At 44.5% G+C, this 246,046-nt stretch overlaps 6 protein-coding genes, 1 long non-coding RNA gene, 1 other non-coding gene and 3 pseudogenes across 40 annotated transcripts; 6 read left to right on the top strand and 5 right to left on the bottom strand.

Annotated features, from left to right (window-relative positions):
• The first annotated feature begins 21,547 nt into the window (after positions 1 to 21,547).
• On the top strand, positions 21,548 to 85,894 carry Scarb2 (scavenger receptor class B, member 2). Its single transcript, NM_007644.4, has 12 exons — positions 21,548 to 22,013; positions 41,851 to 42,008; positions 65,121 to 65,268; positions 66,263 to 66,451; positions 67,072 to 67,163; positions 72,354 to 72,473; positions 72,996 to 73,165; positions 75,740 to 75,858; positions 77,261 to 77,334; positions 78,609 to 78,660; positions 80,743 to 80,901; positions 82,921 to 85,894. Exons 1-12 carry the CDS (start codon positions 21,897 to 21,899, stop codon positions 82,957 to 82,959), a joined length of 1,437 nt encoding a protein of 478 aa, NP_031670.1. The 5' UTR covers positions 21,548 to 21,896; the 3' UTR covers positions 82,960 to 85,894.
• Mir6415 (microRNA 6415) lies at positions 68,549 to 68,648 on the bottom strand. The gene has a single exon (NR_105843.1). It is a non-coding gene; the product is annotated as a microRNA 6415 (primary transcript).
• Positions 85,895 to 91,135: 5,241 nt separating the features above from the next.
• Positions 91,136 to 92,594, bottom strand: Gm42114. The gene is made up of 2 exons (XR_880431.3): positions 92,223 to 92,594; positions 91,136 to 91,612 (listed from the first exon to the last, which is right to left on the bottom strand). It is a non-coding gene; the product is annotated as a predicted gene, 42114 (long non-coding RNA).
• On the top strand, positions 91,946 to 111,665 carry Nup54 (nucleoporin 54). 7 transcript variants are annotated; one of them, NM_001359995.1, is made up of 13 exons: positions 92,006 to 92,201; positions 92,822 to 92,983; positions 96,083 to 96,166; positions 96,252 to 96,404; positions 98,879 to 99,105; positions 101,395 to 101,582; positions 102,735 to 102,931; positions 104,174 to 104,228; positions 104,630 to 104,723; positions 107,581 to 107,688; positions 109,305 to 109,424; positions 109,642 to 109,752; positions 110,867 to 111,665. In NM_001359995.1, the coding sequence occupies exons 1-13, from the start codon at positions 92,135 to 92,137 to the stop codon at positions 110,993 to 110,995; spliced, it is 1,695 nt and encodes a 564-aa protein (NP_001346924.1). In that variant the 5' UTR covers positions 92,006 to 92,134; the 3' UTR covers positions 110,996 to 111,665. The 7 variants fall into 7 exon arrangements, 6 of the variants coding, with proteins under 6 accessions (XP_017176384.1, XP_006535022.1, NP_001346924.1 ...); XM_030254531.1 differs by lacking the exon at positions 92,006 to 92,201 and adding an exon at positions 92,540 to 92,693 and having other exon boundaries at positions 110,867 to 111,660; XM_017320895.2 differs by lacking the exon at positions 101,395 to 101,582 and having other exon boundaries at positions 91,950 to 92,201; positions 110,867 to 111,660.
• Positions 111,666 to 112,576: 911 nt separating this feature from the next.
• On the bottom strand, positions 112,577 to 195,406 carry Art3 (ADP-ribosyltransferase 3). Of its 26 annotated transcripts, XM_011249389.3 has the most exons (13): positions 195,293 to 195,406; positions 194,223 to 194,357; positions 170,201 to 170,295; positions 138,994 to 139,071; positions 134,028 to 134,736; positions 125,177 to 125,209; positions 123,578 to 123,610; positions 122,339 to 122,368; positions 121,226 to 121,261; positions 117,903 to 117,935; positions 116,010 to 116,063; positions 115,011 to 115,040; positions 112,577 to 112,963 (listed from the first exon to the last, which is right to left on the bottom strand). In XM_011249389.3, exons 4-13 carry the CDS (start codon positions 139,060 to 139,062, stop codon positions 112,839 to 112,841), a joined length of 1,152 nt encoding a protein of 383 aa, XP_011247691.1. In that variant the 5' UTR covers positions 139,063 to 139,071; positions 170,201 to 170,295; positions 194,223 to 194,357; positions 195,293 to 195,406; the 3' UTR covers positions 112,577 to 112,838. The 26 variants fall into 26 exon arrangements, with proteins under 26 accessions (XP_011247691.1, XP_006534770.1, XP_006534771.1 ...); XM_006534707.3 differs by lacking the exon at positions 170,201 to 170,295; XM_006534708.3 differs by lacking the exon at positions 170,201 to 170,295 and having other exon boundaries at positions 194,223 to 194,306.
• Gm2673 (predicted gene 2673) lies at positions 161,704 to 163,302 on the bottom strand (annotated as a pseudogene).
• On the top strand, positions 163,909 to 167,661 carry Cxcl11 (chemokine (C-X-C motif) ligand 11; annotated as a pseudogene). Its single transcript, NR_038116.1, has 4 exons — positions 163,909 to 164,050; positions 165,871 to 165,997; positions 166,090 to 166,162; positions 166,399 to 167,661. The product of NR_038116.1 is annotated as a chemokine (C-X-C motif) ligand 11, transcript variant 1, non-coding (transcript).
• On the top strand, positions 178,316 to 180,567 carry Cxcl10 (chemokine (C-X-C motif) ligand 10). The gene is made up of 4 exons (NM_021274.2): positions 178,316 to 178,451; positions 178,990 to 179,116; positions 179,311 to 179,400; positions 179,820 to 180,567. The coding sequence occupies exons 1-4, from the start codon at positions 178,391 to 178,393 to the stop codon at positions 179,836 to 179,838; spliced, it is 297 nt and encodes a 98-aa protein (NP_067249.1). The 5' UTR covers positions 178,316 to 178,390; the 3' UTR covers positions 179,839 to 180,567.
• Positions 195,407 to 199,125: 3,719 nt separating the features above from the next.
• Positions 199,126 to 205,874, top strand: Cxcl9 (chemokine (C-X-C motif) ligand 9). Its single transcript, NM_008599.4, has 4 exons — positions 199,126 to 199,242; positions 200,329 to 200,455; positions 202,057 to 202,141; positions 203,299 to 205,874. Exons 1-4 carry the CDS (start codon positions 199,182 to 199,184, stop codon positions 203,404 to 203,406), a joined length of 381 nt encoding a protein of 126 aa, NP_032625.2. The 5' UTR covers positions 199,126 to 199,181; the 3' UTR covers positions 203,407 to 205,874.
• An 11,306-nt stretch (positions 205,875 to 217,180) lies between these two features.
• Sdad1 (SDA1 domain containing 1) lies at positions 217,181 to 243,195 on the top strand. The gene is made up of 22 exons (NM_172713.2): positions 217,181 to 217,413; positions 221,368 to 221,472; positions 221,903 to 222,001; positions 222,122 to 222,232; positions 223,250 to 223,321; positions 223,439 to 223,539; positions 224,509 to 224,566; positions 225,319 to 225,393; positions 227,042 to 227,143; positions 228,944 to 229,013; positions 229,982 to 230,085; positions 231,137 to 231,194; positions 233,184 to 233,242; positions 234,476 to 234,552; positions 235,222 to 235,319; positions 235,422 to 235,498; positions 236,066 to 236,192; positions 236,853 to 236,947; positions 237,094 to 237,284; positions 237,381 to 237,465; positions 238,577 to 238,738; positions 240,335 to 243,195. Exons 1-22 carry the CDS (start codon positions 217,324 to 217,326, stop codon positions 240,380 to 240,382), a joined length of 2,064 nt encoding a protein of 687 aa, NP_766301.1. The 5' UTR covers positions 217,181 to 217,323; the 3' UTR covers positions 240,383 to 243,195.
• Gm23031 lies at positions 224,913 to 225,031 on the bottom strand (annotated as a pseudogene).
• Positions 243,196 to 246,046: the final 2,851 nt, after the last annotated feature.

Here is a 246,046-nt window from a genome sequence, read left to right as displayed (position 1 = left end):
TGGAGAACGAAGTTGTGTTTTCAAGTCTTTAGTTTTCTGTGTATCTACCTAACATGTTCTCCTGGGGCTCTGCCTTCTCTTCTGTGGGTAACATGTTCTGAAATGAATGTGAGCGTAGAAGTGGCCCTTTCTTGGGAGTTCTCCCTGGCTGAGTCACTTTTGCTTCCCTTCTTTGCCCAGCAGTCTAAATTCTAAGGAAAAACTCCATCTGAGTTGTTGTTAGGTGCTGTATTAGTCAGGGTTCTCTAGAGTCACAGAACTTATGGGTAGTTCAGTCCTACAAGGCAAGCAGGCGAAGAAGAGAGAGCTAATTTTCCTTCTACCAATGTCCTTAAGTAGGTCTCCAGCAGAAGGTGTGGCCCACATTAAAGGTGTGTACCACCACACCTGACTCTGGGACTTGCTTTGTCCCAGGCTGACCTTGTACTCAGAGATCTCCACGCCTTAGTCTCCTGGGATTAGAAGCCTGTATTACTACTTTGCTTGGGCCTAAACTTTTCATGGCCACTAGGCCAAGATCTCCATGCCAAGATCCAGGTCAGAAACTTGTGTCTTCCAGCCGCAAGATCTGAATCACAGGTGAGCCTTCTAATTCTGGATTGTAGTTCACTCCAGATATAATCAAGTTGACAATCAGGAATGGCCGCTCCAACTGCTAAGTAATCCTTCTTTAGATTTATAAAGGTTCACAACCGCTGATCGCCTTCAGATAAAATAGGAGTATGGGATGTGTTCTCTGTTCTTTAATTCTATGTCTTCACTAACACAAAGCCTGTAAATTGCTGGGATGCTTAACTCACAGGAAAGTAAGAAGTTTGTAGTTGTTTTCTCATGTAATTGATCACAGCAGTAAAATTGACCAATATACTGCTCTTAAGTTCTCTGAGCATGCAGTGTTGTGGTGTAGACGGTTGTGTGTCCTGCCCCATTAACATGCTGAAGTCTTAATCCCCTGCTCACCCCCAAAGTGATGGTTCTGGGAGATCAAACCTTTGGATGGTGATAGGTCACGATGACAGAGGTCATGAGGAATAGTGACCTTATAATAGATGTCTTAGAAAGTTAGCTAGCCCCTTCCACTATATGGAGGCACAGAAGCACGCACCAGCTATGAACCAGAAACTGGGCCATCACTGGGTTAAAAAACCTGCTGCCACCTTCATCTTAGAACTCCCAGCCTTGGGCGCTGTAAGAAATAGATTTTCTGCTGTTTGTAAGAGATGTAGTTGTTTTGTTTATTTGTTTGTTTGTTTGTTTTGGTTTTTCGAGATAGGGTTTCTCTGTATAGCCCTAGCTGTCCTGGAACTCACTTTGTAGACCAGGCTGGCCTCGAACTCAGAAATCTGCCTGCCTCTGCCTCCCAAGTGCTAGGATTAAAGGTGTGCACCACCACACCTGGCATGAGATGTAGTTTTAAGGGTTTTGTTACAGCAGCTCAGACAGATGCAGTCAGGCATTTTCATATTGACCTTTATAAGGATAAGAAGGTTTAATCAATTAATAAGATTGTTCCTCAACGTGATAAATTATGCTGCCTAGTGAACTCTTGCTCACCTTTACCTCCACTCTTCTACAGAAGAGCCACTCTCCTATTGTTTGTTGAGATGAGGTCTCTGTAGCCCAAACTGACTTCAAACTCCCAATGTAGGGGAATATGGCCTTAATTTGATCTTTCTGTCTCCATCTCCCAAATTTCTGCATTAAAAGTGTATGCCACCTGGCCCTCTGGGCTTCAGGATAAGTGGAGGTAGAGGTGAGCAAGAGTCTAGCCAGGTAGCATAATTTATCACGTTGAGAAACAATCTTATTTTGTACATTGTATTTTCCCTCCCATTTTTCAGGAGGCTTAAAAATCAATTCTCTCAAGCTTGTATGCCCTAGGTTTCTGCTTCATGCATCCCAGAAGGGAACCAGCGGACCAGTAGCCTTGGACCCAAAACTGAAACCACAGAGCCCAAACCGTCCTTTCCTTAGGCTGTTTGTCTTGGTCTCTATCTAATCACTACATACTATTGACTACCACAACTCTCTTAACCCCAGCTTGGCTATCTGCCAGTCCCCTGCCACATCCGTATTCTTGCTGAAACAGCCACTGGCCACGTCTGGGTCTCACAAGACTCACTTTGACCCATGACTCTCTTCATTTTCTTCCTTCTTGTCTCTCCTTCAGAGAGACTCTCATTTCAACAACTTCTCCTAGTGAAGTGACTCATTAAAGAATGAATACAAACCTTCACCTGCTGCTCGTTCAACCGATGTTGCAAGGTCCAGGAAACCAGACAGCTCTGAGATTTTGCAACATGCTGGCATTGCCTTGTTGAGTTCAAAAGCCACCTCCACCAAGAATCCAAACCTCATTTTGCTCCTACAAAAACGAAAATCTGGAGAGAACCGGCTTTATGTCAGAACCTGAGAAATGTTAACAGCCTTGAGAAGCATTCTAAACACACAGTATTTCCAGCAAACTCACCACTTTTCCTTTGTTTCCAATAGATTCGGAGAGCTGGAGGCCAAGCTGTGGTTAATAACTTCCCAGCCTGCACAGGTGCCAGGTTTATTTCAGTTTCAGCTTCACTCCCGACTGGCCATAAGATGCTGGGTTGCTTTAACCACTTATCTATATCTGTTTTCTCATTTTGAGAATAGGAATGGAACATCATCTTCATAGGGTCATGGAAGGGTTAAATGCAGCACAACATAGGGAGATCTTACTATATGGATATCTGCTGTTAGGCTTTTATTGCCCCTCCCCCTGCCCCGAGGCATTAAACACAGGCAGAGCATTAGTAGAGTGTTCTACCATTGAACTACATTCCCAACTCATATTTTTTTGTTTGTTTCTTTATGGGGACAAAGGGGCTAGAGAAATAGCTCAATGGTTAAGAGCACTGGCTGCTCTTCCAGAAGATCTGGGTTCAATTCCTAGCACCAATGTGACAGCTTATCTAGGACTCTAGTTCTAAAGGATCGGATGCCGTCCACAGGAATCAGGACACAATGCAGGCAAAACACCCATAAACACAAAGTTTTCAAAATGGGACCAGGTTGGAGAGATGGCTCAGAGGTTCAGAGCACTGACTGCCCTTCCAGAGGTCCTGAGTTCAATTCCTAGCAACCACATGGTGGTTCACAACCATCTGTAATTGGTTCTAATGCCCTCTTCTGGTGTGTCTGAAGACAGCTACAGTGTACTCATATACATGAAATAAACAAGTAAATCCTATAAACAAAAAACAAAAACAAAAAAGCAGAGGCCACAATATGTGGCTCAGGCTGGCCTTGAATTTGACGTTCTCCTACCTCAGGCTCTCAAGCGCTGGGGTTACAGGCATGTGTCACCACAGCTGGGTTCTTCTCATTTTTTTTCTCCCCTGCTTCTTCATTCACTATACTCTCCTGTATTCCACCCCAAACACATGTTCTGTTAGTCAGAGGCACTAGGCTAGCATACCTAAAGCCCTAGATTTGAGTCAACCTAGGACTCACACAAACCCAGAAACAATGGAACCATTGTGTGAAGAAAACACTGGGTTTGCTGCTTCAGGAGAGAACTGGAACAAGGCAAAACAAAAGAAAAACAAATGGTTTTTCTCTTTCTTGTTTTTTTATGTTTTGAAACAAACAAACAAACAAAACACCTACATGCTTATGTAGGGGAAGGGAACGGAAAGTGAGAATATCTAAAGAAGAATTCTCTCAGTATAAAAGTGTCCCAGGGGCTGGAGAGATGGCTCAGTGGTTAAGAGCACTGACTGCTCTTCCAGATGTCCTGATCCTGAGTTCAATTCCCAGCAACCACATGGTGGCTCACAACCATCTATAATGGGATGTGATGTCCTCTTCTGGTGTGTCTGAAGAAAGCAACAGTGTACTCATATACATAAAATAAGTATACTAATTAAATAAAAGAATTCTAAAGCAAAATAAAGATGAGGCTGTGTTAAGCCGCCTGCAGCCACACTAACTGGGTTCCTGAGTGGGAGGCTGGAGCTGTATGGGAGATAACGACAAGAGAAATAATGGAGGCCAAGACATGTTTCTGTTCAAGGCCCCCAAGTTTACTAAGAGTCTGTGCTTAAAAAGGGGGGAGGCCCATCCCCGCCAATCCATTCTTGGTGCCTGTTGCCATCCTGTAGGTGGATCTGCCCAATGCTGTCTCCGAAATATCTCAAGGGCCTCTCAGCAGATAGCAGTGTCCTGGAGAAGAGCAGCGGCAGGTGACAGAACAATAGAGCCATCTAAGTCGGAAGGTTCCACCCCAGGTATTCTCATACTCAGGGGCAGCAAGGTCAAAGCCAGCCTACTCAAGGCTGGGGGAGGCTACAAGGCTGGGTGTCAGGAGCCATAATGGGACAAGCTAATAACTGGCAGGTGATCATCCTGAAGTGGCCTGCTTGGGATTATTGTGTGATCTTCGACAGGTGAGCCCTCATTGAGCAAGCTTGTGAGGGACTCATTTTAGGAAGGATTCCTGCTATTAATATGCTTTTCCTGTTATTATAAAACATGTATAGCAATCACTAAGTAGTAGCGCACCCCTTTGGAGCAGATCTCTGAAGACCCATGAAGATGTACTATCTTGTAGTGATGCTATATAGACAAATAGATGACTTAAGTCTTAATGATGGCCGGGCGTGGTGGCGTGCGCCTTTAATCCCAGCACTTGGGAGGCAGAGGCAGGCAGATTTCTGAGTTTGAGGCCAGCCTGGTCTACAGAGTGAGTTCCAGGACAGCCAGGGCAATACAGAGAAACCCTGTCTCGAAAAAACAAAACAAAAACAAACAAACAAACAAACAAACAAAAAACCAAAAAAAAAAAAACCCAAAAAAGTCTTAATGATGATCCTTTAAGAATTCCTAAAATTATATCTGTGATTATTAAGCTCTTTTATAATGGGACTGTTATTAGGTCCTTTTCTGCTTCAATGAGAACTCTGTCAGTCTCCCAAGTGTCACCAGTTAATTGCGCTTAGGTGGTAACCAGACTTTCCAAGAGGTTGTAAAACAATTAACCAAAGGTCATAAAAAGGGAACTAACCATTTATTATAGGTGCCAGGACAGAAGAGAAAATATCGACTGGGTTTATCTATACAAAACTTTATTTATAACTTAGTTATGATTTTAACCCTTCAGTGAACCTGTGGAGCTGAGACAGGTGATGGATGTTTAGCCAGATAACTATTCCTAATGGATATGCCTGTGGACATCCTCTGTTGTAAACTTCTAATTCAATTTATGATTTGATTTTCTGTGTGAAACTTTAATGAACTTTTTAACATGTGATCATGTATTCTAAATGATGTTTAAGGGCTGAGGACAAAGAGAAGAGTTGCCACACCATCTTCAGTAGGATCTGTGTGACAAGTTCCACAGACTGAGGTGGTTGACCTCAAAAGGGGGAGGCCTCCTGAACCGGTTGTGGAACTCTTCGCCGGAGAAAAAATATTGAGCCGTAGTTCTCATGGCAATCTATCTGTTTTGTTTTCTCTTATTCCTTTTCTTATTTACATATTCCTGGTAGCCCAGGCCAAGATCTTAAGCGAGAATAATGGGTAAGAAACCATCCCTAGAGATGGGGTCACCATGACCTTATCTCCGGGGAAACCAATGCTTTACTTTCTAAATCATTTACAAAACTATTATGATAGATAAAACCTTTCCCAGCAATAAAATTTCATATGGCTACAAATGTATCATTGGAGGTGGGTTTTGGTATATGGTAAAGAAAGCCTTAATTAGAAAGAATTAAAATAGTTTAAATTTACATATTGAAAATTTATTTTAAAAAATCAGGCACTAGATGTTAAATAATAATTGACCATGGGGCTGGAGAGTTAGTTCAGCGGTTAAGAACACTGACTGTTAAAGATTTATTAACCTGCTCCTGGAAATACGCCACTAGCCTTGGACAACAGCCCCCACTGAACACATCCTTTTAGAATTGTTATATTTTGATGATTTATAATGATGTTACCTGTTCTGTTTGTGATTCACTGAAAACATAGTTTCAGAGTTGTAATGCTTGGATAATTTTTGTGCTTTACTGTGCCAAATGATTTTTGTTGGTATCTGTGATTGTTTCACTGGATATAGTTTCTACGAGATGTAATGTTTGGTTTTTTAATGTATAAAATCCCCTGCTTGAGAGCTGCAGAATACACTCAGATTCAAACTGCCTCTGTGTTTGTTTCTGTTTGTCATTGCTGAATCCTTACCCCCTAGCTTTGAGGACCCTCATTCCAGGGACCCCCATACCCGACTAGAGTGGTCCGTGGCAAAGAGTCAAAACTGGGGGACAGGAGTAAGAGGGATGGTAGTGAGAAGAACTGAGCTGAGGAGAAGTTTTTAGACAGAACACTTTTAGATTAGAAGAAGAATGCAGAGTGGAATAACTTAGAAATTATGGGTAACATAAAATACTAAGAGAGCAATGTGCAGAATGCAGAGGGAAAGAGTCAAAAAGAAGATGTCACAGAGAACAGAAGGAGCAGGCAGCTTCTCCTTACCATGGGACAGAACAGGTAATATGTAATAAAGATTTCTTTCTCTATGTAATAAAGAATGGAGCACATTTTTCATCCAGAATGAGTGAGTTCTTTCTGCACCAGTGCTTGGTCTTTTGTTCCATATACATATGTAAGTATAGATGTGTGTGTAAGTATGTAATTGGGAGAATGTATGCATGTGTGTGTGTATGTAATTGTGAGAATGCATGCAAGCTGGGCCCAACTGGGTTGAATGAAAATGAATAAATGAGCATGAATGAAGCTGAATATGAATTTATGTGAGATTATGCATATTCGCTTATGTAAAAGTTTTTCCTCTGTTAGTGTTATTCTCTTCACCTAGTTCAATAAAAGTTTATTTCTCCAAACTTCCCCCAGCCTGACAAGCAAGAGGCATCTGGACAGTAGGGAAAAGGCTCTAGCAATTAATCCTTTACTTAGTCTCTTGCTGTTTTAGGATGAGGCGCTGAGTGCCAGAGACTGCAGTTTCTGGCCTCAGAGGATGACAGAAGGCAGGTCAACTACAACAGCATAGTAACTTAGACTTAGATAAGTAAACTTTATTATACTGCAACCCTAAATTTCTCATAAGACAAAGTCCTACCTTCTGTCTATACTCTTCCCCCTCTGTTGCCTCAAGAAGAACTGACAAGAAGAAACATCCCACGCTGGGGCTGGCCCCCAGCAGATGGGGGGCGGGGGGGAGTCCCCTAGCCTAGGTCACAAAGATGATAATGGAGAAGTCTTGCGTGCGCTCGACTGGCCAGGAAGAACGACGCTGCAACAGGATCCTTCTGCACACGTTTATTGGGAGAGCTTGATTGTAGAGGCGAAAAGACTTCGAGCCCAGAACTGGTGCTGCTTTTATAGGCCTAGGAGGGGCGTGTCTCACACCCGGATTGGTTATGCACTAAGCCTCATTTGCATGTTCCTCATCTGATTGGCTACTCTCTCTCAGTACCTTACAGAACCTCATTATCATACCTCATTTGCATGTCTCACATCTGATTGGTTATACTCTCAGTACCTTACAGAACCTCATTATCATGCCTGGGCCAGGCAGTGTCTTTGCAAAAAACTTTACTGCATATGTACACATTGGTTGTTTGTCCAATCTTATGCGTGGTGGCCAGCAGTAGTCAGTGCCACTCTGCAACGGCACATGTGGCTTCCCACATCTCCCCCTGTTTGTTTTAATAAAATGAGGCTGGACTAGGCCTGTGCAATTATGCCCATCCGCCGTGGCTCCTGTTTTAGGTCGTTCCTCTAATGTCACAGCCTTACCCGTCATAAAGTAACCCTATCGCCACCGGGCCCCATGTCTTAGGTTGGACTGTGCACGAGGAAAGTTGCCCGTCTCTGGATACCGCAGTGCTGTGTGACAATAACTGCTAAATGACCTAGGGCGAACTCTGCAAAAGAGGCCAGCCAAAAAATGAATTAGTGGGGAAATCATGATCACCCTATTGATGAGCAAGGGCTGATCAATGATCATTGAGTCTCTCTCATCCCATCTCATGCTGACTAATTCTTGAGCATAGATAACCAAATTTCAGGGGAGGAGCCGTTTTCAATAGCTAAAAGTGCCTGAGTTATAATCACCTTATCACGTTTTTGTTGGGTTCTGAATTTGCATACCAACCAGAGCATGAACACCAGTCCACAGCATATGGCAGCACCAAACAAAATCACTCCCACCCATTCCTTAAAGTAAGAAAAAGCAGAGGTAAGCCAAGAGGTAAAGTCTCCAAGGGTCACTGGTTCCACTCTGGTCCCATTAAGGTTCAGGATCTGCATCTGCAGTCTCGTCTGCAACCTTTCCAGCTCCTGCGACCAGTTCCCCTTCAGGTCTGTACTTTTAATAAAAGAATTATTAATGTACCTATTGGGAGTAATGCACACATGCAAAGTGGATGCCACACAACTCATTTGTATGACATCCATCATCTGTTCCATGTCATGTTGTAAAATATCCACTCTCTGATTCACTAACATTAACCCTGAGGTGATGAGAATCCACCCTTTGCAGGGTAAGCAATGCCTCAGACGTTTTTTCTGCTATCTGACTTATAGTGTCAGCAGTATTAATTTGATCTGCCCAATTAGAGATAATCTTTTTCTTAAAAAATATACAGGGTGTAAAAGGTTTATCCACATTATGCACAAAGCATAATGTATAATTTAAATGAATACTAGTATTCTTATACACCCGTGGCTCTTGAGGAGTTTGTCGTGCATAAGGCACATCCAAAAAACATTCCTTTGCAAAAAACAAAGGCTAGGTAGAAGAATTGGAATGTACCGGTAAAGGTACTGGCCATGATCTTACTATGGCCCATAAAGGTATACTTATCCTGGTTTCAATCATCAGGAGCAGGAGAATCATCTTGGGGTTCATCTTGCTCTTTCAGGGTCCTTGTCAGTCGCGTCGGGACCCAAAGTGGATTTTCTTCACCCTGTGGAAAAACACAAATAGCTCCCCGGGACCTGATTAAGATAGGATCCAGGCCATACCATTTATTATCAAGGACATTTTTCCATTTGACCATTTCATTGGGCGATTGAGGCCATTGTCCATGCCTTTCAGCTGGTGATCTTCCAGCATCATCTAATTTTAGAAAATTAAGAGTAAATATTGCAAGGGATAGAGCCATCTTTGGCGTCAAAGCCTCTATTTCCCCTTTCTGTTTTTGCAAATATTGTTTCAGAGTGCGGTGGGCTCTCTCAATGATGCCTTGGCCCTGTGGATTATAAGGCAATCCAGTAATATGTTTTACTTGCATTTGTTTGCAAAATTGGCTAAATTTAGAAGAAGTATATGCAGGACCATTATCTGTCTTTAACACTAGGGGCTTGCCCCATGCAGCCCAAGCCTCTAAGCAGTGAGATATGACATGAACTGCTTTTTCCCCTGTCAAGGGAGAGGCATGTAGGACACCAGAACTGGTATCGATAGATACATGTACATATTGTAATTTCCCAAAAGATGGGATATGCGTGACGTCCATTTGCCAAACATCTAGGGGTCGCAATCCGCGAGGATTAACACCCACGGAAGGTGCATTAATAAATTCTACACATTTACCACACTGTAGGACAATATCTCGGGCTTCTGTTCGTGTGAGCTTAAATTTTTGTCGTAATGTAGAAGCAGGGACATGATAAAGCTGATGAAAATTCTTAGCACTTTCTATAGAACTTTGTGATAGGAAAACCATGTCTCTGGTGGCTGAGTCAACAATTGCATTTCCCTTAACCATAGGTCCAGGTAATGATGTATGTGCTCTAATATGTTGAATATAAAAGGGATGCTCACGCATCAAAATACAATTTTGTATTTTCCTCAAAATTTCAGATACTGGACTAGACTGCTTAAAATTTCCGGCAGTCTCTAATGCTAGAACCGCATTAACTACATAAACAGAATCAGAGATAATATTTATGGGCATAGGAAATCTTTTAAAAACTTCTAAAACCACCAAACATTCTACCAATTGAGGGGCTCCTGGGGTAAATTGCAACCTTACAGCCTTTTCATTGATTACATAACTTCCAATTCCTGTTTTTGATCCATCTGTATAAATATCAATGGCTCCCTTTATAGGGGTATTAGCCGTTACCTTTGGAAATATTACTGGATGTAATAACATAAAATGTAATAACGGATGTTTAGGATAATGATTATCAATTAAACCAGAAAAACTGCATCTAAGAATGGCCCATTCATCTATAGTAGCACACAGTATTTGCATTTGTGCGACAGTATAAGGGACAATTATGCTATCAGGCATTTTTCCAAAGTGAGTAATTGAAGTTTTTATCCCTTTGTGGGCCATATTTGCTACCATGGTGGGATAATGCTCTATAGTCTTATTAGGGGATATATGTGGATGTATCCATACTAAAGGACCATTTTGCCATAACACAGCAGTTGGCAAATTGATGGTGCGTAATATGCATAGGCACAAAGGTTCTTGCTCATTTATACGAGTTAACTGTGCTGTTTGGATCGCCTTTTCCACTTTCCTAAGAACATCAGAAGCCTCAGGTGTTAATTGTCTCAATGAGGTAATATGTGAGTCTCCTTCTAAAATTTGAAATAAAGGTTTTAATTCCGAAGTAGGGATCCTTAAATAAGGTCTAATCCAATTTATATCTCCTAATAATTTTTGAAAATCATTTAATGTCTTTAGATGATCTTTTCTTATACTAATCTTTTGTGGGGTGACACATCGTAAAGTAATAGTGGCTCCTAAAAAATGACTAACATTAGACTGCTGTACTTTTTCTGGTGCAATAATCAAGCCATTATTTTTTAAAGTTTCATTAAGCAAGCCATAAGCTTGCTGTATACTTTCTTCTTCAGGTCCACAAATCACTATATCGTCCATATAATGACAAATTTTTAAGGAGGGGAAACCATCCCTAACCGGTTGCAAAGCTTTTCCTACATATAACTGACATAATGTAGGGCTATTTGCCATTCCTTGGGGTAATACCCGCCATTGGTACCTTTTATCAGGCTCCATATGATTAATAGAAGGCAAGGTGAATGCAAATCTAGGTTTATCTTTCTTATTTAATGGAATGGAAAAGAAACAATCCTTAATATCTACTACTATAATTCTCCAATCCTTAGGTAGAGCTGAGAGTAGGGGGAGTCCTCTTTGTACAGGACCCATAACTTGCATTTGTGCATTAATGGCTCTTAGGTCATGTAACAATCTCCATTTACCTGACTTCTTCTTTACAACGAAAATAGGGGTGTTCCAGGATGATTGAGTGGGTTCCACATGTCCCAGGTCTAATTGTTTTTGTACTAATTCTTTAGCTGCTTTTAACTTCTCAGAGGGTAAAGGCCACTGAGGCACCCACACCATGTCCTCCGTACGCCATGGAATGGGCAAAGGCTCCTCAGTGGCCCCTAGAAAAAACTCAACCCTTTCTTATCTACTTTTTCTGTGGCTTTAACTGGTGAAATTCTACCTTGTAAGTTTTTTCCAAGACCTAGTCCAGGTATATATCCCATTCCTTTCATCATTTCCTTGCTTTTCTGAGAGTAGTCATTACTCAATATAAAGTTCATGGCTGACAACACATCTCTTCCCCATAAGTTTACAGGTAAAGGGAGTACATAAGGTTGAAAAAGCCCTGTCCTTCCTTCTTTATCTTTCCACTGTAAGGATTTTGCACTTATAGTTGGGGTAGCCTCATATCCTAATCCTTGTAAGCTATGTGACGATTGATTAACAGGCCAAGAAGCGGGCCACCAATTACTGGATATAATGCTTTTATCTGCTCCTGTATCCATTATACCTTGAAAGGTTTTTCCTTCTATTTGTAATTGTAAAGTGGGACGATTATCCAAATCTAAAGATATGTAGGCCACATTCGTTCCTGTAGAACCGAGTCCCTTATCCCCTCGGGAATCCTGGCTACTAGGGAACATGTTATGCAAACTAGGAAGAATCAGTAATTGAGCAATGCGATCTCCAGGAGAAATGGCTACAATACCTCGGGGTGCAGAACACATAATCTTAACTTGTCCCTCATAATCTGAGTCTATAACTCCGGGATGTATCATCAATCCTTTCAAAGCAGAAGAGGACCTACCCAACAGTAGGCCCACTGTATCCTTTGGTAAGGGACCTCTAAAGTCTGATGAAATAGGTTGGCACCCCATTTGAGGTGTAAGAATTACTCTGGAGGTGGCACAGATGTCCAATCCTGCTGAACCCGGAGTGGCTCTCCTCAGTCTCTGGGTGGCCTCATGGACACTGTGGTCTGAAATGCCCCATACATTTGGGGGCCCTGGGGACGGGGGCCCCTCACCCCGTTTTTTGGCTGTTGCACTTTAAACTGAGGTATTGGCCTTCCTTTTATATCTCTGACTGATCTACATTCATTTGCCCAATGTCTTCCTTTCCCACATTTTGGGCAAGTACCTGGTTCTGTCTTTTCAAACCTACTCTTTCTACCCTTTGTACACTGCTTTTGCATATGACCTGTTTGTCCACAATTATAGCAGGTTATTTCTTTTGCTTGCGCCATCAAAACTGCGGCAGCCAGCCCTGCATTTGAAAGAGGTCCTCCTATTTCTCTACAGGCTTTCATCCATGCTTGTAGCCCTTTCCCTTTCCATGGTGTGATAGCATTTCTACATTCTTTGGTACATTGCTCATAAACTAATTGTTCAATTAATGGCATTGCGGCCTCAGCATCACCAAATATACGTCCTGCCGCTTCCATCATGCGAGCCACAAATTCAGAGAACGGCTCATTAGTTCCCTGAATAATTTTTGTCAAGTTACCAGATACCTCTCCTCGATTAGGCAATGCTTTCCAAGCTTTCACTGCTGTCTGATTAATTTGATCATAGACCTGCACTGGGTATCCTAATTGATTGTTTGTCCATATACCCTGACCTGTAAGCATTTCAAAGCTCCATGCTTGTTGCCCTGCAGTAGCATTAGCACGGGCCTGACTCAAACACAGATCATGCCATATAGACTTCCAATCTAGATACTGTCCCATCGTAAGACATGCCTTTACCACACTCATCCAGTCAAAAGGAGTCATGGCATTGTGAGCCAATCTATCAATTTGGGACTGAGTAAATGAGGCATTAACTCCATAGGTCCTTACTGACTCTGCTAGCTCTTTTACTTGTTTATGTGATATTGGCTCATAATATCGCTGTTGAGCATGATCCTGAAAAACAGGAAAAGCCTGACATATTTTTTGCAACCCTTTAGGAGTGCAAAAAGAGTGACCATTGCCAATTGTTTTCTTATCTGCATAAGGCGGAGTAGGTGGGGGAGCACTGAAACTCCTCCCTATTGGACCAGATCTTTCTGCCTCATACTCCGCAGCAGCCTCCTTCAAATCTTCCTCCTCTCCTGTTGATAATTCGGAATCCTCTGAGCTAGACAATTCTAACGACTCAGAGTCCTCGAGAGGAGGGTAAATTGACTTAATTTTCTGCTTTTTACTATTTTTTATACTATTTTTTGTATCTTTACATTTTGGGAGTTGACAATTAAAGCCATGATATAAGATCAAGGCAAGAAAGATAGCAACCCCAGCAACAATTATCAGATCTATTTCGTAGGAGAGCATGCCTCTCACATTAATATCTTTTTTTTTTTTTTTTAATGTTTTTTTTTTTTTTTTTTTTTTGCTTGTTTGTTTGTTTGGTTGGTTTTTGGTTTTTCGAGACAGGGTTTCTCTGTATGGTCTTGGCTGTCCTGGAACTCACTTTGTAGACCAGGCTGGCCTCGAACTCAGAAATCCGCCTGTCTCTGCCTCCCAAGTGCTGGGATTAAAGGCGTGCGCCACCACGCCCGGTCATTAATATCTTTCTACTTACCGGTACCGCCGTTCCTCAGCTGAAGAGTTCTGAATCCACTCCGGATCCTTCTCAGCAGTCTGTTTTGCAGGAACACTTCATTACCACTGTTCCCCAGCTGAAGAGTTCTGAATCCACGCTGGATCCTTCTCAGCAGTCTGTTTTGCGGGAACCTTTATTAACTGCTCCTTCCCCGTGATGCAGTTCTAAATCCTCCCTGTAGCAGGGGGTCTTCGCTCGTGCCTGAAGATGTTTCTTGTCCCGGATTTCCGGCACCACTTCTTGCGGATTTCCGGCACCACTTCTTGCGCGCGCTCGACTGGCCAGGAAGAACGACGCTGCAACAGGATCCTTCTGCACACGTTTATTGGGAGAGCTTGATTGTAGAGGCGAAAAGACTTCGAGCCCAGAACTGGTGCTGCTTTTATAGGCCTAGGAGGGGCGTGTCTCACACCCGGATTGGTTATGCACTAAGCCTCATTTGCATGTTCCTCATCTGATTGGCTACTCTCTCTCAGTACCTTACAGAACCTCATTATCATACCTCATTTGCATGTCTCACATCTGATTGGTTATACTCTCAGTACCTTACAGAACCTCATTATCATGCCTGGGCCAGGCAGTGTCTTTGCAAAAAACTTTACTGCATATGTACACATTGGTTGTTTGTCCAATCTTATGCGTGGTGGCCAGCAGTAGTCAGTGCCACTCTGCAACGGCACATGTGGCTTCCCACAGAGAAGCCACAAAGAAGCAGTAGAAGCAAAAATATCTCCTCTGCCCTGGTGTTGGGGCCGGCCTGCAGCTCTCATGTCCGGGTTCGAGCCTGGAAGGCATCTTGGAATCTGGAAGGAAAGAGGGAGCCTAGGTGGGTTGAGAAATAATGGAACCAAGACAACTAGTCTGCTCGAGGTTCAAATTTTTAATGGCAGACACGCTTTATAAAAGAGGGGGGGAAAGTCCATTCACACCAATTCATCCTTGGAGCCTGGAACCAGCTGCAGGTGATGACGTGCAGAATAGGGTGTAATCTCCAGAATAGCTCCTGGGCCTCTCAGCAAGTAGCAGTATCTTGAAGAGGAAAAGGGACTTTGGCTCAACAATGGAGTGATCTAGGGAGGCAGGCTCCACCCTCGATAATCTCCTTAGTGGCAGTAAGGTCAAGGTCTGGCTCAGCCTGCTTCAGGCTAATGGGAGGCTACACCCTGGCATGGAGTATGTGTGAAAAAAATCAAAAACCAAAACACAGTGACAAATGAGCTCAGTTCCGGGGAATTGCACCTCGTATCCTCAAAGAAGTTTGTGGCTTTGGTTTTCAAATATATTTACATTTATTTATTTTATGTGTATGAATGTTTTTGCCTAAATGCATGTCTCTGCACCACTTGAATGCCTGGTGCTCTCAAAGGTAAGAAGAGGGCATCAGATCCCCTGGCACTGGATTTAGGGATGATGGTGAGCTGCCATGTGGGTGTAGGGAATCAAACTTGGGTCCTCTACAAATGCAGCAAGTACACTTAACCAATGAGCCATCACTCCAGGCCCCACAAAAGAAGTGTATGGTATCTCAGTTTGGGTCTATGGGCAAGGGAGCAGGGGAGGAGAAAATAGGTTTTCCTATGGATCTTGGGTTGCTCAGGGCAGTAGACACATCACAGGTATTTATAAACAATGTATTTAAATTACTAAGTGTTTCAGTTAGGGTTTTACTCTTATAAGAACAACATTTAATTGGGGTTGACTTACAGTTTCAGAGGTTCAGTCCATTATCTTTAGGGCAAGAGCATAGCAGTGCTCAGGCAGGCATGGTGCAGGAGGAGCTGAGAGTTCATCATGTTCAGAAGGCAAACAGGAAACAAATGGCTCCCATGTGGTTAGGAGGAAGGTCTCATTGGCCACCCCCACACCCCCACAGTGACACACTCCCTCCAACAAGGCCACACCCACTCCAACAAGGCCACACTTCCTAATAGTTCCACTGCTTGAGCCAAGCATATCCAAACCACCACACTAAGGTATGATAGCACATCTTTAAGTTAAACAATAGGAAAAGACAATAGAAAAATACCTTGGCCCTGAATTTATCACAAACTAAGCCAGTCCCAGTGCTGTTTGTGTTCTTTTTAGGCTCTTGAAATATTAAAATAATTAAAAATGACAAAATATGGTATTTCAATTTTTTTAAAAAAAGATTTATTTATTATTTGATACCGAATTCTGTCTGCATGTTTGTCTGCAGGCCAGAGAGGGCACCAGATCTCATTACAGATGGTTGTGAGCCACCATGTGGTTACTGGGAATTGAACTCAGGACCTCTGGAAGAACAGTCAGTGCTCTTAACCTCTGAGCCATCTCTCCAGCCTGGTATTTCAATTTTTAAGGTGTGTGTGTGTGTGTGTGTGTGTGTGTGTGTGTGTGTGCTTAGACTGCAAGGTAGTTTTCCTCTTCTATCATCAGTCTCAGGAATCAAACTCAGGTCAGTAGGTTTCCATAGCAACCATTTTTACCTTCTGGGCCAGTTCACTGAATGGTACAACAAGTCATCCCAAATTTAGTAACGTAATACAAAGTCTCTTATCTATTTACTATTGTTCATTGGGCAGAGCTCTACAGGGTGACTGGTCACCTCTCTCATGGGAAATTGTGCTGGGGCTGTGACATCCATGATGGCCTCTAATTCTCCAGAGTCACATGATGTCTCACCATCAGTAGTCTAAACAAGCTTCTGCCATGGCAGTTGTGAAAGAACCTAGTGGGGAAACCCCCACTCAATTCCCGATTCGGTGTGCACCGAAAGAATCACGAACAGACCGTCTTGATGTAAATACAAGAGGTAGTTTAATGGCGGAGCTCTAGGTCGAAATGTATCTCATGCAGGAGACAGTGGATTCGACCACGAGGCTTGAAACCTAGTGGTTTTTCTAGAAAAGGGTCTGGGGCTGGGGGAGGAATTGGCGCAGTTTCACATGATTGGTCCATTTAAACATCAGCAGACTGTACATGCAGATCGAGGTAACAGCAGAGCATCTGGTTAACATTTAACTTAGGTCAGAAGGGCGGGAGATAGGGAGGCGCCCGGCCAGTCCAGACATGCCATTCCCTTTATCTTTATGGCCAAGCAGCCTCAGGAATGTCTTAATGACGGCCCTGTCCTGGCATGTCCTGGCCTGTTCTGCTATGTTCTCAGCCCCAGGTTTCAAAGCTCACAAACAACTCTTTGGGCTATTTGACATAAATTACATGAATCACAGGTCTCAAGTTTTATTTTCTTTCAGCTGGACCCCAAAGAAGGTAGTGGAGCTCATTCCCACCAGGTCTAACAGCGACAGAACTATGTTAGCTGTCAGACTCCGCTGGTAAAGGCAGGCCAAGGTGCCAGACCATCTCACAGGGAAGAAAGTTAAACTCCTTTTGATGAGACAATGAGCAGGAATCTTCAATAAAGAGCAAGACTGACTGACAGTAACACCGTGCCAGTGTATTCACGGGGTTACTTAAGAGCATGTTGCTTTGTTGGGTGTAGCTCTGTGGTTCAGTGAGGCCTGGGGTATATAATAAATGCTTACAGTAAACACATGACTCCTTTCAACAGAGAGATAGACAGTGACTATGTGACTAACCCTGAGTGCTACCTCAATCTTTTCGATTTAACATGGAACCTGAAAGGTGCAAGGATCCTTAGTTCCAGGACAGTCTGGGCTATCCAGCAGGTTACAGACCTGTCTAGGCTACAAGTGATACCTGCCCTGCCGGCCCAACCCCCAAAGTTAAAATAGTAATTGAAAAAGTTCTCTTCCTACTCTCACCACCATTTCTGCCTAACCATCTCTTCTTGGAGTCTGGGGAGAAAATTCTTCACTTCTGAGTCCTGAATTGTGGGACATCAAGAAGCACTAGTGGTTATTCATTCTTAAGTGTCCTTGTTCTCCTTGGATACAGTTTTCTGATTTTATGTATGGAGAAGTCACGTCAGCCTGCTCATCAAAGGGTGCTAACCTTGACCCAAGCACCTGCCTTTCCTGGGGCCATTTGCTTGCATGCCTAGAGACGAGGGTGGTGCCCCATCTGCAGGTGACGTGATTCTATGGCAATTAAAATAATAGCTTCATTAGTGGTACAGGCAAATCCATTGACCAGAAATGAGGAAGTCCCAAGGAGTATTGAGAAACTGATTCGAACCTGGCCAAAAGTTCACTGCCACATGGAAAATAAGGAACCAAACAGAAGGGCATTCAGGCCAGGTTGTGCCGGCACTGGTGTAAGACGGAAATCACCGTTATTTCGGGAACACATGTTGCTTTTAAAAACCTGCTGCTATCTTCTGTAACTAGGATATTCTTCTTCTGTCATTGTGCTCAGTATATTTTAAAAAATGCTGGTCTGGTCAGCTGTGCTAAGAGGAAGTAAGTTTTTTGTTTTTTTGGTTTTTTTTTTTTTTTTTTGTCTAGCCAGAGATTTAAAGGGGAAGTAGACAGAAGAAATAGCAAAAGAGCCTCACTGGGGAGGGAAACAGAGGACAGGACACTAAGATGCTCTCAAAGCTGCCTCTATCTCCCTATCTACACAGTCTGTCGCTATTCCAGTGACTCAAATAGAGACAAGAAGGGACCTCAAGCGTATGACACCATTGTGTACAGCTGTGATCACAACACTGGGAAAACCGAGACAGGAAGATCAGGACTCTGAGCCCGGCTGGGGCTACACAGTAAGAGCATCTCAAACACCAAACACAAACAAAGCAAGGTGGACCTTAATGTTCTAGGTGTGGTGGCCCATAACTGTGATCCCAGTTCCCAGGAGACTAAGATGGAGTGGGGTTGGGGGTAGGATAGCTACAGTAAATTCAAGACCACCAGCTGACACGTCAGCATGGATGGGAGGAATCTTACAAGGTCCTAACCCTAGACAAAGAGCTAAAGGCAATTAATGACTGACGAGAGTCATTAGTTTCCCAGGGATGATGGCACTAAATGGTTATCTACTACCATGTGGTCAGTCCTATAAGCAATGTTAAATGGACTCTGGGTTGTGTTTATATGGTTATTCACATATATGTGATAGTAATTTTAAAAGGCCATGACTTTGGGGAGGGGTGCAGGAGGGGTTAAGAGAGGAGAGTGAGAGAAATGATATAATATTACACACATTTATGAACTTGAAGAAGGTGCTGTGCTGGAATTAGGGATCAGGGCTGGAATGGGTGGTAGCTGTCTATGGAGTTTGTACTCCAGGATGAACCAGCCAATGGTATTTGATTTAGAAGTCAGAGGTGGGGACAGGAGTCCAGTGAGCAACCTGTGAGTGACAAGCATCGAAGGTTACTTAGAAAAGCCTTTTCCTAGTTAACGAATGAAAAGATACTGGGATTGCAGCAAAAGCCCAACCCCTGCTTGAAAATGGGGGCCTAGCATGTCCCCTGAAACAGACTGGGACACCGGGCAGAGCAGCTGATAGGCAGAGGCAGGAGCTTCAGAAGTTCCAGGTCATCCTTCTACATTTGAGTTCCAGGCCAGCCCAGGATACAGGAGACTGTCTCTTTCAAAAAAGACAGAGAATCCGAAGCAGCTGTCATATTCTATTGGTCTAACAAATCACTATAGCCATTATAAATCAAAGGTTTAGCTGGGCAGTGGTGGCGCACGCCTTTAATCCTAGCACTTGGGAGGCAGAGGCAGGTGGATTTTTGAGTTTGAGGCCAGCCTGGTCTACAGAGTGAGTTCCAGGACAGCCAGGACTACACAGAGAAATCCTGTCTGGAAAAAAGAAAAGAAAAGAAAAGAAAAGAAAAGAAAAGAAAAGAAAAGGCCCTGGGTTTGATTCCCCAGCACATCAGAAACCCATGTTGTCAGCACTGGACAAGTAGAAGCAAGATCACAAGGTCATCATCTTCCTACATAGCAACATGGAGGCTAGGCTACACGAAGCTCTGTGTTAAAATTGAAAAAATCGATAAAGGGAAAAAAAAACCAGCAGAGTAAAATAAAATCTAAAAGAAAATGTGAGAGAGAGAGAGAGAGAGAGAGAGAGAGAGAGAGAGAGAGAGAGAGAAGAGGTATGTGCATGGAACCTACACGCATCTATCCTTATTCTTTAGTTTAGGTCACTTACAATCCTTAATACAAAGTAATAACATGGACACCACCACTGTTTGGAAATTATGACGAGGAGAAGAAGAAGAAGAAGAAGAAGAAGAAGAAGAAGAAGAAGAAGAAGAAGAAGAAGAAGAAGAAGAGGAGGAGGAGGAGGAGGAGGAGGAGGAGGAGGAGGAGGAGGAGGAGGAGGAGGAGGAGGAGGAAGGAGGAGGAGGAGAGGGAGAGGGAGAGGGAGAGGGAGAGGGAGAGGAGAGAGAGAAATCTGTGCAGGTGCAATTGTCCTGAGTCTAACTAACTATGTAGTACACCAGCAACAGTGTAACTTTCATCTAAATTCATTTTTTTCATTGCACATACCTCCCCCCCCCCATTTTCTTTTAGATTTTATTTTACTCTGCTGGGTTTTTTCCTTTATCTATTTTTTCAATTTTAAGACAGAGCTTCTTTTGTGTGCTTCTATTTTGCTTGTTTTCTTTCCTCTTTTGAGACAAGGTCTCCCTCTATGGTACAGGCTGCCTCCAGTGTCACGATTATTTGAGTGTTTTCCATCCTGGTGGGCTGACTCCTTAATGATAAGGACACTGGCCTGGCCAAGAAAATGTCAGTTCAGATCTTCCCCTGCAGATGGCATTAGTGACTGATGAGCCTCTCAGCTGTTGAACACGACTGAAATCTATCCCAAGCTGGTAAAGACTAACTTCTCAAGGTTGCTCCCAGTCCGCTGATTAAGCACAACAGGGATATTTAAGGCAGGTCTACATCTGAGATATGTCAGAATTTGGGGACATGCCAGTTTGCCTCAAGGACTACTCTCTCCCCACGGCTTTGCTGAACTTGTAGGTATTACTTTGCACCCAGCTTCCCTACTTGCCTTTTCCCATTAACGAAATCACACCCCACCCCCCACATCCCAACTCCAGTTCCTCTTACAACCTGTACAGCACTTCTTTCTGCTTCATAATAGGGCTGCCGCGTGTTTGTGTGTCTGTATGTGTGTGCCAGTCACGGAACTAACCCTTATTCAACTGATGATGACAAAATAGACAACAAACACCTGCTCTACTTGACTTGCTTCTCTGTTAACGCCCTTTATCAGGACACAGAGCCTTTCAAAATCTGATCTCCGAGGGCTTGGCACCACAAACCCTACAGCATAAGGCCTAGACTACTCAACAGTTAACTCCCTTGCCTTCAGTCTGCGGAGGCAAACGCCTCCTCCTCACTTTCTTGAGGACACACTCTGACTTATTCCTGAAGACCCAGTTCAACCCAACAAGGCTCTGCAGGTACAAATCAGGCACAAGTCAGCAGGCACCTTGTAAAAGCATTAGTTACATTGTACTTAAATCTTCCAAGGAACTCGGGAGATCCTCTGGAGTAAGGGAAACCGCGCGTCCAGCCGGGGTTCCCCATGCTTGGCCCACCGTGGGCCCTCAGCAGAGATCTGAAGGAGAAAGAAAGCGGCAGAGCGAATGGGGAAGGGCGATTTCAGTTCCCTGGATGACCGCGCCGCCTGCAGGGAGAGGATGCAGGCGCAACCCCGCCGAATCGCAGGGGCCGCTGCAGGGCACATGACTGAAGGCCTCCGCCCGGCCCCTCCCGCTTCCCGGCGCAGTCGCCAGCCGTCACCATCACCGCCGCCGCGGCTTGCTGGCGAGCCCCACCAGCCCGCGTCACCGCTCTGCGCGCTCCCTGCACCTCCCTGGCTGCAGCAGCCGGAGAAAACGAAAGCCAGGCGGCCCCGGCACTCGCGATCGCACCGGCTCTGCTGCTCATTCCGGTATCTACTCCAGGGCTGTGCGCACTGCGCGGGCAGCGGCTGAACACGCACGGAGAAGGTGCGGGAGCCGCAGGGGCCCCGGGCTTTGGGCGGCTGCTGCTCGGCCTTGGCGGAGGCTTGTTCCAGCTCGCCGTTCGGTCCCAGGCCTGGCCGGTGAGCTGCGCGCAGTATGGGCAGATGCTGCTTCTACACGGCGGGGACGCTGTCTCTGCTGCTGCTGGTGACCAGCGTCACGCTGCTAGTGGCTCGAGTCTTTCAGAAGGCGGTAGACCAGACGATCGAGAAGGTGAGGCAGGCTAGTGTGTGTGTGTGTGTGTGTGTGTGTGTGTGTGTGTGGTGTCTTTCTAGGCCACCCTCCCATTGCGGACCCTGTGTGGGGAGAGTTGCGTTGGCGCCGAGCCTGCAGAACACAGCTCTTGTTTGCCTCCCCGGGTTGGCAGGATGTGGAGACTTGAGGTGACTCTTCCTTTTAAATAACCTGTAAGTCTACAGATCTCGACTTTGTAGAAAAGCCTTGCGTTTCCGTTCTATCCTTAGCAATTCTCCACACCCCTCTACGCACCCGGTCTATGTTGAGCCCTGTTTCCCTCGCACTTGACAAAGAAATAGAAATGCGTAAAAGCACCGCAGAAGAGGCTGGCTTTGTAGGCTTGCCCGCGCAGCCTTTGAAACGGAGTGAGCCTGGGGATGAGAAGTGGGTGAGAGGTCTATTGTGTTCTCCTTCCTGGGCTGGACAGGGTAGGGTAGGGTAGGGCAGGGCAGGGCAGGGCAGGGCAGGGCAGAGCAGATGGCAAACAGTCTAGGCTTTAGGAATGGGTGACATTTTATCCATTGCAGTTAGTGCTTAGCGGCTCTGTGTCTCGCAGACAGCCCTGTCTCTGTTTCATACTTGTGCTCATCAGCCATTACTTGGGTAATTAACGAATTTGGACCTGTCTCCCAGGGTGTTTGATGGGGCCTGAAAACTGGTCATGTGGAAGACTTCTCCATCCTGGGGCCACCCTGGTCACTTTTTTCTTTTACCCTTTCACCCACATTCACCAGGCACGGTGGAAAGAGGAACTGGAGAGAGTTACTAGGGTCACCTTTTCCTTTAAAAATAAAGAGCTAAACAAATGAGTCACTGGGGTAGCCTTTCTCATTAGCATCATTCTTATGCATAATGTCTCGCTGATCTCTGTTGCTGTCTCCCAGGTACAAAAGCTTAGGCTTGAGAGTCTGCTTGGAGTCACTGTATTCCAGATTAATAAAATTAGTTGCCTTATTCCAAATGCCAATAGATGATGTCCCTAAATAGAGATTCGCAGTAGTAACCAGTTACTTGGAGTCTGGCAATTAAAGATTTTTTTTTTAAGTGTCAAGGCAAAGCCTTATTCAAGCCTTAATGAGATGGCATTGCCAAGAGAAGACCAAGCCTACTGTGTGAGCTTCTCAAAGACCATTGTTGCCCTGATTGTGTGTGTTCAAGGAGAAAAACAAGCCCTTTAAACTCTTGCTTTGGTAGCGTGAGTAAGGAATACAACAGTCAGAATATGATTTGTGGATCCACTTGTGTGTGTGAGTGTGTGTGTGTGTGTGTGTGTGTGTGTGTGCATGTGTCTGGGTGTTTTTGGGGCGGGGGGATCTGGTAAGATAAAGGTTTCTCCTAGCACCTCAGCCATAAACACCGATTCTTGTGAATTCGTTTTTATTCAGGGAGGGGTATCTATCTGGGAAGTAGCGTCCCAGGACCTGAGTTTCTGTTGGCCACAAGTGCTTTTCTTCCTGGGAAGAAACTGACTGATAAGTTATAGCACAACACCAGACTTACAGAACTGCCGGGCCTGAGCTGCAGAGCGGGTGCACCACGGGATGTCTGATAGGAAGGAAATAGATTCATTTCAGCAGATGGAATGGGGATGCTGTAAGTGAACCTGAGGCTACCAGTGTGCACTTTCCTCGGAAACCAGTAGGGTCATCCCAAACAGAGAGAAAGACCAAGAGGACTTTACAGATGAGAAGGGCAGGGAATGAATGTTGGCTCCATGCTCCTGATGAGAAGCCCGGGACTACTTGTGGGATCTTTTCGTTTTCCTTTTGAGATAGAGTGTCATTATGTAGCCCAGGCTGGTCCTTGAACACACAGCTCTTGTCTCAGACTCCCAGGTGCTAGGATTGATCACAAGCATGTACCATGACACCTGGTTCTATCATCTTTTTCCAAGGAAAAGAGTATGCTTTCCCTCCTGGGCTATTGTCAGTGTTTAATGATATGATCGCCACTTTGTTTTTATTAGAAGCCAGTGAGTCTGAGAGCAGGAATCAGACATCTTGTGTTCAGATCCTAAATATACCACTCTGCAGCTTCAACTTTGAGCAAGTTACTTAACTTCTCTAAGCCCCGATTTCTTTTCTTGTGAAAGTGGGAATGGGAAGTGTGATCCGCCATCTTAGCCACTCAGTTGTGTTTCTATGAAGCTCCTGGGCTTTAAGCTTTGGGTCTCATGCTCACACAAGCCTTTCCAAAGCCCTGTGTTTAATTTTATGCCCAAGTTTTCCCTCCTACAAAGGCCCCTTCAAATCACAGAAGCTTCAGGATCCATAAAACCTGTATCTGTGGGCTAAGCATAAACTTCACACTTACGACGGCACACAGGACTGGGTGATCAGTTTGTGACATCCATCATTATTTCCAGTAGTAGCCAGTAGTAGTTCTATGGGGTAGTTCATTCATAGGTTGACTTTAATATGATCCACATTGTGATATAATCTACGCCAATACTGCCAGTTCTCACTGTTTTCCTCTGAAGATTGTCCGTGCCTCAACTTGTGTAACATCAAAAATGGGTGGGGGGGGGGAAGGTTAACGTTCTGAAGCTCAGGTTCGGCCAATTTCGGGGAAGTTTGGTAAGATAATTGCTATGCAAATTGATCCCAGAGATAATTTAGTAAAATAAAGTGCTTGCCACACAAGCCCAGGGACCTGAGATTAGATCCCCTGAACCTGCATAAGAAGCTGGATGAGGCAGCATGCACGCGTGACCCCAGCACTCTGGAGGCAGAGACAGGAGGATCTCTGGGACCTCTGGCCAGCAAGCCTGCCAATGGCGAGTTCTAGAGTCAGCGAAAGACCCTATCTCAAATAAATAAACAAGCAAATAAATGAGATGTGGTTGACACTCAGCATTGACCTCTGGAGTCCACATGCATGTGGACACGTGCACATGTAGTCACACATATAGCCACATCACCCATATGCACACGTCAAAAACAATAACAGAAAGGAAGAAAGAAAACACAGCTCTAGATTGACAAAGTGGGCTGAAGCGACACTTTTATTTTGGCAGGTAAGTATAGTGGCCGGAGTGGTTTTTGGAACCAAATGTCTCAGCTGCCTGCTACTTGCCATGACCAAAATTTAGACACAAGCATTGGTAGGAAGTAATCAAGTTTATTCAAAGTCAGCCTTGAAGATATTAGCAGGGCTAGCTTCCCAACTGTCTGCCTTGGGGTTATTTATGGGAGATGTGAGGTATAGAAGGGAAATCGAGGCTACAGCTGGGCAGGGTCTTAGAAGGCAGAACTTCATGATGATAGATCTTGGATTTTTCTCTTTTTTTTTTTCTTTTTCTTTTTCTTTTTCTTTTTCTTTTTCTTTTTTTTTTCTTTTTTCTTTTCTTTTTTTTTTTTTTTTTTTTTTTTTTGAGACAGGGTCTCACTCTGTAGCCCTGGATGGCCTGGAACTCATAGAGATCCGCCTTGGCCTCCCACGTGTTGGCATTAAATGCAGGCCACCACCCAGGCTGGATCTTGGATCTTGATTCCTGCTGCTTGCTAATCTAAAGAAATATCTAGCAGTTCATCATCTTAACCATGCAGATGGATGCCAAATTAGAGTCTCCTGGGAAGAGAGGACCCTCAGCATAGACAGGGTCTCCATCAGATTGGCCTTTGATGTATAGGAAAGGCAGCTCGCTGAGGGGGCCAGGGAGTGCATCAACAGCATGTTCCCCATGATCTCCGCTTCAGTTTCTGCTCCAGGCTCCTGCCTTTTCTTCCTCCAGCTTCCCTCAGTGAGGCACTGTGATGTGGAAACATAAGCCAAAAAAACTATTCTTTGCCCGTCTTGCTTTTGGTCAGAGATTTATGACAGTGACAAAAAAATAACTAGAACAACGAGTTCCTTCAACCAAATGATTACAGAGGCTGGGAGGGCAAAAGACGGGACAATTTCAAAGGAGCTGCTGTTACTGGACCCAGGCATACTGGTTCCCACTAATGACAAGCCTCATCCTAGGAAAGCCATGTTGTCCTTGGTTTGGTTCTCATTTGCAGAGGTGTTGGATGCACCTTGCTCCTCTTCAGCTCGATTGCTCTCTCTCTCTCTCTCTCTCTCTCTCACACACACACACACACACACACACACACACACCATTCCTGGCGGTACTAAGGCATCAACACCACCTTCGGCATGCCTTGGAGGCTTTCTGAAGATAGATTTGCACAGATAGGCCTAGCAGACTGCTTCCCACTGTGAGGTGGTGTGATGCTTGTACAATGTAACCAGAATCTGAGAGATGGAAGCAGGAAGACCAGAGTTTGGGATTATCCTCATCCACATAGAGAGTTCCAACCTGGCCCAGTGACACTGTGTCTCAAAAAATAAACCCACAAAGCACCCACGGAGCGCCTGGAAGGAGGAGCCTTAGGGTTGTCTTTATAACCCATAGCCCAGCCCATCACTTTGATACCTAACACAGTGCCTGCTATATTGTAGGAACATACTGATTTAATCTTTTCTGGGAAGCAAACCCTGGAGTCCCTGTACATGCTGAACAAGCTATGTTTGAGCTGCACCTCCAGCAACTATGTAATCTCCAAGACTTTTTCTTGCAACTTGACCTTATTCCCCTAGTTATTCCCATTCAACGTTACAAATTAGTGCTTGCTGTGTCTCCAAAACACCAAGCTGGGGCTATGCTGCTATGACTCAGTAGTAGAATGCTTCATCGCCCGTGGTAAATGTCCTATGTTTAATCCTTCGGATCAGGAAGGAGGAGAGAGATCATGACTGTTTAGAGCTACAACTACAACAGTAAACAAGACAGAGTGTCTGCCAAAAGCCAAGAAGACTTAGACTCTTCATCTAAGGTTTTTGATTAAAACAAAACAAAACAACACCCCCCTCCCCCAAACGTTAGAAATCACCTTATTTGTTATTCTACTTTCAGGAAACAGACTCAGGATGCTAAGTGGCTTATGGAAAGGCCAGGGGAGCAGTAGGCTTGCGAGCTTGGTCACCTGATACTGAACCTGTTTTCCCACCTTATGGCTGATGCCATCTCAGTTCCCAGGATTGCCTTGCCCTGCCCGATTGTATGTGTGTGTGCTTGCTAGTATAAGGGTGAGCAGCCTCTCCATCCAGAAGACTGTTGGTGTGGATAATGAATACTGTGGCCACCTCTCACCTGACCCCGTGCCACATGGTCTCCCCATAATTCTATTGTCTTTAATGTCTTAGCATGGGAGGGGGCCCAGTCTTTAAGGAGCACAGACCCCCTTCATGCAAGAGGACTTCTTTTCTTTTCTTTTCTTTTCTTTTCTTTTCTTTTCTTTTCTTTCTTTTCTCCTTCCTTCCTTCCTTCCTTCCTTCCTTCCTTCCTTCCTTCCTTCCTTCCTTCCTTCCTTTAAAGCTGGAAGGGGAAGCTCTTGAGTTAGAAATGGCCCTCTCAGGCCTCTTGAGAGTATAATACAAACTGGATAGTCAGCAGGAACCCAGCTTCCTTCGCTTACACATCTAACCCTGGCTGTTTACTGCCCTGGGGCTTCCCCACCACTGTGTGGCTCCAGCTGTTGTCCTCAGGAAATGCTGGCTTCTTAGTTTCTCCTTTGCAAGTTGATAAACCGTGGTGTGGTTGGCTCTCCACCCAGGTAGGACTCGAGAGTTATAAACAGGCCTGTGAGTAAGTTCCTTAAAGGATTCTTGACTCCTCAGCAGCCTTTTCTTCAGTCTATTCAAAACATGATCTTGTCACATGACACTCCTATATGCTTCCTTCAACCTTGTCAGTCTGAGCTGACAGAAAGTGTCCTCACAGCTACCAGTTATGACAGTGGAATAGACCAGGAGTTGTCAGTATTGTCCCCAGACTCTGGGGCAGTGGTTCTCAACCTTCCTAATGCTCCACCTTCCTCAGATTGTGGTGATCCCAGACCATACAGTTATTTTTGTTGCTACTTATGTAATTTTGCTACTGTTCTGAATCATAATGTAAATATCTGATATGTAGGCTATCTGATACGTGACCCCCAAAGGGGTTGAGACCCACAGGTTGAGAACTACTGCTCTAGGGGAATACAGCATCTATTGTGGAGGCGTAGCGATGCCAGACTCATTAGGAACAGTAGTACCAGGCTAAGGAGCTGGGGGTGGTGATGGTTTCAGCCCATCTTCATTCCTTGGGATGGGAGTTCTGGCTGAGGACATTATTACTAATACTGCCATTATCCGGCACATTTACAGGAAAAGACAGAGATAGAGGCGTAGGAAGGTTCTTGGCAGCCACTTGATTTACTGTTCAGTAAAATGCAACATTTCCTTCTGTCAGGCCACAGCCAAAGGGCCATCTGGTCTGCCAGACATCTGCTTGCTTCGCAGAGAAGAGTCAGCCTGAGGGAGTAAGCTCATTATTGAAAAAATGCACTGCCGGCCAAGAGAGTAGACACGCATGACCCTTATTATCAGATCCATCACACATCTGCAGGACTAAGAGAGGGGCTGCTTTTAATCAAAGCTAGTAACCAGTCAGAAGCAACCAAAGGAAAATAAACTCTGCCCTGGGTTCTAACTCTTCACATACTCTTTTATTTTATTTTATTTTATTTTATTTTATTTTATTTTTGAGACAGAGTCTCCTGTAAACCAGCTGACCTTAAACTCTCAGAGTAGGGGAGGAGGCTGACCTCACACCTTACCTGATCTTCCTGCCACCTAGTCTCAAGCGCTGGCCACACCCAGCAGTTTGCTTTCTTTTTCCAAAAGTGCTTTCAGGATACACTTTGTCCTCCATTGTTTAGTGAGTGTTACAGGAATGTGTACTGCTTGTGAGGCAGAGTGCATGCTAGGCAGAGAGCTACACATATGTAAACAAGACGGGTGGGGGCCAGGGCGGAGAATTCCCTGTCCTTGGAAAACTGTAATCAAATTCAAACTTCTGCTGGCCTCTTTCTACTCTTGAAGCTGTTAAGGACTTGTGTGCTTTTGTTTCTCTGAACTGTACATCCTGATGCTTACAGCAGGAGAATTAAAACCAAAGCTGGAGATGAGTATGTCGACCCCAGTTCAAATCCCCAGAACTGAGGTAAAAGCTAGACATGGTAGTGCAATGCCTGATGGGATCTGTAATCCCAGTGTTCCTCCAGCAAGGTGAGGGGTGGGCACAGGGGAATCCATGGAGACTCAACAGCCAGATAGCTGGGCCCGGGCAGTTTGGAAACAAACAACAAAGAGACCCTGTCTCAAACTAGATAGAAGGCAAGGACTGTCACCTGAGGCATGTATTAGCCCATACTCATGTATACACACACACACATACACATTTTATATATATATATAAACATATTAATTATATCTTATACTATTTACATATATACACTATATATGTATATGATATAATTAATATGTTAATCTATTAAATAATATATGTATTGTGTGTATATATATTCACATGCAAGAAATAAATAACATTTTAACAATTTGAGAGAATACACCAACACATCCGTACTTAAGCAGAGCAAGGACATCTTCATAGGTCAGGTAAACTTTACTTTGTAGTCACAAAGCCAGAGAAAAAGGCAGAAATGATGTATGACTATTGTTACTAAAATTACTTTTGATTTTGTGGCGTGCCTGAGAGGGCCTCAGGGACTTCTAGGGGTCCAGAGACCATGTTCATCCAGTTTTAATTAAATTAATAATGCTGACTTTCTAAGATTATTTACATAGACTATTAACATTAATTACATTATACATGTTATAATAATATATTATATACAACACGTGTATCTTTTTTTTAAAGATTTATTTATTATATGTAAGTACACTGTAGCTGTCTTCAGACACACCAGAAGAGGGCATCAGATCTCATTACAGATGGTTGTGAGCCACCATGTGGTTGCTGGGATTTGAGCTCAGGACCTTTGGAAGAGCAGTCAGTGCTCTTAACCGCTGAGCCAATTCTCCAGCCCTCTTTTCTTATTGTGACATGTACAATGTATAGTTATAACAATTATAATCTATATCTATGTTTTTTTTTCTGTAAGACCTATTTGGAAACCATATTAGTAATATTTTCAAAGCAGCCAGAGTTTGTTTAGTGTGCTGTGTCTTTCTTGTGTGCCCTGAGTTCAGTGTCGAGACAGAGTTTTGTGATGGATGGATGGATGGCTGATGAATGCCTTGTAATCCCAGGACTTGGAAAGCTTAGGCAGGAGAATTGAGGCCAGCATGTGCTGCAGAGTAAGTTGCAGGCTAGCCTGGACAAAATGGTGCTCTGTCTCAATAGCAAATAAATAAATAAATAAAAATAAAAAAGAGCCAAACCAACCAAAAGCCCCAAGTTTGGAGCTATTGAAGATTCAGGCTCTGGGAATCTCTTGTTTTTTAATGTGTTCTTCCATAACTTGAGGAGAACATTGGTCTCTTCATAACTCGGGGATGCCCTTCTCTGGCCTCGGCCCCACAGAGCTTTCAATCTGTAGCACACAATTTAGTATTCTAAGCTAGCTTGCAAGTCTCTTTTAAAAGGTAAGAATCCTGTCATACTTAGTTTTGTTTCATCTCCTATTGCCAAACTCAATGACTTATACAAAACAAAACGGTGAGGAGCCAGGGTATAGCTCAGTGGAAAGGCACTCACTTACCTAGCACTCGTGAGACCCTAGATTTAGTCTCTAGCACCATAAAAAAAGAGGGAAGAGGAGGGAGGGAAAGAAAAGAGGAAGGAAGGGATGAACAAGATGTTCAGTAAACGCCTTTGCATGGATGGAAGGTTCGATGGGTTCAAATTCTGTCTTTGGAAGAGTTTGTTTGCTTCCTGTGTGGCTTTCCATTGGCTCTCACCCTGTAGGACAAGTCGTCACATACTTACCCCTGGAAGGGTTTATCCCTTTAAAATCTAGAAACTTGGGCCAAAGAGATTGCTGAGAGGGTCAAGGTGTTTGTTGTGCAAGCTGGTTGATCCAGTTTCAACACCCCGAACCATGGGATGGTAGGAGACGAGAATCAACTCTGTAAAGTTGTCCTTTGACCTCCACAGGCATGTCCTAGCACATGCCCCCTGCCTCATCATGTGCATGCACAACAAACAAACATTTCTGTTACATGTCTGTGCTGGGCACTGTGAGCCCCACTGAGTCCTGGGTAGCAGCAGCCAACAGCGCAGGCCCGGGGCCAGCCCGGGGCCAGCCCTGCTCTGTTAGCCCACTTGAGCTGCTTTCTTACACCACCAGGCTTCTGAACAACAGATTACATTTCTCACAGTTCTGAGGGTTGGGAGAGTCAAGGCCCTGCCAGATTCAGCACCTGAAGAAACAGTGGGACAAGTTAGGGCTTATGTAGGGGTGGTCGGGTGCAGACTATCAGCACAGGGAGGGCCTGGGAGGGAGAAGAGCTGTGCATCACAGCCTGAGGGTAGTGACCCATCACACTGTAGCCACAGCCAGGGTATAGAGAGAGATTACCTTAGGTCTCAGAGTCTCCCTCCTCCTTTCTATCCTTGAACATCAGCCCCTGGGATCCTGTCAGTCATATTCAGGATGGGCTGTTCCCTTTCATTTAAGCTGCTCAAAACCAATCTTACAGACACACCCAGTGGTGCATTTCCTAGGTGATTTAAATCCATAATGATAATGAAGATTAATTATCACAGGCATTCATCCCATTCATAAGGACTTTGTTCTTGTGACTGTCACTTCCTGACACTGCCACCTTGGGGTGGAGGATTTCGACATAGACGTTTTGAAGAGCCAGAAGCATTCAGATCCCAACACCCACTGTTCTCACACCTCCTAATGTCTAGCAAATGTCCCTCGCCCTCAGACTTGTTCTGTTGTCTTTCTTAGAGAAACCTCTCTCTGTGCCTCACCTTCTCTACCAAAAGCAGAAGATGAGAGGTAGCTTGGGGGCTTACATGTTTGACAAATGACGGTAAAGGCTTGTTTCTGTGTAGAAGTGAATACTGTTTCTGATTTGACCACAGCCTCCTTCTCTCTCTCTAGCCCCCCAACCCCCACGCACTTTGTACTGGCTTCTACATCTCTTCCAGAGATGTAGTGTCATCAGCCATCACAAGTCCCGGTTTTTAAGATGCATTTTTCTAATTGACAATTCAGATTATATTTATTTATGTTTACAATATGATGTTGGTTGTTTGTTTTTGTTTGTTTGTTTGTTTGTTTTTAGAACAGCCTGGAATGGGAAAATCAAGCTATTTAACACATCCCATCTGACATATTTATCTGCAGGGGCTGGGTCGGGGTGCGGGTCGTGCATAAATGAGAACAGTTTAAAAATGTGCTCAGCTGTTTTCCAGTGTGTTGTTGTTGTTAACTATAGTTACTCTCATGGACAGTAGGTCTCTTCAACTTATTCTTCTTATCTGGTTGAAATTCTCATTTTGACAGCATCTCTCCTTACCCTCCATACTGAAGGTCCCATTCAAAGGGACACTGTACTCATTACCAGGAATGGAAGCAGAGACAGATAAACAAGCAGGTGGGAATCACATCACAAGGCTCATACATAAGATATAATCATAACCAAACAGGTTTGAAACAATGAGTCAGCCTGCACAGGTTACAGACAAAGTATGCTCATCCATGGCTGCACTTTACTTAATCCCGTCTTAAAATAATTTTTGTCACCCACTCCCTGGCTCCCCGCCCACCCTCCCTGCACACATATATGATCCCTGCTTTCACCGTGAGAAACAAAGGTTGCCCTGGTCTGGATGTTCACGGCTTCTCCAAAGCTCTGTGTTGAAACCTCCCCCGCCCCCCTTACTAGGTTTAGATGTCCTTCTGGTAGTTACCCTACCCCCTTTAGACCTGCTGGTCTCTGCCTGCAGTTTCTGATCACCCAACCCTTTAGAAATACTTCAGTGGGTGTTTCAACAGGTGCTTGTTCCAGTGTAGCTATTCCACCATTAAAAACAAAAACAAACCCACCACACTTACCCAATTTATAGACAGAGTAGCAGCTTACCAGTGAGCTAGCATTTGAAACAGCTGTCAGCTTTCATTAGCTAAACTTGTGACAGTTACAATCACAGCAGCCAGAGTTAAAAGACAGCACAAAAAATGCCCAGGCCCAGAATATCTGTTTCCAGTGTAAAGTTTGGAATCAAGGGGAAAACATTGATGGCAGAATTTTTTTAGCACAACAGAAACTAGCTGGAAGTATTGAAATTATTTCAATTACAGCAGCAGCCTGTCTTTGATTTGCTTAATATATGGGAGCAACTTTTCAAAACAAGAGCAAGTGGTGTTCTGGTATCTGGTGAGTTTTCCTAGTCTGGAATCCAACGAAGGCCACGTATATTCTTTGGCCAGGTTCTCAAAGTTGGTTGCCTTACATGTGTGTGGATGGCAATATGGATGCTTGAGTTGTGTTCAGTTATTAAGGAGCATTCTGTTGACCGTGCAGAGTAGTTGTTAGTGCTCTTGAGCTCTGATGGTTTCTTTAAAAGCATTTCTGATTCCTTTCAAACCTGACGCAATTCCCCAAGTGTTTATTTTTAGCATTTGAAAATGGCTTGCCCTGGAACAGCTGGTTCAGTGACTTTACAGCTGTTGTCTTCCCCCAAGGCTGCCTCGCAGTGCTCCGTAGAGAAGTCAACCCAGCTCTGTCTGACCGACATCAGGCCTGGCCTAGTCAATGGCTCTTTGTCCCCAGCTCAGGGCTGCTGTTCTCACTTCTGACCAGCTTTTCACTGACTCAAGGTCATGCCGTTTGTGAATTCTGCCAACTTCATGTCGTGGAGAGAGAGAGAGAGAGAGAGAGAGAGAGAGAGAGAGAGAGAGAGAGAGAGAGAGAAGATACTTGTGATCTAAGATGTTGTTTTTTTCTACTGCTAAACAAAATGTCAAAAAATCTTAAAGCTAGAGAATCGGAGGACTTACTGAGGGATATGCTCACTGGTGATGTTTCTGGAAGCATCAGACAGCATGAGTTCAGGATAACCTTTATCAAATAATTCCAATGCTAGCAGTCGATTTGAAGAAATTAGGAGCGTTGGTGAGATGGCTCTGTGGGAAAGGCCCTTGCCTCGCAAGTCTGCTACCTAAGTTGGCTTCTAGAAGCTATGTAAAGGTGGATGCACAGAGATGCGTTGACAAAGTCATCTTCTGACCTCCATGTCCTCACTGTGACACAGACCACCTCCTTCTCAACCATGCGCAAGCACACACAGTAATGCTTAATCAATTAAAAAGCAATTAGCAGGGCTGGAGAGATGGCTCAGAGGTTAAGAGCACTGACTGCTCTTCCAAAGGTCCTGAGTTCAAATCCCAGCAACCACATGGTGGTTCACAACCACCTGTAATGAGATCTGATGCCCTCTTCTGGTGCATCTGAAAACAGCTACAGTGTACTTACATATAATAAATAAATAAATCTTTAAAAAAAAAAAAGCAATTAGCCCATCACTTAGGTGAAGACATTTCCGAACTTTCTCTGAAAGACAGAAAAAAGGACATGCCCCAAAGAGAAGGATTGGGTGAAGCCAACTGGTCACTACACAACAGATAAGTACACAGAGACATATTGCTTCTAAAACTAAATGACATTTTTTTTTCCAAAATGTTCATGTATATGTATAGATTTTAAAATATCAGAAGGAAGAGTTAAAGAGATGCCTCAGCATTTAGGAGTAATTGATGCCCTCACAGGAACTGGGTTCTGTTCTTAGTACCCACATGTTACCTCACAGCCACCTGTAACTCAAGTTCCAGGGAATCCAATATATTCTTCTGGGTCTGTGGTCACCAGCCACTCTTGTGGGGCATATATACAGGCAAAACATGCATACATATTAAGATAAAAATAATTGTTTTAAAAGCCCAGAAGAAATATTAATAGTGGGGGTGTGGATTATAAGGGTATTATATTTTCCTTCCTGACACTCTTTTTGTTTTTCTTGTTTATTTATCTGTATGTGTGTGTGTACACATGTGTGCATGAGTGTGCATGTGCCATAAGGCACACCTGTGACACGTTACTCTTATGTAGCTTGGAGGAGAATTTTTTAGGGGCTAGTCTTCTCCTTCCACACTGTTTTGAGGCAGTGTCTCTCTTCTTCCTATTGCTCTTCTGACAGCATCCACCTTTGTTCATGGGTTCCAGGAATCGAGCTGAGCTCAGCAGACCTGGCCACCCAGCACCTTTATGCACTCTGCTAGCTCCTTGGTCCTTACTATGTAGCCCAAGCTGACCTTGAACTCCTGATTCTTCTGCCTCTGCCTCCCAAGTGCTTATATCTTAGGTAGGCCACCATGACTAGTGGCTTCCTGTTAGGCTTTTTTTTTTTTAAATCAAAACTTTATTATAAAGATTTTGCAGCCAAGTGTGGTGGCATACGCCTTTGGTCCCAGCACTCAGGAGCCAGAGGCAGGTAGATCTCTGAGACTTCCGAGACCGATCTGGTCTACAAAGTGAGTTCCAGGACACCAGGGCTGGTACACAGAGAAACCTTGTTTTGAAAAACAAGCAAACAAACAACTTTGTAAATAAAAGCTTTTCTAAGGCCAGCAGGAAGTCCTGGGCAGGCAGAGGACAGAGTACCATTTCCCTGATTTCAGATGACAGCAAATGGTAGTGCCATTTAGAAGGTGAGATTGGAAGCTCACATGATTTTTCCCTGCACACTTACAGTTTATTTTTAATTTACTATGTCAATATCTCTTTTAAATGTGATATTATTAGACACACACTTCTGTAAACTGGTCATTTTGCCCTACGCAAGAGAGAGACTTGCTTACAATTCTGTGTGACATTTGTTTTATAAACTTTTGTCTTAAGAATGGGGCTTCTTCCTGTCACAGGAAAGACTTTACTTTGTACCTTTGGGCCGATGAACAGAAAAGTAAGTTTTTTCTGCCTTTTAGTTTAGCTTTTCTTTTAAATTTATAACAAGGGATCTGCCCCAGTCTTTATTTTAATGATGGTTCGAAGTATTGTGCGTAGGAAAACCTATCCCATTCTATCTGGCTAAAATTGATAAGCATAACCCAAAGCCATTTGTAAAACTGATGTAGGACCTCATGCTGATTTTTAGTCTGGTCTGACTAAGACAGCTCAGCAGTTGGGTGTTTTTCTGGGGCTGTCACTACCACAGCAGAGCCCTGGGGGGGTGGGCAGCAGTTCCTCCCCATCTGTGGCTTCATGTTAAGAATGTCACAGGGCAGCTGTGGCAGTGACACTGGCTCCTTGTATGTGGCAGAATGAAAGACTTCCTGTGTGAGGCATCCCCAGGGCTTGAACTTAAGGTCGGTCGTGACTTAGCTGGTGGGTTAACGCCACTTTTGCAGAGCAAGCTCTTTGCAGTGCACACCCCGTGCCTTATGTATCTGGCACAAAGCTAGGAGGTTCCATCCACAGGGACCCAGTCTCTGTCCTGTCTTGTGGTATAAGGTTCCAGTGCTTTCTCTGGATACATTAGCATAGCAGGGCTGAGCAGCTATGGGGGCTCTGGGCTTCAGTTTTTCTCGGTCCTTGGATGCCAGTTGATGGAGCTCACCATGACCTCCCACAGTCTCCCTGCTTGCCTTAAGAACTCAAGGTGACTGACCGGGAAGCTCATGGTCCAGGGCATTATGCTTTCTATGTTATGGTTCCTTGAGGGTAGGGATGCTAGCTATAAAACCCAGTTTAATTTACATCCCAAGTGAACAGCAAAGTAATTATCTTAGTATTTGTGCATATGATGTTACCGTTCACTTCCTGCTATCAGTTGTTACCGTCTGGTCATAGCTCTCTGACACCCCCCCCCCTCTTTTTTTTTTTTTTTTTTTTTGGTAATTATTTCCATATAAGTTGCAGATATCACAACACTTTGTCACCAAATCCTTCAGATGCCTCTGTAAAGACTAAATCATTTTCTGGGCTGGAGAAATAGCTCAGAGGATCTGGGTTTGATTCCCAGCATCCACACAGGAGCTCCCAATCATCTGTAACCAGTGCCAGGGAATCCTGAACCCTCTTCTGACCTTGGGTATCAGGCATACATGTAGTGTAACAGATATACACGTAGGCAAAACTCCAATACAAATACTTTTTTTAGAAATTAATATATATGTGTGTATATATATTTAAAAGATTAAATTCTAAAATTTAAAATTTAAAAGATTCATTTTCTATGTAGTTCATGTAATATCTGGGACATAATTATACTTAAGAAACTGTTGTTTCCATGAAAGATGATTGTATTTGCTAAATCTGGTCACTGCAGCAGGCTGTATGGTAAGCAAACCTGGGCTTTGCTACACTGTAGACCAGGGCTTGTCCAGACATGATTTAACATACTGGCTTGCAACTTGCAGAAGTCTGTGCTTTTGTTTCTTTGTCTACAAAATTGGAGTTTTCTTTCCATTGCTCTTTTGGTGTTTGACTTCGATACAAATTGCAAAACTGGAAATTCTTATCTTGTAGGACCTATACTTAAAGCTCAGATACAATGAGGCCTCTAGCACAGCCCCAGAGTCTGGCAGGTACCCAGTAGGCAGCTGGCTGTGCTGGCAGCGTGACTGTTTGTGAGCCGATGCAGGAAAAGATAAAGATAAAGACACACTGCTTTTAGAAATGTCGGCAGTTGCATATACAGCTTCTCTTTGCTCTCTTGTTCCCCCTTAGTCACATGCACAAAACACACATGGATGTACACACACACACACACACACACACACATGCACACATGCACACATACACATACACAGAAACATACAGATACAAACACACAGACGTACATGTACACATACATACACACATGCACAGACACATAGACACACATATTTAGACACACACACACACACACACACACACACACACACACACAAGGCCCAGGGCCTCTTCTGGGATTTACAGAGGGCTCCTTGACTAGCCTAACCTGCAGCTATATGACACAGAACAAACATACAAGAACTTTATAGAAACTGGGGGAGGTTTTGAGACTATGAAAGAGAACAGAACAGTGTATTCAGATGGCGTCGGTTCTAAGTAGTCAGGGCAGAGAGGTGCCATGGGTCAGGCTGACCACAGGGAGAACACCAGGGTGTGCCAGAGTCCGCTACCAACGGTGACGCAGGCAAGCTGTCAAGGACTGTTTCAGTGCTAGCCAGGAGTGTTTTCATTTGCTCTGTTTAAGGAGACGGGGTTTCTAAAGGCTTATTTTTATCCTAAACCTCAGAAAGACAAGTTTAGAGATGCCCGAGAAATCTGGCTTCCACCCTTTCTGGAAGGAGTTCTGCCTTCTTTCTTTCTGGAAAGTCCCCCCACTTTGTATTTTTTATACCTTGGGTTGCCAGAGCTGGCTGAAACCAAGTGGTATAAACCCAGCTGCTTACCCAGCTGTTCAGCTCTCCCTTGCAGGAGGTTCTGGGGGGGGGGGGTTGTAATTTTGTAGATGATCTTTTTAACATATAAGTGAGATCCCAAGTCCTTTCTTCTCTGTACAGAACTTCCCTCCCCCATGCTGGACCATAGCTGGCCTCCAGGTGAGGCCCTCTGCTCACTGGCTGATACGGCCACTCCTAGGCACCCCCACTTCTCCTGACACTGTTCTCTAGCCTTGACCACTCCTCCCAGGGAATGAAACTTAAGCCTAACCCTTGAGACTCCTGCAAACAAAACATCCCTATTAGCTTTTGCCCTTGGCAACAGTCCCTTCTCCATTTACAGTAATGCTTTCAAGTAGCCTCTCCAGACCCAAGCCAGATTTGTGTTGCCCACTCCCAACTCCTCCAACCCTCCAACTTCCAGGAATTGAGTTTAGAGCCTTCCACGTGCTAGGCAAGGTAAATGCTACACTGTTTCGAGAAGTCAACAGCCAACTCAGCTGGTTACATGCTGAAGAGCTGAATTTTCCGGTTTAGTTTGCTGATTTCATCCCTAATGACTTCCGTTATTAGGTGTTTCCTGTGCTGACCACTCCATTCTTTGTTTTGTTTTGTTTTTTTCGAGACAGGGTTTCTGTGTGTAGCCCTGGCTGTCCTGGAACTCACTTTGTAATGACCACTCCATTCTTAAGTGATACCTCTGTGCTGTCCAATGGAAAGTACAGGTTTCTTCCAGTACAGGTTTCCTCGGGGCGTTTGTGGAGAAGAAACAGTTATTGCCCTGCCTTTTTCTAGAAAGTTTTGGACCAGAAAAAGCGATCTCTGGAAGATGAAGTAATTATTATTTCCAGGTTCTCCACTCTCATAATTCCAACACTGGTTTAAAGTAGCTTAAGTTCCTGGTACAGTTTCTAGGCATTGGATGAATAGTTTCTGATAGACTGTCAAAAACCGTATACGAGAGATGTATAGGAAGAGACGTTCTTGTAATTCAAGTGTATACCTAGTCTGCTTTCTTCAGCTTACTGCCCCTCTGCCCTCAGCTAGTTTAGGCTTGAGGTCAGGAAATAAGATAAAGCCAGATCTTAGCCAGGCCTGTAATCCCAGGATTTGTGAAACTAAAGCCAGTCTGGGCTGACTCAAGGCTAACCTGTGTAACTCAGTGTTTCAAAATAACAATAATAATAATTAAAACTTTTATTCAGAGCTGGAGATGTAGCTCAGTGGTTGAGTGCTTACCTAGTTTCCCACAGGGCCCTAAATTCAATTCCCAATACCTAATGGGTGAGAAAAAGAGTCACAAAGCTTTTAAATACCTACTTCTAACATGGACAGAGAGTTCCTGCCTGGAGAGGATGAGCCTTGCCAAGCAGACGCTAGAGCAGGACCTCAGAAGCTGGAGGAGCCAAGGAGTCATGTGATTTGTTTCTGCATTTCTATTCCATCAGTCACATCTCAACCCACTGACTTAGCAAGTTATTAGATAGAAACGACGGCTGGACCTCCGTGCCTTAGAGGAGGTGACACAGATACGCCATTTATGCCTGAGCTAGCCAAGTCACTTGTTCACCTTACTTTGACAAGTAGTAAGTCTCTGCAGGTAGCTCTGTCCACTCTAAGCAGCCGCTTCTCTGACTAAAGCTGACCGCAACATCATTTCCTGGGCATAGACATAATTATTTAGAAGGCAGCTGGACACATGTCTGCTAGCTTAAAAGACACCGGGAGTTTTGGCACCAGGGCCTATGCCTTCCAGGCTAGGAGTTTTGGCAGGTTTACAATGCCAAATATGAATTCTGTCTTGTGGAGCAGGCTTCAAATCTAATCAGAAAGTGGTTGGTTATTCCCCTAACAAGCTTGCCACTATTGCGCCAGTAGGTGAAATTTTGCTTGGCCAGTCAGTGACACTCAGGGGTCACATCTGAGTAAGACTGTTGGGTAATTCTTCTTCACTCTGGGCTATTGGCTCTAGCTAGCAGTGAGGGAGCCTCTGGCCCTATTCCACGGTGATTTCTCCATCCTGTGACTGAAGCATATGTTCTCACTTAGTTCTGTTAGGCAACCAAGAGCAGTAGCAGTTGTCTGTATTGTTCTGGAAGCCTCAGAGGTCTCCCCGAACAACAACTCATAGGGAGGTAGCCCAATTCTGACACTGGATTTTCATTTAATAACCTATGGTTTCTGGGAGCATTTTATTCCTATGTTTTTGTTCTTATAAGGAAACTAGTCATATTGGTTCCCGAGTTCATTACCTCATCTAACCTCAGTCACCTCTCTAAAAAAAAAAAAAATCCAGTCTTCAAATATGCTCACATACTGAAGATTTGGAATTAGGACTTAAAAAATATGAATTTGAGATATGGGGATATTAGCCCATGACATAAGTAGGAAGTAGAGGAAGGATTGTGGGAAATAGAAATTGTCTACAGTAGTCATGAAACTCAGTTTGTGTTTGAGCCAGAGGCAGCCATCTCTATAGACATGTCAGGGGTTGACTATGGATGCATGTACAGCTCCTGATGGTGGAGTTACTGGGTGTCAAATGGAAGACCAAACCAAACAAAGCTGGTGTTAACTTGTCTGTCTGATTCTTAGGCTTAATGACAGTGAGACCTGTTAATGTCAGATACAACCATGTTCTCAAGAGATTGCAAGTGATTGCCCAAGAAAGAATTAAAATAAGCAAGCAAGGAGGGCAGACTTTGACAGGCACCTGGCATGTGCTTTTGCTGTGGAGGGTGGACTCCTGATGTGGGCCCCTGAGATGGGTAAAAGCAGGGCGAGAGCCTGGCCACCCTGCCCTCCCTTTGCGCCTGCATGTCTTCAGGTCAGATTCTTGCTGACTCTGCACAGGACAGACATGATCATCCCCGAGGAGTGTCTCTCTGCCCTTCCTAGCTCAACCCCTGCAAGGCTCACCTACTCGAAGATGAGAACCAGGTTGTGTGACAGAGTGGCTACGGCTCAGAGTTTGGTAGGAACCAGGTTGATTCTGCAATTAACTTACCAACAGATTGAAGTACTTGGCAGGGTCAGATCTGCAACAAAGATGGGCAGAGCCACTCCCGTTCTTCCTCTATTTAAACTTAAAGTTTACCGGGAATAACGGTGGATGCCTGTAATCACTCAGTGGTTGAGATAGAGGACTGCCTCAAAGGACCAGCCAGAACTACATAGGGAGCTTCAAACCAGCCTGGACTTCATTCAGAGTGCGTTAAAACCAACCTAAACCCCACATTTCTAAAGATCTGTCAAGACCCCAGTGATGAGCTCAGAGTCCTAAGACTCCTTTAGATGTTCCGCTTCCCAACACATTGACTATATCTTTCTCTGCTTTTCACAGTTGCCCTTCTCTTTAGTTCATGGATCGGGACATGTTGCCACCACAAGCTTCTTGTGGTTTCTGGAATCTGGGCTTCTGCTTCCAAACTCCAGTTACAGGATAGGAAATGTCTATCCCATGTTCTTTCTAGCCCATGTTCAGAAGCAGTGGCCTTACCATTTTGTAAACCTGTTTGTTTGTTTTCCTTCCTCAGAATATGGTATTACAAAATGGCACCAAGGTCTTTAATTCCTGGGAGAAGCCCCCTCTACCTGTGTACATCCAGTTTTATTTCTTCAATGTCACCAATCCTGAGGAGATCCTCCAAGGAGAAATCCCCCTACTAGAAGAAGTGGGGCCATACACCTACAGGTGAGTCCCTCTTCACTGTTGAACTGTCCTGGGATCCCTGGGTTGTGCCAGCGCAGCTGTGCCAGGACAGACCTGGGGGCTTACTGCTTTGGTTCTGTTCTGCCTGCGGCTTTGCTCTTGTCTGGGGAGTTTCCGCAACAGAGCTCTGTGGGCGGGGCTTCGTCCCTGCCTGCGTGCTCAAGAAGGCTGCCCCTTCCTGTCCTCCACAGCTGCTCTCCACCTCTGGCCTTTTAAGGTCCCCCTCAGACTTTGGCGACTTTTAGGGCTCCCTCCAATTCCCTTCCACACATACAGTTTTAAACCAGTTTCTAGAATTCACTGTTGATCTGAGATGTTTTCTGATTCCCATTCATTCTTTTTTTTTTTCTAATGAGATTGGCTTTCTTATAGCTCAGGATGGCTTTGAATTCTCTTTGTATTGAAGGGTGACTTGAACTTCTTGACTCTCCTTCTAAACTTGGATTGCAGCCTTGATTTAATGTTAGGTGTGAACCCAGGGCTCCTTACGTGCTTATTACTAACTGAACTGAGACAGGGTTTTACCGGCTTGAAATTTATTCTGTAGCCTAAATTGGCCTTGAACTTGAACTTGTGGCTATCCTCCTGCCTCAGCCTTCCAAGTGCTAGGATTTCAAACATAGTCTACCACACTCAGTTTGTCCATTTCTAAGCCCCACTCACTGTGTATAAGAAATAGCAGGTTGGTGACTGGGTTTGTGACAGTGACTGCCGGTTTCAAAGGCTGAGAAGATTGAAGAGTGGTATTGATCATTTTTTTTTATTACATTTATTTGTGTGTGTCTGTGTGCGCGCTCACCCTCCCACCCCCACCACGCACATGCACCATGGCATATGTGTCAGAGGTCAGAGATCTACTTGCAGGAGTCAGTTCTCTTCTTTCACTGTGTGGATCCCAAGGATCAAACTCAGGTCCTCAGGCTTGGCAGCAAACATCTTTACCTCATGTGCCGTTTTCCTAGGACCGTGAACATACATTTTCAAAGGTGAGCAGACTGAGAGAGACGACTTCGGTCTTATGGTCAAGATACTTTCTGTGTTGCAATGGTCCCAGTAGCTCCTCCTTCTCCTACAGGAACCATGCCAGGAAAGTCTTTGCCAATATTAAAACAAACAAACAAACAAACAAACAAACAACATCAGTGAAGAAGCAGACAGTCCATTCTCCTGGACTGCCAACTGGTCTCAAAGTCCGTTGTAATCAGTTGCCCAGTGTGGGCTATATCATGAGTTCTAGGCCAGCCTGGGCTACACTGAGTCCCTGTCTTATAAAAGCAAAAGCAAAACAATACCCAAACTAAAAAGAATGCCCAGGGACTGGAGAGATGGCTTAGTGGTTAAGAGCACTGACTGCTCTTCCAGAGGTCCTAAGTTTAATTCCCAGCAACCACATGGTGGCTCACAGCCATCTGTAATAAGATCTGATGCCCTCTTCTGGTGTGTCTGAAGACAGCTATAATGTACTCATCATATATATATATATAATAGAGAAATAAAATCTTTAAAAACAAATAAAAAGAGTGCCCAGGAAGGAGTTTGGGAGTATCAATACCTCTCCAATGAGTGTTATCTAGTGTGTTTCTCCCGATCGCCCTATGCCATGCCCCTCCCCCTCCCCCACTGTCTCTCTGTTCCCCCTCCCTTCCTCCCTCCTTCTCTGCCTTCTTTTATGTTTTTAAATAATAGGCCCGGTCTGTATGTCAGGGCTCTGGAATCTTCTGTCATAGGTGTGGAGATTAGAGGACAGTCTTGGGTGTCAGCCTTTATATTTTACCTCATGTGTGTAACATGAGGGTCTCTTACTTGCCACTTACGCACAAGCTAGCTGGCCTGCAAACTTCTGGGGTCTCCTATCTTTACCTCCCATCTCATTGTAGGAGCACTGGACTCACAGGCCTGTGTTACTGTGTCTGTTTTTACCTGAGTTCTAAGGATCGGAACTTAGAATTTCATTCTTTCCTGGCAAAAGCATTACAACTAAGCCATTTCGCAGCCCCGGATTTTTGTTTGATTGTGTTTTGTTGTTTTGAGACAAGTGCTTACCAGATAGCCTCAGCTAGCCTCAAACTTCCAAACTTTTGCTTCAGCCTTCCTAAGGCTAGAATTAGAGGTATATACTACTGGCCTGACTCTAAAGCAGATTAAAAAAAAAAAGAAAAAAAGACTATTCTCTTGTTTATCTTTTTGCAAATTTTATATATGATAAGTATTATATTTACTTCTCCTTATCAAATTCATATCCTTTTATTCTTTATTAATGTTATATAATATACACATACATATGTACATTATACATATGTTACATACATATATACTTACAAATATAGCCTGCTCTGTTTATTTAGTGTTGTTCCTCTGTCTGTGTGTGTGTAGGGCTGACCTCTTGGGACTGGCTCACCCATCAGGGGGCTCTTCCCTGGAAGAGACTGATCCCTCCCCCCTCAGCCGTCACTCACTATCTGTAGATCCTTACCTAATGTTGAGACCCCGTGGATTTTCCCCGTCTATAACTGCATGTGTACAGGCCTTGTTACTTTTTCAGGTCTTAGGTTTTGTTGAGATGTCATGGGTTCAGCTTCCCTGTCATATATAAACAGCACTAACTCGCAGTCGATGCCCTGGTCCTCTGGCTTCTACAGTCTTTCCCCCAACTTTTCTGCTGTTTTCTGAGCCTTGGGTTTGTAGGGTGTGTATTATAGCTGTATCAGCTGGGGTTGGTCAGTTGTTCTATACATTTTGACCCGTTGTGACTTTCTGTATTGGTCTCTGCTGCAACAAGAAGCGTCTTTGATGAAAGCTACACTTCTCTGTGGGCGAAAGGAAACGTATTTGGGCACAGGTAGGAATTGTGTGGCTTTATGAACGTGGCAGTAGGAGTTTCTCCTACTAGGGTCATTGGCTTTACCAGCCTCAGGTAGTGGTTTACCATGGAAGACGTGAGTTCCTTCCTGCTCAGAGGGCCTTGGGTCCAAATGGCTGTTGGCTACCCCAGGAGATAAGTGGCCACTATTTCACCTTTTAGAGCATCTTGCCGTGCTTGTCCTTGTTGTGGTCTGTAGACATCATAGCTACTAAGTAGGTGTTATTAGACGCGTTCTCACGACCGGCCAGGAAAGAACACCACAGACCAGAATCTTCTGCGGCAAAGCTTTATTTCTTACATCTTCAGGAGCAAGAGTGCAAGAAGCAAGAGCGAGCGAGAAGCAAGAGAGAGAGAAAACGAAACCCCGTCCCTATTTTAAGGAGAATTCTCCTTCGCCTCGGACGTGTCACTCCCTGATTGGCTGCAGCCCATCGGCCGAGTTGACGTCACGGGGAAGGCAGAGCACAAGTAGTCATAAGATACCCTTGGCACATGCGCAGATTATTTGTTTACCACTTAGAACACAGCTGTCAGCGCCATCTTGTAACGGCGAATGTGGGCGCGGCTCCCAACATCTCCCCCTATCCTTTTAATAAGAGCAAATAGGCCACCCATATTAATGAGAGTGGAGATAGAGGTCAAATCCCCAGTGTGTAGGTAAAGGAGCCATGTACAGGATTAGCTCTTAGGCTCACAGGCTTTTACCCAGAGCAACCCTGACCTGCTCCCGTGTCGTTTTGCCTGGGGGAAGGGAACTAGGACACTGAACCTTCATGAAAGATGACATGTCTCCCTAGAATAGGCTCATATATGCCGCAGAGCCTTTCCATTGCAGTGCTTAGCCGTGCAACTCTCTCGGGCTGCTGAAGCACACTCACTCTATCCCGTGCAATGAGTCTAGCCTCGTGAGATGTAAGAGCTGAGTGGCCAGCGACCTATTGCCTAAGCATAGATAACCATATATCAGGGGGAGCTCCATGTTCTAGTCCTGCAAGCGCCTGGGCAATAACCACCTTGTCTCTCCTAGTTTGGGCCTTAAGCTTACAGACCAATCAAAGAAGCAACACTAATCCACAGCAAAGTGTATCTCCAAATAATATTAATCCCACCCATTTTTTAAAGAAGGAAAATGCTGAGGAGATCCAATTGGGTAATCCTTTGGTCAGGGACAGGTCCAAGCGCGTGGAGTTGACCTGAAGTCTCAATTCCCGAAGGATCTGTTCAAATTCAGCCATCCAATTCTGTAACATATACTGAAAAAGACTTTTTGACAAATTAGCTGTCCTAGTAAATTTAACATACTGAATGGAAATAACACACAATCCCGGAAACTTTTGTTCACATCCCTGCTGAGTTATTTGTCATAATACATCTAGTTGTATCTGGACAAGATCTATGAGTTGATTAACCAGCATGAGACCTCTCTGTATCTTGACATTAGCTGAGGCCTGTTCATCTATGACTGTAGTCACTGAGGCTGACAAAGTGTTAATGGTGTCAGTCATCTGGACCTGTCCAGACAGAGCCAAGGCTGTCTGAATCAAGGCTAAACCCAGTTCCTAGTTAGTGGTAAAAAAGCAGGAGAATACTTGAGCATTATACATCACCGTCATTGGGAGTGGAAATGTCGACATTATCCCCCAACGCTGCTCTCTCTTTATTATTGACGCCCTGGACATCACCAAGACGAGGGACATTAGTATTCCCTTGGTCAGTCTGGATTTTTCGGGTGAGTCTTTCTGGTACCCAAAATGGGTTGTCTTCATTCTGTGGGAAAACACAGATAGCTCCCCTGGATCTTATCAAAATAGGATCCGGGCCATACCATTTATTATCAAGGACATTTTTCCATTTAACCATCTCATTTGGCCTATCTGGCTCTGAACAATGACGTTCAGCCGCAGTATGGCCATGAACATCAATATTTAAAAAATTGAGTGTAAAGAGTGCCAAAGACACAGACACTCTTGGTGCTCGGGGTACAGTCTCCTCAAAATTTCCCCTCTTCTGTTTTATAAGATAGGTTTTGAGGGTGCGATGCGCACGCTCAACAATACCCTGTCCTTGAGGGTTGTATGGAAGTCCAGTCAGGTGGGTCACGTCCATCTGACGGCAGAACTGTTGGAATTTTTGAGACGTATAAGCTGGTCCATTATCAGTCTTAAGGAGTCTGGGTTTCCCCCAAGCACTCCATGCCTCAAGACAATGTTGAATCACATGTGAGGCTTTTTCTCCCTTTTGTAAGGCCTGGTTAGCAGCTAGAGTAAGAGCCCTTGGGGAGGAGATATGAGGATCTCCTTCTAAAATACCAAACAAAGGCCTTAACTCAGCGGAAGGAATCTTTAAAAAAGGTCTGAGCCAATTAATATCTCCCAACAGCTTTTGAAAATCATTTAAGGTATGGAGGTGATCTCTTCTTATCTCTACCTTTTGGGGCACAATCTTATCTGGGGACACCACAGAGCCCAAGAATTGTCCTGTATCAGAAATTTGGACCTTTTCTGTGGCTATCTGTAAACCCCACTGACTTAAAGTTTTAAGTAGAAGAGGATATGCCTTTTGTAGCATGGTAAGGTCTTTATGGCACAGGAGGATGTCATCCATGTAAAGGAGCAAAATTAAAGAGGGGAATTGTTCCCTCACTGGCAAAAGAGCTTCTTGCACATAAAGTTGGCACATTGTAGGACTATTGGACATTCCCTGTGGTAAGACCTTCCATTGATACCTCTTATCAGGTTCCATGTGATTAATAGAGGGGATGGTAAAGGCAAATCTGGGCCTATCTCTTGGACACAAAGGTATAGAAAAGAAACAATCTTTAATATCTATAATAATTAAATTCCAGCCACGTGGTAAGGCGGAAAGTACAGGGAGACCCCTCTGTACTGGGCCAAATAAGTTCATTTGCTCATTAATGGCTCTGAGGTCATGGAGCAGTCTCCACTTTCCTGACTTTTTCTTAATTACAAAAATTGGAGTATTCCAAGGTGAGGTAGATGGCTCAATATGGCCTAGTTTTAATTGTTCCTCTACCAGTTGAATCACAGCTTTTAGTTTTTCAGAGGATAGGTGCCATTGAGGAACCCACACTGGGTCCCCTGTTTTCCATGGTATGGGTCGTGCTGCCCCAATGGCCGCTAAGGAAAACCCAGACCCTGTCTGTCTTGGTTTCCATTAGGTGAGATGGGCTCTATCCTTCCCTGTTCTTGATGTCCTAACCCTTTTCCTTCTTTATAACCCATCTTTGCCATGATATTTTTTGCTTTAGCTGAATACCCTCCTGATGGGGCGTTTTCATTGGACAAAATAAGGCCCAAATGCTGCATAATATCCCTTCCCCAGAGGTTAACCGGGAGTGGGAGCACATAAGGTATGAATTTCCTTTGCTGTCCTTCAGAGGATTCCCACGTCAAGGCAACGGAGCTTATAGTGGGACATGATTGATATCCTAGGCCCTGTAATGAATGAGATGACTCTGTGGTGGGCCATGCTTTGGGCCACCAATGTGTAGAAATTATACTTTTATCTGCTCCGGTATCAAGGATGCCTTCAAACTCTTTTCCATTAATCTTAAGGCGGAGCTTAGGTCTATCATTTAAAGATACAACCAAATAGGCAGAATCATTTCCTGAGGAGCCCATTTTCTTTATCTCAGGTCCTGCAAATTTCTCCCTGGTATTATCAGGGAGGAGCAGCAGCTGAGCTATCCTATCTCCTTTACTAATAGAAAAAACGCCCTTAGGGCTTGAGCACAGGACCTGTATTTCAGGGGAATGTTGACAATCCATAACTCCAGGGTGGACTACTAAGCCCTGCAAGGTGAGTGAACCCCGGCCGAGAATAAGGCCCATGGTTCCCGGGGGCAAGGATGGTATAGGCTCCACTGGCACCGGCTGAATACTCATTTGAGGCATTAATAGGAAGTCGGAGGCGGCACGCAGGTCCACCCTTGTGGGTCTTCCTGGGTCGCCTCTCTGACTGCTTCCTGGGTCCTGACAAACCGGTTCCCATATCTTTGAGGGCCCTGGGACCGAGGGCCCGATGACCCGTTTTTTGGCACATCAGTTGATTGACTATCAGGTGGGGGAAGGACTCTGCCCTTTATATCCCTCACAGAGCGACACTGGTCAGCTCTATGATAACCCTTGCCACACTTAGAGCAAAGAGTGAGAGTCCCTCCCTGTTTATCTGGAGCTCTGCAATCTTTCTTAAAATGCCCAGGCTTTCCGCAGTTAAAACATGTCCTCTGATCATTTCTGCTCATGGAGCGGTTCTGAGATTGAAGGATGGCGGCCGCTAAGCCTGCATTGCTGAGAGGTCCCCCAAGCTCTCGACAGACCCTGAGCCAGTCTTGTAAGCCTTTGTTCTTTCTTGGGGCTATGGCCGCTCGGCACTCCTTTGTGGCTTGCTCATAGATTAGCTGTTCTATCAGAGGCGCAGCTTGCTCTGAATCTCCAAAAATACGCTCTGCTGCCTCTGTCATTCTGGCCACAAAATCTGAGAAGGATTCCTGAGGTCCCTGGATTATCTTTGTTAACTGACCAGTGGTTTCACCTGCTCGAGAGAGCGCCTTCCAGGCCCTAATAGCCGTGGAAGAAATCTGGGCATAAGCTCCCCAATGGTAGTTTGTCTGATCAGCAGAATAAGCTCCCTGACCCGTTAACAAGTCAAAAGTCCAATCTCTCTGCTCTGGAGTCAAAGCAGCTGCGTTTGCTCGGGCCTGCGCTTGTGCAGCTTCGTGCCAAAGCGCTCTCCATTCCATATATTTGCCCATACTAGGGAGAGCGGCTTTTACAACCGTTTGCCAGTCAGCAGGAGTTAGTGCCATGCCGGCGAGCCTGTCTAACTGCACCAAGGTAAAATTAGCATTGGTTCCATATTTACGGACCGACTCGGCAATTTCTTTAATTTGTAAGTATTCTACCGGAGCGTGGACACGCCCACCCTCGGCTCCTTCAAAGACCGGAAATGCCTGTTGTATTTTCCTTTGTTCCTCTTTGGGAATGAATGAGTCTGCGCACTGCCTCTCTGCGCACTGCCTCTCTGCGCATTGCTGACGCACTACGCAGGGCGGGGACTCCGCATAGGGCGGACCTTGAAGCCGACTGCCCTGAGGCCAATCAGCAAACTGGCCTTCGCCAGCCGCTTTTGGCTTCCTTAACTGATTAGCTAGCACTTTAGCTGCTTCTTCCTCCCAGTCTGTTTCCTCAGAGGAGGATTCTCCATCTGCTTCAGAACTACTAAGAGCTGGCTTCCTGAGCTCATCTAGTGACGAGTATCTCCTAGAGACCTCCGCTAATTGATCTTTCTTCTTTTCCCTTTTTCCTCTTTTTCTTCTAATCTCTCTCCAGGTATTCCTACCTAACCTTAACTTTTCCTCGGGTTCAAGACCCTTGGAAAGGCCTGTATACTTATTTTGTGTACCATATTTTCTCTTTGCTCCTACTCTCTCTCCCCGCTTTACTTCTGATAGCTTGTCCTGAATTTTATCTAGAATCCGCCCTATCTTAACCACTTGATAACATGTGAAAAGGAACAAAAGGGCTTCTAACACTAGAAAAAATTCAAGGCCAAACATTTTCCACTTTACTTCTGATAGACTGTCTTGAATTTCCTTAGAAAGTTCAAGGCCAGGCTTACCTCGTAAAGCTGTACTCACTGGTACTCTCGTTCCCCAGCTGAAAAGTTCTGAATTCATACAGTTGAATCCTTCTTAACAGTCTGCTTTACGGGAACCTTTATTACCGCGACCCGCAGTTCTGGTTCTGGAATGAGGGATCTTCCTTGCGCCAGTCCCGAGTTTTTTTTTTTTTTCTCGTCCCGGAATTTCTCGTCCCGGAATTCGGCACCAATTGTTATTAGACGCGTTCTCACGACCGGCCAGGAAAGAACACCACAGACCAGAATCTTCTGCGGCAAAGCTTTATTTCTTACATCTTCAGGAGCAAGAGTGCAAGAAGCAAGAGCGAGCGAGAAGCAAGAGAGAGAGAAAACGAAACCCCGTCCCTATTTTAAGGAGAATTCTCCTTCGCCTCGGACGTGTCACTCCCTGATTGGCTGCAGCCCATCGGCCGAGTTGACGTCACGGGGAAGGCAGAGCACAAGTAGTCATAAGATACCCTTGGCACATGCGCAGATTATTTGTTTACCACTTAGAACACAGCTGTCAGCGCCATCTTGTAACGGCGAATGTGGGCGCGGCTCCCAACAAGTAGGAGTGCTGGTTGTTTTCCCTCTGTGGCTGCTTATATACTGCCTCTCAATACATTGAGAGCCTGTCCTCAGGGAGAAGGCTTCCCACTTGGTTCCACCTTGATTTCTCCAATTGTTCAAAGTTTGCTGTGTCTTTTGCAATAGGGAGGCAGAAAACAAGGGCCATTTTGTGTTCTCTTGGACTCCCCTGATGAACAACTTGAAAGGAAGTTTCCTGTGCCTGGCAATGGGGTTTTTATTAGCTAGTCTATAGCTTTTAGAGGCATTGTCTTCCATGTGATATAACTTCATCATGTGTGTGTTGTGCATTTGTATACATACATGTATATATGCACACACATGCACATGCTTGCACATGTAATTGTCAGCAGATGTAAAGGTGATTTCCTTTTCAAACACCTTATACATCCCCTCTCTTTCTCTTTCCCTCTGGGCTGTCCTCCTCCTCCCCTCTGTAGGTAACTGTCTTAGTCAGGGTTTCTATTACTGCATAAACATCATGACCAAGAAACAAGTTGGGGAGGAAAGGGTTTATTCAGCTTACATTTCCACATTGCTGTTGATCACCAAAGGAAGTCAGGACTGGAACTCAAGCAGGAGCTGATGCAGAGGCCATGGAGGGATGTTTCTTACCAGCTTGATTCCCCTGGCTTGCTCAGCGTGCTTTCTTATAGAACCCAGGGACTGCCAGCCCAGGGATGGCACCACCCACAAGGGGCCCTCCCACCCTTGATCATTAACTGAGAAAATGTCTTACAACTGGATCTCATGGAAGCATTTCCTCAAGGGAGGCTCCTTTCTTTGTGATAACTCCAGCTTGTGTCAAGTTGATACAGAAAACCAGCCAGTACAATATCTCTCCTATGGTTCCCATTTCTCCCTTTATAGTCCACAGTTTGTTCTCTGTATCCATGGGTTCTGCCTCCATCCACATAGTTAACTAACTGCAGTTGGACATACTTGAGAGAAATCTATATTCTTGCTGACGTGGGCATACAATAGTTGCTTTTGTGCTAAATACATATGGACTTGTCTAGCTTGCTTCCTAAATAGTTCAGCCCATAACTGCTGTCCACACAGTACTTCCATTGTATTAGGTACAATATGAATCTAGAGATCATTAGTAGTACATGGGAGGAAGTCAAGAGGAGAGTTCAGTGGTAGAGTTAAAAAGCATTGAGTTCGATTCCCACTGTGGCAGACAGCAAGCAAAAAAGCATGCAGGGAAATGTATGTATCTTATACGTCAACACTATACCCTTTTATTTTATTTTAAAAAGATTTATTTATTTATTATATGTAAGTACACTGTAGCTGTCTTCACTCCAGAGGAGGGTGTCAGATCTCATTACGGATGGTTGTGAGCCACCATGTAGTTGCTGGGATTTGAACTCAGGACCTTTGGAAGAGCAGTCAGTGCTCTTACCCGCTGAGCCATCTCTCCAGCCCCTGTACCCTTTTATTTAAGGGATTCAAGTGTTGAGATGTTGGGGTACGGCAGCTAGAAGCTAGAAGCGATCCCCTGTGGGTTCTGAATAGGTTTCCCAAATGATCCGGAGTAAATAAATAAATGAAAAAATAAACCTTCTGAATTAAAACATTTGGTATGAGCTGAGCCTAATGGCACAGGTCTATAATCTCAACTGCTCCACAGATTGAGGCAGGGGGATTGCAAATTCAAGGCCTACCTGGACTACAGACTGAGACCAAGGTTAGCCTAGAAAACTTAATGAGATCCTGTCTCAAAATAAAAAGCCCAAAGTACCGAGGAAACGGCTCAGTACTGCTTCGCCCACCATGCACAGGTCTGATGCGGCCAACAAAGAGTTAATGTGTGGGACGCTTGAGAAGGTTTACTGTAGACCTAGTAGGGATTATGGTGCACAGTAGGTTAAGAGTTTCAAACAACAGAAAATACAACAAATCAAAGCAAGCAAACAAGAACAACAACAAACTTACAGGAGACAGTGCCCCAAAGCAGGTACTGCCTCCAGGTGCTGCCAGTGAGCTCTCCTGCCTGCCTGTGCTTCCTCTTCCTCTCATGTCCTCTCTGGTGCCAGAACGGCTTTCCCATAGGGCTCACAAGACACTTCCTTCACCTCCCTGCTTGGGGCCCTGGTGACTCTCTCTGTGATGTGCGTGGTTGTATAGGTTTGGTATCTTCTGTGACTAAGCCTTTTTATATTTTTGTTTTGGACACTTGTATCCTTCCATCTTTGTAACAAACACTGTAAGGAAACAAAGTTTCTTTGGACTCACACTTTGGGAGGTTTTTGAAAGGACTGCTTAGTCCCTGTGGCTGCTGGGCGTTAATGACATAGCCCAAGAGGAAGAGGCTTGGGCCTCATGTTCTCTTCAAAGGCAGGTAAAGCCTTACGCGTGCCTTCCAGCCTAAAGTCTTTACTGTCTCCCAGTAGTGCCACTATGGAGAAGGAGCCTTAATGGGCCTCAGGGGGACATTTAACCAAAGCATAGACTGGCTCTTAGCTTGGGATTTTATACTCTAAGCCAGGTGTTTCAGTACATACCTGCAGTCCCAGCATTAGGGAGGCTGAAGCAGGAGACTTGCCATTACCAGCCTAGAGTACAGAATGAGACCCTGTCTCAAAGGGGTAAAAAAAAAAAGCTTATTCTCCAACTAGAGCTTTCAAAAGAAATTTAATATGAGCCACACAAATGACTTAAGCTTTTGCTAGTATCCACGGGATAAAAAACTCATATATTTCAGCATGTCAGCATTCAGAATTATTATTTCATGTCTTCCTTATTCATACTAAATCTTTCAAATCCCATGTAATCCCCCCCCTTTATATCATAAATTTCTTTTTAGGGGTGTGGGGGGGGGTAGGGTTTGAACCTAGGACCTCGTGCATGGTATGTAAGCATCCTACCACTGAGCTATAACTCCAGCCCCTACATGTTTATTTTATTCTAAGCAGTGTGTCCTGGATTGACGCCTAGTCATGATCCCACCCTGCTGGCAACTGGATTTCTGCAGGCTGGGCAAATGCTTTACCTTGGGACCCACCCATCCCCCCTCTGGCTACTTTTTTGGAGTGTTTGCTGTTCAGACTGACAAATCAGGGGAACATTTCAAAAGAGGCTGCCTAAAACTTTCGAGCACTAACAGTGTAATCCTCAGCCTGCTTGACACCGCTCAGCTAAAACGAACCAGAAGAGCAGCCTTAGACCAGGCCACAGAGCTAAGGGGTGAACACCACCAAATATGATTCACTATTCTCCCTGTGCCTAAGCTAACAAAAGATGAAAGATAAACGTCCTATTGCCCTGGCCCAAAGCTAGCAAAAACTAAATGGTAAATTCCCTTTTCTTCTTTGCCCAGAGCTATCAAAGGCTAAAAGCTAAAGTCAGGATGGTAAGTTCAGTTAACTGTCTTCAGTGATAAACACCTGTGTGAGTCTTGGCGCTCACGGTACGGACTACAGAATTATAGGTAACAGCAATGAAAGTTGTTTGTTTCTTTTGCTGGCGGGCCTGGTAGGTATAGTGCAATTCTCACACCAAGTCTCGTCTTATCCTGTGCAGAATACAGTTATCATGCCTGTGCCTAGGAAAGTTTCAGTGACAGACTCAAGATAATAACACAAGATGGCTGTTCTTTCTGGAGTCCCTCTCTCCACCCCCACCACCCCCAGTCATCCCCTTTGAAAGGCCCGCCACCCTTCCCTCACACGCAGGTTTCATGAGTCTCTCCCTCAGTCTGCATGTGGTTGTTCACACTTGTGATCTCTCAGCACTTGGGAAGCTGAGACAGGAGGACTGCTTTGAGTTCAAGTCAGTCAGTGAGATATATCAATGCCCTGTCTCAGAATAGATGCTGGAGAGATGGCTCGGTGGTGAAGAGCACGTCCTGCTCTTGCAGAGGACCCAAGTTGGGTTCCCAGTACCCAGAGGGTGGCTTGCAAGCATCTGTAACTAGTCCTAGTGGATCCAACATCCTCTTCGGACCCCTGCAGCCACTGCATGCACACAGTATACACACGCGTGCATGCAGGCAAAACACTCACGCACATGAAATAAAATTAAATCCGTCTTTGAAAATAACTTTCGAGGACTAAAATAAAAGCTGCCTTCACCTTTCCTCTGGTTTCTGTTTGGTTCTTTGTTTGGGCAGGGGCTCTCTAGGTGAGCACAGGCCACCTCACTCAAGGATGGAGGTGATTTTCTAGTTCTCCAAGTGTTACACCCCTGCTAGACCACAGCTCAGTTCTCACCACCATGCTTTAGTTGTCTGTGAGTCCCTCCAACACTGCCATGCTGGCATGCTGTAATGCCTCTCTTGAGAATGAGTACAAATCTGTCCCTTCCTCCTGAGACGTGTCCTGACCTGAAGTGCTCTCCCCATGGAAGTGTGCTCATTGCAGCAATCACGAAGGCGTGTTAGTAACTGTCTGTAGGGGCTGGTGATGTAGCTCAGGCAGTTGGGTGCTTGTCTTGCTTCAGATCCCAGTGCGTATAGAACCAGGATGTAGTGCATAGCTTTCTTCCTAGTACCAGGAAGCTGCAGGCAGGAGGGTCAAAGGATCAGGGTCATCCTGAAGTCCATAGAGAATTTGAGGTGCACCTTGGCCATCTGAGACCCACCTGAGAAGTGGGATAATGAGTACCCATGTCACGGGACATGCATGGTTCAGTGAGTAAATCGATTGCCATATAGGTATGAAGACCAGCGTTCAGATCCTCAGTGCCCACTCAAACACAGGGCAAGCATAGCGGCCTGTTTGTTATACTAGTGCTGGGAAGTGAGGGCAGGGATTCTCTGGAAAGAGCTGACTGACTAGTCTAGCAAGCTTTGAGTCCAAGTGAGAGACCCTGTGTCATCATGGTTTGAACATGCTTGGCTCAGGGAATGGCATTATTTAGAGGTGTGGCCTTGTTGGAGTAGGTGTGTCACTGTTGGTGTGGGCTTTAAGACCCTCATCCTAGCTGCCTAGAAGTCAGTCTTCTGCTAGCAGCCTTCAGATGAAAATGTACAACTCTCAGCTCCTCCTGCACCATGCCTGCCTAGAAACTGCCATGCTCCCATCTTGATGATAATGGATTGAACCTCTGAACCTGTAATCCAGCCCCAAATATATGTTGTCCTTGATAAGACTTGCCCTGGTCATGGTGTCTGTTCACAGCAGTAAAACCCTAACGAAGACACCCCGCCTTAATGTATAAGAGGAAGAGTAGTTGAGGAAGTTACCCAACATCAACCTCTGGGCTCTAGAAACACACACACACACACTCACACATATACTCCACACACGTACATACATACACACAAGCATAAACACATACACTTCACATATACGAACACATACACAGACCTATACTCCCCCCCTCAGACATACATTCCCAACACACAGACATAGACACATACATACACACACAGAGATATACACATAAAACACACACACATGTGAAAACACCCCCCCACACACACACAAAGTGGCTGTACATATCTGACTTCTTTTTTTATTAGATATTTTCTTTATATACATTTCAAATGCTATCTCGAAAATTCCCTATACCCTCCCTCCGCCCTGCTCCCCTACCCACTCACTCCCACTTCTTGGCCCTGGCATTCCCCAGGTACTGGGGTATACAAAGTTTGCAATTCCAAGGGCCTCTCTTCCCAGTGATGGCCGAGTAGGCCATCTTCTGCTACAAATGCAGCTAGAGATACGATCTCTGGGGGTACTGGTTAGTTCATATTGTTGTTCCACCTATAGGGTTGCAGACCCCTTCAGCTCCTTGGGTGCTTTCTCTAGCTTCTCCACTGGGGGCCCTGTGTTCCATCTTATAGATGGACTTCTTGATATACTGATATCTGACTTCTTGATATACTGGAAGGCCAGTGTGGACCCAGAGCGGTGGGGTGGGGTGCACAGGGAGGTCCTTTCATCTTGAGCATCCAGCACCTGTTAGCACGATTAGAAGAAGTGAGTGACATGGTCCCAACTGTGGTTTAGAACCGATAGGATATAAGTAGAGGAACTGATTAGTGAGTAGCTCAGCTGGAATGGCAGGACTCAGTCAGGGAAAGCCAAGAATAGATTGGAGAAGGACCAGGCTCTGTGAATGGATGGCTGTTATAGACGCCACAAATGCAGGTTGGCTGGGCGCCCTGAGATCTGGGTTTGTAGATAAACCTAACCTTACAGGGAGCCATCAAACTTCTTGGTGGAGCCTGTTTTGCCTGTGTCTGCTTTCTGACATCTTCAAGTGGGTCCGGTGCCACTTGCGACTTGATTGTGCTATTCTGGGGGCTGACGCCGAACATACCGTAGTACCCGTAGCAGTGTTTGGCAGTTCAGTGAGCTCCTACTGGTCTGTTCGTGGTGTAGACCAGGCTGGCCTCTAACACACAGAGATCTGTCTGCTTCTGTCTCCCAAGTGCTAGGATTAAAGGCGTGAACTGGTACTCCCAGCCAAGTCAGCTGACTCTTAGCCACGGTGTGCCAGGCCACCTGGGGTGCAGTGAAGGAGGACATGGTGACACTGCCACTGTTCATTGTGGAGGGAATAGATGGAGAATAGAGGAAGGAAGGCTTCTGGGAAGTCGAGGCCTGGCTCATCTGACAGTTTTCAGTGGGTTCGTTGCCCCAAGAGCTAGCAGTGTTGTATATAGAGTTTGGATGTTCCTGGGAGACAAGGCAGGTCCATGTATGAAGAACCAGTCTGACCGGTCCAGTGCGCATCTGAGTTTTTGGAAGCCCGAGGTTGAGTGGCCAGAACCAACTTGCCCCAGGAGCCTTCTGCTCAGTGAAGCCTTTGATTGAGACTTCTATAGATTTATGAGAGCCTTGGCAGACTTACTGTTTTTATTCTATTACTCACTATTTCAGGAATCAGAACTGATTTGTCTACGGCCTGTTCAGTTGATCTTCATGCTTTCGTTACGTATTTATTAAATTTACCATATCCTCCTAAGAAGCCCTGTCCCTTGTTTTGTGTTCCTCAGATTTTCCTTCACATTGCTTCTTTCCATGGATGACTGCTTTGACAGCAGTAAGAAAAATGTGCGTGCTAAACCTTACGCGGGGTTTGTTCTTTTTGAGGGCGGCTCTCTCACTTAGCCTAGATAGAACCCACTAATTAGGCAAGGCTTCCTAGTCAGTGAGCCCAGAGCGTCCCAGCCCTGGGGTTATAAATGTGCGCCACCGCGGCCTACCTGCCTGCTTATGTGGGCTCAGGAAATTGAACTAAGGTCTTCATGCTTGCAAGGCAAGCACTTTCCTGATGGAGCTGTCTCCACAGCCCTCCTAACTTTTCTTATTTTTAAAATTTATTTTGATGTGTGTGTGTGTGTCTATGTAAGTGCAGGCAGAGGCTAGAAGAGGGCATCAAATGCCCCAGTGTCAGAGACACAGATAGTTGTGAGTCACATGACATAGATGCAGGAACCAAACTAGATCTAACACTGAGCCATCTCTGTAGTCCCTCTTTTACCATATTTTAGCTTTTTTTTAAAAAAAAAAAAAAAAAAAAGAAGAAGAAGAAGAAGAAGAAAAGAAAAGAAAGAAAACCTCACTCTCATGTTCATACTGTTTTGGGGAATGTAAATTAATGGCATTATGGAAAATATATGAAAGTTTCTTTTAAAAAACTAAAAATAGAGCCACCATGTGATTCATGCATCTTACCATTGGGCATCCATCCAAAGACAATGAGACTGGCTGGTTGAAGAGGTCTGTGCACTTACACGTTTACCGCAGAACAGTTCATGGTATCTCTTCTGGTATCTAAATGGCAGTCTCCTGTGCCCCAGTGTGTCTGAAGACAGGAGACAGGACATAGCATCCCCCGTCTCCAGAACCTGGCACAGGTGGCGATGCCGCACAGTAGTGACTGAGTGTCGTGTGTGCTGGGGGCTTCAGCGGAGCTTTATACTGGATGGTTTATTTCTCACAGCATCTCTGTGAGATAGGCACATGGTGGTCGCCACTTTACAGATGGAGAAACAAAGACAGAAGCCTCGGGGAGCAGGCTCACACTGCAGTCCCCCTAGAGAGGCGGAGGCAGAGGGATGGCTGAATGTTTTGCAAAGTGAGTCTCAGGCTAGCCAAGGCAACATTGTAAGGCCTTATCTTAGAAAAGATGAAGCCAAAGAAACCACGAGTGACTTTTTAGTCCCACAGCAAAGTATTAGTGTAGATAGGACTGAGCAAAAAACCTGAGTCAGATCTCACTGTACACCCCTATCTAGTGATCTGAGGTCACTGATATCAGCCACCAAGGTGATAGGTGATTTTTTTTGGGGAGGGGTATTTTGTTTTGTTTTCCAGACAGGGTTTCTCTGTGTAACCTTGGCTGTCCTGGAACTCACTCTGTAGACCAGGCTGGCCTCGAACTCAGTAATCAGCCTGCCTCTGCCTCCCAAGTGCTGGGATTAAAGGCATGTGCCACCACCGCCTGGCGATAGGTGATTTTCCATAGAGAGCTATGGGTGAACCCAAATGACTAACTCCTTTTGAGATGAACGTAATGACTAAAGGTCGAGGTGTTGCTTGCTTGCTTTCCTTTTGGTGTTGAAGATTGAGCCCAGTGCACGCTGGGAAAGTGCTCTTACAGCACTGAGAGGTGTCCCCATCACCTAACACATTGTACGAACCAATTTATCCAGCATACCAAAAAAGCTGGAAGCACAGCTGTTGATGTGGCCAGTGAATTAAAATTGTTCTTTTTCATTCTGTGTGTCCCTCCTTCCTATGGGATTCAGTAGTTCACAGGGAATAACTCAAACATTTCCTTCTTTTGTTTACTTTAGAGACAGTCTCGCCCTGCAGCCCAGGCTGACCTGGAATTCACTGTGTTTTCCAGGCTGACCTCAAAGTTACAACAATCTTACTTCAACTTCCCAAAGCCAGAGCCTGCAGGGGAAGTCACCATGTCAGGCTTCTTTCTTTCATTTCCTTCTTACTTTGTTTTGGTTTTGATGTTGTCTTTTTAAACAGAGCTTTGGTATATGCAAGCTGTGTGGTCCAAGCTGGTCTAAAACTTCTGGATTCTTAGGTTCAAGTAATCCTCCTGCTTCAGCCCCCCTGGTGCTGAGATTACATGTAATACCACCACACCAAGATTTTCATCCAACTCTCTTTTTCCTCCCCTCTCCATCCCTTCTCTCCTCCTGCTCTCCCCTTCCTTTCTTTCTGAGATGAGTCTGACAAAATAGCCAAGGATATCTTCTGGCCTCAGCACCTCCAGAGCGGGGACTACAAGTGTGGCTCCCACTCCTGGCGCGCTCTCTCTCTCTCTCCTCTCTCTCTCTCTCTCTCTCTCTCTCTCTGTTTCTGTCTGTCTGTTTTTCTGTCTCCATCTCTCTGTTTCTGTCTCTCACTCTTTCTCTTTCTTTTTTCCTTCCTTCCTTCCTTTCTTCCTTTTTTCTTTCTTTCCTTCTTTCCTTTCCCCTTTTAAAAATGCTTAGATGTACTGTAGTGTTAAGCATTAAACTATGGGGCTGGTGAGATGGCTCAATGGTTAGGAGCACTGACTGAACTTCTGAAGGTCCTGAGTTCAAATCCCAGAAACCACATGGTGGCTCACAACCATCTGTAATGAGATCTGATGCCTTCTTCTGATGTGTCTGAAGACAGCTACAGTGTAGTAAGATATAATAATAAATAAATCTTTAGGCCAGAGCAAGTGGGGCAGACCAGAGTGAGCAACCTTCATTCTCAGCAACCATCAGTAAAGCTACAGAGTATACCCATATACATAAAATAAATAAATAAATATTTTTTAAAAATTAAACTATAGTCTCAGATTATTATTGTCTATTGAAGAACAGGGCAGTTGTACCAGGCAGTTGGAAATACAGTCCCTTGATTCCTTGTCTACGCCCAAGATGGCTTTTGTTTCTGTTTTAAGCGGTTGTCTGTGTTTCTAGATAGTTCTCAGGTCTTCTCTAATGTGGCTGACAGTAATCTGACCACTTCTTGTTGTCTGTCTCTTGTTTCCCAGCAACTTCACTGTGTCTAGTTGGCTGCTGTTGATCAGCTGGTAGCTGGCATTCGTTCATGTATATGTGCATGAGAATGTATGCTGCTAACCAGGTTTACTGGTATTGTCATAAAAATCCCTCTCCTTGTCTGTCTGTCTGTCTGAGCATTGCCAGAGGGGGAGGGAAATGGTTTTGTTTGTTTGGTTTGGGTTTTATTTTTGGCTGATCATGCTGTTTTGAGAGGAAAGCTTCCCTCTTCTTCTCTTTCTCTCCCTCTCTCCTTCTCTCCCTCAGCAGAGGAGGAAGCCATGTCTTACTGGTTTATTTCCCATGTACAGCTCTCTGTAAAGGCCAGGAGTCAATGATGATTTAGGATGGTGGAGGACTCCAAGTAGCTGAGGGAAGTCACGAGGTCAGCTGTGAGTAGTCTGACGGAGTCAGTGTCCCAATGGGGACACTATGGGAAAACCTTGGCTTTGACTGTTGAACTTCATTAAGAAACCACGTCAGGTTACAGGCCTAAATTGATTGCCATCTCTGTCCTCAATTCACCCTTAGGTTTCCACACCGTAAGGAAGTTCTTAAAAGTCATCTCCTCAGTCAGTATTCTCTACGTAAGCTTAAGTGGAGCAGGCCTTAGGCTTGGGAGTGATCGGGCCTTTAGGTTCATGAACTAAGACTTGGGGGAAGAAAACAAATGAGCAAAATAGGCTCTGTGAAGACCCTGATTTTGACATTAGGAGACTTGACCACATTGGCCAATGGACCCATCTGAGTGGCAGGCGCTGCTCCCTGAACCAGCTTCCTCTGCTTTCAAATTGGTGCCCACCTGGGCCACCTGTTCTGATTCCTCAGTGGGATATCAATTACTGTGGGTACGCCGTAATCATTATCACTGGTCCCTGCAGAAGGTCTGTCCTCGAACTCAGTGTGGGGACACTCAGGAGAGGACCTGAGGGATCCGAGCCTTCTGTGTTGGGGCCAGCTTTGGCTGAGCAAGTGTGTGTCTCAGAAACTTCCACTCCTTCATCGTCTAATAATCACTTTGAATTAACTTCTGTGACTATGAATGAGGTCAGGTGACCCAGGCTTTAAACCCGTCTGGTCCCCAAATTGTTTTCTTATTCACAACGACTAGGGTATAATTTCTAGAGGAGGGATGTTTGATCTCAAGCAAGGTACCTGTGCTCAGTGGGACTCGGGAGAGCCTGCTTGAAGACTGTAAAGTAGTTTAATAGAGATAAAAGGGGCAGTGTAAGAGGCGGGGCAGGTTTAAAGATCCATGCTACCAAGCCAGGCAGTGGGACAAATCTGGAATCCCAGTACTTAGAAGGCTGAGGCAAGATTGCTGGTTCAAGGACAGCCTGGCTTAGGTAGTGAGCCCCTGCCTCAAAGCAGAAAAACCAAACCTAAAAAATAAGCTAAAGATCTAAGTCAAAGGAGTGTGTACTTCATCAGATCCCATGAGCTGCACCAGGAGGATGCTGGACCTCAAGGGGGTCCAGATTAAGAAGTCATAGGAACTGCTACACTCAGGCCCCCAGAACCCCAGGTAGTGGCCCAGGACAGAGAGGAAAGGAAATCGGGCTGCCACCAGAAGAAAGGGGCCCGAAATCAAGTGACAACACAAGTCACTGAAAACCTCTGAGGGTCAAACTGTTTGAACACAGCCACCTGTACCTGATACATTGTATATTCCTAGAAGACCTGCAGGTTTTTTTCTCATAATTATTTAAATCTGGCCTGTATTACAGGCATTCATTGGTTATACCCCACTGACGTTGTTAGTCACCTTTTAGGAAGTCTGACCTACAGGAAGCTGTGCACAGGTCAGATATTCATGGGTACTGTTATACACAGTATAACAGCTCGGTGCCTAGACCTATAGAACATTCAAAGACTTCTCTGTTCTCTCATGTGCCTGTTTATCACATGTGCCTTTGTTGATTATTATTTATTTATTTATTTATTTATTTATATAATTTTGTTTTTTTGAGACAGGGTTTCTCTGTGTAGCCCTGGCAGTTCTGGAACTCACTCTGTAGACCAGGCTGGCCTCAAACTCAGAAATCCACCTGCCTCTGCCTCCCAAGTGCTGGGATTAAAGGCGTTCGCCACCACTGCCTGGCTTTATTTTCTATTCTTATTGTAAATCTACAAAGTATGAGACACAGGGGGCTCACAGCTGTAATCCCTGTAATCCGAGTTCTCAGAAGGCAGAGGCAGGAGAGTCACTGAAAGTTTGAGGACAGTCTGGTCTATATAGTGAGTTCTAGGCCAGCCAGAACCACCTAGGAGGACCCTGTTTAAAAACAAAGACAAGAAAGAAAAAAACAAAACAAAACAAAAATTAAAAAAAAAAAAAGAAATAAAAACAAAGACAAAACCAATCCCAAACTAGAGAGAATTTAAGAGGAGTTAAGACAAGGTATTCAGGCTTCTGCCCCTGGCTTGTTTGTCATCTTACCGGAGGCTGCATGGCAATTCCTTCACAGTCTAAAGGATGTCACTCAGAAGTTTATAACTGAGTGCCTAAAGCAAGTACAGTTAGCAAACTTCACAGATGGGCGGCTGGACAAAACAAAATAAAACAAAACAAAAACAATAAAACCCCAGAATCCCCAGATCAAAGGGCCTATGGGGGGAGTGGTCGTGGCCCAGCTGCCTGGGGCCTTCTAACCTGTTTGCGTCAACAGACTCTTAGACAACATTTTGTTAACTACATATCTAATGAAAGATTTTCTAGATAGCTGTAACGGTCCATGCCTGATATCTTAGCACTTGGGAGGCGAAGGCAGGAGCATTGTCCCCAGTTGGGGGCCAGAGTGGGCTACAGAGTCAAATCCTATCTCAAACAAAATAAAAAGCTCCATCAAATTAGAGTATTATTTTATCTCGATGACTGAGTGTTTTGATACATCTTGCATTTCACACCTTCATTGAGTCTTTGTAGGCCTGTCTACTAAGCCACACCCACCCCCTTCTTTAGACCCAGTCTCACACTGCAGCCTGAAACTCAGCATCAACTCAGTCTCCTACTTCCCTCAGCCTCCCAAGCGCCAGGATCATAGGCCTGAGCCGTCAAACCCACCCAGCCCAAGCACTCTGAGAGATTACAAATCACTGTGTCTCTAAATTGACACAGTAATTTATAGGTTGCAGATGTTTAATGATTTGTTCCTATCTATCACCCCAGATGCTTATCATTTCTTTGTGTCAGGAGCAATGAAAGCACCTTTTCAACTAGCTACTTAGAAAGAATTGTTAGTGTCAACAACTGTTACCTATTATACTCTCCATCCAGCTCTTTCTAAGAGGTTTCTCATTTTAGGGAACTTATTTGAACTAAGCTGAAATATGTATAGAAACAGGAGTGAACTCCAAACTTACTGTGTTGGCCCCAATTCATTTCCTCATCTCTGCACCCCTCTCCCTCTCCCCCTCTCCCCCTCTACTCCCCCTCCCCCTCCCTCTATCCCTCTCCCACCCCAACCCCCCAATTGAGGCTCAAATTTTTAAAAGAAACTTTTAGAGTCAGTCTTGCTACTATGTAGACCAGCCCGCCCTCAGACTTGTCAGTGATCCTCCTGCCTCAGCCACTGGAGTGCTAGGGTTACAAACATGTGCCATTATACCTAGCTGTGGCCTCAAATTTTAAGATAAATTTACAACTGAATTACAGTTGGAATCAGAGGCACCAGTATACAAATTGAAACCAAATCAAACCTGGGAGCTGAATTGAAAACATTTCAGGATCAAGCTATAATTGAGGAAACAGCTCATTTGTCTATTTGCCTGTTTGACTATTATGTCCTCCTGATTCTGGAAGGAAAAAAAAGTGGAAACTATAGATTTTGATGTTTTCCTGGGTCTCGTCCCCTTTCATCATCTTGGCTCTAAGTTGTAGTTTTTTTGTGGCTTAGCATCAGCAGCCTATGTAAATAAGTACTTTATTAGAAATGTTATATTGAAAAAATGTAACAAGTACTGAGTGGAGGGAATGACTTTGTTTGTTAAACTCTTATCTATTTTCAAATAATTTTGTTTGTTTGTTTGTTTGTTTGTTTAGGGAGCTCCGGAACAAGGCAAATATTCAGTTTGGAGAAAATGGAACAACTATATCTGCTGTCACCAATAAGGCATATGTTTTTGAACGAAACCAATCTGTTGGAGATCCTAACGTTGACTTGATTAGAACAATAAATATTCCTCTGTTGGTACGTGTCATTATCAAGGGTTTGTGGAAGGAAACAGCAAGCCTGATACACTTAATAGCTATTATTTTATGATAGTAAAGTAAGAGCTAAATAATTTAAGAGCTATTTTATAATAAAATATAGATATTATGGGGAGGGAGGGAATTCATCTTGCTTAGAATGAGTCTCTGAAATTTAATCCTAGCACCATCAGAAAACAAACACAAAATATAGATATGCACAGAGACTTTGATTTGTGTGTGTGCCCTCCAGGGAACTTTATCATCTACATAAACCTCCTCTGAGGCTTCCACTCTAAAGTGACAGCTGCTTAACACTGATGGAGGACCCAGGACCTTAAAGAGTTCACATCTGAATCTGAACTTTGCCTTGCCTTGCTGCTAAAGGTCCAGCCGCCACTTTGCTCCAGGGGCAATGGAGCCACCTTGTGGCCAAAGGTCCCTGTGTGTCTGTAAGATCTCTGCGACGCTGGCATCATTCAGAGCCTCCTAAAGGGAAGGTTAAATCCACATCTACAATAAGATGTAATACGAGCCTGCCCTGGTGGTTCAGGCCTGTGATACCAGCTACTTTCTATGGCAAAAACGGGAAGATCAAAAAGCCCAGATTGGGCTCCAGAGTGAGTTCAAGGTTAGCCTGGGCAACTTAGTGAGGCCCTGTCTCAAAATTTACAAAAAGGGGCCTGGAGCTTAGGATAGAGATCAGTAGTAGAGTATTTGTCTATTATGTGCAAGACCACAAAGTCTAAGCAGACAGACAGACAGACAGACAGACAGACACACACACACACACACACACACACACACACACAGAGTAATAGGAGAAAGTGCAGTAGCTGAACTCTTACTCCATATAAAGACAGGAAGGTCACTGGTTGGATTTTCTGTTTAGTCTCAAACATTTACATCTCAGTTTCTGGCCCTTCTGTTAAGGGACAGAAAGAGAGCCAATGGGTGTTCTTAGGGACACTGGTTAACCTGCCTCTGCTCTGCAGACTGTCGTGGATCTGGCCCAGCTGACCCTGCTCAGGGAGCTTATCGAAGCCATGCTGAAAGCCTATCAGCAGAAGTTGTTTGTGATTCACACCGTGCACGAACTGCTCTGGGGCTACAAAGATGAGATCTTGTCCCTCGTCCATATTTTCAAACCTGACGTCTCCCCGAATTTCGGCCTGTTCTATGAGGTAAGTTTCCTTCCTAGAACATGTCTCCAGCACACAGCGGGGAAGAAGAGGGCACACAAGCCAGAATGCATCTTAAGTCTGCCTCTCTTCCAGGCGAAGACCAAAATTGCCTGGAGTTCTAAATATTTTTACAAAGCCTGTAGAAAAATAAGACCGTGGCTTTGGAGGGGGAGGGAATGAAACTGTCGTAAATTGAATAGTGGGTGACAGATAAAACTAACCTCGGGAGTGGAGCGCTGAGGTGGGGTGAGGCAGTATGCTCACATCCTGCCTATACCTGACCAAGGTCTCGCTCTCAGGGTATGACATTATAGCAGTTCACTTCCTCTCTGGGAGAGGGCAAGCCTTAAGGGTTTACAAAACTTAGTGGTTGTCCAGACACAATTATAAACAAGTTTCAAATATTACTTCTGTGAGAGAATGGGTCCTGAAAGTTGAGTCTCTCGCCAACGTCGTTTGATTCTGGAAGAGCATCCTGAGTGCACAGTCCCTAGAATGTCCTGGCTCATGGGGCTCGGCTCTCGAAGGTTAAAGTATCACAGCATGTCAGACACATTTGGGTATTTTAATGCTTCTATTTGATCATTTTTTTTTGAATCGCGATGCTCACTTCTTTCCAGAGAAATGGAACGAATGACGGGGAGTACGTGTTTCTGACTGGAGAGGACAATTACCTTAACTTTTCAAAAATCGTGGAGTGGAATGGAAAAACGTAAGTCCAGTAAGGGTTCCTGGTGTAAGGGTTTTCAAGTTTATAGTTAAACAAAATAAGCCTTTTTTTTTTCTTCCTAATTTGATACTGGGGCTGTTGCTTACTGGCAGAGCGCCTGCCTACCATACAGACAGCTCTAGATTTGATTCCAGCAATGGAAAATAAGTTGACATTTGTCTTTTGAATAAAAAAGTCAGTATTCTTAAAATTATTACTTTACCAATTAAAGTGAGGGTAAAAAACCTTTGAGAATAAGTAGTAAAGATTTGTATGCCTACCATGGCCACGAGTGAATTAGAGCCACGGAGTAGCCTCGCTGGTTTTCCTTGGTCGAATGATGTGCAGCAGCCGAAGTTCAAACACTGTCAAACCAGTATTTGATTGGAGGGAGGGAGAGAGGGCCCACCTGGCTTTTCACTTCATGGGTGTGGCTTGTTCATGTTATTCTTTATAAAGATGAAATTCATTTGCGTTCAGTATTATAATATTTCAAATTGAAGACTTTTATCACCTAATTTTTGTCTTATACACAAAACACTTCTAGCCTTTTAATAATAATAAGATGGCTTAGTCTTTTATATTCATAGTGAATTATGGGTAAATGTGTGATATATTATTTAACATGTTTGAACTTATTTTTAGATGCTTTTCTAGGCTTAGGTTTTTATTGTACATGCTTTTCATTTTTCCTTCAGTAATTTTACCTGTTTCTTCATACTCACATCCTTGCACCTTGATTTACTTTTGAGACAATGTCTCACTATGTATCCCTCCCCTCCCCTCCCCTCCCCTCCTCTCTTCTCTTCTCTTCTCTTCTCTTCTCTTCTCTTCTCTTTTTTCTTCCCTCCCTCCCTCCCTCTCTCTCTCTCTCTCTCTCTCTCTCTCTTTCTTTCTTTCTTTCTTTCTTTCTTTCTTTCCTTCCTTTGGTAGCTCTGGTCTTTAAACTCAGTCCTTGTGTGTGCTAACGCCTCAACCTCTGAGGCATATCCACAGCCCCTTTGGTTTGTTTTGGGTTGAGTCAAGCTCTCGCTTTGGATCCCAGTCTGGCCAGGAGCTCTGGCTCTCTCTGCCTGGCCCCACAGACGCTGGAATTGCAGCTTTGAGCCAGCACAGTGGCCGTCCTTTGCCCTTTAGCCTTTGCCTTCCTTTGATCTGCTGCGTCCAGATTTGGATTCACATCACAATTCTGTTTGGCCCTGGGGTGCACTTCTAACCTAAGGCTTCCAGTCTGAGATCTGGGAAAACTGTCAGCAACTATCTATTCACTTTACTGGCATTTACCTGAGTCTGGCTACAGGTGGTTGGGGTTTAGGCCAAGTGATTCCAGGTTCTTGGTATCTTATTCAAAGCACTGAAATAAGCACCTGGAGATTTGCACGATAGCATGGAGACTCTTCAAAGTGTAATGGCAGTGCGGATCAGCAGAGTGAAAATGGTGTTCTCGAGACCCAGCAGGCCATATGCATGGGGCCCTCAAAAGCTCCGATTATTGTCTGGGACTTTCTCTTTTAATGTTCAAGGGAGACGTATGATTGCTAAGGGTCATAGTGTATGTGGTTTGTTTGTTTTTATCTTTTTTTTTAATATTTTATTTAATTTAAGTATGTGAGTACACTGTCATGTCTTCAGTCACACCAGAAGAGGCCATCAGATCCCATTTCAGATGGTTGTGAGCCACCATGTGGTTCCTGGGATTTGAACTTAGGACCTCTGGAAGAGCAGCCAGTGCTCTTAACCACTGAGCCATCTCTCCAGGCCCCTTGTTCTTGTTTTTGTTTTTGTTTTTATCTTGATTGACAGATTGATAAATGGCGTTTCTTCTCTCATGTCCCATCCAGAATGAATATGATTGTAATGATGTGCAAGGCCAACTCTTAGGTATAAGATAGTGCAGCCTGATGCAAGGGAGAGGTCCTAGGTTGCACACAGGTGGCCTGGTGCATTGAATGGAGAAGAGTTGGGTGTGGTCACGCCAAGTCCAGTTTGCTAAGCACGTGCACAAGCTTGCCTGCCTCAGTCTCATCTCCCTGCCTCCTAGCCCCCGAGTTCCTCTAAACATTTATTGGAGCCTCTTCGTCTAGTCTGTGTCTTAATTAATTTTTCATTTTTTGATCTTGTATTTATGTAAATTCCATACAACTATCTTCTAATTCATGAGTTTTCTCTTCAGCTATGATGTCTGCAGTTTTATTCCTGTTAATTTTTCCCCAAAAAACATTTTTTTACATCCAAGTTTTCTGTTTTTCTAATTGTCTTAATTTTCATCTTTTTCTTTCTTTTAATACCATACCACGTACCTTCAGTTTTGTTTTTGGTTTTGTAAAATGGTATGGGAGATAAAACTCAACCTCATGCATGCCAACCAAGGGTATACACTAAGCTTCCTTATCAGGCTCCATTACTATGTAAAAAAAGGGCTTATTTGTTTTATTTTGACTATCTTATCTTTGCATGTGTGCCTGTGTACTACACGTGGTTCTGATGGCCCATGAGAACAGAAGGAATTAGATTCTCTGGAATTGGAGGTACAGAGGGTTGTGAGCCAACATGTGGATGCTGGGACCCTAACCCAGACTCTGTGCAAGAGCATCAAGTGTTCCTAACCTCTGAGCCACCTCTCTAGACTGGCTTCCATCTCTCTTTGGCCTGGTCTCCACCTCTGGCCTGGCCTCCGTCTCCCTGACCTGCCGTCCGTCTCCCTGGCTTGGTCTCTGTCACTCTTGGCCTGGCCTCCATTATTTTTAAGAATGTTACTGTTTTACTTTGCAATACTAAACACACACATTTATGGCATTAGCCTGTTCTGTTCTTCTAGTTTCTTCTAAAGTGAATTAACTTCCTTGATGACTTTATTTTCTGTATTGTACTATAGGCTTCAATTAAAAAATGATTTTCACAAGCTAGGGGTGTGTGTGTGTGTGTGTGTGTGAGAGAGAGTGTATGTGGTCTGTCTGCTTGCCTGTCTGTCTCTCTCCCCATCCCTCTCAATGTCCCAGCCAGCCTCCACCTAGTTCAAAACCTGAGCCCAGAGTGGGCCTCCCACCATGCCATCAGGGGGCATCCACACACAGTATGGCTCAAGCTCCACTGTGAGGCTATTTCTGAGTCGCCAGCTTTGGACAACACTAAAATACACACCACGGGTAGAAGCTGCTTTCTTTGGCCTCTTTGGATGAGCAGGGAATCTCTGCTCCTTAGACCCTGACTCAAGCCCGAGTGGCACATTCTCCATCCTTGCTAACTTAGGAACTGAACTCGGGTTCCTCCCCTGGGCTCCGGCATGCAGAAGAGCATCATTTCAGCTCTGCTTAACACTGTGTACTCAGCAGCGTGTGGTCCAGGCAGATGCTCATTTGTGTTTTGAATGTGGTATGGACTGTTTGGATGTTTCCCTTTCGTGTTTTATCAGCCTTGATTTCCTGTTTTCACTTGGCAGACCCCCCTCAGTGCAGGAACCTAGAGTACCATCTGCGGCTGAGGCTGGGAGAATTTCTATTTATCTTTTTCCTTCTTCTTCCTTTGGCATTGGTACTGTTTTCATCTGTTCCAAGTGTTCTAACAAGTTATCATAAACTGCATGACTTATAAAAGGCAGAAACGTATTCTTCCCAGTTCTGCATGCTGAGCAGTCCAAGACGAACACTCCAGCAGCTCTAAACGCTGGCAGCAGCGTGGCTCCTTACAGGGGCTGCTTTCTTGCTCTAACTTCACACACGTGGTGGAAGGCCTGTGCCAGCCCCTGGGGTCTCCTCTAAGGTCACTAGTCTTATGTCAGAGCAACCCTTCCTGACCTGATCGCCTGACAGGCAGGATTTCAATATGAACACCTGGAGGGATCATACCTGGATAGTCCACTACATGTACCATTGTTAAAGCATGCTAACTTGTCTAGTTGTCTTAGTCAGGGTTTCTATTCCTGGACAAAACATCATGACCAAGAAGCAAGCTGGGGAGGAAAGGGTTTATTCAGCTTACACCTCCAAACCACTGTTTATCACTAAAGGAAGTCAGGACTGGAACTCAAGCAGGTCAGAAAGCAGGAGCTGATGCAGAGGCCATGGAAGGATGTTACTGGCTTGCTTCCCCTGGCTTGCTCAGCCTGCTCTCTTATAGAACCCAAGACTACCAGCCCAGAGATACTACCACCCACAAGAGACTCTCCCCCTTTAATCACTAATTAATAAAATGCCTTACAACTAGATCTCATGGAGGCATTTCCTCAACTGAAACTCTTTTCTCTGTGCTAACTCCAGCTTGGGTCAAGTTGACACTCAAAACCAGCCAGTACACTAGTCCACTACATGTTAAAGCATGCTGTCTCAACTGTGCTGCTTTCAGTGACAGCAACACAGTGTTGGTATCTCCTGTTGTCCTGGGCAAGTCTGCTATTTTTGGAAGGGAGAACTACTCAGAGAGCAGTTAATGGTCTTCCATGAATATTAAGGAATGGGATATATCTAACCCACATCCCCTCTGTCCCCAGCCTAGCTATAAGCACGGCTGCTATTAACGTCTACTTGGGTTACTGCTTAAAGTAAATCAGTATCTCTGTCTCTGTTGTTGTTGTTGATGCATTTGCATATGATGTAGGATGTAGAGGCAAGTGTGTCGCACTGTGCACAGAGGTCAGAGGACAACGCTGTGGCCGTGGTTTTTCTCCTGAGCCTTTGCATAGGTTCCAGAGACTGAACTCTGGCTGTGAGTTTTCCCTGGCCGTTGTCTTGCTGGCCCTTAAACCACTATTTCTAAACACCTGTGCAGGGTGGACTCTTCTGGAAGACGGAAACAGGAATTTGTGACTATTATCAAAAGTGATTTTGGGGCTGGAGAGATGGCTCAGCAGTTAGGAACACTGACTGTTCTTCCAGAGGTCCTGAGTTCAATTCCCAGCAACCACATGGTGGATCACAACCATATGTAAAGGGATCAGATGCCATCTTCTAGTGTGTCTGAATACAGCTATAATGTACTTATATGCATAAAATAAATAAATAATTTTAAAAGAGTTCTTTAAAAGAAAGAAAGCGATTTTGGTTTGGAGCCTACTTTTTCTTTCTCTGTTATAGTTCCTACCTCTTCTGTGCCTACGTGTGAGTGACATACTGCTGTAGCCAGCCCCACTTATACTGACCTGTTAGAGAGCCTACAGTCCAGCTGGATCATCTATCTGTATTCTTTCCTGTACTATAGGTCGCTGGACTGGTGGACCACAGACACATGCAATATGATTAACGGGACAGACGGAGACTCTTTTCATCCGCTGATAAGCAAGGATGAGGTCCTGTACCTCTTCCCGTCAGACTTGTGCAGGTACCAACTTGTAGCATAGCTCTTGGACTGAGAGACAGGGTAAGGAATATAAGCAGAGGCACTCACAATGCACGAGAATTTACAAGTCCTGGTACAGGTGCTGGAGGCCCACTGAGAGATGACACCGTGTAAGGGTTCACAGCACAGATGCCAGAAGGTAGCTCTGCTGGTTTCGATCTTAACTCTCCTTGCAGCTGTGTTGCCCTGGGCAAGTTATTGACCCCGTCTGCCTGGCTTGCTTTTATATATATATATATATATATATACATATATATATATATATGTATGAGACAGGGACTCCGGTGTCTCGGGCAGGCTTCAGACTTGCCAGAGTCTGGATGCAGTTGAGGATGACCTTGAACCCCTTCTCCTACCTATACCTCCCTACTGCTACAATCACAGATGTGAGCTGCTTATACAGGGCTGGGATCTGAACCCAGGCCTTCACAGGCACTGGGCAAGCATGTTTTCCACTAAGCCACATCCCTACTCTGACTTTCTATCCTTCCCTCCTCCTCTCAGGTCAGTACATATCACTTTCAGCAGCTTTGAGAACGTAGAAGGACTGCCTGCTTTTCGGTATAAGGTGCCTGCAGAAATACTAGCCAACACCTCCGAAAACGCTGGCTTCTGTATACCCGAGGGAAACTGCATGGACTCAGGGGTGTTGAACATCAGCATCTGCAAGAATGGTAAGAACTTCTAGGGAGGTTACGGTTCTGTAACGGTACCTAGAATGCAGACAGGTCTGAGGCGGGAAACCAGATTTGTCACCAACCTAGTATATAGCGCAATTCCAGCCTTTCAGGAATACTGTTTTGTCATCTGCCTGCCTGCAATCTCAGCACCCAGATGGCAGGAAGATAGAAGGGTCAAGGTCAGCTCGGGCTACACAGCTATCCCCTGTGTCAGACGATGATGATGCTATTTTGTCACAGATATAGCAAACAATTAAAACATTACTAGTTTTGGTAGCACATGCTTTGGCTAAAATTCTCAATGATTTTGAATCAGATTTAGTCTTATACTCTTATCATGAGTTTCCCGGTGGGTTTTTTTTTTTAATTATTTCTTTATTTAATGTATATGAGTATACACTAATGTGTATCAGGCACACTAGAAGAGGGCATCGGATCTCATTACAGATGGTTGTGAGCCACCATGTGGTTGCTGGGAATTGAACTCAGGACCTCTGGAAGAACAGTCAGTGCTCTTAACCACTGAGCCATCTCTCCAGCCCGGTTTTTTGTTTGTTTGTTTGTTTGTTTGTTTGTTTAATTTGAATTTGTTGTTCTTGGTGTATAACGGGTGAGCATGCATGCCATGGCCCATGTGTGGCAATGAGAGGGCCATGGCATGCATGCTCAGTGGATTCAAGTCTTTTCTCCCACCTTTATGTGGGGTCCTGAGAGCTACCCCGGGTCTTCAGGCTTGGGTGCTTACCCTCTGAGCATCCTGCTCTCCCTCTCAGTTCCCTGGTTCCTCTGCTCTCCTTTCCTTTCCATGAATGAGAGAGAATAATCAATGCTACAGGCTGACAAAAGGTGTCGTCTTCATCATGAAGGTGAGTTTCAACAGTCAGGTGTCACCGCAGAATTGCTCACAGTGGCCTTGCCTGACGGTGCGCAGTGCCCTCTTTCACTTCTGTTTTTTGCTCTTGGTTTCGTTTGCTTTGAGGAAGGGTCTTGTTGATTAGTAGCTCAGGCTGGCATCAAACTCTCATCCCTGGAGTCTTAGCCTCCTGGTCCTGGGATGATGTGCATAGCTTAGTAGCCCTGTCTTGTCACCATGGGAACAGAGCAAAGAGAAAGGGTGTGTTTTTATGAAACTTCTCTAAGATTTTCTTTGCTAGTACCACTTTTGTTTTGTTTCTTTTGAGACATTGTCTTACTATGTAGGTCTGGGTATCTTGTAACTCACCATGTAGGCCAGGCTTACCCTAGCATTTCTAATATTTGTGCTATACCCCTACTTAGTCAGAATAGGATTCCTCTTTAAAACGTGTAGGGTGGTGGTGGTTTTGAGATGTTTTCATTATGTACTTTGAGGCTGGCCTCAAACTCATTCACTATGTAGCCCAGGATATCCTTTTTTTTTTTTCAGGATTTATCTATTTTTTATGTATATGAGTACACTGCAGCTGTCTTCAGACACACACCAGAAGAGGGCATTGCATCCCATTGCAGATGATTGTGAGCCACCATGTGGTTGCTGGGAATTGAACTCAGGACCTCTGGAAGAGCAGTCAGTGCTCTTAACTGCTGAGCCATCTCTCCAGCCCCCGCCCAGGATAGCCTTAAACTCACCGTGATCCTCCTGCCTCAGCCTCCCTCAGTGCTGGGATTACCACCCCTGGCCTTCTTTAAGGTTCCTTTGAAGAGCTGCATGGCAGCCCTCTCTCCTGAATGACAGTGCTCCTTTCTCAAAAAAACAAAACCAAAAACAAACAAACAAACAAAAAAAACCCAAAGTGATGCAGTTTCGTGGTTCTCCTGTCTGGTTGGCATTAAAATCTTCTTTGGGATAAGCCTGAGATGGCAGTACATACCCCCTGTCCATTTCACAGCAGCCCACAAACCTTACATCAGTTTTTTAAGACACTAGATATATGTATGCAGCCCATAAGTTTAAGCCTTGAAAAGAGAAGCAGGAGGAAGTCTATGAGTTCTAGTCCAGCCTGGTCTATGGAGTGAGTATCTTCCAGGCCAGCCTGAGCTGCAGAATAAGACCCCCATGTCTCAAACAAACAGCAAAACCTCAAACAAAACAACAGCAGTGAAAATGTCATTCCATGAGAGAGAGCTACCATTTAAGTAGTACTCTGAGACAAGACCTTCTTGCTAAGGTGGAACGTTTCCTCTGAAGCCTGCGAGATATGAGCCCCTGGGAAATACTCGTGGTGTTTGGGAATCTCAGCTTCTTCAAATGCAAAATGAGGACTAGGTTTTTAGTCTTAGAGTATCCTGGGATATCATTTAACATAGATATATAGGTAACACGTCTACTTGTAGGTTCAGTAGCTATCTAAGTATAAATGTGGCCGTGACGTTGGTATAAGGGGTGGAGTAAAATAATGGGGGATACAGCAGGTGACAGGAAACACAGTGTAAACATTTAACTAGGAGATTTAGAGCAGTAGTGAGCCTGGCCATGCTTACTAGGATATAGCTTTTCTTTTTCTGTTGTGAACCAATTTTGCGGTCAGGACCTGTGTGTTCTTCTTAGACTTAAACCAGCACCATTCTCTTCTATGTCAACCACTGCAGGTGCACCCATTATCATGTCTTTCCCACACTTTTACCAAGCCGACGAGAAGTTCGTTTCTGCCATAAAAGGCATGCATCCCAACAAGGAAGAGCATGAGTCGTTTGTGGACATTAATCCCGTGAGTACACACTTCTCACTGTGTACGTGCAGGTTCACCTTAGCCCAAAGCATTCGTAAGGGACGTACCTCCCTCTGTGGCCATCCGAGTGGGTGGCAGGGGATCAGTGTGCACATTGTGGTCCGTAGCCTATAATGGGATGTCTGAACTCTGTGGGCCAGATCTGCAGGAACCAGCAAGCCTGCTATAAAGAAGAATGGGAAGAAAGCAAAGACAGGACACGGATTAGGGATGTGGCTCAGCCGTAGAGTGCTTACCTCGACTGCACGAGGCCCTAGGTTCAATCCAGCATAGCAAACCAAAGTGAACTCAACTGTACAAGTTCAGTCACGAGACCAGCTGAGGCTGTACCCACATAACTGTCTGGCCTGCTGTCGGACAGTGTCGGATTTCACCTTCAGAATTGCGGATCGATTGCGTCTTCTCTGCTTGGAATATGCAGATCTAAGCATAAATATTCACTTCATTAGCTTTTTGGCAAACCCTCGACAGGTACTTGGGCAGTTTCTTATATATTATTCATGTAGATGGTATCAGATATGTATATACTTGGCTCTTGAGTTCCCAAAAAAGGATGTTACGGTGATAGGGGATCCCTATCAATGCAAGAGTCTCTCTTGTAGAGACTGGCATGTAGAAATAAAACTGAAAGCTCAAAGATCTCACTGAGCCTGGCAGCACAGACCTGTGATTCCCAGCTACCCAGGAACGTTGAGGCCGGAGGATCACAAGTTCAAGGCCAGCCTGGGTTACAGTATGCTTCTTGTGTGCTAGGCAAGCACTGTGCCAGCTAGGCTGCAGCCCCTGCCCTCAGGTGTAACTATGTTCCTTCTCTCTTAGCCATCAGGCAGTTCCCTTTTGTCAGGGCTTGTTACCATGGGTGAAGTCCCGTACCCTCAGGGCACATATGCCCTTCCTGTGTCATGCCTCATGCATTCTGGTATGGGAGGCCCTAGACTTGGAAATCATTCTCTAGCAGGGCCTTCCCATCAGCCACTTAGCTCCGGAAAACTGCCCAGATGTCACATCTAACGTAGAATTTATGGCTTCTGGTGGAGTACTTCCAGGGTTTGTTCTACCAAGTGGCAGTGTCCTGGGGACTTAATAGAAGTGCCCTGCTTCTGTGTTCCACTGTGATCCGCCCATCAGAATCTGCATGCAGAATTAGCAGCAGATTCCCAGGGAGTTACATCTACAAAGCCCCAGCTCCGCCCCCCTGCCCCCAGCACAATGAATATGTGTGGTCCTGCTGTGGAGACCAGTTTCCCCCTTGTACACTCCACCTGTCAAACATGGCCATGGGTTCTTGTGGGTCAGAACCACACAGTTACACTCTGTTGAAAATGTGGCTGCATAGATCCTAATTTTCTCTCTCTCTCTCTCTCTCTCTCTCTCTCTGCAGTTGACTGGAATTATTTTGAGAGGGGCCAAGAGATTCCAGATCAACACTTACGTTAGGAAACTGGATGACTTTGTGTGAGTGTCACCTCTTCCTACAGCAGATGCTGGGTTTGCCGTGTAACTTTCGGGTAGGCCTGAATTGGAGGGGTAGAGCCTACTTTAAGTGACAAGTGGTTGCTTGACTTGCCTGTCCCCAATGGGATGTGGTCTCAGTGTTCATGGTGCCTCAGCCTTGGCCTGTATGAGGTGCTGCCCAGGCATCGGGTGTTGCTGTTGGCACTTTACGTCAGCTTACAGCTTTACATTGTTCTTTTAATACTTGGGAGAACCGAGACATGAAACTTAAGTGACTTGCTGGGATTCACACAGTCATTGAGGCTGTGTGGATCTGCACTGGCTTTTATCCAGTCACCTAGCAATGCCCTCCGCCCCTTGACACTGCCCTTCATCTCTTTTCTTCTTATTCCCCCTGCTTCCGCTCAGGCTCAGCCACCACAAGTTCTCATGTGGACACTAGCAGCAGGCTCCAGGATCCAGCCTTCCTCTTCCACATTTCAACCATAAGCAACCCCTTAGTAAGAATTTCCTTCCCCTCCCACCAAAAAAATGAACCCCCAAAGTATAGCTTCCTGCCCACATTTGTCGATGGGATTTTTCTTAGATCTGAGAAAATACCTATCAAATATTTAATGAAGGACAGGATATAAAACCATATGTGTCTACCTCTGTGTCCATCTGTCTGATCCATCTGTCTATCCATCCATTCATCCATTTATCCAACTATCTATCATAAACCTTGATGTATTTCCCCCACTGAACTCTCCAGATTTCATTACAATCCTGGTTTCAGTGCTCACTCATCGTGGGCATAGTGCCTGGATTCTATGAGTAGGTTTCCCATCTTTCTGCCCTGTACATAGTGGTAACTATAACATATGACTGTTCTGAGAGCTGAATAAAACAAAGCCCCTAAAACACTGAGCACAGAGAGGTCAAACAGGGGTCAAGTGGGCCCTTGTTGCAGAGATGATATGGTGGCCTAGAAACTTCCTGAGTGGCACTTGTGTAGTCTGCTCTGAACAGCTTCCCCTTTGATGGATCTGCGTATGTATGTAGCTTAGGCTTTGTTAAAACACCACAGAGATGTGCCGGTCTGCATTGCTGACTGACAGTGTTGCCATCTTGACTTCTGATTTCTATGTCTGCGAAGATAACTAAGAAGTCTGTGGCCAGTTCCCAGTAACTGAGTGAATGAAGTGTACTCTAATCTTGGTTTGAACGGATCTCTGGAGGTGAGAGATGTTTTCATGAGGAGGTCCATGAAATAACACCGTCCTTTGTCTTTGTAGTGAAACGGGAGACATCAGGACTATGGTTTTCCCAGTGATGTATCTCAATGAGGTAAGTCCTGAAAGAGGAGGAAGACACAGGATGTTTTAACTGTCCAAGCTTGGCATACTTCCATTATGATGTTTGCTGCTGTAGTGGCGTTCCATTCAAAGGTGGGTGTGAATGCCAGTGTCCAGAGTCCAGAAGAGGGCACTTTGTGGGCTTCCCTATGTGGCTTCTCTGAGCTCAGTGCTCTTCAAGGGCAGTCAGTGATGCTCTTGACTGCTGAGCCATCTCTCCAGCCTCAACGATCATGTTCTAAAATATAAGCATGCAAGAGAGGCTTGTGGAAGGGGCCTGTGCCTGGGAGTTGGTTTGGACATTTTCCTTCTCAGGAGCAGCAGCTGAATTAAAACTCCCTTCTGAGGGGCTGTTTCTGGGGAAACAGCTGAACTCTGAAGGAGAAGCACTGCCAAGCTGGCCCATGAAGCCTCTGTCTCCGATGAGGCCCAGACAGCTTAGCACACTGTCTGTGAAAGTCACACATCAGGGGCAAATGAGATGTCTCAGCAGATAAAGGTGCTTGCTGCCAATGCCGGAGAACTTGAGTTTGGTCTCCAGAACCACAGGGTGGATGAGGATCAACACCCCCCCCCTCAATTTTCTTACTTCCGTCACGCACGCACATGGGCACCCACCACCACCACCCCCTCCACCAAACAATAGCAACAAACAAACAGGTAAATAGAATGTTTTTAAAATGACCTATCAAGGTCAGGAATGGTGACACATGCCTTTAACCTTGTTACTAGAGAGGCAGCGGCAGGTGGGTCTCTGAGTTTAAGGCCAACCAGGGCTACCTAATGAGATCCTGTCTTAAGGAGAAAGAAATAAAGGAAGGGAAGAGTGAACAGAAAAGAAAGAGAAAGAAAGAAGGGAAACACAGGCCTGGAATTGACACTGGAAACTACTGACAAGAGGAAGCCCTGACTCTGACAAGCCTGGGACAGGTACTGGAAAATCTTCCACAGAGCCTGACACTCTGCCACCCCCAATCTAGTCAGTGCAAACCAAGCAGGAGTGTTCTTCACTCCTGTAGGTGTGTGTGTGTGCTCTTTTAATGCCTACCCATTACACCAAGTGAAGAAACCTGTTCTCACACTAAGATGCTATTCTAGAGTGTTTCCTTGATTAGGAATTCTCTCCGATCCTTGTTACCTCCACAACTCAGTTGAGCAATTTTTGTTGAGCCCAGTGACCATCACGTGGACTCAGGAGAGAATTGATACTGTTTAGATACCACTTTTGTAGTGTTTCAGCCATTCATTTACTCAGCCAGTATTAAGCACCTGCTGTGTACTGAGTACTCTCCCAGGTGCGAAGGTGGCTGAGCTGTCTTGCTTTCAGGGAACTGACAGTTACTGAACACAAACAAGTAAACTGTTATGCTGGTTTCAAGGACAAGGAACGAGGTTCTAGAGATAGCAACAAAAGCTCCTCTATCAGGCCTGAGGTAGCCAGAGACAATTCTAGAATGAAGAAATGCTAAGATGAATTTGGAGCGACCCATCTGACGCCAGGCAGAGGCTCCCATACCACTTATTTTTGTGTCGATGCAACAGAAGCAGCTTAAAGGAGAAAGGTTTATTATGGCTCGAGATTTCAGAAGGGCTTCAGTCTGTCGTGGCAAGGAGGCTATGTTGATGGGAGTGGTTGGCACAAGGCTGGAGTCACACCTCACTGGATCTAGAGGCAGTGCCACAAGTTGGAGGCCACCTTGGTCTACATTGTGAGTTCCAGGCTAGCCAGGGGTATAGAATGAGAGCCTATCTCAATATAAAATCCAAACAAACCAACAGACAAGAAAACAAAACCAGTCCTACAAGATGGTACCCAACATTTAAAACAGGAGCCTGTGGGGACATTTCAGACTCTAACGGTAACATATATTTTCTCTACATTTCTTAGCATCTTTCTCTATTTTCAGTCTATGATGAGTTATACTTGTCTTCAAGAGAAAATCGGTTGAGTAAACAAACGCCCTCTTTTGTTATTCTATGTGAATTCTCGGTATATATGGTTTGTTTGAAATGAGCACACACGCACACACGAGATAACTAGTCCTCAAGGTAATGCTATTTCTCCCCCTTCCAGAGTGTCCTCATTGACAAAGAGACCGCAAATCAACTGAAGTCTGTGATTAACACGACTTTGGTTGTCACCAACATACCCTACATCATTATGGCACTGGGTGTGTTCTTTGGCTTGGTTTTCACGTGGCTGGCGTGTCGAGGACAGGGGTCTATGGATGAGGTAAGTGCTGGGTGGAGGAATTGATCTTTTGTGGATATGTCTAGCTGAGGGATTCCTCAATAATCTATTGCATGGCTGCCAGCTGGCTCCTTTGGATAGACTTGGGGGGGTGGGGAGCACTGATTTTCACAGTTGCAGATGGACTGAGTGGTTTCCAGGGCTGGTATACATTGAGAAAGTCAGGGTGGGTGATAGAATGGAATGGTGCCATTTGGTGTTTGAGGGTCTCTTGATGGGTTTGGATACATCCCGTAGGAGGTAACTTCACATCTTTGAAAAAAATAGTGTGAAACAAGAATAGAAAACCTTAATCCCCTAAGCTTGGGTGCTGGACTGCCCGGGTTCAAATCCCAGTTCTACCAATAAACATCTATATGACCCTTAAAATGGCCTCAATTTCATCATCTGTAAAAGGAATGATAACAGAGTCTCCCTCATGAGTTTCTGGAGAGGATCAGATGATGTAGAAAGCATAGAGGATTTGACTCATTGTTTCTCAAGAAGCTTGGTTATTATATGTAATAAAAATAATTCCAATGTTGTAGAGAAAAGGGGCCAGAGACCACTTGTTAAGAATTCTTGGTATAAGCCGGGGCGGGGTGGCGCATACCTTTAATTCCAGCATTTGGGAGGCAGAGGCAGATTTCTGAGTTCGAGAGTTCGAGGCCAGCCTGGTCTACAGAGTGAGTTCCAGGACAGCCAGGGAGGGCTACACAGAGAAACCCTGTATCAAAAAACCAAAAAAAGAAAAGAAAAACCAAAAGAAAAAAAATCCTTGGTATATCTGGAGGTGTTATGGTTGAGATTCTGTAACAATGGTGAAAGGTGGTTGCATAAGAACCATTAATTTCCAGGAGGAATGGGATAAACCGGCTCAGATTGGCCTCTGAAGTGACCAGGAGTCTCATGGCTCCTGTAGAAGCCCTTCTGTTTCTATGGAATTAGAGGCTGAGGCAAGGGCCTGACACAAGCCAGGCACTCACTCTACCATGGAGACACATGCCTCGTCCTTAAAAACAAATGCATTTTGAGATGAGATCTCTCTGAGCTGCCTAGGTTGACCTTGAACTTGCTCTGTGGTCTAGCCAGGCCTTGAATTTGTGATCTTCACGCTTCAGCCTTCTCAGTGATGGATTACAGAGACCTGAACCACCAAGCCTGGCACAGACAGACACCCTTGAGTGCTTGGCAGTTTCTGCTTTTACTGCACACTTCTTCCCTTCAGTTATCCTTTAAACCATCTGAGCAGTGTGAAGCAGGAGATGAAGCTGGTTGAAACCAAATGGGTAACCATAGCTTGGAGGAAACCCATCTGTTATGTGGCTTTCACTCATGCTCGCCAGAGTTAGAAATAAGGCAAACTGCTTACCATTGCCACGTATGGATCTGCCAGTCTGTGTCATCAGCAGAATTTTCCTAGGTAAAAGCAGACCACCTAATAATGCTAATTAGCACCCCATAATCAATCTTCATGTCTTCCAAAAGTATTGGTGAGCATCTACAGCCTCTGAGACACTGCTCCCTGGTAGGTTACAAACCAGGAAGGAGGCAGTTTTGGTCCAGGATGCTAAGGGCTATAGTCCAGACCATACACAGAGAGGAGCTTGCAGATCTGGTACTGGGGGCTGGAGAGGAAAAGTTGTCCTCTAACAGGGTCGAGTTAGAGTCTTTTTTGTTGTTGTTGTTGTTTTTTGTTTTGTTTTGTTTTTTTTGTGACAGGGTTTCTCTGTGTAGCCCTGGCTGTCCTGGAACTCACTCTGTAGACCAGGCTGGCCTCAAACTCAGAAATCCACCTGCCTCTGCCTCCCAAGTGCTGGGATTAAAGGCATGCGCCACCACGCCCGGCCCGGGTTAGAGTCTTAAAGAGCAATGACAGCCAAGAGGAAGAGAAAAGTGGGGGAACTGCCTCCCCATCAGCTTCTCTTTTCACCTCTGCCACCTCGCCTCAACCCTTCACATCAGGACAGAAGTTCCTGACATGAACGTTTAACCTCTCTGTGTCTTCTCTGTCTGTCTCAGGGAACTGCAGATGAAAGAGCACCCCTCATACGAACCTAATGGGACTTACCTGTTGCCTGAGCTTGGTGAGAGAATGTGAGAGCTGCCCTGACCTGGACCAGGACAGGGGGAACCCTGCATCCTCATGGGCTCCTGGCCTGTCAAGAAGGAAACATAGCACTGGCAAGCGAGAAGCCCCTCCTGGTCAGAGGGAAATGAGCAGGGTGACATGGCTGGCAATTCTGCTTTATAAAATCGTGTCTCTAAAACTGTGTTCATGTGTCTAGGAAGTATTTAATAAACTTGTGTAGAAACTTTTTGTGGTTGGGCCCTGGGAGCTGAGGGGACTTCGTGACCCCCTGTTGTAGATACAATGTCTGAATCGCTTGTTAATGTTCCGTGGCCTGACCCGATTCAGTGTGCTTCATTCTCCAAACTTTGTGTTCAGAGTACGTATGTGTTTCTGTTGTTGTTCCCTGTTCACCTCCTTACACAGAAAGATGTGGTACCCAGGGTAGAATCACAGCTCCATACAGTGTACCAAGCAAATGGGGCTGCTTTCCTTCTGTAAAACATTACATTTTGTGTCTCGCTCTAATCTTCAGGAAAATAACTCAAGTCTTTTGATTGGTTTATAGTGTGTTAGGAATCAAGTAGGGGAAGGGATGGGGTGGGGTGGGGTGGTGTCTGTAAGTAGACAGCATTGAGCTCCTGAGGATTTTTAGTTGTGCTTTTGTGAAGCAAGAGGTTGCACTGGGAATGTTGGTGAGGGTAAGGCAGATATTTCATTTAGAATAGAGTTCAATGTTAGTTATGGCATCTAGAGGCTAACTGTCAATTTTAGTCAGAGATGTCTGGGTGTAGAATATGCTGCTGAGAGGACAGAATCAATGACTTCTAACCCCCTCCCTTCAGGCTTCTCTGCCACATAGGACAGTGACACGGAATGACAGTGTCTGCAAATATTGAGGGGTTATTTGTAAAATGACGAATGATGGAAGTCCATCTGCCCGTAGCTTACATTACAGATAGATCCAGGAAGTGTGCACAGGTTAGAGAGGCATTTCTTCTGGACCCAGCCGGTGCTTCGTGGCTCCCTGTCACTAAGTGCTCTCTGCTTCCTGTGACAATCACTTTTCTGACAGAGCGAGAAATGTTAGACTGCTAGTCAGAGGCACTTCAGATAAGGAGTCGAGCAGCCAGGCTGCTTCTCTTTGGAAGGCAATGGCTTCCGTGTAGGACTAAGGACATTAGTGTCACAGCCGTCAGACCTCAGCTATCCTGGAGGGCAGAGTCCATGATTCTCAGAGTCCACTATTTTGGGGTTGTTTGTTTGTTTTAGTTTTTATTTTTTTATTTTTTATCTTTTGGTGGCTTAGTTTTTAAGACAGGGTTTCTCTGTGTAGCCCTGGCTGTCATGGAACTCGCTCTATAGACCAGACTGGCCTCGAATTCACAGAGATCTGACAGCCTCTGCCTCCTAAGTGCTGGGATTAAAGGCTTACACCATTGATTTTTTTTTTTTCAATGAACCCTATACATTATCTGGCTAGCTGTTTATAGAATTCCCTGAAAACTGAATTTCAGTATATTTAAATTTTTTTAAAAACTGAGATGTCACATACATATTAGAAGTAAAACATTGCTTTAATATACAGGCCCAAATTTTCCTCTATTGACACAAAGCAATACACAATGTTTCCCTTTTTTAAAAAAATTTTGGTAGTTTTTGAGACCGGGTTGGTGTAGTCTTGGCTGTTCTGGAAGTCACTATGTAAACTAGGCTGGCCTTGAACTCAGAGATCGCCTGCCTTGTGTCATGAGTGCTGGGATCCATAAGCCACCATGCTTGGCTGATGTTTCCCTTCTAGAGAGACAGCTCTTTAAATTTTCACCTTTCCTACTAATCAAAGTAAAAAAATTAGACACCCCAAATCACCAATATGTGAAACTAAACTGAAAATATCTGACCTTTAGTAATGACAAATATTTTTAGACTTTGTCAATATTTAACTCGGTAGTTGGCACATCTTAGTCTTCATGCTTCATGACAGGGTCTCACTCTGTAGCTCAGGCTATCTTGAAACTCACTATGTAGCATAGGTTGACCTTGAATTTATAGTGAGCCGGTCTCAGCCTCCCAAGTGCTGCTATTACAGGCACGCACTACACCTGTCTGTGTTTATGCAACTACTTATCCACACTAATAAATTGATAAGCTAGTGCATACTAATTGGTTCATTCCTATTTTCAGGATATAATCATCTCTAAGGAGATTTTTAAACACAGAAACTATAGCATTTAGTGATGTACATAGTAGATAGACATGATCGCACATAGAAAAGGAGACCAAAAACAGATTGATCCTTTATTAGTGCCATGGTTGTGAATAGCAGTGGTTCATTTGGTGTTTTCTTTCTAAAAGGTCCATGGCAAACCCACAAGGCACAGTCAGAATTGTAGGTTGATTAACAACAAATCTACCCATTCAGTGCGGGGCTGAAAATAGCAAGCTGTTCCCTGTGTTCGTTCTTCTGAGGGCATTCTCCTGGACGGGCCCCAAAGGCTGTGGCCATCATCCTTCTCATGACACAGAGTGGCAGGGCACTGGGAGTGCACAGGGTGGGGGATGGGCAGGGGATAGGCATTTCCACATAGGCTCTAGGCTCTGCCCAGTAGATTTCACTTCCTTGTGCTTTACAAAGATCACTAACGGTCAAATGGGACAAGCACTACACAACTAACCCCTATTGGGGTTTTTGCTTAAGGGGGATAACTTTTAACTTGTTGTTTGCGGTGTGAATTCTTCAAAAGGCCCTCTGAGCATTGTTACTGGTGTAAATTGCTTGTGCCTGCCTGGCTTTAAAAAGACTGACCAGAATGCTCTTCATGTGGCTTACAGAGTTGGTTCGTTGTTGTGCTTCTTGACCTGGTTTTATTTCTACCCATAATACAATGAAATGTTTCACTAATTAAAGAAAGTTTCTATAAAGTTTCACTGTGAACTGTCTCTCATTGGATGGCATTTCAGTTGAGACATTTTCCTCCTCAGTGTTTTCTTTGGAGGCTTGGAAGCCTTTGATGGTGGAAGGAGCATTAGTAACAAACACCGAAGCAAGCCTAAACTAAGGGGACAGCTGTTGTCTGATTAGCTGCTCAGCCTCGGGGTTAGGAGGCTCCTTGGTCTAGAACTGCTCTCTAGCTGGACTTAGGAGGCCCTCTCCATCTCCTCCCTTTCTTCCCCTCCTCTCTCTCTCTCTCTGCCTCTTTCCCCAGCTGGGAACTGCTTTCCACAAGCCCTTTCCTCATCTCCTTATCTTTCCAGTCAGCCCCTCAGTGTTTTTTTTCCCAAGTCCTATCATATCCCTTCACTGCCATCCTTACCTTGGGCTGCCTCTAACCACATCAACCGAAATGCTCACAGCCCACCAAGAAGAAGACCCTCACAGCTAGGAGATCAGACACTACTGGGGGCCTAGGGCTTTTGATTCTGGGGACATTTAGTAAGAAACTATTAGTCCTAAAATTCTGATTACCTTTAAAACATCCCAGCCCAACCGCATCTGAAATCAGAGTGGAACAAAAGCTCTCATCGGGTTTCCTGTCAAGTGTTACAGATGTCCTTATGTGTGAAGGGACTTGGGCCCTAGTATATGTCCTTTCTAGGAACCCCAAACCCAATCTCAGCTGCTTGTGTCACAAGGGAAGCTCTTCATACTGACTTCTTCTGACCCAAAGCTATACAGAGACACATTAGACTACGTACCAAACCTATCCCAAATGTCTCAAAGCTAGGATTATAAGAATCCAGAAATATATATTCAAAAGACCAATAAGTATATTAAAACATATGCCTAGGAACAGTATTTAATATATAATATAGGATAAGAGCCACAAAATACAGAGTATAGAAACATCCCTATTGATTTAACAAAAGATAAAAGTCTTATTTCCAGTAATGACTTCATTCCTTCACTTACCGATGATAAAAAAGATTTTAAACACCTTTAAAATATACTATACACACTATAAACTTGACTTCTAACGAGGAAAATACCTAATTAAAAAAAAACTTGACTTCTTTGGCATGTACAGTGCAATGATTAGGAAACTGACTGAACTGTATACATTTTCACCATCTCAATGAACCCTTGCTAGCTTATAGACACACCCCTGGCAACTACTAATCTACATTCTGTGTGTAGAGACTTGCCTTTCTCAGACATTTCCTATAAATACAGTCAGTCATACTGTGTGTGATACCACACTGCAGTTTCTATGTTGTACCTCTATGCTCACAACAGTGTGTTTGAATAAAAAGTACCTACTTGATGCCACATGCTATACATGTCAAAGAGGAGCATGGAGATTATAGTTTAGTGGGGAAAGGAGTGACTGCATAGACATACAGGCAAGGGGATTCAGCCATCACTTACAATGATGGCATACAGATCTGAGACTGACTAGGGGCTGGCCTTGGGATGGAGGGAGTAGGAAGAGCCAGGAAGGAGCAGGAGGGAACAGGTTTACTACAATTGGGAGTTTGACTGAGAATGACCCTGTAGGCCCATATGTTTGGATGGCTGGTTCTCAGCGGACTGTTTAAGAAGGGTTCAGAAGTGTGGCCTTGTTGGAATAGGTATGTTAGAGGGGGGTAGGTTTTGAGGTTTAAAAAGTTCATTCCAGGCCCAGCCTGTCTCTGTTTCTCCCTGTGCTCTGTCTCTACACCACCACCCCCCAGCCACTCTTCCAACTCTCTCTGCTTGCTGCTGCCTGGGGCTCAGCTGCAAACTCTCAGCTACTACTCCTCTGTCATGCCTGCCTGCCAGAATGATAATAGATGAACCCTTAGAAATGGTGAGGGTCTCTTTATTAAACGCTTCCTAATGTAGGTTGCTTTGGTCAGGGTCTCTTCAAAGTAATACAAAAGTAACTAACCCACTACACAGGACCAGGGTATTTGGCTGGGATTCAGGAAAGAAAGACCAATGGGCAGTGAGACTAGGAAGGAAGCAGGGGCCGTGTTATGTCAGGGCTTCTCAGGCCATGTTCAGGATTTGGGTGTTTTGCCTTATATCAAGATCAATCGGAAATGATTGGAGGTTTTCAATAGACATGCCCGGGAAGGTGGGTAGACACCATGCTTGATTAGGAAGATCCTTGCTAGCTACAGGGTGAAGAATGAATTAAGAGAGCTGACATAAACTGTGGGCTCAATTAAGAGGCTGGCTCGGTCCATACTTCAGTTTTACTTTTTTGGGAGAGTTGGGTTTTTTTAAGGTTTTTACTTGGTGAGTTCTTAACATTTATATGCCAACTCTTCTATGGAGTTTTTCATTTCTGACAACATATTTAAACATATAGCACTTTTTTTTTAAAACAGAGAAACCATGGTGCAGTGTGCATCTTTAGCATACAGGGAGTAGACAGTGACCCACCATTTACCCGTATCTACTTGAGCAGCAACCAGGGAGTTTCCTTGTGTTCTTGAAGCAGTGAAGCTATGTAGTTTATTTATCACCTCTCTCTGAAGTTTGTTCTCCCAACATCACATGCCGGAGCTACAGTCGAGCCTTTGTTATCTCTTCATTATGGAACCCTTCAGTACCCCTAACAGCCCTGCTTCCCACAGATATGCAGGCCCCCTTCAATTTCCCCATGGTAACCAGAGGGATCTCGTGAAAATTAATTTGCGTAGGTGTTGTGTGGGTGGAACCGTCGGATGGGTCCGGAACAAGAGTGGGGTCCAAACCCCAGAGATCTTGTTCTGAGATTGGCTGGAGCAGGGTCACTCTCTCTACCCCTGCCCCCGGCCTGTGTGTCCCGGTGTGTATACGTCTGTGCTCTGCCCTTTGCCCCACTCCCTGGTAGCCAGGTTACACTTCCTCTCTCCTTATAAGGTCATGTCCACCAGCACCTGGAATTCCTCCTTACAAAAATGGGGTGTCCCCAGGACCCTCGACCCCAACAATGATGTACAGTCACCCCAATAGTCCCTACTCAACCATCAAAGGTTAAATAGCTTTCTCCCCCAGCCCCATTAAACTCCCTGTCTCACTGAAGCAGTCCCATCACAATCACATGCTGCCTGAGGTCTTCATCCCTGGTTGTTCCTGCCCACCCCATCCCCCTTGTGGCCAGCCCCACCCCCACCAGGATCTACCAGTTGTTATTGTGGGTCCTTCGCATGCTACAGGCAGAGGCAGGAAAGCAGAGCCTGACAGATAGGTAGGATTGGCTGGAGAGATGGCTCAGCAATTAAGAATAAGTACTTGCAGAGGACCCACGTTCAGTTCCCATCACATCACCCACACCATGGGGCTCACAGCTTCCTATAACTCCAGCTCCTGTGATCCAATACCCTCTTCTCTGGATTCTGAGACTATCCCACTCACACAGGCACATACCCGCACATGCGTGTAAATAGAGACAAAATAAATCTAAGCATTTTAAAATCATCTTGGGGGGTGGAGCTGAGGAGACAATTTTGTAACAACATTTGCTATATGTACTGGCTAGTTTTGTGTCAACTTGACACAGGCTGGAGTTAACACAGAGAAAGGAGCTTCAGTTGAGGAAATGCCTCCATGAGATCCTACTGTAAGGCATTTTCTCAATTAGTGATCAAGGGGGAAAGGCCCCTTTGTGGGTGGTGCCATCTCTGGGCTGGTAGTCTTGGGTTCTATAATAGAGCAGGCTGAGCAAGCCAGGGGAGGCAAGCTAGTAAAGAACATCCCTCCATGGCCTCTGTATCAGCTCCTGCTTCCTGACCTGCTTGAGTTCCAGTCCTGACTTCCTTGGTGATGAACAGCAGTATGGAAGTGTAAGCCGAATAAACCCTTTCCTCCCCAACTTGCTTCTTGGTCATGAAGTTTGTGCAGGAATAGAAACCCTCTAAGACACTATATAAGCATAAGGACTGAGTTTAGATCCCATATAAAAAGCTGGGTGCACCCATGCATGTCTAACAATTGTGCTGGCTGGTACCATCTGGAAGATCCCTGGGACCTAGTGATGGCAAAGCCACAAGCTCTGGGTTCAATGGGAGATGCTGTATCAAAGGACTAAGGTGAAGAGGAATAGAATACCAGATGTCCTCCTGTGGCCTCCACATACATGCACGAGCATGCACACCTGCACACAGGTACACACATGCATACACCACATTCACACACACAATCGTTTGAGATACTTCCACTGTGTATCCTAGGCTGGCCTCCAACTTAATCCTGCTCATGCCTCCTGGGTACCGAGATTACAGACATGCACAAACATGCATGCTTGTCTCTAACAACTAAATTCTGATCATAAGATGCTTTGGTCTAAAGCTTCTTCAAAGGTTTTCTTACTGCTATCAAGAATGTATGAAATCCTGACCATAATCTATAGGGAAACAGATTTTTGTTTTGTTTTGTTTTGAGACATTGTTTCTCTGTATAGCCCTGGCTGTCCTGGAACTCACTTTGTAGACCAGGCTGGCCTGGAACTCAGAAATCCGCCTGCCTCTGCCTCCCGAGTGCTGGGATTAAAAGCGTGTGCCACCACGCCCGGCAGGGAAACAGAATGTAATGGTAATTTTTTTAAAAGGTGGGGCCAGAGAGACTGCTCAGTCAGTACAGTGCTTGCTGTTAATGTTTGAGGATATGAGTTTAATCTTCATCACCCATATTTAAAATTAAACAAACGCTGAGCACAGTGGCATTCATGTATAACCATAACACTGGGCAGGCAGAATCAGGAGTCCCCTGGGGCTTGCTGGCTGGACAGTCTTGCCAAATAAGCGATGAGATCTAGATTTATTGAGAGACCTTGTATTAGAAATTAAGAGTAAATTAGGAAGACACCCATGTCAATCTCTGGCCTTCAGGCACGTGTGCACATATGTGTGTATACACTCTTCCCACACATGCATGTGCTCTCTCTCTCTCTCTCACACACACACAAAATGGGGCAAAGAGGTTCCTGAGAAAACTAAAATTAGATCTACCACATGACCCAGCTATGTCTATAAGGACTCCAAGTTAGTCTATCACATAGATGTATATCAATCTCTACTGAAGCATTAGTCACAATTGTTAACAAACCTAGTTGCCTAACAACAGAGGGATGGATCAGAAACAGAGGATGGTATATACTCAAAAGAGTTTTCAGCCCTAAGAAGGAAGTTATGTTGTCATTTGCACAAAACTGAATATCACTGGAGATAAACATTATTAAGTGAATTAAGCCAGTCACAGAAGGAAAAAAATTCATTTATGATTCCTAGGTTTAATTAAACACATAAATCATATGACATGGAAAATGAAGTAAAATTACTAGGGAACTAATGGGAGAGACAGGGAGAAGACAGAAAATTTAGGAGTAGGAATATATATTCAAAATACAACATAAACTTGTATCAAGATGTCCTAATGTAACACAGTGCCATGTACAATAAATATTTTTAAAAGGAGAAAAGAATCGGGGCTAAGTAGAGAAAAACCAGCGAAGTGACTTTGGGGATGCTGCTTTGCAACTCTAATCCTCAGTCCTCCTGTCTCGTCTGTGCCAATTAGTCAACGACAGAAATCTTCTCTGTGTAGTTGAGGATTAAATGTTCCCCAGAAGTGCGATGCAGGGCACAGATTTTACCAGTTAGTGGGCCCATTTGCTTCATCGAGGTCAGCCCTTCTTCTTGGTCAATGACAATAGTAGTAAACTGTCTGAAACGCAGCTGGGGGTTTAAAAAAATATGCAAAAACAATTACTAGCGTGCATTCCACATAGCTAACACACGTGTTACCACCATCGCCATCATCTTTCCATCACTCTCGAATGCCTCTTTCTCAACTGCTTTATCTACTCAAACCTCCTTTCCTCCGGGAAGGACCGCTCCTCAGAGGTAAGGGCAGTACTTTCACGCGGTCCCTGCACACTGTCACTTCTCTAAAGTGGCTTCAGAGAGCCACCATACAACACCCCATGTCCAACTTCTCATCACTTCCCCTTTGTGGTGACGCCCCACACCACGTGAAAGCCACAAACACACCCCCGGAAGTGATCGGTGGTAGGCGTTCCCGTTCGATCATCCCACCCACTCCATCCTTGCTTGGTTCCTGCCTGCTCCGCTTAGACCGGGAAGGAGGCGGAACTAATGGTACGGACCGCCTGACGGTTCCCAGCCGGACAGAAGAGCGGAGGGCACTGGGCGTCGCGCCGCGCGAGCCCGGGGCCATCTAAGTGCTGCTCCCGCGACATGGCTTTCAATTTTGGGGCTCCTTCGGGCACTTCGGGCACCTCTACAGCCACCGCGGCACCGGCGGGTGAGTCAGCCCTGGGCCTACCTTCTTCCTCCAAGGAACCAAAGCCTCGGGCCCGCCCCCTCGATCCGATCGGTCCGGCTGGGGGGTCCCGGGGTTGCCCTGGCACTCGGGACACCTTGGAGTCATTTGGAGAGGGCGGTGGCGGTGGTGGCGGCGGCGGTGGCGGTGGGAGGGCCGCGGGCTGCTCAGGCTCAGCCTGGGGCTCGCACAGCACGCTCAACCCGCGTGGCTCGGCCGCCGCGGTGCTTCCCGCCATTGGGGTGTCCGCCCAGGAGAGGCCGGAGGCTACGCCCCTCTCATTTCCCGGGACCCCGCGTCCCCTCGTCCGTCTCAGCCTCAAGGTCCAGACGGGTAAAGTTGGAGCCAGGCTGCCCGCAGCTCCCTCTGTCCCCTCCCCAGCCCGGGGGGGGGGGATGCTCGGCCCCCGCCCGTGCTGCCCTTCGCTCCTTCTGTCTGTCCGCACCTTGGCTTTCTTCCCCTGATCCGGTGCAGGTCAGGTTTGTTCACGCTGTGAAACCTCTTGCTGATTCTTGTAATTCTTACCTTTCTTTCTTCTCCTTTTCTCTTTCCCTCCTCTCACCTTTTCAAATTTTTGTTTCTCTTGCCTCCACGACTATCAGGATTTGGTGGGCTTGAGACTGCCAACTCCACCGCCGGTGGGTTTAATTTTGGGGGTTTCGGATTAACCGCTAACCCTGCAGTGAACTTTAATATTGGGAATTTCGGTGTTTCTACTACCTCGGCGACTCCGTTCAATTTTGGTAACAGTCTGGCGAGTGCAGGTAGATACTGGGGTCATGTGTGTAACGAGTATGGGGGCTGGAGTCCAAGAATGTTCCGATGTCCCTAGAGTTTGGGGGAAGAAATGGCACTTGTCTAATAAAGAAAGGGGTTTATTTCCTAAGATCAAATCAAATATATTTAAAGTTTTGGCTGCTTTAAAAGATGTGGGTTTTGGAAAGCCTTAAAGAATTAGAATGCACCTTGGTTGGATTTTCATTTAATGATACAGAGCACAGCTTCCAAATGATAAGTTGGGAACCGAATATTTTTTAAAACATTAGCTTTAGCAGAAGGTAAGCGTTTCCCTGGGATTCTTGGACTCCTGCAGTCATTTTTCATTTTTTAATACATATTTCATTGGGATTTCATCTTATTGTCCTTGTGTTTCCAAGAGAAACAAGTCTTATACGAACAGCAGCGACCTGTCTTGTTTTTCAAACTGTAACGATGTTTTTCTAGCATTAACTCAATATATTAGGATGTATTTCTATATATAATTGTAGAAAGAATCCCGGATTCTTTGCTGGGTTTTTGGGAAATTTTCCATGAGTAGTTTTAATTTACCAATTAACACTGAGTTCTAAAAAGTAGGCTCGGCATCTTTTACTTTCAAAAAGAGGATGATGAAGGTTTTTGGTTTTTTGGTTTTTTTAATCTGTGGCTTGTTTGAAGATCACTGAAATTTTTCAGAACACAAATTAATGGATGTGTACGACCCAATTTAAGTTAGGCTTATGTGAGCTCGACATCCGTATGACTCTTAGAAAACTCTCCATCCTCAGCTGCTCGTATATGAATGTACTGTCCATAGTTTATGTTCCGTCAAGCCACTGCTGCCCGTGCCAATTATATGCATTTGGTAAGCCTTACTTCTAAACTTACTGGGAAAGTTGGGGATTTTGTCCATTTACTGGGTTTTACATTGTTGATGTCACCTTATCCTCTCAGTTAAAAATAGTGAAAAATACTTGGAAATTCCAAAGATAAAGGGACTCATTAAGAAATATTAGAAGCCGCACCCACCACCCCTGGGGTGTTTACCTTTCCTAGTTTGCTTAAAATTGGCACTGGGCAAAACAAACCTTATTTTGAAATTTATGTTTCAGAATAAAGCAAACCATATAGTTTAACAGCAACGAATAAACCTGTTTGTATTTGCTTGATTTCATGTCCATTTGGCGTTGTCGCTGTTACTTTGAATTGTACAAATACAAGTGTGTTTTGACTATTTTCAAATATGTTAATTAACTCAGCCTTCAGGAGAGAGCTTTAAAAAATTACATTTTTTGTATCCATATAGGACTACTATTACTAATAAGAGTGTTTTTGATAATCTGAAACATGACAAGATACTGACTAGCATTTTTAGTGTGTAGCCAATTCGAATAACATAGTTATTATTTGAAAGTAGGAAGTTAAAAGGGCTCTATAGACAGTATTTATTTTAGAGGTTATGTCAAAATGTTTGGCTGGCAGTATTTTGATAGAATCTATAAATTAACATGTGTTCAGTTGCCTATTTAATAATTTTTAAAATCTGAATTGTATTGCTAAGAGTACAGGGTAGTGGTAGACTACTTGCCTGCCTTGTATGAGCAAGGTCCTGGATTTAATACCAGTGCCACAAAATTGATTGAAGCTAATTCATTTCTTTTTCTTTAGAATGGCATCTCACTGTGTAGTTCAGGGTCATTTAGAAACTGTAAGCCTGCCTTAGTGTCTCTCTCTATGAGATTGCAGGCGTATACCAAGACATCCATCTCATTGCAATCTTGAAGAGGCTCTCTTATTACAAGAAATATATGAGGTTCAAGTTAGAATCTCTGAAAACTTGGAGTGTAACTCAGCATTTAGAGTTCAAGTGTTTTTTTTTTTTTTGAGAGTTTTTGGCAGCATATTTATAACTAGATAACTGCTGCCAATACTTTAAATTAGGTTGTCATTTCATTCTGTTTTTACATTGTTAAGATATACCAAGATTGATTTTCTTTTTTTTTTTTTTTAAATAGATTTAGTTAAAAATAGAACCTGTCAGGTTGCCACAGTGTGACGCAGGCCCATGGTAGCTGAGGCTACCTTCTTTGCCATTTCTCCACTTATTTTTTTTTTTTTTCCTTCCTTCAAGAAAGACATTCTTTCGGGAGGCAAAGGCAGGTGGATTTCTGAGTTCGAGGCCAGCCTGGTCTACAGAGTGAGTTCCAGGACAGCAGGGGTACACAGAGAAACCCTGTCTCAAAAAAAAAAAAAAAAAAAAGACATTCTTATTTTATAGAGGTAGACATATTGGTATGTTTTGGTACGTTTCCTTTAGTAGTTGTTTCACACAGACTAAGGGCATCCCTAATGAAAGCTAATGGAGATGTAATTTAACTCACGAGAATTACGGTTGAGAGCTGGCAAAGCAAGCCATCTGCTGCCATCGTATGCTTGGCACTGTTTAAACAGTTGAGTTCGTTGTAAAACAGCAACGTTGAACTAGGAGATTTTGAAAAGACTGTGAGTAAGCTATAGACATAGTTCAGGGTAGAGGACTTACTCAGCCATTCGTTCACTCCCTACCTCTGCAAACCCCTACAGGTTTTATGCAAAGGATCTAGATTTCCTATTTTTGCTGGGGAAGGGGAGAGGGGAGTGGTGACGTTCTCACACCTACAGTAGCCTTCTGGACTCTCGAGAATGCTCTTTGTTAAGGGGTTCACTTTAAACAGCTCCACTGTCAGTAAACAGTCATTAATTTATTAGTCAAAATTGTATGGACGCTTGAATTTGTAATAGCTAGTCTAAAAGTGGATATATATCATTTTAGACTTAGGACAGTCTAATTTTTTTTCAATCACGTTACCCATTTAGTTAACGGGATTTGTATTGTGTTGTATTATTTCTGTCTAAAGCACTTGGTCATTTATTTCTTGCAATGCATTGACCTTCTGATTAGTAAGTAATTAGGATTTTTTTAACCTATGTTGAAAAAAGAAAAGAAAAATTTAGATCAATATGTCCTTTATATTTAGCAACTACTTACAAAACAATTTGAAATGAAAACGCAATCCCCGCTGTGTGCACAAAAGGACCCTTACGTTTTATCCGTTTTTAATTAGGTGGGTTTGGAGGATTTGGAACAACAACTACAACTGCAGGCTCTGCCTTCAGCTTTTCAGCCCCAACAAACACAGGCAGTACAGGTAAGAGGTTATCCTAAGTCCTAAGACATAAATGTGGCACAGGTTGATGTTTTTAGCTTACTCAATTCTGATTTCTCATTGAAAGGCCTTCTCGGTGGCACTCAGAACAAAGGTTTTGGCTTTGGTACTGGTTTTGGCACAACGACGGGAACTGGCACTGGTTTAGGCACTGGCTTGGGAACCGGACTTGGATTTGGAGGATTTAATACCCAGCAGCAGCAGCAGCAGCAGCAGACTTGTAAGTGGGATTTTACCTTCAGCTATAAAATTGTGGCAGTAACAGCAATGTTGCTTCGGATACAGATTGCCTTAGTTTTAAGGACTGTAACTGTATCCCAAAGAGTTCCGAAAGCATAATATTTATTCCAGAAAGTTATTCCAAGATGCATAATATTTATGCATTCTTGGAATTAGGAAAAAGACTGACTGGTATGATTGGGACTGTAAGGGCCCTACGTTTGAAGTCAGTCCATGAAAGCTGTAGTGATTTCTGTGTCGGGGTATAGTTTACTAGATTATACATACGGGCTCACCCTTGTCATGTTGAGGCAGAACCTGAGCACACTCCATATCTTCCCTTATAGCACTGATCCATGGGACGAGCTGTGTCCCGGCTTTCACAGCCTCTTCCCTTCCTTTGTAGTTCTGCTGTTTACAAGTGTGAACATCATGAGTGTGAACGTCACGAGTGTGAACTGAACAGATCATTTTGCCATTCTTAGATCTCTGCAGGCTCCTTTTATATCATTAATTCACAGATGAAGTCAGATCTTTGTCTTTCAGGTTTTCTATTTGTACTTTACTGAAGTCATTCTTGTATAGTTAACATAATCTTTGTCATCTGTATCTCCTAATTGTTGGGGATAGTTCAGTATTTTATTTTTAAGACTGTGTCATAGAATATCCTTTATCATGCAATGTATAATATCTAAATATGTGGTTTTGTAATGATGCTAGCAGCCATTGGTAATCATTACTTAGATGAGTTAATTTATTACAGATTAAGAAGTAGTGTTGTTCATGTAGATTTTTTCATTCGTTTGTTGAATTCATTTGTAAGGAACTTTACCTCACCTGTGTGTTTTGATTTTTTTTCTTTTTTTTTTTTTTTAATGTTGGAAATACAATCAGCCCTCTGGGTCCCGTTCTCCCCCCCCCCCCCCCCAAAATAAGGGCTTGTCTCTCCAACCCTTTGTTCCTAGGAGTGCATCGTTAAAATCTTGCTTCATCAGACTCAGCCTTTTGGGTCCTGTTTTTTAGAGTTAGGCTGTCAGGCATTTCAGTTTTGTTTGTGATGTGCTTGGCTCGCTGTGAGTCAGACCTGGGCCTTCTGGAAGAGCAGCAAGCACTCTCAGCTGCTGCGAACTGTCGGGTTTAGTTCAGTTTTGATTGGATTATTTGCTTGATTTTTATTTTAATGTTAGGAGTTTGTAATATCTTAAATGTGACTACTTTATTGGGTCAGTTGCTACCAAGGATTTTCTCCTTTTCTGTAGGTTGTCTTCACTCTTGTCATTATTTTTGCTTTACAGAAGCTTCTCATTGTCACAGAATGTCACTCGCCAAATTTTATGTGTGTGAGTGTGTGCCCATGTGGAGGTCTTCCTTAATCAGTCTTGACTGGTTTTTGAGAGCGAGTCACTGGAGCTGCAGCCTGGTGAATTGGTTAGACCACTGGCCAGCTGGTTCCTGGGGCTCCCCAGCCCCCCTCCCGGCACCATGGGCCCAGTGTGTGCTGCTGCCCGTGCTTGTGTCCTCGGGTCTGTAGCAGCACCTGATCACTGAGCCACCCTCCTCAGCCTGTTCACACCTTAACTGCAGACATGGAGACTGTTCCTTTACATTTATGATCCTTGTTGACAGGTCCGGACTGATTTCTAAATTCTAGTTGTAGGCTGATGTTTGCTAGCTGTTAGATTGTTTCCTGATTCTTCTAATCTATTTCAGTAAGTGCCTCTGCATCTTTGCTCTTCACCAAACACCCTTGACTTCTGTCGTAGCTGAGACCCTGGTTATTCCCTGGACACAGTGTTTTCCCTTTGCTCTTTTCTTTTCTTTTTCCTTTTTGAGACAGGGTCTTATTCTATAGCCTAGGTTGGCCTGGAATCACTATGTAGCCCAGGTTGGCCATAAACTCTGGCAATCATACTACCTGTTTTCAAGTGCTAGCTAGCATTACAAGTGTAAGATACCACACATGGTTGAACATGCCGTTTTCTGTTTAACCCTCTCAGATACAATTTGAAGAGGAAATTTGGATTGCAGCACTATTTTATTTTAAAGCCCTGCTTGTCTGAGATGCTGTCGACTGCACTGTCTCTGAAGCACTTGGTCTCTGTGTCTGCTGGCTCTGGCCATATTTCATCAGTCTGACCTTTTTTTTATAACTATGCTACCAGTTTGGGTTATTGTAGCATCTGTATTAGCCATGCACTCATCCCTGTACTCAGAGGGGTCCACTGCACTTGAGAACATTTCACCTGCCTTTCAGCCATTTCCAGGCTGGTCTCTGACTTCCTCAGAGGCTTTCTGGACTGCCAATGCTTGTTGCTTTCCTTCTGTTCTGACCTGGCTACAGTCTCGCCCATATGTAAGATAATATAGAAACCCATTCTGTAAGTTGCAATACCGACAGCTGGGAGGGGCGTATTTTGCTTACCATACCGTGGGTCTAAGTTTCCTGGGCTTGTTTGTTTGTTTTTCCTGCTGAAGCTTTAGGTGGTCTCTTCAGTCAGCCGACCCAGGCTCCTGCACAGTCTACCCAGCTCATCAACACTGCCAGCGCACTTTCTGCTCCAACGCTACTGGGGGATGAGAGAGACGCCATCTTGGCAAAGTGGAACCAGTTGCAGGCCTTCTGGGGAACAGGAAAAGGATATTTCAATAATAACATTCCTCCAGTGGAGTTTACCCAGGAGAATCCCTTTTGCCGGTTTAAGGTATCAGATGTGTCTTTGATCGTCATTTAAAGAGTGAATATAAGATACTAACTTTTAGATTAAATTGACATTAAATAGTCGTTTCTTGTTTTTTTAGTATTTCTTGAGAATGGTGTGATTTTTATTTTAAAATTATAAAAATGTATACAGTTAAAAGTGACTTTCGAAAACGAATTGTGTATGATTCTGAGGACTGAGGAAGAAGCTGTTGGCATGGTGATCTGGCTCTGTGTTGCACATCTGAATCTCAGCTCTCAGGGGTGGACAGAGGACAGAAGTCAGTCGTGTTCAGCTACAGAGCAAGTCAGAAACCAGCCCAGGATACATTAGACCCTGCCTCAAAAACTCAGGGCCCAAAAAGTGACTCAGTGAGTGAAGGTGCATGTGACCAACCCTGGTGGCCTCAGTTTGACACTCAAACCACCTGGTAGGAGGAGACTGAGTCCTGAAGTCCTCTGACTGCCACGTGTGTGCCATGATGTGCCCCCTTAATGTTCTGCTTGTGACATTCTGAAAAGGTCACTAGACTTAGGCTGTGTTCATTAACACTGGGGGGCGGGGGGGGGGGTGGTGGTGTAAGCCCTGTGACTGTCACTATAAGACAGTAATGGCTTTTTCCTTTGTTCTGCCTCCTCATTGTGTACAAACAACCATCTTACTGAAATGTCACGTCAGTAAAGTAGCCTGCTTTACTTGACTGTTTAATTTTTCTTTCTTGGCTTTTTTGAATATGAGGTTCTCCCCCTGCCCCAGGATCTTGCTGTATTAGGTCCAAGCTGACCTTGAATGCACTATGTAGCCAAGGCTGGCCTCAAACTCACGATCATCCTACGTCAACCTCTTCTGAGTGTGGGGCTTGGTTGTAGGGCTACGCCACCACAGTCAGCGGGGAATGCACTTACCATAGCAAGTCAGTATATTACAATCAGGTTTATAGTTCACCCTGCTTCTTTATTTTTTATTTTGGGCGTGGGGGTTGTGCTTGGGAGTCAAACCCAGAGCCTCATGTATGTTAGTCACATATTCTGCCACTGAACTTCACTCTCACACCTCAAGACCAGAGAAGTGCTGCAGATTTTAGATTTTTCAGATTTTGGAATATTTAGGTATACGAGATATCCTGAGAACAGGACTCATCTAAGCAGGAAATTAATTTACATGTATATGCAGCCTAACAGTAATTTTATTTTTCCTGTGCTTATGTGCTGTGACCCAAGGTCAAGTGTAGAATGTTTCTTACCTGGAGCATCATATTGATATCAGAAAGTTTCAGAATTTGGAGCACTTTGTAGTTTAGCTTTACACATTAGGGATATTTAATTTCTGTATCATCTGAGTGTTACTTGAAAATCTTAATGTCATTGTTTAGCAATAAGATATACAGTAAGTAGTAAATGTAGGTTGAAGTATCCGTTTAAATGTTTTATATTTTCTGAAAGGTTGCTATGTAATATGCATAGTAAAATGTATGAATGAATGAACTTAAATACTTCTTTAAAAGTTGTGTATACAGGGGCTGGAGAGATGGCTCAGAGGTTAAAAGCACTGGTTGTTCTTCCAGAGGTCCTCAGTTCGATTCCCAGCAACCATATGGTGGCTCACAACCATCTGTAATGAGGTCCGGTGCCCTCTCCTGGCTTGCAGACATAAATGCAGGCAGAACACTGTATACATTATAAATAAATAAATTAGAATGACACATTTTTTTTAAAGTTGCATATATGCAGTAACAAAGAATAAAAAGCTCCTTTATATAAGCTACTTTTAGCAGTGTGTAATTCTTCATATTTAATTTTATGTAGTCTTACTCATTTAATACCTGTTTCATCAAGTTTTACTACATGAAATCATAATATAATAGTCCTTCTTTATATCATTAGTAACTTGACAGTGTCATTGTACATTGAACATATATTATTTGTAAATTGTTTCTTTAAAATTTAGTTCAAGACTCATGAGTCAGATCTCTAGTGAAGTAAGTACCCTTGGGCCATCACTTCTGCAGTTGTATTCATGACAGAGTTGTTTCAGTATATCAGAAATACCCCCCAAAATACATGATTATCAAAATCAGAGAAAATTCTTTAGTTGGAGAGGGAATTTTAATTTCATTCTGTTTATGTTACTTTTGGGTTTTGTCTATAGCATGGGATATCCTCAGGCATAGAATGATGGGAGAATAATTCCCTTCGTTATCATTTAGATCATTTTAGCAGATGCTAAGCTATCTATTAAACGTTGTTATAATACCTGTATATACTGTTGATATTTGTGTTGTTTACTTCACAGGCTGTAGGCTATAGTTGTATGCCCAATAATAAAGATGAAGATGGACTAGTAGTTTTAATTTTCAACAAAAAAGAAACAGATATTAGAAGCCAGCAACAGCAATTGGTAGAATCATTGCATAAAGTTTTGGGAGGAAACCAGACCCTTACGGTCAATGTGGAGGGCATTAAGACGTTGCCGGATGATCAGTAAGTACAGAATATGGGTTGTTCCACTGGGGGCTTTGTGTTGTGAAACACAAATCTCAGCAGAGTGGTCCTGTTAGGTGGTGATTATTGTGTATTTAGAGAACTGGTTTTTTTGTTCTTTTGGTTTTTAAAAAAAGACTTATTTATTGTATGTATATGAATACACTGTCTTCAGACACACCAGAAGAGGGCATCAGATCCAATTACAGATGGTTGTGAGCCACCATGTGGCTGCTGGGAACTGAACTCAGGACCTCTGGTAGAGCAGTCAGTGTTCTTAACCGCTGAGCCATCTCCAACCCTATAGAACTGTTTAAAGAGGTTTTCCCCTTTATTTTGAATTTCTTAACTCAGGTGCTAGATGTTTGTGCAGGAGCAGCAGGGAGCGCTGTGGCTGCATGCAGGTGACCGCAGAAAGGAGTTGCTGGAACCTTTTAAAAACTGACTCTGGGTTTTGGTTTAGTTTTTGTTGCTGTTGGTTTTGGTGGGTTTAAGACAGTCTTCTTGTTTGGTGCTTGTTCTCTAGAAATGCACTCTGTAGCCCAGGCTAGCCTAACACTTGGAATGTACCTCCTGCCTTTTCTCCATGCAGGAGTTAGAACAGTGTAACCAGGTCTGGCTTGATTACTCTGCTCATTCATGGACCGACCCTGTGATTGCTCCAGTTCCCAGGCCTTTCTGCCATTTTATTCCTGGTTGCAATATACTTACTTACTTTTGTATTATTACGGTTAAATGACTGATATTGTTATTGTTTGTAATGCCCAGTGACTGACTCGGGTTTCTTCCTGGGTCTTGGTTGCAGCAGGCAGCCCATAAGCTATTGGCAAAGCCATGAGAGTAAATAGTTCTAGGGATGGAGGGGGGATGGAACGTAAGCTTTTGATAGAGAGCTATAGTGCTGAGCAAATCTTTTCAAAAAATATATTCTTACTTACCTACCTCATTTTGGCTTTTGTCATTTAAGTTGATTTACAAGTGTGCCTAACCTTTGTAAGGTTACTTTCAAGATTTTAAAAAAAAAACAACTTTCCTCTTATAAACATCCATTTCCACCTTCAGCCAGCAGTGCTTTGAAACCGTAAGCTGTGTTGGTGTTTATGGCTGTGTGTCATGTAGTCATTTTGTTATGAATCTGTTGTTTTCCTGCAGGACGGAAGTTGTCATTTATGTTGTTGAGCGTTCTCCAAATGGCACCTCGAGAAGAGTTCCAGCGACAACACTGTATGCCCACTTTGAGCAAGCCAACATTAAAGCCCAGCTGCAGCAGCTTGGGGTGACCCTTTCTATGACCAGGACAGAGCTGTCTCCCGCTCAGATCAAGCAGCTCTTACAAAACCCTCCCGCAGGTGGGCATGCGCTGCAGCCAGGGCTGCTCGGTGATCGTCCGCAAGCTTATCACGAGTCTGCTTATTTAGAATGTGTTCAGGAATGTTTATGTTTTAGTCAGGTGTAATTTTAAATTATATAGCTAATATATATGTTTATTAGAAATTTTAGGGAGTAATAAGAATAATAAACCATCTACCGATAGGTAAATCACTTGAAATGTTTTAGGGTTTTTTTTTAATCTTCGTTTTAACTGAGCATTTAAGTGAAACTTAAATGTGTTTGCACTTTAAAAAAAAAAAAGAAGTTTAGACATCGTAAGTAGACTGATCATTCTAGATCATCTCCCTTCCTCCAGCACTGGACTCTGCTGATCAGGGCCTGTGATTTTACATGTAAGCCTGTGTACATGTAATAGAAAAAGGATTCTGCACTATACATTGCTGCTGCCTGCCTTTTAGATGCAGAATTTCCTAGTATTTTTCATGTTAGTATATTAAGATAAATGTTATTGTAAACACTATAGTAGTCATATATACTTTACTTAAATTCAATATTATTTCTGTGCATTCATCATTCCAAACTAAGCAGTAGTTAGTATCCACGGAAGTTCCTCCTAGGACACGTGGGCAGGTAGTGTTTTAGAGTAAGCTCTATGGTAGCTGGGAATGGGGCTCTTAACTGTACTCTTTGGGAGAAGGAATGCAAAAGATCAGGAGTTTGAGGTCACAGGCTAGACTGCATAGTGAATTGAGGGCCAGCCTAGGCAACATGGTAATGCCGCCCCTCCTCCCACACCACAAAGTTCACTAGAATGAAATCCTGACAGTGAGATGTGAACTACTCTTATGTTTGTTACTTTCTACCAGTATATTTGTAAGTGTGAGGTATGGCTTCTTTCTCTCTTCCTCTTCGTCCCAGCAACATAGTAGTGAAAGAGTTAATATTTAGTCTGATTTTTCCTGGTGACCAGGTTGAATATCTTCTCACTCTTGTTTGTGAATAGCCTTTTTCTGTCATGTGCTCCTTTCCTGCGTAATTTGTTGTGGCTTTGTGTGTGCGGGTCCCAAAGGTATTAATTCCACTGTCTGTTGCAGATACTTCCTTTCTATCAGAACTTATAAAATTCTTGCAATGATTTTTTTTAAAAGTAATTCCTTATACAGCTTCTGAACTCAGTGTCAAATTTTAAGAAAGCATTTCTCATAGCAATATAAACACAGAAAATTATGTGTTCTAAAGAATATTTCTGTTCCTGGTAGGTGTTGATCCTATTATTTGGGAACAGGCCAAGGTGGATAACCCAGACTCTGAAAAGTAAGTGTAGCACCATTTTATTTTATGTACAAACTGATGCTTACCAGAAAGGAGGGACACGTGTGGGCTGTCGGTTGTATTCTTGCATTCGGAGAGAGTCATTTTCTCGGCTTTTTAAAAACAGTTCTACCATGGTAAGGCAGCATGCTGGGAGGTGAAACTAAGTAGGGATGGAGAGAGATCTGAATTCTAGTCACCTGCTACATTTGCATTTATAATGCAAGTTTTTGACAGAACTGTATTTCCTCCTTCATCAATAGGGGGCTGAATAAAATAATGTGGTAGCTATAGATCTCAGTGCTATGGGTTTAGGAATTCATGGCAAACCTGCATGAAGTCTCTTATGAAATACATCTTGTTGGCTTTAGTAATGCATTCTGAAAAGTGACCTTGTATTTCAGGTTAATTCCTGTACCAATGGTGGGTTTCAAAGAATTGCTTCGAAGACTGAAGGTTCAAGATCAGATGACTAAGCAGCATCAGACCAGACTAGATGTAAGAGTTCACTTTTTGTTCTCTGTCTTGAGGGTGGAAAAGAAAAGAGAATCAGAGAGAGATTTTTATGGTGTGTAGGGAGCTTGTCCGCTGCAGGTGGCAGCTCTGTGCGTCTGCCTTCTTTATGGTGGTGCCATCCTCCAGCCCACATACACACCTTTTGTTTTTAATTTATGTGTATGGTTTTACCTACATAGATGTCTATACACCGCCTATTGTGCAGTACCCTTGGTAGACATAAGAGTGTATCAGATACCGTGGAACTGGAATTAAATCTGGGTGTGAGTGTGGAATTGAACCTTAGTCCTTTGGAAGAACTGCCAGTGCTCTTAACATCTGAACTAACTCTCCAGCCCCAGAAATTTGATTTGACATATCTTAGGAGCTTAGATTTATAGCTTAGATTCATTCCAGGTCACCTTTGTTTTTTATCTAACTACTTAGTAGACCCAACCTTGATTAACTTCTAAAATCAAACAAGACCTAATGCACTGCAGTGTTCTGACTGTGGGCTTGCCGCCATATTCTTTTACATGTCATTCCGATTTCATAAGGCAGAGGAGCAAGCTTACTGTTTAGAAATCGATGGTTGAATTGTCAGGCAGTTGTGTGAAGGCAGTTGTGTGAATGCAGTGCCTCCTTTTACACTGATCTGCATTGGTTTGTGTAGCCACTGTGCTTCCAGGAACACCCAACCAATATTTACACATAATTATTATTCCTTCTCAGCATTTCTTTGTCCAGAACTTCCAGTATAGTTTCTCTTATGACACTTCCTAGACCCTTTAAGCTGTGGACACTGAATTCATGAGGATCATGTGTAGCTTCACAGTGAGTCCTTCAGCTTCTGATTCCCCTGCTTCCGTCTCCCAGGTGCTGGGGTTCTAACGTCATTACACCTGGTGAGACTTGAATCTTAAGTCATTTCATCCATGCATGACATTGAGGCTGTCTGTGCCCTTTAAACTAGTTTTATGATATTCCTTTAAAAAAAAAATCTCATACATTCTGGCTGATTCCCAGATGATGAACACAGCAACCTAATTTTGTCCTTTGTTTCTTCATAATGTCTTGGTGTTTCATTAAAGAGTAATGAAGCCATGCCTGGTGGTACAGGCCTGTAATCTCAGTTACTTGGGAGTCATAGGCAGGAGGATTGAAAGTTCAAGGCCACAATGGCCCGTGAGTTTAAGTTCAAGGTCAACTTGGCCTGTGTAGTGAGATCTTGTCTCAAAATAAAAAGTAAAAGGGGGCTGACGGACATAGCTCGTATTGCATGTGCCGGGCCTTAGGTTCAGTTCCCCAATGTATCCCAGTCTCCCACCCCAAAAGGTGATCTACCGTGGGGGCACACTAAAATACTTAGTGCAACTTCTTTGTTCTGTCTTTTTTTTAAAGATTTATTTATTATTATATGTAATTACACTGTAGCTGTTTTCAGACACACCAGAAGAGGGCATCAGATCTCATTATGGATGGTTGTGAGCCACCATGTGGTTGCTGAGATTTGAACTCAGGACCTTTGGAAGAGCAGTCAGTGTTCTTAACCGCTGAGCATCTCTTCAGCCCCTGTTCTGTCTTTTAACACTCCAGTGGCATAGAAATGAATTATGATAGGGACAACTATAGACTTAACCTTGATTGGAACGCCTTACAGACTGTAGCCTGCTGAGAAGTAGTGCTGTTGTTAAAGTGCTGAGCATTGTGGCCTGATTCCAGTCCCCAGAACCATGTGAAAACATCAGGTGTGATGATACTGTAGTCTCAGTGCTAGGGAGGCAGAGATAGGCCTCCGAGCTCACTGTCCAGTCAGGCCACACCCAAGGTGGTCTTCTGGCTTCTACACAAGGATGTGCATTGTACTCAAAGAAAACTCATGTGCACACTCAAGTTAAACCTACCCTGCTAAGATTAAGATAGCATAGGGCAGGGCTGGAGAGATGGCTCAGCAGTTAAGAGCACTGACTAATCTTCCAGAGGTCCAGAGTTCAATTTCAAACAGCCATATGGTGGCTCACAACCATCTGTAATGGAATCTGATGCCCTCTTTTGGTGTGTACTCATACACATAAAATAAATCTTTAAAAAATTACTCATACTTAGAAAGAAAGAAAGAAAGAAAGAAAGAAAGAAAGAAAGAAAGAAAGAAAGAAAGAAAGAAAGAAAGAAAGAAAGAGAAAGAAAGCAAGCAAGCAAGCAAGCAAGCACAGGGTGAAGTAAGGAGGATTTTAGGCCAGACAGAAAGCCGTCACCAGAGACAAGAAAATGTCTTCACTTTTAGGACTTTATCATTCCCTTTGCCCCTCAGACCTGAACTTTTTCCATTCAGACCTGGTTATTGGTTCTATCCCCAAATAGTACTCAAAGTCCCTTATTTCTAAAATGCTATTGTTTTTTACAGTATGTTGCCTCATCACTAATATCTTATAGCTCTAAAGAAATCTTTGAATAAAAAACTTTTATTTTTTATTTATTTATTTAGATATTTAGATATGTAAGAGAAGGAAACGTCCAGAATTACGGGGCTAAATAAGGCTCAGCAGTTAAGAGCACGCACTGCCACAGAGGAGGCAGCTGACTCCTGCCCATGACGCAACCTCTAGGGGAACTAGAATCCTCTCTGGACTCTAGTGCACCTACACACATGTACAAAGAGAAAGAATTTTAAAAATAATAAAATGCAGAATTAAAGATGGTTGTATTTTGAGAGATGGATCTCAAGGTTATCTTGGAATTAGGCTTGGACATGTGGGTGTGCCTATTAAATAGAGATGGATCGAAAGGCTATCTCGGGATTGGGCATGGACATGTGGGTGTGTCTGTTAAATAGTGTTGTATCCTATATTTCTTTCAACAGATCATATCTGAAGATATTAGTGAACTGCAAAAAAATCAAACTACGACTATGGCCAAAATAGCACAATACAAGAGGAAACTGATGGAGCTCTCCCACAGGACCTTACAGGTTATAACAGGATTCCCCCAATGTTTGTAAGATGTTTAGGGTAATATAGGCCAAATAAGGAGTTTTGTAAAGTAGGAAAAAGACCGAAAAATTGGGGAAAAGATCATTTGGTGGGAGGTGAGAGAAAAGTATTCTAAAGTTCCCGTCTTACTGACAGGGTACAAGAAAAAGTAGAAAATTACCCATTCCTGGTTTCAGAAAGTAGAGGACATTTTTGATTGCCAGGAAAGGGCATGGGACTGTGTATTAATGATTAAAACCAGTTACCAGTTTTAACAGGTAGAAGGAAATAACAACCTGAAATCATGAATTGTCAAGAAAACAAGTGCTACATCAGATTTGAAGAGACACACGCAAAGCCAAATAAAATTCAGAGAAGCTTGAAACCAGAGAGGGTGGGAGCCAGTGATAGGCTCAGAAGGCAGTGGGAAAGACTGAAAGCTGCTTCTGTGGAAGACTACCAAAATAGTAATCATCTCAGAGAGAGAGCCAAAGTCAGTGAGAAGCGTTGACCTAAATACACAGAGGCCTGAGTGATAAAAGATGGTATGCATTTTTCAGATTTGGAACCTAGGAAAGATAGGTGATTAAAATAGCAAATAAAAATTACCAAAAGTAATGTATGTCAAATTGAAGAAATTGCTAACTATTCCAAAAACAGGAAAAAGAGCTGCTAAAGACGGTAAGGAGAACCCAGGAGCGCCTCATTTCATTATTGAATTTTATCTAACTAATAAAAAGCCAATTTTTCTTACTTTAATCTTTCTGAGGAAATATATTGATGGCTTCCTTTTTTCCCTCTTTGAACAATTTCATTGAGATGTAATTCACATACCATATATTTAACCCACTTAAAGGTTATATCGTCCATGAGTCTGACAGTTTAGGATGTTTTTATCATCCTACAGAGAATCCCCATGCCTCTCAGGAGCCGCTCGCCTGTTTAGCCCACATCTGTTGGCAGCCTTCTACCAGTGCTTGGTGCATAGTAACATGGAGAGATGCTCATGTGACTGGAAAGCTAGAAATTTTACATTGAAAGTGACGAAGTCTAGATGTTGTAGCATTCCTATGACGCTATCACTGGAGATGGGCAGGAGGGTCAGGCCATCCACAAATCAGGCTGGAGGCCACCTTGGGTTACTTGAGACCTTGTCTCAAAACAAATATATATATTTTTTTAATCTTTTTCAGTATTTGGGTTCAAAAAGGTAAATTTATAAATAGCATTGATTTTTTTTTTTAGGTTGTTACTATGTGTTTTATACAAAAATATTTTCTATGACATGAAAATCTAATTGGAATGTAGGCATACATGTAAAGGCGCTTTATTCAAGAGGAAACATAAAGCACTTGGATTTTAAAAAAAAAAAATGATTTGGGTTTTTATTGTTTGTTGGAGGCAGGGTCTCAGTTCTGCAGCATAGACTAGCCTGGAACTCTCCTTGTCCCTCAGGCTAGCCTCAGATTGGTGGTCCTCCTACCTTAGCCGCCCAAGTGCTAGGATTTATTTCAAAGCACCCTGAATTAGTTTCAAGATGGTTTTTAACAGCAAGTCCATAATGGCTTTTGTTTTTAATGTTCTACTAGACAGTACTGGTATCTGTCTTCTATAGGTCCTAATCAAACAGGAAATCCAGAGGAAGAGTGGCTATGCGATCCAGGCTGATGAAGAGCAGTTGCGGGTTCAGCTAGATACTATTCAAGGGGAACTGAATGCGCCCACTCAGTTCAAAGTAAGCACTTCTAAGTCTGTCCAGCCAGAGGTGGTTCAAGGTGGTCAGTACAGTTGTCCCATCACACAGGAATAAATTCTGTCATGGTTTGCTTAGCTTGTACTAAAGCTTCAAATCAAAGAGCTGGGAGTTTGAACAGATGAGTCAGAAGAGTTGTCTTTAGCTGGGATTGCCCCTAGCTGGGATTGTTAACGGTTTGTCTCTGGCTCACTGCTAGGGTCGGCTGAATGAGCTGATGTCCCAGATCAGGATGCAGAATCATTTTGGAGCCGTGAAATCTGAAGAAAAGTACTACATAGATGCAGACCTGTTACGAGAAATCAAGCAGGTGAGTGTCAGTTTGCAACTCTGTAGCCGATGTAACTCTGTAACTCACTCAGGATGGCTGCTGGTCACCAGCAGAAATACTCTCCTGGTCATGAGAATGGAGAGGGATTGCAACCCACAGGCACCTCTAAGTAACAAAAGTATAAAAACCTTGCTTCCTCAAAAAATTAAAAGTAGAATTGCCATGTCTGGCAGATTTACTTCTTATTTTTGAGAGACAAGTTCTCACTGTGTAGCTCTGGTTGGCCTAGAACATGCTATGAAGACTAAGTTGGTCTTGAACTCACGAAGATCAGTCTGTCTCTGCAGTTGAGTGCTGAGATTCAAGGTACATGCCGCCACGTCCACCCGGCTCTCCTGGATATATACATCCCAAGTAGTTGCAAACAGGTCTCTGCACAGACATTTACACACCTATGTACATATACACACAGTGGAGTGGTCCTCCCTCCTAAAGAGGAGGGAATCCTCACATATGCACCAACTTGGGTTGAAATACGTACACGGTCACACAAGGACAGGTGTTGTATGATTCCCCTTCCTGTGACACAGGGACAGATGACCAATGACATGAAAGTACATAACATCTCTGTACACTAAAAGTGGCCCGTATATTGTTACTCCAGGAAGGAGCCGAGCATCCCCCGGAATGTCTAGATAGTGGGAGTGCCAGGATGGAGGCAGTGGCAGTAATGGTCAGTCTCAGGCTTCCTCCACATCCTCTCAGTGGCACTGATCCAGAAGAATCTGTGTGTGTATTAAATCGAGAAGCTGGGACTAGGGTTGTGGCTCACTTTGTAGAAAGCTTGCAGAATATTTATGGAGGCCTGGATTCAAGCCCCCACACCACATTATCAGTGATAGTGTACTCCCATAATTCAGCATTCGGGAGGCAGGAGGACCAGGAGTTCAAGGCTCTGTGTGAAAATACAGAGATTGCGTTTGGACAGTATTGTTGATCTATACTTGTTGGGTTTACCTGGCTTCAGGGTGTGTCTTGTAGGGGTGCACAGAGCTGGCTCGCTGTGCACGTTTCAGTTCCTAAGTCCTGTATTGGGAGTAGCTTGCAATTTAACAGAACAGTACACTGTTTTATTTTTCTTAATTCATTCTAGCATTTGAAACAACAACAGGAAGGCCTTAGCCACTTGATTAGCATCATAAAAGATGACCTAGAAGACATAAAACTGGTAGAACATGGATTGAATGAGACCATCCATAGCAGAGGCGGTGTCTTTAGCTGACCGTTTACAGACTTGTTGCAGAGATTGATAAAATGCGTCTCCTTGCTACATCGAGCCTTCTTCACGATGACCACATGGCCGGGGAAAAGGATGCTTCTCCTCACTGGGATGTCTGCGATCCTCAGAGGTTACTGTACGTTAAATCTGAAATGGTCACCACAAAGCCCTTCAAAGAGAATCTTTGAAAAGTTTATATCTAAAAGCTGTATTTACTTTTAAAGAAGTGTTACCCAAAGCATACACTGTTGTTCATTTTATAACAGCGTTAAGCGTAGTCACGGAGCCTGATGGTTATTCTCCGTTCTCCTCTCCATAGCACAGAGCGCCACAGAGCTACTTCCTACATGACACAACAAACTGGGATTCCATGCCTGTTGGAGGCTGTGCTTCAGGGTATAAATGCATTTCAGCTTTTATATCTGTGAAATCAGCTGTGGAGAGTAAAGAAAATCCCAAAGTATTTAATGATTTGTGTGGTTTTCCTTTTGTTCTAGAAAGACTTGAAAATATATTTTTATATTATTTTACTTATTTAGAACTTACAGAAAATACCTAACCGGTTAGGATATGACAAAATCACCACTTTTGCAAGCTGTTTTGTTTTGTTTTGTTTTTTTATTTCTAAAAATGAAATCCTTAAAATAAATTGTTAATTTGTAATTTTATGTAATTCTGTCTGGTGTTTTATTTAAAGACTTGTCAGTGCTGACATATTTTGACTAGGGGTTAAGAAATGGAAGTTGTCGTCTAGAGTGAAGACTTCCCCCATTTCTTAGCATCTGAAAACACTGGCCAAGTCCTACAGCATCATGAGATTCTCCCACAGTGCCAGTTTTACATACAACTTCTGACTGCAAAATGTACCTGGGCTTCGGCTTGTGGGCTCCTCTCCAAACGCTGTGGTTATGTTTGTGCTCTGTGTGACTTTGGCTTACACTGAGGGCTGTTAATGAGAGCGCTGTGCATCCTGCTGTATTAACGAGAGGATGGAGCCGGGAGTGCTGTATGTGTAGACCTTGAAGCAGAAGAGGTTACTTTGTAAAGAATAGAGACGATACAACTGCTAGGAATGGCATGGCTCTCCCTGGGTTTTGCTTTTGTTCTTGTTTTCAATCTTTCTTCCCTGCTTGCTGTATCCCAGTGGCTTTTTTTCTTTGCATGAGTTTGGCTCAGAAGATAGGCCTGTTGTCTTCTTTGGAGCCAAGTGCAAGTGCAGAAAGGCGTTTCTGATACTCTGCTCACCTTCTGTAGACAGCTGAGCGCTTACTCAGGGCCGGTGGCTGATGCGGGAGCTCATCTTCCCACTCGGGTATCACCTTTAGATATGGCTAGTATAATGGAGGGGTGGCTGGTCCTGCCCAGTTCATTTGATGAGGAGGGAAGACAGAAGACAGAAACGCACTGAAGGAAAGTAACAGCTTTCCTGAAGCAAGTGGGACCATCTCAGGAGCTCGCTGTTTCTTGCCCTGTCTACCCCTTTATTTGAAGTCTGATTCTTCACCTGTTGATTCTGGCAGTAAATTCATGTTAATCACTAACATTAGTAATAGACTTTTAATATTTGGAAACAACAGGAAAACATTTAGTAAACTTAAAGTTTTTATTGAATCCGATCAAAAAGTATATAGCTTTGGGATTTTTGCAGTCCTAAAATTAATACAGAAATGAAAAGTTAATTCTATGATACTATCTGGACCAGCTTTTTAAATTGTAAAATGAGGAACAAATATACAGTTCTTTTATACAGTCAAGTCTGTCCAAGGAAAACTACATTTTTTTCTCTTGACTTCCTGTGGGATCCCCATAGCAGTCTTTCAGATAAAGATTAAGATAGCGTTTCAAGCTATAGCTCGATGAAGTTTACAGCAGAAGCAACGAGTAAAATGGTGGATGCCATGACTGATGGAAGGAGCGTATTGCCAGAGGATGCAGAGGGATGGGATTTCGGACCTGGAACCAGACCTGGAGCTGTTGAAAAGAACACAGACATGGGCACATCACTCTGGTCTGTATTGGGTATCCTGCCCCTGGAGCAGGCAGTGCAGTGGTGTGAGCAGCAGCAGCAGCCTGGGGGAGGAGCCTCCTGAGATGCACCCAGCCAGGCACTCGGCACACACACATGCGGCTTCATGCTTCCAGGTGTCTCAGGGGCTCACTATCCTTGGTCTGTCTTTCTCAGAATAAACGTTGTGTGTGTGTGTGTTTTAAATTTATACAGGCAGGCAAGACAATTATTTTTCATTCAGGCACACCAGAATTTCTTCCCAATTCTCTTTCCATTTGCTAAATCATGAAATGTAAAGTTCAGCTCAGTGTCTGGTTTCAAAGCAAGGCAGTGCTTGTGCTCAGTCCCGGTGCTGCCAGTAACCTGCTGGATCTGACTGCGCCTTAAAGCACTGCGCCCAGCCATGGACGGGGTGGGGTGGGGGTGGGGTTTCTGCTGCCTCCCCATGTACAGGGCTTTCCTCTGGGCCAGCAGGGCTGTCGGGGTGGCTGGTTATATTGCTTTGGACTCTGGTAACTTACACCTTGTCTAAGCAGACTGCATGGGGAAGGGGGAGGTCTCTTGGGGGTTCCTCCGGCCAGGGTAACCAGTCAGGGTTCGTACAGGAAGCCAAGAGAAGCAGCAGTGAGTTTTCTAGATTTTCATGTCGGTTTGCTTGCCAGAGTAGCTGATATGCGCTCATGTGGCTAGAGGTGAAAGGGCAGGTCTATCCAGCCTCAGGATGCTGCGGCAGACATGGTACACAAGTGGGCAGTACTGCACTGAGAAGCAGTCCTGAGATTGTCCAGGGGGTTGAACTCAGGACCTACTAGCTAACTAACGTGAGCTAACTCCTACACTTAAGAAACCTACCTACCTTCCTTTCTTTCTCTCTCTCTCTCTCCCTCCCTCCCTCCCTCCCTCCCTCCCTCCCTCCCCCTCTCTCTTTTCTTTCTTTTCTTTCCTTCCTTCCTTTCTTTCTTTTCTTCTTTCTTTCTTTCTTTCTTTCTTTCTTTCTTTTCTTTTCTTTCTTTTCTTTCTTTCTTTCTTTCTTTCTTTCTTTCTTTCTTTCTTTCTTTCTTTCTTTCTTCCTTTCTTTCTTTCTTTCTTTCTTTCTTTCTTTCTTGTTTTGTTTTCGAGACCTCTGTGTAGCCCTGGCTGTCCTGGAACTCACTCTGTAGACCAGGCTGGCCTCGAACTCAGAAATTCTCCTGCCTCTGCCTCCCAAGTGCTGGGATTAAAGGCGTGCGCTACCACGCCCAGCTGAAACCTTCCTTTCTCTCTCTCTCTCTCTCTCTCTCTCTCTCTCTCTCTCTCCCTCCCTCCCTTCCTTCCTTTCTTTTTTTACTGTTGGGAGCTAGATCTGAAGTGCTGCTTGGGGTAGCCTTAGACAGTGCTTACCCTCTGCAGTTTTCAAGTGTGCTACCAGACACACAAAACACTCTGATCTTATATGGACCAGTTTCATGTATGCCATTAACCCAAATTTTCATATAGATTCTGTCTATTAGCCTTTATGCATCGAGACATATAACTGAAATAGGTGCATCTTACTGCCTTTTCAGGGTGTCATAAAGGCTTAATGAAACATTATTTTGAAAAAGGATAGCTTGGGAGAATTGAAAATGTTCTAAATGCAGTCTCTAGAGAGTAACGATCATTTAAAGGAAACGGGGCCGGGGCAGGGGGTGGTGGTGGGGGCTTCTGAAGAGATGGCTCAGTGGTTAAGAACTCTTGCTGCTCTTCCAGAGGTCCTGAGTTCAATTCCCAACAACCAGATGGCAGCTCACAACCATCTGTAATAGAATCTGATTCCCTCTTCTGGTGTGCCTGAAGACAGAGCACTCATATACGTACTATAAATAAATCTTTAAAGGACACATGCCCTGATCACATCCACACACGTGTCAGAATGTTATAACAGTTAGGATGCCTCAAATGCATGCAACATCACCTTTTAATGAAAAAAAGAATTAGCTTGACAGTTTTATATTTCAGAGCATTCTTCAAAGAAAAGGAGGTATTTCTTACTAGGATTGTTGGCCTTTCCTCGACTTCTGTCTTTTACAACATAAAGAGATTCTGAGTTACTGCATTATATAGTTTATCCAGACTGAAAAACCGCCCCCTTGAATGTGTGTGTTTTCATTAAATGTGAAGTTTGTTTACCAAAAAGCTTTTTTTCTGTGTACTAAACTCAGACTGCCAAGCACAAGCCGCCTGTCTTTCTCTTACTGAGCACTGGCATATCACAAAAGCTCGTGTTATCTCCCTACAGTCCTCTCAGGCAGAGCTGGCACCTCAAGGAGGCTGCTCCCGCCATCTGCCCTGCCTGGGGTGGCGTGTGGGAGTCAGGTAGTGAATCCATGTCATCATCAGAATCACTGCCTTTGAACCTCTGCTCCCAGCTGCTGTGCTGTACTGACACCAGGTGTCTGCCTAGCCTTGGGAAACTGACATTCCCATTTTTCATTTGCTGATTCAAGGAGTCCAGAATAGATGGGTGTCAATCTGGCTCTCTTTTTACCCTCATCAGGCTTTAATCGAGCTCTGCAAGGACAGTATCTATCTTACTGGGTTAGATGAGGCCAGTCTCTGAAAGCTTTCCAGGAGGGGTACAAGGCATTGTCCCCAGCCTAGTGAGGAAGCGAGGGCATGCTGACACAGGACTGATCTGATATGCTGGAAGGCTCTCATTCCTGCCCTCCATAGTGTGTTCTTGTGTCTACAGACTCCCTACAGTTCCTGATTGTTCTGGAAGTGCAGCTGGACGCTCCTGCCCAGTATCGAGCCACCTACCCTTTTCTAGCAGCCTGCTCATACAGAAGGAGTTCTCAGCAAGTATGTGCATGCGTGTGTGCGTGTGTGTGGTGTCATCTCATCTTCCCCCCATCCCCACCCCCACCCCCAACTCCTGCATCAAGATGAGATGTATAGGTCAGATTTCTTCCCCCAGTCCCTGAGCTATCTGAATGATGACCGTAAAGAACTTAGAATTCCATGGGCCTCCACCCCCCAATGGAAAATTACCAGGCTTTTCATCCGGCAGGAGAGGATTTTCCTCTGTTTGTAGCACTTTAATTTCTAAATGAAAAAAAAAAAAAAAAAAGATTTTCGATGAATGAAAGTGACAGTTTTTACTCTTTTACTACTGTGTGATACATCCGATAGTTTGTGTCATCAGATTCTCCTCAGTCCTAAAGTGTGGAAACATCTGTACTTTAGGATGGGAAAGGCTCAGGAAAGTGAAGTAATTGACACAAAGTTACCAGAGGCAGGCGGCAGAGGGGGACGGCTAACTCAGGCAGTCTACAGAGCTCAGCTTAGAGGCTGCTTTTCAGACAGACACAAACTATGAAGACCCCTGAGGAGAACACAGCGCAAAGGCAGGAAGTGATGTAGAGAGCGATGTGTGCCCACTCTATTAACAACACTGGTCTGCATCAGGACCAAAGAGTTGCTGGTCCTGCTTTCTGTGTCCGTGCAGCTCTTGCATGGCCTGCGGTTTAAATAGACAGCAGTGTCTGGCAAAGGTCAGAATGATGGGTGTGATAGCCCTAGGCTCAGTCCATCAAATAATTAAAAGAATAATTAAATATATTAACAGATGACCATGTCCATAATTAACAAAACTTACAAAACAAAACAAAACAAAAAAAACATCTTTTAGGTCACCATCTGATCCCAGGGGGAAGGCTATGAAGCACTGGGTTGTGGGCTGTGGCGGTTTTGTACTCCTGTGAGGATACTTGCAACAAGGGCGGTCACATTTGAAAGATGGCAGTTCTGAGGCACAGAGGCATCATGACTGTTCAGCACTGTCTGATAAGATGTACCCTCTTGTGTTCCACCGTCCCCAGCAGCATAAAGTGCTGAGAAACTTCTGAGGAGCCTTGCCAGAGTCGCAGCTCACATCTCTGACCACAATGCTTGCCCTCCGCTACCCATATATATATATGTATGTATATGTATATATTTTTTTTCTTTTTCTTTTTCAAGACAGGGTTTCTCTGTGTAGCCCTGGCTGTCCTGGCAGACCAGGCTAGCCTCAAACTCACAGTGATCCACTTGCCTCTGCCTCCCAAGCACTAGGACTAAAGGCATGAGCCACCACAGCCCAGCACCTTCTTATACTTTTTTTTTTTTTTTTTTAATAAATACACACTTCTATGGTCTGCTCTGAAAAGCAGGGCCATCAGTCATGGTAACTATTGTGCAAAAGACCGAGGGAATGCAAGCAGGGGGGAAGAAACAGGAAAAGACCAGGTCACCCGTCACGTGATTGTGTGCAAGGTTCTTAGACTTACTGGCATGTGACCCTGGCCTCACTTTGGCATTTTTTGCCTTCTAGTGTGCCAACCATTGCTTATCAGGAAGTAGGAAAAGTCCTGGAATTTTCTTTCCTAAGTAAGAAAAGAGCTTTCGTGAGCTCTTGACAGCACCCTACTGTACTGTGGCCTTGGGCTTTTGATGGCACAGCTCTGGCTCCATGATCCCTCACGATGCTCGTCCACAGCATACCAGAGTGAGCGTCACCTCACAGAGCTGTGCCTGCACTAGCACAGTAGTGTGTTTTGTCACTCACAGGTCCCAGCTAACAGCTGTGAGCCTGTGTGCTTAGCCAGTCTGAGAGGCAGAATTTCTACAGAGCAACATTAGTTTAGGAGGGCCTGTCTCTGCAACCAGGTTCCAGCAAGCCAGCCCTGAGCATGTGTCAGACAGCTAGCTGTCCTGCCCAAAGCCAGTGCTCCAGCGGCCTGGGAAGGCTGGCTGGGCACAGCTTCTATAATCTACGGTCTTCTGCAGTAAAAGCTGTAAATGTGACTGGCACACTGCTAAAGAGAAACCTTTGAATATCATCCCATGCTAACTCACTCTGCAAGGCTGAGACCAGCTCGCAGGGTAAAGAGGAAATGGCCTTACCTGGCATTCTGTCAGGGTCAAGGTTGTTCCTACCTAAAAGCAGAAATAAATGCTGGTTGGTGTTCACCATTTAGTGGCATTGCTAACATCCCTCCCCCCCCCCCCACCCTTTGTCACCCATCAATAGGTTGATCATAGATGAAGTTCAAATCTGTTAAGCCAGATTCCAGGAGCAGGCATGTATGATTTAGTTCTCATCGCTCCAGGTTTGGCTTTTGAATGCAGGGCATCCATTTTTAAATGAAGCAGCACTGGGCTGAAGCTTGCCTCGTTTCACTCCACTCTCACTGTAGGTCCTGGCTCTCACTAGGACCCTTTGTTTTATACAAAAGAAATAGCGTGTAAGCTATAAATGAGAACTATTGCAAACATTGCACCAAATGCCTGCTTCGCTGCATAGAACATTAAAAACAAAAAACAAAACAAACAAAACAACGACAACATACACCTCTCAAAAGTGACATCCCTCTGACCTACAGTGGCTTCATCCATCCCCAGAACTTTCTTAGTCCTAGAGTTCTTGTGTTTCCTTCCTAACTAGCTGACCTGACAAGAGTAAGGAAAACATAGTGTATTTACCAGGTTAGCCCCTGGCCTTTCATTTCTGAGGCTAAGAATAAGAACGTCCTTGTGTGCACAGGAGTGCGCAGCTCAGGGGGGGAGGTAGATCCAGTGTGGGGCCAATGGCTGGAATCTCATTCTTGAAAGGCAGAGGCAGGAAGATCGGAACTTTAGGATCAAACCTACCACATAGCGAGTTAGGGGCCAGCCTGAGCTACATGAGATCCATTTACAAAGTAAGTCAAAGTCTCAGCTTCCAAATTCACTTAGGTTTATGCGGGGCTGTAAGAAGCAGTGGGGGCAACGACGAGAGAAGGGGAGAGTTGTTAACCACTGGAGTGTAATTTTTGGTGAGAACTGCGGCTCGTCACTCAGCATAGCTCTGCAGTCAAGCAGGCGATTCTTCATTAAAGTTAAATCAATCCAGGGACAGCAAGACAGCTCAGGAGATAAAGACACTTGCCACCCAGCCTGAGTCTTTTCTCTGGAACTCATACAGTGAAGGAAAGAGACAACTTCTGCGAGTTATCCTCTGCCCTCCACGTGTGTACTACCACATGAGGGTGCCCTCCATCTTATACACAAAGGAAGAGAGAGAGAAAAGAGAAAGGGAAAGAAAAAAAAGAGTAAAAGAGTAATGGGAAAGAATCTATCCCAAGTCTCTGACACAAAGTTTTATGCATTTGTGTATATATGTACATATGTACATATAAAAATTTATTTTGTTTTATTTTTTAAAAAGATTTATTTATTGATTTTATATATACACTGTTGCTATTTTCAGACACACCAGAAGAGGGCATTGGATCCCATTACAGATAGTTGTGAGCCACCATGTGGTTGCTGGAAATTGAACTCTGGTTGAACAGTCAGTGCTCTAAAGCACTGAGCCATCTCTCCAGCCCCCTACACACACATTTATATGTTTTCTGCTCATATAAGCATTACATTACAATTGTAGAAACAAAAAATATGAAAAGTTATTGAGGATTAAAATTTATTAAAAAGCTCTGATCTCAGATAATCTAACATTTTTGGCATACTTGTTTTTAATTTTTTGCATATTTGTATATACATATATGCATTTTAATAGTTGTAGATCCTTGTGTTATATCTTTAAAAAAATTACAGTACTAGGGATCAAACCCAGGTTTGGGGGTTGTTTTTTGCTTTTTTTTTTTTTTTTTTTTTTTAATTTTGAGACAGGGCCTTTCTCTGTATTCCAGGCTCCCCTCAAACTTGTCATCCTCCTGCCTCAACTTCCCAAGTGCTAGCATTATAAGTGGTACCACCACACTTTTTTTTAATATATTGATGGCTCAGTTGGTAAAGGGGCTTGCCACCTGAGTTCAGTCCTAGGGAAGCCACTTAGTAGATAGAGGTGAGAACCAACTCCCACGGGTTGTCTTCTGACTTCCATACACGTGCTGTGATACACACACATACAGTAAATAATGTAATGAAAGAAATGCAAAATAGGCTTCAAGTATGTCTTTTTCATGCATGCATGTGATGTATTTTGATCATATTCATCTTCTGTTACCCGTCCTTATTTCCCTTTCATGTGTGTTTGTGTGTGCGCATGCGCGTGTATGTATGCATGCACACATGAGTGTGCATATTAGTGTGTGTGTGTGTGCCCACCCATGCACACATGCACTTGTGTGTACATGTGTGCGTGTGTGTACCTGGAGAACTGTATGCGTGCTAGTCCAGCACTGTTAATTTACATGTATTTTAAGCACTTTCTTGGACCTTTAAATGCTTTTTAAGGCCTAATTTTTAGGTTTGGTGTTTAATAATGTCAATATTATTTATTAATACTCAAGCCACATGGGTAGCGTGTGAATGTCACATTGTCCTCTGCGGGTCTTTGGCCCCTGAACAGCTCCAGTAGGACCTGGCCAGAGAGTACCTGAGCTGGGTCAGCTGCTGGGCAGAGCCACTGACTCATGGCTTGTCCACACCTGGGCATCTTTCTGACTCTGTGGGGCCTCTTTTACAAAACTGTAAGACTGGCTGGGGCCTGTGGGACAGGCCTGCAAATCCCTGCTCAGAAGGCAGAGGAAGGAGTACTGAAAGTTAAAGGCTTGAACTACAAAGTGAGTTCAAAGCTAGCCAGTCTAATCAGGCCCTGATTTTTTTTGGGGGGGGGGGAGGGAGGAGGAGGACAGAGGAGGGGGTTGGTTGGTTGGTTGGTTGTGTTTGTTTTTGAGACAGGATGTCCCTATGTAACCTTATCTGGCCTGGAACCCACTATATAGACCATGCTGTCTTTGAACTCCTAATAAATACTTGCCTGTCTCTGCCTTCCAAGTGATGGGGCTAAAGGTACACACCACCCTACCCAGCTCTGACTCTTTAAAGTTAAAATTAAAATTAATAAATAAAATTAAAAATTAAAATTAAAATATTAAATTAAAAAAAAAACCACACACACAAAAAGAGGGATGGCAATGCAGCTCAGTGGTACAGCAGTTGCCTGGCACGTGTGGAACCTGACTCCAGTCCTTGTCCTGAAAACCAAAACCCCTGCTGGTGATGCTTCCAGCAGGAGGCAACAGCTTGACGCTCTAGGTCTCTATGCTGTGCTAGTTTCCAAGTTATAACTGTGTTGAGGGTATGATCATTTCTAAGGTTAGTGATACATGTTCTTAAGTCTTAGAAAGTTGTTCCATTTTCAGAGGGGAAACCAGGGAAGGGGGTAACATTTGAGAAGTTGCCCCAGGGGCTGGGGGATATCTGGGCAATAGTGTGCTTACCTAGCTTGCAGGGGGCCCAGGGTTTGATTCCAGGCACCATGGAAAAAAAGAAAATACAAAAGTGTTCCAATAATCTCTCCATGACCTGAGAACTTTCCTACCCTAGCACTCTAAGACAATAACATCTTTAAAACAAAACAAAACAAAACAAAACAAAAACCCTTTGAAGCTGGGGGGTGGGGTGGCTGAATGGATAGTGTCTGCCCTGCAAACCTAAGCCCCAGGGCCCACAGGAAAGCCAGGCAGGTGTCATAGCTAGCTGTCATCCCTACTCATGGGAAGTGGAGACAGGGCATCCCCAAACCTGCTGGCTTGCTAGGCTAACAGAATCGGAAAGCTTTGGGTTCAGTGTGAGAGATCCTGCCTCAGTACACACAGTGATCTAGAAGACACTTGGTACCAGACTCTGGCCCACACAGATATGTGCATACGCATGCACGCACTCACATACACAATGTGCCTGCACACATGCAAACAAGCAAACATGCACATATATGTACACTCACACAGAAAAACACCAATTTTTACGTGTGTGTGTGTGTGTGTGTGTGTGTGTGTGTGTGTGTTCCCCTTGTGTGCAGGTGTCTGGTGAGGCCAGAAGGCATCAGATCAGCTGAACTGGAATTACACACAGTTGTGAGCCACCTGATGGCTGAGTCCTTTAAAAGAACAGCAAGCCATCTCTCCAGCTCCATTTTTTTTTTTTTTTTTTTTTAATTAAAAGCTCTGGAGTAAGTTACACTTTGGAATGTACTCATCAGATGGACGTGAGTACACCTGTTGCTCACATACACATATAAAGAATGATCTTAATTTAGGAAAAATAAAGGCCATTTGTTTTTGCTTGGTCATACAAGTTTGCAGAATCATTAGTCACAGTGTTCTCTGCTTTCTGGGACGACCTAAGGACTGACAGACAACAGGCACAGGGGATGTAGCTTTTTCTCTTTCTTTCTTTCTTTCTTTTTTTCTTTCTTTCTTTCTTTCTTTTTAGAATTCAATCAGATAGATCAAACTAGTAGGCTAAGATGGGCTCTGGCTTCTCCTCGCTTCTTACCACCCACTCATGACTTTTTAAAGCATAAAGTCCCAGGGTTTATGAGAATGTCTTACCAGAGTCTTCAAGCTTCTGATTGTCCATATCTAAGTCACAAACAAGCAAAATGCATTAGTTTTAACAAGAGATGGAAAGAACTGATCGTAAGGAACCAGGAGTCACATCCAGTGTCTGTAGCTAGTGAGTGTAAATGGCACCTAGACTCTCCGTGTGTGTTGGGTAGTGGACTCCACACTTCTCTGGTGCCTCCACCGACATAAACCACCACAGAACTAGTCTCCTGGGAGTGTTAAATATCTAATTTGAATAGCTGCCTAAGATCCCGTGCAATGGTCATAATTTGTGAATGCAGAGAGCCAGTAAGAGAGAGGGGCTCTAGGTGAGTCCTCAGGGTGTGGGGACTTAGAAAAATCTAATTACCCCATTGGTTTAGTCCAATGATTGGGGGCAAAATTAAGAGTAAACAGAGGAGCACTCTTTAGGGCACTGCATGATGTGGGGAGGCTATTGTTAATTGGACCCAGATGGGCTTCACACATGCCGTGGCGTCTTCTGACCCTTTGTCCAGCAGACCCCCTCCCCCACAGCACACAGAGAGGGAGGCTGGAGAGCTTAACTGTTGCAAACACTGGTCCTAATTCCTCACTAACCTATAGCTCATGCATGGCCGAGCTGCCATGTCATAAAATCTCTTAGCTCACTTTCGAGATGGCTTGGACCTGTCTGTATCTTTTCACAGAGTAATCCTAATTAGCTCAAAATAAGTATAATTACTGTGTTCTCGACTAGGTTGATTATGCTCTGTGGATACACCAGACATCTGGCTGCCTGGGAGTGGCACATATGCTGGGATTTTTTTTTTAAATTCAATTTTTTTCTTATTCACTTTACATCCTGCTCACTGCACCTTCCTGATCGCCGCCCCTGCGCCCCCCCCCCCAATTCTTCCCCTGCCTTCCCTCCCCTTCTCCTCTGAGTGGGTGGAAATTTTAATTTACCCTTGGATATTGGTGTCACCTGCACCAATACCAACAGACCTACACACACCCCACAGACAGCCTTGAGAGGGCAGCTCTGCAGGTACCCCCTTCTTTACTCCCCAGAACATTCACTGCTTAGAGGGCCACAGAGCAAATGCTCCTAAAACATGCTCATCTGGATCGGTCACGTGACATTTCCCTCCCTCCTTTGGATTGGCCTTGCCACTGCCTTCACTCAGGCAGGAGGTGTGTTTGCCATACAGGAAAGAGAGATGGAACATCCTTGCTGGGTTGTTTGTAGAAGTGTGTACTCACCTGGGTTGTAGAGATACCTAGGGTCAATATATTCTGAAACACAAATACATTTTGGTCCATATTACTGTGCCCAGATGCAATGCCAATTATATATATATGCTATATTATATAGCAACTATGTAAGCATTCGAGCCATCCTAGTTTCAAGAAATATACAAAGTGTGGTTATAAGAAACAAGAAATTTCAATTCAAGGACAAGGCAATATAGACTTTTTTTTTAACCTGAAGAATAATGCATAGAAAAGCTAGCCTGGAAGACAGCTAGCTTGTTTTCAAACATTTAAATGAACAAATAGACATTTAAATGAACAAATAGTATTCGACATACTCGATAACGCTGAGCCTCAAAACACTTAGAATTTCCTGCGTACCTTCCCATCTGTCCCACCATCTCGTGGTGGATCTCACTTTTGCTTTATCTTCCTACTTTTTCCCCCTAAGGAAGCTGAAGCAGACGCAGTGACAGCTCCGCCAAGCCTGAAGCCATCCAACCCACTCTTCCATGACTCTCTCTGATCTTACTTCCTGAGATGCCCAAATATAGGGAGTCTAGCTTTCTGCACAGGGGCCACATGGGAAATGGCTGACGCTGTGAGGGCCTTCACCAGTCCTGAAGCTCCTGTAAGGCGGGACTCAGTGAGACTGGCATGTCCCCCGCCTGCCTGGGACGAACAGTATTTGAGAATACAGCCACAGGCAAAGATCAGGAGGAGCAGTGTCAGCTCCCACAGGAAAATAGAAATGAGAGCGTGTCTTCCATCAGCCTGCTCCCGATTAACTCGCTTTGCAAAGTGCTCTGTGTAAGGCTGTTCTGCGTCTCCCTTTAAAGTCACTGTAAAGTCTTAAGAAAACCAGCTTTACATAATGGAGACACTAGCTTCCAGAGTTGGCTATTTACACTAAGGAAAGGAGACAGGGAGACACTTGCCTAGAACTTCCCAGGGGCTTTCCTGAGTTTTCCATTACCTAGACTGCCTGGTGGTCTTCAGATAACATCAAAATGTGTCAAGGTTTTGACAGTACAATTCTTTAATTAAAAGTGGGATGGTGGTAACTTTGCAGAGAAAGTGTGTGTTGGTCAAAGGGTTAGGGGCACTGGCCTAGGAGATGGAACGTTTATGTCCACGGTATCCCAGCAGAAAGGGGGAAAGCACACTGTGAGACGCAGTGACTGTCCAGCCAGGTGTGACTCATCATGACCTAGCTCCACACCTTCCGTTAAAGCCTTTGCATACCAGAGATGAGCCCCAAACAAACTGCTCTCCCCATCTTCTCGGGGTGTTGAGCAAACCTGGTTGTCTTCCTGCTAACTCTCAATCCCCAAATGTTGGCTTTAGAGTAGAGAGCTAATGGACTCAGAGCCACCAACAAAAGCACACTTTAGCCTTAAGAGATGGTAGCTGACGGTATGACAGTAAAATGGTACGGTGTGTGTTGTCTGTGTGTGTGTGTGTGTGTGTGTGTGTGTGTGTGTGTGTGTGTGTGTGTGTGTCAATGGTGGAGTTTGACCCATAATTGTGAGAGGGGAAAAAAACATACAAACAAATCAAAACTAATAAAATTCCCATGACAGAGATGATCTTCTAAATTCATCTTACCTGCGTTCGCGATACAATTTTCTGTTTTCAGACCTGAAACACAAAGATAAAATTTTAGACATGACCTAAGTTTCAAATGATCTGTGGCTATTGGTAATCTAATCTGTGGATGCCTAGTTTCTCAGACCAAAACTTTAATGGGATGTGAAATTTCAGGAACATAGTTTTTATCTTCACAGAATAGCCACGACCCTGTGATATGAACTGGCACAAGGCACACACCTTTTGAGGGATGTGGTTTTACTAAGAAGTTACGTATAGTGACCGTGGAGGACCCTCACGGGGCTAGCACTTTACGTTCCAGTCTATGCCTCTGGTGTGTTACAACAGTTAGAGAGAACAGCACTTGTCTAACTTGATGCTCTCTGAAGACAGCAAGCGTTACCCAGCCTTCGACACAACAATCCTCACTCCTTGGAGAAAGGGGTCTCAACCATGTTTTCAGGACCTTTTACATCTGAGCAAAGAGTCTCTTCCTATTCATATAGAAAAAGAGTTGGTATGTTCCAAACACACCTCTGGGTGGGAAATGCTCTACAGTCTTGGGAGACGAGGGACATGGCATGAAACAGTCAGTGCTTCAGGTGGCTCCAGACACTGGCACGGTCGATGCCATAGGAAGTTGTCACCAATGCTCCAGTGCTTGTCCCTAGGCAAGACAGAGCAGGACGCTGCCAGCCTGCCTAACATTAGTAGGTCAGTAAGAAAAATATGAAGATGTCAGCGTAAGCCATGGAGGGCAGCCCAGGTGCCCATGGAAGTCTGAATGGCTTGGTCTCCTCTCTGTATCTATCTGATTCATTGATTTAATGTTGAGGTCTGGTTATCCTAGGACATGTCCCATAGAGACCTGCTCCACAATGACTCTCACAATGACCCACATGCTCTTCTACAATCTACCTTCAAAACCCATATCACGTTTAGAATTTAAACCAGAAATGCAGGTAACTTGGTCTGATTTCCACATGTCCAGGATATAACAGGCCTGTTAGAATCTAGTTGATGGCCATGGTGGTGCTGTCAATTCGAGAGGACCTAGAGCAACCTGAGAGGTGGGCCTCTTGTCTGTAGTGGGTAATGTTAATTGCATCGCTTGAGATGGGAAGGCCTGCCCACTGTGGGCAGCACCATCCCCTGGCTAGCATCTTGGACTGTGTAAATGGGAAAAGGGAAAAGCATGCCTGCTGTCCTGACTTCCCCACCATGATTGGCTGTAGCCTGGAACTACGAGCTAAAATAAACCCTTCCTCACTCAAATTGCTTTTGTATTTTACCACAGCAATAAGAGGAGAAGCTAAGCAACACTATAATGCAAAGCACACTCATTTAGCCAAAACAGACTAAGAACAGAGAACAGTTCTGGCGACTACTGTACAATTCCGTCCCAAGCAAGAGGTGGTAGCCCCACCTCTCCTGGAGTTTAATGGAAAATTAGGGAAAATGTGGATGATTCTAGATTTTCTAGGCATGAGGAGGCAAACAGACTAGGAAAACAGGAAAAGGCTGAAGGGATATGGGAAGTGAGAGAGACCTTCATCCTCGCCTACATGGACTCACTTATTTGTGTCTGAGTTGAAGGTTTCCATACAGCTGACTAGATCATGCCCTCCATAGAGACACTAACTTGTCATAAACAAGTCTGTTAAGACTAGTTAGGGGGGCTGGAGAGAATGGCTCAGCAGTTAAGAGCACTGACTGCTCTTTCAAAGGTCCTGAGTTCAAATCCCAGCAACCACATGGTGGCTCACAACCATCTGTAATATCTGATGCCCTCTTCTGGACTGTCTGAAGACAGCTACAGTGTACTTACATATAATAATAAATAAATCTTAAAAAAAAAAGACAGCTAGTTAGCCAGACCTGTGCCTCATAGGGTAAAGTATTTGACAGGGAGGCCCAAGTTCAACCCCTGGAACCCATGTGAAAATCAAAGAAGAGAGGCAACTCTAGAAAATTGTCCTCTGACCTCTGTGACACAGATGTGGCATGTATGCCTCCCCCTCGTCATGCACACACATATAAGATGATTTTAAAAGATGTCTCATGAATCATGCTTATGATAAAACCGCACCTTTCATTATCTTGTCAAATGGTGCCCAACAGTTAGGCATGTCTGATTTGTCTGATATTGCTTAAAACACATAAAACGTCCATGTATTCCTTGTAGCCTAGGGGTCCCTGTGAATGGACTTAAGGCATGAAGAGGCACTCCAAACTGAGATCTCACACGCTGCAACATCCTTAGCTCCACTTCACCCAAACAACTAGCTCAATGGAGCCCTGCTACAATGCTCAAAAATAGCACAGTTTGATGGTAAGCCGGTCAGTCTCTGGAGTGAACACAAGCAATCCTGCTTCGATGTGCTGGAATGGTGTTATGTGTTCTTTGCCTTTGTGCTTGCTGGGCGGAACTACAAATGGTGGTCCTGTCTCACTACATGAACTGACGCCCGATCCCAGATAGTTTCAAACAGCACAGGAGCCTCCATACTCCTAGGAAATGCTCACGTGATGCAATTAGAAGCAATGAAAATTGTATTTAACACCCACTCTGGTCTGGGTGGAATTGTTTGTTTTCTGAAGACAGAAGGAATACTTATGCGTGCTAGGCAAGCCCTCTGCCTGCATATCCTTAGCCTCAGGGTGGATGTGTAAGAAATAAGTCTGGACAGCCCAATAAACTCATCTTCTTTTCCTCTTTCGATGGCTTAGCAGGGATCAGGCTCGGCATGCCACAGTGAGTCCAAAAATAGGCTTAAAATAGAGGAGCACAGAGGCTCCTTTTGCCTAACAAGGCCTGTTTTCAACTAGGGAACAGTTAGTACCTTCCCGCTTCCCTGACTCTGGAAGTATGTAGAGCATCATTCAGACCTCCCCACAGGACAGGACGGTGGCTGAAGCAGCAGGCCATGCATGCTCAGACTATTCTTAAGTTAAGGTGATTAGGGTTCAGGCATGTATTGTTTCTCTGCTTGTAAGTCTTCTGCAGATTTGCACTCTTCTACAGCCTGGGTTTTCTCTTAGGAATTCATGCCTGAGCCAAGCCCTCCAAACCCAGGTACAGTTTTCCAATGGGGTCACTTTTAATGGTAAGGAGTTTAGTCTGAACACACAGCTGACATTCCGTCTTTATCAAGTTTCCCAGAGAAGTAGCTAAGCTGGCTGACCTGCTCTAGCCTCTTCTGAGGAAGGAAACGGTGTCCATTCTTTCCCTCTGTGGTCTTGGGTTCATAGCAAGACCAACCAGGAAAGACCACCAGGAATTAGCCCCTCCATTTCCTAACAGATGGGACTACTTTGTTGTTTGTTTGTTTGTTTGTTTTTAGCTCGCCAGTTTTTGTAAGATCCACGCTGGATTTTTACATTGAAAATCATAGGTAAGTTTTCAACAGCGACACAGGACTATGTCTAGCACGCTAAGTCTAGTAACGTTGCCTTAGAAACACTGCCTTTTTTTCCATCCAGATCCATAGTTTCTGTTGTTGTTGCTTTGTTTGTTTTCCGGTGCTGGAGGATGGACTCCAAGGGCCTCTCACTCTCCAGCAAATGTTCTCCCACCCAGCCACGCCTATAGCTGGCCTAAGGAAGCCTCTGACTGTGCATTCCCGTTGGTTATCTCTAGGTGGCAGCAGAGGACTCTAGGTTAGGTCAAACCTTGGGCTCAGCAGCAGGCCTTGGACAATGCTCTACAAACACGTGGTAAGTGGTATGGGTGAGCTCCCCAGAGACCTCCTTTGTGGCTGAGCTGAATATTAGCCTGTGAGATGTCCCTCTCCCATGCCCCACCCTCTTCCTCATCCCCCTTGTACACAGGCTTATAATGTGCCATGAATGTCTCGGAGCCCCTGGCTCATTCTGAGTCAGTCTACCAGCTCACCTGTCGTTGCATCTTTTGTTTTATCATTATTCCAGTCACAGGCTTGAGCGCTGTGGGTTTCACTGCCCGCCGCAGCCCATCGGCCGGGCACTAGTTGCTAAACATGGTTGGCAGCCAGAGCTTTTGTATAACCAGGACCTCCATAAATGGTATTTGCCTGAATGCATCAGGGACACCAAAATAGGTATGATTTCTACAGTCCAGCTGTGACTGGGTTTCTGACGTGTTGTGCTAGAGAAATTAAACACACTCAGTGCGGGAGGAGGGAGACCGTGCTTAGAGTGTTTGGTCATCTCTAAGGTTCCCTCTTCTTACAAAATTTAACTGTTACCCAGTGGTCAACTGAAGGCTGCAAATAAATATTTCTGAGGGGGGGGGGCAGGCTTCACAGAATTTCTAGTATAGCATACTGTTATCATTATTCTATTATTTTTTATGGTTCTCTGCGCACAGATGCATGCAGAGCTTTTTTTTTTAAATTAGGTATTTTCCTCATTTACATTTCCAATGCTATCCCAAAAGTCCCCCCCCCCCACCTCCCCAATCCCCTACCCACCCACTCCCCCTTTTTGGCCCTGGCGTTCCCCTGTATTGGGGCATATAAAGTTTGCAAGTCCAATGGGCCTCTCTTTCCAGTGATGGCCGACCAGGCCATCTTTTGATACATATGCAGCTAGAGTCAAGAGCTCCGGGGTACTGGTTAGTTCATAATGTTGTTCCACCTGTAGGGTTGCAGTTCCCTTTAGCTCCTTGGGTACTTTCTCTAGCTCCTCCATTTGGGGCCCTGTGATCCATCCAATAGCTGACTGTGAGCATCCACTTCTGTGTTTGCTAGGCCCTGGCATAGTCTCACAAGAGACAGCTATATCTGGGTCCTTTCAGCAAAATCTTGCTAGTGTATGCAATGTATTCTATTATTATTAAACTCTTGGTATACCTAATTTATAAATCAAACTTTATCATATTATGGTTATAAAGAAAAATACCTAGTACATGTAGGATTTGGCATAAGCCATGGTCTCAGGCAAGCACTGATTGGAACACTCCATCATCATGGATAAGGGAGAAATAATAAATTACTCAGCCTTGGCCAATTTTAGGCCACTGTGATGGAGGAGGAACAAGAAAAGGCTCCAACTCTGGTATAAGCTGGCTCTAGCTGGCCTGGCTTGGGGTCATGGCCACTATCTAGAGGGTGAAGGGCTGAATGCTCTTTAACACAATCTGCTCACACATCACCTCAAGAAGAATGCTCAGAAATCGGTCGTTGCTTGAATGCAGATCAGGAATGTGGCAGGTGAGGTGTCCAGAGTGATTACGGAAGCATCTACTCCTAACATCACGGAGGTGCAGGAGGTCAAAGTGTAAGGCTCTGGGAACACTGCGCCCTCAGCACTGCAGGGGCCTCATAGCTTCTGCTGTCCAACTGCAAGCATGCCAGCATCCCAGCCCAGCACGCTGTCTCCTCCTCCGCACTGTCCCACACACCCTTTTATCTCTTTGTACACTGGGCACATTGAGCCAAGGTGTAAAGCCTTCCCTGTTTCTGAGACCCAGCAGCAATGGATTCTGGTTCAGTTAGATAAGCACATAGCCCCTCACTCTGTGTGTGTTCGTGTGTGTGTGTGTGTGTGTGTGTGTGTGTGTGTGTGTGTGGTGTTTTCAGAGAATGCAAGGTGATACACATACCAGGGAGCAGACAAGGGGTCTTTTCTCAAACCCCACCCTCCATAATTACAAGAACGCACAGTGCAGTTCGCAGGCCGTATAGGGGCTGCTCTATGATCTCACGACGTGTGAGACAGAAACTCTTGAACCGACCACTGCAGTGATCTGGTCAGTACCAGAGTCTGGTCCTGCCTCTGGACATGGGGCACCGCTCTCAGGAAGTTTGAAGCTTTGGCTTTCTGGCCCAGGACCTTAGGTCCCTCTTGTTTCTCCTGCTCACAGGTACCTCATCTTCAGGGGCTTTGTTTACCTCAGACAGTGCTGGATAGAGCTGCCATTCTGCCCTTTGCACCTTACAGAGGAGTGCTACAAAGGGATCTGGCCATTTTCATAGGAGGAGGGAAGATGAGTTTTATTAACCCTTTAATCTCATAGAGCAAGGTGCAAACCCAGAGCACTCAGAATGCTGCAGATAAGGAAAATGTCCTACCTACGGCTTCCAGAATAAAACACTCAATTCTCAGGCTGGGACAGATGTAGATCAGGGATAAAGGACTTGCCTAACGTGTTCCCCTTTCTAGGTTTCATCTCCAGCAGCAAAAAGAAAAACAAAACAAAACAAAAAGAACCGCAAAACCCAAACATCAATAAACCCACACCAGAACTTATCCAAAGTTTGAATAGTAAGAGTGTTTCCACACACCCATGTCAAGGACCCCACAGCTCAGCCTTCTCTGGAGGACTAGGTGTGAGAGTTAACAGTGAGTACAGGGGCTGGTGAGATGGCTCAGTGGGTAAGAGCACCCGACTGCTCTTCCGAAGGTCCGAAGTTCAAATCCCAGCAACCACATGGTGGCTCACAACCATCCATAACGAGATCTGACGCCCTCTTCTGGAGTGTCTGAAGACAGCTACAGTGTACTTACATATAATAAATAAATAAATCTTTAAAAAAAAAAAAACAGTGAGTACAGAAGATGTCCACCATAGCTCCCTCCCCTCGGATATTTACAGCCTGAAGGTTACTTCAGATTAATTAAACCCATGTCTAAGCCTGGCCCTTGTTTATCAGTAATGTAATAGCCCTGCCTTTCTGTTCAACTCTGTGTAATAAACTATGTAATAAACATGCTGAGCTTCTGAGGTTTCTTCATTGAACGTTCAGACAGCTCCACCCTAGCTCTTTCTGCATGTCTGTCTGTCTGTCTTGTCTTGTCTTGTCTTGTCTTGTCTTGTCTTGTTTTCATTCCCTTATCAATTCCCAGTAAGGCCCAAGTCCCTAGAGCCATGCAAGGATGTGGCAGGCTACAAAAACTATTATTTGAGCTTAAAGACGGGTACTTCACACATTCAGTCTTAGAAAGTTTGCCTCAAGATACTGTGTCTCAGAAAACTGTGCTCGACCCTTGGCCTCACCGCACCAAACAAAGGAGAGTAACCTGGGGAAGACGTGCAAACCCAGGTCAGGGTTGTGTGGGAGAAGCAGAGCCTTAGCTTGGTGGAGCGGAGAAGCTGGAAGACCTTTGGTGAGCACAGCCCATAGCAGAATGATGTGGGAATCTGGGTATATCCAGGGGCGGGAAAGAGGAACGTACAGAGAGATCTCTACTTCTGTCAAAAGGTCTGGGGTGGATTATTTTTCCTCTGGGGTGAACTATTAATAAGATATTTTTAAATGAAGTCATAAAATTATTCTGGCAAAGGAAGTATTACAGAGGTAAAAACAAAGCAAAACAACAAAAATCCCAGCAGTTTACTAGACCAAGAGCACACATGGGGAAGACCGTGGAGTCATCAGACTGTTAGGGAAGAGACAGCAGTCATCAGACATTGTCTGGTTACTGACCCACCTACAACCCTGTCTACTTCTGTCTCTCTCTTTCTTTCTCTTTCTCTCTCTCCCTCCTTCCCTCCCTCTCTCTCTTTCCTCCCTCCCTCCCTGCCTCTTTTCTCCTTCCTTCTTTCTTTCTTTCTTTCTTTCTTTCTTTCTTTCTTTCTTTCTTTCTTTCTTTCTTTTCTTCCTTTCTAACTTTCTTCCGAGACATGATTTCTTTACAATTCTGTCTACTTTTCTTCCTTCCCTTCTTCCTTCCTTTCTTCCTTCCTTCCTTCCCTCCTTCCTTCTGAGACACGATCTCTTTATGTATCTCAGGCTAGACCCAAACCCAAGATCACAGATGTGCACAGCATCCTAGCGGCCACTTCTAATTCCCATTCTTCCTGTGTCACGGAGGCTGCGAAACCGACTTCCTTCTTTCTAAGCCTTTCCTGTAGCTGTGTGAGACCAAGAACGAGTTCCAGCAAAGGGCCGGAGTCAGAAGTACAATGGAGATGAGTGGCGGGTCGTTTGCCCTCCCTGGAAGCAGGTGCATGGTTAGGTCTTCTGGGCCTGTCTTGGATGCTGACTCACGCCTCAAGGCAGATGGTAAAGCAAACAGTGGAACAGAGAGATAGCTAGGGTTACTAATGCTGCAGAGGAGCCGTGGAACCTAGCCTAGCCCCAGTCACCAATTACTGCTAGGCTTTCTAATAAAGCTGAGAGAAAAACAAAGAGTCTTTATAATCCTTAGGATGCAAAGAGAGCACTCGATCACTAACCTATTACCCTCTGAGACAGGGACTCACCTTAGTTGCCCAAGCCTTGGCATTTCTGCCTCAGCCTCCTGAACAGGTGGGAGCACAAGCCTACACCATTGGTCCAGGAACAGTAAAGACAGCTTAAATGATATGTGGTGTATGAGAGCTGAATACCCCATTGGGAATATTTAGACAACGTCTAAAAATAAAATTAAGTTCAGAAAGAATGAAAGCATGCTGTTCACTTACAAACATGATGGTGTGTACCTGGAAAACCCAGCTTAAAGTTAGAACCGATGCCAGATGCTTGGGAATGGGATGGGACAGCGGGAATTCTCAACGCCAACGCCGACACTACTGACATTTTGGACCAGATCATTCTTAGTTACAGGACAGGGTCCTGAGCATTGCTTAGCCTTACCTGCCCAATAGCAGCCATACCTCTTCCTAAGTTGTGACAACTAAAAACTGTTTCTGACCATTTCGAAACCCTGTGGGGCAAAATGGGCTTTGCTTTACAGCGCTGCTCAGCGTCGTTTAACTTTAGTAATGAAGTACAGGTATCTATCTGACAACTGAGTTGTAGCTGAAGAAAGAGCGTTCAGTGTGAGGCTGAAAACTGCCTCGCAAACACCAGTCGCTCTCCGGGACCTGAGTGCACCCCACCCCTTTCCTCCCAGACAGACCCGCAGGATCCCTCGATCGCGATCGCGAGGGACCACTACTTACCCCCGAGGAATGCGCACTCGTAGTAGCTGCAGGTACTGTTTATGCTCTGAAGGACAAGGTCGTTGCTAGTTCCTTTCCTCGACACTTGAAAAACCTCACTCAGAGGTATTAAAACAACGCTGTCGTCTTCTTTATTAAGAAACTTTCCCACGGCGACTCCAAAGCAGGTCTGGATGGTTAGCACCCGTTGGTTGTCGGCTGTCTCCGGTTTGGCTGAATACGCCAACGTGAAGTTACCCAGCCTGGCTTGGTTTTGCTCTCCGAATGTGAATGAAATGTCTGGGCTTGTGCTGTACACCACAGTTTTGTAACTTTTCTCGCAAGGTCGTCTCAGCAGCTGCAGGGCTCTCACCAAGTAAAAATGAAAAGCCTTGAACGGGAAGTTATAGATGTACCGTCTTCGGGACAGGCCGGCCATCTTCACAGCGCTGCTGAATGTGTGGTAGAAGGAAGTCTGCTCTTGAGCCTCATTCACGTAGGCCGTCAGAGCTATGCCATAGGTGTCCTTGAAGTTTCTAGGGAGGAAGAGCTGAGCCTTCCGCGCTTCCCACTGGATCTCCGCATTGTCCCACACCATCCGCAGGAGCGCATCGTTTGCCCACTCCTCCCTCTTCATCTGCGGAATATACTTCGATTCCATTCTGCTTTTGCACTTCAGGTATTCGTCGTCAAACGCGTTCTCTGCCATGTCTAACACTTCCGCCTTCACCTTCGGAGCAAAAGGAAAGGATCGCTCTTGAAATCACACATTTATCTGATATAAATTTCTCTCACAGTAGCGCGCCCACTCTCCCGTGCCCTTTTAATTATGGATCACATCCCATTGTGCGGACCGCGGAGGGAGTCTGTGTCAGTGGAGAGGTGCGGGTCAAATTCTCTGTGCAATTCACTCACCTGAGCTCGGGGATGGGGAGGAGACCGAAGACAGTCTAGCCCAGGCTGGAACAGTGTCCTTCGCTACATTTCCTCCAACTCTTAAGACCGTTTTGTATAGTGCAAAATAGCATGTATTATAAAATACTGTGTGTGGTAGAAAATACATCCCGACAAATGTCACCTTTCCCTCTGGATACACCCTCCCTTATTCATGTGACTTTGCACTTCTGGCCCAAAGTAAAAGCAGGTGACCCAGGTCCTGCAATCAGGACACCCTTTCCTTGAAACCCTTTCCTTTAAAACTGTCAGCCTTGGGCTAGTGTCCGCTTAGGAATTCCAGCAGCTGTTCTTGGAGTCCCACCAGGGGACGTGGTCAGGAAGGAGAGCAGTGAAGCAATGGACGACACTGACAGAAAGGGAGGGCTGTAAGGATGAGGGTGTCCCTGTGAGGGCCACACCTTTCTGTCATCCGCCCCCCCCCCGTGTCCCCTTTGTTTGGATGCCCCAAAGACCCGCCATCCATGTCTAAGGCCAAATGTATAAACTCACTGCTCACAATCATGAGTGACAACCACCTGTTCATTCAGCTATTTGTGGAGTCTTCCTTGGACACTTCCGGCTCTGGCTATCACCGCACCCTACCCCCCACCCCATTTCTAACCCTAACAGACTTTTACTTGCTATGCGCCTGCTCTTTCTCAGCACTCAATGCTTCACACCAATTACCTCACGTAATGAAGGAGGGGGAGGGGGGTTACTATCACCAACCTCCCTTTGTTTTATTGTACTTTACTTCATTTATTTTAAAGGTTCAATTATTTTATTTTATGTGTACGAGTGCTTGTGTGCGTGTATGTAAGTCACCACGTGAGTGTCTGGGGCTTGGAAGTTAGTAGACAGCATCACTGGAGTTCTGGGCGGTTGTGAGTCGTTTGTGTGCCGGGAACAGAACCCACGTCCTCTGTAAGAACAGCAAGTGCTCATAGCCTTCAAGCATCTCTCCTGCCCTTTTCCTTTAGAGATAAGGAGACTAAGATACCGAGACCCCTCTTGTACATTTTTCTTTAAAGATACCGAGACACTACTCGTATTTGATCCCAGACACTCTGGTTCCAGAGTTTTGCCTTCTTCATCAAAATGTTCTGTTGCTTCTGAAAACTGGCATGTATGTGGCACTAGGTGGGGCAGTGCCAGAAGCTGATGACTGACCTCGGGAGCTTCAGCTGGGGCTCACTGAGACCCCTCCACTCCCGAGTTTGCAGGTCAGTTTCCTGACACGGGGATTTGAGCTTCCCAGATCAAGTCACTGCAGTTGTGAAGATATGAAATGCTCTCTGCTCGCTAGCACAGAATGTACCAGAGATCAGCCTGAGCGCCAAAGCTTGTTTTATCTTGAAGACAGCAACATAAGACATCAGACCTGAAACCACCTCCCACATTCCTCCCGCCGGATCAGAATCAAGCCAATATGTTCCTGTCTTTTCCCTATGCCTCACAAAGCAGTCTTCACATGTCTAATTTTAGACAGCAAGCCTTTCTGGCCAGACACCATAGCTGATTGTGTGTTCTGTACAGGGCGTGCCTTGTAGTGGCACAGCTCCTAGAGCCGTTGCCATTGAGGACAAATGAATGAACAGGGAGGAGCAGGTACGGAAGGCTAGGGAGGAGCAGGTACGGAAGGTTAGGGAGGAGCAGGTACGGAAGGCTAGGGAGGAGCAGGTACGGAAGGCTAGGTGAGTGAGCTGATGATGTCTTCCCCTGACGAATCCACCTAAGCAAAAGCTCACAGCGATGAAATTCAGCTACCGAAAATTCATTTCAAATATGTGGAAATGACCTTGGTGTTTCAGAAGAGAAACCAATTAATGGAAAAACATTAGTAAAAGAAGTATGACAAAATGGTGTGTTGCAAACCAATACTTAAAAGGCAGATTCAAACTACACGAGGCACCTCTTCATACCCACCGGAATGAAAATAATGATCAGAAAAAAAACCAAGGGCAAAGCAGGAAAATCACAAGCAGATAGGAGCAGCTGAACAAATAAATAGGAGTAGCTGAACAAATAGGAGCAGCTGAACAAATAGGAGCAGCTGAATGAATAGGAGCAGCTGAATGAATAGGAGCAGCTGAACTGGAGCCCTGATTCATGCTGGGTGGAGTGCAGCTGATATGGAGGGCTGCAGCAATACCTTGAGGAGTTCAACTTGAAGTTACAGTATGACCCAGTGCCCCTCTAGAAATACAGTGAAATGTGCACTCACAATAATGTGCAGTTCTGTTAAGCAGAGTAGCACAGCCCTGGCTCAGTCATGTTCACCTATGCAGGTAGTACCAGGTGCACAACTACACATGTAAGTGTAGCCGGTCTTTTGCTACTTTGTGAGTTCTTCTTTCTTCCACCCTTATCCATCCCTTTTCTTTCACTCTTTCAACCCCCTAACACTAGATAGGAGAGAGAAAAGGAGAGAGGGGAAAGGAGGCAAAATTATCATTAGACTACTGCCTTATGATTAGGGCATTGAGTTCCTTGGGCAAGTTTGATCTTTGCTGTCAGGATATCTAATTTTTTCTTCTCCTTGTTTCTGCTTTGCTTGTGACTACTTAGCAAACGATGACCAACAGCAATCAACCAACAACCCACCCTGCCTCTCAGGGCCCTAGCATTTATATCCCCCTCAGCAAAGTCCCCAGAATTCCCAACAACACAAAATCACAGAAACTATCTGTTCTTGGCAAAAATCACGCCCCTGCTAGAGCAGGAGGTAAATCATAACCAGCCGCTGTGGACAGTCCGAAGCAGCCCCACATCCCCACACCTGACCACGTTCTTAGTTCTCATAGTATTTCTGTGTTTTTTTTTAAAGAAACCAAAGTTCCAAAACTGTCGCTACATATAAGCGCTAGCTATACAAGTAAGTCCTGCATTAGGCTTAGCAAGAGTGCTTCTTTCTATGTATCCCTAGAGAGCAATAAATATATGAGAATGGAAAACATTCACACAGAATCCCCTACACAGATGTTCATGGCAGTACTATTTATAGTCGCCATAAAGTGGAACAACCCAGATAGATGCCTGATTGATAAACAAGATGTGGCACAGCCCTGTGATGGTGTTGGTGTTCATTAATGAAAAGAATGAGATACTAATGCATGCCACAACCCGGGTGGGCTTTGAAAACAGTATACTAAACCAAAGACACCAAACACAAATGGCCACATGCCGCAAGATTCCACTCTGCTGAACTGTCCACACACTCCTCCTGTTGTCAGAGAATGGAGGGAGGGGGAACTGGGGCTGACCTCCAGTATGCGAAGCACCTCTCCAGCGCAGTTACTGCGGGACAGCATCGGAAGGACGCTATAAACCAATAAGGTATGTGCTGAGAAATGTTTTAAGGGTATCTCAATTATATGTCTTAAGTAAAAGAACCAACAACACAATGTGCAAGCCACAGGGTATAGGATGCTGTTGCATTAGAATTCTAGAGTCTAGAAGGTGGATCAAACCTCTAAAACTGGATGCAATGTTTTCTTAAGGCAGCTTAAAGAAGGCAAGTGAGATACCTGTTTCAGGCCACTCATAAAGTATGTTTACTGCTTTTAAATATTGAACTGCAAATAACACGATAAAATTTCTGCCAGTAAAAAGATAAACCAGGGAATAGCCGTTACTTAGTTTATATAACAAACATGGAATCAACACTGGCATTATCTGGAGAACACACGATATGGCCAGAATATTTATTTACATGGAAATGCCGTGTAGTATTAGCTGTAGGCAAGGTTAAAAGTACCATATTTTTAATTAAATTATACACAAAGAGAGAGAAACCACCTAGGCTATCTACACAATCCCCCAAGAGTTGATCCCTTTGAGTGAGGGAGTTTGTGGTTGAATTTTTCTGTCTTCTTTGCTTAATTTAAATTTTCTACACTTACCACATGTGTAACCTGCAAAATAAAGGAAAAGCTGCTTCCAACAAGTTCATTTGCCTATTCTGGCTCCTCTCAGTCTGCAGAGATGCCTCAGGCTGTGTTACAGGGTTCCCAGCCCAGGGAGCGAGCATGCTTCCCGTTCCCTTCATTACCTGGAAGATGTCCATTAGAACTGCGGCTGCCAGCAGCGTGGTGACCATTTCAAAATGTCCCATCTTCATTTTTCACGTCTGGATTAGAATGAAAAACGTTAATTCAGTAAACTTAACAAAGAGGGTTTAGGGAAACGGAACTGGATAAGGTGATGTTGCATATTTTTTCATTCTGGATAGATATTGTGATAGTCGCAGTGATTATCAAATACATTCCTATGACTATAAGAGGCATTCAATGTTATCCAGGTGTCTAACAGTTTGTTCTAGAGATGTCAATGCAAAACTGCAGAGAACTTTAGTGCTTCCAAGTCTACTTCCACATAACTCTAGACAGACCTCTCCCTCCAGAGAGACCTTTTCCTCCCAATCTCTAAATGTCCCCTGAGCACTCACAGGAAACAACACAAACTAAAACCACCATGCTCTCATTCTCACTCCCAGTTTCTAAGAATGGTCTAGAAACTTTCCCATGTGAAGCTTCCGCTCTTCCGTTCGCTTTGCAAGTTAGAGCATGCCCACTTGGGTGGGAGCGGAGACATGAGGTCAGCAGCAGTACAAAGCTGTTCGCCTGAGGTGACCTCCCTCCTCCAACTCTTCACAATCAACACAAGCCAGAGGTCGAGCCAGTGTGGAATGTCCTGACGATAGGAACAGACTCAGGAGCCCTTCGAAGGCAGTGATTCTAACAAGATTCTATCATTGTCCTGGCTGGGCGCCCAATACCCATTCCGGTATTTGTGGCAGCGTAAGGGATAGACAGGAGGGCAAGAATCCTCACTGGCTGAAGCTATCCGGAGCCATTAACCGACTCAACCAGTGACACAGGTTGTTAGCCTCCGGTCTCTCACATACATAATGCTCCAGCAAAGCTGCTGCCATTGCTGTAACTCAAATGAAGCCTCTATTTTCCTGTATTTTTTTTTAACCAAACATCATCATCTGGATTCTGAATGAGATAATAAACAGCATAGGGGAAGGAAGGGCAGTCTTTCTTGTTGTAATCCATCCAGGTCCCAGGTTCCTGTCTTCAAAAGCAGTCCTTTTATCTAAAGCTATTAAAATATCTGTAGTTATTTTAAGATGCTACTCTGTGTCAAACTTCCCTCTCAAAAAGTCTAAGGAATACCCATGGGCAGCACGTGCCAAGCCAGCCGTGGGCCAGGGTTTCCCTGGTCTTCCTTTCTGCAGTTTGGGTGCAAATAAATCAAAATGTTTACCTGGCGTTTGTGCCTCTGCAGGAAGTTTAAATGATGCCCTGTCTCACACCGGATTCCCACTCTGCTGTGGAGAACTTCCCTCCAGGATAGGATGTTGTTGACAGTGAGCTGCCTGGGAATGCTTTTCTTTTTATAACACCCCTAGTGGTAGCTTGGCAGTGGCTCATTAGTCAACTTCTGCCCTGCTATTTATATCCGGTCGGTCGCCACACTCTGCCCTGGAACCACTGCTGTTAACACTAAGTCTCCAAGAGGTCTGTGAATCCACAGCAATGTCCCCCGCCACAGAGCATGCTCAGTTCTGAACCCAGCCCTGGACTCCTTTGGAGCAGTGTGTGTGTGTGTGTGTGTGTGTGTGTGTGTGTGTGTGTGTGTAGTTGGGGGAATGGGACTGGGTGGGTAGGGTGGCGGGGTGGTCAGTTCCCAACAACTGAGCCTTTGACACTCATATGCTAGAGGGAAGGCTGGACTGTCCTCTATTAGATGACACCCACAGCAAGGGGGCTCACTTGTTAAACACTGTCAACAGTGATGGTTATCACCACTCAACCAGCTGACTGCGGTTCAGGTACTGCGCCAGGCACTGAGACACACAAACAAGCTGAGCACAGTACTGAAGCTGGTTTGGCAGTCACTACTATGTGTGTGTCCCCAGACCCAATCAGGTAACAACTGCTCAGGATAAACGAAGGCCAATGAAAGTCCAACCGAGAACACTGGCAGGAAGGAAGCTGGGGATGCCAGCATCTAGAACACTCTTTGAACAAGGACAGATGCTGGCTGGTTTTCTGTCGCCTTGATGCCAGCTAGAGTCATTTGGCAAGAGGGCACCTCAATTGAGAAAACACACCCCCCACCCCTGGCCCCCTGGGCTGGAGAGATGGCTCAGAGGTTAAGAGCACTGACTGCTCTTCCAGAGGTCCTGAGTTCAATTCCCAGCAAATCACATGGTGGCTCACAACCATTCATTCCTAATGGGATCTGATGCCCTCTTCTGGTGTGTCTGAAGACAGCTAAAGTGTAGTCATATAAACAAATCTATGAGAGAGAGAGAGAGAGAGAGAGAGAGAGAGAGAGAGAGAGAGAGAGAGAATGAGAGAGAGATCCCATTAGCCTAGTACAATTCATTGGTTGGGGAAGATCCAGCTCATTGTGGGTGTGGTCCCACAATGAAAGCCGACTGAGCAAGCCATGAGGAAACTGGTAAGCAGCCCTCTTTCATGGCCTCTGCATCAGTTCCTGCCTCTAGGTTCCTGCCCTGCTTGAGTTCTCGCTCTAACCTCCCTTAGAGATGAACAAGATGACCCCAGGTTGCTTTTGGTCACAGTGTTTTTTCCATTTCGTTTTCTGAGACAGGGTTCCTCACTGAACCTAAAATGACTTTGCTAGGCTGGGTGGCAAGTGAGCTCCAGGGACCCTCTTGGCTTCTGATTTCTATGTGGGCTGGGGATCTGAATTCAGAACTTCTCACTTACAAGGCAAGCATTTTCTATCTCCCATGCTCTCATTTTTTTTAAATAAGAAATTTGTCTTGGGGGCTTGAGCTAAGGCTCAGCAATGGAAAATACTGGCTTGAACCCACATGGCAGCTGTTTGAACGAGAATGGCCCCAACAGGCTCCTGTATTTGAATGCTTAATCCCAAGTTGTTGGAGCTATTTGGGAAAGACTAGGATGTGTGGCCTTATTGGAGGGGGTGTGTCACTGGGGACGGGCTTTGAGTTTTCAAAAGCCCACACTCCAGGCCCTGTCTCTGTCTCTTTCATGCTCGTAGCTCAGAGGTAAGCTCTCAGCTACTGCTTCAGCACCATGACTGGCTGCTGGCTGCCAGGACTGCCGCCATGGACTTCAACCCTCTGGAACCACGAGCCCCAAATCAATGTTTTCTCTCATTCATTGCTGTGGTCATGGTGCTTTGTCACTGAGGAAAAATGTAACTATGACAGCCATAGTTACAACCATTTGTTACTGACGTCGCAGAGGATCTGGCGCCCTCTTTTGGCCTCCAGGGTCACTGCATGCATATGGTGCACAGACATACATGCAGGCAAAACATCCATATACATAAAATTAAAAAACAAATACAAAATCTAGAAGCTGCTCTTTAAATTACGTATCAGCATTGTCAGAGGTATTCCACTTATTTCTGTCCCAAGTAAGGGAAAACTGCAGAGTATATAATGGCGCTGAGTTTGCACCTTAGGACGCACCTATCTGGTGTTTGCTTTTTCCCATGTGCATTGATTCAGAGGTTGTATGCCTGCTACCTTAATTTCTTATACCGGAGCAGAGAGCAAAGGGGCCCAGATTCCACAGCTGGGCAGCTGCTGAGTGAGGTCCCGAGGAGGAGCACTCTCAAGCCTTGCTGCTTTCTGTCGTGAGTTGCAGGGAGACCTCGTGAGCCAACTCTTTAGCCAAACCCATTCCTTCACATTTGATTTCTATGTGTTCTGTAAGTTCAATGTTAAACTAGCTGTTGCTGTTATTAAAATGGGACGATTCATACCGTACTATTCTATACAGACTATGGTATTAATGTCAAAAGAAGAACCAACAATGCACTTTTGCGACAGAGTTGGAGTTGCTGTCAGAGGAGATCATCAGCAGGGCAGCTTCAGCAGAAGGCCACCGGTTCTGACTTCATGTTTATGTAACCCAGCTGTATTAAGCAATACACTTTGTATTCAATGTCTAAGACAGAACCTTCCCAGAATGTACAAATAAAGTATTTATATAAACCATAACATTGATTTAAAAATTTTTTTTACTTGAAGAATTGGTACCTGACTTCAGGAAAGCAAGCTCAAAAAAATTGTTATGTATTTCTTTTTGTGTCTCTGTTCTGTTCTCTCTCTCTCTCTCTCTCTCTCTCTCTCTCTCTCTCTCTCTCTCTGTGTGTGTGTGTGTGTGTGTGTGTGTGTATACCAGAGGTTGAGGTCAGGCATTTTTCCTCGGTTGCCATCGCCACCTTTTCTTTTGTGAGAGGATCTCTCACTAACCCTGGCAATGACTGATGTAGCTCACTGGCCAGCATGTCCCAGGGGACTCCCTGCCTCTGCCTTCCCACGGCTAGGGTTACAGACACAAGCCATCGTGCTTCCAAGCCGGAACCTCATGCTCGTGAAGAAAGTAGTTTATCCACTGGGCCACCTCCTCAGCTTCAAATATCTTAAAAGCAAATTGTTGAGGGCAGATCAGGGTCCGTGCTGCCCAGTTATACACTGTACATTTTATTTCATATGGTAACATGCACGTCTGACTCAGCTGACTAAAGTCTCTGTATCAGTCCTTAGTGAAACGATCATGCGTAGCTGGTGTATTGTTAAGAAGCACCTTAATCCATCTCTGCTCAGGGCTTTCACCACTTGGTGTAGCTTCAGACCTTGTCCAGAAACCAAAGGGCTCACCCCAGTTTGCAAACGCTAAGAATATCATAGCAATAAGCTGACAGGTCCCAAATGATACATGCTGTAAAGATAGTTACATGAGAAGGATGCTAAAGAAACATGTGTACGGACATGATAGGACACCCTGCCCAGATGTGTACACACTCAAGACGGAAGACAGGCTTTTCAGAGACAGTTGCTGAGGCCCTATAGAAAGTCTCTGTCTCTCTCTCTCTCTGTCTCTGTTTTCTGTCTCTGTGTCTCTGTGTGTGTGTCTCTGTCTGTCTGTCTCTGTCTCTGTCTCTGTCTGTCTGTCTGTCTCTCTCTCTCTCTGTCTCTCTCTCTCTCTCTCACACACACACATACACACACAACCTTGGTGGGCTTTAGTCTAAATCTGGGGGCATGGGGGTGTTAAAAAGTTACACAGGATTTTATTTTTTAAGTTCAGAATATTTCAGTAGCTATATGAATTATACACAATAACTGTCTTCATTGTGACACTTTCACAAGTGTAGATAATCTACCTTGTTCATATTCACCCTCATTCCCCCCTCTTAGAAAAGCAATGTTATTTATAATAGCAATGACAGGTTTTTTGTTTGTTTGTTTGTTTTTTGAGACAGGGTTTCTGTGTAACCCTGGCTGTCCTAGAACTCATTCCATAGACCAGGCTGGCCTTGAACTCAGAAATTCACCTGCCTCTGCCTCCCAAATGCTGGGATTAAAGGCATACACCACCATGCCCGGCTAGCAATGACATTTATAATAATATTTATAACTATATTTCAGTTCCAATGTCCATCCTCTAATAAATGGATAACGAACAGTATTATTCAACTGTTAAAAATAAGAAGTAGAGCCGGGCAGTGGTGGTGCACGCCTTTAATCTCAGCACTCGTGAGGCAGAGGCAGGCAGATTTCTGAGTTTGAGGCCAGCCTGGTCTACAGAGTGAGTTCCAGGACAGCCAGGGATACACAGAGAAACCCTGTCTTTAAAAACCAAAAAAATAAAAAATAAGAAGTAATGATAGATTTACATCGCATGACATATCTGCAGTAACCGAGCATAAGGACAGTGTCTCCAAAGATGGTTCCTCTCCAGGGCCATGGAAGCGGCGAGGGCGTTTCCCTATCAATTCCCCACGCCCACCTCCTCCCTCCGCCAAAGACCCTGCTACTCACTCACCACCTGGCACCACAGATTTCTCTGTGTCCCTTAAATATTATCACGGAATCAGTGTGTCGTCTTTGGTGACTGACTTCCTAGCATTCCTGATGCTTTGACATTGCACGCATGCAGTGTGTCAGAAGCTCTAAAAATGGTCTCAAGTGCACTGGGTAGATCGAATGGGCCTCAAATTCACAATCCTCCTGCCTCCATACCGAGCTCTAGGTTTATAGTCATGTGCCATTACTCCCCAGCTAAAAACTATACATTTCAATTAGGTAAATGTTACGGTATATAACATTTACTATCTCAAAAGGAGCTGTTTTTTTGGTTTTTGTTTTTGTTCTTCATCTTTTTTTTTTTTTTAAATCAATTAACTTTGTATTTCTTTTATTTCCTATTAGTGTGCGAGAGCACGTGCATGGGTATGTCATGGCATGTACATATGCCAATGACCACCAGAGGGCAGCAAAAGAACAAGATCTCTCCATTTCATAGGCTCCACTCTTGGCAGAAACAAACTTTGAATTTAAGTATTACTCAAAGAGGGGCTATAACTGAGAATCCGTTACAGATCTGGGGATGAGATTGGCAGACTGGAGGGAGCGCGAAGACTGCCAGCCTGCTTCCCTGGCCAGCATAGTTGATGGGTTCTCAGGGAATCTCTGTTTGAGTGAACAGAAGGTGACTGAGGCAGAGCCAGCTTCCCACCTTCTATGAGAAGACAGCCAGCAAGAGAAGGGAACCTGCGTAGAGGTTGCAGGACAGCCAGCCACCTGATAAAAAGGGAGAGGGGGAACCAGTGTCGGCTCCCAGTACCAAGGAACACATTCTAACTGGAACCCTCAGTGACCACACTTGCGGGGACTCAGAAATATTCCCTTTCAGGCAGCACACAGCCACCACACTCTCCTAAAACCCAGAGAGGGAACAGAAGTCAAGGAACAGAGTACCCACTCAACAAAGACAAGACCAGACAAGACCTAAGATTACAGTCATCCCAAACCCTACACTCCCAGGTACAGACACAATAACTCCCAGGACAATGTGTCTCCACTAAAGACCAGCAACCTTCTACCCGTAGGTCCTGAGAAATGTTATATAGTTGAAGCACCAGGCAAGGACTTCAAAATAACCTTCATAAATATGTTAGAGGTCCTTAACAAGGAAATGAATAGCCGGGCGTGGCGGCGCACGCCTTTAATCCCAGCACTGGGGAGGCAGAGGCAGGCGGATTTCTGAGTTCGAGGCCAGCCTGGTCTACAGAGTGAGTTCCGGGACAGCCAGGGCTACACAGAGAAACCCTGTCTGGAAAAAACAAAAAACAAACAAACAAAACAAAAAACAAACAAAAAAACCAAACAAACAAAAAAGAAAACTCAGACTGAGGTACACTGGAAATGAAAAACTTAGGAACTCAAACAGAAAACTCAGGCAAGGGGCTAGAGAGATGGCTCGGTGGTTAAGAGCAAAGACTGAGTCTTGAGTTCAATTCCCAGCAACCACATGGTGGCTCACAACCATCTGTAATGGGATAAGATGCCCCCTTCTGGTGTATCTGAAGACAGCTACAATGTACTCATATATATTAAATATATATTATAATATATATGATTATATATTATATATTCATACTATATATATTAATAAATAAACTTTTAAGAAAGACAAAGGGAAAAAAAAGAAAACTCAGGCAAGCTTCACCAATGGAATACAAGAGATGGAAGAGAGAAGGCATTGAAGATAAAAGAAAAGAATACTTAGGTCAAAGAAAATGTTAATTTTTTTTTTTCGAGACAGGGTTTCTCTGTGTAGCCCTGGCTGTCCTGGAACTCACTCTGTAGACCAGACTGGCCTCGATCTCAGAAATCTGCCTGCCTCTGCCTCCCGAGTGCTGGGATTAAAGGTGTGCGCCATCATGCCCGGCTGAAAATGTTAAAATTTAAAAACTCCTGGCACAAAACATCTAGGAAATCTGGGAAAGTATAAAGAGACCAAATCTAAAGATACTAGAAATAAAGGAATGAGAAGAAACCCAGGGCAGAGGCGTAAGAATATATTTTCAATTAAATCATAAAAGAAAAGTTCCCCAACCTAAAAAAGGAGAGGCCAGGCTGGAGAGATGGCTCAGCGGTTAAGAGCACTGACTGCTCTTCTGAAGGTCCTGAGTTCAAATCCCAGCAACCACATGGTGGCTAACAACCATCTATAACAAGATCTGGTGCCCTCTTCTGGGGTGTCTGAAGACAGCTACAGTGTACTTTCATTAAATAAATAAATAAATAAATAAATAAATCTTTTAAAAAAATTAAAAAAAAAAAAAGGAGAGGCCTATCAAGGTACAAGGAGCTTACAGAACACAAATAGACTGGAAAAGAAAAGAAAGCCCCCTCAGCACATAAGCACATATCAAGACACTAAACTTACAGAACAAAGACAGACTATGGAAAGCTGCAAGAGAAAAAGCCCAAGCAGCGCATGTCAGCAGACCTATTAGACCACCACCTACCGTCTCAACGGAGACTCGAGTCTCCAACTATCTTTATGTGCAGATGATATGATAGTATCCATAAATGACCCTAACAATTCTAATAGAGAACTCCTACTAAAGTAGCTAGATACAAAACGAACTCCCAAAACTCAGCAGCCCTCCTATATACAAGTGGCAAATGAACTGAGAAAGAAGTCAGGGAGGACATCATCTTTCACAAAATCTATCTTGGGGTAACTCTCACCAAGCAAGTGAAAATGTGTATGATAAAACCTCTAAGACACTGAAGACGGAAACTGAAGATCTCCGAGGATGGGAAGATCTCCCATGCTTACGAATTGGTAGGATTAATACCAAATTAATACCAATTAATAGTGAAAACGACCCTCCTACCAAAAAGCAATCTATGGATTAAATGTAATCGCCTTCAAAATTCCAATACAATTCTTATACTTGAGAAGACAATTTTCAGCTTCATATGAAAGCACACACACACACACACACACACACACACACACACCAAACAAAACCAGAAGTGCTAAACAATCCTGAATGATAAAAGAATGGCTGGATGTATCGCCATTTCCTATCTCGAGTTGTACTACAGAGCCATAGTCATGAAAACAGCATGTTTTAAAATTTATTTATTTCACTGGACCAAAAAAAGATATGTTGATCAATGGAATAGAATTGAAGACACAGAGATAAGTCCACACAGCTATGGAAACTGAAAACCACCTCGATGTCCATTAGTGGATGAATGGATAAAGAAAACATGGTACATTTATACAATTAACAGTATTACTCAGCCACTAAAAGGTGAAATTCTCAGGTAAATGAGTGGAACTAGGAAAAATCTGTGAGTGATGTAACTCAGACCCAGAAAGACAGCTACAGCACATATTCACTTAGATTAGGAATGCCAGCAGTTAAGTCACTGACAAGCAGGCTATATAACCGCAGAGGTTAGGTAGGGAAGGGCCTCTGGTTTCGGATTCCCGAGTGCGGGAGCCCGTGCGTCTCTGCGCCTGCGCACTTCTTGCGCTTTTTCTTCGATTCTTTTTTCTTGTTTGGTACTTTTGTTACATTCCAATTCATTCGGTTTTGGTTTATCTTATTTTATTATTATTCCTTGGATGCCCGTTTTTTCTAAGGAGAGACAAAAAGGGTGTGGATCCGGATGGGACGGGGGTTGGGGAGGAACTGGGAGGTACCTGGAGGGGAAACCAGAATATGTTGTATTTTAAAAATCCATTTTCAATCAAAGGAAAAAAGCTGGAGAGAACCTTTGTCCTTCCTCGGCTTCTGCTGATTTCCCGTGTTAGATGCAGCGTTTATTTTTTTTTCCTAAGAGACCTTGAGAATTGTTTAGCTTTCTCCAAAATCAGGCAAAAGAAAAAGCAATAAAATTAAAACAGAAACTGCCAGGCTCTGAAGGAATCCCGGAGGCTTACTGGCCTTCTCACTGCTCCAACATTGCTCTCTCTTGTCCCATCCAGAAGGGAGGCAGGCGCTCCTCTCTGGTCTAGAGTCTAATTATTCTTGGTAGCACCACTCTGGACATGCTAATCCCTCTTTCTCTCTCTGGTGAACGTCCTTGTTCTGGTATTTTCTACCTTTTCCCTCCTGTCTAAACCACTAGCAATTTAGCCTTAAAACAACACAGACTACCACCCCTACGACCTGCAGTGTATGCTATAAGGCTCTACTTTATTATACCTAAGACATGGGTGCTGTGTTAATGTACTGAAGTGTGAATGCAGTTAAAATTTTATATACAATGTGAACTGGCAAAAAACGACTGAGTGGTTAAAGTGCTAGCTGCTAAGCCTGATAACTTGAGTTTAATTTCCAGGACCCACATGAGGGAGGCAATTCCTGCAAGGTGTCCTCTGACCTCCACAGAGAGCCATGGTGCTAATGCGCGCACACACACACACACACACACACACACACACACACACAATTTTAAAAGCTTTCTATATAATTCTAGTTTCAAAATAATTTTCATTCTCTCTCTATGTGTGTGTGTGTGTATATATATATATACATTAGTGTTTTCCAAGATAGGGTTTCTCAGTGTAGCTTTGGCTGTCCTAGAACCCACTCTGTAGCCCAGGCTGACCTTGAACTCAGAGATCCCCTCACTTTGTAGACCAGGCTGGCCTCAAACTCAGATCTGCCTGCCTCTGCCTCCTAAGTGTTGGGATTAAAGACATATCCCCACTCAGCAGCATGCATGTGGCACAAGTTTTAAGTCCAGTTTCTAGTTTCTGAAACAGAATTTGGCCTTTTTACACCCTTCCTCTGAGTTGCGAGTCTTGACTTCCTAACTAAATCAGAATTCTTCCCCACTCCTCATCCCTCTGGCCATGGCTTGCGGCTTAAATAGCAGCAACTACAAAGAATACATTCAAGCTGCATTTAAGAGAAATCTAGTCAGCCACCTTCTTAGATCTTTCTGGGTCTTACTGAATGCAGCATATGCTTATTAACAACACAATAAGCCTTTATAATGACTAACCCAGTAACTCTGATCCACAGTGTTTCAGTGTTGGAGAATATACCCAAAGCCAGCAAGCACTCCACCACTAAGCGAAATCCCGAATTCCTGAGCCACAGATGCTGAGAGATCAGTAAACGAAACAGATACTGCTCCAGGAAGCTCATAGCTCACAAGTAGTGCGGGCTGGGAGAGGCAGTCAATCAGACAGTAAGTTATGGGGAGATAAAAAGCCCCTTGGAATGAGCAGGATTAGAAGTATGCAGTGTGGGGACTTGAGGAATTTGTGTATTAAATAGAGCGGGTCAAGTGGAGTTTCCCAAAGGCTGCAATCTAAACAAAAAAAGACAGGAGAGAGGCAGCTGGTGGGGTTTCATGGAGGAAAACTCACCTCCAGACAGAGGAGAGCTGTAACCGCCTCTCCAGCTCCAGGCACCACAGCCCTGCTGCGAGCACTCTGAAAGTGACCTGGTGACTGAGACGGACCGGTTTCAGGACGGTTCGTTTTATCTAACTTTTAAAGCTGTAATTGGTTTGCTGGGAAGCTTTCAGTGCTTGGAACAACGGACGGATTTGCATCTGTTTTTGAACTTGACCTTTCATGAAGTCTAAATATAGATCAATTATCTGTGATGAAAATTTAGTATGCAAATGCCGAGGGCTGTCAGTATAAAATCTTGAAGGATTTCAATCACAGTAAGAACGTAAGTGTGCCCTTTAAATGCAATGGTTTAAATAAGAAAATTAGTAATATTAATTTCACTTGTTTTTTCCTCCCCCCCTTCCTCCTCCTCCTCCAAATGTGGCTACAAGAAAGACTTTTTCCGTTTGGTTTGTTCAGATAGGGTCCCTGTAGTATAGGCTGAGGTGAATTTTGCTATGTAGACCAAGTTGGCCTCTTGGGGCAGCCTCCAGATAAACAGAAGTGCTGGGATTATAGGTGTCAGCCACCGCACCTGACTCAGAAAGTTTCTAAATATCCAGGTAGCTAATTTGTTATTGTTTTTTGGGTTTTTTTTTGTTGTTGTTGTTGTTTTGTTTTTGTTTTTAAGAGTCTCTTGTAGCCCAGGCTGACTTCCAATTTGTCATATAGCTAAGAATGAGTTTGAATTTCTGATTCTCTCCTCTTCCCTCTGCCCTCTGCCCTCTGCCCTCTGCCCTCTGCCCTCCGCCTGCCTGTCCAGTGGTGGGACTGCAGACATGTGCCACAAAGCCTGGTGTATGTAGTCCTGGGGATCAAACCCGGGGATTCCTGCATGTGAGGCAAGCCCTCCCCACCTGAGATTCCTTTCTAGCCTCTTTTCTGTTTGTCTGGGGTTTGTTGTCTGTCTGTCTGTTTGTTTGTTTGAGAAGGTTTTGCTATGAGCTCCTGAGTACAGGGAGTGCAGTCCTGCATCACCGTGCCTAGCACTCTGTAGTTCTATTCAAAGCTGAGCTACAACAAGCAGCCGGCCTGCTATGGCTGAGGAAAACAGGAAGGTTCAGTGGTGAGGGCAGGCCAGGCAGTGAGTGAAGTTCAGGAGGTGGGACCGTAAGACCTGTATCTATTATGCCTTTCTGGAATGCCAAGTCTGGAAGTGGTAGAGCCCACGGGAAATCCATGCTTTCCTCCTAGACACATCTTCTAGGTAGCCCTCGGGTCTGTGAGCCCATGTCCGTCCATCGCCTGTGGCTTGAAGTTACAATGAGCATACCATGAAGAGGTGGAAAGTCACGTCCACAGTCCAGAGCGAGACTCTGAACGACTCTTCCAGTCGGTCTCACGGGAAAATGTGGATCGACGCACAGCTGGCTTCACTGTGCACACGAAGACGTCCACATCTCGTGGGAAGAGGTGACAGTTACAACCAGTCAAGTCTCAAGGAAGGAAGAAATGGAAGAATGTGGGGGCGGGTTCCTCACACGCCTGCGCAACCAAGCCCACGGACTGCGGCAGGCCTCTTCCTTCCTCCTCTGCTCCACACGGTCTCTTCTGTTGTTCTCTTCAATACAGCCTTTTGTTGTTGGTTTGTTTTTAAGACATCGTTTCTCTGTGTAGCCCTGGCTGTCCTGGAACTTGCTCTGTAGACCAGGCTGGCCTCGAATTCACATATCCACTTATCTGTGCCAGAGTGCTAGGACTGAAGGTGTGAACCACCGTACCCGGCTTCACTTTAACCATCTTTATCTGAAAAAAAAGTTTCTTTCGCCATAGAATACTAAATGGGATAGAAAACAAGCGATGGCAATTTGTTTTCAGCTGTAAGATGTCCAAAAAACAAGGACCAAGGACAAAACCAACCGGAGACAGGACATAATTTATCCTAAGTGCCCTCCTAGATAAGAGCTGACCCGGCAAAGAAAGCTTTCACTTACAGCCAGCACACTGTCTTCTTTAAAGCACTATTAAATAAGTGAACCATCGCATAGCCTGGCGGAGAGGCTAGAGCTCCTCCCTGCGGCATGGAAGATGCAGTAACCAAACGTGCAAGTACTGCCTCTGTTCCCAAAGCTGGAAACCCCCATGAAGTAACTGTTGTGGGAACATCAGCCAGACTTAAAAGAAAACTAAAGATAACTTACTGCTGATTTAGAACTGTAAATGTGTTCCCTTCTGAAACAGGAAACATCAACTATTAGAAGAGAGGAAGCAAATCTAGCAGGCAGGGACAATCCCTGTGTGAGGGTGGCAGATGGTGTGGTGACCGGCCTTGGTCTGGGAGCATTCTTACATGGCTTAGGACCAATAACTGTCCTCTCTCTTTCTCTCTCTCTTTCTCTCCCCTCTCTCTCTCTCTCTCCCTCTCTCTCTCTCTCTCTCCCCATCCCTCCCTCTCTCCCTCCCTCCCTCCTTCCCTCCCTCCCTCCCTCCCTCCCTCCCTTTCCCATTTTTTTTTCACACAGGGCAAATGAAGGGGAAGTATGACAACAGACAATGTTCCTGATTTAAAGGACCCCACAAAGTGAACTGTCACCATTTTAGCATCTAAAGGTGTCCTGATTCCTGAAGGACCGACTCCTGACTGACTCCCGGATGTCTTGCACCTCACTGGCCCCCCATCCCCTCGGCCCATTTGTGCTAGTGTGACAGATCTAGTGTCCATCCTGTAGATAACTTACTCTGTAGCTCTCGTTTCTTTGTCAAACATATGCACGCTTGATTGAGAGCCAAGTCTTACACAGTTTCCACCCTTAATGCTACTCAACACTGCTATTTCCTCTTCTAGATCGTTCAAGTCACTTAGTTCTTTGACTAAGCTGCCCATACAATCTGGAATGGCCTGGACATTCAGTTAGACAGCTCAGGGGCAGACAGGGGACAGCACATCTTTGTCTTTTGAGATATCTACACATGGGAAAACAAATTGAGAACAGACAGGCAAAAAGCCATTTACAGGTTTGTACTTAGAAAAGCAAGAAGGGCTCAGCTGATACTTTTAATGTTAAGGCCAAAAAAGCATCTTAAAAAATTATATAGGTGTTAAAAAAAACAAACAAAACCTCAGGCCCGGGGAGAGGCTGCATGTTAATCTCAACATCCCGCAAGTCTCCGAGTTCAAGGCCAGCCTGGTCTACATAGAGATTTCCAGGACAGCCAGGGCTACAGAGTGAGGCCCTGTCTCAAAAGCAAAACAAATCAAATGAAACAAACAATAACATAAGCTAGCCATGGAGGCCGAGGCAGGAGGATTATGAGTTTGAGGCACAGTCTGGACTATGATAAGAAAAAGAGAGGAGGGAGGAAGGGAGGGGAGGAAGGCTCAAACTAAAAGAGCCAGGACCTTTGGAAGTTCTTCAGCAAGTGTGTGCTCCGATACCCACCCTCTCCACAAACTAAAAACACACAAAAACAAAAAAAACAACAACAACAACAACAACAACAACAACAAAAAGCTAAACCACCAGTTGCTTCTGTTTAAAAATGTAACTCAACACATAGAGGAAAAGCCATAAGTACAGAAATGTAACGATGGTCTGCTTCTGCAGCAGCCTGGGATCCCACGCTCCGTGCATAAATAGACGAGAAATCCCTTTTACTTTTCGCACCTCTTAAATAATGAGGGTGTTTTTGCCACAAGAAAACAGAAAGATCAAGATGAATACGTCTGAATCTATGAGTGAATCGGCAGTGACTGATTCCTAAAACTGTGCTGGTTAGCAAGTCTCCAAGTGCTAATATATGCATTTTGCCAACTTTCTATTTAACTAGTTCTCTGAGTAAAGTGATCCCATGTCACACTCCAGCTAGATCAGCTTGGTGTCTCAGACTACCCCAGGGTCACTCTACCCCATTCACATAATATCTTTTTTTTTTCTTCAATTTTAAACGTTCTTCAGTTTTAAACGTTGACCCAGTGCTGGACAAGCTTTGGGGTTTTGCTTCTGTTTGGTCATTGGTTTGTTTGTTTGTTTGAGACGGGGTCTCACTGTGTATACCACCTGGCTGGCCTTTAGCTCAGAGAGATTCCCCTGCCTCTACCCCCTAGGGGTTGGTACCTTCAGACCTGGTTAAGTTTGGTTTTGTTTCCTTGTCTGCTTCTTCTCCACTGGCTATGGAAGATTGCCTGGCCTCCATCTGATGCAGATTCCTGCTGCATTAGACATCAGCTCTGGCTGACTGACATCAGCTCCTGTCCATCTCAGCCAAGTGTCAAAACCAGGTCTGTCACCTTTTCCTTTGTCTGTGGGACATGCACTGGCTGATCTGAGAGTTGCTACTGCTGGTCAAGGTGGGGACACAGAAGGTAAACATGACCGATGAGAATACACTCAGCCTCCTGCTCTAATCTTCCTTTGTCAGGGAGGCCTCGGCATTTGAGTTATGGTCAGGCCTTTGAGGTCTCCCTTCCTTCCTATTGCAACAGAAAAGGAAGGAATTCTCCTGTGCTGTTCACCTCTGCTACCGACCCTGCTTCTTATAAGTTGTTTTAAGTGGCTAAGATAGCATTGTGCACATGTTTGAATCCTTGCTTTCTTCTTTAAAAAGAAGATATGTTCTTTCTTACTGAAATACTGTGGAACTGGAGACACAGTGTGCACTCTACGGCATACTGCAGTCAGCAAACAAGCCACAGCCATGATCTGGGTCCCCATACACCCATCCATTCATCCATCCATCCATCCATCTGCCTTGCTACCCAGTCACCAACAGGTACAGATGTAAGGTCAGAGGTGGGCAACAAACCTGGAAGGAGATCATTCTCTGGTCACACCTCCACTACTCACTTCTCTAGGCATTAAAACCAAAAGCTAGGAAGCTGGGACCACAGGAAGAAAACAATGTGTGGGTCTCGGGCAGAACAGGAAGCAGGGAAATGACAGAACTCTTATTTACTTTATTTGAAAAGAAATAAGACTCAAAAAAAAAAAAACCCACTAAACTCATAGCTTCTCTAAGTATTAAAAAAGTTATTCATGTCTTGAATGCAAAAGCCAATTAAGTTGAATATAATAAAATATTGCAACCACAATAATGTCCTTCCAGTCTCCTTTGTTACATTTCTGAGTGGGTCTCTTAGTTTGAAGAGGCCTAGTTAACCTTTAGTTCAAACTGGCAAACCGCATGTGTAGGAATGTTCCCTATAACTGGTTACTTGAGTCAGAGCCTATTAAAATACCAGGAAGTCCAATGCAGTATCATACCTTGCACACATGGCTCGTCTCATATTCACATGCAGGACTCGTCCCTTGAAGCAAGACCCTCCAGCTAGACCAGGAGTGGTGTCACCCACATCTGCTTCCCCGACCCTCTCCCTTGTCCGAGGCTGCCTCGTTACTGAACCCACGAGTTGTTTGTAATGCTGCTCAATGTTACCCTCTCGCATGCTTCTAGTCCCCAACAATGGCCATGCTGTTTCCCAGCTTGGAAAATTAACATGATCATCGCCATCGCCCTGGCGGTCATGTTCCGCTCTGGGTGGCCAACAGAAGGCGGTGCATAGAGCCGCCTTTGTTGGGAGGAAAATGCTCTCTCTGAAGCTTATGGTGACACTGAAGTTGTTTTGTACTACATACTGTTCCTGGCTCAAACACATGCAAAAGACAGCAAACTCCTGGAGGAGTGTGGAGGACACAGAAAGGAGGGACAGTCTGGCCAGGAAGGTTACAGAATGCAAACGCACCCTGTGTTTGGAATTGCTTTTCCATTTCATTGCATGCGTGTGGGTGTTTTGCCTCATGTATGTCTGTGTACCACATATGTGCCTGGTGCTGTTATAACCCCCGAATTACTGATACTAGAGAGACTTCAGTGTTGTGTACAGACTGTTTGCCTCTGCGTTCCCGCTCCCTCCAGCCCAAGGCAAGCACCATATGCAGACAGCTGGTTTCTGTGCTGCATCCTCCTGCAGCAGCCTGGGGCTCCCTCCGCTTCCCTGGCTGCTCCCCTATCATTAGAATGGCACTACCCATAAAACTCCCCCTTAATGAGGACATTCTGAGGAGACAGTGTGAGACATCCTCCTCACCTTTGCGGTTCCAAAAACCAACGCTCCTTCTGATAAGCAGCAGAACTCTCTAGGTGCCAGTCCTTGAGACCTTAGAGAAATAACAAGCTCAAGGGAGACTTGGGCCTCGAGTTTAAATCATGGAGAAAAGGTAATCAGAGGTTGGGTCACAGACAGTTATGACGGCCATGAAATTAGTCCCTGAACAGACACCCACTTACCATCCCCACTCTGGGCTTCAGTTCCATCCCACCAAATGATTACAGCCCTCCACCCCCCTTTTCTGTGAACGTTCAGGGGATTCCTAACTATACTGTCTATAAATCCAGTGTTTTTCTGGACTCAGGGTCACTTGCCAGCATTCACTCGGTGAGCGAGAGAGTTTGAACTTGAAACTATAAAAAACTCTTTTGCAAATTGCAGCAGATTTCGCAATTCTTGGGCTGGTCTGGGTTTCCCGTGGACTCAGGGCACAACAGTGCCCTCAGAGACCAGAAGAGGGTATTAGACTGGAGTCAGAGATGGTTGAGTCACCATGGAAGTGCTGGGAATTGAACCCGAGTCCTTGGTTCAGCCAAAAGAGCCAGTGCTCTTAACTACTACTCCAGGGCTCCAGCCCTGTGTTCTGAGTTTTGGCATATGGTCTTTTGAACTTACCTAAAACTCCAAATTAACTAGTTTTTAAACTCACATCTCTGTCTCTCTATCTCTCTGTCTGTCTTTGTCTCTTTCTTTCTTTCTTTCTTTCTTTCTTTCTTTCTTTCTTTCTTTCTCTCACAATTACTAAAAATACATTTTCAAAATGAAATAAGTGGACAGCTTGGCGTGGGTTACTTATGTACTAATATAATTAGCTTGGCAGTGGATTTCATGAAAAGTAACATCCCTAGACAAACGGGTCTCATCATACATAAAACAATGTTGATGTACTGTGCTTTCCTGGGTTAAAACAAAAAAAGCAAACAATGACTACTATTATATCTGATAATTTTTTTCTAGGAAGGTAGAGAAATATTCAGCTCAAATTCTCTGTAGCTCAAACTCAGTCAATTTAGGGTTATGGTTAAAAACAAAACAAAACAAAACAAAACAACAACAACAAAACCACCCACAGCTTAACAGAGCAAACCACACAGTAGATTTAACACAGCCAATAAGAGTCTCTTAAGGGCAGGAACAAGCTGGAGACAGCTGACACCAGACAGTGTAAACAGGTACAGTAGATCTAACTCTCAATACCCGTTTATCAGGAGCTGAGGTCATGGCTCAATGCAGCAGATATTTGCCTGGCAGAGATGAGGTCTGGAGTCCACATCCCAGAACCCACATAAAAGCCAGGCCGATGTGACAGAGCTCCCATAGTCCCAGTGCCAGGGCATCCTTAAGGATATCCTCAGGGCAAGCTGGGTAACTAGACCAGCCGGAATTGGCATGCTCTGGGTTCAGCAAGAAAACCCACCTAAACCAATAAAATGGAGGAATTCAGGAAGACGATCGGCATCAACTTCAGCCCTCTGCATGCATATATATGTGTACGCAATGACATGTGAACATGCGAACACACAAAATAAACAGCTTTTTAAATCTCCGATCTCTGGGAGCTGAAAGCTGTCTCTCTCCCTCTCCCTTTCAGACACTAAAGTGAGTCCCTTTAGCACCAGACGTTCAGCACAGCCTGTGTGTGTGAGCTGAGCCGCAGCTGTGACTCTGTCCCTGCTGGCAAGGCAGGGAACCATGACTCATAATGGTTCTCTCAAGCATGGGGTGGTCAGTCAGACAGTGGGGACTACTGCAACGGCCCCTCCTTCCTGTGCGCATGCCCAATGCTGTAATGTCTGGGACAGCACACATCAAACACGAAGTGGTGCTTATAAAATGTGACCCCCTGACAGATCTATTTCAGATACCAGACAGCATAAGCGGAATGCGGGTTTTGAAAACATTTTCTATGTCAAATTATAGGAAGATTAAGCTTAAGTTCAGAAACAACTTTTTTTTTCTTCTTCTTCAAAAATCACCCTCATTTTGGGGTTCTTTTAGGCAACAAAAAAAATGCACATTTTTTTTCTGTGTTTTCGTGGACTTTTGTGTTTTTATGATTTCTTTCTAGTTTCTATTTGTTTCCTTCATTGTGGTCTTACTCAGGGTCTGACAGACACTCTGAACACAGTGTATAGGGTTTTCCTGACTACTGGGTCAGTATTGTAATGTCAGGAAATCACAGTGGTAATGTCTTAACAATAACAAAATTCACTACGCTCTCTAAGATGACTGTGTTGTTATAGAAAAGAACAGCAGGTGTTGTACTGCCATAAGGTTACAGGATCTGCATTTGGCTATCGCTCTCTTCAGTCCCGGCACGTTATTCTGGACTTCTGGCAATCTTTTCCATAGGAGTGAGTCATCCGTCTTCTATAACCTCAAACAGGATCCTGTTACATCACGCTGATTTCTAATAAAAGGAGATGTTAGAGTTTCCATTTCTGGTCCACGTTTCGCAACTGAACTGAAGGAAAGACCTTGGCACTGACATTTGGTGGGGGGGGGGGGGTCCCTGTGCATTTCTGAAACTTACTGAATGGAGAGTTAACGGTATACTTAGGTGACGTGCATTCATCTCTTTAGATCCGGAAACTATGCAGGGAATTTTGGGACTCAATCATAGAGCCTACAGATACATTAGGCAAGCGTTCTACCTCTGAGCTGCACCCTCAGCCCTGGTGTTTTAAAGTCAACAAGTCATCTCGAAGCATTGCTAAAGCTCACATGGACCACACTGTGTGGCTAAGTTTTTATTGTCAACTTGACACTGCCTAATGCGACCTGGTAAGAGGGAAACCCTAACTGAAGAACTGCATCCATCAGACTGCCTTGTGGTCAGGTCTGTCTTGATTCCTGGCTCATGTGAGGAGGGCCCACCCCACTGTGGGCAGAACTATTCCTCAGAAGTCTTGGGATGTGTGTTGAAGTGAGCGAGAAGCAAGGCAGTGGGGAGGAGAAACAGTATTCTTCCACAGTCCTGCTTCAGGGCCTGCTTGAGCTCCTGCCCTGGCTTCCCTCAATGTCAGACTGTGACCTATAAGCGGAAATAAGCCCTTTTCCTCCCAGGTTCTTCCAGTCATAGTGTTTTATTACAGGAACAGAAAGCTCAGTAGACCACACAGATAATACTTTAAAAAAAAAAAAAAAAGACAGAAATTAGACTCATTTCCTGGGATATTCCTTTAAATTCAATGGGAAACTTTTAAGTAGGTGGCCAATATAGTCCAACTTGAGAAATAACAACAAAAGAGGCCGATAGCACTGGGAGGACAGAACGTGGCGTTTAGGAGGCTGGAGGGATGGCTCAGTGGTTAAGAGAACAAACTGCTCTTCTAGAGGACCCGAGTTCAGTTCTCAGCACTCATAGTGGGGGCTCGGGACCACCTGGAACGTCAGCTCTGTGAAGCAAAATCATGGTTCCTGCTGTTGTCCTTCACCCTGAGCTACTTTAGAGTGAGCATCGCGGCAGCCAGGACACACGAAACATGCAATGCGTGCACTCACTAGGTCCTCCCGTCCAGTATGGCAGTTAATAAGCACCTATGAGCACCAAGTCTTTGGCATGCGATTGGTCCAATTTGAACACTTAATCAAAAAATAAATAAAATCTCACTTTATTTATTGTTCATTAGGCAATAGATTTTATGATTTGAGTTACATAAAATATTTTGCTTAAATTATTTTCAGTTGCTTTTACTTTTCAAATGTGGCTACTGGAGACTTAAAACCACGGATGTAATTTACATTTTTCCTGGATAAGCTAGGCGAGGAGTCAGTGCTATAAAATTAGAAGAAATATTCATTATAGAATATGAAAAGATGTTATTTAAAAAAAAATAAGCAAAAACCGAGGCATGCTGGCACATGCTATATCCTTATATTCTCAGCATTTGAAAGGATTAGGCCAACCTGAGCTCCATAGCAAGAGAGCACATTAAAAAAAAAATCATAAAGATAAGATGGTGATTTAAAGAGCTCAAAACAGGAAATGAGTGGGACACTCCCGGTCAGATACACCAATATTTACACAGAGAGATCAGGAGATCTCTAGGTGAGGGGTATTCCCAAAGAAAGCCTTTCTCCTGCGACACCAGACTGTCGGGCTGGGAGCAAGTCAGAACAAATCCTAAAGACCCTCCTATCGGAACCCTCCTCCACCTGTCTGCAGAGCAAACAGAAATCCTACGCACAAGGCCAAAGGTTACCAATCTGCAGTGCACAAGAAGGAATCTGGTGACCGTATCTGTAAGAATGCCAGGGCTGTCAATACATTTGAACATTAATGAACATTTGTTAGACTGAGGTAAAGGGTGGCATTTTCCAGGAAACTGGATTACTGACAGGAAGCCCAGAGAGAACACCTGCCCACCCTTAGGCTGGGCTTTTCCTTAGCTGCTGGAAACCGGGTAAGAAAGTGAACAGCCCCTGCCTGCCTCGGCTCGCCCTGCTGTCACATCTGTCATCTGAGGACCAGAAGTGGATGTTGAAAGACACCTTCCTTGGCATTTACAGTGTGCTTTCTCTCTAAGGGAAAGTAGAAGCGGCCATATGCATATGGTGGGCACAGCCCCTCCACTTCCAGGGTGACACAGGGTAACAGCAGCGGCCCTACAGGTCACCTGTGTTATGTCACCGTCAGGGAGGAAGAAGGGCCTTTTTTCACTCTGTTCCTGCACTCTCCTAAATGATCTACAAATACAGAATACATCTACAAATAAATGATGTACAAATACAGAACTTGCTTTGTAGACCAGGCTGGTCTTCAGTTCACAATCTGCCTGCCTCTACCTCCCGAGTGTTGGGATTAAAGGTGCACACCGTCACCACAGCCACCAGCGGCAGCCTTAAGGTCTGTTTTTAAAAAATGCCCTAGATTTGAACTTGCTAGTTTTTTTATAAGTGACACACCTAAGTCAGATTCAGAAAACTTAAGAGGAACAAGGGGCAATGATATTTTTTTCAATCTTAGAAAAGTGTTTCCTTTTTATTAGTCACAAGACTCGGGGAACATTATTTTTGCATTCATGGGAGGGCGATGGTGGGGAGGTGAGAGAGGTCTCACACCATCGCCCAGAATGTCCTGGAACTCACTATGTAGTCCAGACTAGCCTTGAACTCACAGCAATCCTCCTGCCATAACCCCCCAGTTTCTGAGACTACAGTCATGAGCTGTCACACACATTCTCGAAGGTTTAAAAGCTCATAAGGATGCAGGGAAACAGAGCTGTTCTTAGGGGTACACAGCAGGCGCTCTTTTAACATATCATGGCGTCTCAGAATGGCTTCTTTAAAAAATGATCAACCCTAGGCCTCCTGCGGCCAGCAGGTCCATGGGAAATAGTGAAAAGAGGTGGGGAGGCAGCCCCCACAGGAGATGGTGATTTCACTTTAAGAATACGCTGGAACAACCTCCTGTGCCATCTGGTGCCATCCGTGTGAACTGTGACATGCCCTTCCCTTTGGTTAATCGTCCAAAGTCAGAGAGCTCAAAGTCTTCTGGAAGTGGCAAGCCGGGCCTCCTCCTCTTCCTTACTGGTTTGACCATGTCTCCGGTCAGCTTTCTCAGGAATGACGAGACTAGCCTCACTGCCCAGGGCCACCCTTCCAATTTGCAAAGGAAACTTCTTTTTAATTCTGTGGAAAATTTTTTCTCCTATGTCAAGTTCAACATAAAAAATGTGCTGCTTCAGGCCGGGCAATCTGACGTCCCAGGGCTCTGTAATTCCAACAGTTCTATCTGCTGCTCCTGTGTCTGGGAGATGAAGGCATCTTTAATGTCATCTGTCACACGGCAGCTGAGGGGCACAGAAATGACCAGAAGCTGGAGGCGATGGCTCCTATCATTTCTTGACTCTTAAAGAAGCGTTTCAGAGTAACCTTAGACTTCTCCACGTCGTCTTCCGCCACCTCGGCCGAAAGCTCCGAAACTGACCGGTAGTGTACAGTAGGCGGGATGGGTCATCAGAGAAGCCTCCTTTGGCCAGGGCAAGGTAGAAATGTGTGCCAGTGATGACCACCAGATGTTTTTGGACTTCAGGGCTCGCAGGCAAGATGGAAAGACCTGTTGGAGGCTTGTTATCCCTTCCTGTGGATGATTTTTTCCTTACCTGCTTTTCATTCAAATCGCACACACTGACAGGCTGGCTGGCTCTTCCTCGAGGGGCAAGGATTTGTTCTCTAGCTGCGTGCTTCCTAGATTCTCCGGAGGGGTTCTCAGGGACACCGGGAGGCTGCTTACCAGCTCCGCTCCAGCCATCAGCCTCATGAGAATAGTACTGAATGCATAAAGAGCCTTTTTCTTTTCTGGATTTCCAACATTGGCCAGCGCTACGAAGCAAGTGGCACGCTGCAAGTCTTCTTGTTTCCAAAATGGTTTCTAGTGTGGGAAGTCTCTCGTTATACGAATTTTTCAAAGCAACAAAATGATACCTTGTTTTCAAGCTTGGGCAAGTCTGGAGACCAAAGCAGAGACTCTCTCTCTCTCTCTCTCTCTCTCTCTCTCTTGCTCTCTCTCTTGCTCTCTCTCGCTCTCTCTCTCTTTTGTATCTAGTTCTCAAGAAGAATTCCCAAAGTTCCCCTACATACTTGGGTATTGGGGACATGAGCAAGACATCAACACCCTTAAACTGGGATGCCGAACACAGCCTTGTTCTCAGGGAAGGCGAATCCTTGGGATGAAAAGTGTACCCTAAGGACTCTGTCCTACTGAGGTGTACAATCTGCAGCCCCCATCTTCCAGTGAAGACGATGCCTTTTCCATCCAGGTAAGTGATGTTTTCAGTGTAATTCATACCCATCAGCATCCTGGGACTATTTTTTACTGTTTCCTGGTCATCGGCACCAAGCACGAATGTCTGAATAGGAGCTTGCTTGTTGCCAGTCTTAAATTCCTCCCACTCCACATCTTGGGTAGAGCATATATATATATATATATATATATATATATATATGTGTGTGTGTGTGTGTGTGTGTGTTCCCGCTTATCTTTTCAATTGTCTGAATTCTATTCAATAAAACATCAAGCTTTTTCTTCAACATCTCCACAAGCCAGGAGATGCAGTGGTTCTGAGCTGGCGGTAATGACAGCCTGTGCTGGGTCAGCCACCCAAAGCTAGGAACACGAATGAGCACTCGAGGTTGCAACGCCGGTGATTTTGTTTTTATAGTCCTTGATAGGACGTATACAAGCATACAACTCAGTGCAACTAAGAGATGCCTTTTTTTAAAAAAGAAGGGAAAAGTGTAAAATTAAAAAAAAAATAGACACAATGTACAGCTATGGGGAGAGTGTTTCAGGCATGAAATTGGAAGGAAAAAAAAAAGTAAAGATAGATGAAGGTCACCTGGTATGTATAATATATGCCTTATCCATATATGTGTGGTTATGTGAGGGAGGCAGGATGAGCTGCCTGGAACTGGGACCATCTTCCTGAGTTGGTGGGACTCTGCCCAGAATCCCTACACAATCAAAGCATTTCTAGGAAAAGCCACCTGCTGAGCAGCTGCTGAGTGCTTTCACCTTCCAGTGGCTTCTTAACTCCAGCAGAGGGGACAGTCACAGCGCTGACTTAAGGACAAAAGAGAAACTCCAGGAGGCAAGAAAGCTACGTGAGTCAAGGAGGGGAATTCCTGATACTGCCTGAAGATTGCTGGTCTATAAATGCTCCTCAGACTCCTCAGGTTCAGCCTTCCTGCCTGCCGTTGCTCTCTGCAAAGAGAGATCTCCAAAGCCCAGGCAGAGAGCTGCAGCGGCTGCTGAGATGAACAGGAAGGTCACAGCCATAGCCCTGGCTGCAATATCTGGGCCACAGCTGCTCAAGGTATTTGGTGCCCGTAGCTTCTGAGTCTGTCTGTTCCTTGTGTTACTTTTCAAATATCTTTTTCTCTAAAATATACAGTTTTAAAAATTTACTTTATTTCACATATTAGAAGTTCTAAGGGGAGGGTATAGGGAACTTTCGGGATAGCATTTGAAATGTATATAAAGAAAATATCTAATAAAAAATAAATAATTAAAAAAAGAAGTTCTAGCAATGGCGCAGCAAATGTTGGAAATCCTTAAAGAAAATGATCAGTTTATGGATTCATTTTCTTTCTTTCCTTCTTCCTTCCTTCCTTCCTTCCTTTCTTTCTTTCTTTCTTTCTTTCTTTCTTTCTTTCTTTCTTTCTCTCTCTCTCTCTTTCTTTCTCTCTTTCTCTCTCTCTTCCTCTCTTCCTCTCTTCCTCTCTTTCTCTCTTTCTCTCTTTCTCTCTTTCTTTCTTTCTTGGTTTTTTTCAAGACAGGGTTTCTCTGTGTAGCCCTGGCTGTCCTGGAACTCACTCTGTAGACCAGGCTGGCCTCAAACTCAGAAATCCGCCTGCCTCTGCCTCCCAAGTGCTGGGATAAAAGGCGTGCACCACCACACCTGGCGATTTGTATTTCAAATAAACCACAGATATTATGGTCAGAGCAACTTACAAATATTAGGCAGTAAACAATGCCATTGTATTCCTCCACAGTTGTTAGTACTGGGATTAAAGGCGTGCGCCACCCCTGCCCAATTTCTTCATTTTCTGACAATTATCCAGTCCTCAATGCCTGTTCAGAGAATCTTATGTGGGATTATGCTGGTATTCTGAAAAAATTAATGTTTTAACCAGGAGACTGCTAATTTGTTATGACCAATACTTTCAGAATAGAGAAAAGGAAATTTCTCTCTGGGGCAATGGTCATAAAAATGTCATACGTGCTTGATCAATATGTCACTTGAGGGCAAGAGTGACTTAAAGGTAGTGTGGATACTGACAATGCTCCACAAGCTCTTCCCAAAGAATATTGTTTCTAAATAGAAGCATTATTCACATGTCCCATGACTGAACCTGGAAGTGTTTCTCCTGTGAGCTGATGGTTCTTACACGATTATCACAGCAGACCTGGGCTAAGCCAGATATGAAGTTAATGTGACAAGCCAAGCCATTATTACAACTCTTGCTGCTCTTATGAAATAATGAACCTTTGAGGTTTCCCTGGGAGCATCTGGAAGCTTTAAAGACAGTTTCAGCTGTGGGAGACAACATGATTCATAATACTTAGTCTTAATCTAGAATTTGAACTGGGAAGACAAAGATCAAAGAAATTATCAACTATTTGCTCATTTAGTAAAGAACAGATCACCAGCGACTGTGAAAGACGCTTGTATACCCATTCCACCAGTCATAAAATAATTCCAAATAAATAGCCACTTTGTTCTCTGGGTTGCTGTATACTGTGTAGGTGTTATTTAAAGTAATCAAGAGCCGGTCTCATAGCATACTCATACTGTAATATAACTTCAGCACTTAGGAGGGTGAGCTGAGTGAGGTAGGATAATGCCAAGATGGGGGGAGGGGGCTGCTTTGTAGTGAGTGCTTCAAGTTCAAGGTCATCCTGGGCTTTGTGGTGAGTTGGAGGCAAACCTGGTCCAAATAGCAAGTGAGTCCTGTCTGCAACCTAAATTAAATAATTAACAAAAATTAAGGAAGGAAATCATCAAGGATACAGCAAATTAGCCTAATGCAGAGAGATTCAAAAACTTAATTTCAGTCTGCACAGTTGAGATTAACAAATGCGTCTGCCATCCACTTCACAGCCCTGACTAACCAACACTGTGGTCTGTCCCAGGCTTCCTTATGTTCAAACAGGGGCGCTGTCTTTGCATCGGCCCCGGGATGAAAGCCGTCAAAATGGCAGAGATCGAGAAAGCTTCTGTAATTTACCCGAGTAACGGCTGCGACAAAGTTGAAGTGATGTATGTGCTGGAGGTGACAATGGTATGGGTGCTTTTGTTTGGTTGATGTTTTCCCACCAAAGTTTAAGACTCTTTTGTGTCTCCCTTACCAGTGTTACTATGAAGGCTCATAAACGACAAAGGTGCCTGGACCCCAGATCCAAGCAAGCTCGCCTCATAATGCAGGTAGGTTGCCAGTCGGCCAGGTCGGAAAGTGCTTTACCCACGAGAGTGCTGGAACACAGAGAACAGGCGACTGCCGGAAGACCCCATTACCATCCTAACAGAAGCACCCAGTTAAGGGGTCCTGGGTTAAACCTGGCCACATCCTTACCCCTCCGCGTTGTTTTTACAGGTCAGCTCTTAATTACTGAGGAAACGAAACAACCCAGTAAGTAAAACTCTTCATTTTCTCATTACAGGCAATAGAAAAAAAGAATTTTTTAAGGCGTCAAAACATGTGACATCCTGGGAACGTCTGACTGTGAGCCCTCCAATAAGAACTCTGTGCCAGGAACCTGACCCTCTGCTGTCTTGGAACATGCAGCCACGTATTACCAGGCTGCAGAACTTTCTAGAAGGTCCGATACATCTAAACTGTTCTACTTGGCTATGAAAAATATTTGTCTCTAAAAGTCACGTGCACACTCCACGCTACCTTCTGTGGTTACAGTGGATGCATTGTTACTGCAATCCGGACCAGTGCTGGATTCAAAAGCATCTCTGTGTGTAGTAAAACATTCCTCAAAGAATTGTTCATGCAAATAAACATTCCTTTCCCCAAATATCACGAGGCACACGAACATCTAGGAAGACATTTCCACATTTTGTCTTGTTTGTTCATTTAAAAAGACTACGATTCATTTCTGCGTTGTAGAAACTAGTAAGAACACTACTGTTTGTTTCCTAGCTAGTCACACTGGCTTCCCCCTGAGGCCTTCTAAGGGGTTAAGATGTGTATTTCCTGTACGTCTGGTTTTATCAGTGACAATAACAAGGATAGATTTTTAAAATAAATTGGTTCTGTTCACCAAAGAAAAATGTTGAAAAAAAAATCTGTGCACCTCTTTCAGTCTGTTTCCTGTGAGTCTGCCTTTGAGAAAAATATATAAATATGTACTTTGTTCTTTTCCTTGGTCATACTGTGAATGAATGGTAGGGATGGCTGGCTCTGTCTCTCCTTGAAAAGAATAAGAATTGTGTTTCTCTAGTAAGCTATTATAACACTTATTAAATCATCAACAACTACATGCTCTCTGGACATTGAGATGCCTTTAGATTTTGTTTTGTTTTGTTTTGTTTTTTAGAGCTACACAAGTTTTTGTCAGAATTCTTTAGAAACATACACGCCTTTAATCCCAGCACTTGGGAGGCAGAGGCAGGCGGATCTCTGTGAGGTCCAGGCCAGACTGGTCTTTCAGAACAGTCAGGGCTACACAAAATTTTAAAATAGAAAGGAATATACTTTAGTGAGGAGGAGCTGAAGATGAGAAAAAAATATGATAAAAAGGTACTGTTAAAAATTTCAATAAAAAAAATTACCTAGGTGTGGTGGTATACACCTTAATTTCAGCACTTGAAAGGCAGAGGCAGGAGGATCTCTTGAGTTCAAGGCCAACCTGGTCTACAGACCAGGAGTTTCAGGACAGCCAGGGCTACACAGAGAAACCCTATCTTAAAGTAAAGAAAAAAAGAAATGCCCAAATAAAATAAAATAAAATAAAGAAAGGGAGGAAGGAAGGAAGAAAAGAAAAAGAAATGTACTTCGATAGTAGTCATAAAGGAATCTAATCAACTTCACTTAGGATTGAAGAGACTCTCCCTGGCTGCCCCACCCCAGCCCCTTTCACCTCTGTTAAATCTCTCCTATTGTGACTTTCTGAGCTGCGCCAAAAGGGGAAAGCAAAGGGAGATTTCCTGCCAAGCACAGCAAAGCCCCAGCCAGGCTGTGTGTACTCAGACTTTGCACCTCAGAGAGGGCACAGCGACTGTCATGGAGAAACCTGAAATAGCAGCTGTGACAGACACGCTTGCCAGTGTCTCCCTGACGCCTGACTTGACTCCGCCGGGTCCTTTCTACACAGCTCCCTTAAGTGAGTGTCCATAGCTGTGTAAATGAGACACCTGAATCTGGAGTCACCAAAACAAATGAACAAACAAACAACCTGACAACAGTACAGGATCTCTGGATCCACAACCAAAGCTCAGTTCAAAAATCAACACATAAGGCCAGGGTGTGTGCAGCTGTGTTTGCCCAAGCTTCATTACAGAACATCACGACCACCTTAGTTCTGAGCACATCCTATGTACACTGTTCTGTGCATGCCATGATACAGGAAACGCAATGAATGAAATGCAGTGAATGAACCCTGACTGAAGCACTCACACTGGAGACCACCGCACATGCAACAAACCGAAGTGGTTTTTTCCTGGGCCTTCGAGGATACTTGCTTTTACAGAAATATAATTGTTTAGTTACGAACAAAAAGGCTTTTCGTATTTTCTACTGTCAGCTCTCAGGATGTGAAATATCAAATTAGTGCATCCTTGAGTTGGATTGTATTAGGACCTTTGTGTTGTTGTTGTTGTTTTTAAACTACTCTTAAAGGACTGAGAATATAACTAATTAATAAACGTAAATACTTATGATGTCAGCACAGTCTTTGGATTCTAAATAATACCCACTTACAAAACTGGTGTCTTTCTGGAAGGGGGAGAGTAGGTGCTTCCTCTTGTCTTAGTCACTAATTCTTCCTTCAAGACAGCGGTAACTGGGCTGGGCAGGTCTGAAGTCATGATGTGACTTTCAACTTCAGTTTTGTGTAAGTACCAAAAAGAGAGTTTCTTCTGGAAGATGCCTACGGCAGGACAGTAAAATGCCCTACAGGAGCTGTCCAAAATTATAGCATCAAAAATGACTGTACCTCATCTCTTCAGCCCGCGGCTGTCTCAGGAGCTGCGGGAGCTGTCCGCGGTGGTGCACTACCTTCCCCGGCTCAGTGGGAGCTGCCCCTCAGGAGCTGTCCACTGTGGCGACACCTTCTTTCCTGCCTCACCCTACAGCTTTCGTGAAACACCACGCAGGAGCTGTCCACACTGGCAGCACCTCCTCTCCAGCCTCCCCGAACCCCAGCAGCCCCTCAGCAAAAGCCAGCTGAAGCAGAGAAGGACTTCCCACCCTAACCCTGGGGCCGCATGCGGGGGGGGGGGGGGGGAGGGTGAAAAAAAGCCACCAATCCCTGAGCAGGAAACCCACCAATCCCTGAGTTCCTCAAACTCAAGACTTGAAATCCCACCAGTCCTCACTCTGGAAACCTCTGCCCTGAGAAGCTCCACCCCCTCAGAACCCCTATATAAGCACGGCCTTTTTGTCCTGTTGTCCACTCCTGGGAGCAGAGGACAGCTATCCCTGGATTCGTTCTTCCACACCCTGGACCCTCCAATTAATCTCTTTTATGAGATTTCTTGCCTGGTGTGACTCACTCGCCTAAAGAAGCTGAGAAGAAAAGAAGCAAAGAAGAGAAGTGGATCAGGGCTGAGGGTCCTGGGTGCCTCAGCTCAGCTGGGGATGCCCCCCTGGAAGCTGCAGCACCTCTGCTGAGGAGCCTTCGTCTCAGAGCTCCCGTGTCTCAGGATGCCCTTCCACTGGGACATCGTCTTCCCTCAGAGATGGTTCCTGGGCTTCCAAGTCCCAAGATACCCTTCCATCTGAAGAAAAACACAGCCACTCTCTACAAACTGATAGCACCGCCCCATTCCCGAAGACAACACCCACACAATCCACTGAACATGGAGAAGGAAAACTGGTGCCTACATAAACCTTCACCCCTATGTCCTAGTGTCTTTGGTATGGGAAGGTAATCTGCAGGCTACCATGAGAAAAACATAAACACTAATCCAGCCACAAAAACCTCTGATCTACAATGATGTCCTGCCTGCAAAATATGCTAGGGCAATGGTGGCACAAAGCTTGTGAAGTAACCAACCAATGTCTGATATGATTTAGGGACCACTTCACAAGAAGGAACCCATACCCAATACTTCTTGGGTGACTAAGATAGCCCAGAGAGCGGGGGTAAAGCCAAACACTACTGGTCTGCTAAGGGAACATAGCAATAAATTAACTCCTAACAACGTTCAGCTATACTCATAAACTGGTGCTTGCTCAGCCAGCATCAGCGAAGCTACCTCCAGCTGCAGATGGGAACAAATGTAGAGACTCACAGCCAGACAATATGCAGAGAGTGCCAGACCTTGGAACACGGAGCTCTAAATAGGACATCTGCATCAAATCTCCCCACCTCGGAGCTCAGGGAACCCTGGAAAGGCAGACAGAAAGGTTGTAAGAGTCAGAAGGTATGGAGGACACCAGAGGAGAACACGGGTCTCTACACCAACTGAGCAAACCTCACAGGAACTCAACAGACCCTGAAGCAGCAGGCACAGGGCAGACGCACACAGGCCTGCAGCAGGCCCTCTGTGCATGCACTACAGCTCTTGTGGTTGCTTCCTTCTGTTAGGATGCCTTGTCCAGCCTCGATGTGATGGCTTTTGTAGTGTCTTACTGTATTTTATTTTGTCGTGTTTGATTGTTATCTCTTAGAAGCCTGTTCTTTTCTAATGAAACAGAAAGAGAGTGAGAGAGGAGGGGAAGGAATAGGAGAGTAGAGGAAGGGTTTGGAAAGTGTAATCAGGATTTATTTATGATAAAAGAATATTTTTACTAAAAGGGGAGCAAACAAAGGGCTTGAGCTAAGTTAATATGAGGAGAGAGGAAATCCACACGGCAGAAGCAGAACACAACACTCCCCAGGCCACGATGAGGAAGCCAGGAGGGCTTCGCTCTATCACATTATGGATTTATACCAAGTCTTCTTTAAAACACAACCATCAACTCCTACAAGGTATTTTGTTGTTGTTCACTGTTACCTGCTTATGAGTGGTTTTCATCTATAATATAATTAGTGTATGGATTATCAGCTTGATCTCTACGCAATGCTCAGAAGTTTGTTACTTTAACATTATAGTAAAAGATTTCTTGTTGAGAAACATATATCTTCTCAAATTCACAGCTGTATCTATCTTCTACTCTCCAGAAGTCCCTGTGGGACATGCACTCCCTTTGACCTTGGTCAGAATAAGAGGACTGCTTCTTCCTCAGTTTACACTTCTCAAGTTGAGAAGAGCCAATGTCCTGATTCATTGATCCACGTCATTGAGTCTTCCTTGCCAACAGAGGGGGACAGCAAAGCTAACACAGACAGACAGCACAGCAGTGTGCTCAAAGACTCTGGGACTTGACTGCCTAGGCTTAGGCTAGAATCTTGCTATGGAACATCGCTGAGCTGTTCAAAACAGTCTAAGACTTTAGTTAAATGAATAAATAAAATAGTACGGCCTCACACAGGTGAAAACATGCAGTAAATGTTGATTTTACTACATGATTTTTAATAAATTCAGTCACTTTGCCGACTGAAAATATCACCACCGCTTAATATCCAGGGTAGCGTCAGGAGCTTAGGTACTAGGAAGCCTTGGCTGGGTTCAGACTCACAGTGGCCCACCTTCCTCTGCCTTCCCAGTGCTGCGATTACATGTGCCACTTCATACAGCACTAGTTTTTACTGGACCTCTTGTATCCAGGCTGGATTGTCATTTTGCTTAGTGACCCTGTAAACTTATATCCCTAAGCCATGCATCTGCATGTGTTTGTAACATGAAGACTTGGTCACTCTCCACCCAAATTCAAGGTCATTAAAGAACATCTTTTTTTTTGCTACCCCATCTTCCAAATTTAACCCTATCCTGAGCTCTGGTTTTTAATGTGTGGACGACTGAATCAGTGGAAAGGGAAACTTAACTAAGCTGTTCTCTTTGGTTTGGTTTGGTTTGGTTTGGTTTGGTTTGGTTTTTCCAATACAGGGTTTCTCTGTACAATAGCCCCGGCTGTCCTGGAACTCATTCTTGTAGACAAGGCTGGCCTCGAACTCACAGAGATCCTCCTACCTCTGCCTCCGGAGTGCAGGGATTAAAGGTCTGTGCCACCACACCTGACTTGAAACTAAGTTCTTCAACTCTTATTTTCTTTCTAAGTGAGCCCTGAACTTTAAATACTAGCAAAATAAATGCAACAAAAGCCTTGAGGATATTTGAAAGAAAATAATGTATTTTTAAGTTATCATTTTCCTTCATTTCCACTTCCGCCTCCCCCCATGTAAACACCCCGTGCAGGGTTGGCAGGGACTGGAACATCAGCATAAAACTCGCTCTGGGCCATGAAGCACAAACACCATGCTGTGCCTACGACAAATGCACATGCCCAGACAAGACGCCATTTGGCTGGCTTTTGGCTTGCGGAACTTTGTCACAGGGGCAATTGTGAGCTGGTTAACACGGTACTATTTTAGTTGGTAGAATCTCAGATTCATCCACACTTGGTATAAATTATTTTTATATAACATCTTAAAATCATTTGCCTCCCATGTAGATGCCCACTCCCCGCACTCCCACCCCAGAACACTAGCTGCTAGTAATATCTAACTAGACTGGGTTAAATGTGTTACGTTAGAGTTTTCTTTGGAATTTTATCATCTGTAAGAATTTGTCTTTCTGTTCCCCTTTGTTTTAACCATCAGGACCCGCACACTCAAAGGGGTATCCTTGCTTATAAGTCCACTCTGTGCTAGTATTAATCCACAAGGTAAACTGACTTTCCAGTAAAACTCTTTCTTAGAGGTCTCCAGTTCTAGTGCTAATTTATCTACAGCCTGTGAACTCTGTATAAAAGCAAACAGATATCAGCAGTGTTAACTGCATCATCCAAGGAATCCCCCACTGCAAAAACAAACAAACAAACAAACAAACAAACAAACAAACAGAAGCTGGGGCCATGGCATAGCTCAGTGGTAGAGCATCTGCCCAAGCATGTCTAAGGTTCTGATTTGGATCTTCAGCACCAAAATAAAAACCAGTCACTGTATGGTCTAAAACAGTGACTCTCTGTGAGTTCAAGGCCAACCTGGTCTACAGAGTGAGGTCTGGGAGAGCCAGGGCAGCACAGAGAAACCCTGTCTGGAAGAAGAACAAAACAGTTTTCAACGTTCCTACTGCTGTGACCCTTTAATACAGTTCCTCGTGTTGTGCTGACCACCAACCATGAAGTTATTTTCATTGTTACTTCATCACTATAATTTTGCTACTGCCATCCATTGTAATATAACTTGCTGGTGTGGGGGTCTGGACCCCCAGGTTGAGAACCATTGGAATGAGCTCCACATCGGGCATTCCCAGACACGATTGTGTCTGCCACCCCTTTGCCAGCACCTCCTTTGCCCTGGGCTCAAGCTGGCAGGGAGTGAAGAGCTGATTGTGTCACCGGGAAGCATTGGAGCAGTCCACCCAGCCAGCGCCGAGTCAGAGCTGCGCAGGGGAAGTTGCTGACATAGGACATTGGACAGAGCGGTGCCCTGCAGCAACGAGGGGAATCCCGTCTGCGAGCTTCTGAAGCCTCTGCTTCTGAGCTTCTTCTAAGAGCTTTCGTTTCTCAGAAAGCCTTTGTGATGGCAGGGGGGGTCTGTGCTCACTCGCAGTTAAGAACAGGTTGCTTTTATTGGGTTTTATTTCTCTGGTCTGGTGCTGTAACCACGGGCCAAATCTATGAAGTGGAAACTGAAACTAACTTCTGTAACTCTCCCTCTCTTTCAAAGTTAACCCCCAACAGTGAATAAATACTAGCGAAGCAAATGTGCCAAAAAAAGCCTTGGGAATTGCTGAAAGAAAAAATATATTTTAAAAGTGATCATTTTTCTTTTTTTTTTTTTTTTTCCCATTCAACTACCCCCTGTAGGTCAGCAGCGGCTGGAACACTAACAGCAGGTTTCTTACTGATGTACAAACCACCCCTGCTCTGAAATGGTTTCCCATGTTGCTTACATCCATGAGGTTGATGCCCTGAGCAGGCGCCCATGCAAAACAAGAGAAGGAATCTTTGTCCTGCTTCTTGCCACCCACTCCAGTGAAGTCTGCATGACAGGCCTAACGGCTTGGACACAGTCTCGAGGCAAAGAGCTTTACGGACACTTAGCCTCCTGGAACCTTGGCATTCCCACAGCAAGAATGCTCCAAACCTGTCCCTGTGTTAGTCAGTGTATGGATCTGTGTGCTTTCTTTCATTATAGTTTTCTTATAGGTGCCTCCAAGAAATGATTTTACAAATACCTAAATCAGGTTGGACTTTACTCCCTGGCTTTTTACTCCCTGGCTTTCACCAATGTCCTAGGCAGTCCTTGAGCTGACCCTGGGCTTGGAATGTCGTAAGAATGTCATTCATCCAGACGAAATGCCCCAGTGTTGACAGTTAGTAATCAGGCATCTCACTGTGTCAGATAGGAGTTAGAAATCTCAGGGCAAGCTTAACAAGGTATACTTAGAATCTTCACTACAGGGCTGGTGAGATGGCTTAGTGGGTAAGAGCACCCGACTGCTCTTCCGAAGGTCAGGAGTTCAAATCCCAGCAACCACATGGTGGCTCACAACCATCCGATCACGAGATCTGACTCCCTCTTCTGGAGTGTCTGAAGACAGCTACAGTGTACTTACATATAATAAATAAATAAATAAATAAATCTTAAAAAAAAAAAAGAATCTTCACTACAGTCAGGTATGGCAGACTACATTGCATATTAGAAGAAAGTTGGTGAGTTCTTTTGACAAATGGAGATTCCCTACAGATATTTAAAAGAGCAGCCAAGTTACTCCCATATGCAAGAATTTACCATGGCCTAGGAAAAAGGAGGTTTGTGGTTTGAGGAGGAACTACAGTATTGCATTATTCATGAAAAGGTCTGTTTGAGCAGAACCCCCTGGTACAAGCTTTCATAAGGCTCATAGCATAGAATAGCATAAATTGTGATTAGGGTATGAAATCCTCACCTGGCCCCTGTCATTAGCTGTCTCTAGGCTGGACTGTTTTTATCTTAACTGTAAACATTGCCTGGTTCCTGCCAGTCTTTTGAAGGCATTTCTGTTTTGTGTCAGATAACTTCAATGTACCTTGGCTGTTGTGACACCTAACTTCTTTGTTTTCTTCTGTAATATTTAAGTCGGATGCTCACTTTGACAAAATTACATTCAGATACAACACTCCCTTGTGTCCATATTTGTTTGTCACTTTTTGCCGACTCCCTGCCCACCTGTACCAGGACTCTGATTCTCCTGGGGGCGAAAGGACAGACTGAGACCAGTCTGTAGCAGCTTCTGCTCTCAGCAGGCAGAACACATATTGCTACTTCACATGCCAGGCACTGGGACACGAATGTCTTGGATAGCCACCCCAGTTGTGGGACAGCCCACACCAGCAAGGAACAGACTTTTTAGTTTGCATCTTAGGGTGGGCATGGTGGCACAGGCCTTTAATCATAAGCATTGGGAGGCAGAGGCAGGTGGAAGGGTAACTCTGAGTTCAAGGCCAGCCTAATGTACATTGTGAGTTCCAGGACTCCCAGGGCTACATAGGAAGACCCTGTGTTGGAAAACCAAAATAGTAATAGTAATAATAATAATAATAAAAACAATTTGCCTTAATCAGATTTGCTTAGCATAATCAGCTCTCCAAAATCATGCTTACTGAGGATAATTGGGGACAATGGGTGTTCTGAGCCTGCAAAACTCAACTCCAGGTCCTACCCAGTGGTCACTACCTCATGTCACTCTTCCATGTTTCTAGACTGGCTGGTTGGTGTCCTCTGTATTTGTGTTTGTGTCTGTGAGTGTGTGTGTGTGTGTGTGTGTGTGTGTGTGTGTGTGTATGTGTGTATCTTGTGTGTGTCTGTGCGTGTGTTTGTGTCTCTGTGTGTGGTGTGTGTCTGTGCGTGTGTTTGTGTCTCTGTGTATGGTGTGTGTCTGTGGGGGGGGGGGAAGGCACTTCTGTCTTGCATATGCTTCCCCTCCTGGTCATTTGTTTAAGCACACCTCACTCTTCTGTTTCGTTTGTCTTTGAGATGGGCTCTCTACATAGCCCTGGCTGTCCTGGAACTCACTATGTAGACCAGTCCAGTCTTGAACTCAAAGAGATCTAGCTGTCTCCACCTCCCAAGTACTAGGACTAAAGGTGTGTGCTATCACGTGCAGTCCGTAAGCACACTTCACTCTTGAGTGTGTGTGTGTGTGTGTGTGTGAGAGAGAGAGAGAGAGAGAGAGAGAGAGAGAGAGAGAGAGAGGGAGAGGGGAGAGGGGAGAGGGGGAGAGAGAGAGAGAGAGAGAGAGAGAGAGAGAGGGAGAGAGAGAGAGGGCTTCTCTACGTAACCCTAGCTATCCTGAAACTCACTACATAGACCAAGCTGTCCGGGAATTCGGAGGTCTACCTGCCTCTGCCTCCCAAGTACTGGAATTACTCTTACGGCTTACTTTTCCTCAAGGGTCTTCAAAGCACTTCTGACCATAGGGAGCGGACTCTTAGGAAATTCCATATAGATTCTTTTATTTCAGTCATTTGACATTAACTTTATAGTCATAAATTTTGATATTTTTTTACAGATCTGAATATGTTTGAAGAAATGTTCATTTTTCTCCTAGCCACAAAAATTCCATGACATGTATACCATACTTGCCATAATCTGCTATAATTCAGTGCAAAATGGCCTGTTCTAGTCAAAGGGCTGCTTTCAAGTACGAGTGACTATTTACTGGATACAATGTATGTATACTACAGTAACTTTCATTTTAGCATGAAATTCTGTGTAAAACAAGTCCAATTTAAACCCCTTCTAGGTGTTTAGTTCCAGAAACACCAAAGAAACATCAAAGATAACTTCAGCCAAGCAGACACAGGCAAGTCTGGAGCCTGAACCAAGGATCTGCTCTTTGGAGCCACTGCATAACCAAGTGTTTGAGAGCGTGGGCTACAGAGATGGAGTTTCTGGATTCCTAGAGGGTTGAATGAGGGAAAACTCTTGACTAACAGATGCTTAACACTACGCAATAGTTACTAAACTCTTTTCTCCTCAGTAAGGGACTATATATCCACTTGCTAACTGTTTTTTCTTAACATCCTCAAATCTGTTTTTCCTTCACATCTTGACTGAGAACTTGTACAATAACAAAATAAAATAAAACTGTCACCATGTATCTTTCTTTATTGTTTAATGTAAAACTGCTCAGCACCTCTTTCCACTCTAAAATTCTGAGGTTCCTACAGCGCAGCGTCTATTCTGCAGAAGCAGGTTGGGAGAGACTGCTCATGGCGTCCTCTCACAGTAGCCTTCTCCCAGCAGAAGGTTGCAAAACGAAAGTCTCTTGGCTTGTCTCTGCCCCCATTCCCTTCTGTCTGTCCTTCCAGATTCCACGGCTGTCCCGTGATTTGCTCCCTTGAAAGCTTAGCTCTGTTCTAGTCCTTGGACTACATCAATGTGGATTTTGCTCTCTAGAAATTTCTATCTTTCCCAAGCAGCAACTCCCTTCCTGTTCTGGTGACAGCTCCTGTTTCCCAGTTCCCGTTGGTGGGTACAGGTTTCACTCTTGGCCTCTGTTGTCAAGTTTTGAACCGGTACACTCCAGGCTCCTGTCCCATTCCCAGGATGAGTCACCTCCATCCCCTTCATCACTGTCACCTCTATGCGAGATCTATGTAACCTCACCTACTCTTCCAGGTCCCAGGTATCTGCTGCCTTGGGTGCTGTGCAGAGTGACATCCACACTCACTTTCATCCTTGACCCTGTAACCACACACTCACAAAGAAGACAATCAAAGCATCCCTGAGAGAATCAGCACGGGGCAACAATTAGCTTTGCAATTCCTCTTGTAACTTGTAAACATTAGTGTGACACTTCCGGCTTCTGTTCTGAATGCCTGCTCTAACTGTTCACTAAGTTGTATAGACTTTGGATCTGGCTAAATTTGGCGTGTGATTTTTTTTTAAAGTTTATTCCAAGTATTTTATAATAAAGCATATGAAGTAAAAAGCAAAAATAAACAGTGTAAACACAACAAATGTAAAAACCATGGTTAGAACCTGACTTAGATATCAGTTCTGTGTTTTATTTATGAGAGAAGGAAGATGAGAATTAAAGCCATTTCCAGACTTATTCTGCAAGGCACTGCATCTGATTTCTCAAACAGCTCACGCTTTGGAAAGTGAAACTTACCTCACTCGTTAAAAATTAAAAGGAGCACAAGAGGGGAGAGGGAAATTCCAAGTTCATGGGTCACAATAAACACAAGCAATGCCCTCGGTTTACAGGGGACTTCCCTCGGGTTGCGGAGCCTTGCTGAGTCATCTCCAAAGTCAGCCAATCAGGACTCAGGGAGGGAAACTCTTTGCAGATAAATACTCCTCAGCAGCCGGCACTCGAGAAGCGCTTCATCCACCGCTGAGAGACATCCCGAGCCAACCTTCCGGAAGCCTCCCCATCAGCACCATGAACCCAAGTGCTGCCGTCATTTTCTGCCTCATCCTGCTGGGTCTGAGTGGGACTCAAGGTAAGGGACACCAAGGCCATTTAATTAACGAAGTCAGAAGTCAGACGATTAAGCTCAGTTCTAAACACAGCATGTATTTAAGCTTTAATGTGTGTACCTATAAAGAAGAGGGAAGCAGGAAGAAATCCCTTCAGCTTGCAGAGTTTATCATAGGCTGGTTGAAGTCAGAGAAAAATAGAATAAAAGCAAAGGAACGAAGAAGGGAAGAAAGGGAGAAAAGGAGGAGGGAGGAGGAAGAAGGAGGGAAGAGAGAGTCAGGAGAAAGGGCGAAAGAGTGGGATGGGGTAAGGCACGGATGCCTCCTTGCCTGAGCCTAACCAATACTGTGAGCAGTGCATAAATGCAGGATTTCGTAACTGACAAGTTGCAGATCTCTCTTTACCATGACCAAGATATTCAAACACTCAGCCCTATGATACGATGGGATGCGTCTCTCCACAGATCAGACAGGGTCTGCTAAACACTACCTCATCCATTTTAAGTGCCTAAAATGAAACCGTGTGCTGACCTTCCTGGCTCTCCCCCTCTCTTCCTGCAGGGATCCCTCTCGCAAGGACGGTCCGCTGCAACTGCATCCATATCGATGACGGGCCAGTGAGAATGAGGGCCATAGGGAAGCTTGAAATCATCCCTGCGAGCCTATCCTGCCCACGTGTTGAGATCATGTGAGTACAAGCCCACCTGCCGATAAACGTCCCTCCCGTAACCACACAGTAAATAAGTGAGGGAAACCAGGAAAGATAGGGACGGGTCTGTGACTCTAACTAAGGCACAGTGCCTGAACTCTGACATGGACCTGCAGGGCCATCAGCTCTGTTGGCCTGACGTTAATCTGAGTATCTCACTCTTATTTCTATAGTGCCACGATGAAAAAGAATGATGAGCAGAGATGTCTGAATCCGGAATCTAAGACCATCAAGAATTTAATGAAAGCGTTTAGCCAAAAAAGGTAGGTTTGATGTTGCTTTTTCAGGAAATGGTGGTCTGGGGAGCAGCGCCTGCCCTGGGCTTTGCTGTGGGGCATCTGCCCTAAACTCATGGCACCGGCATGTGCCTTTGTCTCTCCATTTACACAGACACTGAGGTGCCTTCTTAGGTCATACATTCCTAGTGTCTAGAAGTGGAGCAGTTATTATACCTGTCACGGGTAAAGCTGCCAAATGCCCACCCCCCCCCCACTTCCTCACTTAAAAAAAAAAAAAACAAAAAACACACAAACCCATTCTGTCCCCTCAACCCCCACCCACCCGTGACCCATGGAGATTGTGTAGCAGAGGAAAATGCACCAGGCCTTTTGCCCCAGGGTCTTTGGGTTCCCAAAGTGAAAGCAGAGTCTATTCCGCTCAATACAGTTTCCTCTTCCTACAGGTCTAAAAGGGCTCCTTAACTGGAGTGAAGCCACGCACACACCCCGGTGCTGCGATGGATGGACAGCAGAGAGCCTCTCTCCATCACTCCCCTTTACCCAGTGGATGGCTAGTCCTAATTGCCCTTGGTCTTCTGAAAGGTGACCAGCCGTGGTCACATCAGCTGCTACTCCTCCTGCAGGATGATGGTCAAGCCATGGTCCTGAGACAAAAGTAACTGCCGAAGCAAGAATTCTTTAAGGGCTGGTCTGAGTCCTCGCTCAAGTGGCTGGGATGGCTGTCCTAGCTCTGTACTGTAAGCTATGTGGAGGTGCGACGCCCTTCACCATGTGCCATGCCCAGGCTGCTCCCCACACCCTCCTTGTCCTCCCTAGCTCAGGCTCGTCAGTTCTAAGTTTACCTGAGCTCTTTTATTTCAGATGTAAGACTACAAATTTAAGTTTGTAAGGACGAACTTAACCACCATCTTCCCAAGGGGTTATCAAGATACTCAGAGGAACCTGAAAATGTATGTGTAAATACTATTTAATGAACGACTGTACAAAGTAGAATTCCTAATGTATTTTTTGTATGCTTTGCATTGTATATGGAAGAACTTGTGTCATCAAGTATGTATCAATGGGTAGTTAAAGTTTATTTTTAAAACCGTCCAATACCTTTTGTATTATGTAACATTCAAAAGACAATGTACTGTATTGAAAGTAGTAAGAGACCCAAAATGTAATAAAGTAATAATAACTGACATGAAATGGTCATGTGACTGAGAATTCTTTCAGAGATTTAGAGACTCAATGGCCTGAACAAGAAGTTGGGGTGGGTAGGAGACAAACAAGTCAGGAGAACTACCACACTACTTCTTGGTTTAGCCTCCTTCGAGGCTGATCGTGTAGGCTTCCTGTGACTGGTGAGGCAAAAAGGGAAAAGGCCTGAGTCTCAGTGGACCCTGTCCTGATGAGTTTTCACTGTCAACTCCACACAGCTGAGAGTCCCTGGGAAGAAGGTGGGCTTGTGTGGGTGAGCAGACTGGCCTGTGGCCATGTGTGGCTGATCGCCTTGACTGCTCCTCAGCCCACTCAGGGCAGTGCCACCCTGACCAGGTGGTCCTGGGTTACATAAGAAAACTAGTTGAGCATGAGCCAGGGGAAGCAAACCAGAGTGCTGGCCAGCAAGCAGCCTTCCTCCATGGTTTCTGCTCCAGCCTCCTGCCCCGGCTTCCTGCCCTTAGCAATAGACTGCTACCAGGAAATATGAGCTTACAAAAGTCCTTATGTTGCTTTGGGTCAGAGCATTGGTCACAGCAACAGAAAGAAAACCAGAACAGACTCCCAGATCCAAATTTCTCTAAGGCATCTCCACCATGATGCTGCATAGAAGACTGCACAGGAAGCGATCAATTCATTTCCCTCCTATCTCTGTGTCTTCTCCTCTATTTTATAGACTTGACTGTACCACCATCTACTCAGTTCCCCAGACAAGAAACCTCCATTACAACTTCTTCCTCACCTCCTCTGTCCAACGTGTGAACAAGGAGATCCTGCAACACAACTGTGTCAATTCTTAGCTTCAGGACTGTACGAAGAATTCCCATGGGGCTCAGCAGGTGCAGGCACCTGACAAAGTCTGAAGACCCTGAGTTCAGTCCCCAGGACCCGAGGACATAAATGTCCTCATACCTGCATCCCATGGGATGTGTGCACATTCCCTACCTCAACTCACTGCACGCGCGCGCGCGCGCACACACACACACACACACACACACACACAGAGTAAAAAATCTAAACAATTCTCACAGATAAAATCAGACCAGCAGTTGAAAAATAGTAAGAATTTCACAGAAGGTAAAAAAAAATAACAAAAAACAAAAAGCACAGCCCCTGATCCCTGATGGGAGAAGATGCTTGAGTTCGTTTCCCATGAAGGAAATGTGCACCCAGATCCCTAAAGACTTCATTTCATTAAGTTGGTAACCCTGACCGCAAGAAAATAGAGCCACGAGGAAGGGCCCTCCACAGTCAGTGGGAATGGGTAGCCACGACTTGTGTAGGAAACAGTCTGACACTAACTTAGGAAACTGGACACCTGCTCATGATCTAGTGATTCTGCTACCACAGGGTAATTCATCTCTTGCAAAGGAGCCACACGGCGATATTACATCAGCGCTGGCTGATCATCAGAGCCAGCGGGAAGAGTCTCCACTGAAGACACCAGACACTGCAATCGGGCTGGAAGCTTCCTCCTGCTGGCTAACCCGTCAGAGTGCTGGAGCATGCTGAGGCTGCTGGGGGAAGAAGAACCACAAGCAAAAGTCCCACCTAAGCAATACTATCAAGAGCAGGTAAGGTGTGCCCATTCATGCAATAGCTGCAGGTCTACTTGAGAATAACCAGACGCTCTCTGGTGGGATCTAAGGCCCACTCTGCAGGAGCAAATCATTGTCTGCTCCTGAGAACCCACTGGGAGACCCATGGCTGGGGATATTGAAGGGCCTAGGGGGACTATCTATGTCCATTTTTTGCTAAGTGGACATGATATGTCCATCAAATTGCCTCTTGGTAACTCTTTCTACCTGTGGATTGCTGCTGCTGTCAGGTTTACTGAGAAAAGCTGCTCTCTGCAGTTAGAAGCAGAAACTACAAGGGCTCATCTCTGAGTGAGAGTCAAGTACTCAGCCAGAGTGGGGACGGCAGGCAATCACATGTGTGCGCCAGCTCGCAGGAAACACTGTAGAAGAAAGGGCTGAAAGTGTCAGGGCAGCAAGGACTGGTGTGGAACACTGACTTCTGAGAGGGACGGCTCCATTGCACTCTTAAATGCACAGCAGCTACAACAACTGGCATGAAACCTGTACAAGAGCTCAGACACTGCAGTTCCCACCTGGAGGATTTATACTGTTACTGGTGAGGGGGAATTTCTTCAGTGGTATAGTGTGTGGACTGGATGGAGTCGTGAGTATATTGTGTACCATGAACACGGGCACAGCCATGCCTCAGACCCATGGGAACTTGCAAAGCCCTCCTGTGGTCTGGTTCACATGTTTATAACTGATTGAGCAGTGTGTGCAAGAACTAGGAAGCTCAGCTCCCTGCTCCTGAATGACCTGAGATTGTCCCCATACATACATAATAATATATGTTGAGTTTCAGGGATGCACAGTAAGAGACCACAGCCCACCTGATCCCAGCTTTTCTATATGCATGTCTGCCATGTCTTCATTTCCTTATTACCCTAGTCTGGTTTCCAGGACCAAGCTATGCAAGACATAGTGGTGCAGTCACTGGTCAGGTGCCTAGGTCCTCTAAACAACTCTAGTGCAACACACTGGGTCATTAAAACACACACACACACACACACACACACACACACACACACACACACACACAGGCACTAGTTGGGAAGAAAAGGAGTCTGAAAGAATAGGAAGAGTAGGGATTGAAGAGAGCACCAACTGCTCTTCCAGAGGTCCTGAGTTCAATTCCCAGCAACCACATGGCTCACAACCATCTGCAATGAGATCTGATGCCCTCTTCTGGTGTGTCTGAAGAGAGTGACAGTGTGCTCACATATATAAAATAAATAAACCTTTTTAAAAAATAAGATCTATCAATAAAGGACACTTTAATTTGAATTTTAAAAGAATAGGAAGAGTAAGAAAGGATAGAGGGTGAATATGAATATGATCAAAGCACGTTATGCTATATATGAGAATGTGGCAATGAAATCCATTATGGACAATTAAAATATATTAATGAAGATTTCTAAAGACTATTTAAACCAGCATTAACTAGCAATAGCACAAACCTGAAAACAATCCAGTGTCCATGAGGTGATAGCTGAGGTATGTTTACTCAGGGAAATGTATCAGTGAAAAGAAATCCCATTGAGTGAATCTCAGAAACAGTCCTGCACAAATCTTGGTGGGCATGGTGGCTGCACACACCTGTGATCACAGCTACTTGGGAGGCTGGGGCGAGAGAACTGAAAGTTCAAGATCAGCCTGACCAACTTAGTAAGATGCTATCTCCAGATATAGATGGTTGGATGCTATCTCCAGAGATAGATAGATAGATAGATAGATAGATAGATAGATAGATAGATAGATAGATAGACGGACCGACAGACCGACAGACAGACAGACAATGTGATGGTTTCTATATGCTCTGCCCCGAGAATGGCACTATTAGAAGATGTGGCCCTGTTGGAGTAGGTGTGGCCTTGTTGGAGTGGGTGTGTCACTGTGGGTATGGGCTTTAAGACCCTCATCCTAACTGCCTGGAAGCCAGGCTTCTGCTAGCAGCCTTCAGATGAAGATGTAGAACTCTCAGCTCCTCCTGCACCATGCCTGCCTGGACACTGCCATGTTCCTGCCTTGATGATCATGGACTGAACCTCTGAACCTGTATGCCAGTCCCAATTAAATGTTGTCCCTTAAGAGTTCCCTTGGTCATGGTGTCTGTTTACAGCAGCAAAACCCTAACTAAGACAGACAGACAGACAGACAGACAGACAGGGATGATGGCTTCTCTCAGTGACAGGACACTAGCCTACCACTCATGATGCTCTGCTCTGCCTTCAGCACCAGAAGAGACATAGAAGGAACACGTCACAGAAGAGCACATATAGGTGGCTCCATTCCCTGCAGTTTTGTGTTTCTTTTGTGGTTACTCTAGGGATCAAACACTGACCCTTGTGTATGCCAGGCAAGCACTCTCCCGCTAAGCTACATTCTTGGCCCTTTGCATTTTGTTTTGGAAAGAAACTTGCTTAAGATGACCTCAAATTCACTATGTAGCCCAAGAAGTACCTAAACTTGTCAATCCTCCTGCCTCAGCTTCTCAAGTGGCTAGAGATTACATGCAAGTACCACTACATTAAGATTCTTAGAAAGTTTTAGACATAGCAAATGTGGCATTTTATTTGGGTAACAAAACAATTTTTTAAATATGACTTACATAGAACACATAATTCTGTGAGTTCTTTTGTGATTGGGTTACCTCACTCAGGATGATATCCTCTAGATCCATCCATTTGCCTAAGAATTTCATAAATTCATTGTTTTTAATAGCTGCGTAGCACTCCATTGTGTAAATGTACCACATTTTCTGTATCATTCCTCTGTTGAAGGGCATCTGGGTTCTTTCCACCTCCTGGTTATTATAAATAAGGCTGCTATGAACATAGTGGAGCATGTGTCTTTCTTACTAGTTGGAACATCTTCTGGATATATGCCCAGGAGAGGTATTGCTGGATCCACCGGTAATACTATGTCCAATTTTCTGAGGAAGCACCAGACTGATGCACTCACTGATAAGTGGATATTAGCCCAGAAACTTAGAATACCCAAGATACAATTTGCAAAACACATGAAACTCAAGAAGAAGGAAGACCAAAGTGTGGGTACTTCGTCCCTCCTTTAAAATGGGGAACAAAATACCCATGGAAGGAGTTACAGAGACAAAGTTTGGAGCTGAGACGGAAGGAAGGACTATGCAGAGACTGCCCCATCTGGAAATCCATCCCATAATAAACCACCAAATGCAGACACAATTGCATATGTCAGCAAGATTTTACTGAAAGGACCCTGCTATAGCCGTCTCTTGTGAGGCTATGCCAGTACCTGGCTAATACAGAAGTGGATGCTCACAGTCATCTATTGGATGGATCACAGGGCCCCCAATGGAGGAGCTAGAGAAAATACCCAAGGCGCTGAAGGGGTCTACAACCCTATAGGAGGAACAGCAATATGAACTAACCAGTACCCCCAGAGCTCGTGTCTCTAGCTGCATATGTAGCAGAAGATGGTCTAGTCAGTCATCATTGGGAGGAGAGGCCCTTGGTCTTGCAAAGATTATATGCCCCAATTTAGGGGAATGCCAGGGCCAGGAAGCAGGAGTGGGTGGGTTGGGGAGCAGGGAGGGCATAAGGAACTTTCTGGATAGCATTTGAATTGTAAATGAAAAAAATATCTAATAAAAAAATTTTTAAAAATTACTGAGAGAAAGAAAAAGAAAAAAAAAAACATAATTCTGAAGAGAATTCAAGCCACTGGGGCCAAGCCCAGGGCTCCTGGACCCATAAGGTGTAGTCTGCCTGTGGTAAGGACATAGCAGCTTGTGCTCTAGTCTGTACCTCCAATCTCCTTTTACTCTCCCCCCTTCTCTCTCACTTTGAAGGCATATCCTATACTAAAAACGGAAAACAGTGTCCAGAGAGATGGTTAAGAGCTGACTGCTCTTCCAGGTGACAGGTTTGGTTCACCACCTACAGGGTGACAATCATCAGTAACTCCAGTTTTCAGGGATCCAGTGCCCTCTTCTAACCTCCACAGATACGGCACACAGTGGTACACAGATATACAGGCAGGTTAAGACACACACACATAAAAGTAAAAACATCATTTTTGAAAGTTAAAAAGCAAAACAAATAAACTCTGGAATACTGCTGGTCCTGAGATGCCTTCCTGAACATCAAGCAAGAACGATCTCACTCTGGTATACAATAAAAAAAGGCTTACGCCCTTCACCATAGAACCCTAAGACATTACAACAAACAGCACAAGGGCAAGAGAGATAAGCCTTTGCCAAACTCTTTACAGCTACCTAGCACGTGCAAAGCCCACAACCAAAGCCAAACCTTCACAAAGGGCACCTTTCAATCCAGCTGGAGAAGCTCTCTTACCTTAATTCCTTCTTTTAAAGGCCCTTTCTTCCTTTTCCTTTTTTGGGGAGGGTGTTTCATTTTTATTTCCTTAGGATGCTCGTCAAGGCCTCTGGCAAGCTAGGTATGTGACCTTCCTTCCTCAAACTACATTTCCAAATGCAAGGCCTTGGCTTTGAAGACTGTCGCAGTGGTAACAGCTGAATTTTAGGTCAGACACATCCAGACCACAGTACCTACCTTGTTGTTGGCTGGTAAACGCACTGGAGAGTGGTGTGGAGAGAGCTTTAAACTTCTCTCTGTTCAAGAACAAGATGTGCATCCAACACTTGTGCTTGTTATATACCAGATCATAAGAAACAACTGTGGCTTACAGTTCAAATACTAAACAGAGACAACTGTAGATCGGTTATTCTGGGGATGTAAAGTGTGCAAAGAAAATAGAGAAAACCAGGAAAGTGGTGGCAGATCTGGATCCTGAAAGACACATTTGTGTCTGACAGACAGAAAGAGAAAAGTGAATGTTAGTATGGGAAAGCATACCCAATGACACACACGCACGTCTGTTTAGATTGGAAGAAAGTAAATGCAGACTTGCAAGTGCAGATACTGTCAGAGCTCACGTTGGACAGACAGATATCAAGTAAGCCATGAAAGTCTTTCTGTGTAGGGTGGGTCTGCCATCAATGCCATAGTTTGCATTTTATGCTGTATACATGTTATAAAACACACAAAAAGTGACATGCAGTCTTTCTGTTTGGGCGGGTCTGCTGTCAATGCCGTAGTTTGTATTTTATGCTGCATACATGTTATAAAACACACAAAAAGTGACACGCAGTTAATTAATCATATCCAAGGCTTCCGAGTCTTGGGAGTCAACCAATGTAGATTGAAAATGCAATCCAACACTATGTAGTGTTTTGATAGCTGCAGACTATACTCTATTGGCTCTGTAATACTAGACTAGAGATGAAAAACGGCTATTGCCTGGTGACAAGGTGGTCATTCTAAGGCTACACTACAGATACTAAGTATGTATCTATGTATGTATGTAGCAATGGACTGAGATCCTGCAGAACTTCTGTCTTCCAATGACTGGTGTACGTATAAATAAATAGAATGTGTGTGACCCACATTGTCACATCTGTACTAACACCAAACAATGCTTGCAAGCAAAGCTAGAAGGAGCAAGGTTGAAAGGGTGGGCACTGGTCAGGAAAGGGGACGACAGCCTGGAGCTGTAGCATGACAAAGCAAAAGGGACCTGAAGTGCTTATCCGTTCACGACATACTTCAGAGTGAAACTCTTCAGGGAAGGTTTCTTAGGGAAGGTCAATTTGTTCAGGGAGCAAGCATCACAAGTTCGTTCTTACTGATATATCCACGGGCTTCCGTGAGTAACTACGTACCTCTGGGACTACAAAAACATCGTTTAATGTGGAGAGAAAGAAGGAACTGAGAGAAAAATACCAGAAACGTAAGAGATCCCAAGTCACACGTCCGCAGACTCCAAAGCAACCAGTCCTGTATTTTGGCATCTAAGACAAAAGCTAAATTAAAAATATAACTAGGAAGCCGGGCAGTGGTGGCACATGCCTTTAATCCCAACACTTGGGAGGCAGAGGCAGGGGGATTTCGGAGTTCAAGGCCAGCCTGGTGTACAGAGTGAGTCCCAGGACAGCCAGGGCTATACAGAGAAACCCTGTCTTGAAAAACCAATATATATATGTGTGTGTGTGTGTGTGTGTGTGTATGTATATGTGTGTATGTGTATGTATGTATATGTGTGTATGTGTATATGTGTATATATGTATACATATATGTATATACATATATACATGTGTGTGTGTACACATACATACACAAACTAGGGAGAAAACTGTAGAAAATGCAAGTGTGATATCATGTCTACATCTAACTTAATTACTAAAAATCAAATTTTACTACTGAAGTAAACACCAGAGAGGTTTCACAAATGACAGGAGCAGCTACACAGCCCAGTTACAACTCCCACACCTCCAGAGTGGACAACACAGAAGGAACATGGTCACATCTTAAGAGGATTAGAAAATGCTAGTTCCGTAGTCACCTGGGAGATGGACCAGAAGGACCCAACTCCCCCTCAGGCTGCCTGGAGATTAAACACTTTCACATTAGTTCTCTACTGAAAACCCACACACCCTTTGCTGTAATTGTTGAGAATGGGCCACTCAGCCATTTGATTGACAGCTGACAGATCATTCCCCTGTGCACAGCTGCCTTGTGCAAAGAGCTGTCAGCCAGTCAATTCCTTCGCTTCAGCTGCAAGAAACCCTGAACCTCTGCCTGATGCTGAAGTCGTGGATTCTGCTCCAGGAGGCCCTGCCTCAGCTATGGCTGCTCCATGGAACCTATTCTTGTTTCAGTTCACTTCACTGACACCGTGCCAAGCCTCTGTGAACTCTAGATGTCTCTGCCCAACCTGTAGCTATTCTCACTAAGGATGGGTGAGGGACACCACCTGAAAAGCCCAGCAAAACACCTGTGCCAGTGGTGTTCTGCACGTGACTGATAAAAAAAAAAGCTGTGCACCAACAAGCCATATCCCCCAGCCTCTGATTTCAAGACCCTGTGTCTAGAGATTTTGACAATTTGACTATAGGGATCTCTGCACAGATCTCCAGATTTGTCTTGTTTGGAGCATGACTTAGTCATGGTTCTCTATAGTAACAAGAGTTAAAGAATGAATTATACATATATATATTTCTATATAATATATATAATACATACTGCATAAACTATATATAGTATTTATTATATATTCTATTCTATAAAAGAAAAGATTCTATAAAATATAGAATATAATATATATGTCTATGTATAGGTGTGTGTATGTATGCATATATATATAATTTATGGTTCACAGGTTACAGTCCAGCTAGTCCAACAATGGCTGCCTATGAAAAGGTCCAAGAACCCAGTAGTTGCTCAGTTCACAAGGCTGGATGTCTCAGGTGGTCTTCAGTGCATGCTGGGATTCCAAAGCAGGCTCTAATGCTAGTGAAGTAATAGACTTGGTAGCAATGGCAAGGTCAAGAGACAAAGAGTGAGGCTTCCTTCTCCCATGTCCTTTATACAGTCTGACAGCAGAAGGTGTGGCCCAGAGTAGAGGTGGGTCTTCTACCTCAAAAGGTCTGGTTTAAAAGTGTGTCTGCACTCCTCAAATATCTGGATTAGAAGTGGATCTTCCAGCTTCAAATGATTCAATTAAGCAAAAGTTCCTTAGCCTTTTGGGTTTTAGTTGATTCCAGATGTGATCAAGTACCTGCTAAAACACCATCACAGAGCACAGTGAGGTTTCCTGTTCAGGAAGCTGAAGGTCTTACTCCCATGAGTATTCTTTCTGCCCCATTCCCTTTCCCAAGTTTACATTATGGATGCAGTGTCTTTAGGTGTCACATAGTGTCTTCAGGTGTCACACAGTGTCTTTAGGTGTCACACAGTGTCTTTAGGTATCAGATGGTGTCTTTAGGTGTCACACAGTGTCTTTAGATGTGACAAAGTGTCTTTAGGTATCACACAGTATCTGAGGTGTTAGAGGGGTGCCTTTAGATGTCACACAGTGTCTTTAGGCTCTCTCTTCTCTTTTCCTCATGTTCTCAGAATTAATCATTTCCATGATCATATCTTCAATATGCTGGCTTTTTCTTTCTTCTGATTACTCAAAACTGCTGTTGAAGTTTGAAAAATCTTCTGGGGATTTTTTCACTTGAGTTTTGTTTTTTTGTGTGGTATCGGTGTCTGACCCAGGGGCCCCATGCATGCAGACACTAGGTATGTTTCCTACCACGGTGCTGAACTGTCAGCCTCTTAAGTTTTTTAATTCTTCCGATCCTCAAGCTTTTAGTTCCTATTTTATAACTATTTCCACCCCTTTGTTGATATTCTGTGTGTTTGCTAATTGTTATTCTTTGCCCTGGCTTCCTTAGCTCTATAAGCATGTTTAAGACAAGCAATTTGACATTTTTAGCTGCTAAGTGGTGGTGCACACCTTTAATCCCAGTGCTCAGGAGGCAGAGGAGGTTGGACCTCTGAGTTTGAGGCCAGCCTGGTCCACAGAGCAAGTTCCAGGGCAGCCAGGCATACACAGATAAACCCTGCCTCAAAAAACAAAAAGAAAAACCAAAACAAAACGAGAAGACATTTCTAGCTAATAAATCTCTTGTCTAGCTTCCAGGAAGACTTTTGGGACCTCATTTGAACTTAATGAGCGCTTGAAAAGACCCTGTCTCTATATACAGCCATGTTCTGAGAACACCAGCTAGTACGTCTTCAACAAAAGGATTAGAGGGATGTAATTCATTCAGCTCAAAACATGAGTTATATATATATACATATATATATATATATGAAATATAATCATGAAAGGAAGGCAATAAAATAAAGAACAGATGCCTTAACACATGTATGTATGTATGTATGTAAGTATGTATGTATGTATGTATGCATGCATGCATGCATGCATGCAAATGATTGGCATACATTTACAATATCAGTACTGTGGTGTCCTCTTATCCCAACGTCACTTTCCACAGGTTCAAACACCCAGGGACCACAAGGGTGGTTATAAGACGAGAGACCAGATCTTTTGGGTTTAGACTCCATCTTAGAGAACCTGGTTTAAAGGTTGAACTCGAGTTAACTAACAGGCCTGTACCTAGCACCAGTTTTCAGATTACTCCCCAACAAGACCTGTGTCTAACACCAGTTTCCAGTTACTCCCAAAAAAATTTGCACCCCCAGGTTACAAGCCTGCCCCTGGCACTTCACTTCTTAACAACCACCAATCAGGGGAAAACAATAAAACAAAAAACAAACAAACAAAAAACCCACAAAAGTTAAGTTTATGGTTAGGCTCCCAGCACCAGCCAATTATGTTAAAGGCCATAATGGGCCCCCAATCAGATGTTTGCCAGGCTAGAAACCCCCCTTTTGTCTCTATAAATGCTTGCTTGAAACTAAGCTTAGGGCTGTCTCACCCCGTTTTCCTGTGTGAGAGATGGTGGTGTGGCCCTAGCTTGTGTTTGAATAAAGAGACCCTAATGTAATTGCATCGGAATTAGCTCCTTGGTGGTCTTTTTGGAGTTCATGAATGTTTCCTGGAACAACAAAGGTATTTTGAGAGAATGTGAGACATCACCTTCAAGTACCTCTTATTAGAGTTTATTGTTATATAGCTGTAACCTTTTATTATGCCTAGTTTATAAATTAAACCTTCTCTCTCTCTCTCTCTCTCTCTCTCTCTCACACACACACACACACACACACACAGAGGCATAGGCATATCCCGGGCTTGGAATTTTCTGTGGCTTCAGGCATTCATGGAAGGTTCTGAAATATATCCACCATGGATAAGAAAAGGGCTGCTACTCTGAGCCTGCATGACAACTTTCAAAGGTAGATTATGTAAATATTAAACCAAGACAAGCTAAAATATTAACTATGATATAAAATGGAGGACTGGAACAGCAGCCGGTAAAGTGCTTGCCACTTAAGCATGAGGAGCTGAGTTCAACTCCCCAGAAGCCATGAAAAACCCCATGGTAGTTTGTGCTTTCAATCCTCCTGCTGGGGAGGCGGAAACAGATACATTTCAGCCAGCTTAGCCAAGCTGGACATACCTGAGGGGTGCCAGTCAAGGCTGGTCTTGCTTGGGCTTCTACAGGTTATGTACACACATGTACACAAACAAGTAAATGTGCACACACATGCATGCACACGTATACACACACAACTGGAAATAATTTCACGTGCCAATTCTGGCATAGCAAGTACGAATAAATAGACGACTGAGAAACAGAGATATACACCTATTGGGGCCGTCGCAAAATATGCCTTCTGTTACAGAAAATAATGAGTATTTTTATTGTTTGTTTTTTATAATCCCACAGAAGAAAAAAGAAAAACTAAAAACGTTTATGTTACGAGGAGTGGCTTCACTGTGTTGTCCATGTTGGGGTTCAGGCACCCATCCTGTCTCAGCCACCCCAATGGTTGAGGCAACAGGTGTACCCCACCTCACCCGGAACCAGAGCACTATTGTATTACTGAAATACCACAGACAACCCAAGCCCCTAACCTTGGGAATGAACAGTCCAGACACATAAAGAATTGTTTAAAAATAGATCTGGGCTGGGTGTGGCAGCACACGCCTCTAATCCCAGCACTCAGGAGGCAGAGGCAGGCGAATCTCTGTGAGTTCAAGGCCAGCCTGGTCTACACAAAGTTCCAGGACAGCCAGGGCTACACAAAGAAACCCTGTCTTTAAAAAACCCAAATAAGAAATCTGCTGCAGCCAGGGCAACAGGAAACATAGGGGTAAAAAATGGAGCAAAGACTGAAGGAGAGACCATGCAGAGGTCGCTCCACCTTGGGATCCATCCCATTGCAGACACCAAACCCTGACACTATTGCTGATGCCAAGAACTGCTTGCAGATAGGAGCCTAGTAGGGCTGTCTTCTGAGAGGTTCTGCCAGCACCTGACTAAGACAGATGCAGACACTCCCAGCCAACCATTGGACTGTCTGGTGATGCCAATGGAAGAGTTAGGGAAAGACTGAAGGAGCTGAAGGGGATAGAAAAAACATAGATCAGCCTGGGCTCATACAGAGAGGGCGGGGGAGGGAGGGTGGGCAGACAGACAGAGTACTGACTGCTCTTCTGAAGGTCCAGAGTTCAAATCCCAGCAACCACATAGTGGCTCTCATCTGTAATGAGATCTGATGCCCTCTTCTGGGGTGTCTGAAGACAGCTACAGTGTACTTATGTATAATAAATAAATAAATCTTTAAAAAAAAAGAAAGACAAAAGAAAGGAAAAAGAAAAGAAAAAGGAAAGAAAGAAAGAAAAAGGTAAGTTAATTAATAACATGTTCTTTTTTCCTTAGAGGATTTTTTTGGTTGTTTTTTGGTTTTGGTTGGTTGGTTTTTTTGTTTTTGTTTTTGTTTTGTTTTGGCTTGGTTTTTCTTTTTGGACCCATGTAGTAGTGTGTGCATGAGTGTTCTGTGTACAGGTATGTCTGTGCACCACACACATGCAGTGCTGTGGAGGCCAAAAGAGGGTGATAAAGCCTCTGGAAATGCAGCTGCAGCCAACTCTTAGCTGCTGCATGGGTGCTGGGAACTGAGCCTGCGTGGGCTGGGGCAACAAGCACCCTAAAACTTCCGAGCCCCAGCCCTGTGTAGAGTAATTCTTTACAGTCATTTCTAAGTGAATTGTTGAAAACAAATATGAATATTTAAAACAGAACAATATTTTCTCTCCTCCTGGGATAATTTCCTTCCATCTTGGAAGCAGCTTTTGAGCAGTTGTTATTATTATTATTTTTATTATTATTATTATTATTATTATTATTATTATTATTATTATTATTATTACTGCATGCCATCAGACTGGCTTGCCAAAAGTCATAGGACAAAACAACAGTGATGTCGCCAATACTGGATTACATCTGTCCTTGAAAAGATGTCCAGATGTTATCTCTCAGAACTATCTATTTACTAATCTAACCAGCCCCGGGGCTTTTATTAGACACAAACTAAGAAGCCAAGATAATAAAATTAATGCAGGAGGAATCTGTTCCTTTTCCTTGGTGGCCTGAGATAAACAGTGAAAAGGTTTTTTTTTTTTTTTTTTTTTTTAACTTTTTTGCTTAAAGAAAGGAATAAATCCCTGACCGAGGGAAAAAGACAGTTCAGAATGTTAACTCACAGCGGACTTTCAAGAAATGCGCTGGTTTTCAGTCACGACCCTTCACTTTTAGGAGACACTGGTGCCAAGAGGAGAGTCCAGACACTGAGAAATTAAAACGAGCACACGAGTTTCAATTTGGGAGAAACTTCCCCTCTGAAAGGCAAAAGGAAGCGCATGGCTTTACTACAGACTCACACTGTTAACCTATTTAAACAGATCTACACAATTCCATAATAAAAGAGTTGGAAAGAGCGGCCATATACCACGTGTGAGGGTCAGCTTGGCCTGCCGCTTGGGGATTACATCACCACTTTCCTCAGGGACACTTGGGATTTTTCAAGAGAGGGGAAAGAGGGTTTTTGTGGTTGTTGTTGTCCAAGGAGGAATTAAAAAACTGTCTGTTGATTTCAACAGTCTTGATAATCCTTGGCTTTCTTCCCAGGTCTGTGAGAAACGCCAGCAACATCCTGTCTTAGTTAGCAAGTTTCGATTTCTCCTAAAAAGCTTTCTATCCATAAACGCGGTCTCTGTGGGATTTTTCCCTTTTCTTTCTCTCCAGTCTATACCGCACTTCCTCTGCAAGCTAGAATGAAACTTGCCAAAAGTAGAGTCTGGAAAGCAAATGTCTTACAAAGCCTGAACCCAAATGGCTTATCTCTAGCCATCTTGCCTAAGGACCCAGGCTGATCGCGGAAAAGTCTTTTACCCTAGAAAGATATTTCCGCTGTTACGGGAGGAAGGAGCCCTTGCAGGTGGTAGGGAACCTAGACTCTGGGTTCAGGGGTTCAGACCTGGAGGCTTTGGCCAACCTCAACACTAGCTCCTACCCAATGGGCCTGCCTCTCGGTCATCTTAGCCGCCCTCAAGGGATATTCCTGAGCCCTGTGGCCTCCACACCATGAGCTAGGCTTCTGGAGACATTGCTCCCTCCCACCCTTGCCAAACCTCCTACGAAAGCGGCACACGGGGCTCCTGGCATCCCAAGGGTTGCCGAGTCTCCACTCTGCTTCCTAGGGAAAATGGCTTCCTCGGGCCAGGAGGCAGAGGGATAGTGGGGACAGAGAGGAGAGCCCCAGGGCACATATTACCTTTCTTCCCTAAAGTGCTTCTTTTCTTCAGCAGATCAGTGCAGGCAGCCCCAGCAGCTACACGCGTAGAGTGAGCGTTGAGCTCCGGGTGGAGGAAAGTTCTGGAAGCAAACTGGCTGGGCATGCGCACTGTGCATAGCCCAACTAGAAGAGGTCATAGAATCTATGGCTCAAGATTTCAATCCTTGGCTTAAGCCAAATCTGCCCATCTGGGCTCTAGTCCCTGTTTGTCACTTGCGAACATTTATACTATTTACTGTACCAGGCTTCAAGAACATTCTTCCAGGATAGGTCTTAGGTTTCATCATGTTCAAACATGGGTCTTTATAAACCGTCCTCTAAATAGAAGGAGAGAATAGAGTATCCCAGACAAGCTAACATTGTTTACTATATCCGATCTATGAAGATGAGCCTTGAGGTGTCGTGAGCACCGACAGCAGAGAGGACAAAGGGAGGGCTTTCCTAAAGCTGGGATGCTGAAGAGAGTAAAATTATAACGCTACAGCGTAAGCATGCAGGGTGGTCACATTACAGGCACGAAAGAGACACGAGAGGTGAATCAGAAAATGGGAAGAAAGAATGATGCAAGCGGCTGAGAAAGTAACAGCCCACGCTGAGCCTTCACTTTAAGAAGTCTCCATCAGCTCTGCTGGATAGAAGAGCCACTGACTGGCTCGGTGTTACTTGCATCAGGGCGTATGCTCATTTTATGGACATTTGGACGATTTCACACATGCACATCCTGAATTTTAGGCAAGTTCCACTATCCATTACCCTCTCTCATCCCTCACTCCTGCTGGAACCAGTCTTCTTCCCAGAAATCCCCCTCCTACTCGGAACTCTTGTTTTCTTTTTTGCCACATAAACATTTAATTAAGGGTGAAGCCTCGGGAGCCCCTCCCCTAGGTATGATGAAATGATGACCGATGCTCTGAGCAGGTAAAACGGTTGCAGTGCAATGGGCCATCTAGTCCAGAAAACTATATCAGTACTCTTCCCCAAGTTCTGGCTCCTTCTAGCCCCTCCTCTGGGATGTTCCCTGAACTTGGGGATAGAGGCGACATAGGGGTACTGGTGAGGATCAGAACACTCTGCCGTCAGTAATTCGCCACCCTTTGGCTAGTTCCAAGCCTCTGTTTGACCACTACCCACTGGCAGTATGTTCTTGCTATTAATCTTTAACAACCACTTGTGAAACTGGGAGTTAGAGTCTTGAGTGAGAGATCCAAGGCTGGCAAAACTGGTACCTAACCCAGGTCAAGCCTAGCCTCGGTCACAGTCATTACCAGGACTAAAGTGGTGAATAAACTTACAAAAGTCACCAGAGGTCTTGTTTTTCAAAATGATTTCTCTAATATTTTACTTATCTGTTATTAATCTATATAGAAACTATATGTATTGTATAACATAAAAGGCAAATAGAAGGTATCTCTTTATTCTAAAACATACATTCCTTAAGGATGTGGGGAGATTATGCTCCAAGGAAAGCCATCAGTCTTGGAAGGCTAAAAAGCAACAACAACAACAAAAACAATGAAAACCTCTTAAACATTAGTGGGGTGGGGGCTGGGGAGATGGCTCAGTGGGTAAGACTGACTGCCTTTCAGAAGGTCATGAGTTCAAACCCCAGCAACCACATGGTGGCTCACAACCACCCGTAATGAGATCTGACGCCCATTTTTGGTGCGTCTGAACTTATATATAATAATAAGGAGCCAGCAGGGACTGAGGGAGCAGGGCCAACCACCGGAACAAGCAGGGTTGACCAGAGCAAGCAGAGGTCCTAAAAATTCAATTCCCAGCAACTACATGAAGGTTCACAACCATCTGTACAGCTACAGTGTACTCACATACATAAAAACAAAACAAAACAACGACAGTGGGGCACAGGATGCAGATCTACAATTCCAATATTCATAAGGCCAAGGCAGGAGAATGACCTGCTCAAAGTCAGCCTGCTATACATAGTGAGACCTTGACCTTATCTTTTAAAAAAATCTGTATTACAATGATTAATGCCCAATTAAGGTTCAACCTCACCCTAAAAAGTCTATTTCTTAGCACATATTATAATAATATAGAGTATATAGTATATCTATTACAACAATATATTATATATTATGAATATTCCATTTCTCTCTTTAGGGAGAAATTCACTTTTGTGTTTTAGTTAGGTTCCATATGATTTTCCTTCTGATTTTGGTTTATTTATTTCAAACTTTAGTTAGGTTCCATATGGTTTTCCATAGGGAAGGAGAATACATAATGAAAAAGTTGGTAAAGATTGTTTAGATGTCTTTTACCTTGACTTGGGAAATAGTTTTAGTTTTTATTTTCCCAAGATTAAGGTACACCTTGGGTTGTAGCACTGCCTGCTAACTGAAGACTCTCGAGAACTGCCTACAACTCCATCAAACCAGCTGGTTCTCGGAGAGGAAGAATAAATGGGAAGAAAGCTAGACAGAACAGAGAGGAGCGAAAACGTAATTTACATCATAGTTGTACATTTTTTCCAGACACATTTAAAAGGAAGATGTGTGAGCTGTTTCGCTGAAACTCTGGTCCAGCCGTCTCTAGAGGAGATAAGAAAGAATAGAAAGTCTGCGTGGAGATGGTCAAAGTCTAGACATGTGTAGCCAATTACAGAACAATACCATATCTTAGCTATTAACTTTCCCTTCTATTAATGAGTGCACTCAATGATTTTGTGAAATAAAGCCAAAGAATTCTAGTAATTTTTGCCAGTCCTACCTTAATTAATGACTGTGTGAAGTAGAGCAAAAGAATTTTTTTTAATACTTTGTCTTATTTAATATTTTGCCAGTCTTATCCAGCATTTGGCCAGCCCCGTTGCAATACTTTCATTATGTCCTACTAAGGTACTATTATCTAGTCGTGACATATCAAAGGACTATATATATATATATATATATATATATATATATATATATATAGCACCAATACGTACATTCACTTTTGTTTTTATTTGCTCCTTTTTCTCAGATCCTGTTTTGAAAGGGTGGTTGTTGGCTTTGTTCCTCCATCCTGTTGTTTTGTGTACGTGGATCTTTCCTCCAGTTTGCATCCTGTCCCAGAAGGCAAATTGGGCATTCTCTGAGGAAGCTTGATATCACTTCTCTTGCTGTCATGCTAACTTGTTTTAATTCCAACAGCTACAAGAATTTGGACCAACCAGAGCATCTTTCACAACTACTCTATTTTAAAAAAAAAAATCTTTGCTGTTGAATGCCACTTTCTATCCGTAGCTTCTTTAAAGTCCTTAGAAAATGCTCGTGAACATGTGCTTTCTCACTTCACAGTCCTACCGTGAGTGACACAGACATCTCGTGAAACATCTGGAAAAGGTAGCAGGGAACGGGACAGCAGTAGCTTATGCAACTAATCTAGCAATTACAATGATAGGAAACTGTAGCCACGGTGAGACGAAATGGATTTACCCTCAACAAATTAAGAAGCTTTGACTTGTGAGGAAAGGCAGTTTGAGTCGCCATATAGTGTCATGTCCCACGTGGGAAGTACATCTCCAACCTTCATTGTACAACATTAATATAGTCATTGTATAATCTATTCCACATCCAGGTAGCAACTTTGCCTGGGGGTGGTTTCACATCCCTTACTATAAACTCCCCGTTTATGTGAAATGGAAGTAGAACATGCAGAAATTCCCTGGGATCTGAGAGTAGGGTTTTCCCCAGGACGATCAATTTGTGGTTAGTTTAGTTCTTCTAGGTCAGCTGAGGAGACCAGCCAATCAGAGACGGGAAGGAAAAGGGATTTCCTAAATAAATATGATCCCCAAGAACATGCTCTCTAAAGACATTCTCGGACTTCACTCCAACACAGTGACTCAATAGAACTCAGCTCTGCCATGAAGTCCGCTGTTCTTTTCCTCTTGGGCATCATCTTCCTGGAGCAGTGTGGAGTTCGAGGTGAGGAGTTTTACGTTAGTAAGTTCTGAGGACTGAATCACCGTAAAAGCCTTCTCAGGCCAGCAGATAAAGCTGAATGTCTTGCATGCAATAAAAAGTAATACTGTTTGGTCATCAAAGCAGTTAGATGCTGTGAGCAGTTATCCAAAGGTCGTAATCTATACCTGCCAAGTTAAATATGCCTTCTTGGCGTAGGTATTGTGAGTTCCCAATGAGGGTTCAAAGCATATTTAAATGTTTTAATAATGAAAAAACATTTCTCAGATGTAAAGGGGATTCTGGGTGCTTTACTTCGAATTTATCCTGTGAAATATTTCATCCGCAGCCCTGGCAACAGAGAGTGACATAAGAGATCCTTTTCTAAGTTGTCTCCTGCATCACTTTCCTCAACCGATGCTGTGCACTGATAAGAATGTCTGTGGTTAACCAACTGAGAATTCAGAAGTCAGAGAGATTGCCTTTGACCTCCTTATTCATGACTTTGCTTACTTCGGACAAAAAAAAAAAACCTTCCTAGAGAGCGTTTTCCACGTGTGTAAAGTAGGTGTGCCATAGTTACTGTGTGTTGGCAAAACCTGTGTAAATAGACACTGACCTGGGTAAGCAATAAGGGATGGAGACATAGGTTTAAAGAGACTTTTCAGAGCAGTGAGGATGAGAGGGAATAGGATTGAAATGGTAATCAATTGTTGTAAGTAGAGCTTTCTGTCCACACCTACATCAACTCCATGACCCCAGTAGCAAGAAGTAGATTGAGGAACTGCTTAAGAAACCGGTCCCCGTAGTACTGACAGGTTGCATATATGTGTGTCTAACAGTAGGGATTTAAGTATGATGGAGGTTTTCTCTTCTTCCAAGGTTGTGAAGTGATGTTGTTAAGAACTCTAAATGACCTAAAATGAAGTTCTTCCCCTGCTCCCTTTTGCTAAATGACTTTGCCCTTAACCTTGGCTTCCTGGTATACAGAATGGAAATACCACCTACCTTGAAAAGCAGTCACAGACACTCAGTCGCAGCAATAGTGACTGAGACAAGCCTCATTCGAAAGGATGTCATTCTAAGTAATGTGCATTATCTTCCGCCTAGGAACCCTAGTGATAAGGAATGCACGATGCTCCTGCATCAGCACCAGCCGAGGCACGATCCACTACAAATCCCTCAAAGACCTCAAACAGTTTGCCCCAAGCCCCAATTGCAACAAAACTGAAATCATGTAAGTAAATGCTCCCAACGCATGCATCCTACACTGGACTTAGTGGGATTCTCACCCTCAGCTTGCTTACTTGTTCATGTAGGCAGGAGGCCCCCCCATAAATCTGTCTACTCCTTTTCTTTCTTCCTCTTCAAAATAAGAAATTTCTTCTGGAAACTGAAAATGGAAGATGACATATCTTTAAATAATAAAATGTGCGGTTAATACCTTAGTCTGTTTAGTTTACACATTAGACTTTATCTTAAGTAAGGCATATAGGTACGTAGGTACCATCTGAGAGTGTAGGAACCTGGACATCTTCCCTACAGGGGAGGAGAAGTTGCCATTTGTAATTTGTTTTTTCCTTAACAGAATAACAACGACAGTTTCTCATGACAATTAATTTTCTCTAAAAATGCCATACTTGTCAGTTGTCTGGGGGTGCTAGGGTTGAACCTAGGATTTTGCACAGGCTATGCATGTACTCTCTCTCTACTTAACCCTAACCCTGAATCCTAAAAGCGGCATTTAAAATTTTTTTGAGGGGTTGCAGAGAGATGGCTGAGAGGTTAAGAGGACCCGAGTTTGGTTTCTATTACCCACAGTGTACAACTCACAACCATCTGTAACTCCACCCCAGAGATCCTATCCCTTCTTCTGGATTCTGTGGTCAGCTGCACACTAGTACACATACACATGCAGAGACACAAAGAAGTTAAAAATAAAATAAATTTTAACCCATACTTTGTATGTTCAAGAACACATCCCACAGCATGCATACAGCAATCAGAACAACTTGGTGGAGTCGGTTTTCTCTTCTGTCCTAATTTGGGGTTCTGGGGTTGACTCAGCTCTCTGGGCTTATGAGGCAAGTATGCTTAGCAGTCACATCAACTCCCTGGCCTAATAATGACTTTTGATGGCTAAGCTGTTTTACATCATATTGATAAGCCATAATTTGTATAGCACATGGCCCATTGCTAGAAACAACGGTTATGTTTAAAAAAAATTCACTGTTGTCAGACTATTACTGTTGTAGGATTGTGTTTAATTCTTTCCTAGTAATTCTTTTCTAGAGACTAGAATTTCGTGTTTGTTTTGTTTTGAGACAGAGTCTTGCTAGGTAGCCAAGGCTGACTTCAGTCCACGTGAATGCTGGGATTCCAGGAATAAACCACCATTCCAAGCCTCTTAGAAATCAGAACTATGAAATTAAAGGATATATAATATTATATAATATATTTATATGTGTGTATGTATGTATACGATATAAAGGATATAAATATATACACATACATATATAAAGGATATAAATATATATATACATACATGTATGTAATATATTTGACCTTTGACAACTAAAATAAGGAATTCTATATAGAATAGCCATTATTATTCTCAAGCTATACAGAGAAATTAATTTTTAGAAATTGAGGTTTCTCCTGAAAAATCTGCTACAGTTTTTAAAAATATACCTGTTAATCTTAGGAAGACGTTTTGCCACATTTTAAGTGGTTTCACTGGAAAACTCAATAAAATGCACGTTTTCCTCCACTGTTTCTACTAAGAATTATGAAGTTGTTACTGGGGGGAGAAAGCTCACTGGTGTTTCTTTGGCACAGTGCTACACTGAAGAACGGAGATCAAACCTGCCTAGATCCGGACTCGGCAAATGTGAAGAAGCTGATGAAAGAATGGGAAAAGAAGGTTGGTGGGGGAGGAACCCAAATGGCTTTCTTTCAGAGGTCAGCTCACAAAGTCAGCAGATCCTGGGCACACCCATTAAGGACCCATTTTCCATCCTTTTGAATAGCATCAACTAGTAAGACACTAAGGATTCAAAATTAATAAGCTATCACCCCTCCCCCATATAGCAGATAGTCATTAACAATGTATAAAAATCAACAGACGTGGTGAGAGACATTTAGAATAAATAGTGTGTACATGAGAACTTTGAGAATTATGATGGAAAGGGTAATTGACTTGACCAAGAGACAATATAGAAAGTATTAAGGTAGACTTCTCCTATCAAGTGATCTCTGATCTGGATCTTTGAGGATAAGACATTTACCAGGCAGTTAATTAAGTACAGTGTGGGCGTTGGTGGTTTTGAGTAAAGTCTGTTCAGTGAGTCTGAAGTAATGTAACTGGAATTTAAATGCAGAGAACAAAGGGATTGAGATGAGAAAGGAGCCAAGGAAAAAGGGAAAAGAGCTGTGAGATAGCTAAGGAGCTGGGTTTGAGAAGAGCCATGGGGTATGTGGTGGGGAGCTTGGGTCCCCACACCTAACTGCTGGGTCTGCCCTAGACCCTAGCCCTTAAGCTTCAGGCTACTCACTCGCCTAGCCTTGTCCAGTTTCAGTGGTTCTCAACCTTCCTAATGCTGAGACCCTAATGCATGAGTCCCTCATATTGAGGTGACCCCCAACCATAAAGTTATCTTACTGCTACTTCATAACTGTAATGTTTGCTACTGTTAACAATCATAATGTAAATACTTGAGACACAGGATATCTGCTATGTGCCCCCGAATGGGTTTCGACATACAAGTTGAGAACCACTGGCTAATATGCAAAGTGAGTGATAACGCTACCAGCCAGCCCCAAAGGGCTGTGTTTGGCCCAGGTGGGAGATGAAGGGAGAAGATGAAAGACAGCAAGATGCCAGAAAACAGACAAACAAGCAAAGAGGGAACTGTAGCTTCTTTAATGTAGGGGCAGCAGATAATGAGGCCAGCGCCTCTGAGAGAGCAGCGACGTGAGCTGGCTCTGAGGATAAGGAGAGATCACACTCAGGAGTTGGACCATCTCGAAGGGGAGAAACTACAACATTGGAAAGCATTGCCTTTTTCTCATTTCTTGCAGATCAGCCAAAAGAAAAAGCAAAAGAGGGGGAAAAAACATCAAAAGAACATGAAAAACAGAAAACCCAAAACACCCCAAAGTCGTCGTCGTTCAAGGAAGACTACATAAGAGACCATTACTTTACCAACAAGCACCCTGAATCTTAATGGGTTTTAGATTGTACTGAAAAGCCTTCCCTGGCAGAGCAGCCTTTAATACATAGGCTTTTAATACATTAACTCAACTACAAAACATAAAGTGTTAATTTGAAATTATAACTAACTTTAGGAAGTTAATTGCAAAACTCCAATAGTAACAATTGCTAGAGGCAAAAACTCTGTGTTCTACACAGCCAACAAAATTTCATCACGCCCTTGAGCCTAGTCGTGATAACATCAGATCTGGGCAAGTGTCCCTTTCCTTCATAGCTATCCAATGCACAACAGCTGTCTGGCTTCCAGAGCCACACATTTGGCAGCCTCCGAAGACTTCTGAGGCTCACGTCACCAAATCCCAGGCCTGTCTGTTTGCTGGTGAGCTAGATAGACCTCACCAAGCTGGAGAGGCCCTCGGCAGCTGCATTTGGGTCAGCCTAGAGCCCCTGCACACATTGTGTCTCAGAGATGGTGCTAATGGTTTTGGGGTTCTACAGTGGAGACCACCAGAGTTGGCCTTCAGAACCTCCCACGTAGCTTTCGAGACCATGGGATTTCATTATTAACTTGATCCCATCTTCAGAGCTTATTCTAAGTTTGCCTCTTCAATAAAACTCTCCTAGAAGGTTGTGGCTGTAGCTTAGTGGCAGAACACTTGGTGTTGCAGGGACCAGGTCCTTCACTAACAGTGCAAAAACTTAACCAATTTAAAGAACATTTTCTGGCTACTCAAATTCTCTTAAATTTATTCCTGTTTCACAAGTAAACACTTCGCTGCTATCTAATTGGATTTGTTTGTTTGTTTGTTTTACTTTTTCCAACGAGACGGGTTTTTAAGAGTAGGGACCACAGACTATTCCCCTAAATCTTCCACAGTGCCTACAAAAACTTGGTTTTGAATAATTTCCTAATTGTATGTGTGAGAGGTAGAAAGGCTGTTACACACCAGGCATTGGCCAATCCCCGGCTGCTCCAAATTGCCTAACTAACCTTTGGCCTCCTTGCTTGCTTACCACTTTTTTTTTTTTTTTTTAAAGAAAGTTTTATATCTGGCTGTCCTAAAACTCTCAAAGTAGACAAGGCTGGTCTCAAATTCATACATATCTGTATTCTACTGCCTCCTGAATGCTGGGGTTAAAGGTGTGTGCTACTACACCTGATTGCCTGCCTTCCTTCCTTTCTCCCTCCCTCCCTTCCTTCCTTCCTTCCTTCCTTCCTTCCTTCCTTCCTTCCTTCCTTCCTTCCTTAAATTATCTAGCTTTCTTATTATCTTCAGACATCTTCAGCGCACAGAGCCAGACAGGGTGAAAAAGAGCCTTACCTTGTGACAGGAGGCTCGTGTCTTTAACAAACAGGAATCACATGTTCAAGACATTTGCGGATATTTGGGACTGCTCAGGAAAAATTACACAGGCCATCTAGAAACATAAGCTTACATGGAAGACAGGTTTGACTGATTGGCAAATACTAGATCTTTCCTCACTCAAAACAAAATTCCTCTAATATCATTCTTGATCAGGACAAGCTCCCTAGGAGTCAACAAAAGAGCTGCCAAATCCTTTAGCAAGTTTATCTTAGGTGAATATGAATTTCCTTGCCACCTTCCCTCCCTCATTGCAGAAATCCCAGTGTATGATTGTATGGATTGCCACATCAGGCTAGGAGTGGTGAAATGGAAAGATCAGGGCTGGAGAGGGAGCCAGAGTTCCATTCCCAGCACCCACCCCCACGTGTGCGTGAGCCTTGTGGCCACCTGTGACTCCAGCTCCAGGGAACCCATTTCTCTCTTCTGGCCTCTGCAAGCATTGCACAGGTGTACACAGGCCCCCATGACATACACCCATAATCTCAGACGGCAAATAAAAATCTTTACAGAGATATTTTTAAAGGAATTAAGAGCTACAGGAAGCAGTAAATTCTGCGAGTGGAAGTGTGGACAGGGCCAAGTTAGCCTGTGTGGGAGCTGGAAACTGCTCTAGAGAGGAGGTCTGATGAATTAGATAGAAAAGAATGTCTCTGGGCAGAAGTTCCGTCTTGAGCATGCTTTTTCTCAAATACTGCCATTCCTGGCGCTGCATGCAGGTGGTTTTTGTGCTGCTGGTGGGACTCCCATCCAAACAACATTGCACAGTCAAAACGTTGTCCACCTCCCTTCGGTAATTTACTTTGGAAAAAAAAAAAAAAAGTCTAAAATTGTTTCCTAACTAGTTAGCTACCCTTGCATCTGACAGCTGGGTAGTATGCATAACGACTAGCCAAAGCCTGTGTAATTTTTACTAAATAGTTATGTTGGATGCATATGCCTACAGTATGACTTCATATGTGTACTCTAATTTTTAATTCAAAGCAAATTAGCATATGTGCTCTGAAGCTATTTCGTGAAAGCGTAGTGATATCAGTAAAAGTGCACTAAATTCCAAAATAAACATGTTTTTCAATGTCTTTGTCTGCCCTTTGGCTACTGTGTGTTTCAGATGAATTCTCCTTTATCCTTTATTCCTTTGCCATTTGGCTTTCTCTCACGCTGTTGACGTGAATTGACATAAAGACATGAAAACGCTTTAAGGGTCTCCTTAAGTACAAAAAAAGAAAAAGAAAGAAAGAAAAAGAAAGAAACCCTTCTGTGGCATATACTAAAACACTGACCATCTCAGAATGTCTATTCCTGTGATGAAACACCATGACCAAAAGTATCTTGAGGAGGGAAGGGTTTATTTCACTTACACTTCAGTATCACATGATATCATTGAAGGCAGACAGGTCAGGAATTCAGAGCAGGGACCTGGCAGCAGGAGCTGATGCAAAAGAGGCTATGGAGCGATGCTTACTGGCTTGCTTAGTCTTCTACCATCCAAGACCACCAGCCAGAGGTGGCCCTACCCACAATGGGCTGGGTTCTCCCATGTGAGTGACTAATTAAGGCTTGTCTATATAGCTCCATCTTATAAAGTAATGTTCTCAGTTGAGGTACCTTCCTCTCAGATGACCTAAGCTTGTGTGAAGCTGACACATAACTAACCAACACACTACCTTACAACAACACAGAGGAGCTGGAGAGATACCTTAGGAGCACTGGCTGACCTTTCAGAAGACCCAGGTTCAATTCCCAGCATCTGCATGACAACTTATAACTGTGTGTAACTCCAGTTCTAGGGGATTTGGTTTCCTTTTCTGGTATGCACAGGCAAAACACCCACACACTTAAAATTAAATAAAAATACAAAGAATTGTGTAGAATTATGTAGCTAATTATCAAGAGTAATGCTATTCTAGTGAGCTATAAGCTCAGCAAACCAAAAACATCTTCTCTTCTCTCTCCTAAAATTCCTTATGTTCAAGGAACATGAAGCTTCAAGTAGGGATGGTGGAGACCCAAACGGCAAATCAATTATTTAAGTCTTGGGTGCTAAGGTCAAAGGTCTCTCCGGTCATTCTCTTTGTGTACTGAGCCGCTCTTCCCATCTCTGGGGTTCACTGACTTCAGTTCCTTTTCAGGGCCCTTGCAGGTACTGTCCCTTGTTATGGTGGTCCTTGCTGTGTTGACTTGGTTATCCAGGGAGCCGTGTTCCCGATAATCTCTTTTCCTGTGTGTTTCTCGGGCTTCATTACCAGCCTGTGATGACCTCTTTGGAGGAGAGGCGGGGCCCACTGACAGCAAATTAAGTAAAGATGTTCACTTGAGCATCGGCTAACCCTTTTCCCCTTTCTCTTTTTCTTCCTGGTTTGTGAACAGTTCTACTCTGCCATGGAGCCTGCCACGATTTAGCACGCGAGCTCAAAAGGAACCACAGCCTGAAACCATCATGAGTCAAAATAGCTCTTCCCTCCTCTTAGGTTGATTGTATTGCATATCTATCCTGGTGATGGAAAGTCACCATAGCTATTATTCTTGGACTATAGATGCGTCGTGTGGGATCTCTAGGAAGGTTGAAAGTAGACCAAAAACATCAACACACACAATCGAGATATTCTTGAGAAGCCAGATCAGTGTGGTGTTTGGGCGGGTATCAGCCGCTAGTATACATGAATTCCCCCCAAGGGCCTTTACCTATGAGGCAGCCAGATGCTGTGCAAAAAGGGAAGATTTTTTTAGACATATCTCAGGAAGAGCTGAGCACACTGTTGGGCTGTAAGGCCTTGGAATCTCTCCTTATTCATTTGTTCATCCAGGATCATTGTGAGAGAGAAAATGCATATAGACTTTGGTGCATACAAAGTTCTAGGCCTTCCTTGCCCACTTATCATGGCCATCCCTGCCTCTCATCAGAGACAACCCCAAGTCTCACAGGCAGAGAGTGGTGTGCATAGATCAAAGACTATGTTGGGGAAATGAGATTCCCTGAGCAGTTAGTTCTTCCTAGGGACATTTTCATAGCCTGAACCCAGATGATCATGACCTCTTCCTGGGCTACCCCAGAGGTCTCCTAAAGTTTCTCTTGCTTCTCTACTACCCACGGCAGGCAGAACGATCCTTTTAAACTAATAATTCAAAATGCAATGCCTTGCCTAAAATCTTGGGATTTATAAATGGGTCTTGGATGGCTGCAGCTTATCTCATGGGCTTTGCCTGCCTCTCTGATCATGGTTTCTTCATGTATGCGCCTCGGTTTTCTGTATCTTGGGCACACTGGATTCATTTGCTTTTAAAGGCCTTGGGTAGATTCTGTTCAATGCTGGGCTGGACTGTGCCATCAACTTGGTGGGACCGTGCTCTGTGACTCCTGGCGTCTCTTTGGCAGCGTGCTTCTCAGTTAGGGTTAGCTTACAAGGAACAGGTGAGATTTGGAAAAGCAAAAGGGCGATGCTGATCTTCAGAGGACACTAGGCAAACCGGAACGCCGTGGCCCTCAGCTTGGCTTGGTCTTTTCCTGCACAGCTGGCGCATCTTCCCCATTGCTGACCTGAAATCGCTCGTGCTCCCAGGTCCCCCAAGAGAGGCAGTGGATCTATAGCGGCCATACCGATACAGAAGTAGCTGCTTCCGGTAAACTTGCGCAACCCTTTGGCAAGCGGGGCTCATTCTCTTGAGTTTTCTTGCAAGCTGGGCTGTCCAGCTGGCCCAGCGCTTCTGCTAGACTAGTCAATAATTCTTCCTCCAGTCCCCTGATTTTCCCACTGTGACTCTCACTTCCCAACAACCTCTCTTCATTCCCATAGCAAACCTTTTGTTCCCACGATGTCTAATAGAGACTGTTCCCTAATTGATACACTTGCGTAAAATAAATAAAGGATTGTTTCCATAAATTAGGTTTCAGTTTATCTGTGAGTGACTTTTCTAGAGCTGTGATAAAGGCAACGTATAGAAGGAAGGATTTATTTGGGGTTATGGCTCCTGAGGGATGAGAGTTCATCACGGTGGCAGGCAGAAACTGCTGAGAGCTCCTGTCTTGAACTGAAAACAGGAAGCTAAGAGTGAACTCAGAATGGTGTGTAGCTTATGAAACCTCAAAGCTCCGCCCCACCCTACTTCCAGCCCCGCCCTACCCCCAACCCCAACCCCGCCCCACCTCAACACCATCCACAACACCCTACCCCACATCATACTTATTCCAGCATCCAAGCCTTGGGTAGATTGGGTACCAGCTGCTGGGAAACAAATTTCAAACATCCGAGCCTATGGTTTAACTGGGTAGCGTCCTCACTCAAACTAATGTAGATGAATGTAACTTCAAGGTCTCCTCATTTTCAGTAAAATAGCCACCCTGTTCTTGACTCCACTATTTCACTGGTTCGAACATAGCGCATGTGTATAAAAGTAGTGAATGAAATGAGAACACTCAGATCTTACGTTATTATTTTAAAAAAATAAGAACTGGCTGGGTATGAAAGCACGCGCCTTTAATCCTAGGACTCGGGAGGTGGAAGCAGGCAGATCTCTGTGAGTTCTGGGCCAGCCTGGTCTGCAGAGTAATTTCCAGGACAGCCAGAGGTACACAGAGAAATCTTGTCCCCCAAACAACAAACAAACAAGAACCTAACTGGCTCAAATGCTTTCCACACACACATTTATATGATTATAAACATGGGTTATAAATTGACTCAGCGGTTAAGAACACTGACTGCTCTTCTGAGTTCTGGTCCTGAGTTCAAGTCCCAGTAACCACATGGTGGCTCATAACCATCTGTAATGGGATCTGATGCCCTCTTCTGGTGTGTCTGAAGATAGCTACAGTGAACTCATATACATAAAATAAATAAAGAAATTTTTAAACTAGCTAACTGAATTAATAAATGAACCCATGATTGACAGTGTGGGCTTTCCAATTAGCGTGTTTGCCAAGTGGTCATAGGTCGCATGCTGATGATTTGCAGAAAAAGTGAGACTGTAGTCCAACTCGGAGTGACTGACACACCGTCTACCTCGGCTGATGGTGACTAAGGGATGCAGTATGTAAGAGAGTGTTATCTTTTCCTTCACAAAACTGGAATGTAGCTTTAACAAATTCCCACTAAGAAAACCATAGCAAATGATATAATTATATCTTAAAATAAAAAATAAGGCAATTATGAAAAAAGAAAGAAACTCATAGTGAATTAATAGTAGTAAAGCAAGCCGGGCATGGTGGCGCACGCCTTTAATCCCAGCACTTGGGAGGCAGAGGCAAGCAGATTTCTGAGTTCGAGGCCTGTCTCGGAAAAAAAAAAAAAAAAAGTAGTAAAGCAACCTAACCTAGCAAAAGATGAGATATGCACATGCTGTAACCATGTTCTAATTTTACCCCAGATGCACACCCTCTTCTTGCCTCTGAAGGCTGCTGCACTCGAGTGTGCACATCCACATCCATACACAGACACATAGCATGTGATTAAAAAGAAGAAATCTTTAATAAATAATTATGTGAATATTTCTTGGTCTCCACCCATGTGCACAAGTGTATATATAGCTTGGCTTCAGAACTCTTGTCTCCTTCACCACCACAGGTCTAGTATGTAGAGCAGGCCCTCCTAGCATTTCGGAATTCCTTAACACGAGTTTTCTTGTTGGTTAGCATATGCTTCACCCTCCGTTTTCTTAAAGGCCGTTTCCAAATCCGTTTCAGCTGCTCTGGTCCTGCTCACCTGTGAGCCTCATTTCTACCTCCAGCCTGGCCCTTGCTATTCACACCTGCTCAGCTTCACCCCTGCCCCGCCCACCTCACCTGATCTCTGCCTGTATGAGATCCAAGTCCCACTTTTCAAAGATGCATCCTGGGATACCCCTGGCCACACTGAAGTCTCTGACTGACAAGTACTTTCACGTAAGAAGAACTATTCTCTTGTTAATGTTTTAAATTGTTTTCCTATACCAAGAATTATTGTATTCATAAATAATTAATTAAAAAAGACTTGGCTGTATAATTTTTTTATTTAAACTGGCATGCTCTCACTTAAGTAATTGGGAGAGATGTTTGTGTGAGAAAATGGAAAACTGTTTCCTGCTCACTGCTGATGTTAGAACCCAGGCCTTTGGCATGACAGCCTGGTGCTTTTCCACACGTCAAGCCCAGCAACAGGGCTTTCGGCAACTGAACAGTCTAGTATCCACCTGTGAGTAAGATTAGGATCTGTAGTCAACTGATAAAAGATTAGAGGGAGGAGGGCTGGAGAGATGGCTCAGTGGTTAAGAGCACTGACTGCTCTTCCAAGGTCCTGAGTTCAATTCCCAGCAACCACATGGTGGCTCACAACCATCAGTAATGGGGTCTGATGTCCTCTTCTGATGTGTCTGAAGAGAGTGACAGTGTGCTCATATACATAAAACAAATAAATCTTAAACAACAACAAAAAAAGACTAAAACTTATCATGTTTGAAGCTTCTCTGCCAATCTGCTTTCCCCATTTTCATTTTCATAGGAATCCTTCCCAATTAAATTAATTGATTCTGTTTCAGGCTTGCTTCTCAGAGGATCTAAATGACACATGTTGTTGTTGTTATCTGTGATGGTTTATAAATACTCCCCAGGAAGTGGCACTATTATAAGGTGTGGCCCTGTTGGAGTAGGTGTGTCATTATGGACTTGGGTTTTAAGACCCTCATCCTAGCTGCCCAGAAGCCAGTCTTCTCCTAGCAGCCTTCAAATGAAGATGTAGAACTCTCAGCTCCTCCTGCACCATGCTCTTGCCTTGATGATATTGAACTGAACCTCTGAACTTTGTAAGCCAGCCCCAGTTAAATGTTGTCCTTATAAGGGTTGCCTTAGTTATGGTGCCTGTTCACAGCAGTAAAGCCCTAACTAAGACATTATCATTATTACTAATGTTTTCTATGAGTCTTAATAGTTATCTTCATTATATCCTTTATTTCCTAATTTACACTTTGGACACTAGAAGGAAAGTTAGAAATGGAAGTCTATGTAAAAGCCTGATATTTAGAGTAGATGGCTGCTGAGGTTTGGTCTGTGGCTATGCACTGTAATGTTAATACTGGCCCTGAGATCTGGTTGCCCTCAACGAGGCGGTCCTTAGGGATGAGGAGATCCTCTGTACACCAAGTGATGCTATGTAACCTTCCTCCTTAAAACTACTTGTTGAATAAAGAGCCTACAGCCTGTAGCTGGGCAGAAGAGAGGTAGGCGGGGCTTCGGTTGCCAGGCTGGGGTCCGAGGAGAGGAGAAGAAGGAAGAAGAGTAGGTGGGTCACGAGAGCATGGCCAGGAGGGCTGTCCAGGTGGAGTAAGAGCCTGGCAGAGCATGCCAAGTCATACCTCCGGGCTAATGATAACGGAATACACAAAACAGCATAGAGGGCTGGTATCTGCCCAGCTGTAGTGCTTTAAGGCTCATTATAAATATAAAGGTTTTGTTTCTTTTATTTGGGAACTAAATGATCTAAGGTGGAGTAGAAACCCCCAATTTATAGTCACTGCAACATATGGCGGTCTGGATCTTGCCTCTTCCTGACTGACTAGAGTCTGAAAGTACCTTGGCTCTCAGCAGAGCAATGACCTCATTTGCAGAGTAAAGGAAGGGAGATGATTGCCACTAGGGCTTCTCTAAGGCAGTGGTTCCCAGCCTTCCTATTGTTGTGGCCTTTAATACAGTTCCTGGTGTTGTGGTGACCCCAGCCATGAAATCATTTTCATTGCTACTCCATAACTGTAACTTTGCTACTGTTACAAATCGAAGTGTAAAAACCTTGATATTCTCAATGGTCTTAGGGGACTCCCATGAAAGGGTCATTTGATCCCCAAAGGGTCATGACCCATAGGTTGAGAACCACTGCCCTAAGGTTTGTTCCAGAATGTTCTTCCATTTCAGCGTTCTCAGCACACCATGGTTTTCACACCACAGATAGACAGCCATGTTGACGCTTGGCTGTTTTTCTAAAGATTCCCCGCTCTGTGCCTTTAAATATACTTATATTGTGCTGGGGGTGTAGCTCAGTAGTAGAGCGGGTGTCTAGCATGCATAATGGCCTGGATTTCCCACCAAAGAGGAATAAAGGAAAACCAGCAACAGCAAAACAAAAACCAACCAACAGGTAAGTGTGACTCAAAGACAGAAGTGGACAAATTAGGCACTGCACGCTCTCTCCTTATCGTGACCTGTCCTCTGCAAAGAAATGCATAAAGCCTTATATACTTTGGTTTAAAAATACTACTCACAGATTGTATTTCACAGAGGATGATTTTTCATACAGTGAGTATCGCGACCTTGGGTCCTTTGGGGGAATTTTCCCGCTTGTTTCCTATTATGACAAAAATGAGTAACACCCAAATGCAGCCACAACAATTGCTTTCCCATGGCTGGGCTGGATGTGGGAGTAACAGCAGATCTCCCGAACAAGGCAGTGAAGAGCGTCCGTTTCATCTGGCTTCCTCAAGGTAACTGGCAGATAAGGGCCAGCCTTTGTTCCTGTTGTCCTTCTGAGGTTAACCATTGGCCCGATGTTAAACATAGGCTGTCCACTAAGGAACTAGTGACTCCTTCCTGACTCTCACAATCATTAAATCTTTCAAGGTCAACTAAAATGTCACCACCCTAAAGATCTACTGTATAGCATATGCACACCCTCTGTAATATTGTCTATGCCCTTAATTTAAAGTTTGTGTAAAAGGTAGAAAGGTTATTTTTAGACACACACGTCTCGAGGAAATTTTAGGAGGTGATGCTGTGTGTCATGTAAACTATGAAGATGGATGTACAGGCCTACGAATATGTCCAAACTCTGACACTTGTACCCTTTAAATACATACAATTTTTCGTTTATCCCTCACACATCAATAAAGTTGTATTTGTTTGGTTTGCTTGTCTGTTTGTTTAGGACAGGGTCTCTTCTAGCCCAGACAAATCTCAAACTTCCAGGATGGCAGGTGTACCACACTCCAGCAACTGAGCTACATCCTTAGCTCAGTTCTGTGTGCGTGTGTGCGTGCGCGTGCGTGTGCATTTGCATGTGCATGTGTAATATGTGTGCGTGCATTTGTACATACGTGTACATGTTCCTATTTGTGTATTTCTGAGTATGCGAATACAAGCGGAGGCCTGACCACAGTCTCAGGAGAAGTTTCTTAGGTACAGTTCACCTTGTTTTTGAGACAGACAATGAACCTTACCAGGTAGGCCAGGCTGCTCAGCCAGTCAGCACCAAAGTCTATCCATCCCCCCCCCCCCCCCCCCGTATCTCATGTCACTCCCCACCAGGCCACTGTAGGTACCATAATGGCAGCTTTTCTTTTTTCTTTCTTCTAGGGATGGAACTCAGTCCCCATGCCCACAAGGCAGACCAGTTATAGACTGAACCATATCCCCAAGAGCAGAAATTAATAAATGCTGAAAGAAATCACAATATGCTTTTACTCTTCAAGCTCTCAGGTGTAAAAACAGAAAAACAAAAAGCAAACAAACAAAACCCAACAAACTATTCAGTGGGTTTTTTGAGGAAAAAAAAATGTTTTTTAAGGACCTGGGGGTAAGTTTTAAGAAAATAAAAGGATGATGCCCAGATGAGTTTGAGTTCTGCCTAGGGTTCTAGGGGCGTCCATAACAACTCAGTTCTCTTTTCCTAGGAAAGAAAGAAATCGATGGGCTTGCTGGCAAAATTCATAATAAATATACAAAGTAGTGGAGAAGGGAAGGAACAATTAAAAAGTAAGCTATTGACCAGTGAGTGGCTCAGCGGGTGTTGGTGCTTGCTGCCCAGGAGGGCAACCCGAGTTGGATTCTAAAGTTAGCTTTAGAAAAGGCAGACGTGTCTTAGCTGATTTAATCTGCAGGTGGTCATTTTAATCAAGCCTGTGGGAGTTTGGTTTGTTGTTAAAACAAGAGCAGGCGCTCCCCCTAGTGGCGACTTTAACAGTTTCTCAAAACAATGTATTTTAGGCAGACAGGAACATTCTCAATGTTGGTTCCTTTTTCTTCTTTTTTATGTGCACGGTGTTTCGCCTGTACAGCACATGCACGCAGAGTATCTGCAAAAGGCAGAAGACGGTGTCAGAATTCTCGGGACTAGAGTTACAGACGATTGTGAGCTGACATGTGGGCAACCAGGAATTGAACCCAGGTCCTCTGCAATAGCAGTCAGTGCTTGCTCTTAACAGCTGAGCCATCTCTCTAGTGCCCTCTCTCTTGGTTTCAAGTGAGAGTAATGAAAATTTCTGTTGACCACCTTTTGAGATAATTTTTAAAATTCTTTTTCTTTTCAGATTTTACGTATTTATTTATTTGTTTATTTATTTAATATATATGAACGTTTTGCCTGCAGGAATGTATATGCACCATATGCATGCCTGGTACCCAAGGAGGTCAGAAGAGGGCATTAGACCCCCTGGAACTTGGGTTCCGTATGGTTGTGAGCTACCATGTCGTTGTTGGGAACTGAACCTGTCCTCTGCAAGGACCTACTGCTCACTGATAGCTGCTGGATGACAAGGTGACAAGGGAGTCAGTTTTCTTCAGCAATGTAGTGCCTATGAAGATGACCATGTTCTGCGGACGGCTGCACATCCAAAAATATACAAACGGCACAAACTGGACTTGATGAAGACAGAAAAGGAGAGGGAGGGGGAGAGGAAAGGGGAGGGGAAAGGAAAGGGAGGGGGAGGAAGAGAGAGAGGAGAGAGAGTGGGTCTGGGGGAGTTAGGGGAAGAGTAATATGATCAAAAACATATTTTAGGAAATTTTCAAAAAATTAAAATGTTGCTTTAATCTTATGATTAAAGAATTGGGAAAAACTTTAGAAGTTAGCCATCTACATTCCACAAACATTGACGGCCTCTGGAAGGAAAAATCCCCTCATAGAACACTAACGCCCTCACGAGCACTCTTGATCTAACTGTCCTCAGGACTTATCCAGATATGATTATAAATTTCTTTTGATTTGGGCTCTAACATGGTGTCAGGTAACCTTGGATGAAGTTGATCTAGGAAACTGCTTAGGTTACACAGAATAATAACACCTTGATTCATCTATTAGTGTAAGACTAGTTACCATCTACCGGGCAGTGGTGGCGCATACCTTTAATCCCGGCAGTAGGGAGGCAGAGGCAGGCAGATTTCTGAGTTCAAAGTCAGCCTGGTCTACAGAGTGAGTTCCAGGACAGCCAGGGCTACATAGAGAAACCCTGTCTCGAAAAAAACAAAACAAAACAAAAACAAAACAAAACAAAAACCTAGTTACCATCCAACAGCTGTTTTCCCCTCTGTGGTTAGAATTAAGAGAGTTGCCTGGGTGCGGTGGTGGCACACACCTTTAAGACCCAACACTCCTGAGGCAGAGTCAGATGGATCTCTGAGTTCAAGGCCAGCCTGGTCTACAGAGTGAGTTCCAGGACCGCCAAGGCTACACAGAGAAACCTGTCTCAAAAAACAAAACCAAACAAACAAACCAACACCAACAAAAAAACAATCTAACCTCCACCCCTGCTCTTTGCCATTCTCTAAAACATATTCTCTAAGCATACTCCTCATGGATTTTTTTCTTCTACCTTTAGTACAGCCTAAAAGAAAATGATTCTCATTTCTGACAAGGTTTTTGTTTTAGTGATGTGTGTGCAACTCTGTGTGGGTATGTGTGCTGTGAGCACAGGCACCTGCTGAGGGCACACATTTCTCAGGAGCTGGAGTTAACTATAGATGGTTGAGAGCCACCGTGTGTTGCAAACTGAGCCTGAGTCCCTACAGCAGTACCAGATCTTAGCTGCTAAACCATCTCCAGCCCCTAATCCTCATTTTATAATACAGGATCTCATGTATCTCAGGTTTCTCTCAAATTCCTATGTAACTGAGGATGACCTTGGAGTCTCAACCCTCCCGCCGCCTCTTCTCTGAGTATGCGGGTTGCAGGCATGAGCCAACACACGCAGTTTATGGAGAGCTGGAGAAGAAACCTAGGGTCTCCTATGAGATAGGACACCTGAACCAGTCCCCAGGCCCCTGCTTAATTTCTGTCGTTTTTCTTGAGACAGAGTAAGCCTCGGGCTTGCCCCAAACAAATATAATGCTCCTGCCTCAGCTTCCTGAGTACAGGGATTACAGTTGTATGCTGTCATACCTGAGTCCCATATTAATCCTCATTTATTTGGGCCACCATAAGAATGCTGAGCTAGATGGGGAGAACTGGGAGGAATTGGCGGAGGAAAAAGAACATGATCAAATATATTGTATAAAAATTGTTTTCAGTGGAAAAGAATGTTGAGATAAGGAAACCTGCTCCAGAGTTTGGTGACAACCAGTAGCGGTTGTCCACCGGCAGGGACCGATAGCGTGCAGACGCCTACAAAGAGTTGCAGCAGGGTGGTGAAGTTTGATCCTCTGAGCGTTCCGTAGCTCGGTCGGGCAAGCGGCGTGTCCCACGTGCCGTTTCCGGTTACACTGGGACCCACGAGTCTAAGCTGCCGCGGGGCCCGGGCTGCGACTGACAGAGGCGGACGTTTTCCAAGCACTGCTCGCCAGGGAGCCCACCCACAGCCACCATGTCCGGCAGGAACAACAACAAGCTGCCCAGCAACCTGCCGCAGTTACAGAACCTGATCAAGCGGGACCCGCCGGCCTACGTGGAGGAGGTGGGACCGGGATCCGGCTCCCCGGGATGCTCCGGTGTGCTTCCGGGGGCCTGGGGAGGAAACGGACGGGGGATGGAGATACGGGGGACGGGACATGCAGACCCCACCAACACTGAAACACACCCTAAAACCTGCTGCCTCCGGGTTTATCCGCCCGCCTCGCCGACGTGGGCCGGTAACGTCCGTTGGCCGCCTCAGAGCAAAAACTCGAGTTAGCCCCTAGCATACGATGAGTCGTGTGTTAAACATGCTTTCCACAGACGGCCTCTCCCGAGTGCCCCAAGCTCTGCCAAGAAGAGCAAGGAGTTCTCAGATGGCAGGGCCACCCCACAGTCAAGAGTGTAGAAGATGTAGTTAAGCCACAGTTCAAACTCCCTGGGAGTCACCCTGAGCTAGATTTGAAAAAAATGCTTTGAGGGAAATGTGCGGTCTAAAACTCTGTTAGGTCCAGTTTGTGAGGGGCATGGCATACTCCAAGTGTGTGAATTCATAAGAACCACGAAATGAAGGCCGTGACTTTGTACTCTTAACCTGGTAGATAGATTAAGACGCGCCTTTGCCTTTATTATTTGTCTTCTTACACACCGCCCTTCCCAATCCTCCCTGTCTCCCCCCCCCCCTTACTGGTCCCCTTCTCTCCTCAGACAGCCCCCACTTCACTTCTGTATACACATCACATTTATTTCAGTTCCCTGCATCCCTTTAAGGTCTCTTCTTCCAGAGCTGGGGAGTTGACTCAATGGTTAAGAGCACTGGCTGTTCTTCCAGAGGACCTGGGTTCAAGGCCCAGCACTTACATGATAGCTCATAACCATCTGTTGCTCTAGTGTTAGGGGATGCGACACCCGACTTCTGGCCTCTGGATACTAGGCATATGTATACACGCACATACAAGTAGGCAAGCTCTCAATACACATTAAACATAAGCTCTTACTGGGTTCCCCTTTCTAACTTGTGTCACAAACTAAATTGAAATCTGACTTTTGCTTCTGAGAGGAAACAGGCTACCTCTCTGAGTCTGGTTTAATTTCTTAACATCTTTCCTCCTGTTGTCATGGTTTCAGCTCTTGATTGGAAAAAACTAAATGCATGTACCACATTTTCACTACACATTCTGTTGATGGACTTAAAGGCTGGCTCTGCTTCTTGCTGCCGTGGTTCGTGCACCAGTAAACACAAATGTGCAAGTGTGTCTATGGTGTTTGATCAGAGTCCTTTTATTATAAACCAGGCCGTAGAAGGCCAGTTTTAGTTTGTCCATAGTGGTTCTACCATGGACATCCGCACCATGAGCTGTGTGTGTGCGAGTGTGTGTGTGTGTGTGTGTGTGTGTGCTCCCACTCTATCCCCACCAGTGGTGTGTGTGTGCATGTGTGTGGAGCGTGAGAGAGAAGGGGAATATAGTTTCTGTTTTCCCACATTTGCTGTCTGTCTTTTGCCTGCTGACAGCCATTCCGATGAGGTGAGATAGAATCTCAGATTATTTTAATTTGCATGTTGCACACTTTTTCACATAGTTACCGGCCTTTGTATTTATGTTGAGAGTTGTCAATTCAATCCTTTATAGTCTGTTTATTGATTGGAAGGTGTGGTTTGGTTTATACGGTTCTTGACGTATTCCACCTGCGAGCCTCCAGTCTGAGAGATAGCAGTGAAGCCTTCCTGACATTCTGGAGTTGTCTTCACTGGCCTGGCCCTGCTTTCTTTTTCATCGCAGACACCCCCTTTTCTCCGTTCTTTTTTTGTACTGTCCAAATCCTGTCAGTGGGTGCTTGAGACCGTTAGTTTTACAGCTGACCCAAAGCTCTGGTTCTATTTCTGACCTGCTGTGAAACCAAGGAAGGTTCAATAACAACCTTTGTATTTTAGTATTCAAGAAAGGTAATAGCCGCCTCCTCCATCTGCTTTAGTGCAGACACACACACACACACACACACACACACACTGCAGTATATTTGTAGACATTGAGAATACAGGGACAAGTAAGCAGATAATGGAGCCATGCCGTCTTTTGGACTCTCGTTCTTAGGAGGACGGTACCTGTGTAAGATAAGGCTAGGTGAGGATGTTAGAATAGAGACTGCAGACTGTTGAGGGAAGGGAAGCCTTTCCTGCAGTGGTAGTATTGGGCCAGGCAGGTCAGAGCGTTCCAGGCAGGAGAACAGGACTCACAGAAGCTGTCGTGGAAATAAATGAAGCAGGAACATTGTCACTTAAGTGTAGCGTGGGAAATGCGGTGAGGTCAGAGCCTTTTCGATAGTGGTAAGCGGTTAGGTTTTACTTCCGGTGTTTCTAGGAGCCGCTGAGGAGTTTAGATTATCCGGGTACCATGTAAGACAGTTTTTAGGGGTTTTTTTTTTCTGACAAGTAGAAAGGGAAATGGAGCGGAGTCCAGAGTTTCTCCCAAGATGGTGGAAGTCATAGCCCCCCATGGCCTGCTGATTGGGCAGTGATTGAGGTGGGACTCAAAGCCAAGTCACGGTGAAGAGGAAGGACTCCCTCTGGAAAGTGACCAGTATCAGTAAGGAACAAAGAGGGTGCATACTAACCAACTCAGCCACGGGCAAGGAACTGATGTGGCCGTGCTCACAGTGGAGGATCCAAGCTTGGATGCCCTGGGGTCAGCCACAGAACCACTTTGGGGTACTGGTATGGAGGTTAGCATGAGAGGAAGGAGGGAGTGTCTGGGGTTTTGGGCGTGTGACAAATGTACATCAGGGGCAGAGTGTGGTATGTCCTGCTCATCTCAAGCAGACCTGCGACCGTGAGTCTATAACTTGTCCATGGTGTGGCAGTGAAGGAATTGGGGTTAGGAACATGAAGAATTTGGGACCTCCCCACTCCTGCGGTGTTGGCCCTTTAACTCCTATATTTCGATAAACCTTCAATAACCTTCAAAAAAGGCTGAGGATTAAGGAGTACTTGGTGTGTGTGTGAGTGAGTGGGTGTGTGAGTGGTTGTTGACACACTAACTATGGCAAGCTGGAGTGTAGCTGAGCAGTGGAACACTTCTCTCACATACCTGAGCACCCCAAGTTCCATTCCTAGCCCCACAGAAGCAGTGAAAGCTATGGAAGGATAATAGCTATGGGACCTGGAGTGGGCTTGATTTCATTTACAGTTATAGTGGTTAAACAGAAATGGGGTCATAGATATAAAAAGCTTAGCACAAACCAAGTGCTTAGAGAGTGTGCTGTGGCTTTATACATACTCCATGTGTCTATTACTCTTGGCTTTGTTGTTGTTTAGGCTTGAGGTGGGGGGAGGTGGGCCGAGGTTGGTGTGTGCACACACATGCACTTCTCCCCCACCCCCTCCCTGGCTTTCCGTGGGCGCTGGCACTCACACGGAGCCATCCCTAGCCCTGGTTTTGGGTCTTCTGTTTTTCTTTTTTCTCCATTTTTAAAAGAATGTGTGTGTGTGTGTGTGTTGCCTGCAATGTGCACTGTGTGCACACCTGGTACCCCTGGAGGTTAGAAGAGGGCTTCTGATCCCCTGGAACTGGAATTACAGGTGGTTTCAAATCACTGGGACGGGAACCAGGTCCTCTGCAAGAACAAGTGCTCCTAACCACTGAGCCGCCTTTTGAGGCCTGTGTTTGACAGCATATCTCATCTGGAACACCAACATAAAGCCTTACTGGGTATTTAAAGGAAAGATTTGATTAGAAAGTTTCATGTCCTTCAGGCATACTTCACGTTTACAGGCCTGACCCGGCATTTTTCTGCCCTTCATACATGGGTCATGTGATAGTAAAATGGCAGAACAAGGCCAGAAGCTGAGTTTCGTATGCACATTTATACCACTGCTTAGAGTTCTGTTCTAAAAACAAGTCTTGGAGTGAGCCATGCCGTGCTTGAGAGTCTAGATCTGATTCTCTGTGCCACTGGCAAGGGTGTGTGCCAGCTTGTTATTCTGTGTGAGACTGTTAAACTCTGTTCTTTTCCCCTGCAGTTCCTTCAGCAATATAACCACTATAAATCCAATATGGAGATTTTCAAGTTACAACCAAATAAGCCCAGCAAAGAGCTGGCAGAGCTGGTGATGTTCATGGCGCAGGTAAGAAGGTTCTTAGTGAGACAGGTTGGCACTACCAGAATTTGCAGAGGTTCCCTCACCTGGTTATTCCCACCCTCTCTCTGTATGAAGACTTAAGGGTTTCCCCAGCCTTCCCTCTTGTAGATCTTATTTTCTCCCTAAGATATGTTGGAGGCACAGAGCCAAGCAGAACCAAAATCATCAGAAAAGGGTTTTCCATTCAGCATGCTGGCAGGCTCTCAGTTGTGCCACATGCACCTTACAGAATCTGCAGGGACACTGAAAGCAGCAGGAACAGAGCTGCTGATTGAGTCACCTGCCTATGTGACCCAGCCGATCCCTGACCGAGTCACCTGCCTCTGTGACCCAGCCGATCCCTGACCGTGTGAATGTGCGCCTGAAGTTAGGGGAGAAAGGCTGCTGTTTCTGTAACAGCTCTGCTTTGTTACAGATTGGCCAGTGCTACCCGGAGCATCTCAGTAACTTCCCGCAGGAGCTGAAGGACCTGCTCTCCTACAACCACACTGTCTTAGACCCAGATCTCCGCATGGTAGGAAGGCCGCACCCCGTCCTGTGCTTGTGGTTGGTGGGGGAGGGCAGAGATGGGATGTGTGCTGTGTTTCTCATTTGACTAACCTCACCCTTTTGGTATGTTTTCTTTCACCCCTAGACGTTTTGCAAAGCCTTGATCTTACTGAGAAACAAGAATCTCATCAATCCATCAAGTTTGCTAGAGCTCTTCTTTGAGCTGCTGCGCTGCCACGACAAGCTCCTGCGGAAGGTAGAGAGCAAAGCGTCGCCCGCTGTCCCTTCCTCCCTGAGCTTACACGGCAGAGTTATGCTTAGAGACCCTAGTCCAGGAAATAGGCCGAATGCCACGCTGGACCAGGGATCAATATCAAGTATATGTTCTCCTTACAAAAGCCTAAGGTAGAGATTGGTAAGAAAACTCTGCATCGCTCTGCCTTACAGACACAGATGAGTGGCATGTCTGTGGTCAGGCAGCATCCATGTGCTAGGCTGGACTATAATTGCAGGCAGTCCGGTGCCCAAACCTAATCTCTTCATGACCATGCTACACTGAGCGGTTACATGAGAGGGGGTAGTCACTCTCAAACTTAATGTTCTGTTGCTCTTAGCATTTTTCCATGACTTTTTATTTGCTTATTTAAGACCAAGAGCTCAGGCTTATGAAACAAATTGAGTCCAGGGCCTTGCAGTTGCTAGAAGTGCTGGTTCAGTGAGCTGCATCTCAGCTCTGGAGTTTTCAGACGGGGTCTCACTTAGTAGTCCAGCCTGACCTTGACCTTGACCTTGATGTAACTACCCCGGCTCCCTTGAGCTTCTGCCTGTCTGAAGAGTGGAGCACTACCACATAGTTCAGCCTGTTCCTGATGGTTCACTTAAGTAGAGTCATACATGATTTGTTTTGGTGGCTGTCTTAGCATGCTGTTTCAATGTATAATTGTATAATATTCCATTATGTGACTCTGCCACATGCTTGCCCGTTCATCAGCAAATGGGCGTTGGGTTGCTTCTCCTCTTGCCTGGTGCAAGTAAAGGAGTTGTGACTATCCGCATAGCGGGTAGGGTAACGGTTCTTCTTTCTGTAGGATGACTCCATGTTTAACCCCCAGAGAGCAGCAGTCTTACCGTTTCAGCTTTTTTCAAGCACTTGCTTGTTTTGGATCTCTTCTATTAGAGAATGTAGTGGGAAAGCAAAGTTGTCATGTGTGTTTGTGCTTTTCTCCAAGGTCAAAAGTGCTCCTAGGTTTGATGTGTGTGCTTTGTTTCCTAGACTCTGTACACACACATTGTGACTGACATCAAGAACATCAACGCCAAACACAAGAACAACAAAGTGAACGTGGTGAGTGCCCTCCGCCCTCTAACACATACACACACATACACACACACACACACACACACACAGTGCTCCCGGTATTTTGCCAGCCGTGCATTGACGCCCTTCTCCCCGGGTCCGTAGGTGCTGCAGAACTTCATGTACACCATGTTGAGAGACAGCAATGCAACCGCAGCCAAGATGTCCTTGGATGTGATGATCGAACTCTACAGAAGGAACATCTGGTAAACACAGACGGGAATTTTTCTCATGAGAAATTAGCTTATTTTTTTAAGTTATAATGATTGATTATAGAGCTCAGAGATAAATGTATCTTTTTTTTATCTTACATACTTTAATATACTTATAAGACATTAAAGTTGGGCATAAAATACAGAGGCACTCTGATTGGTTGGTTCTTTTTGTCAGCTCAGTACAAGCTAGCATTTCCTGGGAAGAGGAACCTTAGCTGAGAAAATGTCTCCATCAGATGGCATGTAGGCAGTGTGTGGTGCGTCTTCTTAGTTAGTGATGGACGGAGGAGGGCGCAGCCCGTGGTCCCTGGGCCGTGAGCAGCACTGTACCATGCCTCTACTTCACTTCCTGCTCTCACGTCTCTCGGTGATGGAGTATGAGCTGACGTAGCTTTTTTTTTTTTTTTTTTTTAGCTGTGGTTAATTTTGCTAATTTTTATCTTAAGTTTTTAAAAATTTAGTTTTATTTTTTCTTGTGTGTGTGTACAGGTTTGTACATGCTATGCATGTGGGGGCGGGTGGGATTGCAGGTCCAAGTTTGGCATCAGCTGTCTTCCTCATCTGCTCTCTGCCTTACACATCAGGACAGGGTCTCTCATCGGAATCTGGCTGACACTGATTGAGTTAATTTAGCTAACCTAGCTGCCTCTGCCAGCAGACACCATGCCTCCCAGAGACGAGTTGTGGAATCTGAGCTTGGTCTCATGCTCACCCTCGCTCTCTCCCCACTAGCTGTCTCCCTAGCCTGGCTTTGCTATATTGTACTTTTTCCAACAGAATTGTTGGCATTTTAGTTTTTGTTTTCATATCTTCCTCTGAGCGGGTTCCTTGGCAGCAGATGTTCGCCTTGATGAGATTTGATGAAGTGCTGTACCTCTGCTGGCTCGTGTAGTGCCGTAGCACTTTAAATCCTAATGCCAGAAGGACTCACCATGGCATTTATGTCGTTTTCTCTTCCAGGAATGATGCCAAAACTGTCAATGTTATCACAACTGCGTGTTTCTCCAAGATCACCAAGGTGAGCTGTAGGGCTGCCACTTCCTGCATCGTGCTTTAACAGTCCTGCAGTTCCAGTTTAGAGGCAGGAGAGCAGCTCTGTAAAAACAAACACCATGATGATCAGCTGTATGATATTGGCCAAAAAAAAAAAAAGGCAAAAGTTTGCCTTTGATACCTGACTTTTCTTCTGTTGAGCTCCGGCAGTTGAAAGAAACTCAGAGACAATGTTTAACTTAGAGTAAGGGCTATGGTAGCTCTTTTCTCGGTGGCGTGTAGACATTCTTGGCAGTCTACCAAAAGGTAACTGTATAAAGCCTGGCCGATGTATGTTTAAGTCACAGTGTTTAATGCTAGACACAGGTATAGAAAGACAGTGATTAGATGCCACAACCTAGGTGCCCATGCCTCAAGTACATGCGTGTTTGAGGCTCATGGCCCTTCCATCCTTGTCAAGGGGAGAGCTAACTCTCCTTTCGTATGACATAATCTAATAAATGACTGGGGAGTGCTGGGCGTGGAACCAGGGACTGGACTTACTCCCCAGCTTATGCTCTGCCACCCAGCTGTATCCCTCTCCCCTACTAGGTAAAGATGATGCTGCATATTTATGAAATACGTGACACTATGGAATATGTTAAATGGTGAAAAAGGAGTAATTACCCTTCCTCCTACCCTTCAGACACAGCAGTGCATGTGTGTGTGATGGGAATGTAAACAGAAGTGTGCATTTGTAAGCTGGATAAGTTGATTGTTTTCCTTGTTGGTCTTTAGATATTGGTTGCTGCTTTGACGTTCTTCCTTGGGAAAGATGAGGAAGAGAAGCAGGACAGTGACTCAGAATCCGAGGTGGGTTAATGCAGTCCTGACGGCACAGTTGCTCATGTGCGACTCCTCTGAGTTCAGACTGTAAGACCTTTAGGAAAAAATGCTAGCAGTTTTGTAGGTAATGCCAACATGACAGAAGTAGGGAAGAAAGGAGAATGATGCTGCAGTGCCTTTAATCAAAATTTGTGTCCCTGTCTCAAAACCAAAATAAGAAGGAAAAAAAAAGATTTGTGATAAGCAATTTTTCTTAGAAGACGTAAAAAGAAGTTCTTTTCGGTAAACATCCTAGAAATACATGTGTAGATACATACAGGCCTGGCGTGATGCCGCAGTGGTCACCTGCTGCTCCTGCAGAGCACTGGAGTTGGCTCACACCATCATGTTAAGACAGTTTACAGCTGCATTGACTCCAGCTAGGGGATTCAGCACCTTAGGAGCTCCTGCAGGGATGTGCAGACACACACAGACACATGTGCACACAGGCTCACACATACAGACACATGTGCACACAGGCTCACACACACACATGTGCACACAGGCTCACACATACACACACACACACTGAAATCCTTTTAGCATCAATAAGTCAATCAGTAATGTCTGATAAATTCTTACTACATTTCATTGTAAAAACTTTCAGATAATAATTTACAGAGTAAAGGTTTTCTTCTTTGTCTTTTCTTTCATTTATTTACTTACTTATTTATGTATTAGTTTGGTTTCTCTGTCAGTGTAGCCCTGGCTGTCCTTGACCTCTCCACTCTGTAGACCAGGCTGGCCTCAAACTAAGAGATCTGCCTATCTCTGCCTCCAAGTGCTGGAGTTAAAGGCGTGCGCCACCGTGCCCAGCTTGGAGAAAGGCTTTTTTGACCTTGGGTTACTTCTGTCATATTTCCTTCCTTCTGGATAATGCATTTCTTTTCCAGTGCATTTATGTATGTTTGTACAAATAGTCTTATGTGTTGTAAGCTTTTAGAAGCTGTGTACATAGCACATACATGCTGCAGTGCACTTTGTTTGTGTTGGTGTATGCAGAGCTACTGTTTTGTTTAGATCTATGGATATCCACGACTTATTCCAGAATATGAATGTATTATACACTAAACATTCTTCTATTGATAGTTTCCTGAAAATAAAAGCAACATTATATCTGCATATTATACTGAAATGAAAAGTAATACTAAATCTAAGCACAAATTCAGCACTGCAGTGAAAATTTTTGCACTTGTGTCTATATTTCCTGATTTTGAAAGTTGTATTCATTAGTAAATGTGTGCAAAAAGTTTAAGAACCGAAATGTAGGGTCCAGAGATAAGGCTCAGCAGATAAAAACAGTTCCAGCGCAGTTCCAGTGACCTGAGTTCCATATACCAAGTAAAGATGGAAGCACAGAGCCAGCTCAGCAGTCCTGTCCCCTGATGTCTGCACAAGCACTGTTACATATAAGCACACACGTTGATGATGATGAAGGTGTTTGTGAAGCAACCAGACACCTGTAACTGCAGCTCACGGCCCCTGCATTCACATGCGTACACACATATAAACACATGCTGACATGGAAGCCAAAGTAAATAAATGTCTAGAACAAAAGGATGTGGCTGAAAGGATCCCACGCTGACTCTGTGCAGATGTGCCTGTGTCCAGTTTCCCAGTGTGCTTTGTTCTTCAGGAGGATGGGCCCACAGCGAGAGACCTGCTGGTGCAGTATGCCACGGGAAAGAAAGGCTCCAAAAACAAGAAGAAGCTGGAAAAGGCGATGAAAGTGCTGAAGGTGAGGCTGTGCCTGAGAATGCAGCGGCAGTCCTAGAGTGCAGAATATGCACGAGCTTTAGCCAGCACATTTAAGGTTTCGAAACCAAGAGATAGCGTTAAAAACAAACCTTAGATATGTGTGAAGAATTGTAAGCATTAACATTCTAGGTGAATAGGCTACGTTCAGCTATGACAAAACTCGTAACTTGAATAAATTAATTCGATTAACTTTCCCTTAACTAGACCTGAGTTCTTAGAACAACATGGAAAAGCATTTGTTGTTTGGTGATGGTTATCCCAACAATCAATAGTTTGATCCCTCTAAAGTGGTGGTGATGGGGTTACAGTTTATTTCTGTGAGGGTTATGTATGTATGTGTGTGAGGTTGATGCAGGCACATGTGAACACAGTATGGGTTGCCCAAGGTCAGTACTGGGTATCTTCCATCACTCTGCATCCCTCACTGACTGTGGCTAGCTGGTCAGTGAACTCCAGGAATCCCAGTGCTGGGACTGCAGGGTTCCCCACACACTTCTTGAGATCAAACTCGGGTCCTCGGGCTCATGTGGCAAGTGCTTTGCCACCTGGGCCATCTCCCTGGCCTCTGTGTGGTCTTAGTCTTTGGATCTTTAAATTTCTTTTAAGTCTCACATTTTAATAGCTGATACATTTTTAATAGCTGGTATATTTTCAAAGTTTTTGTTTTAAAATGTTTTTTAAGACAAGGTATCACTCAGCTGTCCTGGAGCTCACTCTGTAGACCAGGCTGGCCTCACACTCATAGTAATTCATAGTAATTCAGACGCTGTAGCTGTCTTCAGACACACCAGAAGAGGGCATCAGATCTCATTACAGATGGTTGTGAGCTACCATGTGGTTGCTGGGAATTGAACTCAGGACCTCTGGAAAAGCAGTCAGTGCTCTTAAACGCTGAGCCATCTCTCCAGCTCCCCCAAACCCTCCTCCCCCCACATACACACACACACACACACACACACACACACACACACTTTAATTCTTAACAATGAAATGAGATTTTTTTTTTACATCAAAGAGTTTTTTGGTTGGCTTGGGTTTTTTTGTTTTGTTTTGTTTTTTTGTTTTGTTTGTTTGTTTGTTGAGACAGGGTTTCTCTGTATAGTCCTGGCTGTCCTGGAACTCACTCTGTAACCAGGCTGGCCTTGAATTCAGAAATCCGTCTGCCTCTGCCTCCCAAGTGCTGGGATTTAGAGGCATGCGCCACCACTGCCCGGCAGCTTGGTCTTTTTTGTTTTGTTTTGTTGTTTTGTTTTTCTTTTAAATTAGTGTAATGGGGCAGGGAAATGGCTCAGTGGGTAAGAACGCTGCTGCCCAGGCATGGTGGCCTGAGTTCAGATATCTAGCTCTAGTGGGAGAAGAGATGGGTGGGTCCCCTAGAATGTGGTAACCAGCCAGGGTCACTGGAAAACAAGCTCCAGGTTCGGTAAGAAACCCAGTCTCGGGGCTGGTGAGATGGCTCAGTGGGTAAGAGCACCCGACTGCTCTTTCGAAGGTCCGGAGTTCAAATCCCAGCAACCACATGGTGGCTCACAACCATCTGTAACAAGATCTGATGCCCTCTTCTGGAGTGTCTGAAGACAGCTACAGTGAACTTACATATAATAAATAAATAAATAAATCTTAAAAAAGAAAAAAAATAAGAGTTTTAAAAAAAAAAAAAAAAAAAAAGAAACCCAGTCTCAGTGAGACAAGGCAGAGTGATAGAGCTGGCTCGGACCCGCTAGTAGGTCATGTGAAAAGAATTCTGGGCAGAGGGGTTTTGAACTGTTTTCTCTTTCAGAAGCAAAAGAAGAAGAAGAAACCAGAAGTGTTTAACTTTTCAGCTATTCACTTGATTCATGATCCCCAAGGTACCATAATTACTGCTTTTAAGTTCCTTGTTGGCCGCATTACTTCCTGTGTTCTTTGTCTTCTTTTTGGTCAAGGTTCCTTAATCGAATCACCTAGGGAGCTGGGTAAAGTGCAGGTTCTGCTTCATCAGGCTGTGGCTTCAGAGTCTGCATTCCCAAGGAAGTCCAAGTAGCTTGGCTGCTGGTGGTCTGCAGACCATAACATCAGAAGCAAACTACATCCAGAGTCACTGTAGAGCTTAATACACACACATCTCAGGAATCTGTATTTGTGTATTTAGGAATATGTGTGTACATACATGCATATATGTGCATGTAACACCAAAAAAAGGCAGGGAGTTTGAAGGGAGGAAAGGCAAGGGGGAAATGATATATTATAACCTCAAAAAGTAAAAAGAATAATTTTAAGAGTAGATCTTAGGAACCCTGGCTGAATTGCCGCCCGAGGGGGTAAGAGCATTGTCTGTTCTTGTAGAAGACCCAAGTTTGGTTCCTAGCACCCACAGGAGGCAGCTCACGGTACCAACCCAGCTGTAAGGGGATCCAACACCTCCTCTGGCCTCTGTGGGCACCTGCACACATGTGCTCTCATACACACGTGCAAGCATGTACTAAAATAAAAATAAATTCTCTAAAGAAATGTAAAAGATCATTTAGAATGGTGGCTCCCGGCTTTAATCCCTGACTCAGGAGGCCGAGGCAGAGGCCGAGGCAGGCAGATCTCTGGTTCCGGGCCAGTCTGGTCTACAGAGTGAGCTTTGGGACAACTATACTTACATAGTGAGACCGTCCTTTAAGAAACATCTGAGGACTGGTGAAGCTGAGCTTGGTGTTTGCACCGCTAGGACTTTGCTGTCCCTTCCCCTGGGCCTGTAGAGCCCTGTTCTGCAGCCGGGAACCCACAGCCGGGAACCCACAGCCGGGAACCCACAGCTGGGAACCCACAGCGACTCTCTGGTTCCTTCCAGACTTCGCAGAGAAGCTTCTGAAGCAGCTGGAGAGCTGTAAGGAGCGGTTTGAGGTGAAGATGATGCTCATGAACCTCATCTCCAGATTGGTGGGCATTCACGAGGTATGGAGCTCGCGGCTTCTCCTGGGGGGTTAGCAGTGGGGTGGGCTTGGGGAAGGAAAGCCGTTATGTAGAACACTGTCTCAGCTTTAGTCCCCAAGTCGTTTGCAGTAAGAGTCAGCAGCAAGTGCAGCCTATCCTTCTGAAGGCAGCTGCTTTTATCTACTGCTGTTTCCCCAGTGCATATGAATACTGATGTTTGCACACTCAGTTCACGTGTAACTGTTCTGTGCTCTCTTTGCACTTGTTACTTTCAGATACATGTTCCCGAACCAGAGCGAACCACATACTTGTATTGACTCTTGCTACCTCACTGTGTGCCTAACTAACCCTTCCTGACATTCTTGACTTCTAGGTGTCTCTGGTAGGGAGTCATTTGTTTGCAATGCTGGGTTCCCTAGCTGCTTGTTGGTGTGTGTGTGAGTGTGTGTGTGTTGTACATGTTGGTACTTTTAGAGTAGCTGCCTTTACCAAAAATTTAGACCACAAAGAAATGTGCAGCGCATGTGTTCAGTGCCCACAGAAGCCAGAAGAGAGCTTAGGTCCTCTGGGACTGGAGAGTCACCATGTTGGTGCTGGGAACAGCTCTTAGTGGCAGAGCCATCTCTCCAGTCCAGTTTTGTGACATGGTTGAATGTGTTGCTCTCCTTCCCCCAATGTGGTTAAGCTGGAAGATAATAGAGTCAGGGCTGTCAGTTTGTGCTATTCAGATCTGTCCTGTCCTGTTCCCAGGACCTTTGATACCAGCTGGTTCTGGTCTTGCTTCTCTCTGTGAACACCAACACGGAGCTCTGCAGCTAGGCCAGTAGCAGAGTTAAAGAGTGTGGGTTTTGTTTGCCTTTGCCTACTTCATTCTGCCCTTTCTCTCGCATGTGGTGAGGCAGCAGGGTAGTGTTGGGGAGGAAATTCTTTCCCTGGGTGACTGCAGCGTATTGAGTTAGCCTGTGACAGAACAAGTCAGGTGCATTTGTCGTGAAATGAGGTTACATGATGGAACTGAAATCCCATGCTTAGGTTTATAAATGTTAAAGCTGCCGTGCTCTTCTCTCCACAGCTTTTCCTCTTCAACTTCTACCCTTTTGTGCAAAGGTTTCTGCAGCCCCACCAGAGAGGTAACCTTCTGTGTGTGCTCCTTGCTGGCCTCAACCTAAGGGGTGGCTGGTCCATGGTTCTTGTGTCATTAAGGACAGATGTAGTTATATGTGTTCTGTATAGAGAGGGAAAATGGAATGCTGAGGCAGGAGGATCAGAACTTCAAGCCAGCCCCAACTACATGCTGGATTGGAGGCTAGCCTGGAGTACATCAAAGCTCTTCTCAAACAAACAGAAGACCAGACCCAACCCTAACCTTCCCAGCAAAAAGCACGACAAAGGAGGACAGAGCGGCCTGCGTTTCTTCCTTAAATCAGCACATTTCCTTTTCCTATTCGTTAGCTACAAGCGGGGGTTATTTTCCAAGTACTGCTCTTGCAGAGAATCAGATGAGTTCAGTTCCCATTACCCACTTCAGGCAGCTCTGGGGAGTGCAGTGCCCTCCTTTGGTCTTTGTGAGCACTGTGCTTATGTGCACAAAGTCACACACACATACAAACCACTATTCTTTTTTTTTTTTTTTTAAGTAAAATAAAAATTAAAGATAAATTTTTTAGCAAGTCCTTTTATAATCTAAATTCTCCTCTTGACCATTCTAATTTGGGGGCTTTGCAGTGAAGAGCACGCACTACTCTTGTGTAGGACCTGGATTTACTTCTCAGCTCCCACATGGTGACTCAGCCATCCATAAACTCCAGTTAGGAGATCTGATACCCTCCTTTGACCTCTGCAGGCACCAGGTAACCAAGTGGTGCAGATACACGAGTGCAGGCAAAACATCCGTACACATAAAAATAAATAAATCGCAAAAAGAGAGAAACTGTAGTTTTCACCTTCAACTGTAGCTGCGTGGTGGCAGGGCTTTATGTTCTCCATGGCCTTGTGTGCAGTCTCAGTCAGCAGTGACACAGAAGCAGGCAAAGTTGGTTACCTGCTTTACCTTTGGAACTTAACCAGAACAGGAAGGAAGTGAACAGGTGAGCTTCTGACGTGAGCCTGATATTGTGCTAAGAGCTCTCTCTACATCACTGGGTCAGGTTGTTAAATGGCCTTCAAAGAAATGACAAATCAACATTTGCCCCTCCTTTCCTTGTTTGTTGACTGGTGATGGCTTATTGTTTTGTTTTTGTATTTTGTTCTTGAGAAACTCTCACTCACTATACATGCTTGGCTAGTCTGGAACTTCTTTGTAGACCAGGCCAGCCTTGAATTCACAGAGCTCTGCCTGTCTCTGGCATGCACCTGAACCCAATTTGATGCTTGTTTGTTTTTGAAACAGTCTCTGTAGCCCAGGCTGGCTTGAACTTCAGCAAACCTCCCACACTGGCCTCTTGTGTGCTGTAGTTACAGCCTGAGTCATCGTGTCTGGTTCCAAGGCCTTGTTCTTTACATATACTATGCTGCCTCTTGGAAGAAAGTGTGATATGTGTATATTGAGTTCGTTCAACAAATGTTTGTGACTTGTTTGGTTAGTTTGGGACTTAGACTGGATTTTGGTATGCAGCCCGAGCTGGCCCCGATGTCAGTTTCTGCTACCATTCTTAAGTGCTAGGATTGTAGGTGTGAGCTACCGCTCATGGCCTTTGTAGTTTCTGTGAATGCACAGGAAGCCAAGGAGAGCAGAACATCTGTGAGATGCTGAGGTCCACAGTGACCCTAAAGCAGAGTCCTTCCTTAACTCAGCGAATTTGTGCTCTAGACAGAAGTCTAGACATCGTCACTGGGTAGAATATCCAGGCGGAGTGTTTGGAAGAGGAAAGCAGAGGAAGGACAGGAGCAAGCATGGGGCAGGTGCTGTTTAGGCTGTAGGGTCAGGCAGGCCTTTCTGATAAGCAGCAGTTGAGCAAGGGCCTGAAAGTGGCACCGGTTGAACCATGCAGACAGGTCGGGGCTGGGGTTGAGGTAGATACATAAGTGGCAGTCATGACATGTGGATTTGCTTGCCACGTTGCAGTAGTCCTTGGAGGCAGAGTGACAACATTTGCCCTTTCTATCTCTTGTGCTTTTAGAAGTCACGAAGATCCTTCTGTTTGCTGCACAAGCCTCTCATCACCTGGTGCCCCCAGAGGTGAGACACTTCCCCTGACCTCCAGGTTGTGTGTGTGGAGGGGTGCCACCGTTGGCATGTTATGGTTTCTTCCCAGAGTTATTGTCTCTCCTGACCCTTCTTTAAATGAACAGACGAGACCTAACTCCTAAGGAGATGGACACAGAAGTTAGCTGTACAGTTGACAGAAAGGAGCTAGCTGAGGCTTCTGAGTTTAATAACCAAGTTTTATGACTCGGAAGGACCAAGGGTATTTGTGAGTTCATGGTGATTAGTTTTTAAATTCAAAGAAGATTGAATTATCTTGTGTCAAAAGCACAGTATTGTTTTGGTCATTGTTGGAAACAATGTAATGGAATAAATGTGGTAAGAAGAGGAGGCTACAGAGATGGCCTTAGTAGGAAAGAGTCTTTGCTGCTCTTCGGGAGACCCAGGCTTGGTTCCTAGAACACAAGTTAGGCAGCCAGGTGCTCTGCTGCTTCCAGCCTCTGAGCCCACCAGCATGACACACAGACACACACACACATGAATACAAAACAGAACCTTTAGACAGAGAGCAGGAGCGAGACCATTTGGGAGAAGGAAGAGAAGAAGCAGAGGTGAGTGGAGAGTGCACTGTGGAAATGAAGGGTCGCAAAGTGACGAGTGTGTAAAAAAAAAAAAATGCCACAATGAAACCTGTTACTTTGTATGCCAACCTAAAACATTAATTTTTAAAAAAGGAAAATTATGTTATAATCCAGTCACGTGACTCAGTGGGTAAAAGTACTTAACAGAAAACTGACGCCATGAGTTTGATACCCAGAACTCATTTAAACTAAATGCAACTGTGCACATCTAATCTGGTACTCCTATCAAGAGATGATAGGCAGGAAGGTCTCCCCAGAGAGCAAAGGCCAGTGAGCCTGGAGAGGATGAGAAGCGAATCCTACAAGTTGTCCTTTGACCTCTACACATCTGCCCTGGTACATGTGCACATGCATGTGCTCGGGTATAAGTATTCTCTCTCTCTCTCTCTCTCTCTCTCACACACACACACAATGTAAAAGAGAAAACGCTGTTAAAGGAGGTAAACTTTACCATATCTATAGCCCGGAAGACTGAGCTGGGGGCGCACTCGTTTCTGTCTTCCTTAGCTCCTTAGCTTTGGTTCTCAGCGCGCACCCTAAGGCAGAAGGTTGCTGCTGCACCACAGTCTGAGTGCAGGGGAAGCAGGGACCTCCGCCTGACTCAGCTCTTTTGTTTCCAACTCAGATTATTCAGTCGTTGCTTGTGACGGTGGCCAACAATTTTGTTACTGACAAGAACTCTGGGGAAGTCATGACCGTAGGGTATGTAAAACATACTTGGGGACAGTCAGTGTTTATAATGTACTAAGATAGACAGTTATGCTGTGCGTGTGGTGTCTAGAAAAGTGGTTTCCCCGGGAGGCTTTGTAATTTCATTTATTGGTGAGAATTCTGAAGAGGGAACTAGATAACAGTACTTGTCCCAATCAGCCATTTTTATAGTTTTAGATGTTTTATAGTTTTATGAGAATGATTTCATTAGCCTAAGTTTTTCTTTTTCTTCCACCTTGGATTTGTCTCCTGAAGGCGCAAGAGATTTGTTAATGAATCACTCTTTACTTCTAGAGAACTGCAATTGCCCTTTTGGGTAACACAAAGGTTTATCTAATCTGTGCACCTGTAAATGATATGCTAAGCAGTTTCTCTGTGTCTCCCTTGCAAACTGCTGCTGGGGTAACAGCCCTAAAGACCTTTAACCCTCCCTTCCAGTCTGACTTCACGCCTTCTCTCCTTAGCACTGGAAGCAAATAATGCCATGATTTGTTGTGGCTGATTCTTATTACACAACTGTCAGAGGAAGTGCAACTGTTGGGAATGTCAGTCTGTAGGGCCCTTTGCCCTCACAGTCTCTGCCACACTGCAGGCTTAGGGGGCCTAAGCCTAGAAAGTCCAGCCTAGTACGCTTATTTTACATCCATTTTCCTTTTCTAGGATCAATGCTATAAAAGAGATCACAGCTCGATGTCCTCTGGCCATGACTGAAGAGCTTCTCCAGGACCTGGCTCAGTATAAGACACACAAAGATAAGAGTGAGTAGTTCTCTGTAGGCAGTGAGTGCAGTGTGGCTCCCTCCCTCCTACCTCACTGCTGCCTTTGCTTGAGAATTTCTAATCAAAGGCAGTGTCTCCTAGATGTGATGATGTCTGCCAGGACTTTGATCCATCTCTTCCGGACATTGAACCCTCAGATGCTGCAGAAGAAGTTCCGGGTAGGTTAATCTAAAGATGGTGGTCTCAGAAAGTGAGGGTAATGCCTGCAGTTCACATGTTAGATTAGCTTTCCTGGAGAGTGGCTGTGATGTGTGTGGGTCTGTTCCTCAAGCTTAGGGGGCACTTGATTGAGTTCCTTGGTCCTCGGCCCTTGCTGCTGGCATGTGCTCTGTGATGGACAGCTCAGTCCGAAAGGTCTGCTGGGCTGTGTGTAGTTGACAGTGTGTGATACTGTCAGCAGGCTGGAGTGAGGTGCTGCCTCTTTCAGCAGAGAGGGAGGTGTGTTTGTAATACAAAGACATAGCACTGTTGAGACCTAAAATGTCAGAGCAGTTTGGTATTCTTTACAAAGCCAGTTTCTCAAATTCAATCAGGAGACAGTGAGGAAGAAGTGAGCCTGCTGTACCTGGGGTTACGTTGTTTCTGACATGTAAGCAGGCCGTCCCTTATTTGACTACATGTTTAATAGTGCTCACATCCTATAGTGCCTTTCATAATGAATTTTTTAAAAATCTAAGCATCTTATTTTTTTAAGCACCTTACTTTTAAATAATTTTCTCTTTTAGGGTAAACCCACTGAAGCCTCCATCGAAGCAAGAATACAAGAATATGGAGAATTAGATGCTAAAGATTACATCCCAGGAGCAGAGGTTCTAGAGCTTGAGAAGGGAGATAATACAGAAGATGATGAAGGTCCTCTGCCTGCCCTTTGCCTTGCCTTTTGCTGGGGTTTGAACCTTGCTCAGTCTCTACTATGTTAGGGAAGCTGCCTGGCAGGACTAGGGAGCTGCTTACGAGGGAAAATGGCAGACCACAGACTCAGACAGGCTCCCTGTGGTCTGAGGATAGGCTGTGTTTTCTGGCTCCTTCCTTCCTTCCTTCCTTCCTTCCTTCCTTCCTTCCTTCCTTCCTTCCCTCCCTCCCTCCCTCCCTCCCTCCCTCCCTCCCTCCCTCTCTCCCTCCCTCCTTCTTTCCTTTCTTCCCTCCACCCCTTTTTTTGAGACAGAATTTCTCTGTTTAGCAAAACCCTAGATGTCCTGAACTCACTCTAGACCATGCTAGCCTTAAACTCAGAGTTACTCCTGTCTCTGCCCCCTGAGTTCTGGAATTAAAGCTATGTGCCACTACACCCAGCCTCTGGTATGTTTCTTACTCAGAATCCATTCCTCTTTGAGCTGTAAGAATTAGGTAAATCACTGTAACAATTTGGCTTTTAGTAGATTCTTAGTCAGTGCTAGTCCCTGTTCCTTAAATTAAATTGATGTGGCATAGCACACATCAACTCCAGTTGTTGGTAAGTGGCGCATCCTACCTTGCTCACTTACCTCATCTTGCTGTGACTCTTTCCCACAGATGGATGGGAAAGCGCCAGCCTCAGTGAGGAGGAGGAAGAGGATGGTGAGTGGGTTGACGTGCACCACTCTTCTGATGAGGAGCAGCAAGCAATTGTAAGTCCATATGGCTTCGAGACTGCGGCATGCTCATAGTTACCTAGATGCCATTTTTTGCTGGGCCATGTTAAAATTTAAATGACTTGAGCTGTCTGTCACTTAAGCTGGTAGTCAATTCTCCTTTTGGCTGTATGCTTTTCAAGGCCACGAAGCTGGACAGCATGCCCATGGAGGAGCGGAAAGCCAAGGCTGCAGCCATCAGCACCAGTCGAGTTTTAACGCAGGATGACTTCCAGAAAATCCGCATGGCCCAGATGAAGAAGGAAATGGATGCTGCTCCGGGGAAAGCCCAGAAAAGGAAATACTTAGAAATTGACAGTGACGAGGAGTCCAGGTGAGGCTGGCCCAGCCTGCAGTCAGCCGTGTGCCAGTGACAGCAGCAGGCAGACAAATCCCACCCCATCCTGTATTTAATTTTCCCTCACCACAGGGGTGAATTGCTGTCTCTTCGGGACATTGAACGCCTTCATAAAAAGCCCAAGTCTGACAAGGAAACGAGACTAGCAACTGCAATGGTGAGTGGGGCATACATCAGTCTACCATTTGCAAACAGAGAGCAAATAAAATGAATAAAAATGCCCCAGTGATGTAGCCATAAACTCCCCGTCTCTCTTCATCCATGAAAGAGACGTATATAAACATAGAATAAGATGCGCCATCATTAGGTGTTGAGTTGGCTAAGTTTTTTGTTTTGCTTTGAGATGGGTGGAATCTTATATAACCCATAACCCAGGCTGGTCTAAAGCTTTAAGTAAGGAAGCCCTTGGCTGCCTGATGCTCCTGCCTCGACTTTGAAGGTGGGTGCAGACAGGTGCTGCCGCGCTTGGTTTATGTGGTGCCTGGGAGGGAACCTGGCCTCAGCATTCTCCCTGCTGAGCCACAGCCGAGCCCTAGTGGCTCTGTTTTGTGTTTTGCTGTATTTTGTTGTTGTTTTGAGACAGGCTCTCCCTATGTGTCTATGGCTGTCCTGGAACTTTCCATATAGACCATTGAATTTAAAGACCAGCTTGTATCTGACTCCCGAGTGTTGGGATTAAAAATATATACCACTACATTAGACTTTTGACCACTCTATATAGCCTTGTGACTACCACTCAGAAACAAAATGTAGAGGATAAAAATGCAGCGTTACACTGTAGTTGATGGTATCAGAAGGCTTAGCGCATTTTTTAAAGCAGTAGAAGCTTACGTTCACAGTCAGCGTCAGCCTCTGGCTCGTGCTGTCGCTGCTCATGTTTGTACAGCGACTATTGTCAGCTGCTCCTGTGCCTTAACTGCCCTGGGGAGTCATCAAACACAAGCTCTGCCTCACCTTGCTTCTGTCTGAAGGGAGACCCGTTAGATAGTTCAGAGCCCGCGCTCTCTCCTCTACACGCTCCACACACTGATGTCTTTCCTTCCTCCTTTTCCTACCACGCCAAAAACAGCTTTGCTTTCTGGGAATCAGGCTGAATCAGTCCATTTCCTTCCACTAAGCTCAAAGCTTGTTTCTGTTGGATTGAGTCTAGGGAGCAAGAGCTGTGTTCTGTCCCCATCTCGTCCTTGGCATCCAACGGGGCCATTAGAGAATGCCTGAGCTGTGTTATCCATGAAGAAATACTGATCACTGATTTTTTGTGCTTATAGGCTGGAAGGACAGACCGAAAGGAGTTTGTGAGGAAGAAAACCAAAATAAACCCATTTTCCAGTTCCACAAACAAAGAGAAGAAAAAGCAGAAGAACTTTATGATGATGCGGTATAGCCAGAATGTCCGGTCAAAAACAGCACGGTCCTTCCGGGAGAAGCAGGTGGGTCTAGCGTGAAGCCTGTGTTCAAGACAGCCTATGTTTGACAGGCGGGGTGTCTTCTGAGGGCCACGTGCCGAGTGTGCTCTGAGGCTGGGAGCAGTCAGGGTGGGAAAGACTTAAACTTGAGTTGATAGCAGTCACCATGTGACCTGTGGGTGACCCAGGATCTTCTCTGTAAGTAAGAGAAGCAAGAGTGGGGTTGGGGGGGGTGGGTGGTGGCGGTGGCTACTGTGTGAACTCACCCAGGCTGGCTTTTCTTGGAGATTCTCTTGCTTCAGCCAGCTAGGTGTTGCTTTGCTTCATGATTGCAGGCACCATGGTACCATGCATGGCCCAGGGTCATGCTGTGTGGCTGGCCTGCTTATCTCAGTAATGGACATTGTGCAGCCTCCTCTCGTGGATGCATATCAGATCTTATCACAGATCATTGTGAAGCAACTGTAGAAAACCAATTCCAGACTACATGGTTTCCTGGTAGCTAGCCAACGACAGGCTGCCAAGACTGAGTGTAGAGACCAGCCCTCTAGGCAGCTATGTGACTGCGAGGGTCCCACCGCCTGAGCTCTGCTCTGCCTTTCTTTTGCCTGTAATCCGTCTTTAACACGTGTACATAACAAAGTGATGCCATTTCTACATAAGGGCTCTATCCTCCTGAGCCTTGCTAACATCTTAGGCTGAGGAAAACGCAGCCACCCTGTTAGCAGCCTGGCTTTGAACAAGGTTTAATTTAGCTTAGGGCACCACTCCCTCACTTCTGTTCTATAGAATGCCTTTTTTTTTTAGCATGATAGAGAAGCAGACATCATCACAGATCCTGTGGTTTGAAGACAGAATCACAACCAGCTACAACACACACCACTGCTTTTACCCCACCTGATGTATTTCAACACAAAGTGATTTAAAATTTTTAAAAATTGGCCTGGAGAGATGGCTCAGTGGTTAAGAGCGCTGACTGCTCTTCCAGAGGTTCAATTCCTAACAACCACATGTGGGCTCACAGCCATCTGTAAATAGGATCTGATGCCCTCTTCTGGTGTGTCTGATGACAGCTACAGTGTACTCATATAAATAAAATAAAATAAATCTTTTTTTTTTTTTTTAAGAGTTAAAAATTTTAACAGCCTAGGTTGGTGAGATGGCACATGAGGTAAAATTCAGGAACCATGATGTGCAAAGAGAGAATTAGTTCAACCAAGATGTGCTGTGAAACCCACCCGGGCACCAGGGCATGTGCACCTTCACACACACACACACACACACACACACACTACAGTAAAAAAAAAAATTTTAAGTAAGAGCCTGAATTAGCTAGGAAGAGATCTTTGCCTTGAGCTTAATTCCCTGGATTTTAACTCCTAAATTAATGTCTTGAAGTCGGAGCTATTGAAGAGAGATGACAGGTGACATGGTAAGATTGTCTTACTTTGACCACTGAGCCATCTTGCTGACTTGGATTGGATCCTTTAGGGAATATTTTATTACATGATGTTGTTATGAGAGTTCTTGGCCTAGTCGTTCTTGTCTGGTACCTTGATGATGTAGTTGATGTAACAGGTTCTTACTGGTTCTTGACATAGTCTTTCTCTTCTCTTGCAGCTAGCACTACGAGATGCACTTCTGAAAAAGAGGAAAAGAATGAAGTAACTTATCAGCAAATTATCCATTTCCTGCCCCATGCTGTGTGTATCAGCATGCCAAAAATTAGTAAACATTTGTTTACATTAAAGAGTCAAGGAACACTATAATTTGTAAACCACAGTAACATTTGTAGCAATTTGGTATTCTTAATTGGGAGGTGGGGCTGGTGGGAATGTGAAATGTAAATAGTAGCAATGTTAAGAAGTGCTGAGTACCTACTGATTGCTGCTGCCTATGTAGCTGAATGAGCCAGAGCCCTTGACTGAGGGCAGATGTACATACGGTGTTTATAGTAAGCTGTACATAGTTCCCTGGTGGCAGCTAGTCCGTCTTCCTGGGGTCACTGGGCTCCTGGACTAACTGTGCGGGGATGGGAGTTATTCATGCTCTGCAATCAGGACAGTGTTACAAGAGTAAGAGGTTCTTACTTGTAAATAGGCTTGCCTGCTCAAACAGGCTCCTGCTGTACAGATTCAGGTAGACAGTTGAGCTCCACTCTTTTATTTTTTTAGTATAAAGAGTTTTTGCTAAGCTCTCATTTTTTTTAATTGCCTTAAGTCTAAATAGTGATTTTGAAATGCCTAGCAGGGTGTGGTGGCACACACCCATAATCCCAGCACTTGGGAAGTCAAGGCAGGAGGCTCGTGAGTTTAGAACCAACTTGACATCCTGAGTTAGTTCAGGGCAGCCTGAGCTACGTAATTGAGAAGCAAAGCTATCTTTGAGCTATCGTTGGGTGGCTGGTTCTCTGCTGCCTGTTGCTGTTGGGGTTTGTTTTCCTTTCTTTCCTGTGCGGGAGGCGAGCCCTGGGCCCTCTTGCTCACCCTGAGCAGGTTCTCCCTGGGCTTCACCCCACCCCTGAGTGCCTACTCTTCACATGGTTTGATCAGTTCCCGTGCCTTGTTCTCAACCAAAGCTACAGGTGGTTAGTAGTCAGATGGGTGTGTACCGCGGTGTGTGCTGCTGTTGCCACACGTGAATGCATTGCAGGACCCAGTCTGCATGCAGGCTGCTGGCTTTAGAAGCAGTTTGATGCCTTTTGCCTCAGACTTCCTAGGTGCTATTGTCATGAGAACAGGTTTGATGTTCACGTTAGAGGAAGGGCAGTCTCTGCCCCTGGGCTGGAGAGCAACTGCTGCTGGTTGCCTTCCTCTCCATCGATGGCTCTGTTCAGCTTCTGAGGTCGACTTGGGTTTATTTGTCCCTTGCTTTCCCCAACGGTGCCCAGGTCACTGTAGGGGACTGCCCGTCAGCCTCACCCAGCACTGCTGTGGAGGAAGTTTCTGGTGCCTATCTGTGTGTGTGAGACCTGAAGCCGTCCCTTGGCCTTCTTCCTGTGTTCCTCACGGGTGTGTGCTCAGGAACCAGCTCTGAGCAGCCGGAGCTCTGAAAGCAGCTGGAGCTCCCAGCCCCTGGGACTTCAGGCACACAGTACCAAGGCCAGTTCTAGGCTGCTGGGTCATACCCAGGGATTGGCATAGAAATCCAGAATGCCAGCATGCCACATGCATGGCATTAGCAAAGTTCACAGGACGCTCTCGCCTGTTCCCTGCAGCATCTCTGGTGCTAGCTAAGGGTCTCCTATGATGTAGAGGGCACAGCAGCTGTTTGAACATGAGGATTAACCCCAGCCTGCCACGGTTTCCATCTGTAAATGTTAGACCACCTACCTCTCTTTTAGTAAATTGTGTTTTGGGAGGGTTTTTGTTGTTGTTGTTTTCCTTATAGTTGCTATGTTTATTTTAACCATCCAACCCAATGTTTAGGCAGCTAGTGTAAAGCCCATATTGAATATCCATTGTGTATAAAGCACTGCTAGATGTTTGTGTCATGTTGAAACTTATTCCCAATGCGTGTGGTAGGCAGGACCGCACTGTAGAAAACAGTTCCTAAGTCCGGTGGCTACTGGAATAGTTTTTAAATGTTACAGTTAATGCAAATTTTGTTTTTTGAAAATGTATAATGTATATAGAGTATTACATTGAAATTTCAGTTTAAAATGTATAATGTTTGTAGAGTATTACGTTGAAATTTCAGTTTAAAACGTTTAATTGTTCTGAGTGTCCTGTTTAAGCTCTTCTAGGTGACATATTTTTAAACTCTCTCTAGATGATGTTTTCTCCCAAATAGTACCCTCTCGTTCCTTACATGGTTTGGAGTGTATTTCTCGAGATTTAGGGAGGCTTTACCAGGTATGGGGACACACACCTGTAACCCCAGCACTTGGGAGAATGAGGCAGGCAGTGGGGTGCTCTGGGTTGAGACCACATAGCAAGAGAGCAAAACCCTGTCTGGGGGCTTGGGGGTGGGGTGAGGATATGAAATGGGGGAAGAGTAGAGAGAGCTTGACCAAAAGAAGAAAGCTTGCAGCAGCTGGAACTCTGGGTCAGGTCAGAGCTCCGGGATTAAGCCTTTCCTGTCGTCTCTGCTTCTCACCCATGTGAAGATACAAAGGAAAGCGGAGAGCACAGCAGCTTCAGCCACAGTCAACAGCACAACTCCTCTTCCTATAAGGCTGTCTGTGTCATTTTCTCCTGCAGATTCTGCTTGTGTGTTTTGACCATCTCATCTCAGTGTATAAGTAGCTAAAGTTTGAAAAGGATTTGTAGCATAATTCAGTGTACATGTAGGTAATTATAAAAAAATCCAGAAAATGTGCCAAATATTAGGGGGTGGGAGTTGGTGCTGGGATCATGTGTAAGGTGTATTTTCTTTCTACTTTCTGAGTCTTTCACGGTGTATATGTTTTTACTTAATGTCATTGTGTAAGAAACCAAAAAGTAAAAGTGAGGTGAGAAATAAAGGTCTGTGGCAAATCGTCCTTGTGAAATCTCTCCATAATTAGAAGGAGCAGCATCCTTCCCATCCCCCCACCCACACTGGCGAATGATGTCAGGATCAAGCCAAGGCCCCTCATGATGTGGGGCAAGTGAGCTACTACCAAGCTATACTTCAGACTAGACAGACCTGTGCTGTCAGCCCCAAGGCACTGTGGGCTTTAAGCGTTCTCCCCTTCCTCATTCTTTCCCTGGCTTCCCAGTGTCTAGAAAGATCCTATAAGACCCTGTCTGAGCCCTGCCAGCAATACTCAATGTTGTCAGAAGGACCATTAACCAGGGGCTGGAGAGCTGGATCAGTCTTTGTGACCCAGTGCCCTGTTTAAGGGCACCAGGCACGCATGTGGAGAAATACACATGCAGGCAAAACACCCTACACATTTAAAAAATCCTTTAAAAGTACCATTAACATGTTTAAAAAAAAAAAAAAAAAACTGGCTTACAGTTTGCACAAGAGTCTAAAGAAGAAAACCATAAACGTCAGCTCAAAGAAATCCCAAGTAGGCAAGAGCTGCAGTTTGTTTTGAGCTACAATATGAAAACATACATCTGTGGTCGTTTCCCTGCAGGTAACAGTGCATTTTAAATATCCTAACCAAACAAGAGCTTGTCTCCCATAAGTCTAGGTGTGGACAGATAACAAACTGCTTTGTCACCCTTGGACTTGAGATGTGGGTGTGGTGTGGCTGTGGTTGGCTCATTTCACATCCAGTTTTCATCTGAGTGCATTGTGCTGATTATTCTTAAGCCTCAACTTTCAACTCCTTTTCCTAGGAAAACAGTCCACAGAATCCCTCCTGCAGCCTACCAGAGTGATACATGGCCACTCTTCCTACGAGAAGGTGGGAAGTCGGGCTCTTGACCTCTGACTGCACAGTCATTCCAAGAGAACTGGGCTGCTTTCTAGCTAGGAGGACGTACATGGAACATGATTGGCGTCTGCCACAGCTTGTTAAATGACAGGAATAGATACAGCATCTCTAAACTATGGACAATATTGCGCACTCTAGTTAGGTGGAGTACTGGTTACATTCTTTTTGCTGTGATCAAATATCCGGGGAGAAGCAACTTAGGAAAAACTCACTTTGACTCCCAGTGTGAAGGGATACAACCTTTGTAGAGAGAGGCATGGCAGAAGGCAACTCCCTGGAGCCAGTGTGTGACTAAGGCTCCTCATCTCCACAGCCAGAAGCCAGAGCAAATGCCTGAAGCCCTCATTGGACCTCAGCCCAGGTCCCCCTGGCCAGCCTCCAGTTCCTAAAGTTCTGAACTCCAAAACCACCACTGCCAGCTCGTGAGGCTGTGGGGAACATTTGGTGCCCAGGTAACAATTGTTAGTGAACGTTATTTTAAGCTAAGAGGCAAGGCGGGATGTGTGGTGCCCACCTATAATCCCAGTACTCATGAGGCTGAGGTTGAAGGGATAGAGAATTTAAAGGTCAGCCTGGGCTACACACACCCTGTCTTAAAACATATACAGGAGATATAAACACTAGTAATGTAAGGGGGGGGTGTTTTTAAAGCAGCATATCTTTATATAGTATATGCAATATATTTAAATGTGTGGGACAGTAGACCGTGCCAGGACACTTGGTAAGGTTGAATGGGTCTGAGACCCCAGCACACAGGCATCCGCCTGAGATGATAGGCCATCTCCCTGCTCCCTACCAGGTTCCTGGCCCGGAACACACGCTACACTGGAATGTGTAGGAAACGTGACCTGTGGTCACAGAGTTCTCCGTGCTAATGAGGTATCTAGAGGTCCCGAGTGTTAAGCCAGTAAGCTTCCCTTCCTGGACATTCCTTCCTGCAAAAGGTATTTAGTCTCGGGTTCACCCTGAGAAGGTGGTATGCACCCATTTTCCACGATGAGCAGTCAATAAATGGTATGGATAAAGATGGAGCATGGAGAAAGCCTTTGACTGTGAGCTACAGCCTAAGTCTCCAGTAAAAGGCATCTCTGTGATCCCAGGCCAAGCTAAGGACAATCACCAAGGAACTAAGCCGGAGTTCTCACCCCCACCCACCCCTCCCAGGGCTCATTGGCCTCAGCCCCAGGACCCCTAACTCTGTCACTCCCCCACCCCCTCGTGGCCCAGTAGCACCTGAATGTCCAGGAGTTTGGAAGCTCCTGGTCCTAGGCTCTTCATTGCATTCTTGACTCTTCTGTGTGGTTTTCCAGCAGTGACTGGGTGCCTGGGAGTCAGGGAACCCCAGCCTTGGCCTCCCACATTTAGACTGCTTTTTCCCACCCCATGAGCAGTGTCTTGGCACTTCACCCTAGCGATGGGCCCACATAAATACATATATATGTAAATATATATATTCTATATATATATTAGATACTGCAGCTTTTTGTATTAGTCTCTAAAATTGGAATGTGTCTAATTTTTTTGCATCCATATGACATTATTAGCATATTGTTCTTGCTTGCACATTCACAAACTCAGTCTCAGATCTTCAGTTGTCACCTGTTAATATCACACAGGCATTAGCATCCAACCTTAGAGAATGGGGCTTAGTAGCTGGTAAGAAAATACAAGAAAAAATGATAAAACATTTTAAGCTATTGTCATAACAGACATAAAAGTACAAGTCCCAGGGTTGAGTATCTGAGCTTAGTGGGTAGAATGCTTCTGTAGCATATACAAACCCCTGGTTTCAGTTCCCAATACCACACAAGGGCTGGCATGGTTATACACTCCCATGTTCCCAGTACCTCACAGCAAGCCTGAAGGCTGCCTGGGGTACACAAGACCCCACTCAAAAAAAGTGTCACAACACTAAGGACACTTAAACTTAGCAAACTTTACAACCACATCACGGTATACAC

This window comes from Mus musculus, chromosome 5 (assembly GCF_000001635.26).
Source record: "Mus musculus strain C57BL/6J chromosome 5, GRCm38.p6 C57BL/6J".
NCBI lineage: Eukaryota > Metazoa > Chordata > Mammalia > Rodentia > Muridae > Mus > Mus musculus.
Note: the sequence above shows the minus strand (reverse complement) of the source record. Positions and strands in the feature narration are given on the sequence as shown.

Excerpts from the sequence above, each read along its gene's own strand:
- Scarb2 (NM_007644.4), top strand. The coding sequence starts at position 21,897 with ATGGGCAGATGCTGCTTCTACACGGCGGGGACGCTGTCTCTGCTGCTG. Across the intron at positions 77,335-78,608 it reads AGGAAACTGGATGACTTTGT|TGAAACGGGAGACATCAGGA; the intron begins GTGAGTGTCACC and ends TTGTCTTTGTAG. Across the intron at positions 78,661-80,742 it reads CAGTGATGTATCTCAATGAG|AGTGTCCTCATTGACAAAGA; the intron begins GTAAGTCCTGAA and ends TCCCCCTTCCAG.
- Nup54 (NM_001359995.1), top strand. The coding sequence starts at position 92,135 with ATGGCTTTCAATTTTGGGGCTCCTTCGGGCACTTCGGGCACCTCTACA. Across the intron at positions 96,167-96,251 it reads AACAAACACAGGCAGTACAG|GCCTTCTCGGTGGCACTCAG; the intron begins GTAAGAGGTTAT and ends TCTCATTGAAAG. Across the intron at positions 99,106-101,394 it reads ATCCCTTTTGCCGGTTTAAG|GCTGTAGGCTATAGTTGTAT; the intron begins GTATCAGATGTG and ends TTTACTTCACAG.
- Art3 (XM_011249389.3), bottom strand. The coding sequence starts at position 139,062 with ATGAAGATGGGACATTTTGAAATGGTCACCACGCTGCTGGCAGCCGCA. Across the intron at positions 125,210-134,027 it reads CGAGTGCGCATTCCTCGGGG|GTCTGAAAACAGAAAATTGT; the intron begins GTAAGTAGTGGT and ends TTTGTGTTTCAG. Across the intron at positions 123,611-125,176 it reads AAATTGTATCGCGAACGCAG|AATATATTGACCCTAGGTAT; the intron begins GTAAGATGAATT and ends TTTGTGTTTCAG.
- Cxcl10 (NM_021274.2), top strand. The coding sequence starts at position 178,391 with ATGAACCCAAGTGCTGCCGTCATTTTCTGCCTCATCCTGCTGGGTCTG. Across the intron at positions 178,452-178,989 it reads GGGTCTGAGTGGGACTCAAG|GGATCCCTCTCGCAAGGACG; the intron begins GTAAGGGACACC and ends CTCTTCCTGCAG. Across the intron at positions 179,117-179,310 it reads TGCCCACGTGTTGAGATCAT|TGCCACGATGAAAAAGAATG; the intron begins GTGAGTACAAGC and ends TTATTTCTATAG.
- Cxcl9 (NM_008599.4), top strand. The coding sequence starts at position 199,182 with ATGAAGTCCGCTGTTCTTTTCCTCTTGGGCATCATCTTCCTGGAGCAG. Across the intron at positions 200,456-202,056 it reads TGCAACAAAACTGAAATCAT|TGCTACACTGAAGAACGGAG; the intron begins GTAAGTAAATGC and ends TCTTTGGCACAG. Across the intron at positions 202,142-203,298 it reads TGAAAGAATGGGAAAAGAAG|ATCAGCCAAAAGAAAAAGCA; the intron begins GTTGGTGGGGGA and ends CATTTCTTGCAG.
- Sdad1 (NM_172713.2), top strand. The coding sequence starts at position 217,324 with ATGTCCGGCAGGAACAACAACAAGCTGCCCAGCAACCTGCCGCAGTTA. Across the intron at positions 235,320-235,421 it reads TAAGACACACAAAGATAAGA|ATGTGATGATGTCTGCCAGG; the intron begins GTGAGTAGTTCT and ends AGTGTCTCCTAG. Across the intron at positions 235,499-236,065 it reads TGCTGCAGAAGAAGTTCCGG|GGTAAACCCACTGAAGCCTC; the intron begins GTAGGTTAATCT and ends TTTCTCTTTTAG.